Raw genomic sequence first — 288,358 nt, forward strand, 5'->3', positions numbered from 1 at the left:
TGATACAATTTCTCAGTTTTTCATTATTCCTCATGAAAAAATTAGTAATGGATTTCACAGCACAGTGACTTTTTAATGCACAGAAACTTCACATTCTTTTCAGTATGAAATACAAAGTCTGTATGGTTCATTTAAAAAGTGGTAAATTGCAAGAAAACTACCAATGTAGTTGCTTCAATTGGAACAGGAAAAACTTCTTAATTCTGCATCCCTTCAGGACCCAGGGTTTTACCTAGTCTGCACCAAATGTTTTTAAATACATGTTGACACAATTAGAACAATTGAAGCACAGATTTACCCAGAAGGAGAGTACCAAAGAGGCTGAAGGTCCCTGCTAACATTACAAGCTATCATCTCCAGTGCTCCCCACTAAAGAGCTCTGCAGAGCACACAGTTCTCCCTTACAGGCTTATACAGACCAACTATTCATAAGTGGCTGGATCAGGTACCACAATAAAGGTTGTTGTGTGGATTGAAGCTAGGAATGGAACAGCAGAGCTCGTTTACAGGAGAGCTGCTTGTTTAGCAGAAAATCTCATACCACAAGAATAAAAGAAACGAAAAATCATTCAATTTTGCATCAGTATTTCTAATGTATTGAAGTTGCTTCTATTTCCCCACCTACTTAAATCCCCTTCATTTACTGCCAGGTGCACTGGAGATAGTCTTTTGCTTTCGGCCCCTCTGTATTGATCTTTATTTTTATTTAATCCTGTTATTAATATGCAGAGTTGCTACTTCATTTTTAATATGTTTAAAATCCTTCCAAGCTGACCTCTTTTGCCTTTGCATTAGGGTTGCCAAACAAGGATTGTCTGGGGAACTTGAAACACACAATTCTCAGCAAAGAGCCAAAGCAAGGCAGCCTCCTGTCCCTCATGCAGCTCCTGGTACTGTTCTTTCTTCTCAAACATGTGTTACTCTGAAGCAGATTTACAGGTAGAAATAGAAACTGAATTAGATAATAGATGTGTAGTGTTTAACTCCAGGGTTTGTAAATCTCGCTCAGGTGCTAGCTCCTTCCTTTCACAGAGTTCCCTCTCTCTCCTCCTTGAAGACCTCCGTACCACTTGCACATCAAATCAATGTGAAGCCAGTTAGGTATTTAGCAGGAATTCATCAAGGAGAAAAGAGAACACAAATCTTCTGGCTCCATCTCTCTGAGCAAAGGCCCTGAGTTACATGTCATGGTCACAGTCATGTAATGCATCCCCACTGTTTCCTCAGTTCCCCACATGAAGACCAGGACTGAAACCACACCCTGGCTACACAGTAAATTTTCAATGGTTTCATTTGGATAGCCATTCATTTCTATCTCTGATAGTAAGGCCCAAAAGTTTCTATCAGATCAGATTTTCCACCTACAACTCCATTGCACTCTGTGTAACAAATAGTACAATAAGCCTACTGTTACCTGGGATGCAGCACTGAGGAGCCCTGCAAAAGTGACAGTGTAAAACAAGTTTCAGAGGTGTCACTTAAACAGAACGATAACATCCTGCTGGACTTTATTTAATATATTCCGGGTATTAATTAAAGAGTTAATAATCCTGTGGAAGGTAAAAACATATGTATTTCCTGATGTTACTTGAATTAGAATTGTTAAAGACAGTTATCACTAAGGATTTATCTATACTGCTTACATATTTAATTTATAAGATGGAGGGGGAAAAACTAATTTACAAAAAAATCCTGTTCAAAATATAACCTGTATTTCTAGAATATTGTTTCTCATTAAGCATTGAGTATCCATTTCTCCTTGAATTTAATTAAGTATACTTGATTAGAGAGTGAACAGCAGTAATTGACAAGACTCATTAAATTCCCCTTAAAACACACAGCTATGGACTTCAGTGGGAGTTAAATCAAACCCTAAATTAAGAGCCATATTGCTTCAAGATTAAAACAACTTGTTTCAAAGCCTGGGGACAGTTTGTTCAGTTTTATACTGTATTGGTATTCTTCTTTTATTAAGTGCACAAACAGGTGGGATGAGATTCCTCTCACCTAACTTTAGATGCATACAGTTTACAATTTGGAGCTAGTCATGCCAGACTCCCTTTATACTCAATAGAGAGAAACAGCCTCTCTTAAGGCATGATTCATCTGACCTATTTAAATGTCTACTTTGGAATGAGATAAATTGTGTACTATAATCATTTGGTGTTCTTCATTGAAAATAAAAGTAATTAGGCTAATTCATTTAAAGCTGTCTGCAGCACAAGTGTTTATATTTAGGAAAATTATTACTTTCTTTGGTAGATGAAGGTATTTAGACTCATCATTAATGTGTGTAGATGAGGATTAGTTAGGCAGTGGTACTGAAGCACAAGTGTATATTTTACCTGATCTTTCAGATAAAACTTGATTGCTATACAAAGCAAAGGTAAAATATTTTTTACTCAATAATGCTCTTTATTATTCTGATCTGCTGTATTTGTAGCTGACCAACATCAAAAGTAACTGAAATTTAAAAGAGGGATGTGAATGGGCTGCTCCTTCCCCTCCACTGTTAGGAGTATTTATGCAAACACAGGAAGGAAGGTAAAGGAAGGATTTTGCCTAATTCTTGTGATTCTCTTGCAATAAAAGCACTCTTGGAGTTAAGTGCTAAAAATGACACAGAATTATCTGTGATATAATTAAGTTCAATATAATCTGCTGCTTTGCTGGAATGAAAGGCATTTTCATGCCATAATTTATATTAATTTCCCCTGGCATATTCACAGAGGCATTCTGATTTAGCTGTATCATACTTGCTGTACCTTGTTCTCTGAGACAGAGCATGTAAATAAAGCCAGGGTTTTATCTGGGGCATTAATAATTGTACTTGTTTCAGGGTTTAAACAGAGTATGATGTGATTTTAGCTCAAAAATAATTTGACTAAAGATACCATTAAGAGTTTTTCTTATGCAACTTTATTATAGATTTTGAGATTTCTAATTGTGTTTCATTTATTTTAATTGTCTTAATTAAATGAAAATTGAAGTAATGTTTTTGTTAAATTTATTATCTTTCTTCTCCACCCAGCACTGGCAATCATTACATTCTAAGGACACTAATCAGGGTTGCTGCTGGTGACTCTCTTTGATAATCTGATTATTAGTCTCCAGTAAAAGATGACCTGATATATATGATGAAACAAACTTCCTCACGATGGATTACATTTACATCTTGCAGTCAGTGCACAGAAGCATTTTCTGTCTCTGATAATTTTTGCTTTGAGGAGTTAAATGTGACATATGCTATAAACCACTTGCAATCACAGAAGCATAAAGTAATCTACATGGACTCTGGGACCTTGTCAGGTTGAATCCCCTCTCAAAGCAGGGCTAACTCTGATGTTAGATGCTCAGTGCCCTCCCCAGTTTTACACCTCTACATCTTTCCTAGACAACCTGGATCAGCCATGATTCCATCATTGGAAGTATTCAAGGTCAGGCAGGGTGAGGTTTTGAGCAACTTGAGTTAGTGAATAATAATGTCCCTGCCCATGGCTGGGGGAGATGGACCAAATTATCTTTATAAGTCCCTTTCAACCCAAATAAATCCAGGATTTTTTTTTTAATAATGGTGACTTAGAACTTTTTCAGGGAATTTATGTCCGTTATTACTTGTCCTTTTGTGTTGGCCCTCCAAGGAGATTTGTAACCATCCACTAAAAAGCTGCACACAAGTAAATTTTCTTAACCTTTTCTTTGGACTGAACAAACCCATTTACCTCACCTCTACTCAAGTGTCACAGGCTACAGCCCTCTGGTCAGTCTTATGCTCCTCTACTGGACTTGTCCCTGTATGCTAATGTTTCTTGTATTTGGGAGTCCAAAACTGGACACAACACTCCAGACACAGCCTCTTGAGTTGACAAGCAAGTCACTTTCCCTGGCCTGCTGGCTGCACCCTTAATAATGCAGGCCAGCATGCAGTTAGGCTTTGCTGCTTCAAGGGCACATTGCTGGCTCATATTTGGGTTGTTCACCATGACCCCCCAGGTTCTTTCCCAAAAGACTCTGTTCTAGCCTGTCAAATTGTACAGTGGCATTGTGTCTTAGAGCTTTAGATGAGGCTTTACTTGCCTCTTTAAATGGCTTTTTTGTTTGGTTGGTTAGTTTTTTTGATTTCCCTCTTTGAACTTCAAGTTTCTGTCAGATGATTTCTCTACCATGTTGAGATCCCCCTGATGCCCCGCCCTCCAGCATGCCATCTTTTCCCCACCATTTTCCCCACCTGCTAATGAGGATGCATTCCATTTCATCATTCAGGTCATGAGTGAAGAAGTTAAATACCACCAGGGTCACAATCTGATGCAGAAGAATACCATCCCTAACTGGCTACCAGTTAGACTTTCAGCTACTAACCAGAACTCTTTGAGCCTGATGGTCCAGTCATTTGTTTCATCAACCTCATAGACAATCCATCCTGTCCATATCTCTCAAACATGGTTACAAAGATACAACCAAACATGGTCTTGATAGTCTTGTTAACAAAAGTCAAAATAGCCAGTATCAATGGCTTGCCTTTCATCCCCAAAGCAGTTGTCATTGAAGGCAGCCAGGTATCTGTGGTAAAGTCATGCTGGCTGCTCTAAAATTGTATTAGGGTTTTGGGGTTTTTTTGTGAAAAAACAAATATATCACCCTACACAACTAAAGATGGCATGATGCTGTCCTGCTTTAACCCCATCCTGCAAGTTGACTTCCAGAGGCACAGAATCAGAAGAGTAAAAGTGAGAAAACTTGTGGGTTGAGATAAAAGCGGTTTAATGAAACAGAAGAGGAAGTAAACCATAATAGTGTTAATTACCATAATAATAGGAATTAGAATATACAGAACAAATGATACACAATGCAGCTGCTCTCCACTTACCAAGTGATGCCCAGCCATTTCCCAAGAGCAGCCCCTGGCCAGCTTTTGCCCTAATTTATATACAGCATGATGCCATGTGGTACTGAATATCCCTTTAGAGTCTTTAGGGTCAGCTGCCCTGGTTCTGTATCCTCCTAACTTCTTGTGCCTCTCCAGCCTTCTTGCTAGTAGGCCATGAGAAGCTGGAAAGTCCTTTACTTGATAGAAACACTACTTAGAAATCTAAAGACATCGATGTCTTATCATACTAAATCCAAAGCACAACAAGATACCAGTTACTAAGAAGAAAATTATCTATCTATCCCAGCCAAAACAAGGACAGATGCAGCAGTCAGATTTGGGCTAGCTTTTATGTAACAGTACATGCAGAGGTAAGCACAGGGACATTTGAGTATGTCTTCACTGTTACATGAGATTTCACTTGAGTTTGCATGCCTTGCCTATGTTTCTCATGTGCTGGTTCACATAAACCTGAATCTAGCATAAGCATGAAAACTGGCTTGATAAGAAATTAAGGTACAACTAGAGAAACTTTGAGTTTGAATTTAATTCCTGAAAGCAGTTGGGATGCAAAAATGCACAGCTCATTTGAATTGGTCTATTCCCAATCCTATAAAGTTGTCCCATCATACAGAGCAGCCTCGTCTATCCATCTGTATGCCCTCATATCTTGACGCCACTCTGCTTCAACTATGACACCCCTCTTTTAGCTGCTGCTGGTAAACTGCAAAATTTTTAGGACTCTGACAATGAAGAACAGTTTGGTATCAAGAGGGGATCTGTTGGCTCCTAAGGTTACATCTTCTATTAGTAAGTATCCAAAAACTATTTGAGGACTGCCACTCCAACAAAATCTCATGGCTGGTCATGGCATCTCATGGCAGATGGTCATGATCCCATTAGCAGAACAGCAGAAGAGGAATCCTTATGAAGTTTTTTCCTAAGACAAGGAGCCCTCCGCAGCCACATGGAACACATACTCCAGATTACAGCCATGGATCTGAATCCAGAATGATGACCCCTCGTTCTTATACTTGAAGAAGCACCAAAGTTAATTCCTTTCCATCATTTCTATAGAAACATAGAATATACAGAACTCCATATTCTAATTCCCTCATTTATATGGAATATACATGAATTTATAATCAGAATATATATGCAGAAATCTATGTTCATATGGTATAGGAATATGTAATCTATGTTCCATACAGAATTCCATATTCCTATATAAGCTGTAAGAAAACTATGGAATTTTTTCCTTTTCTAATAAATTACAATATTTGGGTTCCTTTTCTGATGTTTTCACAAGTTATGCATATAGACCTTGAATCCAAATCGTAATAGTCAGCTCAGAGTCCACTGTTTACTGGTGAAAGCTGCTTTTATGTGAAGCCAGGATTTTTTTTTCCACGATATTTCCTAGTCATTCTGTCTTACAAAAGCCTCTTGTGGTCCCTCATAGTATGCCTTTGTCCTTACTATCTTGAATGTCTTCATATCACAAACTTTACCACCACGCCAGCAAACTTGCTCACCTCACTGCTCATTTCTTTTCCAGGTCACCTAAGAATGTGCGCAGAGCTTTGGGAAAATCAATGGTTACCAGTGGTTGTGACCAGTTGTTACCACTGACCTTCCACTATTCTTACCCTCTATTTCCCAAGTTGTAACCTGTTATTGACCCATAAAATGACTTTTTATTTAATCTCACAATACTAAGTTTCCTTGGAAGCTGTTGATGATGGTACTATGAAATGTCTTTAAAAGTACAAGCAGAATACATCAACTTGGCTCTGTCCAAATATTTGCTGCCATCCTTCAAGGAGAGCACTGTCAAGTAGGAGTTTTGTTTTTAGTAGTCATACTGAGTCTTCCATAGTGCTTCTTTTATACAGCATTCATTGACCTGCCTTACAGACTCTCTGATGAGCTTCTTGATGTGCTGAAGAAGGGTTTAGCCCTCATTTAGAGATCTTCAGCAAGTTGTTCCTCCCATATTTTTTTCTTTTTTTTTTCCTTTTTTAAAAATGTTATCAGCCAGGATTTATGAATTGTTCTATTTTCCTTATTTGGATATGACTACAGTGTTTTAAAGGTTGCCTTCTTGCTTCTGATGACATCTCTTCCTTATGGTTTAGTCACGCCTGGTTCTTTGTACCTTTACTCAAGCCTGTCTTAATAGGTTGCATGCACTGGCATATGACCTAAATATATTAAATGTAGTAATTCTGCCATGTCCCAGGTATTGGCCTCTGGTGATTATGTTTATGCACATATTAGTTAAGGAGGAAGAGAAGGTTGCCCAATTTCTGCCAAGAGAACAGATGTTATATGCAGTACTAGCCAACGTATGGCCCTGACAGTCAAGACATCAGACCTCTAAAAAAGCAGAAACCCTGCATAATTTCAACAAAACATGTTCACCCTCCCATTCCAACAGTGGTTTTGTACTCCAGAGCTGTAAAGTGGTTTAATACCCCAGAGCCGCAAAGGTAACAATCTGTTTCATATGCCTCTCTGGGCTGCAGCTCCCTGCAGCAACACCCTACAAGCCAAATTTGTCTTTCCCTGTGAGGGATCCTACTCACAATATTCTCTTCTCTCCCATCCAGAGAAAGTGAGTATTAGAAATGAAATTAGTGATTAACTGAATCCTAAAAATAAGGGAGGAAGAAGGACAGTCAGTCCTAAGGAAAGAGCAAAACAAAGGGGTGTCGTGGATTCATTTTCCAAAGCAGCACCAAATACACAGAGGGTAGTGTCATGAATGCCAGGTTCAGACTGCAGAGTCTGACCATTTCAGAGATCTCTCTCATGACCACCTTTCCTTGCTGCTATGCAATGATAATATGCTTTTGGGACATTGCTCTTGCCTTTCTTCTGGTAGGCAAAAAACAGATCATATTTTGATGTCCTTATGTCATTCTAAGGGATCAACAAGTCTATTTCAGCAGAAACAACCCTGCACAGGAAACAAATTGAGGAGTCCATATTGGCAATGTATGGGGCAGGAAGGCCTTGGAGCAAGAGGCAGCAGCAGCAAGAAGTACTTGTAAGGTGAGGAAATGTGCTGTGTGGGCAGAAGAGAGTCTAAAAGTGGGGGAAGGGAGCAGCCCACACTCCAGGGATGGGGAGGGAAAAAGAAGCCCGTGAATGACAGACTCAGCAAGAGGAAGTGCTTGAGGAGATTGTGAAAAGGAGCAGACTGCAGCCACACAGGCTGCAATATGTGACTTGGGAACACAGTGCACCTTGAAGACTGGCTGTCCCTGTGGGAGCAGAGCTGTTGCCCATGGCATTCACAGGGTGGTCAGTGATGGTCTGCACCCCACAGCCTGCTCAGCCTGATCTTGGCTCCCTCCTTGCCTCACAAGAGGCGGTATAGCACACAAACAGCTACAAAAACACAAATAGCATTTGGATGTTGATGTCCAGGCAATCTCCAAAGTTCACCACTTCACAGCTGAAATTCCTAAATGAAAGGCCAAAGCTCTTTTGAAGGGAGAGTTGAGGGCCCAGTGAAAGGTCCTGGAGGACACCCACTGCTCAGTGGAGATGCTGACCTGTGGCAGTGGGAACCATGCAAGCCTCCATGTCCTCTGAAACTCAGATAGATCTCCAGATGTTAACCCACATCAATAAACAATGACTATTAGAATAAATGGAGGTATAAACAACGGGCTTGTTAAACAGAGGAGAGGCACTGCTTTTGTCCTTATGAGTAGTACGATCTGAGTATTTTTCACCTAGCCTAGTGTTAGAAATATTTATTTCAAAAGCAATAAGCAGATCTAGGACATTTTAAATGGAAGATGCTTCATATTTATTCTTTGCCTTGTCACAAAGCCATTCTCACTTAACACAGGGATTTAATTAAACCAGCCTTCACTAATCTGGATGACAATTTAGACAGTAATTAGTGCAACAGGAACAGACAAGACCTTATAGTTCTTTCAAGCCTCAAGGCTGTTACGAGCCTCGAGGCCAATTGCTACAAGATTTAACCAACCCTTCTGCACATTCCTCTCAATTCCCTAGGTACAGACCAACTTGTAGAATCAATCCTTCTGGCTTTCCAGAACCCTACACTTTTAATTCCTCCACTGAGAATAAGTGAAGTTAGCAACACCCATTAGCAGAGCAGTATTTGTGAAATACAATTTTTGAAGAATTTGCCCTATAATTAAAGTATGTGTGTCAGCATCCTCTTTAGTGGCATTGGCAATTAACGTTACTATTGATGTCTCATGTCTGCAGCCTCTCATATGCTATTTTGGCCCTCTGTTTCAGGTTTTTAAACCGGAAAACACTACTTATTCACAAGAAACACTTCTGTATCTCACTGGAACAGCTGTTAACTAAAAAACATGGAAAAAATTTAAAGCATGTATCTTATCTTAGGTTTATCAAGCAGAAATTAAAGCACATAAGGTGCGAGGGACTCCAATGGAATACAGACAGTGTTTTCTTGTCATCATGATCCATATACAGAAAAGACATAAACTGTAAGAGAGTTGGAGTAATGAAAAGACATTTGGAAAAGTGGTTATTTTTCACAAAATAAATTTCTGGTAAAAGACTCCATAGACAGGAGCTGTTTCTAGTCCTGGTCCCAACACACACTTTGCAATGGTTATGTGTCGTACCAAAGATCTGTGTAAAATGAAGGTCTTATTATTATACAAATGGCTATGCCCAAATTTCTAAATATTCTGAATAGAAACCATTAAAATAATTATAATTGTGAAGTCTTGCAGCATCCCTGTAAAGCCAGTGTATGTGTATTAGTGTATGTACTTGTCACTCTTCTAAACAATTCCATTGCTTTGTAAACACACACCAAAAAAAATCTTTCTTATTACTTGAAAGACTATACATTGCTTATACATTAAATGAACATCTTGTCCCTGTTTCCCTCTGCACTAAAAAATGCCAACAAATAATGGGAATTATGTTATTCCCATTATTAATGACGGGAAGAAAAATGTGCCAATTAGTCCAATTTGTAGAAATTAAGGAAAAGAATGACAGAAACTTAGAAATACACGTCCAGTCTTGTCTTACTTGCAGGATAGATACAATTATAGATAGTCACCAAATTTGTGGGGAAATGCCACCCTTTATTTGTAAGAACTGTAATACATAACTTCCTTTGCAAAAATATAAGAAAGTGCACAGCCTTCCTATTTATTCTGTATGTATGTATTTATTTTTCACCATAGAATCACAGAATGGTTTGGTTTAAAGGTCATCTATTCCAATCTCCTGCAATGAGCAGTGACAACTCGTAAATTGCACAAGACGTTAGAAGACCTCAACTCACCAATAAGATGCAATATTTTTTTAGGGCAAGTGTGGGCATTGATGAGCATCATCGCAATGGATGTACAGAAAAAAATGTTACCATGTTCTGCCCCAGCTCTGAATGATGCAGAAGCAGAAGCATGATGCTGATGCAGAAGCACAGTGAGCAACTGCTTCTCACCCTGCAGGTGCCAGTCAGAAAGAGAGAGTGATGTCTAATTCACTGCCTGGGAGAGTCCCCAGGAGAACTCCATACACTCAGCTTCTGCAGGTGAAACAGTCACTCTGTTATGCTCAATGCAACAGAATGAGAAGGACAGGACGTTTGCTCTTAGAGGGAAGTTCCCCTACTGCACAGGGACAGCTGTGGCCCTTGCACCTCTAGAAACAACGTAGAAATGCTTGGACTTTACCCAGAAGTGTCTCCCATACACTATTAAAATTTCACTGTGTTTTCTCTGTTGGAGACACACCCTCTCCACATCATAATTCTTCATAGTTTGCTTTTTTTACATTTTCATCAATTGTCTCACAGTCTTGCTTTTGTTGTTTGGTTACCAGGAATCAGGTAAGTTTCTCTTTGGGTCAGACAAAAGATGCCAGAAGCTCTTTCAAAACAAGGAACCTCCTGCAACCTGTTATTCCCGCTGTGCTCTAAGGCCTTTATTTCCACTCGCACCACTCAACTCCCTAGTGGGGCAACATTCTGCCGCAGCCCCACGTCAGCCTGCTGCAGGGTGGGACAGTGGCTGCGTGCATCACAGCCCAGCTCCTGCTGCACACTGCCCTGCCTTTTTCCACTGACTTGCTTTGCCATAATAAAAATTGTGTTTTCTTTCATAGAATCAGAGAATATTAGGGGTTTGGAAGGGGCCTTAAAGATTGTCTAGTCTCAAATTCCCCCGGCCATGGGCAGGGACACCTCCCACTAGACAAAGTTGCTCAAGGCCTTGTCCCACCTGGCCTTGAACACTGCCAGGACTGGGGCATCCACGACCACTCTGCGCATCCTGTTCCAGTGTCTCACCACTGTCACAGTAAAAAAAATTTATTCCTAATATGTAACCTAAATTTCACTTCTTTCAGTTTGTACCGATTACTCTTTGTCCTACCACTACAGCTCCTAATGAAGAGCCTTCCCTCTCTGGCTTCCCTGTAGGTGCCCTTCATATGTTGAAAAGCTGTTACAAGGTTGGCACAACAAATCTTCTCTTCCAGGCTGAAGAGTCCCAACTTTCTCAGCCTGAAATATTTCACCATAATTTTCCTTCTCCATCTGCAGTTCAGCCCTGAATAAAGCTCTTCTCCGATGGAAAAATTTCAAAGGACATTTTACAAAGTTTTCAACTAATACAGCAAACTAGTCAGATGCATACGTAGGAGGGATGCAGCAATTCATGGTTCTCTCACCAACACAGAGCTGAGTTGCATTAGAGCTGTTAGAACGGAGCCAGGATGAAATTACTTCCGAGATGTGATTATAACTCCCAGATCAAGAACAAGAATAGTTCCCCATTATTTCTTCAGGAAAGCCTTACAGGAGAGTATATAGTAAACACTGTCCCGTTGTTCCCTCGTGGAAAACTTGCCGCTTTGCATCCTCTCCGCAAAACTACGGGCATGTCCTCCTGCAGCAGCGGAACGCGGCGTGCCCCACGGAGGAGCTGCCGGGGGCCGAGCGACGCCCGGGCGGAGCGCCGGGGCCGCACTCGGGTGCCGTGGAGAACCGGGCAGAGACGTGTCGGGGCTTGCCCGGCGGGAACGGTACCGTCAGCGCCATGGGGGAACCGCAGCGGACCCCCGGGCGGGCGTGCGCTCCCTGGGCAGTGCCACAGCGAACACTGCGCCGAGCGCTCAGCGCATCCATCACCCGACTGAACCGGGGGACACGAGCACGGGGCGAGCGGCCACTCCAAGACCAACGCCCACTCCGGTTCCGGCTCCGACTTCGGCCCCGACGGCGGTGCCACCTCCCCGCTCCTCCCTGTCCTGCCCTGCCCTGCCCAGCCCTGCCCCGCCCCGCCGGGCTGCGCTGCGGTCGCTGTAGAGGGAGTTGCCCAGCCCGGGCCAGGGCGGTTCCGCGCGCTCGCCGCGCCGGCTGTCGCCGTTCAGGGACACGCGTGTCCCGCGGTGCCGGCGTGCCGGTCCGCCCGGCGCTCGGCCATGCTGGTGCGGCTGCACGCTGCGCGGGCTCAGCGCTGCCCGCCCGCCTCCGCCCGCCCGCCTGCCGATAAGCCAAGCCATGACCGCAGCGCCCCAGGGGCCAGATCTCAGTTTTCTGAACGAGGAGGAAGCCAGGGCGATTTTCCAGGTCCTGCAGAGGGACGCGGAGCTCCGGCGGGCAGAGAAGGACAGAGTCAGGTACCAGCTTTCAGCCCCGTCCCGCCGGTGCCCATCGCGCCCCTGCGGAGGTAGAGGGCTCGGAACGGGGTTTGCGGAGGGCGCACGGCCCCAGCCCGGCGGTGCGGGGAGACGCTCATGCCGACGGGGAGAGCGGGAAAGGAGGTGGGGAGCGGGAAAGGGGGTGGGGGGGGGTCGCCCTCGGGGAAGGGTCTGCGCCGGCCAAGGCGGCGTGGGGCTGCGGGGCTGCGCAGCAGGGAGAGCTGAGCTCCCCCGCGGTGCTGCCGGGGCAGCGGGGAGCGCCTGTGGCTCCCGCCAGCGCTGGCTGCCGCCGGAGCCGTCCGGCCGGGCACCTGGAGCATCGGGGCGTTTGGGAAATGCGTGTTGTGACAGAGACGGCTCTGAGTCACGGCTGCGGCTCCCCGTGGCACCTCTCCTTCCCCGGGGAGGAGGAGGGGGCCGCTTCTGTGCTTCACCGTGCCGCTGGCATGGGGTGTGGGCTAAACACCGGTACCCGGGAGACCACGGCGACGGGGAAGTTGTGCCGGACCTTGCAGGGAAGCATAGCAACTCTGCGGCTTTTGAGTCGATCCTAGCAGCTTTTGGAAACAAAGCCAGGCGCTCACCTGCCTGAAAGGTAGTTCACGACACTCTTGAAAGTGACTTAACTGAATTCTCTCTGCCTTATCAAGATATAGGACACCTCGACCTTGTTTCTAGCTCGTATTACTCCTTTGTGCAATCATCAAAGCTATTTGTGTTGATAGTGAAAGCAAAGGTCGAGGAATTAATAGAAATTATGCTGGAAAATGAGCCGTTTATTATTAAAGGTTATAATTTCTTCCCGGAGGTATGAATTTTGGCGCATTGTGAAGTGAGAGGCAGTGTCCTCTCAGATTTGCAAGTGGGCACTTTTCACAAGTAATGCTTTCATGTAAGATATGGAGGGAATGTTAATGAGTAACATTTGCGTCAAGTGGATTTTTGTACTGTGTATTTTTGATTTCAGTAAAGTGGATTTTATGATGAGCATGGTTAAATATTATATGTCAACAATGACTTACATCTAAAACTTGTCTTGGTTTCTGTGTCATGTGCACCTGGACTGAGTTAAGTTTGGCAATTTCTTTCTTTCATAATTTGGTATTACTTTTCTTTTTCTGATTAATTTCTGTTCCATCTGTCTTATTACCCTCCCAAAAAGGAAAAATATTTTGCTGGATATAGGGAATTACATAGCTGGAGGGCTGTAAGTTTAAAACTCTAAAGTTTTTGGCACTAAAGTTGAAGCAAATGCATTGAAACTTCCAATGCTGTAGAAAGCCTAGTGAAGCAGTAGCCCGTTTTTGAGCTCGAGGCTTTCACCTACCCCCAACTTTGTATTTTCTCTTTGTCTGTGCACTTAGGACTTTGTCAATAGAAAATGTTATTTATGTGAAAGCTTTCAAAATAAACATGTATAACAGGATGTTTCTGGTGATGCTTTACTGAGATGTATTCTGTTTAAGTCTCAGCTGAAGAGGCATTCACAAGTTGAGCAGGAGGTAGGTGAAGTATTTATGACCAAGGTGCCATACTGAAAATCTAGGTTAAACCCTGGATCTGTCAAAGGTATGTGTCCTTGGGCAAGTTTCCTAATCTCTCCTGGACCTAATAAAAGTACTTTCTTTCTCACTCCACTTGTCTACCTGGTCTTATTTAGACTGTAAGCTCTTCAGGCCAGAAGACTCTCATCAGGAGCAGACAGGTTCCAGTCTGTGTGGTGTTGCCCTGTGCTACTATAATCAAAGTAATAACAGTGATCACCCTGGAGGGCCAGATCTTGCAGTTCCTATATGACCACAGTGGGCTTCAGAGGCTCTAAACAAAATTGCATTTGTTCCCCTTTGTCCCATATGCCTGCCTTCTTGCCATTCTTATTACTATTATTTTGATTTAACTTCATAGACATTTTTTCAGTATAAAAGTTTTTAAAGAATGCCTGAGAACGGTGGCAGCCCACTCCTGGGATATTTTCAAAGTGTGATTTTGAAGCTATTTGATTGATGCTGTCAATCAAACAAGGCATATAGGAGATGCTGTGGAATGCAAGGAACAATTTCATTAAGACTACTCTTCTGCACAAAGTTAGTGAAGTGAGTTGCCCTTCAGACTGCTCTTGGGCATGGTTTTGGAAAGAGCTAGTTGGAGCTGGGCAGGGCCAGGGAGCAAATCAATAACAACCAGTGGTCAGTAACAAATTGGTAACGTGTTTTCAGTGACCATCTGTATTTACAATATAGCATGTTCCTGTATAGACCAATGTAGACTGGACTGACAGAGGGAATGAAGCATTTGCTGGCAGACCAAAGTCAGGTTCCAATGACTGCGCTGATCTTGTCCACACTGTTTGATGTCATAGAAGCAAAGCACATAGCTGTCTGCCAGTCTCTTAAAAGATCAATGAAAAATTGAAATTCATTCCCACTTATAAAGTGGGATCTATAATCATAAAAGCAGGAACAAGCTACATTTGTTATACTGAAAAATGTTAACACCAGTTAATTTTGAAAGATGAAATAAGAAATAAAAGATCAATTCTGACATTCTCTGTGGTTTATTGTGACTTCATCAAATGTATTGAGCTTGCAATTATTTCCTGACAAATACATTTATTTTCTTGTTGCTTACCTGTGCTGGGTAGAACTGGATCTCTCTTCATCCAGTCAGCCCATGCCTTTGTGAAATGAAGTGTATAATGGGGAGATTTTCTGGGGAACGGTTGCTTTATACAGCCTCTGTCATCTCCCTTTCTCTTTGTAGCCTTTGTGTAGAACAGGAATGTGTGAGTTAGGTTGTCAACTGTGCACATTTGTGTAGCTCTCAGCTCTGCTTGGTGCTTCTCCTCCTGTTGCTCCTGATGCCCCAGCACATTCTCTGGGAACCGTTGGCTCTTTCTTGGCTCCCTTGGAAGTCTTCAGACCTCCAAGCATGGCCTGGGACACATCTCAGTATAGCTTTGGCTTTTATACAGAAATGAACTATATGTCCTGTTGGACCTTAGTTTATTCTTGCTATGGGCAAGGAGCAGAGCTCTTGCTGTGTGCCGGCCTGTTGGTTCCCACGACTGTATTTTTTGGCCGGTTCTCTCCTTCCAGTGCCCTCTCGTGGCTCCTCTCAGATGTACCTTTGAGCAGCCACCACAAAACAGCCCTACCTGCCTCCTTCTCCTTGAAACAAGTTCAGAGAAGCAGCAACAGTCGGCTTTGGTATAATTCATATGGTTGCTCACTGCTATATACACCGAAAATATTTCAAAAACTTATTAATCACGTATATAATAATTTAAAAGAAAAAAAAAACTTAGTAGTTTTGAACTTGGGTAACACTTCCCTTCAGATTTCCTTGCTCCTCGAATTCAGTTTTATTCATAATACCAATTCAAAGAAAATTTCATTTATCATGTTAGCGCAGAAGAGAGATGGAATTTAGGGGTTTTATATAAATATACATGCATTATTCCATTATAGTATTTGCAGTATTAAGGCAGAAGTCCAACTCAAGTCATTAAATGCTACTTAATAAGCCTGGTAGTGAAACTGATGATTTTACAGAAGCTTGTGGAAGGAGGTTCCTTGTCACAAATACTTCAGTTACAATTAGATGCCCAGGAGAAGGCAGGGAGGAATACAGCATGTTCACAGTGCAGTATCCTGTTCGGATGGCTCTTCAAAAATTCAGTTTCTGTAAGAGTGCAATGAATACTTGTACAGGTGTTAATATCACAGATCAACTTTCTGTATGTAATGAAATAGGCCTGAAAATCACATATTTGACTAATGGTTTCAAGACTTCAGAGTGCACCCAGCTCATCTTCTTCAGCTTTGTTCTGCAGCTGCTGGGGACAGAAATGAAAAAAAGAACTGACAGCTAATACTTGCACAGAGACTTCCAGGTCCCAAAGGCCAAACAAACCTGAAGGTGCTTCTCTTTTCAGTCCTTTATTGATGAAGCAAACGGGCAGGATGAAGAGAGGCTGACTGCCTTCCATCTCTTCAGGACAGCACTTCAGAGCCTGGCAGGTGGCAGAGGAACTGGTAGTCCCTGCAGGAAGTCTCAGCAGCATTAGGGCATGAAGCTATGGGATACAGAGGTGGAGCCAATGCCTTTTATCTCCAAGGCAGCTCCTCCCTCTGCAGAGTGTAGAGAGGCAGACAGTGCCCAAGCAGGTGTCATTCCAGTCAAGTTTGCATCTCTGATGTCTCATAGTGTCTGAACACTGGGTGTTGAGATGCACCTCCACCCCTGGAACTGCATCAAGGCCCAGAGAAAGCAGCTGAGATGAGAAGAGCCAGGAGACATGGAGCCAGCTACTTAAAAGAGGCAGCAGGTAGGGGGACGTGGCATGGGACCAGGTAGCTGGTACAGTTGCAGGTTGTCCAAAAAGTGAACAGTTGGAAGACAGAGTAGAAGAGTTATGGATAAATAGAAAATGCATGTAAAAGGGCACAAAAATTCTGTATCCTTTAATTTTATTTAGGAGACTTGGCTGTTTTATGTAATGCTCCTATTACAATTGCATGCAATAGTCTTGTGCTGTTTTTGTTCATTAATCCTTGAGAAAAAGGGAAATATTGTTATCTTCACTTACAAATGAGATATTGAAAATAACTGAGAGACTGAGCCACAGAATAGGGAAATTAACCTACCTGCCCTAACAGCAAGTTACTTTCTAGATCGTGTTTTGTGAACTAACTATTATTTAAGGATTTTTTTCCTTTTTTTCAGTAGGAAGAGTGGCAAAAAAATAATTGCCAGCTCTAGAACATATCTGGCACATCAGCCACTGTCTCTGAATAGGAACTGAAAAAAAGAGGAAAGGGAAATGGAGCTTGTGGGAGAGGAGAGCACTCATTCCATTTGGTTTAATTTGTTTTGCTCTTTTCCAGGTTGGTTTATGCTTTTGCGGGGGGGTTTAGTAGATTTATTTTACAGATGACTATGAGAATAGACAGTAGCAAAACAAAGGTTTATTTTAATTTACCCTCAAATTTGAAGATGAAAAGCATATGAAATTAATTGGGAGGTACAGTCAGCACCACTCAGTGCTCCACTCTTGCTGACCCATTAACAACATTTGAGTGTTGTGGGAAAGATGAGTCCCCTCCTTTGACTGTTCTAGACAGTCTCTAAATTAAATAATTTGGGCATAGTTACTTGTTACAGGCACACAGCTGTTCTTACTGCCTCATGCAGATCATTTACTGGGTTCATTTGCTGCAAGTAATTCCTTACTGTATTCTCCTGACTGCCATTTACTCTCACAGGTCTGGCAATAGCAGGGAAATACAATCCTGTGTTGGAAATGTATTTTTTCACCTTCTTCTCTTGGGAAGACATTTGTTGCAGCAGTGCAGACATACTCAGTTTTGTATGTATTTGAGCATATTCGTACTTGGTGCTTCAATTATATTGTCTTGCTTACAGTTTGAGGGGTCTGCCATTGCAGGCTTTATTTTGTCATATTCACAGAGGTAGTCCTCTTTACCTTCTTGGAGACCAAGAATAACTTCTTGGGTGTTAGAGATACAGATTTGAGGCTCAACTCCTCATAATTACAAAGAATTTTTAAAATCAGCTCCAAAGTACACGAGCTGCATGGGTGAGGAGAGCAGACAGGATACCAGGACAGCATTACTTGGGTATATTGTTGTTCCAGTGGAGCTCCCTTCCTGAACAAAGCATTAATAAAGAAATTCTTTCATAAGAGATACTCCACCCAGGAATGTTTCAGGGCGCAAGTGTTCTATTGTGTCTTGATGTGGAGGAGATACTATTATTACTTACCACTGATACTGTGCCACCGGTGTGTTTAGTGGTTTGTAAACACTAATGAAAATAGGCCTTTGAAGCCCTGAAGGGCTAATATGCTAAAGAAGTGCCAGTAGAAGCAAAAATGGCAGGGAAGACCGGGATTTAAAAACCTTTACTTGCTTTGGTAAATAATTGCTATCATAAGAATCCCATTTTGAGACTTCCCTTGTTTGAGTGGGGATACTGTAACCAAATGCAATTGGGAAGTTGCATACCAGATTTTTTCCTCATTGTGTTTTTTAATAGTCCTATCTTGTGGTGGGGTCTAGACTCACAGACTGGGGCTTCACACAGGCTGAGAAGGAGAAGTAGAAATGGCCAGGGGCAAGTAGGCACAGTGTGTGCCATTTTCTCTCTTGGTTTTTACTCTGTCCATCTGGGCTAACTAGATCAAAGTCTGTGATGTAACTCCAGTTTTATACCTACAGAGCAGAGTCTGGACCAGCCTTCCTGCCAGCTCGTTGATCTTGTCCTTTCATAATGAATTAATTTCAGTGTCAATCCTTTCCTCTAAAGATTTGCACTTGGTGTTTGAGGGCATGGGGTTTCCTATGGTGTCTGTGGTGGCAGAAGGAAGAACCTTTTGAAATGTGTAACATTTGGAACAGCCTGTCATCAGGGCACTGAATGTATTTCTGCTTTTTTCAGGTTACTGGGTCCATGGTGGCTCCCCACAGGGCTGGCAGGGCAGGGCCTGGCCACCAGGGCCTGTCCCGAGTGACACAGACGGGCAGCACAGCGATGGCTGTGGTGTCATGGCAGGGCCGGGGCTGGGGCCAGGCTGTGGGGCTGAGGGCTGGGGTCAGGCCTGCTCCCCCACAGCCCGGTGCTCACGGGGCAGGGCCAGAATCATGGGGCAGGGCTGTGGTCAAGCCGAGCAGTTATGCCAGGGTCAGACCTGGTGACAGTGACCAGGGTCAGCCATGGCCCCGTGATGGCCAGGCCGGCCAGGGGTGAGGCACCGGGCTGGAGGCCGAGTTGGCTGTGAGCCTAGGGCTCAGGGCAGAGGCTGTGCACAGAGGGAGCTGGGGATGCAGCTGGGGCTGGAAGTGGAGCACGGCCCAGCAGGACAGCCTGCACTAAAAGGCAGCTCCCGGGAAGGAGGGCTCGGCCCTGCTGAGCCTGTGGCTGCTGTCTGCACAACACCTTTGTCTAAGGACACCCAGCCCTGCTCTGCCCAGGCTGGCCCAGGGCCCAGGCAGCCGAACCCACAGGAGCAGAAAGGACATTCTCAGGGCACTTTCACCTGTGCTCATTCAAGCACAAGCTTTTTGCCTTGTCTTTCAGACTGTTGAGACAAACGTTTGCATTTTCAAGTGACCAAACAGTGTAAAAGTGAAAATCACAAAGATTATTATTGTTATTATGGAGCTCACTTTCTGATATCGCTAGGGCTGCCAAAAGTAAGATGGTGTTGAAACTGATGAGAGTTAAGGAAAGACTTACTGTTAAGTCATAGGCAGACATTTTCCAAGTCCAAGCTTAACGGTAAAAGTAGAATTCATTGAACTTTATCTATATAGATAAATTGACCAGCCTTCAAGAATGAATAGGTCGGACGCAGCAGAGCAAGCAAGCACTAACTATTGAGTAGACAGTCAATATGGGGAGTTATTCTGGAATAGCTAATGCAGAACAGTCCAAGTTTTTAAGGTTTTCCATGGACTTGTGACCTAATTACAGTCTTGTGCACCTTATAGGAAGTCTGCACACTTCCCAGGTTTCACTTTCCAACAGTAATGTCTCTATATTCTCAACATCCTCTCCCTCCTCCACAATTCAAGTGCAAAAGTTAAATTAATAATTGACATTAGCTGGAATTGGAAATTACCATTAAGTGGAAGACAGCTTTCCCTTCTAGGCTAGCAGAGAGTCATTGAGGTTCCTGTATGATGAGAAGAGAATGATTTTCTTATGCTGACAACTTCTACACAGTGTCCCAACACCTTCAAGTCCTTGCATGTATTTCAGAAATAATAAATTGGCTATGCCAGTAATTCAAAAAAGTGTTTTTCAGAAACACTGAATCTGATTCACATTCAGAGTGTCTGGCTATCTCCCCGTGTGTACTGGAACAGCTGTGCTCCGGTGGTGTGCTCAGGTGGTACGTGTCCCATAGGCCTGTCAAAGGCTGCAGCACCTGCTTTCCCTAGTGAAGCCCAAGGAGCTGGAGTTTTGCTGGATTTGGCCCTTTACCTCAAACTCCACATCCATCCAGACATGCCGCACTTGCACCTCCCTCAGACGTGGCTCTTGGCCTGGCTAACAGCTGGGGGCAAAGCTCCTTGGGCTGTGTGTCAGGACTCCAGTTGATGATCCCTGCTTTCTGTCAGATACTGTTTTGAAGGCATTTGAAAATTGTTGTGACTATCCATCTCTTTTTCTTCTCTTAAATTTAGGTTTTGCCAGTGGTTTGTGTATAATGAATTTAATTATCCTTTAAAATCTTTTTTCTCTCTGAATCTAGTTTTCAAATCAAGTGGTGTCTGGCCCACTGGAGTTTTGAATTTTGGGCACAGAGACCCCATTTTCTTTTCTGTTCCAGAAATTTAACACAGGACTATCTAAACTAAGGCCTGACCTCTGTTTGGTCTTTCTTGTACTTGTTTTAAATGGAGAAATTACATATTTTCTTGGAGCTTGCAGTCTGAAAAAATTGACTACTTAAGTATTTAATGCAGGAAATTCATTAAAGCAGGTAGAGAAAAATGGGATTTGTTCTGAGGACATGTGCATCTAAAAGTTCACAGGAAATTTATTCCTAATCCTTCTCTGCAGCTAAATTATTATGTTTACACTGTTAACGATAATAAACTGTATTTAAATGTCTGCATTTTAAACTCTTAACTGAAACTATCTATCTTCTTTTTCTCAGTCTTACCTCAGAAATAAATAAATCCATATACTGGTACCATATTAACTGTGAAGAAGCACATCAAAACCACAATAGCCCAGAGTAAATTATGAAATGTACAGTATGTTTACACTTTATAGCACATAAATTACATGGAATTTACTTTGTTATTGGAATAATCAAGGAACTGTAACACTTATACTGGCCATGTCTTTGGATTCTTAGATCAGCAGGGGTCTGAGTGCAGAAAGCTGCAGTCAGGAAAAGCTGCAGCACTGTGTCTGGGGTGCTCTGCAGTCTCTTTCTTCATTAGAGACTTGTGTGTCCTTAAAGACATATTTATATGTGCATATTTGTGTGTTCTTTAATATATGCAAAATTATACACATGTAAATATTCTATTTTAAAGCATTATTATACTAAAATATTTCCATTTCCATTGGAAGAGTTGTGATAAATGATGAGAGTCTAAGGTACTATGGCAGAGAATCTCTGTGTAAGTATATATTACATACATGTATAAAAGCATTACATTTCCAGATGAAAAACACCCACTGTGTCAACTTTTAAAGCTTTCATTAATTCTTATGACCTATTTCCTTAGTTTAAAGCAATGTAAATGAGGCTTTTGTAGTGTTACAGTAACACATAAACTGTGTGCAGGTACACTGACCTGTCTTACTTCTGTTGTCCAGAACTGTGAACTCTGCTCGATGTGAGACTCTATACAATTATCTGAGATTGCAAAGGTGCATTTTGAGAGCCCTTGGCTTCAGGCTTAGCTCTGTACAAGGAAATATCTAAGTCTTTTTGGAGCCTCTCAGTTTCAGAACTCTGTCCAGACCCATGGGCCATCATACACAAACCTGCTTGTAGAGATGAGGATTTGCTCTTAATTTGAAACCAATTCCCCTCCTACAGAGTTCTCACCTAGCCTGTGTTTTGTCTCTGGTTTTTTGTTTTTTTGGTTTTTTTTTTTCTTATATTGTTTATTAGGAAAGGTTTTTCATAAAGAAAGTCTAACAATAAGATGAGGAATAGTGTCTGCATTTTATGTCTTTATAAGGCAGTTAACTTTACAATACGTGACTGAGCTGTAAATTACTTGCAATAGACGACTGTCTCTTTGCATGCTATCAATATTTATAAAAGTTCATTGTAATCAACTAGCAGCTCTACCCTGGCAGAGTAAATATGTGTCTGTTAATCATTAGCTTCAGATTTATTGAGAGACCTGATCCTCAGCCTTCCTTCATGTGCTACACATGGTATATATCTCACATTTCCATGTAAGATTTCTGGGACAGAAATTCAGGAGCTCACAACTTCTTCCAGTGTTTTTGGACTGAGACTACATCTATGACTGCAAATAAATCAGAGTCTTTATGTGGAGAATTATATCCATTGCCTCTATTAGCATGTATTAATATTAATAGAAATTCCTATTAATGAAGTAATCTCATTAGAGACATTAATTACTACCATTCAGAAGCTATGTGACACACTTTAAAGATGATAAGTGGGTTTTCTTTCTGTTGCATCATGGGTTTGTTTTGTTATTACCATACAATATTGGTAGGTAGCTTGCAATGTCACACTCTTTTTTCTAGACTATCATTTGTAGCCTACAGAGACATGGTGACTAATCGATAAAACATTCACAGAATTGAGCTTTCCCCTGTATTGCATGCATTGTGGAAGGAACTGCAGAGAGTCAGCCGAAGCTGGAGAGTCACCAACAGCTGTGACATTCCTAGTGGTATTCCACCTCATTCCCTCTTAGTGACCAGCTGCCCAAAGGACTAAAAGCTTTCATTTTCTAAGTATGTATACCTGCTAAAAGATCTGTATTTACAGACTTTTCTGTTTGTTCCAGCAGGTCTGAAATTATGTTTTCACTGTAAACCCAGGATAGCTGCTAAAGAAATAGTTTAATGTTAAAAGTCATGTCTTGAGGCATTGTTGCACCTTGAGATGCATGATTAATCACCCTCAGCTCCCATGATCTCAGGTTTCAATGCTCTGTTTTGAAAACTTAACTTTTTGAAGGCAGTCATTGACCTTCTCATTTCAGGGCTTTAACTGAGAGCTTCTGATTCCTGAGCTGCCAGAACAGAGAGTTATGTAGTCAGCATGAGAATTAACCTTTGTTCTTGCCCTTGCAACATTTCCTAGTGTTCCATTTCAAAGGAAAGTGTTTCCATTTCTCTGCTCTTGCTCAGGAAAGCAGTTGCAAGGGGAAAGGAGTGTTGGACTTGATGAAGGAGAACAGCGGCTAGTGTAAGTCAGTATATTAATTTCACATAGTTTAATATGAGAAGCTAATGTTTTGGAGAAAACACAGGTAACTTTTGGTCACTGTGGAGAGGGTGCCGAAGTTAAAGAATTCTAGACACAAAAGTCATTGTGGTTTATAGAGTAGAAGTATTCGATGTCCACTGGGAGTCCAATGTTTCGTGTATGCTCATAGTCTCACTGTTTTTGTGGATTGTGCGTAATGAATGCGCACAGTGCCACTGGATTAGGCTATCTCAAAGCAGGTGATCAGCTTTAATTTAAATGAATAAATTTGTTGAATAGAGATAGTGAAATAATGTCAGATTTTGTGATTTATTCTACTTTTTAATGAAGAAGAGGAGAGGTGGAAGTGGAAGAGTTTTCCCCATAAGCAGACAAGGTAGAACTTCAGTAAGGGCAGAAAAGATGTTCTACCTTTAACCCACATATTCTCTGACTGTATCCCTGACACACATAGCAGGCCTTAATGTATAAATCTGATACCTGTTCTCAAAAAAGTGTTCTAAGGACAAAATTATATTTATGTTTGAAAGTATCTGTTTCTGTAGCCCTACTTGCTGTTTAAAGGATACTTCTGACTGCATATCAAATTCATGTGCAGAAGTGGTATCTTTGTGTTTTAAGTACTTCTGCCTATTAAATGTACAGCCTGGGAAAAACTAGAGAAGATTAATTACTTTTCCACTTTCCTCTGCCTTCTGCCTCTTGGTTTTGCACATTACTGGAATCTAAAATTTAGGGATAATTACGAGCTGGCAATGTCATGTGACCATTAAAGTGGAATTAAAAACATATGCCATATAGTTCAGTGCTGGGCACCCCTGGCCTTCAGGTGAATATTTCTTGGCGCTTCCAGTTGCTCCTTTCCACGCAGGGATGTCACCACTAGGGGACTCTCCCTCCTGCAGCCTGACCTGGTGCCTGTTCAGGAGAGTTGAAGTCCTTCCATTACATTTATTGGTGTTTGGGTCCTGGTCAGTCACAGACACTGAACCCACACACTCTTTATTCTGCATTGTTGTGTCACATGCTCTGTGCCCATGCATATCTTTAGTTCTGTTGGCCACATACTCAGATAAATACATCTGAGGGCAACTTAGTGGGTTAATGGGCATTATAAAATGAATATATAATGACAAAAATGACAGAAGGATTAAAAGAATGAACACTTAGAAAACTATTATTTCAAGGGAAGAGAAAATTAAATTTGAGCAGCAATGACTAGCAGGTTAGATTCAAGCATTATTGATTGGCAACACATTTTGTTCATCAAAATAGAGGAGACCTTGACTTTTCAGAGAATTATTGCAGAAATGCTTAGTTTTATATATATCAAATAAAAAAATAAGTGAATTTTCAGTTAAATCTTTTTACATTGTCTTGTAGTATGTACAACCAAAACATGGGAGTCTTTTTTCCTCTGTTATTGATCTACTTGTGCATAATGTTTTACAAGTAATAATGAGACTAACTTGGTTCATTTTTATTAGCCAAAGAGACAACAGTGAGAAAGAAAAATAAACAAAACATGCTTTAACCTGAGTAAAAGTATACCAGCTACTAAGAATAAAGACTGCCTTAGAAAACAGACCTGTTGTGTGTCTGACGTGCTAGAAAAGAGTGTGTTGACTCATTGTTTTTCTTCCTGGTAGGATTAACCTGCCACAGGAGCTTCTCTGGCACCTTGGAAACCAAAATGTTGTTGTTATTGGTATTATAAGTTTCTAGGAAATGACAGATAATAATTTTTTTCAAATTATTTCACATGTGGTAGCCTTTGCCTTTCTCAGTAATACTTCTTTTCCCTTTTTTTCTAAATAAGATGACAACTTGGAATCATGTCTTTAAACTGTTTTCATAAAATTAAAAGGAACTATAAGTAAGAAAATGTACTTGCATATGCATTTGTCCTAGTTTGGGACAAATTTGGAAGGGAACTTCCAAAGGGATATTCCCTAAAGGGCAAAATTCAGCGTCTCTTCCCCCCATCTGTTTGGGTGATAAAACCTCCTTCGAGAAAAGTCTGTTTATTTAACAAGCAAAATATTCAAAAACATGAGAAAATGAAAAATATTAAACAATGGAACCTCTTGTTGTTCTGAAGAGATGGCAAATTCAGAGAGAGTCCTTTAGTTCAGAGTCCTTTCCGTGGATGTGTCCTCGGCTTTCTCTCAGTCTCTCCGGGGCTCGGGTCAGTGTCCCGGCTGCAGTGCAGCTTGGGGACCCCTGGATGATAGTCCTGGTGTTCCCGGACTGAACAATGGCCGAACCATTCCAAAAAAGCCCTTCTGGCTTCAGCTAACGAGAGGAAAAACCAGCAAAAACAGCAAGGGAAAACTCCCCTTCTGTCTGCAGAGCAGAGAACTCCGAGAGCACTGCTTACCTCTGTGTTTTGAATACAGCCGCGAAAAGAATTCCACCACTTTTCCTTCTTCCCCTCTTTGCTCTCAGATCTAGTTTGAAAGGTTCAGAACGTATTTCTGGGCTAAACAGACAAATGGGGATATAGTCCAGCATCATAGGGTTGCCCCAGGACAGCGTTTTAGAGCTACTTGTGGCTGTGAAAACAGCCAGAGTTTTCTAGAAAAATAACTGGTCATAGAAGTGGTGGAGTTCTACAGTTCACCAGTGGAGCATAATGTATAAAGTGGTAGGAAGGGGGTAAGTTGAAGTAAAAAAATTAGGAAACAACAGGTTCTTCAGGCTTTGATTTTTAATTGATCTCTAGCCATTTCTTCCTGACAAAGAAAGGAATATGAACAGAATTAAAGAGAAAAGCTTGGTTTTGGTTGCTGCAAGTTATCTGCCCTGCTGTATTTTTTTTATTTAATGCTTTCAACACCCTTTTTTTTTTCTGCAATCCTTTCAGTCTTGTATTTTCAGACACTGAGAGCTTTGATCCAATGAGGGAATTTGATCTGTTTATTCTTCACCTGTGCAATTCCTCATTCTTTGTAGTTGCTGCTTATCTGTTCTCTTATGAAGTGTGTAGTAAGAGTTCTTTAGGGTCAAATCCCGCTGTCTTAAATTCAATTGGAATAATAATTTCTGCTTTAGCAAAAATGGGATTGAATCCTCTGTTCTCTGCAAACAAGTGCTGTCCCCGAATGTCCTATTTGGCAACCCAGTTTCTACTACCTTGAACACATGTTCCTCTTTATATTCAGAGTGAAGATGGTAAGGAAAATGCCTTTCCTCTTACAGTAGCAATTAAAGCTCCTTATTATCCTAACAGGAAGTGGCAGGGGAGGCTGCACATCTATGGACAGTATTTATGGTAACCCACATGAAAGTCTAGAGCATACAAACATTTAGGGTAACTTTTCCCTGGAGATGTCTGTAAGAAATACTGGGACATCCTTGTGCCAATAAGGAAGAGATGTTTTTCGAAACAGGGCAAAGAAGTTGCTCCTGAATGATTCATTGGTTTAGACGCTCTGTAGAATAATAGATGGGAAAAGATAATGAGCCTGTGAGGTCATTTAGGGTTGCTGCCTGCACTGGTTTGTGGAGCAGTCTCCTGTAAGTAATCCTGGGAATGGATTTGCCTTCAATCCCATAATAGTTTATACATAACTTTTCCCAGTCACAATAGTGTTGTCTCCTCTCAAAAGGTAGTGGCTCCAAGTGTACAAAATAACTGTAAGCAAATGAGGAGTAAGATGGATGGAGCAGACTGGGAAGCAGGATTAGTGCATTTGGTTTAGAGGGCAATAGGTGTTTTGACACTCCTAAGGTGCAGTGTCTCAACACATAATGTGTTATCCAAGTGACAATAGTGCTGCCTCAGAGGCAGGTTCATTGCAATACTGAGTGCAGATAGCATCTCCTGCTGTAATTGTTTCTTGAGATGGGCTTTCCTTCTGGCTCACAACTGGTGTTCATTAGTATCGTGAGGGGGCAGTAAACTTGACAGAGCAGGTACGTAGGGAAATGATGTGGTTTGGCTGGGAGTCATCGTAAAGGAGAAATACTTAACAGTCGTGCAATAGTGCAACTACGTATCGTGTATCATACTCATTAACTATTATTTTTTATTCAAATAACTACATATATAGGGTTCCATATATGCCTCTCTGTGTGTATAAATATGCACAGTTAAAGGCAGTTTAAAGGATTTATTTAATGAGTTGGGCATGACAGCACAATTCAAAAGCAGCATATACATAGATAACGACTACCTATAATGCCAAGCATGCACCAGTACAGACTTTACAGTGTTTAAGCAGTGAAGTCAATGTTTGTGCACGACTTTAACTCCATTCCTCCGTGCAGGGCGCGTTCGTGCAGTGCCTGGTATGGTCGACGTTGGAGTGATTGTGGGGTTTTTATAGTTCCCTTTGCTCTGGAATGCGTAAATGTGCGGCAAACAGCTGTTTCTCTGTCCGCCCTGTCGCTCCCCGGCCGCGGGCGCTCGGGCGGCTGCGCTGCGCCGGGACGCGCCGGGAGCGGGCGCTGGGCGGTGCTGCCCGCGGCCGCCGCCGGGGGGCGCCAGGGCCCCGCCCGCCGCTGCCCGGGAAGGGCGATCCCAGCGCCGCCTCCCGCGGGAGAAGCGATCCGGCCCGGCGGGATCTAAGAGCCCGCGGGGATGGATCGTAACAGATGCTCTCCGCTCTCGGCACTTCAGCAGAACTGCCCAGGGGTTGTTTCCCGGGCAGTCGCTGTGGCTGCAGCCACTTCCCAAGCAGCTCATGCTCTCCTCTCTGTGCGTTTACTCCTCCCAGTATCTTGGATCCCCTTTGGTAAGGCCGCAGGAGTGAGGTCATGGAGTTGGCTATTGAGAGCACATTGTTCATCCCCTCCTGTTTCACATCAGTGCTAGGCTGCGTTCCAGGCTGCACAATGCATTTACGGTGTTTAGTCACTCCCATGGTGCGGTAATATCTGTGATGAGTAACATTTTTGCCTCTGTAATAAGTTTATTTGGAATGGGTGGTACTCGTGCAGGTGGCTGTGTAATCTTCAAGGGAAGTACTCATTTCCCAAAAATGTCTCCCTCCAGCCTTCCTGTCCATCAGATGCTACCAGATGCATGGTAGGGGCTAGTATGGACAATGCATTCTATAAATTCCAGATCAAAATATATCCATTTTCAGACTAGGTGTTTAATTTTAAGTTTGTCCTGTGAAGTAGTATTGTCTCAGATGAGTTTTTACTTAAATCAATAACTGAAGCAACTTATGTTCTCGGAGAGCATCTGTATTCCTGGACACAGATTTTTACCCCTGATTAAGGAGGCAGATTTACATAAAAGCCTTGCTCAAACATTGGTATTACATCTCCAGGCTGTGCATGACATCTTGTTTTGTTGCCATCAGAATCAGTTGGGGGTGTGGATTTGCTGTATTTGCATCTATACTTTCAACACTAGTGTAATGTAATTTGAAAACAAGTAACTTTGCATGTCCCTTGCACTCCTTGCACTCCCATTCCCACTCCTTTGCAATTGTACTTTGTTCTTTTCTGTCCAGCTAAACAATTCATTCCTATGACCTCTTGGTCTAAAATCTGAACTTGCTACGAAGTATCTTCTTCAGTTGCATCCACATGTGTGTAGCTTGCTCAGGCTGCGACTCAGTGTGGCAGAACATTCATGTTCATTATTAGTTGCCTCCATCCATATTGAACACAAGCAGAATCACTATGCATCAAGGAAAGAGGAAAATGTGGTAAACTTGTTGAACATGTTTCATGAATATCTATTAGCTGAATTCTCAATTTACTGTTCTCCTTTGCATAGAAAATGTGTAGTGGATGCCTCATTGTCAGGGCATCAGTGATCTACCCCTAGAAAATAAAAATAATCTTGTTATTACTTCTATTTAAATGCGTGCATAAATATCTCAAATTTTGCTTTATTTAGAGTGTTATTTATTCTAATTTGATTATTGGATCAACTTAATCTTACTTTCAATTTGTTTTAGGATGTGTATGGATTGCCTTATTCTTGCAAGGAAAAAAGATGCACTTCCTCAAGGAAGAGAATAATGCAAGCATATGAGTCATCCACTCAAACTGGTCCCATAATCTCATTTGTTAAACAGTAGAATGTTGCTGTCACTAAAACTTTTATGTGATTGCTGTGAATGTATAATGTCTCACTGCCTTTGTAAAAGTCATTATATGTAGAGATATACTGTAAATACTTTAATGAAAAACAGGGAGAGTTCCTAATGATGGTCCTGTAATATCTAAAATGGCTTTTTTTTTTCCTTTTTAGCAAACTTCTGAAGAGAAAGAAGTCTGAAAAAGGGCTGCAGGGAGTGACCGGAGAATGGTTTGAAGAAATAAAAAGAAGAAAATTTCAGAATTACATTGATGTCAATAGAATGTTAAAACCACCATTAGAGCATCAGCTAAGGAAGAGCAAAACCACCAGTGAGTTACATTTGTCAATTTCCTCATCTATATAATAGTGGTCACCAAACCAATGTCTTATGGCATGTCAGAGTGTAATAGTTAAGAAGTTTCTGAAATTGCACTGAGGTTCTTCTCATATCATAATTTTACTAAAAATGTGTTTTCAAAATGGGTGTGTTTCTTTGAGCAGGTTCTGTTAAAAGCAGAGCTGGGATTCACAACAGAAAATCCCTGATATTTTCATGCTGTAGTTAGAATCATAGTATGGCCCAGGTTGGAAGGACATCAGAAGATCTTCAGGTCCAGTTTTTGATAGGAAGGGGAACCTGGATGAGATTATTTGACACCACTTGCAGTCACATCTATAAACCTCTAGTGATGGAGACTCTACCATGGCCCTGAGGAGGCTGTAAAAAATGTCTTTATTGATCAAAATGAAATTGCTATAATTATAGTAAATACAGTGGTAGTTTCCCAATCAAAGCAGTGATGTCTGCATTGTACAAAAAGGTTGTGGTTTAACCCCAGCTGGCAGCAAAGCACTACACAGCCACTCACTCACTCCCCCACCATGGGAGGGGGTGAGAACTGGAGGACTAAAAGTGAATTGAGGTAACAACAGTTGATAGATAAAGCAAAAGCGACAAACACAAGCAAAGCAAAGCAAGCAAGGCCTTCATTCACCACTCCCCATGGTCAGGCAGGTGTTCAGCATCTCCAGGGCTCCATCCCATGTAACAATGACTTGAGGAGACAAATGCCATCACTGTGGACGTCCCCCCTGCCATCTTCTTCCCCTAGATTTTATATGCTGAGTATGATGCTGTATGGTATGGGATAGCCATCAGGTATGCTGGCCCCATCTGTGTCCCCTCCTGCCTCCTTGTACATCCCCAATCCACTCGTTGATGGGATAGGCTGAGAAGCAGAAAAGCCTTGGCTCTGTGTAAGCCCTGCTCAGCAGTAAGGAAAACATCCCTGAATTACCAATGACTGTTCTCAGCACAAATCCAGAACATAGCCCCATATTAGCTACTATGGAAATAATTAATTATCACAGCCAAACCCAGCATCTTCTTTACTCCTTATTCCATGCCATTTACATCATGCTCAGGTCCCACACGCTTCATTGTATCCCCATTAACCACTCCACTGCCTTCACCTTGCCTCTGCTCCAGCTTAGACTTACCCATGTACTGCAGTGTCTCAGGGGTATACCTGCTCCAAGTAGAGTCACAGTCTCTCCAGGGATATACTTGCTGCAGCATGGAGTTATCCACAGCCCCAGTCCATCTGAGGTGCACCTTTTCCAGCATGGCCTCTTCCATAGGCCACAATGCCTTCAGAAATGTACCTACTCCAACCTGTGGCTGCAGTCTCTGTGGGGGCGTCATGGGCTTATCCATGGCCACTCACTTTGAGGTTCTCCAGCATGACCACATGCACAGCCACAGATTCTTCGAGGTGTATACCTTCTACAGACTTATTCTTGGTCACAATCCCTTCAGAGGTACACCATAACCATGGCACATAACCATTGCACCAAGGAGCACTAGGCTCTAACTTACAGCCTGGCAAGCAAGCCCCATGGCAAGCACTGGAACCTGTCAATTAATAACTAAACTGCAAGAGCAGTGATAAATTCTGTCTAGCACATTCCACTGAGATCTGTTGTTATCTCAAACACTTCAAGCCTTACAGTGGGTATCCTAAAGAACTCTTGCGGCTTAACCCCAACCATCAACTAAGCATCACCCAGTGGCTCATTCACTTGACCCCCATCAGGATGGGCAAGAGGCTAAAAATGAGAGAACTCATGAGTTGAGATAAAGACAGTTTCATAGATAAAGGATAAACCTTGCACATGAGGAAGCAAATCAAAGAATTAAGTCACCACTTCTTGTGGGCAGGCAGGTGTTCAGCTGTCCCCAGGAAAGCTGGGCTCCAGCATGCACAATGGTTGCTTGGGAACACAAACACTGTCACTCTGAACATCCTCCCTTCCTTCTTTCCCCCCAGCTTTCTACACTGAGCACGGTGCTGTATGGTCTGGAATGTCCCTTGGGTCAGCTGGGGTCAGCTGTCCCAGCTGTGTCCCCTCCCAGCTCCTTGTGCACACTGAGCTACTGCTTGTAGGGTGGGGTGAGAGGCAGGGAAGGCCTTAACTGTGTAAGGGCTGCTCAGCAGTGACTAAAACATCCCTGTGGTACTGACACTGCTTCCAGCACAAATCCAAAACATAGCCCTTGCAAGCAGCTATGGAAAAAAATTAACTAAACCAGCACAAAAGATTTTCGTTTTGCCTAGTTTTCTTGAAAACCTAAAAGCACCTAAATGACATTTGGAATAAGTAGATGAGTTTGGATGAGAAAGGCTTGACTATACTAGTGGAAAACTTTTTCTGGTAACACTGGGCTAAAGGCATGCTAGTGCTTATTTGACACTCACAGGGTGAGTGTCAAAGCCTGAAAAGTTGGCCTGACCAGGAAGCAATTTCTTGAGATCTCATTTCACAGGTTCTGATGCCCGTCCAAAATGAACATGCCCAAGAAACACGGTGTCTCTATAAAAAGCATGGTACTCTGCACTGTCTTTCATCTTCTGTCCAGGTAGTTCTCATGCACGATATATGCTTTTATTCCATTCACACTTCTGCATGTTTTTCATTGAGCTCCTCCTATTTGTGCATCATAGCAACTGAAAGTAGAGTCATGTATTTCGAAAGATAAGTGAAACCTTAAACATTTTCCTCATACTACAGACCTGCATAGAATAGATCTCAGTCTTTCCTGACCTTTTATCCCCAACATCCCCTCTAGTCCTCAGCTACCTACTATTTTTCTCTTTCAGAGATGATCTGATTGACTAAACTCTATGTAATTGTTCTCTGGCATTTAACTTTGAAAACACCTGTTTCTGTTTCAGATCTGAAGAAGGGCTTGTGTGCCTCAGAGGCTTGTCTGATATTTCCAACTGTATAAGCTGGCTAAATAAAAGATCCTACTTCTTCTTGCAGAAGCCTTGCTGTGTCTACATCCCTAGACCATCCTGGCTATGGCAGTGCTATTAGGACTCTTTTGATGTTACCTGCATTGTCAAGTCAATGCCACCAAGAAATAGGCTCTGAAAGGGGTAAAGAATGAAGCATTTTGAATTACACAGAGATTGTCACTGAAGGGAAAGCCATGTATTACACACAAGATTTCAATCACATGACATGAATTATTTACTTCATTTTGGACAATGTCCAAAATGCTGCCCCTTGCTGTTGTTATAAATGACACTTTGCCCTAATTTCTGGGTTTGCTTTCTCCTACAGTCATTGGATAGCCATTTTCAGCCTGTTGTGTTGTTTCAGGCATGTGTTGCTTTAAATGGGAAAAAAAAAAAGTAATGCCTTATTCCTGAGTGGCATCTTGTTTCCTTATATCCTCCAGTTCGCTGTGGTGTGGTGCAGATCCTTCCGTTTCTTTCCCTTTTCTATAAGTAATGCTCATCCTCATCTTCCCACCAAATGCCAGCTGCTTTTACAGGCAGACTGAGTTTATGTTCTATTTGAAGAAAACAGTCGTAACCTTCCCAAAGAAATCATTCATGATATCTTGCATTGAAAATACAGATGTGATATGCAGTTTGTAGCAGAAAAAAAAGGTACTCTAGTGGCCACAGGAATCCCAGTGTAAGGAAATCTATGATACAGAGGACACATTAGTCTTAGTTAGTGTTATGTAGTTACATTACAGTCAGTTAGATCATTGTATGTTCTGGGTTGTCACATTTATATTTCTTACAAATGTAAAAACAAAGTGAGTAGTGATTGTGGGTGCCTCAATTTTCAAATGTTTGATTTGCCTGTATTTTAAAACAGGCATGATTTTCAAGTAATTGAGTTCTGATTACTTTGTGAAAATCAGCCTCATGTAGCTCACATGCATCACCCAAAACAAATAATACATTTTGAAACTTTAGACCTGTTTATCTTTCTCTGTCTTCTAGTTAGTCATTATAAACCAGTATGTCACAAAGTCTGTCCAAAAATGTCAAAACTGGATTTACCTGACATAAAAGGTAAGCAAAAGAAAATTGTTTATGAAGACATAACATTTATGTATATTTTAATACTGTATTTATTAAGAACTCAAAACAAATCTACTTTTATCACATTTTTAGATCATAAAGAAATAAAAATGTCATCCCGCACAAATCCTCAAGCACAAAAGAACACTTCAGCTTCCTTTCTGGGATTCAGATCACCTTTTGCTTGGCTTTCCTCCTTTAGAAGATCAAGGAAAACCCATACTCAGAAGCAACCACGGTGAGCTATAATGAGAACATACATTATTTCCAGCTTTAAAAAAGTATATGAATTGTTCTGTGGTTTAGAACAAAGTTCTAAAGTTTTAGAAAATTTTGTTAAATTATTTTTTCAGTCTCTTGCTTTTTACCTCATTGGGAAGGTTGGGATTTTTATTTGGTACTGTAATGACAGATTTCATATATTGTGTCAGAAGAAAGGGGACTAAGTCACAAGTAGTAGGTAGAGTCTCTTGGCTAAACCTATTTTGCTCAGGTTTTGCGTAAAGACTTAAAGTATATGAAAGACTGTAGACTTTGGTGCAGCTGCATCCTGTTTCATTCCCTCTCAAGAGGACACGGTGTAAGGTGCATGGGGATCAGGTGCCCTATGGCTGTGATACAATAGGAAAGCATAGCTTTCCCAAGTCATGGCAGAGAGTACCAGCCCCAGGCAGCTCTGCTGCATCAGTTCCCACCATTTCTAGCCCAGAGGTAGCTTAGAGGCAGCCCTGCAGCTTTAGCTCCAGCCAGGCAAACCAGGCAGTTCTTGGCCCTTTTGCCTTCTGTGCTTTGTCAGTGCTTTGGGTTCAGTACTTGAGTTTGCTTTGGCTTACTTGGTTTTTGAATCTGAACCAAAGTTGGTCTCATGTACAGCTCTGGAGCTGCTGTTTGAAGAGCATCCTTCTCCTTTGCCATTGCCAGGGTTGAAGCTGCTGTTCAGAGGAAAAGGGTGGGGGAAGCTACAGTCAGGCTGGTTAGGCTGCCTGATCTCTCCTAACTTCTGTCCTGTGTGGCCGTATGTCAGCAACACGTGCATGAAGTCTTACTATTAATGTATGTGTCTTAGGGTAATGCTTGGGACTGGATATCACAGGTAGAGCTGCATTGTGCAGTGCTGTGAAATCCAAGTACAAAGATGCAAGATCTTTGGTACAAAAAGCTGGTTTTTGCTCAGTGCGTCTCAGATTGGTATTCTGGTCTGTGCCTGGGGCTCCCTGCTGGCATGATGTAATAAAACAGCTGTAATAAACAATGACAGGGAATGCAAGCCTCTAAAGAAATTATGATTAGTCTGATACGTAGGTTTTGTAACAGAGCAGCTTGCTATTGTGGAGTGTTTGTATGAAAGCAGGAGATTTAAGGAGAGGTTTAAGTAGAGGCTTTGAGGTTAGCTTTGTGGATTTACACTCGTAAAAATTGTCTTACATAACAACACAACACAGAAAGAGAATATGCAGTGTTAACACTGCTCCATACCTGTCGTCTTCTCCTTCCTCTTTCTTGTGACCTGGTAATGCCCCTTATCCTGGAACACAGAAATGCTGGGCCACAGTCTTCCCCGAAGAATAAAGGGACACTTGTGTAACTGAGAATCAGATTTCAAGGGTGCTTTATCCCGGTGCACAGTGAGGTAGCCAATGCACACATGAAGGTCGAGGCTTTGCTGTAGAATCTAAGCACTGAAATTATTTCTTCACTTAAGAAGGCAAAAAAACCAAACTGTGCCTACTCATTAGATCAGCTTTTCTTGTGTGTGTTTATCTGGCTTTTCCACAGAAAATCTATCGTATCTCAGGCTCAGATGCCTTTGATTTCTGACCGAGCATAACTTGAAAAATAAACAAGTCAATCCTGACGTGTAACTGAGCTGATTGCTACATATTCTAGTCACGCCTCTCTGTTGAAAACTTCCCCCACCCTCTTCTAGGTGTTGCCGTGGCATGTGGTTTGCTTTATGCATAGGCAAAGCACTGAAATAATCTGCCTCTCACCAGGTAGAGTTATTTTGGAGAGCTAGTGAAACACTATAGGACGCAGCATTGTAAATCCTGTAAGTAAGCCTAACTGGCAGAAGATTTTCAATGGCTAAACATTAATGGCTGGTTAGAGGGTCCTTTCAGTTCTGGAGAGGGAGTTTCGGCAGCTGTGGTGGTGTTCTACTGTGAGAATAAACTATGGATGCTGCAGGAAGGAGTGCACTCACATGGACATACAGAAGATGCTAATAAAAGGTTTGTAACTGTAGTCTGAAGGCAGTTTGATCACTTTCGGTTCAAAGGTGTCAGTTCTTGAATTCATTCTTACTCTTTTCTATATGTGTGTGATTCATCCTAGATAAAAATGCTGTTTAATTGTGTTTTCAGCATATGTGAGCTATGCGTTTGGATTTTAGTTGGCTTCTTACTTAGTACTGATAAGAATAGTCTTGAAGAAAATGGATTATACTGACATTGGACAGCTTGGTGGTAGCCTGGGGAAGACAGGTGCCTTGCCTCTGTGGAAATACTAATTCACAGCAGATTTTAATTCATGGATTTTTATTATTGTTACCAATTGTGATAGTCATCTTTTACTTTTAATCTTACATTTGATTGTCATTAAAAAGGTACATATATATGTAAGTGGAAATGTAGAAAATATAATTTCTCATTTTCCATACTGAGAAGTATTTTCCATATGGCAGATATTTCTGAACTTGAACATCAATTTAGCTTCTTTCCTGTTTATGAATAATAGACAAAATTTACAAGTATGTATATATGCATTGTGTGCAAAATAATGTAAACATTGCTCAGTGTTGTTAACCAAAAAAGAAACTGAATTACTGTTTCCTAAAATTAGGCAATATTTCTCTGAAAGTAAGAAAAACCTTAATTTTGAAATGCTGGAAAATTTAAAACAGTTCATAGAAATTAATAAGGCAGTTTGGGAAATTGAGAGATTGGCATAGGGAAAATATTAAAATAACCTCGTCAGTGTAAGTTAGCAGGGAGAAAAGTAAAGCAGGATGCAATGTCCAGTTATTTCTGAGAGAACAGTGACAATAAAGATAGAGATGAATTTAGAATAGTGCCAGAGGTGCAAATGAAAATTTAAATTTTGCCTAGACTATCAAAAGACATTTCTAACTGACATTTCTAACTAACATGTCTACTTCACGTAGGTTCATTGCAAGGAGCAATTAATACAACATCAAGTGGGGAGAGCTTTGTGCTCTTGGGCTTTGCCAAAGAGTGGCTTTGCACAGTAAAGCTGAAGAAGAAAGCTTCTAACAAAGCTTTTGCATTTTTGTTATGCATATAAGTAAAACTAAGGTAACTTGCTAAGCCACAGGATTTTAATGAACTTAATTTGCAGGAAATCATTGTAAAAGCTCTGAAATGTAAGTTTCGTTCTTAATTTGTTTTAGAAGCATTAAAACACAACTTTATTTAAGTTTAAAGGAAAAGCTACATACATTTCTGGGTTCTGGTTCTGTAAACTTCATTCAAAGCGGGAGGTAACCCCCTGATTTAATGGCTGTTTTTATTCAGAGCTACAAGGAAAAATTAGGAATTTCAGATTCAGACTGTCTAGCCAAATCCTAAGCTCGCTGAAGTCAACAGGCTTGTTTGGTTTCAGTTGGACCCCATGTCAGAGAGGAATCCTGGTTTTACAGTTCACAATTACAGAAGCAAAAACAAATTGCACCTTTCAACTGTTCTTCCCTGCCTGCAAGCACATTGCAAACAAATGACAAAGCACTTCAGGAGGAAAGGCTGGGCCACAAAGAACTTGCCAACAAGCCGGTTTATACTTGCTGTTGAAGCACAATAAAGTAGTCTACCTGAGCACAGGGAGGCTTTCAGAGCCTAAGAACAAGGTCATTCAAAAAGACTTTGAGACAAACAGGACTGAGCAGAACCAACTTTCCCTACTTCATTTTCTCCCAAGAATTAACTTCCTGGGAAAAAAAGCAGTTTCTGAGACGAGGAAGAATTGGCAATCAGCACAGGCTGAACAACATTTTCTTCGGGGCTTTTGAAGGGACTGGGTTTGCTTAGTTGTAAAACAAGGATCTGCAGACTTGAATAGACTCAGTGACGTCTAGTCCTGTTCTTGTTTCTTTCATTTATTTTGTATTTGTCTGCAAGTCACCCCATCAGACAGAGTACTTTTTATGTTCGGGGCTTCTCAGCTTGTTCTAACCACTGCATTACTCACGGGCGCTCGAGCCAGTTCTCTGCCAAGCCCTTGCAGCCTTAAGTAGCTTAGGAAAGCAGATGAGCCTTCTACCATGTCTTAAAAATGGGTAAATAAAGGCTATTTTGGGTGAATAGCAGCAAGTTCCAAAGCTCACACCAAAACCAATCTGCTGTCTGTCTCTCCTCCTTTGCAGGGACAGAGCACAGCTCTGCATCTGAGTGGGGTGAAACGGAAGGGAAAAACAATAGAATTGCAGATGCAAACCAGTCAGAACTTAACAAGGATATAACTTAGGCTATGACTAGTACCTACTAAATTATAGTTGTTTGGAAAAAGAACAAATACCATCTTACCATAATGCTGGATTGAAACAATTCTGTTGCAGACACTGAGATGTCAGTAGGTTGGGTTCATTCTTGGCTGTGCAGTTATGAAGTTTGCAAGCTGAGAAGGCCAAACTGAATGGTACATTTTCCAAGCACTTTTTGCAGGATATTGTCAAGGGGGAGGTAAGGATGAATTCTTCATAGAGCAAGTTTTTTTCAGATGCTTCTCAATAGTTGTTAAAATGAGAAGCTGCTGGATATTTCCTACTTGATGAAATTACAGCAAGTTCCTTTTCAAAACCAACATTTAAATCCCTCTGCCTACAGATATGACAGTTCTGCTAGCCCACCCTCAAAAGTGGAAGAAATGGCAACGGTAAGTAGCTTATCAATTTCTTGTCTGCAATGTTTAAATACAGATTTTTCAAAAACTAGTCCTCTTGCTGTAGGCTGTTGCTTTAACATGTTTAAATAGTATTCTTGCAGTTCTTGTTTTAAAAGCTGAGTAAAATGTCTGTGTTGTGAACTTGTTGTATGTAGTAGACTGAGCTTGTCTGTTAAAATCCAAAGCTTTCCTAGCTAGGCCCTACATCTAGCTCTGCCGGATTTCAGTTCTCTCATAATAATTGCATGGATATTTTCCTAGGTCAGGACCTTCACATATCTTGGCAACTGTAACCAACCTGTAAATAGATCAAAACTCAGACTAAATCATAATCTAGTATATTTACCTTGTTTCATTTCATTTGTACAAGGATGAAAAAGAGTAGCTGGCCTGGGCAGGCAGTAATCTAGAACCTCTTGTGCAACATTTCCATGCACATAGTTACCATGTAAATGTAAATTTTGAAGTACGAACTTTTGGTTTTTTATGATGGATGGATGGATGGATGGATGGATGGATGGATGGATGGATGGATGGATGGATGGATGGATGGATGGATGTTCCATTTTATAAGCACAAGCTTATTTTAAGGATAAAACATTTATTTCTGATGTAATTTAAGTGCATGCTGTTGAAATATCAGATTTTCTTCCGAGGATTACATTTTCTATCTTAATTATTTTATTACCCTGTATTTCTAACATGTTTTTCCTCATCTTCAATTGGGTGGCATAACCACAGAGGGGACTAAGAAGGCATACAGTGTATAATCAAAGGCACAGAAGATGTAAACTGGCCACCTCCCTTCTCTCATATTTCAAAAACAAATAGATAATCTATATTAATATATGACTGAGCAAAGATCTTATCAGGGAATCTTGTCTGTTATATAAACGTATTATATAAAGCTATATTATAGCTAGATGAGTAAAATATTATGAATATGGCAAACAAAAAAAGTAGTAGGGTGGTTTTTTTTGAAAAAAGGAGGAAGAGTTTCAGCTAAAATAATTCAGTAGTTAAAACAATTGTCTGCACTTCCACCATCTGAGACTGTGAGCTTAGTGAAATATGGGTGGGATAGAATGTCTCAGTTTAACATGTTATCAAAAAACAGATGGGGACTAGGATGACATTTTCCTCACTTTTATCACTAAGTGCTGTCTTCCTATAAGAAAATGGACTGTAGTGTTAAATTATTAAATCTCTGTTGGGAGGTCAGTGGGTGAATTTTAAAATACACTGCTCAAGGAAGAAGTGTTTGTGGAAAACTAAATTGAGAGATACAATGCAATAAGGATGCATTAGGATAAATTAAGTAAACTATGCCCTTATCCAAAACATGCTACAGGATGAGGACAAGATGAGTAATTCTCCTTATTATATGTGTAGAAGTCTATAAACTACATGCAATTTTACAACCCTCAGTTGTGTATTTTAATAATACATTATTTAATGGACTGACAGAGCTTGCTCACCTCTGGAATTTGTGACACAGGTTGTGATGTGATATATGAAATGTGATTTGAACCCACATGTAGAACTGAAACCAGGTTACTTTACAATTTTTAACAGGCTGAAATGTGTAATTCCCCAATGTCAGCTGAAACAAGTGATCAATCTTTTGATACAAACCAAAATGAAACAGTGGAGAAAAGTACACTGGAATGGAATGAACAGCTAGAGAAGGAGATTTTCAGTGGTAAGTGTGTGTCCTTATTTCGGCATTGTTTGATAGTATTGTTACCAGAAGTTACTGTGGTTTGGGAGAATTTTCTGCAAAAGCACAGCTGTAAAAAAATGGCTCATTTCTAGCAGAGTGGCTACTTTTTGTTGTCTTTGTCTGACAGCAGAATGTCTACTCCAACACTGATTTCAGGAGATGCCAGTGATCAATCACTCTTAGAATGCATTTCATCTAATGCTGATACAGTTCAGAAGAATCCCCTGTAACTGTGCACAGTTCTCTGCTGTTTCTGCTGGGAGCCCACACTGCACCCTTCAGATGCAGACATATGGTTACGTGAGAATTCTATCCGTTTCCTGCATGAATAATTTGGATCATGATTAATTATTTGGCCTGGTTTTATAAACTATAAAGCCGCAAACCACAGAAGCAAGAGGCATTATGGCATTCAGTTAGTTTTCTGGGAGCCTTTTTATACCCCCAGTCAAGAGTTGCAGGCTCTTTTTCAGCTTGGCTCATGTCCTCCCAATGGAAGACACAGAAACAACTCATCTTTTTTCTTGTTCTAAGCTAGGTTTCTCAGGACTCTTCTATTTTGTGTACTGAAGAGAAACTTAGGAAAAATGGAGAATTTTAGTACTTTTGGATCACATTTTATTCCAACTATACATATTTATCAATGCTTTCTTAATGCTTTTGTAATGTTAGCACAGGCTAACACAGTTAGCACAGTGACTGATCACTCAGTCTTATGTATTTAAGTGGATTAGGAAATTCTGTAACAAAACAATCATATCCATTGTATATTATGTGTAGTATTTTGAAAATAGCAGAATACAATTAGCAAAGGCATAATTGCTTTTTACAATAAAAATAGTTTTAATCATTGCTATCAGTCTTCTGACTGACTATCTTGGCTAATTGAGCTACACAGTGCTTAATTCCCCTCATGAGGTTGCCTATATATGTTTATATAAATACATATTTGTTGCTAGATTGAATCATAGCTTCCTAACTATTAATTACCCTTTCTTATCCAGAAAATGCCATTTTCAGTGCTCATACAATTCAGAAGAGAACTTATTTTATGAATGAAATAACCAGTGGACATGCCAGACTGCTGAATATGCTTGTTTGATGGTTTGCAGGATTCTGTTTTCTCATAGTTATGTCATAGCTGTGCTTTGTGAACACACAGAAAGGTCCGTGTTTGCCTAGTGAATTCTTTTCAGGGATTTTTTTGCTTACGGACTATATTTGGAAAGTTTATGCACATACACACACACATACACACACAGTGCATGAGTGAGAACTCAGACTTCAAATTGTTTTGTTCTTCTTTTAAATAGCATGAAGACTAACATTTACATAAAGAGCAGTCATGGAAGAGAGCATTTTTTTTCTTGTAGTCATAATGGGTGACTGCTGAAAAGTCCTATGGAGGAAGAATGTGTGGTTTGGGAAGGGTTTTGAATGCTGAGAAGCTGATTCCTTTTAAAGCCAGTTCTGATTATTAATGTAGTATGTGAAACTTTTTAACATAAGCAGTCAGAAGATTATTAAAGAAAGCAAAACCAAGTATCTTTTTTTTTTCCCCGTGCAGTTCTAAGTGATCTGGATGACCAACTGGCCCAGGAACAAACCCAAGACCCTTTGGACAGGATTGTTTCCACAAGCAGTACATCAAATGTCCAAAGTAGTAGCCCATTCCCTACTTCAAAGAGGCAGACTGTTAGCAGGGGGCAACAGAGGAATGACTGGAGTGACTTGCCTAGCGCATTTTTCCCAGATGGAATGAGAACACTAAGGGCCAAAGATGAACACAAGATTTTCATCAGACCAAGGAAGTTACAGAGTGCATATATAAACTGGCACCAAACAGCTTTTCAAGAGGATTGCAGCTGTGGTGATGCAGTGGAAGGGAATCCCCGTCTGCACCGCAGGAGGCTGTCTGCGGTGTCCTTCGGGCGGTCTTCCGAGGGGAGCTTATATCCCCCTTCCGTAACGCACAACAGTGGATTTAGGCACAAGGCTTGTATGAACAGGGATACAGCTGGCAGAAGTTACTCTGTGTGTTCCCTTCGGAGATGTCCATCATCAGTATCTTCTGATCAGCTCTCAGCATCCAGTTTACAGCATCCATTGGCAAGGGAGAGCAAGAATGGTTTTGTACCAAGGTTTGGTCGACAGAACCCAAAGAGAATTCCTCTGTCTTCCATTGTATGGAACAACACACCAGACTCTTCAGAACAAGCTCCAGAAACAATGTTCAGAACTCAATCACTTATGGAGTTTCATGCTACAGATCATGGTAGATATCCCAGCTCTTTACTAGAAACTAAGAAATACCCAAGTTACCACTCAAAACACCACTACAGAAGATCTATTTCAAGCAGTAATTGCTTTAGCAGAGTTAGTTGCCCTGACAAAGCTACTTCTCCATTGCCCTTTGATAACTGGGAAAATTATCCTATATACAAATCAGAAAATAATCTCTCTCGATCCTACTATAGAGACACCACTTCTCATGGGAAGCTGTATGCAAACCAAAAAAATTCTTATGGAAGAAAAGACAGCTATCCTTCCTGGGCTGATATTCCTCAGTGTTACAGCGATGATGTGTTTATTTCCCCTGATGCCAGCTTTGAAGCTTTTATGGCTAATTTAAATGACCAGCAGTGGGCACATGCAAAGAATGCCAAGTTTGGTTCACAGCGCCTGCAGAATGATTTTCACATGTACTCTCCAGAAAATACAAGTGTCAAAAGGATGACAAGAAGTGCAAACAGAAATTTTTCAGAATTCACTGAGGGCTGTCAGCCTTGGCTAAGTTGTACATCTTCTGTTTCTTCATCTGGTATCAGAACTGATGAGTCAGTCTTTCCCAATTCAAAGAACCAACCAGAACCTACAAGACTGAACAGGAATTCAGTTGTTGTTACCCAAAGGAGTACAAAGGCAGACTTTACACACCTGGAAAAGGCTGAAGGTGTGAAACAGCCAGATGAAGATATGCTGTTACCGTCAGTTCCTCAACAAGCAGATACAAGCTACATCAACGCACGGAGTTTTTCCCCTAACAGCCCAGCTTCTGCCATGTGGCAAAGAGATGTATCTCTCTTTAACACAATGACATCAAAGAGACAAGCCCAAGCCACTGCCAGAGGAGATACTGCAAAAATTTATACATCAAATGGTGAAAAAAGAAATGTAGAAATGAAGGAAAATGATTGCCCACCCAATAGTGCTTTCAGTCAGCCTCCTTGTATTTTGCCAGCTGATGGGAGCAGGAAGGAACCTTTTCTTCCAAATCAGAAAGAATGGGAACCTAATCTGCATTATGCAGCACAAAAAGAGAGCATCAAACAGGATGGATGGAGTGCAGAAGCCCTTAACAAAGCTACTCCAAAGAGACACTCCTCACTACTGAATGTTACTTCTGCTCTATCCACTGAAAAATTAGCAAACTGTCAAGGCATGTTGTCCTGTCCTCCTGAGCTCTCATCTTTCTCACAAAACTCCCCCCAAGCACTTTCTCATAAAGACAATGCTAAATGCTTAGGAACACTTGCTAGCTCTTCGGTAAATAGCACTGTTACTGAATCTCAAGCAGAAGGGGGGAAGACAGCTGAAGTGAGTAGGACAAGTGTTAGCAAAGAGATTTCACAGAAAACACTGCAAAAAGCAAGCACTTTAGTTACTAAGGACTGTAATGGACAATTCACTACTAGTTCTCCACGAAATGGAAATTCTGGAAATACTTATATGTGTGGCTTTGATGGAGAACCCAATACTTCTGAAAATAGTTTAAGTTACTTTTGCCTTGAAAAAGGAACTGAAAAAATGAAGAGTACTTCACCTTGTATTAGAAGAATTCACAAGCAAGACAGCTCACCAAGACATAGCAGTAGCTGTAGCATTACTGGCTCCCCTGGCAGAAACAGCTCCAAATCTTCTGACCCTCTTGTTATTTATTACACTTTGCCTAGAAAATCAGCTAGCATTGCTGGTAGTATTATGTCAGAGACGCCCATCTCTTTACCTAGAGAAAGCAGAGCAACATATGATTGTTTAAGGTCTGAAACTCTGCATAGAGCTGACACCTCTTATTCTAATCAAGGAGATGTGTCTTGTTTAGATCCAAAATGTTCCTTTCTAACATCAGCATCATTAAATGCTGCCACAAGTAACAAAGATTACCACAGTCCTTTAAGCAAAAATAGTAATGATTCAGTAAGTAGCAGTACATCAGTTGATCTGACAGACAGATGTAAATATCTAAGTAGAAGAGAATCCTCTGTGTTTTCAGATTATAAGGAAGGGGGAAATTTTTTGCAGAAATACAAAACCACAAGCACATTTACAGTTTGTGTTGATGAAGATCATGTCAAGTATCATGAACTAGTTTCAATTTATTACACACTACCACGGAGGCATTCAAAAACATTTTGTAGCCTCTTTAGAGGTAATTCAGAGGATGCAGATTTACCTTGTCCCAAAGAAACTGCTCAGTCACCAAGTATACAAAACAAGAAAAATGAAGGTCATGTGAGCTTAGCAAATGGTTTTTTTCCTGCTACTTCAGAAAAAGAGGTGCCTTCATATTCTTCTGACCAAGTATCTTCAGTTCTGGTCACACCTCAGAATTTAAGAACTGCTGTTGATAGTGAAGAAGAGAAATCTCATTTATCCCCTAGCTCTGAGAAACCAGTGAGTGTGGTACCTAACAAGAAAGATAATTCAGCATGTCTTCCATTAGCAGAAAACGTACTTTCTGATGTGGTGGCAAAAGAAATTTCTTTTGGTGGCCCACAATCCACTGCAATAGTGGCTAAGTCAGGTAAGGCCATTTCTGATGCTTCAAGGAGCCAAAAGGCAGAAATACATGTAAAAGAAAAGAAGGAAATTTTACAAAGAGCCACACCACTAATGTCCACTTTATCAACCCCTCCCAAGCCAGCCAGACATTTAGAGAAGCCTTTATATTCTGATTCAACAAATAAAAATATTTTGCAGAAGGGAAGCTCTGAAACTTGCTCTCAGCCCCCAAAAGTGAACAAGAAAAATCTGAACAGTTTATTCATGCGCTCCAAGGGGAAGAGTTCCCTTGGAAGGAGTGGTAACACAGAGCATGCTGATGTGCCACTTACTCCTGTGGAAGGTATGTACAGGGATAGTGCCCAAGTTAAACAGAGAGTAGATGTCCTACACCGAACCACCCCTCTGTGTAATAATAAATTTAGTGGACTGCAATTAAGGGCTGACAGCTCAAGAAAAAAAGAGAATGGTTCAAACTTTTGCAGCAAAGTGCTTCCAGAGTCTCCAAGCAAAGCATCTGAGGTAAGCACAGCTTCCAGTGCTGATCCATTTCTTCAGCTAGACAAAGTGGCTAGCACAGATGAAGTAAAGAATTCAAAAACTAAAAAAGAGCAAAACTCACAGAGTTCTCATATCAGTAAAGTTTACAGTGGTTTTCAGGAATCAGAGAGGCATATTGAGGGCAACCTGAACATAAAAGATAAAGTCCCCAGGGTTACACAAGATCAGAACATAACACAGAGTGCAGAAGAGGAGAACAAGCTTCTCTCTGACTGCACAAGAGACAAAGTCAAAGATATAGAGAAAAGGAAAAACAGACCTTCAATTAAAAATAAATTGGCAGCTGTTTACAAAACAAGTCGTAAATTTTCAAGTAAAAATCTACCCCCCAAACCACACATAAGTAACATTTTTTCACAGAATGATGAAAGTGCTACTTCTTTAGAGGTCAACATGTCCCTTGACTCATTGATTTCAATGGATTCCCACCAGCCATTCCTGGAGTTGGACAATGAAAATTGGAATCACAGTCTGAACTCTGACAAGAATACTCCAAGACCAAGAACAGCTGATAATAAGAAGACTGAAAATCAGAATGATCCTTCTTTGCTTGTTAACAGCAAAAGGAGGCCTTTTACAAGTTCATATACCCAGAAGGAAGCCATCAGTCCTCAAAAAACTGCAGTGAAAGTGGAAAATAGGCCAAGACTCACAACCCTATTTCCAGATAAATCAGTAACCACAAGAAATAAGAATTCCCAAACACTTGATCTCGGGTTAGAAAGCAAAAGCCAGCCCATCGCTCCCAGTGCTACTACCTCATACCCACTGGATGAAGAGAAAGGAAGAGCTAGCTGTCATACCTGTGCTCCTCCCTCACCACTTTTAACTGACAAAAACTCCAACACCTATGTAAATAGCTGCTTGCAGGCAGACACATGTCCAGAGCAAAACCTGACTTCCCAGACAGTGCTTGGTCAGCGACAAAATACCTCTCAGCCCACTGGCTTAGAAAACGCTAACCTCAATAGCTATCAGTTGTGCAAGAGCCGTGCAAAAAGTCAGCGTGAGCGTCACCTCTCCGAGGGCATTTGTTCTCGAGATTGCCTTGAGACCTCTGCCTCAGGAAGCAATATTCTACCCAAAGATGGCATACATGGGAAGAGATTTAAATCTTACTCAGAGCTGTTGTCTTGTGATGAGAATGAAAACTGGGCGTCAGACGATGAGAAATGTTACAGCACCAGAAATTTAATGTACCCGTCTGTGGAATTTGGTATATTTGGCAAAGAGCAACAACTGGCTTTCCTGGAAAACATCAAGAGGTCACTCACAGAAGGGCGATTATGGAGACCATGTCTTCTGAATAACCCTGGTGCTTTCAGAGATACAGAGAGCTCTTCTATAAACAGGGCTGAGCTTCTGAGCTCGAGTTCTGCTGGGAGCAAAATGTCATCAGCTGCCTCGTCCCCCCGAGAGCTGACTGATACCTATGGGGAAGACCCAGCCACTTACTCGGACTCAGACAGTGATACCACCACTGATGATGAATATTACCTAGATGAGATAGATAAAGAATCAGAGCTATGAAGGGACTGTGGTACTAAGAGGGCACAATAGTGTGGTTGTTTCTGGGCTGGCAAAAACATGTCAAATATGCTGGGCCCGTTCTTGTGCTGCTATAAACTGGTACAGCTTCCTTAGTTTCAAGGGAGTTAGTATGGTATATTAGCTGAGCATTTGACTTTTGTATTAAATGTGTGGCTTCACCTTTCCTGTTTCTCTTAGCAGGGAAAAAACAATGTTAAAAAATCCCTTCCCCAAATAATAGAAGGTAAACAGCTGTGGAGCTTTGGGTAGTGTAAGTCCAGGGATGGCTTTCCTCTGAGTCAGCAAGCAGTAGTTAGGTTCCTGCCAGCTACGCAGCGCTGGAATGGATAAATTCTAGTTTGAGCTGCTTTTTCCTACAGAACTTAACAGAAAACCAAGAAGTTACTTTGCTGATAATTTGTTGTTTCTCTGATCTTCCTCATTATCAAGCATGATAATGCTAATCCTTCCCACTGAACAGGATCCTCACAAAATGAAACCTCTTAAATCTTTACAGCGCATTCTGCATGAATGTTCTTTTTCTGCATTCCTGGGAAGCATAGCAACAATGTCCCTGGTGGCATTTGTTCTGCTGTGCTGTTGAGGCAGATTCCACACCAGGACTTTTCAGCATTGCAAGAGCAGTGAGCAATGTGAGTTGCAGAGCTTCTAGTGTAGGAGAAAAAGCTCAACACAGGGCACAGCACTGAGAAACTGACCAAAAGAAAGAAAGCTGAGCATGGAAATCTGCTTTCCAGACATGGAAGATTCATGACCAGCACAGCTTTGGTTACAGTTGACATGACTGGCCAGATTTCTGGTCTTAGAAATAGGTTAACTTGGATTAAAAGACATACACTTTTAACAATTCAAAATACAAAAAGATTTAGCTTGTTGGTTTCCTGTGTTAACCACATAGGCTGAATCTTTAGTTGTCCTAGCAGTGAGAAAATAACCAAAACAGTTTGTAAGGTCCTAGAGTTCTGTAGCTGCTTCTGCTTGGCTGGTCTCAGGATGAGGCATGTGCAGCCACTGGGCTCCTTCAGGGCAGCAGCACCTGGGGCAGCCTGAGAGGGCACTTGGCTGGGGCCCTGCTGCACTGTACAAACTGGTGGCTTTTTACATCCAAAGTAAATAAAACTAGTAAGAAAGGCTCTTTGCCCTTTGTCAAATTACCATCCCCTTTTGGTATTTTTCAACTGTTCCTGCTGTGACCACAGTGCTCTTTATCCTCTTAACTGAATGGGTGTAAACATGTTCCATTAGCTCTTCTTCAGCAACAACAATAATGCAGTATTATTACTCAGTAGCCAAAACTTGTCCCTGGCCATAAAATGTCTAACTAAGCTTTGTTCTCTTTTTATGAAAAATCAGAAGTGGCTCACTGAGCCAGAAAATATATTTTAAAATAATTATACATTTTCTTCTACTTTATTTCTAATTTCATATATGGTCTGAAATGATGGTCCATATTTTTATATGCTTTTTAATCTGATAAAATTTCTCTAGGACATAATTATATTTTTCTAACTTGAAGGACAGTATACTGGTATTTTAAAATAATATATTTTACACAAAACAAGCAATGCTTGTATCACTGACTACTCCACAAGAAACTAAAAGATGAAAATATTACAGTAGGTAAGAGATACCCTTACTTTTTCATACTGTAAGCTTCGTTAAAGAAGTGGGTCTGTAGATCAAATCTGTACTGATATATAAGTATCATTACTTTTTGCTGGGGTAATTTGTCTTTTGTTGTACATAGAAGGACTAACATAAATTGTATATAGACAGAACTGATCTCTACCACATGCCTGTTTCACAAGGATAAAAGAATATGCTGACATAGGCAATGCTGGAAGGAGATGACTACTGTATAATTGCAGTCTTGTAAAAAGTGGTATTCTAAGGAGAAATTATGTTTTTCTGTAAATGTCTCTATCCTCTATGTACAGGATTCTGTAGAGTAAGAAAATAAAACCAGCTGAGTATCTGTATGGAATTTCTGCTGTTGTACATTTTTGCAAAATAAATTAATCCAAAAATTTGAGATTCCAGTCTACATAAGGTAAAGAATGATAAAAGAAATGTGTACAAAGGAAGTAAATGGTCATACAGTTTTTCTTTACTAGATGTGGATGGTTTAGAACATTTTTATTTGTAAATATTTTCTAATTATTCAACAGTAGTTGGATTAAGCACTCACCTTGTAGACATAATTTTTTTTCATTTACTGTGCTGTTTATGACAGCAAATCAGGTGGCTTGATTTAATGTAAGCAAGTAAAAACGGCTTTTGATTGGAAATTAGTTGGGGAAGACTGCAGCCTGTTAAGGATCTGTAAACTAAAATTTACACTGAATAACAGTATTCTAACAGTCAACTGCATGAAAACATAGGGAGAAATACCTTTTGAATAGCAATCAGCTCCATTCAGTTTAGCAGAGCCAAATTTTAACACTTCCACTCTTCCAAGATTTTCTTTGGCAAAAATGTATTCTATAAATATTGATAATTTACAAGATTTTCACATTTAAAACAATTTGTTTGAAATAAATTCTGCATTTACATGAAAAAAAATGTTTTGGTACTGTATTTGTTTTTCACTTGCTGTGAATGCAGTAGACTATTAAAAGAAAATCCAGCATATTAATATGGTTGCCAACATCATCAGGGTGCTGATGGCCAACAAAGCCATGGATTGAGCAGGGCAGGCAGCCTTGGTCCATCTCGCAGCTGTAGCCAGCAGTCACGTCAGCTGCTGGGCTCAGGCAGGAGGTGCTGCCTTCTCTGGTCCTGCCAGCTGACGAGGCTCCAGCACACAAAATAGTTTTCCATCCGTGGTAGAACCTTTACAGTAGATATATTAAACCCTTAGAGAGCCATATGCCTGCAACTTGCCTTGAGGTGCCAATACTCCATGTAGGGGCCAAGGGTGGTGTTTGATGAGTGCTTTTACCAGATGATGAGCTCCACGTGAAGATCCCTTCAGCTGCAATTAGACCCGAGTGAAACCTGGCTGCCACGTGCCGTGTAAATGTGTGAGACTAATCACAGTGTTTCAGCCTTAATTACTACAGCCAGTAACTGTGGTACCTGGGCAGTCCTTCAGCCTGGCTTCAGAAGGAAACACAGTTTATGAACTAAGGTGGTTTTTCTGTCTAGATTTTTGTCCACCCAGTAAGTCATGCATGTACCCAGATGATCTTTGAGCATTCTACCATCTTGATGACATTTGAAAGAAGGGACAGAAATGTCATGGTTTCATCAAAGGATATGTCAGGGTGGGTGTCACCTCAGAAGGTCTACGGTCCAGCCTCCTGCTCACAGCAGATTGGCTTCAAGGTCAGGGCTGGCTTTTTAAGGCTTCATCCATTTGAGGCTTGAAAATCTCTGAAAATGGAGACTGGACAGTCTCTCTGGGCAACCTGTGCCTCAGCTTATAACATGGAGATGTTACAGGGTGACCATCACTTATTTCAACTCATGCTAGTTGTCTTTCATCCTTCTGCCCTGTGCCATATCATGATCTTCCTGGGGGCTCCTCTGAGGTCTACCCCCTCACTGATGGTATCTCTTAACAGGCTTAACAAGTCCAGCTGCCCCAGTTTCTCCTCACAGGGCCGGTGCTCCAGCTCTGCCATCTCAGTGGCTTCGCCTGGATTTGATCCAGTTTATTGATGTCTTGTACTGGGGAGCCCAAGGCTGGATGCAGGATCTAGATGAGGTCTAACAAGTACTGAGTGGAGGTGGATAATGACTCCCCTTGACCTCTGGCTCTGCCCTTGTTCCTTCAGCCCAGGCTGCTGTTGGCCACTGTTACTGCCATTGATGGCCCATGTCCCTCCATGCCCACTAGGATCCCCAGGGCCATTCCCTCAGAGCTGCTCCCAGCAGCTGGTCCCAGCCCATACAAGAACAGGGGGGGCTCCTTCCCAGGGACAGCGGCCCAAGAGCACCATCAGGCCCTGATCCCCCCACCTCCTCAGGGCTCTCCCTGCCCATGGACACCATTTCAGGCGAGCCTGGGGCCATCAGTCCCTGGCCCACTGATGGCATAGGTCATTGGTCTCCATCTCTCCTCTGCCCTCCCTGCTGAGCCTGGCCCTATCTGCAGGCTGACAACCCCAGGACAGGCAGCTATCCCAAAGCGGTGTCTGACCCCAATTCCCCTCACAGGGACTGATCCTGATCTGCAGATTGATATCCCCACCCGACCTCAGCCCTGCCCTGTACCCTGCAACACTACACAAGTTTCCTCTCACCTGTTGGGAGTATCAGACACGGTATGTCAGTGGAGATCTGTGGCTATCTGAAGTGAGGGAATTGAAGAGACTAAAGACAAAAGCAAGGAGGAAACCAGACTTGATAATTCCCCCTTCAAGGAACCTGTTTTTCATGGTCTGTATGCACAGAGACTTGAAGTTCATGTTATTCAAAACCAAGCAGAATTCATTTGTGCGCTCATTGCTTTGCATGTGAAAATCCAGGCTTGCCCAGAAGCTTGACTTAATTCTCCTACAGTCTTGTAAGCCCTCCCATCTACTCATACCTTGAAATACTTCCTAGTAGCAGCAAATGGTAAAAACGATAATCTTAGGAGACAAATCATTGGAGTTTTACCGTCTTTACTTGTAACCCAACATTTTAAATCCATTAAATTACTTTGTTGCCACATTTTCTAGAGGATAATACTGTGATACCTTCCCCCCTCACTGAGCATCACAGCACTGATGAGGGCCACCAGCAGCATTTCACCCACTCAGGAGCACCTGGGCATGGGTGGGTGTCTGAGCCTCCTCTCTGGGACAGGGAACCGTGTGTCAGTGCGTCCTAACAGGGTCCCTGCTCTGTTCTTTGCTTTAAATGCAATTGCTATGGGAAATCCTAAAAACAGTAAGGAATTTCAAATTATGTCAGGGGGCTTTTTTTTCTTTTTACAGCAATCCCTGTACATCAACTGACACAAGACAGTAACAATAAGCTATAAAGACGATTTTTTCCTTTCTAAATTCCAGCCCAGCTGCTCAGCTGCCGGCTGAGTTGTATCCTAAACCACAGGTAACGTGTTCTTTGAGGGGGCGACACAGCCCCCCATCACCTGCTCCTCAGCGCGGCCCGCAAAGCGCCCACAGGCAGGGAAGAAAAACCCCTCGGGAGAGGCAGCCGCAGACCAGCGGCTGCGAGCCCGCTCTCCGCTCTCACAGTGCTGTATTTCCCGCGGCTCCGGGGAAGTGCACGGCTCCAAGCCCGCTCCCCGCCCCCCTCCAGCACTCTCACAGCACTGTATTTCCCGTGGCTCCGAACCCCCTCCTGTGCCCGAGCCCCGCGGGCAGGGCTCGCTCCCGCTGCCGGCGCGGCCCGGCGCACACGGGCAGGGCCGGGCTGGGCTGGGCTGGGCTCTCACCCCGCGACCTCCCTGAGGACGTCGCGGGACAGCCCGGAGGAGAACCAGGAAAGGCGGATTCAGCCGCCCGGGAAAGCCCGGCCCTCTGCTCGCCTCACTCAGGCCCTGCCCGGCCCCGGCGCCGTCGGGCCGCCCCGCGGGGCGGGGAGCGGGCGGGGGCCGCGCAGGGCCCGAGGAGGCCCCGGACCCCTCCGAGCGAGCGCGGTGGGGGCCGCAGGGCGATGGGGGCCGGCGGGGCGATGGGGGCCGGCGGGCTGCTGCCGGTGCTGCTGCTGCTGCTGGGCGCCGCGGGGCCGCTGCTGCGGCCGGCGGAGTCGGCGGAGCCAGCGGACCCCGTCAGCGCCCAGCGGAGCCTGGCGTGGGGCCCCGGGCTGGAAGCGGGGCTCACCGTGCCCGTGCGGTACTTCTACATCCAGGCGGTCAGCGCCGCCGGACGCAACTTCTCCCGCTCCCCGCCAGGTACCGTTCGTGTGCTCCGGGGCGGGCAGGGGCAGGAATGTAGACGCTACCCCGGGTCGCGGTTTCGCCGCAGAACCTGGCTGGAGGTGCCCAGCCCTTCCCCTCTTCCCCTCCTCCTTGCTCCTTCCTTCCTCCCTCCTTTCCCCGTTCCGTGCGGTGGCTGTGCCATCGCTCCTCCCGCGCTGCCCCCCTCACCCGGTCCCGCAGCGCCCGGGACACGCAGGATGGCAAGAGAGGCACATGGTCCGAGCCTCCTTTCTTCTGGTGCTGCCCAGTGCCTCCTCTGCTCTCACCAGTAGTCTGCTCTAAATAGTTTGGAATTTACTGCAAAAAACCGTAAGCTCAGAAAGAACCAGTGTTCCTGGAGCTGGTGGAAGTAAAATCCCAGTGCACTGCTGGGAAGTGGTAATGTAATTACTTTTAATGCTGCACACACACCAGTTGCTTAAAATTTTTGTCTCAGTCAGCAGAGCCCTCTGGGCTCTGTTATCCTACTGCTGTTCCGTTAAGGAGTAATTTTCATTTTTGTTTACTCAGCACAAGCACAAACCATCCCACGACACTTCTCCTGAGGGTGGGAATTGGGCCTGTTCTTGCAGACCAGTGGTATGATGCCAGTCAGCTGTTTGCTGCTGCAAGTTAATTTCACACACTCTATATTAATAGTTTAAATTTGGAATAAAAACTACTTTGGTGTCACAGATTCCATAATGAAGATAACCCTGAGATAGCCCCAGAGGAAGTCCTGTGTTGCTAATTTACATAGGGTGGAAGCTACTTAATTTGCTGTGTATTATTTACTGTTCACAGAGATGGTACGGAGAGGGCAGCTACCAAGTATGCACGACCACTTCATGTCTTGTTAGAAAGCTGCTGCTTGCAGAGTTAAGGAGTAGCCATATATTATACAGGGTATGTCTTCACTCTGACAGGAGCATGGATGCTTCAGATATTTCAGGTCTGGGCTTTCTCCATCTGCTGTTGCAGCTTGGTGCTGGATGTCAGTGCAGGTTTGTAATTGCAGTCCAGAATGTGACTGCACGCTCACTGCCAGTGGGGTGGGGGCTGATGGCAGCTGCACAGGGAGAAGCCTGGGTTCAAGCAACAGGTTGGAAAAGGTGAAAAGGTGTGAAGTTCAGTTGGATTCTCAGTTAGTGTAGGTCCTCCAAGATAAACTGGGAGGACATGGGTGCTGAGAACCTAGTTTTGATCACAGCGTGTTCGTATTTATGTTAATAAATTCAGTGTCCCAGGAAAGTTTCCAAGTCCCAATGCCATCTGGCATGGAGTGATCTCCATTCATCCCGTGACCTTCTGTGCCCTCCAGTCAAAGACAGAGCATGAGTGCTGCCAGCAGGGAAGTGCTGCTGCCTCAGCCTGTGCTAGCTGCTGTCCCATGCCAAGAATTGTTTAGGTGCCAAGGATCCTTAAAAAATTAGTGGTAGAGTTGATCATATTCAGTGCATGAGCACTGCTTAAAGTATTTGTAGAGACCCTGGCTATAAACTTCTGTTCTCTAATGATTTAAAATGTTCAAATCTGTTAAATGTTATTAAGAATTAAATTAACAATATTCATTCAGGCACCACTCTTCAACATAAACTAAAAACATCTCAAAATATACCTGTTGACATAGCAAAAAATTGACATTATTACCCCCATTGCAAAACAGGAATACTGTGATCAGAGCAGCAGAGCTACAGTTAAGGCATCACTTTTGTGAAATGTGTCCAAATCTCTTAAATTGGTTTTTGTGTGCATTAGAATTTTGGTCAAGTGGATCAGGACTTACTGGAATTCATTATAAAACTTGTATAGCATAACAATTAGATTTTAAATCCAGAATTGTTTTCTGAGTATCTAGTCTGTTCACCAGAATTTATATGCACCCTTGCTCATTACCCTGAAATTTCAACTCAGAGGCTGTAACTGTTTGACCTGCCTTTGTAGGAGGATGTCAAATGATGTAGAATTCATTCTTTCCCTAGAAAAAATTATTTCAATGATTAAGAAAATCCCTGCTGAAAATACAGAACTTTCTTTTAGTGTAAACTGCATAGATTTTTTTCCTTTGGCTACTTGGATAAGCCTTATCCTGCTTTTCTCTTGGGTTTTATCCTAGGTTTAACAATTGCCAGCCATGTCTTTAATATACTACTGACCTTGTCAAAATCATCTGTTAACTGTTGTTCAGATGATCTTTGATCATCTTTTCAGATTATCTGTTGTTCAGATGATACTGTGCTAATAAATATTTTTCAAGGCCTCCCAGGTGTTCTTGCAGGTTTCACCAAATGCTTTCAAAGAGCAGAGCATGCTTCTTCCAGCTCTTGTTCCAGTGCTGCCAAACAGAGTTGTACATTTCAGTTCACTCACCTTCATGTCTGGGCATTTGGGTCTTTGATCCCTGGGCTTTTGTGATGGTCACACACAAGGCCTGTATTTGTTTGTTACTGGATATATGCTCTTGCATCCAGCTCTCTGAAAGTATTGGCTAATAATTTGTGTGTCCCTTTAGTGAGTCTGTAGATTTTGTAATTTCCATCTGTGAAAGTAACCAGCAACAATTCCAGTAAAACAGTTGAATCAAAAAAATCTTCAGATCTTTTAATTTCTCTTCAGCACACATGTCAGAAATAGGGTGACTAGGATTTTTTTGTTCTTCTCTAGCAATTTTGCTAAATTCAGTATCTTGTTACTTTTTCTCTCTTTCCCTGCATTTCATCACTTGTTCCTCCATGCGTGGCGTACCTCTTTTGCAAGCTGCACAGAAGAAAAAAAATGCATAAAGCAGGTGTCATTATCTGGATTACTTAAAGTATCCTATTTTGACTGTGTCTATATTTTAGTGTCTCTTTAGTGCTGGGAAATTATTTTGTACTTAAAATGCTCTCCCAGACATGTTTTCAGGGTAACAGAGAAGTAGTAGCACTGCTGATTCATCAAGAACACATTTTTCTTTTGTAATTCCTTTGGGTTGAGAGCAACCAGAAAACAGGAGTGAAAGTACCATGGTAACTTCATCCAAATAAAAAATAAAAATCAGCAAAAAGTTGTCATGATTAAGTATACCGTGGAGGCTTTGGCCCCATTACACAATCAGTGTTGTAAATTACAAAGAAGTCTGTTTCCTCCAATGAATTATTTGTACTTACGTGAGACATTCAGTCTCGTTTTTCTTCCCCTTCACTTTCAGTGGAGTTAGCTTTTTCCCTGAGAGCTTTGTTATCAGTCACTTCCCTTATCAAATGATGACTATGTCTAAGTGCCACCAACTAAACCTAACATATCCTTTGGGCAGATCAAGGGCTCCTCATGTCTAGAGCAGGACATACATAACCAGCAGGGGAAAAGACCCACTGAGTTACTTCCTGTAGGTCAGGACGAGGATATAAAATCCAGTAATATTTGACTTCTGATTTCACAATATTCACTCATTTTTATGACAGCTGAAAACGTAATTATCTTCAGTGGGAAATCACTATACCCAGTAAAAATGCTGTTTAATAAAATGGGTACAATGAGACAAAGATGTGATACCAATAGGAAACAGTTTTCTATGTGAACTTCATTACATACTCTGGATTTGAATGTTTCTTCATACAAATAATACTAGGTGATAGTCATAGAGAGAGGGTACTTGGTTGAAGTCAGCTACTTTGAAGCAAGTTTGTGACTTGCAGTGACCTTTAGAGGCAGAGATGTTCATTCCTTCGGGAGAGTCATTTAATCTGAATATTCTTGCACAGTATTTGGCTTGAATCCAATTTCAAGACCCTGTGATCTAAGGAAGACATGATTAATCATTAAAAGACTGGTACTTACCACATCAGTGTATTTATCTGTGGATGCAAAATATCTTTGACATCTCAACCATTTAGTGCTGTGGGGGCATATTCAGATTTTAGTAACATCTTGATTTTATCTGGATTTTTTCAGTTTCATTTATTTCTGTATATTACTTGGTGGTAGCATTCATTGTATTTGTTTAATTCACAGTGCTTAGACTGTCATACTTCATGAATAATTTATCCCCCTCCGTTTTTTTTATTAATAAAGTTGGCAATGACCACTTGTGATAGAACTAAAGACTATAACAGATGTATGTTTATGCATACTTATATTGTCCATAAATTATTCCATATCTTAGTGCATTAATGATGAAATGCTGGTGATCTTTAAGCACAGGTCAGACAGATGTCCAGGGAACATCTCTACTGTCTTTCTCTTATTGCTGCTTTTCAGCAGCTGGGACTTTAAATGTGCAAGACAGTCAGCAGCAGCCCAAAGCTGAACAATTTGTATGTGACTCCTGCATGCTGCAAGTGCCTTTCCACAAGCTGGCAAGTATTCTTTTCTCCTGTTACTTTAACTTTGTTTCCTGTCTTTCTTACTCTAGAGGAAATTGTTGTTCCTCAGAGCACTAACTTGAAAACTTAGAATAAAACCTAATCTTAGCTTCAAAATACTGTTAGCCTTTGCTTCTGTCTTATAATCAAATATTTAACTTTCTATCTACATCTGCAGGTTTTCCATTTAGAAGTATGCAATGACTAAGAATATTTGATAAGATGATATTTCATCACTGGAAACTAGTTTTACCAACTTGGTATAATTGAAAAATTGTAGTGAAAAATAAATTCCGTGATCTTAATTCAGTGGAGTTTGCTCCTTACCTTTATTTACTAGATGTAATTCTAATAGCTTAAAGTGATTTTGTCTGGTTTTATTTTCCTCTTGCCAGGAAGAACACAGTTTAAAGTGGTAATTAAAGCACTTTCTCCAGAAGAAATCACCAGAATTTACACGCCTCGGCCTTTGGATAGAAATGATGGTACATTCCTTATGCGGTATCGGATGTATGGAAGTGTCACAAAAGGCTTAAAAATTGAGATTCTTTATGGTGATCAGCATGTGGCTCAATCACCTTATATTTTGAAAGGTAAGGGTATTTTTTGTTATAATGTAATGTGTCAAAGTTCTGAATTAGGGTATATTTCAAACTGCAATACGTGGGCTGTGGTAGCTGTGGACAGCTCAAACAGTTCTGAATCCCCCGTGTGCTTGGCAGGTTCACAGAAATGGACCTTCATTTAGCAAAATAATTTCACCCTGATAACGCAAAGTCTTGAAAAGAGAAGAATGTTGCTGCTTTTTCAGTTACACTGCAAAATTCCAAAAACTATAGGAATGATGATTTCCTAGGAAAACTGTAGAAAGCATGGTATAAAAATGCCAAGCCACTGTAATGTATAAATTATGTGTGCTGTAGAATCACGAATACAGACTCTGGGTGCTTTGTTTTCCACAGAACCAGTTTATCATGAATACTGTGACTGTCCTGTAGAAGACCCTGAGGTCTGGCAGGACATGATGTCCTGTCCATCCCAAGAGCCTCAGATTACAAAAGACTTCATTTCATTTCCCACCATTGACCTGCAGCGAATGCTTAAGGAAATCCCAGCAAAGTTCAGCCAAACAGGAGGTGCTATTGTCCATTACACTATCCTGGATAACCACATCTACCGGCGCTCGCTAGGGAAGTACACAGACTTCAAGATGTTCTCCGATGAAATGTTCCTGTCACTGGCCAGGAAGGTATTGCTTTGGATCATGTCAGAGGGATCATGTCAGACTATTAAGGCAATATCACAGAACTACAGAGAGTGGTTGGGGTGGGAAGGGGCCTCTGGAGAACATCTAGTCCCACTCTCCTGCTGAAGCAGGTTCACCCAGAACTGGTTGCACAGGATCATCTCCAGGGTGGGTTTTGAATCTCCATGGCCTATCTGTTTCATGGCCCCATCATCCTCACAGAAAGGAAGTTTTCCTTCATATTCAGATGGCACTTCCTGTGTTTAAGTATATGCTTGTCTCCCCTTGTCCTGTTGCTGAGCACCATTGGAAAGAGTCTGGCCCCATCCTCTTGACAGCTGCCCTTAAGACATTTGTGAGCATTGACAAGATCCCATCTCAGTCATCTCTTGTCCAGGCTAAGCACATTTAAATATGGCAGTACTGCAATTGTTGTTGTATCTTCACACATATAATTCCTGAAGTGAGATTTGACATTCCATCAAGACAACTCTGGGTGTTAGGAGTAATGTGTGGGGGCTGCTATTGGCAGTAATGAAAATGCTTGGAAAGCTTCAAGGGCTAAGGCCCAGCTGGGAGCTGTTTCCTGGCCTCTGGGTGTTCCTTTCAAACTTTTTTGCAGGGAAAAACTTGGAATTCATGCACTAAGCACAGCTAAATCTATGAACTATCCAGTAGGTGCACCAAGTGCGTGACATGAGAGAACTGAGGCATGGATGTAAGACTGACAGACAGCTTCTCTGTGTTATTATCCTTTCTTGGGTACACATCTAGGTTCGTCTTCCTGATGTGGAGTTTTATCTCAATGTTGGAGACTGGCCAGTTGAGCGCAGGAAGGTTAATGATACACCTGGGCCTGTCCCTGTCATCTCCTGGTGTGGCTCTGTGGATTCCAGAGATATCATCCTGCCAACGTATGATGTAACCCACTCGACTCTGGAAACCCTGCGTGGAGTCACCAATGATCTCCTTTCCATTCAAGGAAATACAGGTGAGTTAGAGACTGGGGGTTTAAAAGGAGTTTGTGATTTCCGTCAAAGAAGCAATTGCATTCAAATGTGTTGAAGTCTTCAGTTAAAAGTGCCCTGGGACATCTCTGAATACAAGCAGCTTAGTCTTTACAGATTGCAAACACTTCTCAACACTGCCACTAAGCAGGTGTATCATTTAGAACCAAAATTTAAGAAGTCCAGTTTGCAATAAACGTGAATTTGACATTAAAGGTATCCAGAAGATGCCTACTGTGACCTGGCAAAGGAAAACTAAATGTATTTAAAAGGTCTTTCTCCTCAGTAAAAGGCTCAAATATGTTTCTTCTAATCAAATAGTAACCCTTTTCCTGACTGTGTTGTGGCCCAATGTTCTGTTTACAAAAACTTAATTTGAATCCTGAAAGAAATAAGCTGATACGATGCTGCAGCCTCTTTCAAATTAGAAAACGTTGTCTATATGAAGAAATATCACTGAGTGAGATCTCTTGAATTGCTTTTCTGGCTTTGAAGGAGGAGTCAGCTTCAGTGACAAGTGTCTTCCTCCCCCTCAGGGAATTAAAGAATTCTTAGGGATCAAACAAATGGCGTAAGCAATACCTAAGGAGTAAAACTGGAGTAGAAAGTTACTTCTTTTTAATTAGTTCTCAGTTCCTCTTTTCTTTATTAGTTTTTAAATTAAATATTTCAACTAAATGATCAGTTAGAGGCATTGTGTGCTTACTGATTTAGTACAGCTGCTTTTCCAAATAGGAGACAGTAAGAGACTACTCCATTTAGTAGGTCCTTTAAGGGAATTTTCAGCTGAAAGGTGAGGAAGGGCATAGTTAATGCAGTAAGCAGAGATTAAGTGTTTCAGAGTCTTGCTAAGTGTTTAGAAGACACAACATAGCCATTTATTTTCTTTTTTAAGGCATCATTAAGTGGTTCTTCAAGGACCTCCTAAATTGCTGGGTAACAGAGGTGGATTTTGCTAAAGAAATTAGGTTTTTGTGGCAGGCTTTATGGATAGAGAATTGCTTTAATTATTAGCATTTTCCTTATGTATTTTATTATAATCCCTTAGGTAGCTTTCAAGATAGTTGAAGTTATTGAAATACAAAATTGTTGAGTGGAAAAGCAATTCTCTGATTTTCCTTGTATGAGTTTCTCATCCCAAAATTCAAACCAGAATTGGGATTTTAACCCTGTGATTAATAAGTGGTTGTGGGGAACCATGCCTATCCTACCATGTCTCCAAGAGTAATACCAAGTTCAAACCAAGTTCCTTATTTGCCTTGAACAGATCCTGAACATTTAACTGCTGTTTGCTTTTGCCTAATCACTCACTGCTCATAGGCCCCTTCTGGGAAAACAAAACTGAGAGGGCTTTATTCAGAGGTCGAGACAGCCGAGAAGAACGTCTCCATCTTGTCAAATTATCCAAGGAAAATCCAGAACTACTAGATGCTGGAATAACTGGATATTTCTTCTTCAGAGAAAAAGAAAAAGAGCTGGGGAAGGCTCAGCTGATGGGCTTCTTTGACTTCTTTAAGGTAGTAATAAAATTATAGTTTCAGATTAATTTTGAAATTAATTATTTCAAATAATTAATTTCAGCTGAAAAGACAAAGCCTTCTTTTGTTAATTTTTTTCAGTAAACAAACCAGTTATGCTGCTATAGGAGCACAGGTCCATGCAGAGTAGATAAACCACCTGTAATCAATGTCCTAGTGTGACACACTTGTAATGAAAGCCAAGAAAGACCTTTAGAGAGACATCTTGGTTTATTTTTATGTTTTAACAGACCGAGAAATTGGATTTCTCACCATCAGGGTTTCTTTGATTTGGGGTAAATATGAAAACGATGGACACAACTTACAGCTGTTTCAAGTACACTATGGATGTCTGAAAGAGTCTTTATAGTAACAAATTAGAAAAAGAGATGAGTGTTTTTGTTGTACTTTAACATACAAATTCTACTGCAAGAGAGATATAAAAAATAAAGGGGACAGAATCCTATATAAAGCCATTAAAATATATAGCAATTGAAATTCTGTTCTGAAGTTCAGTATTTCAGAAATGCTGTAACAGCCAAGAACATCTTCCAAGGCATTACATTCATGGTTCTTTCTAGTATTATGTTTCAGCTTATTTTATATAATAATATGTTTCAGGTTATTCTATATAATAATATTAAGTCAGAATAAATTTACTCTGTTTGAATTGAAGTATAGATTAGTTTTATTTCCTTCCCTGCTGTAGCCCTTGCTCTATCCCAGGACATTTCAATAGGATACCCATCAGGCTGCTCATGTGACACAAAGGTTCTTGACTGTCAACCTCGTGTTGAAAACAAATTGTTTTCCATTATATTATCCAGAAGACCATGAAACTACACATGCTTAACACTGAAACGAGTTTGAAGATGAAAATGAATAAACATGATTACTTCTTGCCTGTTAAAGTAATAATTTAGGCAGTCATTGTTCCCATTCTGATACAAACATTTCACATTTTTTCCTCTCTCTTCATGTTGTAGTACAAATACCAAGTGAATGTAGATGGCACCGTAGCAGCTTACAGGTTTCCATACCTCTTGCTGGGTGACAGCCTGGTATTGAAGCAAGATTCCCAGTACTATGAACACTTTTATATTGGATTAAAACCTTGGAAACATTATGTTCCAGTTAAGAGAAACTTAGAGGACTTGCTAGAGAAAATAAAATGGGCTAAGGTAAGTTCCGTTATTGATTCAAGTTCAAAGTGATGAACAAATTTATCTTAATAGTCTCTTCTTTTCTATTTACACATATATCTATTGAGATCCTGGAATAAAGGAAGTACATTTTGTTGTTAGTATAAAATGGGAAGGCCTTATTTGAAATAACCATCTCTATTTAGAGCAGTACTTCAGTGTTCATTTTAAGTATGGGCAGAAGAGTTCATGAGTCAGAGCCTTAGCATACTGATTAAGGTAATTGTGAAAGAAACAACCAGATTCCTAGATACTACTTAATTAATGCTATAGCTTTTTTAGGCCCTGACTAGAGCAGAAGTTACTGCATGTTCTGTTTGAATGTACAAAAAATTGCTGCTCTCTGTAACATGCTCAGAGTGCGAGGCTGGGATCCTGTAAGCAAACAGATACAATTCTGTGATAGAAAACACCATTTGTGCTTTAAGTCAAAGTGCTGTTAAGGTTAAAAAAACACAGGAAGAGTTTATTTTCTGAGTGTACTGCAATTCTACCTAAGGAATCAGAGGAGAGTACTAAAAGCTTTGCAACATAGACCTAAAAAGCTTGAGAATAGGTACATGAATTCATGCACTTATTTTTAAAAAGAAGACATTGTATTCCATTGCATTGGAGAGGACAAGACGTGGTTTTGTCCTCTGTAAAACTAAGTAGGTCTGGGAGATATCAGAACTGATTTTGAAGAGGCTTGAGACTTGGACAAAATGGTAGAGCAGTAATCAATTGAGTTTTCAAAATTGTACAGTTAGTCATGAAAGTTGTTATTGATAGCCCTAAGGTAGCAGTAGTGACAATAAAAGCAATCCAGTATTTTTAAACAAATCTGCAATTTTAATAATGCCTTTGCAATCTACCAGTAATTGTAGTTAATTTTGCAGATTTTAATAGCCCATTTAATAAAACTTCTAATGCTTGTCAGGCTTCGAGTTGCTCTGTTATTCATTTGTTTTATCTGAATTTTCAAGGAAAATGATGAGGAAGCAAGAAAAATTGCTAAACAAGGACAACTAATGGCAAGAGAATTACTTCAGCCTCACAGGTTTTACTGCTACTATTATAAAGTGCTCCAGGTGAGTACAATAGATCACTTTATTACTGTCCCCCCAGCTGCTACTGATGCTACAAACTTCATATTCAGTCCTTACTTAAATCAATAGCAGACATTTTATTCATAGGAGATCAGTGTGAAGAACTTTGCTAAACCCTGCTTTTTAATTAAAGAAGCTACCTGGCATAATGGTTATTTTACAGAATCAGGAAATTTTTTTTGCCCCCTTCCCCAATCAGCCCTGTTATCATTGTCACTTGGTATTTGGTTTCCAGTAGATCTCCATAGGAGATAATCTGTATATCCAGTTTTCTTTTTCCCCTCATGCTTCTCACACTTACATCATGAGCTACTCTACTACAAAACAATGAATATTTGGAAAGGAAGTTCCAGAAGTGTGACTAGTAGAGTGTAGGGGATGAAGCAGGCCCAGTAGTCATTTCTTCCTTAGAAAATGCAAATCTCTAGTGAACAAAGCTTCTCCTCTCTGAAAGTATCTTTTGCCTGGACTGCTGTGCAGTTAGATGTCAGCTTCACCAGCCACAGGTTAACACAAAGGATGGAACTGTTCAGTGTACAAAAATGACATTTTTATGCTTTATCTGCATAAAGTGGTTAGGCACAGATGATGAAAATATTCAAGTTACCATAATAATAGGCAGAAACATGACAGGAGGTTTTCAGAGGCAATGTAGCCCATTAGTAGGTGTGTTACAAAGACACCTTGTGCAGAGGCTGTGAACAATGGAATAAGGAGCCTGGATAAAGGTAGGCTTCTAGTGGAAGGGAGGAGGAGAATTCTACTTCATGAATTATATGTTGGTGCTTATAGTATTCTTAAATGTTGTTTACATATTTCAGAAATATGCCGAACGCCAAGCCAGCAAACCTGAAATACGGGATGGAATGGAACTTGTACCTCAGCCTGATGACAGGGACTCAGTGTGCACTTGCCATAGGAAAAAGCCTTTAAGGGAAGATCTGTAACTGTACTGGATGGAGAAAATTACCCACTTAAAATGCAGGAATAGAAATTAAGCGGTGAAATCTAAGACTCTTATGCAGTAGCCGGCATTGCTAGTTATGTATTCTTCTTGTATTTTCATACCATTTTTCCTGCTCATTCTGATCTACAATGTTGGTTCTCACAGTTTTGGCTCCGTGACCACCACCAGACAGACAGTGAGCCTGCAGTGGGGAGTGTCTGGGGGATTTGTTTAATGTACTGCATCATCAGGAAGCAGAGCACAGAGCTGCTGCAGATGGGACCTATTTACCGAAGTTTTGTGAGGAACTAGTCACTGCAAAAGATCTTGCCATGAGTCAGTGCAAGTTATTCTAAAGGAGCATTTATGATACATTGAAACAGTGTTATGATTTCTTCAAAAAGTTTACCTCAGTATTAGATTGTTTCTTGTATGCAAAACAATTTTCGAACTAGACAAAGAAAATGAATATTTGAGATTTACAGATATCAGATCTGGTCATGCTTTCAGATTATTTTGTGGTTTATGACAGGTAAGAGACAACATGATATAACACTCATCAATTTTAGAGGAAAATGGAGAGCAGGGGGAGAGATTAGAAAAATATGTTTATAAGCATCATGGCTGTGAATCACCAGAGTTAAATATTGCTTTAAAACAGACTCTCTAGCTGTCACAGTGCCTTAGGTGCCAAGTCACCACTCTGAAAACATGTTCCCTTCCTGTGACTGTCTGTAAATGTGGTCACAGTTCTACAAAAGGACTTGGGAATTTCGTGCCATGGGAAACACTGATATCTTCAGTTCAGCAATACCATCCACAGTATTCTGGACTACATGAAATCTGAAATTTGTTTTAGATTTAGCAGAGTTTTAGACCAGCTCGGTTTAATTCTCTTGTAACAGTCTAGGGTTAGAGTCCATGTAAAGCAATTGGGAAGCTGGTTGTCCTCCTTGGTTTAATTCAAGGCCATTTTTTCCAGAGGGTGCCTTAGCTCCAGACTGGGCAAGAGGTTTTCAGGTCTTCTGCCGAAGTTCATGCGCAGCCATGAAGCTAGCAATGCAAAATTCACAAGGGCAGAAGGATCTGTCGTACCTTTGTGATAAAGTCTGCCTTTGGATGAGGGAGAAGAGGAATCCTAGTCCTGGATGCAACTCCAAATACCTCTGTTGATTTTTGTCCAAGTTTGTCTACTTCAAAATGCATAAATAGTCCTGGAAGGAGACACCAATACCAAGACCAGTGCCCACAAGCACCCATTTCTGTGTTTCCATCTTGGCTAATGCAGCCTGCCTGAGCAGCTCCTGACTCACTACAGTCAAATAAAAGCTTCCATGGATACTGAATTCTCCCTACACTAAAAAGAATGGAGATGTCTTCAAGACAGTAGACTTGTCTGATTTATTTGGTGCACTACACATCATGCAGACTTCATTCTTGGTTCTACACTGCAAATTGCATAAAATTTCTGCATTAGAACAGGAAGAAATGCAGTATGCTAAATATGGAAAGAACTTTGTCTTTCTAAAGAGATCAGTGCAACTGTCCATCAGTCATTTATTACGTTATGCCAGTTAAGAAAAAAACCTGTATCATGTTGCTCTACCCATTATCCTCTTTGTTCTGGTTCTAACACTCATATTTATAGTGGTTATGTTTTTATTTGGCATGAAAACCAGTCCTAGAACTTCAGGCTATAAATATCTGTTCAACTCATCTGACATAAAATTTTCTACATCGAAGCTCAGGAACAGGGTTCCATTGCTGAAGCTGACACTCAGGACTGAGTATGTGCTCTCTTTTTGTTCCATGTGTACAGTCATTTTTACTGTATTACGTGATCTTATTTTGGGAAATTTGCCATTATGCCATGTGCTTTTTATATTCACCAGTGTTTATGGAGGTGGTACGCTGAGCAAAGTTAAGTAAGAATAAGAGATGGTTAAACAACAAAGTGTTCCACATATTTCAAATCAAGAGTCCAAAAGTGATTCATTTGTAATTTTTAAAATGGGAGAGAATAGTGGAAGTCATGACACATACTTCATGGTTCTTTGGAAATACCTATGCAGGAAAACTTGCCTGGCATGAAACAGAAGTCTTTCAAACTAAAAGAAGAATCAGATAAAATTTTAATTATTAATATAAATAAATGTGAATATTTTATCCCTCCTTTCTTCCCTCATAGAAAGGGAAAGAAACTGTTCTTAATTCTTCTCTGCCAAAAATGTCCTTTTGTAACAAGTGTTTTTGTAACAAGTGTCACTTCAAAAGCAAAGACTAGTTTGTCAACAGAGTGCCTTACAGATGCTTTTATGGCTCACAGGCAAGAAATATCCTGAAAAATATGACTGTACTAATCTTCTTGCTGTAATTAAAAAATAGAGAGAGATGGTGGAACTTCTGCTACAAGTCCATAGTAATTTGAGAGACTCTGATTCAGTTTATAGCTATAGCTCTTCCAAAGGTAAAAGAAGGTAAGGCAAAGTCTCTCTTCTTTCCATTGGTGCTACTATATGCAATTTAAATTGTAATGAAGAACAATCGTAACAAGTGCCCCACCAGGCCAGAAAAGATGTCAGATCTATGTGACTTTGCTGAGAGGATGATACCCATCAGCCTGATGTGTTACAGGAAATGCTAAATATTGAGTGAAGCCTGGTTTTGCATGTAAAGTGTAATACATACATTAAATAGAAATTTTAAGTTGCATACATAGACTGGACTTTGTATTATTCTGTGGTAGTTATTGAACAGTGACTGTTCAAAGGTGTAGAAATCTCTTGTTGGTGTTAATTTTGAAAAACTGCTACCATACCACAGTACTAAATTTTGCTATAGTAATTTCAGTTTTTAAATAGAGAGTAAAACCTGTCCTGTTTTTGTCAGGGATTTACCAGTGATGACAGAGGCAGGTTTGTTTGTTTGAAATAGTATATAGTATATAATAATATATAGTCCCTGGGCCAATGTTTTCAAAAATAGGAATCTGCAGAGAAGGGGTTTGACTTGCAGAAATGTTGGGAAGGCAGAGTCCTTACCTAAGATTCTTTATTTTCAGATTTCTTCAACCTTAACAGTGGACCTTCATATAATGAACACTGCTTTTATGTTGTATGTATGTCCTAATATATTTAGGCACCCACATTTGGAAATACCCAACCTCAATTTTGTCTTGAAATGAGAACTAGTAAATCGTGATCTGTTGAACATAAAGGAGATATAGTTTCATATATACTTTAGACTGTATTTTTTTATATTTACCTCAAGATCAATGTGCTGGTTTCGTGACAGAATTGTGCCAGGCCCGCCTTGTAGATCCATAATTTAAAAACCCTATAATCAAAGCTTGTCTGATGGAATGTTAGATTCAAGCATCCATGCTGGGAAGCATACACCCAACATTTACTACATTACAAAGTAAATTATTTAGTTAGGGAGGAGAGCTGACAGGGAAAACATACATCACCTGTTGGAGCACATCTGAGAAGCTTGCAAAGAAACTATAATAAGGAAAAGAAGCATTATATAAACCTATGATATTATCAGCTCCTTTAGCACTGTAGTTTTGCAAAATTTTTTTCTGTAAGGGAGGTGATGAAGTGCAAGATTTTATATTAATATTGTTTAAGTTCACAGGATTTAACGGTGAGAATCTTCTTGTCTGTGAGAAGTTTTATAGGATTTTAATGAGCTATATGAGTACTAATGCTTGAGTTTTGAGTACAATGCTTCTGTTTGAGTTGTTAATAGGAAAATCTATACTGCAGACAGTTATGGCACTAATTTTGGGTTTTGCTGTGAGAATAAGGGGAGAAGAATGATTTGCATGTTTGTTTGAAGTAGTTTGAAAGATCTGTAGCACATCCCTTAAGTGAGTCCCATCATGTGAGCAATGATAAGCAGGAGATCAACTAGCAGGAGTGTGGCCAGCAGGTCAAGGCAGGTGTGCTTGGCAGTTGTGAGGCTGCAGCTGGAGTCCTGTATTCAGTTTTGGACTCCCCTGTACAAGAAATACATTGACACCCAGCATGGACCACCAGGGTGGTAAAGGCAATGGGACACATGGGGTGTGAGGACAAGCTGAGTGAGCAGGGTTAGGTCAGCCTTAGAGAGAGAAGACTTCTCAGAGGGACACAGCAGAAATCCTAACAACAGACACTAGCTGCATCATGGGAAACTCCAGTTAGATAAGGGAAAAAGAATCCTAAACTGCTATCCCCGAGGAGATGAAGCTTGTTCTGTGTGACCTCCAGATGTTCATTATTCTATGAACTGCTTTTCAGTCACACAACAAGCATTTATCTAGTCACACAGCAGGAGGATGAACCCAGCTCTTGAGTGTCTTCAAGTGCTGACACTTTTGACACTATTGGTGGTTACGTCTCCCTTGCTAATACTGACAAAGTTTTGCACATATTTTTGTGTTGGCTTGTAAGGCTAGAAAGTTATATATTAATATTAATTGTACTTTTATAATATTAATATGTATAATATTATAATTTACCTTACTAATATACATTATCACAATATATCCTAGTCATGCAGTACACAGAAGATTTGGCAGAAGTGAGATACATTGATTTGGCATTGCAGGCCTGGACTGAAAGTGCAAGACCTGCTCTTTCAAGAAGCTGCATATATACTTTACAGGTATGAGACAATTGTAAAATATTGTGAATACAGTTATGAACCATCAAAGTAATTGTTTTTAAACAGACAATGAGAATATTAATGTATTTAATAAGTTATACATATGTTTAAATGTCAGCATAATCCATAGGTCACTGGCGAATGAGCATGACATATTCCCCTCTCAACTCCCAACACTAAAATCAGTCAGGATCCATCTGTACCACAGGTTTGCAATATAGAGTGGAGAGACTCAAGTCAGCTCAGCAGAATGCCAGAAGGGCCTACCCATACAGGACAGGTGAGACATGATAACCTGCCTGCTGAAAACCCACAAAGTACATTATCCTGGATGGAACCTGTCTGAAAGATCAATTCAAGATGCACTTGTCAGACTCAACTTCCCCTGTAGCTTATGTGACTCAAAGAGGTCCTTTACCATTAGCAGATGATTTTGCCTATCTTTGGATCAACAGTAGCCACACTTTCAGCTGTTCTTTGTCTCCCAAAATGCCCAGACAAACTGTTTCATCACTCCAGCTGCAGAAATCTGCCATCTCATGGCTGATACCCACAATAAACTAAAATGATTGCTACCACATTAATATCCTGCAGGTCCAACACCTGATTTCATCTTGCATGTTGCTCTCAGCAAATTTTTCACTGTTGCAATAGAAAGGTATTTGAGTATCTTACTAATTTTTACATGGAAATCTTCTCTCACACTGAAAATAGGTTAAAATAAAAACTGGGTTTTCTTCCAAATGATGATTTTTTTTTACTCAGGACCATCAGCTTTTACCTCGGGAAGAAGGTAGTTTTGTCAGCACAATTCATTTCATTTGATGAATGAAAAAAAGAAACATTATTATCCCAAACCAAACAAAAACCACTCTGCAGGTAAAAGTTGTTACTCTTTTTTAAAAAGATGCCTATTACAGATACATTGATATGTTCTTTGTAGTGAAGGCAAAGCACTTTATAAGTAAAATTAATTTGAAGAAATATTTCAGGAACAAACTATTCTATGTTACTGTACACTGATAGTGATGTCCAAGATTAGATAATTCAAAACAGTGAAAATTAGAGCCTGGATTATATAAGATTTTATTTGCTAAAACACAAGAAACAGAAGAATCAAGAAGACGAGATACGTCTGACATAAGCACTCAAGCAAAATCCTTTAGTGAAGAGATTCAGCTCGCTCTGCCAAATGTCCTGAAGTTTATTTAGGCTTTTTGGCAAGGTGGGTTATTTAGAAAATGTCAGGAATGTGTGTTACTGATAGAAGCTGCATCTCTGCCAATAAATTCTGCTTTCTTCTGCCTTAGGAACAAAGGAACTTTAAATGTGGACTAACTCTCACTGACAAACTCCAGCATGCCTTTTCACACTACAACCGTTTCATATTATTTAGACCTTGGTATTTCCTCTATTCCCTGAAGGATTTATTTGTGTCTGTAAGGTAACTAACAGTCAGACTGATCCAGAACTTCCTGTAACTGAACCTGAAATGTAGGTGTGAATTTTAAATACCTGATTGGTACTAAATTAACTTTTGACTCTTTAAAAACACCAAGCATTTAAAGATCACTTAGATTATGACTGTCTGATAGAGATCATTTAGATTATGACTTTCTAACAGTTGTAAATATTTGGCAATATTTAAATAAAGGTAGTACATTGATAAGATGCAGAATCATTTTCAGTATTTCTTGTGAAGTAGTTTCCAAATTCTGATTTACCTGTGGGATGGCAAATTTCCCTGGGATAAAATGTTGTCTCAAGTCAAAATATTCCCAAAAATACAGAAAAACTGTGACTTTTTACTGAACATTAATAATACTATTTGTATAGTGAATTGTTCACTGGAACCATTAATAGCTATTGCTTTACTCTTTTGCAAGGTATATGCATTATATATATATGAAATATTTCTCTCATTGCAGTTCCATTCCAGTCACAGAAACACACACTATCAATCGATTTTTTAATTTCAAAATGGAGAGAGACATGGGAAAATTGTCTTTTCCCTGTAAAACTTGAACCGATCAACTCAGAATAGGCAGCGTGTTCACTTAAGATGCCAACTTGAATGAGGTCTCCTCTAGGTCTCCTCTACCATCATATGCCTATCCTATGAATCTAATGAAATAAACTCTTCAGGAAGTCCTTCATGAGCACACAGCTCTGAGTACCATCCAAAAACTCAAGCCTTTACTTGAATCTGGTGATGACTGGACTACCCTCATATGCAGTAGATGTTTTCTCCATTGCAGTCCCAAGTCAGTATTACCCCAAAGCCAAACAATTCTTCTGCTCAGAAGTCACCACTTTCAACCTTCTCAGGCAGCTGTGGTCCACTGTCATATGTGTTTGCTATATTTAATATCAAGTTACACCCTGCCTTGATGACACGCAATAATGTGTAATTGTTGTCAAACTGGATCTGTTAAGTAGGTTACTGGGTGCAGTTGTCACCAGTTCCTTGATGGATTATCTTGTTAAGGAGGCCATTAAAAAAATCACTTTTGATGGGGAATACAAATTATGTTCCCATAGAAACACCAGACTCTGGTCCCAGTAGAATAAACAGCATTGGGTTTTTGCTGAGTGCATTTGGATTTGTAACAATAGATAAGGTCTTAAAGGTTACCTGAACCAATGGAAAAATTAAGGGAAAAGCACCTACTGTTCGTAGACAAGTGAAAAATTAACTTGCTTATCTTTAGGGTTAAGACACAGGACATCTAAATCCAGCTAAGCAGATTCCTATTTCTAAGAACTTGATAGCTTAACAATTTGTCCCCTCAATCAATTCCCTTGAACCACTCCATCATTTGTCAAGAGTAGCTAAAACCCTAAAGCAAATAAGAAATTAGATGCGTAACTGGCAAAGCTATGGAGATGAAATTTAGTTCCTTGTCAGTTAGATTTATTTCTCATGGTTGCACCATCAAGTAAAATTTTAACAACCTCTGCCCAGATACGAAGAGCCCCATGAATGTGGATGATGAACTGTCATTTTCAGGGCAATGGAGGCCACATCAACACCCACTGAACTCAAATTGGCCCTTGAAAATTGCATCCTATCAGATTGTAGTCTCCTACTTATTTCTGAGAACTAAATGGTCTGTTCCTGAAAAATTCTTAATTCTATAGAAAAAGAGAAAATATGTTATGATACTGGTCACTTAAGTAACCCAATTTAATAAGAAAAAAATCAGACATTTCCTGGGGCTTCTCCATTCAAATGGTCTGGCTCTTACTGCAAAACAGTGTTAATTAACCATATTATTAATTTTGGACTTCTTGAAGTGGATCACTATACTACATTATCCCAAGTTAATAAATGGTTAAAATTTTCCATACTCACCAATTGCATGGGAAATAAGCATTTTCTGATTAAATAAATATATTCTGATAGTGCTCAAAGGCTTAAAAGAGGTTGCCTGAAAAGAAGACAAAACAAAACCAAACTAAGACTCCCTTTCACACAAAATATTGTATATTGAGTTGAATCTAAACCTATAAAATTTCTCCTCTTCCCCTTCTTGAAAAAAATCATTGATTCATGAAGGATCAGTAGTTCACTAATTGCTGAGACAGATTTTCCTTTGGGAAAGAAAGCAAGCAAAGCAAAGCAATCATGAGTTACAAAAGTAGTGTTTCACTTCCCAGGAGCACTTGCTCCCGTCATGAAGCCAGCAGCTATTCCCTTGGCTGATATCTCAAGGTCTGAGAGCCGTGACAGCTTTCCTGGCACTTACCCAGGATCAAGCATTCACTCACAGCAGGGAAATCAGCCCTTGTATTTTCAGTTAAACCAATGCTTATTACAGGGTCCTCTGGTTTTCCATGGAACAATGCCATATATTTATAGTTACAGCTGCCTTATTTGTGTAATAATGCACCTACATTTGTATTTTCCCTATATTGTCAGACTAATATTTGTCTGGATTTAGCTTTGCATTTTAATTTAATGTTAAATTACATGTAATTGCTTTCTGTAATAAATTTTAATTTGGAGTACTGATGGGGATGAGGGCCTCTGGCAAGAGCTGTGTCTTGCAACTGGCCTGAGTAGTTTCAAAAGCTATCTTGTGAGCGTAGTTTGGCCTGCTTTCAAACAGACTTTCTATTACTTTCACAGCTTTTTGATCACTGTTTCAAAGTCTTTGTCTTTGAAAAGAAGTTGCAATATCATCAGCAAATCTAGGGTGTGTTTTCTCCTGTGCTTTATGTCTTCTTCTTCAATCAAGGATTTTGAAACTCTTTGTTATATAAAAGGCAACAGGTTTTATGGAACAGTATCTCCTGGCTTAATCAGTACAGGCATTCTCCTCTTTTATTTACCTGGTTTTATCCATCTAGCTGATCTAACAGCACTACCCATATATGTTTTTTTATTTTAAACTAAAAAACTTTAGGGTTTGGTTTGTTCCAGGTTTTTTTGCCTGTGACAAATTAAACAATACAGGATAATATGCTACATGATAAGAAGGATTAATAAATTAAAATGAAATAAAGTTTCTTCTTTCTCTGATACATTTAAAATTTCCCGTTACCTGGGGCTGGATCAGCAGTGTGAATATGATAGTTATCTCTCAGGTCTTCACATTACTGACAAAGGAAGTCAAAGTAGTACACATGCTGCTACCATATCTAACTGGTCACAGGCTATCCAGAAATCAATGTATTTATTTTCTTATCTGGTAATCTCTGATTTAAGAAATAGAGATTCTGCTTACTTACCAAACTGATGGACATTACACAAAAATACAAATGGATATATACATCCATTTTAAAATGATCTATTGGGAGATTCAATTGCATGTCTACAGCTGTCATTGAACGCTGGGACAGAATTTACTTTGTTGGCAGTACGTATTGTTTTCTTCTGTTATTAAGTAATTGGATATTCTGACAGGGAAGATACTCACCAATGCTCTCCTTCCTGAATGTTCTTGATGCAACTTTAATTTAAACTCTAGAACTATTCAGTAAGAGAAGTATCTACTAGTAAGAGAACTACTAGTAAGAGAAGTATCATACTAAACAAACGTTAAATTTTTGAAAAAATGACCAAGAGTCACTCCCTGGCAGCCACCAGACACCCTGGGCCTGGAGCAGACAGGGCTTGCTGTGGGAGTGCCAGCTCCTTGTGAGTCACCCCCTCCTCCTGGCTTGATCCTCAAAGCAAAAGATGGATTTCTCTGCTCATTCCCAGCTGGTGGGAAGCACATTTGTCAAGCCATGACACGAGTTTCAGCTTGTGTTGCAGCTTACACCTGAGTGTCAGGCTGAGGGGAAAACAAGCACTGTTTGGTGAAAGGAAAGATACATGGACCCAGAAATCTAAAATGGGGATAGTTTCATTGCTCAGGGTTGGCTTTCTGTGATCTCCTGGAAAGCTGCCAGTTGGAAGGGACCCACGAGGATCATGGAGTCCAGCTCCTGTCCAGCTCCTGGCCCTGCACAGGACACCCCACGAGTCACACCATGTGCCTGAGAACCCCAAATCGTGTTTATCCCAACTTCAAGGATGATCACAGAGCTGTTACAAACTTTCATTGGTGTCCTGTTCACCTCTCATCTCCTTTCTGCTCTCTTATGGTACCCAAGCCTGTTTTCTGGACCAGCTCTTGTGAAAGACCATTCACAAACCTGCTCCTGCCTGCTTTGCCTTTCATTATTCCTGCTTTGCCTTTTGTTATTCCTGCTTTGTCTTTTGTTATTTCTGCTTTTTTCCTTCTGTGCATGTCTTTTGTTTTTAATGCAGTCATGTACTTACAGAGTGACTCTTTATACATACTTGCTTGTCCATCAGATGACTCTAATTCATCAATTATACATATATCCTCTCTTATTACTTAAAAAGGAGGAGGAAAAGAATTCGTCAAGGGTCACAAGTAGTTACTTATAGCTAGAGAAGAATTAGCTTAGAAAATGATGTGGATATGATGAGCTAATTTTATTAAAACAGAAAGTTGTGTAGGACTAAAACATTATTTTTCAGAGTACCTCTGTAAATTCTAAGCTGGAGAAAAAGAGCTGAGTTTCACCCAGTGGTTATTTTCAGGAAAAATAAATTCAGGGATCTAGATGCTCTATTTCAACCTGCTTTCTATGTAGTGAATGTGGGACTGTACTTTATACTGATACATACTTCTCTGTAAGAGATTTTTCACTATTAGCTTATTCTAAGGTAAAAAGAAACTATTTCTTCTAAAAATGTGTTCAGTTTCTCTTACATTAATATGATGTATTAGACCATTTCAAGTTCTAAAATTATCTAAGGTTGGAATAGGAAAATCTGTTCACAGCTTTTTCCACAACAGTAAGTTAGAAAGACCTTTTTTCTGTATTTTTCCACTTCTCTGCAGGGTGCTCATATATTCCTTTACAGCAAAGAACCTGCAGGTATTAGAGGAACAGATCTTCCTCTTCTGGTGAGGAGCATTTGCCCTCAGGAGATGAGGGCTGTACAAGTTAGGGAGTGCAATGCAAAGTAAGATGCATTCTACTAGTGAGTGGCCTGTTGGGTTCCACTACTGGCTGTCCCACTGCTTTATAGTTGTGGCATAGGGTTGTAAAATCAGGCTCATTACAGTAATTGAAACCAGACAGTTATTTTTGATTGCCCCCAGTCTTTTCTGGGTCCCACAGTTATGGATGCACTGTGAGGTTGAAAACTGAAACTGTGATCCAAGGGAAAACAAAGCTGAACATCAAAGTAAAGACAAAACTAAAGGGAAGGAAGAACAGAAGAAACTAAGCACACAGAAGGCAGCTGTCTTTTAGAGTTAATTATGACGGGCTGGAATTCATCTCTTACAAGCCACTTGAAAGCTGCTTGATAATTATGAAAATATTTATAGGCCAAGTTGACTTCCTTTGCTTATTCTTGGGAGACTGAAGATGCTGTATTCTTTAGGCAGCTTTGTCTGCCTGCTAGAAACCTCACTATGCTTTGCAAGTTTTCTAGTTTCTCTACTAAAGGGACTAAACCTGATCAAGAGCCTGTTTCTGCAAGTACTGCCAAGTAATTGAAGCAGAATATCCACAGTAAAATCCTTTCTGACCTAATTTCTCTGTAGGATGCAAGCATTACAGATCATTATCTTTCCTTGCAGACAGAGTTGCTAGGTGTTGCATCAGACACTGTCATCAAAATCAGGCTAGGTACTGAGGTACTGGGAGCATCACTTTACCATATGGGGAATTCTCTGTGGTATTCATTCTCGATGCACAAAATTGCCACTGCATGAAAGCATTAAGAACATTTGCATTCACTAAATGTGTTCAGCAAAGCAACTCAAAGTGGATAAAACTAGATTCCCAAATCCTCAATCTCTGCAGTGCTAACCACTCTCAAGTCAATGTTATTGACTTAGAGATTTGTGGGGGTTCTGCTTTTACTAAACCACAGCTTTTTTTTTTTCCCCCCTTCCCCCCAGGTCAAGCTTAGTTTCTCTGTTGATTTCAGCCACACCTGATTCTTATGGCAGGCTCTCGATGTCCAGATTTATTCCACCTGTCTTTGGTCCCTTGGCAGAGATACATCAGGAAGAGTTGTTCAAGGTTCTTCTGCAGTCGGCAGGAAGAAACTGAGATCTCCGCAGGGCAATTAATATCTTGGCTCTTGTAAAATTGCTCTGGGGAAGAACCCTTCCAGCTCTGGCAGCCACAGAGGGAGCCTGTGGAGTGTAGGCTTCTGACTTGGGTGCTACAGGGAGACTTGAAAAATGGTATGAGGTGCTTAAATGTTCTTTTACTTGAAATATCTTACTACATGGGTCTGCTTTGATTTAGGCATGAAATGCTTTTCTCTTGATTTTGATGTTTAAATGACATGAAAAATCATTGTCCTATGTAAATATCTAATGCTTTTGGGCTATTTACCTAAGTATTATGGCTGCCTCCCCTGAAATTGCTGGAAGGAAGCTATTTTATTGTCCAGATGTCTGCCATTTTTTACCAAATTTCTGCTTTTCTTCTATAGTGATTTGATTTCTGTCTCAAACCTCTTCTTCCTTATTTAACTTTGGGTTATGCACCCAATGGCATTAGATACCTCAATTCAGTTATACACAAGGAAAATGAAGAATTAGGTACATCTATATTTTGAATTACTCTAATGATTTAACTGGTTTTATTGAGTTTTATTGTTGGCATAGGGCTTTGTTAAGCAAGATTGTAACACCAATGCATGTGCACTTAATTATTTTAGGATTAAGTTTATTTTGGTTCTGACTGTACTTTTTGGAGAGAAACAATTCATCAATGGCTGCAAATTCAGTCCTTTGCAGAACTTTCTTTCTATTTAACACTTCCAATATTAGGAAATAATGTGTTCTTGTAAAAAACCCCAAAAAACTGACAAAGGCCATACATCAATACATGGGAGTGGTATCATGAATCTTTAATACAAACCAGCTGTTTTTTTTGAATCTGCGAGTATAAATCATAAAAAAAATGAGCAACTCTACAAGGAAGTGGTTTCTAAGTTGATGAGAATGCATTTTCAGTAAATTCTAGTTACCTCATAGAGAGACTTGGAAGACCAATATCAAAATAATGAGTTATTCATAAACTGGATATGTTAAATGCATTGCGACAGCCAGCAATAAAAGTAAATTACTTATTTTTATATAGACAACATGTTGTAACAACCTCCTCCTCCAGTTAAGAAATCCATTAAACTCCTTGGTGTGTAGTCGATTGGATCACTCCTGTACTGAGATACTCATAGTTCTAATAAACAGTAATTGGAAAATGCAACAGAAATATAAAAATATTTTTATATCATCATTTTTAATACAATCATATTAGTTTCTTAAAATGGTTTTGTAGACATGCAAATTCTTAAAGCATTATTTAACTTTAAAAGCTTCAAGCATGCCTAAAATTAAGAGATGAGTAGTTCTTTCATAGCAACAAGGTATAAAAAGACCCCTCAGCTACAACTGTAATGCAGATGCTTTAATGAAAACAGAAAACAATGAATGAAGCAGGGGAGGGACAGCCTGAGAGCCACATTCAGTAAGGGCTTTGGAAATTTAAAAAAAAAAATTGTACTTTATAACCATTAGAACAAAGACTCAGAAAATAGTGTAGGAGTGAGAAGGAAAGTGGTTGAGAAGAACAGGGAGCCCACAAGCTGACTGACATGTTTTACATAAAGTAAAGCTGGTAATTTGGAGCTGAATGATGACAGGACACTATTGCTTGAAGTAATTGTTGCATATCCTGAGGAGGAGCAGAGGCTCAAAGGTTTGTGTTCATCTTTCTGTACATAATGTCTGCCTTAACACAATCTCTCATGTATTGTCAGTGCTTTACAAGACCTTGTGTGTAAATCACCGAATTAAGGGGAACAGTGAAGAGATAATTATAATGACATGTGTGTCACATGGAGGTTTGCACCCACAGTGCTTTTCACAGACCTAAATAAATTGATTTCAAACTGGTTTTAATTACACTGGTAGGACAGCTGTGTGCTGATAGGGCACCAGTTTCTGTGTTTTGACATAGCCAAGGGGCTCTTAGTGTGTTTGATCTACTTATGCATTATGCAATGCATAGGTGTGTTAACATAATAAACTGATTAAGGTTGTGAGGCAAGTCTAAAAACCAAAACAAAATCATATAAAGACCCAAATTCTCCTTTCCTTTACACTGAGATGATTAAAATTGTTTGAGGTGATTTAGGACTCGCTGTTGTCTAGAAAAAAATCTGCAAACAAACTTTTTTTGTGAGGAATAATTTTTCACTTTAAACTATGGAACAATATGAAGTGGAAAATATTAAGTATAAAAAAAAAAGACTCAAACCCCAGAGCATTGATTATCAGATATGTCTCATAATTACAGAAACTACTTTGTTAGATGAGCCACCTTAAGGAAATTGAATTTGCTTATATCTCCATTTCTGCAGCACAAATACAACTGTCTCTAGCTTGGATTTTATTTGGTTGTTTTAAAGTTTTAAGTTAGTGTTATAAGGATTTGTAGCAGGTATATGTATAGTGTCATTTTAAAGATGTAAATTATATATTTACTTTTGTTTCCACTCTTGTTTAGACTTCCAGTTTATTAAGTCACAATATGATCCGTATTCACACCATAACTTCTGTGGAACAGAGGCTTTTACTCCCTTTCAAGAAGGAGAAGCAGATTTCATATCAGGACCAGATGTAACCCCAGTAAGTTCACTTTTTCTCTGAGAAAGACCTTTATTCAATGGATACAAAGACTAAGTGGTCATTTTTCTAGTATTTGTTTATATCTTCTCTACTCCATTGTGATGTGGAGTTGTAATTTCAGCAGAAAAACTGACTAAACAAGCACTGCCTGACTGAAAAAGCAAATGTCAGTTCGTCAGCTGCTTTTATAGTGGACTCTGCTGTTTATAAATGTCAATGTCCTGCTCAAAATGAATTTACAATAATTTAATTTTTCAGAATACATTACTTCAGAGCACAGCACAAGGCTTCTGCACAGTAGATTGCTGAATTAATGCTCAAACTTTATACTAAAAGCTGAAATAGTTGTTACAAACGAATCCTTTATTTTTAGCTCTTATTATCAGGATTTTTTAATCTTTAACCTGTTTCAGTAACATTTACTTAAATACATTTAGCCTGTAAAGTAATCCCTTCTGAACTGTGATTGTTCTCTCTCAGTCCCAGGCTGTTTGCTTTACTTCTGGCAGTTCACAACATACAAGTTCCTCAGGACAGGATGTTGTGAGGGGATGTCACAGTCAGTATTGCTTTTAGGGAAGATGAAGCCAAACCACAGGGCTTGTCTGCAGCATCAGCCCTAAGCCCTAAAGAACCATGGAATTCACCTGGGATTTTGCTTAACTGAAGTCTTTGCCTTTATTGCTAAATTACAAAGGGGTGAGGGAGCCCGAGGGCCATGGGTCAAGCAAGCTGGACCCCCAATGCCCCACGCTGCTCAGCCATCACCCACTTTATGGGCTCAGCTTCAGGCAGCACCACTTGGCTTTTTCTCAGCTTTGGTTTGTCAGAGAGCTCGTTTCAGAAACGGTGCAAAAGGGACAGTGGATAGCACTGCCCGGGGTTTGGCTCAACAGTGTTTACATCCACTGGGCTGTGGGTGCAGGGAGTCTGGTAGGAAAAGGAAATGCAAACCAATGTGAAGACAGAGATACTAAGCAAGGTTGGTTAGACATTGCTTCCTTTTTTATGTCTGATTAGAGTAACTGACTTTTAGTTTTTGAGTAAGGCGATGTTGCTTTCCAATTAAAGGCTTACATAACGTGTGAGCTATTTCAGGCATCTTGGCAAACTTTGTGGAATGAAAATCTTAACCAAGGAGCACTGGTCTAGTCCTGACGTGCCAGCTGCCTGAACACAGGTCAGGGCACTCCAAGAGTCTCTCCTCCATAAAAACATTTGTTTTGGGAGCTGCCCATGAGAGGCACTCATTTAGGCAAAGCATCTTGATTATTGATAAGTGACATCCAGAACTTCCATGGCATGTTTAAGGGCTTGGAAGCAGGGCTGGAGACTTGAAGAAAAAATGTAACCCTCTGTCTAACAATGACTGGTTGTGTTGATAAAATGTATGAAGTTAAATTAGGTTAAAAGCACAGTGGCTTGGGAAGGTATGCTGAAGAATATGCACACCACAAGCTTCAGCTATTGTACAACTATGTAATTTCAGGTTTTCCTTTGGCTTGATGGGCCCAAGTCCAACAGTAGTGTCCAGGCAAAGGTGAGCTCAGGGTACAATGACTGGAAGGTGGTTGGACATTCCAGGTGAGTCATGAGCAGTACAAATGCCTTACTAGTTGTTTATTTTATATAGTCTGAACTCTGTATGGACCACTTTTTGGATAGAGTTTCCAAAGCCACTGTTTTCTCTGCAGTGCCTTGAGAAACACCTACAGCTAAACATTTGGTCTTCTAGAAATCAGAATCTATCTCCATGGGAAATATCAAGGACTCCCTACCACAGACAGAGGTAGTATGGGGAACATGTATGTGGAGGTAAAAGCTGGGTTTGTATGGAAGAGTTAACAACTGATGAGAATCTAAAAGATCTGTATCTAGATGGAAAAAAAAATCACAGAAAAGCAAGTTCTGCTCTCCCTTTACTGAGGATATAATGTACAAAAATACTACCACGATTAATATGAGACAGTAAGAATTTTTGGGTGCAAACAGATATGGAATACAGTAACATTGTAGATCCAGCCCAGGACAGTCTCTGGTGAACAAAAATACTTTAAGGACTTTTTGTTTAGTCATTTCCTACCTGCCATTGCTTGACAGGACGTTTCTCCCTTTCCTAAGTGTCCTTTAAGTTTCACATAAAGAGCATGGGCTCTGTCAGTTACTTTAATTTTCAGAGAACAAACAGATCATTGGACAGTATTTCCTCCCCACAAAAAAAGCCAGGATGCACTTTTGGTTACAAGGATCAACAGAAATTTATGTCAGCTGCATGAAAACACACTACGGAAGACTCATTTTGCCATACAGACAATATCTTTATAGCATAAAAGTTGTGGGAATGCTGTACAAATAAAAACTCATTAAATGCTGATTGGAACAGAAGTTCTTAATTTATACTGCTGTAAAAACAATATTGGGTGAAATGTAAACTAAGATAATGTCAGGGTATACCAACCTTTATTCCTATTTTGAAATATAAAGATGGTTTGGGATGATTGATTAACTATGCAAGTTAGATCATTATTTGAATGGATTCTCTGATTATCCATATTCACTGACTACCTGATTTTTTTACTTTTAAGAAGGAGCAATGTCTTCTGTAAAACCACATGCAGTCAGAATGAGATTTTTGTGCTCAGAATACAACTTCAGTGTTTCTGAGAGATGTTTACTGCAGATACAGTGACTGGTTTTTTTTACAGGCATTTCCAATACGCTTAGTTTCAATGTATGGTCAATGTGTCTTGTCAAGGAAGGCAGAGCAACAAAAGCTAAATATTTTTTATTGTTTTATACTATTAGAGTAATATAAAGTACCAGCATAATTTAATTTACAACAGGAAAAAAAAAAGCAGCATATTTTATTTGACCTAAAGTTGTCATTTATATACACAAGTGTCCATTTAACTAAGCTTAAAAAACCCCAACCCCAAAACCCCTGGATTCATTACACATGAGGTTCTCTGGTTTTCTTTTCTTTCACTGTGAAATGAAAGTATAACACCCTTTTGGACATGTAGTTTAGGTGGTTACGTCATGAACCCTGGTTTTTGGATCATCCATTCTACACAGTCATGTTACCACTGCCAGATATAGGAGTCCTGCATTTTAGCAGATACACAGCAGTGATGAATCCTGTGTTTTAAGAACACAACACATCCAGTCTGCCCAAGCAAAGTCCTTGTGGGTCACAAGGAACATCAAAGCAGTGCTTGGTGGTTTACACTGTAGGATGAACCTAAGCAGAATAAAAAATGTTTCTCAGTAACAGGTTATTGAAAAAAACCCCAAACCATCCACCAAATGCTAATATGGATAAGGCATCATGGTTGCTCTTGATATAAATTTTGTGAGATACCAGTTTGAAATGTTAGAATGCTTGGTGCAAAAAAATTAAGTTTCTTCTAAAAGCGTGCTGGATCCTTCCAAGTCACACCCAGGGTTTCCATCCGGGAAAGAGACGGCTCAGATTTTTAGGGTCCATGGCCTGTTGGATGAGGAGGTTCACCTGCCCTCCCACACTGAGCACTGTTCCCTCCTCAACACCTTTCAGCTTCTCCTGAAGTCTCATCAGAACACGCTCAGCCACCTTGTTAAAACTCTGGTCATCACTGCTGGCAGAATAAAAAAAGAAAAAGAGGTGCTCTAGGTATGGATCCTGAACAACATGAACAACATCCAGTGAGAAAACCATAAAGCAAGGCAACAGTGCAGCAAGAGGAGGGTAAGAAAAATCTTGCACCTGGCTTTTCTTTTAGGTTCTTGTGGATCAGTACCAAGTGTAGAGCTCATGTCAGACTCATCCTCTGGCCTCTGCTGCAAATACAAAGCTTTCAAAGGGTTCATGGTCCAGTCGAAAAGAGGATCGTAGAGCAGCACCTACAGAGTAAATAAACCTCTTTTTAATTTCAACTGTTAATTACAGCTAGTTCAGTACCCTAGCACTGTTGGAAATGCTCACACTAACCACAATATTAGGAGGGTAAGTGTTTTGGTTTGGTTTTATTTTTTTTAATCAATAGAATTGGCCTAAATTGGTTAGTAAATTACCCAACAAAACTGCTTCTGAACACTTGCAGGTATTTGTGTGGTTCCTACTTCACAAAGTTTTGCTATCAGTCCCACCTCAGCAGTGAATTTTTTAATACACTGCTAGGCACTAAACAGAATTATTACCTTTTAATGCACAGTATAACCTCCTTTCAAAAATCAGTTTCATTCTCTTCTTTGTGACTTATGCAAAGAGGATTTAACTGAATCAGTATTACTCCTGCTGGGAATGTTGCACTATGGCTAGAAGCATGTAGATGTTCAAGAGGGAGAACTGCCTGAAGGAAACAGTTTCCATAGAAAAGGCAAACTGGCTACAACTTTATCAAAGATTACATGAATTAACAAATCTGACAAACACCACTACGTTCTAATTCAGTACAAAACACCCTAAATACTTGGTGCAGTGTACTTGGTGCAGTGATGCATACAAAGACAAGAAACTGAAGCCATTCTGGCAGGTTACTATCCAAAGGCATGAAAAAATGCTTACCTCTACAATAGTCAACAAAGCTTCTTGAGAATTTCTCATAACAGCCATTGTTTTCTCACAGCATCTAGAAAATATTTTACAGAATTTTAGGTTATTTTGGTAAAATAAAATGGTATTTTTGTGATTTAAATAATGTATATTTGTGCTCTACTTAAAGTGTAATTTTTAACATAGGAGTAACCTCTCTGATATTTCACCTGGGGGAAAAAAAAGAGAAATTCAGACATGTAAAACCAAGAGAAGACTGTGTAGTTCACTGATTATTATTTCTCTGTGGAAAGGGATGACCTGTTTCACTGTCTGAAATATTTTGATATGCAGGATTAACCACTGAGTTAACACTGCCTATTAGGGTGTGCCACGATGGCAGCATTGCTTGGCTGGATGAAAACATGTGCTGGAGTGCTCTGGAATTGGAGAATCTTGGTAGGGCTGTTTTCCATGAATGAGCAGATCCAGTAGCCAGACTGTAAGTAAGTTCTGAAATCTTCCAAATGAATTTAGGTACAGAAGTGGTTACCTGCGTTCACTTTCAAGCAAACTAAGCTCCTGGAAGGAATGCCAAACTATCCTATGGGAAAGGTACTCCCATGAAACAGGGATTGGGATCTGTCTACATCAGGATGAGCACACACACCAAAGTTAACTGAACACATTCAGAGCCAAGGGCCTGTTTACCACTGCCACCTGACCTGTTAAGTACAAATCAGGGTGGCTGAGGCAGAAACAGCATCTGCATCAGTCCCTTTGATATTCTTATTTACTTCAGCTGGAGCCCAACAAGTCAGGTTTTTCTGTATCATGGTTTCAGACTTAACACCAAACTGTGAGTTTGACAGCATCGTTTTTAGACTAGAACTGGCAGTGACTGCTCCTTCATGGGACAAAGGTGTACTAGGAACTACTTATTGACCTTAATTGCTGCCTTAGAAAGACAACACCTACACTGTGTGCTTTTTTAAAGACATGAAATTTGGGGATTGCAAGCATTACTTCACAAACATCATCCAAGTCTGGAATGAGAAATGTCCTGCTATTTAGGAATCCCTTGGGTCATTCACAGAAGATAGGATGGAGGTTGACTGAAACGTGTTTGGGATTCTTCTGTTTTGCAGTCCAGATCTATTATGGGATTTAAATTTTGCACTTACAAAGTAATATAAAATATATGATCCAAAAGGGAAAAAATACTCCAAATTACATACATAAAACTAAACAGAAATTAGAGTCAAAACAAATTGGTTCAAAGACATTTCACAGCTCTAATTATATAGTATAGCTCTGAAAGAAATGCACAGTTCTAAAGGAAAAAAAAATCATTCTGAATCAACACTTAGCTGTGGAGCCTTTGGAAACACTGAGCCCCCCCTAACTTCCACAAGAGGGTGACATTAACCCATTGGCAAGTGAACAGTACGAAACACTGAGCAACAAAAATGAGCTTGCAGCTGGTTATATAAATACAAGCATAGGAGTTAAAGGTCAGTATTTAGGTTTGGGTGTTACCAGCAGAAATCTGAGTCCCCTCTCAAGCATCAGAACTATTTAACATGTGACAATGACAAAGCTGGAAGTACTCTGCTGCCTCCTCATCCCTGTGCAGTTCAGGAGCACTCACCTCCTGAAGACCCCTTCCACGCCAGTGATGCCCATTCCATCCACAATGTCCCTGGTTAACCTAAATGGAACAGTCTCTGGTGTGGGAAGGATTTTGCCTTGCTCAAAAGCAACCCCTAAATGAAAGGAAAATAAAAGTGGTTTTTTTAAAAAACTTTTTTTTTAAAAAAAGTTAAGTAAAGAAAAAGGTTCTCCTGATGTCCTACTTACCAAGATCTATATGCACCAGTTCTGCTGTTTGTTCATCTATCAAGATATTCTGAACATGTCTGTCTCCAAGTCCAAGAATGTAGCCAACTGAAACAAAAATGTAAGTGCTGAAACTATGTCAAAAAAACCACAGAAAGCTTAAGAAAGATTACTGTGAGACTATTTCTTCTCCCACATATAGTGTTGACTAGAGAGAGAGCAAATACCGTTCCACAAATCCAAAAAGAAAATGGTGACCGAATGAAATTGCAAAAAGTTTATTCTCATACAGATGTGCTTTGTTTTATCTGCTCCACAGATTTCTTCCCCATTTCTACTTGTAGATCAAAGATCATCAAATAATATTGCATCTTTTAAAAATTAAAAGCCAAGTGCATAATAAAATCAGGTTTTTTGTTATTACTAACATTAGCAACCCCCCCAACAAAACAACTGTTGTCTAAGTCAGTTTTAAAAATCTCCAGTGATCCAAATTGTAAGATCTTTCATGTAAGCCTATTTCAGTGCTTTACTGTCCTTAAATGTAGAAAAACTCCAAACTACATTTCCCTTATTGCAATTTACACCTTTTACTGTTTTTATTAGCTGATGGATGTGGACAGCAGTAGTATTTCCTACAAAAATCTTTCATCTGAATTGTACTAAACTGCAGATTTACTTATTTTTTTTTCAGTAAAAAGGGCATGCACAAACATGTTACTGTCTAAAATGGGATCTACTGTAATGTCTAAAATCTACTAACAAAAGTCTTCCAGAGACTCAGTACAGAACTGAGTCATCCAGAAAAAAATCCACAGTACTTACATTTAAGTACTTCTTTTTCTTTATTATGACAGGGAAAACAAAGGCTTAATAACCAAGCTTAAATAACCATTTCAGCCATGGATAATAATGCCAGTACAAAGACAGCAAAAGAATGAGCTTTCCAATTCAGCTAAAGCATCAGAGGCTACATGCGAAATGAATACATTTTAAACCCAAACAACAAAAATAAAGTCAGGTTAAAAACCCAAACTACCAGAATCTAAGAAAACAAACCACTATATAAACAAAGAAATGCAGAATTTCATTATTCCTTCTGCAGCAAAAACGGGGGTGTGGAGGAACAAATCAGAAATCTTAATTACAAAATAATGCTGATGTTCTTGCTGGCCTTTTTTGCCCCCTACTATGCATTTTTTGACATGTGACAAAAGCAGGACAGCCACTATGTATGAAATGGTAGAAACTCTTAGGTTGTGTAACCTAAAAAGCCACTGTAATTAATCCAATACCTATAGAAGATGTAGCCACACTGCGAGTGTATGCCAATCGCTTTTCAAACCACACAGCTGGGTCCAGGAATTTCTCCATGCAGAAATACCGGAACACTGGTTGAAAATTCTCACAGACTTCCATGAAGATTCTGTATTTCTCTTCTGAATGTTTCTTCTGGGCATCCTTTAAACACATAAGAAACGTTTTACCCATGACCAACTGCTTCAGAAGGAAATGAAATCTTTCTTCCTTTCCCCTCACCTCCCTTCCATCAAATGCTTTTATCACTTCTTTCTCTTTCTGAGCTAAGAATTATTGTCCTTTTTCGGCAGCAATTATTAATGACCCTAACTACTTGTCTTACTAAACAATTCTATTTTTATACACAACTCGGAGGCTAAAAAACATGGGAAAAACCACTCCTATTTCCTTGATGCAGCAGATGCATGTATTTTATAGGCATGTGCAGGTAAATGGATCTTGTTGGGAGACCCTTTCTTTGCACTCTTCTGGCACCTCTGCTTATCTGATGGCCTCATGTCACTGTGAGAAAGTCATTCTCACGCATTCCCATGCAAATGCTCCACCAAGCATAAAAATACACTTTTATCCTGTTACTACTACAGCAATTTGAAAGGAAATAGATTCTTGCACAATCATGGGTATATAAAGTAACAGGTATACTTGACTGCAATTTTGTAAACTTACGGTGAGGAAACTTACCATAAACTTATGATCATAATTTTTAAATCATAAACTTATGATCTGTGGAACTGAACTGAAAGTTTGAATGTCTATCCATTCCATGCCACTGGTCATAGTCATTATTAGATGTACCAAAGGTATAGTACATAGTTCTCTGTAAATTCCACCCCCTCCCCCCCCAGTAAATATTATGAGTCAGCTTTTGTTTTGTTTTGTTTTTTTAAGTTTTTTGGACTCACCAGAATTATTTTATGACATTGATAACTGGAGTAATCCTTTGGCCTGTATCTCTTGTGAGCTCCTTCTTCAGCATTCACAAGGAACTCTCCAATGGGAGTTGTTCCTGAGCACCACTCCAGAACTCCACTTCTCTGGGAAAGGGGAACCACCTGGAAAAGCAAAACCACAGAGGGGAGATTATACATGGGGGAAGGCTAAACACACTCAACTATGAACACACACTCTGCAGAGCACGGGTGCACATTTCTGTTTGTTTAAAAAGACAAAGAAGGCCAAACCATGCAGCTGACACCTCAGTATATCTTCTAAATACACACATATACATATATAAAAATCCACACAAATGTTTTCACCTACTAATTGCAATTTTTTCCTAGCCCAGTGAACCCTCCACTAGACATGTAATGATTACCTACTGCCTGTTTCCTTCAATTTTCTTTTCTTGTGAAAGTCTCTATATGTCACAATTCTATTCTCACCCATTCTATTTTTCCCTGCTGTCACTCATTTTTACACACATAGAAACCTGAGTCCTACTTGAAAATTTTTCAAAAAAAGTGACTTTAACTCCACCTGAGAATTCTTAAAACCACACTAGCAAGACAGACAAGCACCTTTAGAGATGCACATTTCTCATTTGTCAAAGAGAAGAGCTTATATTTTGAGAGTACTTATTTAGAGGTCACCTTCACAGCTATTATTATAATGCCAAGTACATAAAAGGAGGAAGCAAAAGTTCCTGTTTAAATACACTTTCTTCATTCACAATAAGAATTTATTGCAATTCTTACTCCCAATTCCAATTCCTATTCCCAGTTCTGATTCCAATTAAGATTTGGAATTATATTCCCAATTCCAAAAAAATACAGTTCAAATTCTGCATGAAAGACCCTAGATGGGACTTCTGAATTTATTTGTAAGGAATGTTGCAAGACTAGAATTAATTATTAATTAAGGAATATAACAAGGCAAATAAATGAGAATTCATAAACAAACTTGTATGTTCAAGTTTAATGACTAGCAATTTACAGTTTAATGACAGTGTATTACCTAATTTCTTTTCAATTAAAAGTTCATATAAAGAAATCTTTGAAGAGTATTTAAATATATATTAGGCATCAATAAATTTATTTTAATGATTTGAAAAAAATTAAATTGTAATAAATATATTATTTATTCCATACCTGAAGGCACAGTGACTATTTTAATAGCCCATAAATAAAAATCCTTTTATATTGCATTTGGGTTAAAAAGAAGAGAAGAGGCAAATATGCTTTATTTCTCTGCTGCCACAGAGAAAATTTAGTGTTCGGGGTTACCTTGTATCTTCGGATATTTAATTTCCTCTTTCTTGTTTCAGTGTTTTGCTGGAGCAATGTATTGCACATCTGGAAAACTTGCTGCATGACAGCATCTTGTCTCAGGTCATCACGCCCCTTCAGCATCAACAGAAAAAGCAGTTGAAAAACACTTCTCAGCATCAATTTCTTGCTCAGCAAGTAAAAAAATTATTTTAAAAATTGCACAAAACACAAGTTACTTTTCCACAACAGTCACTTGCAATTAAATGTAATTAACAGTTGCTTTTTTGGTCTGTATTTGGTTTTCTGTTAGTGCTCAGCTGCTTAAACAGAACAATCATTAACTTAAATCATCACCCTTTTTTTTTGGGACAGATGTTATTTGATTCAGGTTTCTATCAACCTAAATGTCTCATGGTTCTCTTTTTAAAAACAGGTATTTGATTCACCATTATTTAGCAAGCCAGCACACAGGTGAAGCAGCATCAGTTGGCACTGCAGTTTTGATTGCTGGATGCAGATCTAGTGATTCTCTTTTAAAGCTTTCAAAACTAACCCATACTTAGCAGCAAAACAGAATTCTCCCAGCAACTGCCCAATGTTTGTGTTCAAAGAGAGAATGAAATTAGCTGAGTCTAAGAAGAAATAAAGTTTTTTAGAGATCTTTACTTCTATGTGCATGCTTTTGACTGTCTCTGAATTGCAAATACATTTTTATATGTGGAAGACGAAAGGAGGTATTTAACACAGTATGTTGATGGTTCTTATTTACAGAACACTTCAGGTCACCAGCTGAGACATGACCAGGCAAGTCTGGTAGTTGTCAGGTAAGCTACTAGATATTAATTACATGCACTGCTGAAAAAATAATTACAAACATATTTAATATAATTACTTATTATTTATATTATATTACTTATTAATACTTCACAATTTCGTTTATTAAAGCATTCCTCAACTAAGGAAACTGACAGTGAAGTGTGAGAAGTCTGCTCATGGTACAGAAACGATACATGAGAAAACTGACAGAAGAACTTAAAAAAAAAACTTCCAGCATGCTGAGTCTCTGAGATATCATTACATCTGACAGAACCCACCTTAACCAGCTGTCTCCTTTCTTTACCATCTGATCCTACACAATCTATTATTTTAGGCAGATTTATGCCTCCTGCTAAACGAAATTCTCGCTTGAATGAACTTATTGTCACCAAATTTTCATATTGTCCTGTGGGATCCACCTGAAATTAAAAATACATTAAAATGAATGTAAATATTACCTCCATTTCACTCAGACAAAGCAGTAATAAGTTCTTTGCAAACCTCATTAGCAGACTATATGCTAAATATTAGTATGAGCACTCCATCACCTACAAAGATAATACCACAAAGGCTATGAAAATATGCTGAGCAAAGGATTTTTTTTTTTATTCCTCCTTGTTCACCTCATTGGCAGAGGGGACGTGGTACTGCAGACTTCCACTAAACAAGCTGTGACACAATGTCCCAGCTAGCACTGTCCCAAGAAACTGCTCACATATAGCTGGGGAGCATTAGCCTTAGACTAATCTAAGGACCAAATCTACAATCCCAAACCTGCTGCAGGGTACAGGATCTATACCTCAGCCACCCCCTGTATCCTCATGCTCCAGAGGAATACTGCCCCAGGAGGCTACAGCACAGAGCTGCAGCCATTTCAGTCAGTCTGTACTGGAGGTGAAGAAAGGCAAAGAAAAGAATGATCCAGTTGTACAAAGGAGCAACACCTGGGGCCAACTGGAGCCCTACAAACAGATGATATTTAACCTGGGTGGCAACTTCTGGTTTCTGAAGTCAAATACCTTAAAACAGTCCCTTGACTTATTCAGCTTTAGAGACATAGCCCAAGGGATTTCAACACAAGGAATTCTGACCTTGCAACATTTAAACTTATATGCTGGTCAAAAAAGCAACTCTACACTCCTGAAACTGCAGTTTCCCAGCTGGAGTGTGTGGTATCAAATGGGGAGTGCCTGTGCACCCATCCAGCCAATGGGAATGGATCATTGCCCATTACTGAATGGTGAAAGCACAGGAACAGCAGAAAAGGCACGCTATTAATTCTCACACCTTCTGTGACATTCAGTTGCCTCCCTGAAACTCTGAGCTAGCAGCTACAGCACAGGAGATTCCCACTCCCAAATCCCCTGGCTGAGTTAGGGAGCTCACTATGATATCCCTTTTAATAATGAGAGACTACTCAGAGGTAACAGTGGCAAACTCTCTTTGTACAATAAACCACTATCCAGCACACATAGTGCCTGGGATCATGGTCTTCTAAGGAAACCATCTCAGCCTGCACCTCCCACCTGACAAGGAAGTATCCCCATAGGTGGACCTGTAAAGACCATGGGAATTGGATGAAGAGATGACTGCCATTACAAAAGCCTGAAGATGGTTCTATGATGATGGGATTATAGTGTATATTTTTCCAACTTCAGTCACCTTAATTTCCATGGTGGGAACAGCAACATCCTCCAAGTTCTTCAGTTTAATGATTGGCTGGTCAGCTGGAATACTTATTCCTTCTGTAATTAAGAGGCATTATTATTTTTAAATTCAGAGCTATGAAATACACCTGAACTGACAAAACCCAGCTTATATTGCTTTTAGGACCCAAAACTTCACTGCATACTTTTACTCATGAAGATGACCATAGGACAACTAGTGATTTTTGGAGTGTCATACTAAGGGTCTGAGCCCTACAGTGCAAGTAATTACTATGACTTTTAATCCAGACTATATTCTATATCTATCAAAAATAGGACACAATGCTATTTCCTCTTTTAACTAAATATCAGCATTTAGAAATACACTTTTTAATCTGGGAAAATAAAACCTATCTTCATTATTAAAACAAAACCCAGTTTTCCTAAGACTTACTTCTTTCAGATTTCCACTGAGTACAATCTAAATTTGCTAATGTGATGTAAGCATCACAAAGTGCTTCCATGTCTCTAACCATAGGAGCTCTTCTTTTCCTTACAATATTCATTATTGTCCTGGCAGCTTCCATTCTGTCCTAAAAAAATCCAAGGAAAACAAACATCAGATCTTGTCCACTGTATTTTTTAATATTAAAGATGCATCATAACACGCACTCAATTAAGTACAATTGAGATATGTCCTATGAAAACAGAGCAAACTGCAGCAATGGACAGACCTTTGTGAGATCACCTGAAATAATTTTAAGAAAAAATTCTGTGCTGTCTGATCTGAGACAATGAGTAATGTAAAATATTATTGGCAACGGAGAGGGAGCAAACCTGTCCAGGCAAAGCACAAAAGACATGCAAAAGTTCTTCAGAAAAAAGGACAGACATGTTTTTAGATGTTCTTCCACCATCTGTCTGCTTCTGTTATTTCCTCCCAGCTGAAGAAAAAAATCTTGTATGCAAAAGACAGAAAACTGTCCATGCATTCCTTCTGTGTCTGGCTCTGAGAGACTTACTTAAGCATAATTCCAATCCTAAGGGGAGGAATCACAAAAGAACTACAGATGTGAGAGAAAGAAGCCACATAAAAGTGTGGTGAAAAAATGTATCAGTGTGGGGGGTAGGAGGACAATGACAACCAACCATGTCTGGCCTACAGTGATGGGGGAAAGAAGGGGCAACACTTTAGATGTGGGATGATTCCAAAGACGGGTTAAACAAAAATTAAGCAAAACCAACATTATCATGAAACCACAGTTCAGTAGTACCTATCAGCATGGCTTTTAACATATCAAGGACCAAAAGATATAGTGCACAAGGCAAACTGCTTAGATGGAACATGTTACCACTCAAAGCAGAAAAAAATATCCAATTCAGTATGTACTTTCAACAATAAAGCCACTCAAGTCTTTTTTGCATCTATAATGCCTTTTACAGAATGACACATCAGGGACTTTTATCACAAGAGTCTGCAATAATCAGGGCTATTTGTGGCACAAAATGTTAACTGTATTTTGCTCAACCTGTAATGATTACTTTCAATAATACTTACCTATGTATGCACAAAAGGGGTTTTTTAATTATTAAAAGTACTGTTTCCCTCCTACTGCTTCTTAACAAAAGTCTGCTAATGAGCTCTATACTAAAACACCCCTCTACATGTTTTGGGTTTTTTCATTTTTTAACAAAATTAAATGATTGAATGTGATTAATAGAATAGAAGTTTTTGTAGTCACCACATCAAGCTGGGAGATCTCTTTTGGTGCATTTTTAATTAACTTGTTTCTTCTTATTGCATCTGGTTTCGTGAGGAGTTCATCTTTGTTAGCATTAGCCAAAGCTAATATTATAAACAAAGTATGATGTGGATGATCCAGTGAAATTCGAGACAATAGCTGCCAACAAAAGAAAAAGATCCCATTATTGAAAACAGTACAGAAGAGAAAAAAAACAATACTTAATTAACATTATTATTTCTTTTGAACTTCTAAGGTTCCTAAGATGAAATAAAAGGCAATACTTTTCCACAACTGAAAAAACATTAAAAGTACATTTCTATAACTGCATAAAACTACTCTTATATTACAAGAAAATCAATAAAGTTGATTTTTTAAGTTAAGAAATTAAAGAAGTCCCCAATCCTCTTCCCCCAACATATTGATTTGGCATCACTCATTTTTAATACACCCTTATCACCCATGTAACTCGTCTGGCTGTAACTGCTCAGAGGAAGGTGGATATTGTTTAGAAGTAGGCACTACCAAGCCAGTCAAGGTATCTTTAGATAAGAAAAGCAAAAATTACATTATTCAGAACTTCATGAAATCCTAGACCACCCATCATCTTAGTTCCCATTCGAGCAGCCAGCTGGTACATCAGAGGCAAGAACTTGTATGAAGGGATCTTCTGTGCATTTTGCTGCAGGAGAGAAAACTCAGTTAGAGAGCTGTACTAAACTAAACTAGCTGTACTAAAAAAATTGCAACAACAACAACAACAACAACAACAATAATAATAATAATAATAATTTAAAATTAAGAATTATCATGGCCTATCTGATCAAGCAGCAATTCAGTGAGTATCATATCATCTTGGCCCATGCCTCCTAAATGTTGCAAGTCCTTCATAGGAGTACTATTTCCATCTACCTTTCATGGCTTTTCACCTGAAAGTATATATAATATAAACAAGAATAATGTACCTATGGACGTTGAAGATGGGTAGATTCCAAGGTATGTGAAGAACAAGGGGACCACAGTAAACGATCATGAGATATGCTTAATCATACAGACGTGTCAAATTAAAATGCTAATTAAAGTTAAATTAAATGCATTGAGAATTACAGGCCTCACTGGTGAATAACTAATTGATAAGCAATGACAACTGAAAAAAGAAAGTTTTTAGGAAATGTTAAGGAGCTACATAATTCATCTTCTAGAAATACAAGAGAAGAAGAAGATGGATATTTATTTGCCAAAGCATTAGGAAAAAAAATGGAGCACACATATACCTTCATCATTTCATTGACTCTGTCAACTCCAGAATTTTCAAGCCAGAGGGAACAGAGTCGGAATATCCACATATCATGTTCTTCTCCACTTAGTAAACAGCTGATGTAGTTCTCCACTGCTTTACACAAGAAGCGTTTACGGTCCTCGGTCAGGGCTTGTATTGCCCCTTCATCCAGCTCAAGTTCTCGCTGAACCTTCACTGTGTATCTACATGAACAGATGTCATGTTTAAACAACAAATTATTTCTTAATCAACTTACAGCAAGGCATTCCCTATGTCTCTCACTTATTAATTTAACATTTTTAAAGTTGATTTGTATGTACAAGCACAGTAAAATAAACAACTAAGAAACTGTATTGTGGGAGCTACTCCCTTGCTGTATGTGCACACAGACCCACTGCTGTAAGTAAACTTCCTGTCTTCTGTCTTCTTGATTTAATCTCAATATTGGTATAAATGTGAATATCCAGTACAGATCATTTGTGTAATGACTTCAGTTTCCAGCAGCTGAAGTTCATCCTTTTCTGCTCACTTGCAGTTGCTCTTACTAAATCTTTAAGAATTCTGTATTAAATTTAATTCTACTCTCTCACTCAATGTGAAAGAGAGAAAAATGCCGAATGTCAAATAAACTGAACAGATCCAGGAAATACACATGAATTCCAGGCCATGATCAGCCACACTGTGTCCCTGGCTTAGTTTTGGCCCACACTATCCAGCACACACCTGGACCATGTCCAGGCACAGTTCAGAAACCATTCACAACAAGCACTGTGGATCTGGCCACGGCTTCGTGGAGAAGGGAAAGTGCAGCTGTAGGGATGTGACCCACGCTGCAGCTGGTGCCCAGAGAGTTGAGCTGGAGCCTGTGACAGCTCCAGAGTATCCAGTCTCCATTTAATGCTCACCTGTTGGTCTGAACCCTACGCTCCCTGATGAGACCAACCTCCTCCTTGGCCTTCTTCAGCAAGGCCTGCTTATTTTCAAACTCTGAGGATTTCATGTAATTCTCAATTCGCTGGTACTGATTATCAGAGAAACGAGCCAAGGAGAGGAAAGCCTTCATCTTTCCTTTCTTCAGCTCATCACTGCTGTCTCCACTGTGGCTTGCTGCAATTTCCACAGCCTAAAGGAGAAGTTACCATAAAGGTAAGATCAATAATCAGATAAACAGTGCTGCATAAAACTTGATGAAACTCTGTTCTCACTGAAAAACAGAATGGTTGAGGCTGGAAGGGACTTCTGGAGCTCATCTTGTTCAACTTCCTCCCTGCTCAGGCAGGGTCATCTGCTTGAATAGATTATTTAATACTGCCTGTGATGGAATAAATATGCATACAAAATGAATCTAACAGGCTGAATACTTTTCTCCTAAGTGAATTTAATCTTTGAGAAATGTTTCAGTGCAAACAGTCAAAAAAAATTATCCTGTATGAAGCAGCTTTAATAGCCATACAGGAATTTTCCATGCTTTTATCTTTTACAGTAACAAGGCATGAAGTTTTAAAACAGTCTTATAGCCTTGTATCACAAGCTGGTGAGAAAAAAAATGGAAGACAGTCCAGAAGTGGAAAAGTAAAGGAAATTATATAAGAAAGTAATGGATTCAAATCATCAGAGTGAAGAAAGCATATAGATAGCAACAGAGAAAGGCAGCTATGTTGAGTTTCACAAATTAGCGTGAAATAAAGAAATGCGGAGTGGCCAAATATTAATACAAACATTCCTATTACTGGCTAAAAGTTCAAAACAAAAAAACTACAGCGGTTTGAAACACTAGACCAAGACTTTGCAGCATCTCAGGGGTGACCTTATCACTGTCTACAACTGCTTGAAAGGAGGGTGTAGCCAGGTGGGAGGTCAGGCTCTTCTCCCAGGTAACAAGTGATAGGACAAGAGGACACAACCTTAACCTTAAGTTGCACCAGGGGAGGCTCAGGTTGGATATTAGGAAGAATTTCTTCACAGGAAGGGTGATCAGACACTGGAGTGGGCTGCTCAGGAGGTGTTGGAGTCACCATCCCTGGAGGAGCTTAAGGAAAGAGTGGATGCGGCACTCAGTGCCATGGTCTGGTTGACATGGGGATGTTGGGTCACAGGTTGGACTCCATCATCTCAGAGGTGTTTTCCAACCTGATTGATTGTGTGGTTCTCTGAAATACAATGGCTTTTAAAATGGCTTTCTTTTTAGAATGGTTGTACTAAAAAGAATGGCTGTACTAAAAAGCTGGTGAGTGAATAATTGTCCTGAGAAGGAAGAGGCAGGGATAGGGAACAGGAAAGGGAAACTAGACAAGTAGTTGTAATCACTGCACTTCTAAGCCAATAAAAGACATTTCACTGTGATTTCTACAAAACCATATTCTGAACATTTAACAAGATTACAGTGTTACACAACACAATGTGAAACCATAATATTTATATAAGAAACCATCTTTTCAATACAGAAAAATAAAGACTGCACTGAAAAATCTACTTGACATTTTAACACTGTATTTTAACACAGCATTATCTCACAGATTGTACATTTCAAATACTGGATGCACCTTTTCTAAGTATTTCTGCATGATGACTGTAGGGTTTTCCAAGCATGTTTCTGCTAACCAGGTTCCACAGAGCCTCAGGCACTCTGTATACATCAATTTCAGGTGAGGATCATTCTTGACCTTTGAAAAAGCAAGTTTTGGGAAAAAAAAATTAAAGAGAGGTAGGCATCAAACAAAAACATCTTTTACATATGAGGTAGGAAATTTCTAAAGCCTTTAAACCCTGAATAGAATTCAATCACTGAGGCCTACTACACATAATGCATTTACAGAGTCATTTTCCATCCACATCTACAGTAGTCAATAACCTTAAATCACATTCACATTCTATGTAAGGCAAAAGGAGAGTGCACATTTTAAAATACCTGACTGTTTGAACAATCAAAAGCAGAATAAACCAATGAAAAAATGTAATAAGAAATTAAAAAATATTTTATAAGTATTCCCATTTAGTCTGAAGTACCATAAACAACTCCATAGGTAACAGCCAGGAACCAAAAGAATCATGTGTGATCATCAAATTCTACATGGAAACTTGATTAAAGTGTTATGGGAAGATGATGGAGCACGTTTCCAAAGGACTTTCCTCCAGAATGGATGTTCAGCTTTAACTCTAGAGTAGGGTAAGTTTGCAAAATACTTCTAATATAAAGAACCATGTGGCCAAGATGGCAACACTGACTGTGAAATACATATGTGAACATCACAGGCTGTCAAAACAAAATTCTCCTTACATGGACAGGGTAAACATAAGGAAGGACAAAATCTTTGGAGGGCCTCATCACCTCATCAACTGATTCATGGAGAGATTACAAAAATCAAAAGAGCAGCAACTCTTGATTTTGCCCTAGTATGTATAGAGAACTTGGCCCAAAATAATCCAGCTTTTCTGAAGTGTGATATTCCTTAAGAACATACACAGATTCAAAGCAAATGGCTTTGAAATTCTCAAATAATGCCATCACAGATAAATGTAAAGGTATGGACAAAGAGGCATTTTTACCACAGAGGTACATAAAATTAAGTTTATCAAGTATTTGTAGACCATATTTTAACAAACATCATCCTGGGGGATCTGTAAAGGCTGGATTGATGGGCCAAGGCCAACTGTATGAGGTTCAAGGTAAGTGCCAGGTGACAACACCCCAGGCAGTGGCTGGGAAGCTGCTTGGCAGAACAGGACCTGGGGGTGCTGGTTGACAGCAGCTGAACATGATGCAGAGTGTGCCCAGGTGGCCCAGAAGGCCGATGGCATCCTGGCCTGGATCAGCCAGGCTGTGGCCAGCAGGAGCAGGGCAGTGACCGTCCCCCTGTACCCAGCACTGCTGAGGCCACAGCTCCAATCCTGTGCTCAGTTCTGGGCCCCTCAGTGCAGAGAGACATTGAGGGGCTGGAGCGTGTCCAGAGAAGGGCAACGGAGCTGGGGAAGGGTCTGGAGCACAAGTGCTGTGAGGAGCAGCTGAGGGAGCTGGGAGTGTTCAGCCTGGAGAAAAGGAGGCTCAGGGGGAGCCTTACTGCTCTCTGCAACTGCCTGACAGGAGGGTGCAGCCACGTGGGGGCTGGTCTGTTCTCTCAGGCTACAAGCAGTAGGACAAGAGGAAATGGCCTCAAATTGCATCCTGGGAGGTTCAGATTGGATATTAATCACTAAAAGGATTGTCAAACATTGGAACAGGCTGCCCAAGGCAGTGGTGGAGTCACCATCCCTGTTTAAAAGGGATTTGAAAGACATGTACATGTGGTGCTTAGGGACATGGTTTAGTGTTGGACCATGAATAATGAATTCTTACATTTGCCAATCTTACAGACTCTCTTTGAAAACCCCTAACAAGATTTGCTAACACAGTTTTTATTGCTTTCAGATATTTTGAGAGTACAACCCAGAATTAGTATTCAAGATTGCAGAATCTTTTTAATTTTAATTAAAACTTTAATTTTAATTAATTTTAAATTTTCTTCTATGGGAAAACTTCTGAGAGTGAAATTAGGCTCTTAAATAATTTAATTCCTGTAAGTTCAGACGTTATGTAACACATACCTGAAACCAATCTGCATCTAATTTTTTTATCATTGTTTTAAGTATATTCAGTGCAAGACTCTCTTCCTTTTTAGCCCAGAAAACCTGAGCTTCTTCAAGTTGCCATTCAGAAACTCCATTTCCATTTGGATTGTGTTGTTTGATTTGAAACATAGCTCTTTCCGGAAGCTGAAATTGGAAAAATAATAATGAACAATTCTTTAAGTAAAATATCGGTATCTCACAGCAAGTTTTGTTTTTAGACTCTCTCCCCATTTTCTCTATTTGTGCAGCATAGTCTGCCCATCCAAACAAAAAATTTATTTGCAGCAAAGATGCGAAATTATTTCTCTATAAACTTGCAAAAAATCCTGATTTGCAACAAAAACAGACTGGAATCAAACCTCACAAACTCTAAAATAAAGTATCTACGTTTAACATTTTAAATTGGAGGTAGAGAAATTCTATAATCAGTACCTACTGAATTAATGGATTTATAGCTTAGCAATTATTATTACATTATTACATGCATTACATACATTATTATAGACCACAGAAAAATAATTATAAAAATGGCACCACAATATACTAATTCTTTAGCATGCCTACATTTTCACACATATCACTGGTAAAGTACCATCCTCACTACTTAGTATGACTATGACAGCACAAGGAGCAAACTACGCTTCTAACAAACTTGAGGCTTTTACAGAATACTCACTGCCACAGCGCTGGTGGCTGGGCAGGCATGAGACAAAGATATCTGAAATCATTCTCCCCAACAGCTTCAGAGGCACTGAGTAAAGAGTTTTATGAATAGCGATGTGTGAAATAGCGAATAGTGAATCAAAGTTTAATATAGTTTTGCATATGTGAAGTGTTAAACACCTTTCCAGGTTCTGTATTTAGCTGGAACTATTTTCTGTAGAGGTCCTTGGAGGATATTGTTGCTCTGTAAATTCTCATGAGTTACTCATCCAGATGCACCACCTAGAACAAGCCAAGGCTGTCTCTGGGCCTTAAATGCATCAGCAACTGGAAAAACCACTGACAGTGCAAATCCCATAAAGTCATTCACAGAAAGAGATTTGCCACAGTGCAATGGTGCTTTGAGAGTATCAAGCTTTGAAGACAACATTAAATACAGAGATGCAATGAAGTTATCTCTGCAGCTTTACTCTGGAACACTACAACATATGATGCAAGTGAAAGTTGGATATGTAAAACTGCACCAAAATGAGAAAGAGAGCTAGAAGAGCATTCTTCACTAAAAATGTTATTTCTGTATTATCTACCTCATTCAGTGGCTTATACTTATGAACAAAATTAAAAAAAAATGCTGATAAATACAATTTATTAATAAATTCCACATAATTTAAGTCTCAGACTGATTTATTGAATAAACTTAGAATACAGTTAATCATTAGTGCTGTTAAAAATTAAGTTCTTTTACAAACTAAAAAAACCCTAAACATCTGTTTCTGGTCTTTCCTGAAATTTGTTACCTGAGTATTTTTAGCAGTTCTTGCCAATCTAGAGAGCGCCACCAGATGTTTGGTCAGGAGGTCTTTAATACATTCTCTCTTGGTGTTTTCACTCTCCTTTTCAAGCAAGATTTCCAAAATTACAGTGCGTAGAGCCATGACAGGTTCCTGGAAATGGAAGTCACTGTCTTTGAGAAGCTGGGACTGTCTTTGCCATTTCAAATAAATGTCATTCAGTTGCTGAGTAGTAACAGATCTGCAATTGTTCCCAAAAGAAAAAAGACTTGTTACTAATTTTCAGTAAATATCAGTGAAATGAAAGATGAGTAAAAAGTAAACTGCTGAGAAAGCTCAAAACCTACACTTCAAGAAATAGTGACAAAACCCTATAATGGTTACCATATGCAGACTAAACTGGAAGCCTTCCAGTTTTAACAAACATGAAGTACAACACTCAGGTGAACTACTCCTCTGTAAATATTCTTGATCAAGCATCAAAATCTTGTGTTAAAGGTCCATCAGCAAAAGGAATCACACTCAAACACAGAGCTGCTGAAAAGACTGTAGGGTGACTTTTTGCTACCAAACTGATAGAACTATAGTAGAGAAAATTCTATGTTAATAGCACTACAGAGATAAATTCTTTTCCGTGATTAAAAAGTAATCTTAAGAATTTGGGAAGAATACTGATGGTAACAGAGGTTCATGAAGAAAATAATTCAAACTGAAACAGCTTTGAGTAAAGCTATGGATGTCATTAGGGAAATGGAAAAGATTTTTAGAAAAGAAACTAAAAGAGGAGGACTCAGTTACTTAAGTAAACCAGAAGCTAGGAGATACGACTGCTACCTTGGAGTATGAGGGAACTCAATGTAAAGGAAAGAAAACAGTTATTTAAAACACTATATTGGCATGATATGAAATAACTCAAACTAGACTGCAAATTAAGCCAGTCTGGAAATAAAGAGAATCTAAAATTGTCCTCATGTAGTGAAGGTAAAATCCTTGTCATTTTCAATATGAAGTTTAAGATGCTGATGAATAAAATCTATTGAGGTAATTTTAAGTTTTGTGCTATGCTTGATTACTAAAAATCCTGCAAGCTGAGGAAATGTTATGAAACAATCTTAAGAAATCACCTGGAGAACAGCAGACCTGCATTTTCCAACTCTCCAATTAGCTGTAGTCTGCAAAGGGTTGGATATAATGAATAAACAGACTCAAGACTGCCTCTGCACAGCTCTTCTACTTCATTCACTCTGTGGATATAACAGAAAAATAGTAGATTGTTTTATTTAATATTAGCAAGTAATTCCAAATATCCATAATATAGTTTCCATACAGTGAAGATAATTTAAACAGCAAAACTCTTCAGTCTAGAGTTACTTTGTACTACCATTCAAATTAAAAAAAATAAGTTTGTCAATAAATGAAAACCCAGTAAGGACACAGAAACTCCAAAATCAATGTGATAGCTCAGATAAAGAAGAGTACTTGGCACTGGAGTCCACTTAGGAGGTCCACAAAGTAAGGGGTGTGTAGAGGAAATGTATCTTCAATTAGCACACAAATTACAGATGCAGATGACAAACTGAGGTTAAAGAACTTTGAGCTGCAGTCTGGAAGCAGTTTTTATTCTATGCATGAGTCTTTATTTGAGCCCATAAAACCCCTTGATAGTCTTTCATACATAACCTGTGACTACAAACACACACATTGCCTTCACCTCTTTCTCCCTCCCATATTACAGTATTTGCACACAATTTGTTACCTGGCATCTTTAAGACAGTCATGGAAAGCAGAGAATTCCTTATCTCGTAAAGACTGAAGAGCATCATACAATGATTCATGGTACCCTGGACTTCTTGCTTCATCTCTAACAAATAAAACAAAAGTTAACACAGAATAAAATGAAAACCTATTTCTCTATGAAGAAGTCATTTTTGTCTTTGTGACAAATATTTTTAGTTATACAGTAGCCATGAATTAATACTGGTGTTTGCTTATTCAGGACTTTATAACCTCTCATGGCTTACTGTGTAAGATTTCCTGTTTTCTTATAAATGAGATACTAAAAGCTCTCTCTATCCCTCTCTTGTACTTAAGATACAAGTACTATATGAATCAAAAATGGTATATTTCAGTTTGACATTATGAACAATCAAAAAGAAGAATCACCTGTGTACAGTTTCCCAGGAAAACAAAAAGGGATGTGCATTGATACAAGACAAGTCTAAGTGAAAAACACTGCTTTTCAGTTCAATGATTAAGATGAATTAGGTGACCTGCTTTTCAGAAACTATGTTCTGATCTTGTCTTTTTTTGCTTGGATCTGACCATATTGTCTTTTGCTTAAAGAACTAGCAAAAAGATAAGGTGGTTTACTTGACAGAAGAGATGTGGCTCCACTGCATGTTCCTCCATGCTGCCTGGTACCGAATTTCCTGCAGTTCTGCACACCACTCAGTGTTTTCATGTTCCAGACCTTTTAAGTACATGGAAAGAGTGTGGGAAAGCCCAAAATTCTGCAAAGCCTGGAATTAAGAAAATTACTCAAAATTTATTTTCCTCCTTTATTAAACTGAACAGGTATTTTTTAAGGGCTTTGTTTCGCTTTTGGAAACAAAGAACCCCTTGCAGGAAAGACAGGACCATGACTACTTCTAAACTCTACACGTAAAATGAAAACTTTTTAATAAGACTACCAATCACACTATTGATATCTGCAACTCCAGGAAAATGGTTTTATTACTACTGTGGCTGGCATTTTTCGGAATAATTTTTCACACTGTGCTTCAAATTAACTATCAGCACACATTTCCCCATGCTCTCATTCCTGGGTGGTAAGTCAAAACGCATTTTACTTCTTAATGAACTGTTTCTCCTGATGAGGATGTAAAAGATTTCCTATAACGCCTATCTGTTTGAAGGCAATAATGTCTCTATAATTGTGACCAATTAACCAAATTACATGTCAAGCCACTATGAAGGACAACTGTAATGGAATTGTAACAGTGATACTAAATAATTTGCGGTTATTAAGAAATTAGAAGTACCATAGGAAAATTAAATGAGGGGAAACACACATACATCTATGCTAAATTTTTATAGAACTGGTATAAACATTTTTAGGCTAAAAAGGCAAAGCATATTAAAGATTCAAAATAACATCAATTCTTTTTATCTACTGTATCAGAAAAATCACATAGTGATTCCTAGTGGAGTAGTTTAAGAATGAGATAGCAAAAATAAACAACTACATTACTTTCTACATCCTGTCATTTTAGGAGCTGGCCTAAATCTAGAATAGTATTGAATATACTTATTTTTAAATATTTCACAAAATTCATTACCCATGATGGGGATTATGGGTGAGTGACAAGAGGACTAAGAACCTTAATATTTTCAGAACAAATATTGAGTTGTCTTATATCCACAGTTTGGATGCCTATGACAATGGGCTAGACTTAATGAACAAAAAGATCACTTTCAGTCCTAAAAAACAAATTTGGACTCACTACAAATGACTCAATATGATGAATATCACTTCTTAAACTCATTTCCTCTTACAGAATAATATTACCTCTATTATTCCTGCCTGACGAGTAGATGGAGAGAGGCTTGTCTCAAGGTCATATGTTACAAGGGCTTTCTCCCATACTGCTTCATGCTCATATGTTCTTATCCTGTTGTAAGTGAAAAAGAAGTTTTCAATTTAAGTTCCTTACTAGTAAATGAAAGCAATGCCTTTAAAGAACATAAGAACATGAATAAATTATACCGTGCCAATGGCTGCAACATTCTTCCTCCACCACAGCCATAAAGACTGTCAGGTTCTCCAATGCTTCTGTAGATGTCCATGAGAAGGTCCTAGAACATGCACCACAAAATAAAGAACTATTTTTTCAGAACCAGCTTGAGTTAGTTTTACATAAATCATATAAATTTATAAATGTTTTACAGGTAACATCATTGCTTAATTTTCCTTTATGTAGTATCCGAGCCTATCATGGCAGGGAAAAAAAAGTTACGCAGTCTAGCCAAATTCTTCAGGCCTACTTTCAATGCTAATTTATTTTTCAAAGACCTAGAGCTGGGTCTGAGGAAGGCTAGTTGAAAAGCAAAAGGCAATAGTAGTAAATGACATCAGATACACCAACTAAGCAATGCATCTTGAAAGTTATACAAGCACAGTCCTGGATTAATGACCTATGGAAAGAAGTAACTTAGATGAGGCTACTGGATCAGATTTGATATATCAAATAATACTACTTTGTTTTTGATAATTACAACTTCTACATCACTTGCTGATTTTTAGTAAATATATATCTGTGACAAAACAAAAATCTTTGAAATCTGAAAAATCTTTGGCTGGCTACCACCCTGAAGTCAGTTCTTTTAGAAACAAAGCCTGTTTTGCTGTGATTTCAGACTTGCCAGTTAGTGTTTCAGGTGACCAAATACTCAATTTAATTTGTCTGAGTTCACTTTGAATCAAAGTATGAGGAGAACTTTAAAACACATTTTTTGAATTCTACTGGATCTACCCTCAGCTCAGATGAAACCTACTGTTAATCATACTTATACGAGAGGGTTTGCATTCAGATTAGGAAGCACACACAAGTACCTGCAAACTTAGGCCAGTTTCTTCTTTACTTTTTTCACTCAAGGTAGTAATAGGTGTTCTTTGACTTTCCTCTTCAAATGTCAAACTCTTAGCTGCTTTAAAAGAAGATCTAAAAGAAATGTTTCAATATGAAATTTCATATATTGAACTAAAGAAATTTCATATATTGAACTGAAGAAATTCGGAGACAAGACTCAAGAAATAAGGGGCACAAACAATAAATGCAAGACTATGATATCCCCAGGTTATTCAGTATGGCTCTCCATCAGAATGAGGAAGTGATCAGTTGAGCTGGGAATATCAACATCAAAGGATTTTAACACCAAGGTGGTTTTTTTTGGAGAGCCCCCCTACACACACGTTGTAATTTCTAATCTTTTATTAAATCAAATTGCTTTTGTGAATGCCTGAAATGTTCTTTCCTCTGTGAAAGAAAAGCAATTAATTAATATATGTGCATATGACCAAACTTTTGTTATATTTCCACTACCTGACAGTGGTTTGTCACAAAACCTAAACTAGTTCCATACTTTGATCTTGCTAGACCAGAAAACAAAGATAATTGTCTGTTATGGAAGAAAAGCTCCTACAAGGATCATTTAGCTCTATCCACAGAATCCCAGTTATCATTCTGGGGTTTTCTTTCTCCTCTTGATTAATTTTTGGCTGTAATTTCACCAAAAGCACTAGGAAAAGTTTCTGATTACAAATCAACATGACACTCTTCTGAGGCTTGGATCACATTCAAGGACTGGAAATATTTTCCATGTCCATATACACATCTATGGAACATTTCTAAAGCTACCCTGACTTTTCATAAAACTAAAACCAAAACACTGCTGGGACACACAAAACACGATTCATTTTACCGGAAATGTCAGGAAACAGCACTCTTCCTCCTACCTTTTTTGCTGTTTGTCCCTATTTATCTTGTCTGCGTAGATTTCTGCATAGAGCAAGGCTGTGAAGTGAGCAGCACAAGACTGTGCTGCTATAGCAACCTCCAGATAATTCAGATCTAGCCAGAAGCTGTCGTCAAAAACTGTACCTGAAACAGATCTGATTAAATAAAGACTTTAATACTGCTGTAACAGACCTTTTATCTAGCATTAAACAAAATTAATCCAGTATCAACTATAAAGCTTTCTGAAGGCTAGCTTTATCTTAGCCCCTAGAAAATCCATACCACAAGAAATGTATCAGGCACAAGGGTTTTAGAAAACTCCTTCAGCATAGTTAGAACCCTTTAAGGCTTGCCATATCACTTCTGTAACAAATGCAAGGCCACTACTATATCTTTTTTTTTAAGCAACATGTTCTTTTTCTTTAATCTAGAGCACCAACAGATCTTTGAACAGTCACAATTAAATTAGGGCAATGTTTTGAAAAGCTTGGATTCACCTCTTTTGTCTTCTCAAGTAATCAACAACAGCAAGCATGGCCCGTCGAGATACTTTATCCAAACTTCTAGAATTATGGGTTTCTTGATCTGGTATGTATATTTCAAAGGAAAGAATACAATGAACTTTTGTCATATCACATCCATTTACAAAATAAAAAGTAACTAATTTTCAGTCAAGAAAATAACTAAAAACTTCCTTGAATTGCATTTCCAAAATTAAATTAACAGTTTGTCACAAAATGTATTTCTTCTCCTTAAGTGATGTTAGTGAGATTATAGTAATTTGTACCACAATTTGATGAAATTATCTTTGTATTATTAGTTTATGGATTCTATTTCTTCTTACAGAATTAAGAGATGAACTAACATCACTGCAAAAAGCACTGTAACAGACTTCTGACATTAGGCTTCCACCATGTAAGTTGTTCCAAAGTCAGAGAAATACTTCTTATTAAATTACTCTATTGCAGATTTTAGAGTGTGTATGACTACACAGAACCCCATACTTTCCACATACAGGCACATACTTTCAAACAATCTATGTTTCCATGTGTTGCTTCTGAATTAAAAAAAAACCAAACAAACAGATGGCTACAGGTTGTGTTCTGGTGATTGGATTAATAATTTCTTCATTCCTCTGGTCATTTCTGAATTACCAATTACAAGAAGCAAGAAATAGGGAGCACACAAGCAAAGGTTTGATTACAGTAAGGTGCAGAAGTAGCAATTTCCTCTAAAGAAAGCAAAAGCCACATTAAAAAAGTATCTGGGCATTTTTTGCGTTCCAACAAATGGAAATTAGTGTGTTCAGAAGCATTTGACTCCCCCATGTCTAACTGCTTGTTTTATCCCATTTGGATCCTGATGGATTGGAATTAAATTTATCCAGATTTTCTAGGAAGAGTTTTCTCCTTGTTTTCACAGGATGACAGATTCTCCTTGAGGATGACTAAAATTTTTCTTTCGAATACTGATGTTCTATCACTCCAATTTTGGAATTAATATATCTTTGCTCTGTTGGTTACTGCACCTCCAGTTCATTTGTAAACAATCTGTCATACAATGAGCTGTGTGCTACTTCATGGTTTTGGGGGATTTTTTTGTTACCAGGACAGTTTTTCACCCGGAGAACTCCATTTAGAGCTTCTGTATGTCTTTCTTTCTTTCTTTTTTTTTTTCATGTATTGCCTCAGTAAGATTCCTAGAATAGAATTCTTTTTAGGAAGAATTTCTTCACAGAAGGGGTGATTAGCCATTGGAATGACTTCCCAGGGGAGTTGTGGAGTTACTGTCCCTGGTGGTGTTTAAGGAAAGACTGGATGTGGCACTCAGTGCAATATGTAGTTGATGTGACAGTGTTCAGCCATAGATTAGACTCAGTGATCTCAGAGGTCTTTTCCAAACTAAGTGATTCTGGTTCCATGAATCACAGTGTTTGAAGGGGCCTCCATCATTTGCTTACTGGTATTGTTGAACTAATTGCAAGTTTCTAGAACTTGGAAAAATCCCTTCATATTTTTCTTGGAACATTTTGGGTCACCCTGTACATCTAAGCATAAATTTGTGAGTTGTAGAAAGAGCTTGCTACCTGAATTAAAAAATGTGAAAGAATACTGTTCCAGAATTTCAATCCAGGCTAATGAGCATCCAAGAAAATATTTTAAAATACACCTAGCATCATTAGGGTTATTTATACTACTCTTACTAAAAACTGCAATACTAAGGGTTCCCCTTCCTCTCTGGCAACCTGAAGCTTGCATGACTTGCCTGTAAAGAGACTGCAAGACGTTGTACAGACTCTTTTTTTCAATGATGTGTCACTGAACAAGGGAGTTAGAAGATATAGCACAGTAACTACTGCACAAAAAAACCCCAGACCAAACCAAAAAACAAACCTACCCTAACCTGAAGTTACTGTATTTATTTCAGCTCCTGAAAAAAAGTGCATGTACCATTCCCAGTGTCTAACAACAAAGATCTTCCTTTTACACAGATTTCTGCTAAATTCAACCACAATCTAATTGGAAAGGACATAAACAGCTTGTTTAAATGGTGCTTTTCTTTAAAATTAACTTACTGCCCTTCTCATACTCTGGTGCAGTTCTTTTGGTTACAACTTCCTTTTATTTTGCTGGAATGGAACAGGTCTTCTGAATGTATAAGAAGACCATTAAAAATATTAGGCAATACTTAAAGCAAGGGTTAATCTTCTCCAAGGGGAAAATTCAGGTGAAAACTGCTTTTTATTGCTCTTGTTTGAGTAATAGAGGAATTTACCTGCCCATCAGTCATTTTAAAAGACAGCCCATGACTCAGTCTTGCTGCACTTAACATTGGATAACATCTAAATTCAGCAAGCACTAAACATTATCCAGTTATGAATAAGAAAAGAAGTTAGACAGAAGACACTTCTTGGGTGCTGCCAGTGAACAGCTTCAAAATTATTGGCATCTCCATCAAAAAAGATCAGTTGGGCAGAAGCTTCTAAATTCTGCCTGCCTACAAGGGCACATCATACATTTGATATCAGAAGATAGTTTTTTTCACAACTAGAATTCCTCTTTTAGCTGAAACAAAACTATTATGGCATTACCTGAATCAGAATTTGGAGTACATCTAGTAGATGAGGCAAATTTGCAACAGGCTGTAAAAAACTTCTGGATATGAAGTGACAAAAGATTTCTCCAAGATTCTTCTGAGTCATGAAGAAGGATATCATGAATCAGGTATGGAAGCAAAGTCTGACACAAGTCTGTTTTCACCTAGAAAATAATAATGCACAGCACCTGCTAAGAAAGAAATGCTTTTTGGTTGTCTTTCTCAGGTTACAACCAAACTCACAACTGCCCAAACAAACATGTAATGCTTGAGAAAGAACACACAAACCACTCAACAGGGCTATGCTGGCATTCACTTAAAAGCAGCCGTACAAAGTTCACCTATGTTTGCAATTACCTTTCAAATCCTGTATTTTGAGAGTACATTTTATGAGTACCTGCAATATATGATCACAAAGGCCCTGAATTATTTAATAGCAGAAATTACTACCTGCTATCAAGATGTGTAATCATATTTCTTGTGCATCACAGCACACATAATGTGCAAAGGTATGATTTAGCTCACCTCACACAGTGGCTTCATCAACTGGAGAACTTCATTTTTCACACCTCCACTGTCCAGTATTGAACTAGTTAGGTGCTTGATCCAGGTCTCATGACTTTCTCCCAGAGGAATCCACAGGTTTGTGTCATCCAATCTTTCTAAAGGAGCCTCTGTATCATTAGCAGATACGACAAGAAACTACAAGAAAAATATGCACATTGCAAATATTAAAAAATTCTAAGGCATTTTAAAAAGCCATATGGCAATGAACACATTCAAACATATCAACTATTACTGGTCCTTCAGTTGATTAACAATATCAATTTTGCTCATGCAAATGTAAAGTTTTCCAAGGAAATCTGAAAGTATTAAAAATAAAATTTTACTGGTGACATCAACAAGGTCACATTAGGCATCACATTTAATTTACAAATAAAAAGACTGAAAATTATGAAATGTCTGATTTCTGCACTTTTAATTATGCACTTTTTCTGACTTATTTTCCACCATTTTTTGCATCAAATAACATTGGAATCCTGAGAAAGTATCATATTATCCATTAGGCAATGGATAATGTAATACTTTACGTATTGTCTGTCTAAAAAAAAATTGGATGTCTAAATGAAAGCACACAGCTTTCTAATGTCAAAACAGCAATTTCCTACGTGAAGGTAAAACAGAAAGAAGAAACAGACATGTAAAAGAATCAGATTTGCAATTATATCAATGTCAAATCTGGCATTTATCAAAGCCTACCTCAAACATCTTTTCAAATTCACTTTTTAAAAAAGATAGATATTTCTTTTTACTCTACTCCACATGCCATGCATATGAGGTGTATCAGAAGTACCTTTTTCCTGGATGTTCTGAAAGGCTGTAGATAGATTAACATGGGATCAGCTTTACTTTTATAAACTTCCCAAAATTCATTGCCAGACTTGGTGGCTAATATGTTCTTCAAACAGGAAACAGCAGCAGCTCTAACATCAATACTGAAAAAAGAACATACACAACATTGTTATCATTAATTTCATTCAGGTATTTGATTTTCAAAATCACCTTTGTAAGTACACAAGATAAATAATCCCACCATCTATGGTGCCATTGCATATTTTTTTACAGAACAAAGCCTGAGTATTTACTCCACAGCACTGCTATCCTCTACAGCACAGAGGAGACTCTCTGGCTTGCATCCTACTACAGAATTTCCACGAAACATCTAAGATTGACTGGGTAAATAGTCTGAGCCTTGAAGAAGCACATGGCTGGTATTAAGAACACTTTCAGAGAGTTACTCTGAGGTGATCTGAACAATGTGCAACTTAATGGCTCCTATTTTGCTTTTGAGTTAACTAAATAAAGTATACTCACCAATTATCTGTTAAAGCAGTGTTTATTTGAATTAACATTATGAAGACACACTGAAGTTTTCTATCTTCAAGTAAATCCGCTGCTCTAGAATCCAGTGCATTTTCAGCCCGCTGAAGAGCAGTGGTGGAGAAATCCATGGGACCTATTTCTCCCAAGCAACTTCCAACAGCCTCTGCAAATACATGTCATTTTATAGTCTTTCTGTAGTCTTATGCATACTAAAACAAGGTCTACCCTACTTTTAGAACTGAGACTGTTATGGGGTAATAAGCAGCAAACATTTATAAATAATCACTTAAAGGGCTTTATGATTAAAATGACATATGAACAAATTTTGCAGCTTAAGACTCATAAATATTACAGTTATGCTTTTTAACTCAATTTTAGGAGTGCCTATGGCTCTGGATTTTCCAGCTTGTATCAGATATGTCTTTTATGTTGGCTTTTGCCAGAAACTGGCAAATGGAAAAGGTCAGAATTACTAATTTTCAATCCCTAAAGGGTATGGTAAATACAAACAGAAGCCTGTGTGAGCCCAAACAGTACACTGCAAACCCAGTAAGAATTAATCTGTATTTTACATAAAAATGTATATCAATGTGCTCCTCATTTGCTTTCCAGACAAAGTATTTTATCAAAACACACAACAACTGAAAAAAAAAAACCCCAAAACCAAAAAAGTGACCTTGAAAATAATTTTCTACAAGGGATTTTAAATGTTCATTAGAAAAAAACCAAAATCTATTTCCCTGCTCTTTCGTTCATACTCTGCAGGTGTGTTGAAGTGGAAAGCACAGTGGGAGGTAACACTGAGAACAACCACAGTTTCAGTCTGGTGTTTGCAATGACAGCCATAATTTACTTGTGGGTCTAATTAACTTACCCAGCACTGCTTTTTCTCCTGTATGGTTAACTGCCATCTTGGACAGCTGCAGTAAGCTCACCACCAGTTTCACTATTACAGAATCTTCTGGCTTTTCTATCATTCAGAAAGAAAAATAGATGCCAAGCATGTCAGTATAATTGTAATGTGAAGTTATTAGAAGAAAACATTGCTTCAGTGTCTTTTACCTACAAATGTCAATACGCATTACTAGTGCTGAAGCAAGATGGTATTAAACAGTACATCAACTAAATTATTGATTTTTCTTACTCATCATGGCCTGGAAAAATGTCTGTGTATGTGAATAAGCCAAAGAATCCCCAAACTAGAATGCACCTATGCTATTATTTTCAGTGTTTTGATGCAAAAATGATAATTAAATATATGAAATAGTAGCTTAAGTTGGTGTAAGAATGCTATTTGAAATAGTGAAGGTATACTAGGTGGCTCCACTGATGGCCCTTAAGTTAATGTCATCATTCTGTTCTAAATCTGAACCCAAGGAATACCTCAAAATTAGGCTTCCTGTCAAGAATTTTTAAGAATTTTATTAGCTTTTAGTTGACTAACTCTGCCAAATTATAAACTCTCAAGATGTGAATTGCCTTACATATTTGCTCCCTGTCAGATGTCTTTTTAAAAAATAAACATTCCAAACAAAATGGTATAGGAAAACATATGATGATTTGTCAGTGTAAGGAAGAAAAAATTCCCAAGAAAGCAGTACTTTTAAAAAAAGCACTGATTGGAGTACAAACCTGGAATCAGACCTTATGCTTACTTGACATCTTTAGAAAAATGAATACATAGAATAATAGACTTGTAAGCGCTTAACAGAATTTTATTATAAGGCAAAAGCCCCATTAAGCTTGCCAGCCCATGTCCAGCAAAGCAAGAGAAAATACTTCTCAGGGTTTGCCTGAGCATATCTTCACACCTAATAATCTCTATAAAATACGTCCAACTCTTTTTAAGGTCAGTTATGTTGTTAATTTTCATAGTAAGGAGTTGTAAGTCACATGGTGAATCCATTTTGAAGAAATTACATGGTTTCTCTTGTATAACTGCTCCCACACTATTTAATCTGTTCTGGTACTGTGATAAAAGTGTTAAACACTCCCTACTATGATTCACCATTGCATTCATCAGCTCATACAGCTCTATCTATTCCTACTCAATCTCTTCTTCAATCTCACAAGGTTCTCTTCTGATGGAAGTTGTTCCACACAAACTTGTTGCCCTTTCACTAACTCTGTTCAAAGAGAGTTATTTGTAAAATTGTAAATGATATACAGGATGTGAGGGCCAAAATGCACTTGCACCATGGCCTTACAACATAACAATTCTTATCCAAATTTTACTTTGTACTTGTTTACAATTAATCACATCATCTCTTTTTATCTTCCTGTCATGCACACAAGCTGATGAAGACTTGATGTAGAGGAGAAAAGTGAAATGATCTGGCACAATTATCTGAAAACCAAACTAGGAAGGAACTGCGTCTGGACTGAGGGCTGAAACACAATCTTGCCACGTGTCCGAATTCAACTAAACTAAATCCAACTATTTGTTCTGAGAATTTTACTTTCTAACATGCCTTTAACAAATTGAAGCTTTTTTTCATTTAAAAGAGTAGGGAGATTCATATACAAGAAAAAGCATGAAGTGACCACAAATCAATGTACTTCCACATTATCCTGGTCACTCACAATCATACATGACCCATGCCAAATGCCTGAAGGGTATTTTATCCTCTCTGCTATGTAACATCTCATCTAATTAATTTATATTTCACTTTGCTAAAGATATTTTTGATGTTGCATGAAACGTAAATGTCAATCGACTCTGTGTGTCAAATTATAATATGATTACATTGGCAATTATACAAAAAAAATCCATGTCAAATTAGAATAGGGTACATCACTAAACACCTAAAACCAGGTAGAAAAGAAATAAAACACATAATCAGACATCAGTACCCTGGAAAATTTTCAGGAGATCCTTCATCTGATCTTTATACTGTTCCAACTTTTTGCGTAAATCATACAGTCCCTCAAGCCGTGTCAAGGGCAGCGAATCACAAACTCCAACTGAGAGAAAGTGATTAATTTCCTGCAAAACACAGCATTAAGCACATATAGCATACAAGTAAAGGCTTCAGGCAAAGAAGTGGCTCTAAGCAAGTTCACAATATGGATGCAAAGTAAAAATGGAGACCTACAAGTATCTCCGTGGCTGAAACCAGCAATAAAAGAATCCACATGTCTCATTTAAACTTAAATTATAGTTAGAAAATTATTCTTCTGTGGAAAGCTTGCATTAAAAAAAACACTATGTGAGATATATTTTAAAATGTAATTACCTCCAAAAGAGAATATGGTCCTTTACTGTACTTTATTTTCTGTTGAGTTGCTCGCAAATCTTTAAAAGCAGGGTATTCAGGAAAAGGATCTAAGCACTTGATTGCTTGGTACAGACTTTCATTATCCTTATTATCTATCACCAGGTACTTCAACAAGCCTAGGACCTGAACATAAAAAGTAAATGAAAACCAAAAAAGACAGAGGAATATTTTTGAGCCATATTTCTTATTCAGGCTATAAATTTTGTATTTCTCTAAGTTTCATTACACTAGTAAAATAATTTATTTACACTGTTAAAAATTGTAAGATGATTAGAGGTTTGGGGAAATCACAGATACATTCTAAAATGGTGGAACATTTTTGCTCTTCCTCCTTCCAAACAGAAATCAAAGCTTTTACTATCCCAGCCTGCAGTTTGCTCTGTCTTTTGACGAAGCTGATTTCAAATGCTGGCCAATATAATCTCTATGATATTCACAATGATTTAACAACAAACTGCACCCAAGCATTTCTGGAGTTATTAGCACTTTCCTGTTCTCACTAAAGTGCTGGTAATTTGGAATTTAGACAAACACCTATATATCATACCTTACTACCCAAATCACTGAACTCTGGCAGAATTTCTATAACAATCTATCTACAACTTGAATAAATGCCAACGGGGTACCATACTTTCTTTGGAAAAACATTGCATTTATGCTTTACTTAAAAATCTGCGCAACTGGATATTCAATCCAAGCACCTTCGAGGAGTTTTAAATCTAAATGATGGGGGTTTTATTTGAAAACTTCTATTTACCTGAAAATTATCAACTAGCTTCCATTCAATGCTAGAAGAAAAAATAAAAAAGAAGGAACTGAAAAATGATCATAAGAGGGTATGCATCCCTGCAGGAGTAGGATATGAGAAGGTTTCACCTTTGACATCAGTTCCAACTCAGAGAAATTTCTGTCCTCCCCACTTTGTTCCTGCCCAGGGATACCCTGACACGTGGCCTTTGCAGATGTGCATGTGCAGCTGTTTACACAGACATATTGTAAATCTGATCACAATCAGGAAGCTGTGAAACAAGACTGACAGGTTATTTTCAGCTGGGTTGGCACAGCCCTCCAGCTGAACTGGAAGCTCAAGGAGGAGGACGGCATAGGGCTACAGTGCAACCATGCAGATGCCTTATGGTACAGTGCAATCAGATTAAGCCAGAAGGCAACATGAGAACTGAAGTGCAACAGGCACATTCTTCTGACCTACAGCTACTAACTGTAAATCTCTGAATCCTCTTATATTTTCACCCCCAGCAGAATGCACATAAAAAGCAACACTAGAGGGGAAACAATGCTTGTCACACAACAGAAACTGCTTTGTTTCCCTTTTAAGGCCTATGTGCTACATTTTTAAAAAATGATCATTTATTAAATAAATAGCTGAACTACTGAAATCTGTTCTCTGCACACATTTCCTTTTTGTCCTTTAGACACCTTGTACCAAAGGTCTTCATCATATTTCCCACTAAATCATATACAGAGTTTTTTAAGGAGTTGCTTAGCTGCTTGATGTGCTATTTGGCAAAACAGAAGCACCAAAAGTGAAATTGCATTTAAAAAAACTAAAGGCATAGTATTACATCCAAAATAATAGTTTTTATATAAATATCCAAAGCATAGGAAAAAGGAATTAAAGGTGAACACAAGTACAGATAGAGCCTTAAGAACAGTGAACATGAACTGGAAAAATTAACAGGTAAGGCATAAGCAGCATCACAAAACTACCTGTTCCTGAATCTGAGGCTGGTCCATGGCAAGAGGTGTCAGGGTTCCCACAATAACGTGAAGGTGGGTCTCCAGAGCATCGCTGCAGCATGTAACTGCTGTGTGGCAAACATGATACAGCAGGTCACAGCACAGCGAGAAGCTGCGCATGGAAATGTCTCTGATTACGATGGGTCTGTCACAGGAAACAAAGTGGAATTAAAGAAATACAAATTGACACTGTCTTGAGTATCAACATTTCATGCACCTTGGAATAATAAGGGAAAACGAGAATAAAGTCAGGATGAATTTATTCTAAACTCTAAAATTTATCAACTCAATGATTCAGCTCTAAAGACTTAGCTCAGGAGACACAGAAAAACACAGTGAATCTGACTGATCACTTCAGAAAATGGGATAAAGTCTTGTTAAAAGACAAATACCATAAAGAAAAAAATCCCTAAAAGGGTTTTAGATTATTACTTGTCAGGACAATCTTGACAGAAGCAGAAAAAAATGGAAAACATGCTCTCTGAATCCTCCTCTAAAATGACTATTAGTTAAAAAAAAATAGGTTATAAGGGACACCTGGAGATTATGTAGTGCAGCTTCCTCCCTTAAGCAGTGTCACTTCAAATTCAGATCAGGTTCTCAGGGTTTTATTGAACTGAATTCTGAGGTCCCTCTGCAAGTGTTGCTCTCTGAGAGTGTTGCTCTCCAGTGCATCAGCAGCCCCTGCCCCAGCTGAGTGTTCAACATAAGAATAGTAATGCCATAATAAAGGCATTTACTATAAAATCCACACATCTCTTCAACATCTCAGGGTATGAAATGCTTCAAACCAGCCAAGGAATCAATTTATACATAAACTCAGAGACATGTAGGTTAATAACTATCTGGGAAACCCCAAGCTGAAGCTCAAGTAAGAAAGTATCTATAATCTTCTTATGCAAAAGATAAGAATCCCACTTAAATTTTAACCTGATGAAGGACCAGTTTTCTCAGTCTGAGGGCAAGCTAAGATAACGTGTACAATTCTCACTTTGCTATAGCTACTTAGCGGTGAGAATGTAAATGTCAACATTCTTATTAACTCAATAAGCACATTTTATTTGACATGTGCTTACTTTGCACTTAACTCCACATTTTAAATTTTTCTCTCATCCTAAACATTCCGTCATCAAAATCTCCTAACACTGCTTATTTTTACAATATGATAGCCTATTACAGATACAAAACACCTGCAATATAGCAAACATCTAAATGTAAGGCTAGCACAAAACATTCCCTATTTTATTAAGAGTTCTACGCTTAAATTCTGAAATTATAAAAGAATAGCAACTTTATTTTTAATTTCAGCAATTTAAAATTAATTTTAGAGATTAATTAACATCTGCTAGCAATATCAGAATGTAAGGTTACAGGAGCAAGGGAGCACAGACAGGAAGAACTAGAGATAATTACTTTGTTTACCTGCTGTTGATGTGGTGAATCAGGGTGTAAATTACATCTCGGAGGACAAAAGCCCAGGCTCCTCCTAAACTGTCTTTGATCTCTTTGAGTAACAGACCAACAAACAGGTGATAAATTATAAGAACTCTGTGTTTCTTATACATGTTTTTTGTTTCTGATGCATGCTTACAAAGAGCTAGAAGGATTTTCTGGAATGAATCCTAAAAATGAATAAAATATGAGTACAAAAAATTATTCATAATGTCAATACAGATATCAAGAAAAAACTTTAAAAACTTAAAATCTAACATGGGCAAAACAGCTTCATTATTTTTATTGCTTTAAACAAACAAAAGACCTAGAGAGAAACCAACTCCCCAAAAAGAACTATAAGCCATATACCTCTTCATTTTCCTCTGTTTATTCCCCCTACATGAGATATGCTATGCCCATTTTTCAGAAAGCCAAACAGTGATGGCAATGTCTATCAACAAAGAAACACCAATTAAAAACCATGAAAACATCAGGTAAGAATTCAACCTGTAGTTTTTCAAACATAATGTTCATGTGTGCAAGATGCACTATTTCACAGAACACAGCACTTCAGGCTGCAACTGTTAAAACTGTAAACTTACAGAACACTAGGCAGGTAGTGTAACATTTTAAAAAACTTAATCCACTGGCTGGCAGTATTAACTTTTACACTCAAAAGATTTAGATAAAACATGGTTTAGAAAATTTTTTTCCTATTTTTAGATTATTTACAGGTAGGCAAAGGAAGTTGTTGACAATATATGCAATTAAACAGCATAACTTTAAACAGATTCATTTCTAAGGAACAAACTTAGAAGACAGTAAAATATTTATGATTTATTGCAAGGCTGTATAATTTCCTATGTCTTCATATTTTGCTTTAACAAATGAAAATCAAGCGTCAAAAAATATCCCTAGGTGTAAAATTTTCACACAGTAAAAGTAAGTAAATTTTATATTTTAATTATAGGCTGTATTTAGTTAAAATTGACCAAGTATAATTATTTTAGAACATTCCTCAAACACGTGACAAATTTGCCATGTTTTAAACTGTGTCTGGTACACAGAGATTTTAAAATAAAAACCTTTAAAATAATCTACTCTATATGGATTATATAATGCATATAATTACATCATTTACACAGTTATATAAGACATATTAAATACATAATATAATAATTAATGAAGTAATATAATTATATAATGCCCATAACTCTGTCCCTGAATTTAGGACATTTTCCACTTCAAAAGACAAACAAATTAATAGAAAAGGGTCTAAGGTTGTTTTTTTTCTTCACATAGAAATGATGAAAATGCCTAATTTAACTAAAAGATACTCATAATAGAAATTTTGCATTCTACAGAAAATAAATTAATCATTTTCTTACATCATACATCATCATACTTACAGGGCTTTTAGAAAGAACTGCTATAATACTTTTTAATTTGCTTTTATGACAGTTGCTAATGTAGTCCAAGGTTGCCTTAATCACGTAAGATGGAAAATGAGGAGGATTAGGAGCAGGATCCAGTTCTCTAAATGAATAAAAAAAGAGATTTATGTTTTTCTTCTCAAAAGTCAAACCACTTGCATTTAATACAGTAAGTTTTGATGAACAAACACATTAATTCCTAGAAAATACCTGCTTTCAGTAAAAAGCATCAAAAGCATCCAGAAAAGTGACATGCATCTTATTTTGTATCTGTTTCTTGCTCCTCTATGGTAGCTTTCAAAACTGTACTTTCTAAACATTCTTTTACTTTTTTTTTTGAGAGATCACATTGTTAAAACCCCACACATTTGTATTATCTAAGGTACTTAGCACAAAAATCTAATTACATTTCATGGGTAAATCTTCTGCATTTTTTTAATTGTGGGAACAATTTGGTTGAGGAAAAACAGGGTAGTGAAATTTTCTGGGACCTCAAAAAGAAAAGAAATGCATCATGGTAGTAAAAAAGGCACATAAACTAAATTTCATCACTCTTATTCTTACCATTTCCTTCTTAGAAAGAAGAGCTTTGTTTACAAGCAGACACCACAGTTTGTTAATAACCTCACTGCAAAAAAACTGAAGAGTTTTTCAATTCTCAGCCATTTAACTTTTGGCAGATTTTACAAGAAATGCTTTGGACTCTTTCAACTAACTATTTTTACAATAAAGGTATCTTCTTCAAGAACTTTACAAATTGCAATGTTTTTCCAAAGAGTTTGTATCTGAACACAGAAATCTGGAAAATTATTATGCAAATATGGAAATTTTAGGACAAAAACAAAGACTGAAAAGGTAATAAACATGAAGATATTTCTGGCACTAGGCTATTTCTATTAATTAGGAATTTGTTTATTTGGCATTGCTTAACCAATCCCCTTACCAAAGACAGGAGCTGCCACTGCCAGAACCACTAAGAAACAGATCACTTTCCCTCTCCGTGACTTCAAGTTATTAAAAACCATTAAATAAATCACTTTAATTTATAGACTAGAATCTGACCAGTTTTACAGAGGGCAGTCCATCTAGGTTTGAACTTAGGTGAATTGGCAGTGCCACAACAGTCCAGCTCAACACCACACAACAGCATTCCCTGGCCCACTGTTCATTCCTTCCATTGGCTGCAGTATTACGGTATAGCCATGATATTTTCTGAAAAAACCCTTTGCCAGGATTTTTCTCCTGAGAAGCTGAGAGGCCTCAGAGGAAAAGAAAAACAATAATTATCTGCTGGCGTGGAATGCAACTTTGATCAGTCCATGTTGGTTGTTTCTAATTAATGGCCAATCACAGTCAGCTGGCTCGGACTGTCTGAGAGTCACGAGCTTTTGCTGTCATTCCATTCCTTTCCTTGCTAGCCTTCTGATGAAATCCTTTCTTCTATTCTTTTGGTATAGTTTTAGTATATCATTATCTTTTAATATAATATATATAATAAAATAATAAATCAGCCTTCTGAAACATGGAGTCAAGATTCTCATCTCTTCCCTCATCCTGGGACCCCTGTGAACACCACCACAACTGGTGACCTCAAGTGAAGAAAAACTCCACATTACCGAGCTTCTCCTCCTGACCTTGGGGAGTAACTACCTGAGGAGGTATGACTATGATAAATCACTACTACTAACATAAACCCTCTTAGCTTCAGGGTTATCTCTTATGCCTAAAGGGCACATTTTAATGCACAATGTTACACAAACACACTCAGCATTTAGAAAATCTGCAAGTACATACCTTATGTATTTACTTAGATGAGATCCTTCTTCAACTGTGGTACCAGCTGGTTCATGTAAAGTAATCAACAGTTCAACCACAATCTCTGGCAAGTTACTATGAGATAAATTGTCCATTTGCTACAAGAAGAAAAATAGCATTTTAATTAGAAAAATGTATTTCAAAATTATTTCTTTGGCTTCTGAGAAAGGCTACTTGTCTAGATTCTCTACTTGTTCCATCATCCATGACATATAATTCATTCATAAATTAAGCTTGGTTAAGCTTTGTGGCAGTGATAGGTAGAACAATCTACTTTCCTACAGTATATAGAAAAAAAAGTTTCACTTTACTACTAGCTCTGAACATAGAGTCTGCCTCTGGAGAAGATGACCCATCATAAAGCATTAACAAAATATTTTAAGAGGAAAATGTGACAGATATATGACAGAGAAACTCAGGGCTGCACAATGAGTGGAAAAAAAAATATTGCATTATGAAAAAAATTATGCTTCAGTCAACTTTCTGCCTTAAAGTTTCTATTGAACAGCTCCTTGAAATCCTTGGGATAAAAATTCATCTAGTTTGTATTTAATAAAATATTACTTTTGCACCTATAAATTTGAACTATATACATAATATATACATTTTTCTTTCTGCTCTGTTAAACACCATAAAACTCAACTTACACATTTTAAATGGATACCTGTTTTCCTAAGCAGTTTTCATCCTTAAGCATGTCATAGACTTTAGAAGCCATTTCTCTTTGCTCTGCTACTTCACTCTTTTCATGGCCTTGATAGGCAAAGTATGGGAGGATATTGACAAGCAACTTTGGAAAGCAGTCTGCCAGAACTTGTCTCCAGTCCTTCTCAATCTTGTTGGCAAGTGATTTCACATCTTCAAACTGACTTCTAATCACCAGGTGTGGAACCAAAACTTTGTAACAAGACCTACATGTAGTAAATTCACATTTACATTTACATCACAAATTCCATTTTAAATAAGGACATTTCTAAAATGTCCTTATTTAAAAACACTTTTTAAAATAACCTTGAGCATCACATAGTAAATACCATTCCTCTACTGTACAACTAAACTTCCAATCATTGTTTAGCTACTGCTACACACACAAAAAAATAAGAAAATCTTACCTGCATAAATATAATACATGTAATGCTTGGAATACATTTAGAAAGTTCTCAATACATCACCTTACAACAAAATCCTGATGCATTGCTACATTTAGCAACTTGAGACCCTGTATCATAATTGTACATAAAATGTAAATAATACTTTCATCATATAGCAAACTCACCTGTAGAACTCCTCAAGGCTAGTATAGTTCAGAAGAACATAAGGAAAAGCAGACAGGCTATATCCAGTATCATTTATTTTCAGCCACTCCATCACCAAATAGTCTAAATGCGATGTCATGAAGTCTTCTATACTTTTATAGCCAAAAATGTCAGACACTTTTTTCAAAACCTGAAATGCATGAATAAATAATGCAAAAATAGCATAGAGAGTAGATGGTATTATGGCAAACTGACAATATTACACCTCCATGTGTACCCTCCAACCTTTTAATGAGTATTTGTGTAACTCAGCCCCTCTTTAGCATAAGCCATTTTATTATTTGTATTGCCATATCTCAGGAGAGTGCAATCCAGGAACTACAACTAACCCGTATAAGTAAATAAAGACTGGCCAGTACCCATTTTGCAGGGTACAGACTGTATGCAAAACCAGGAAGCAGTGAATAGAAAGAAAGGATAAAAGGAACATGTGCACTTAAAAAATTTCTGGCATGAAAGGCTGAAGTATGAACAGCAATCATTTCAGCACACCCTTGTGAACTTCAAAATAGAATTCCACAGGACATATACCATCCTCCAATACACTGCATTTATTTTACATATTTTCCACATAAGAAAACTTGCTTCCTCTGGGTAGAATGATTTTTTAAATGAGATCTGCAATACTCAATGTGTAAAAGTCTATTTGTATTTCAGATCTGTGCCTTGAACATACAAGATTTACCATTACAAATTGCCTTTCATGATTTCATTACTTCTATGTAAGTCATTAAATATAAAGACAAATGAATTCAATTATGTAAGTACCACATTATACCTTTACAATATTTAACAAATTTCAATACTGAGCAAAACATCTTGTAGTCTTCCAATCTTAACCTAACCTTAATTTATAACCTAAATATCAAATGAAATATCAGACTTGCCTTTTTCACAAGGTGAGGCTCTAATCCATTCTCTTTCACAGACTGGCAAATAGCAAACAGAGCTTGCTTTTCACAGACTGGGCTGCAGCACAGAACCATGGTTATAAGCATCAGCAGAACTGCTTTTCCATTACTCTGTTTGTCCAAAAGACCTTCAGGACTTGCATCACCCCTGACCTACAACAGGAAATTATGAAGACCTTGAGCAAAAATTCTGTTAAAGCAATTTCCTAGTTCATAAATCAGCAGAAATAATTTAAAATTAAGGGCACTGACATTAACACTACTGAACAAGTCAAGTCTCCTTTTTTAACTCCTTGAGACATATAGGGAAGAACTGCCTTGCTATTTAAATGCAGTTCTCCCCCTACTAAGGCATTGTGACAAGTGATGAGTTTAAATAAAAGTTACAAGAAACTGTAGTGAAAGGGGAAAAGCTAACAGACACCACCAAGCTGAGGGGACAGAACAAGAACCCAAAGCAACATAGAAATCAGATGATGACAAAGAGCCGGACGTGACAGTACAGAGGGATGAAAAAGATGACAGAGAGAGGAGGCCTCAGCAGCAAGGCCACAGCAAAGGGAAGAGAGATGACATGCAGGAAGGTAACAGCATGACAGAAAAAAAGGGAAAATTATGAAGTAGATAACTTAACATGGTAGCAAGGAAGAAAGAAAAGGGAAAGACACTAAAAGAATAATTAAGAAATTCCACAGTATTATATCACACCATTGGGTTTCCAGTCACTGCACTGAAGTGTAACTTTTCCTTCACTTCAAGCTTCTTCTGAATAGCTCAAATTTCGAAGCAAATCTCAGTTTTGAAAACCACTGCTCTTAATACCACTGGAAACATGATGTTTCTGAAATTTACAAATCTAGTTTAATACTGTGTAAAGACATTATTTAATTTACACTGCTCCTTATTCATTATTTATATGTTTTCTAGATCATTGAGGCTACATTTTTCTGCAATTCCTAAGCGTTACAGCACTGAACCTGCCAATGACAAATAGTGTGATAAAGAAGAGCAGTCTGAAACATACAGTTTACAAATTTACAAACTTCTAATTGGGCAAAACTGCGAGTGACTGGATATGAAAGGAATTCCCTGACTATCACTTTGTTTCATGAGCTCAGATTACCAGAAGTCCAGAAGAACTAATATTTTCAGAAAACTAAATATGATCATGTTAAAGGTAATCTTATTCAAAACATCGAAACTAGGCAAAAACTAATGACGAGATGTTGGTACCAGATTGCTCATTCCTTCCTGAACTCTGAGGTATGCATTCTCAAAAGCCTTTTGCTGAAGCTTCAGGGGAAGAGGTCTTGACATTCCAGAAGAATCTCTCTGTTTCACATCTTGAAACAAGCTTAAAAAAAAAGAACAATAATTATAAGCATAACACCACAGAATTACTGTATGTTGTGCATACCAATAAGATTCTGATTTTCTGAATATAATTATTTTTATCTTAATTGCCTTATATAGATTTTTCTTTATTTTCTTATAGAGCAGTTTCTCTCTATATATTGATCTCTCACATCACAGAATAATTGAAATGCAAAGTTGGAACACTTCAACAAAATTTGGCTTTTATATTCTGACAAGATTGTAGTTCCAGAAGTATCGAAAAGAGCAGCTATGCAGTAGCAGAAGTGACATCCACCTAAATGAAATTAAGCATTATTCCTACAGACAGAAACAATATCTACATTATCACCTGGAAATTGACTTTGCAGCAAGAATGCGAACTTGATGGTGACTGTCTGCAAGGAAATGTGGGAAAGCATCACTCACAGGGAGATCTTCATTTTTCACATTAAGGACTGCCCACTTGCAATGAGGATCAACCTGAATAAAATGAATATTGTGATTCAAAATGTACAGAAGATACTTTGCAATATGCAAAAGATATTTACACACTGTTTTTGCGTACATCTTAAATAAATATTTAGTATGCTAATGAATGTCAGAAAATCTGGGATTACCTCAAGCAGAGTCTTTATGCAATTTAAAAGGGCCACTCTTACTGATGCTGTGCACTTCCCTCCTTGAGATAAATGCCTAAAACAAGGAATACTCAATTAACGGAAGAAGTTGTCCACAATTTTGAGAAACAGTCTAGCAAGTTACTTTCTGCTGCTCACAGTCGACTCTTTTGTGCTCCATGGGCATGTCTGGGAGGATTTGACATTTTTATTGGTAATTGCAGACAATATTCTTTTTGGGTTGCTGAAATTCAGCCCTTGTCATAATTACTGATGCAATTCAGCATAGAATCAGTCCTTGTTTACACACAGCGGTGTAGTGTTTATTATTCTGGTACTACCTTAAGGATTAATTTTCTGCTACAAATATAGAATGACACACAAAATCTGAGAAGTTAAATGCTGCATAAAGATTCTACAGTACACAAAAACAAAACAAAAAAAAACCCCAAGCAAGACACAGAAGAGCACTACAGTCTTCTTACTGATAGCCAAGATAAAAACTAAAAATCAAACATTTTAAGACTTCTGCATTAAGTAACATACCAGAAGGCTCCAACAACTGTCAAAAACTGTCCTTTGGCATTCCGTGCCTCTTCAACAGGTTCTTTGAACTGGGCCAACCCTGCTGCTATAGGGAGCAAATTATTTAGGATTACTTTACAAACTTCTTGATCTCGACGATACAAAGAACACACAGTACTGGAAAGAAAGAAAGAAAAAATATGTTGAAAAAGCCACCAAATCCCCTGAAACAGATGTAAAAAATGCCGAATAGTTTCCTTCTTACGAAAGAGGCTTAAGAAGCATCTCAACATCAACTGCAGGCAAGAGGTGCTCTTCAGTAGGGAGCTCCTTCAACAGGATCAAGTACTGTGGAATAAAAAACCCAAATGGAATAAAAAGCCCAAACAAAACCAAAATGATAAACAGTACATAAAAGAATAAGTAGTCAAAAAGAAAAATTAGGAACTTTTTTGTTAAGTTTTACACAAAACCATGCAGGAAGACAACTGATCAGCAATTGCATGTTAGACTGGTCATCTTTTTATGCAAACACCATCCCACAGTAATACAGATCATCAAACTTTTAGTTTGGCAGTAAAAAAAAAGTGGCTTTGTAAACTAAGCCAGAGATATAATTCTACTGGAGAGACTATTTCTAGTTCTTTAACAAATAACTAATTATAAAGGCAAGATATATCTTTTTCTCAACTCTTCATTTTCTGGCTTACAAATTCAAACAGCTGTTTTCCTGACTACAACACACTTCAAAACCACCATTTTAAGTCTTCCCAGGGGACTGATGACAGGAGAAAGACAATGTGCAATCGAGAAGACTATGCAAATTTAGTAACAGTACCATTAGAGAAGTGAGTCTGCTGTAAAAACCCGACACTCACCATGTGCAGATGCAGTGGCTTAGTGCTATCAAAGACACTGCTTTCAGTCAGCATTAACAGCTTCCTCCGAATATCGCAGGCTCGGAAGCTCAGTGTCTGAACTCGGACTGTGGTTACACAAATACATAAGAACCTCACAATTTCAAGGAGAAGTAAATCCTGTTTTGTCAACTGCTCTTCAGCTAATGGGCTCAAAGCACCTGAAAGTAAGATTTTCATGTAAGAAATGCTTCTCCAAAGCAATAGAAGAGGTGGTAACATTTTAAGTCTTTGCAAAACTAATATAAGTTCTCAAAAAAGACAGAGTACAAGCAATCTTTGTGTTCATTTGTTATTGAGCAGCTAGGGCATTTTAAGTAAGAATTTAAAACAAAAGGTAACAGAAGTACTTGTAGCCCTTAACAGGAATAAACAGACAGATTTATGCTCCTGTCCCTCTGAAGGTCCAGATATAGTGTCAAGAACTACTGATCAGGAGAAGGAGAAAAGTTAAATAGGACTATTTTTAAGATAATGAAGCACAATCTAATGAGAGACAAGTATTCTATAGACACATTTTCTAGCCTTTTCTTCGACAAAACTTCTGTCTGACCCTCGGAAAGTTAGTGTCTCCTCTTGCCTTATTTGATTTATAAAATTAAAAATAAATTACTTCTTTCTAAATGAGCTCAAACACTTCATTAACATCTTTAAAACACTGATGAAAATTATTACTGCTTAGAAAGTACCTAGTTCAACCACTAGCTGCTTCAACTACTAATAATGCAGCACAATTTTGTACCTTAGTAACTTTCAAGAAAAGAGATATTTGCAAAAACAAGCTTTTGGAAGTAGTTTGGAGGTAGAAAAGACCTACCTGTTACAGTTTGCATGTCACCAGATTCATTTGTATCACTGACGTCAGTCACTGAATGATGATCACACAAGCCATCAGATCCCTGGTTATCTGCTTCCATTATACTCTCCTCAGGATCATTCCTGAGATCCACTTCTCCCAGTACACTTGGCTTTCCAGTAACTGTCATCTGACAAAAACACCACAGCCTTTAAAGTTGTTTTTTAGGGACAGAAGAAACACCACAGACATAGCACAAGGAGAGACACTGCAGTTTTCCAGTGGACTAGAACAGGTGAAGACAGTAAGGGTGACACAGAATTGATGAATTTCATCCTTTGTCATAAACCTGTTTTCTGTACACTGTCTGAACTATTCTCTTTAGCATAGAAGCTTCCTCAGACAGATACTGATCTCTGCATTCTAGATTCTGCCAAAGACAGCGTCAGTTTTTAAAAAACAGTTCTCTCTGTAAGACTCACCAACTTTTCACCATACTTCATCATTAGAAAGAAATGAAAAGGAGGCATGTGACTTTCTGAGGGCAAACTAATTACTACTTTCCCTACCAAATGACAAATTAACACATAGTAAAACCCCCAACTCTTCCTTATCTGAAAAGCAGGAATTTGCCTACCTAGACCTGACTACAGCCCCATGTGCCAAAGAGAAATTTTAAGAATTGTGCAGTGATGTGCCACACTTCCACTTTTCCTAGTGGAAAAGGAGTAATTTACAGTAAGATTTAATACCCACATGATAAACACAAAAACCCCCGCTCCTTTACAAGTGCATTAACATAACCTGTCTAGTGGTATAGAATTCTTTTGTATATACCTCTACTGCAAGAAAGTATTAAAAACATGAAAAACAGCATAAATTTGTTTTTTAGTGTGAGCTGGAATGCTCACCTTGATCAACTGTTATCCATCTGCTCTTCTTTCTACCCTAAGCCTGTGCTCAAATGCTAAACAGTAGGTAGAAATGTTCTCGTTTAGGAATTCTCTATAAAACTCAATGTATTTCAATTTTTTTTTTTTCAGTAATATGTATCTTGTTTGATTTGCCTCCAGATTACTGTGCTGTAAAAACAATCCCCTCACAGAACAGCATTGCATTCAGAAACAGACAGAATGTACTTACCAGATTATTGCAAATATCTATCAGATCGTTCATAAATTTTGATGTTAACAAACGCAGGAATATATTAGACAGCATCTTATTAGCACTGTTCTGTAAGGAAGCAAGAGGTACAGATAGGTTAACTGATTTTTTTCAGGAATTAAAGGTATGATATACTCAATTTCCTGATCTCATTAATGAAGAAAGAAATTTAAAGTCCTTTATAAACTTTACCTTGGTACAATTGCACAAACATTTTGTACACTGCATTATCAAGGTCCTCAGTGTGTTGATCTGGGTATCTTCATTTAGTTTGTTTTTAGACTGGGAAATGCTTTCTCCAGCATAATGAATGAGAGACTAGCAAAAATACAACATGATTAGAAAACCCCAGTGAAATGCCCTTATACACTAGCACCTACACAGTACACATATTTTCACAAAAGGAAAGGGCTCTCATTCATACCTTCTCATTCATACAGCTTTGATATTCATAGTGTGCATCAATGAACACCCTTTTTTTTCTGTGATTTTTGTTGTACTCATTTTGCTCAAGTAGCAACAAAACCATGGCTTAGGCATGCTTGAAACACTAATATTTTCATCACAAAAGAAAAATACAGCACATCTCCATAAAGTGTAAGTTTTGCATTTCTGTATTTAAGCCAGGAACCACCTCAGATAGTACTAATAATAAAGATAACAGCAATAGCAGTCTTCATACTGGTTTGAACCATCAAATTATCTTAAATTTCTGAATAAAAGACCCACAAAAAAGGACTTGTTTTCCTCTAATTAGTCCTTTGTCTACATGTCCATGACTTCCATTTTTTGAAAGGTGTGACTCAGAAATGTATCAATATTTAAAATGATCTCCACTGCAAAACTCATGCACTGTTGTACTGACAGAATTTCAGTGACTCCTCTCTTTCAGCAGCAGAATCATATTTAAACCTCTCTAAGCTGCCTTCTTCTGAGGAGATACCTGTGCTCTGACAATGTGTCAATACAAACAGAATTTTATGAATTAATTTATATTCAATGCTTTATTTAATTTTTAATAGGTCCCAAATTCATTACTGCTTACCTTAGCATTCTGGAACAATGCTGACTTACAGGCATCCTCCTCTTTAAAAATACCAGTGTAGCAATAGCAGCCCAGAACACCAGCCAAGAGACTGACACATCGGACAAGGTGCTCAGCAGCAACAACCTTAGACTAAATCAAATACACAGTATTAATACCAGTAGTTCATCACGACAAAATACAGACTCCATACACTTTGCCTTGGAAACAGATTGGTTGGGAGCACAAATGTAAGGATGTAACAACAATTTCTAGCTTACCTTAGGACCGCAAGTGCTTAAAAGCTTTTCTGACATTGCTAAAAGGCAGTTCTCCAGTGTTTCCCTAAGATTTTGGTTGATGGCAAGTCTTGAACCAGTCACATTTTTATCTTCAACATTTACTCCAAAGTTAGTGAAAATATCCATTTCATCAAATGTAGTCTGCAGGTACAGCTCTTCAACATCAGAAAAATTATTTTCTTCTTTCCCTTGCACATGTTGCTCACTTAAAGAAGAGACACAGTTTTTACTTTAGCAGCCAGTATATAACTTACAAGTCTGAAATACTATTATGTAAATATACAGGAAAGATACAAAAGCAAAATAAAATATTTTATCTTTTTGTGCTTCCAAACCCTGGCTGACCTTTATTTTCTGACATGGCTTTCACTGTGGAATGGACAATACCATTCCAGCTCTAATTGAACTGTAAGGAAACATGAAGCCTGCACACAGATCATACCTTCTCCTGCAGTTATGGAGCAGCATCTGCTTTGTGTCAGGGTTCCTGACCTCAGCCTACTTGACACAGCTGAAGCGGAAATCCACAAAGCCCCTGAAACTCGTATATTTAACTTCTAGTAGGTAAATCTCATCTTGCATCAGAACAAGTTACACACATTTTAGTCTTATTAAGAGGAAACTGCATATAGTCCAAAGCATTGATGAAAGATGCAGCAGCATTCCTAGCTTAGGTAGCTATAATGATTAATTTAAAAACATACCATTTAGCATCATTTTGGAAAAAGATCATGGAGGCTCTGCAGTTCTTCATTGTAAGGCTCACAAGAATTTTTTGCAAGACGAGATGAGGAAAATCACTGTAAGAAAGAAAATGTTTTCATATTTTCTTGCAATCAGACAAGCTCTTGGGATTCCTGAAGCACGCACAAACATTGACCAGATTAACAAGGTATCTTCAATGAAATTTAAGTTTCCACTGAAGATTTCTAATGCATAGGTCACATATCTGCCATGATATGGACAGATAACCAAATTATATCCCCAGAATGACATTCTATAGGAAGCTGAAAAACCTTACAGACTGCTTAATCTTTAATATAACAGAATTCTGCATTAATATAATACATTTTTCCCTGCAGAATTTTTTGTGTTACAGGGTGAGCTTACATGTAAAATTATACCACAAAAACTTTACCTGAGGAGCACAGGAGGCAACTCTGTACATTCTTCTATTTCCTCCTCCAAGTAGCTGGACAGGAGCCATTTCATTATTGCCTCCCTTAACACAGAACCCAGATTTCTTTCAGAACTACTCCGTTCCATTCCTATGTCCAAATTTTCTGGCACTGAATAGGCAGACATCACTAATGATAAACAACATACAGCAGAACTGCAACAAAAATGGAACACGGGATCTGTGAGAAACCATGTGGTATTTGTTGATTAGCACTCTAAAGCAAAGTGAGTATTTCTGCATGCACAGGAAGCATCAAGTACATAAGCAAGTTAAAAAGCATGCACACTGGTCAACTTCTTCATTAAAATCTTTGCATTTTCATTTCTCTTGGCTATTACACACACTTCCTACCTATCCTAAAGACTAAGTCAGAGTACTTATTTCAGAATAAAAATTCAGAAGAAAACATGCTTAATTTCAAAAAATCAACATTTGTCTGTCAGATCTTTAAATTTTTCATCCATTTTAAATTTTAGTATATTCTAAGTGTGAAGACGACTGCCTCTTCTGCCTCTGCTTTCAGTCTTTTTACATATTTATGGTAATTTCAAATGCTTAGAACACAAATGTGTGCAGTTCTTAAACAGAAATACAGCCAGAACAACTAATATTGAGTAACACAGTAAAGAGAATTGTGAATCAGACACAAGACACTATCCTTGATTCCATTTTACCTTGAGGGTTTGCATGCAGGTCCTGAAAATATCTTCCAGAGCTCTTTATCTGCTACAACAAGGTTCCCTTGGATCATAGCTCCAAGCAGCCCAAAGCTCTCCACTTCAATTTGCTGAAGGCTAACACTGCGAATGGTAAGAGTCCAGATCTTTGCCCAGGTTCTCTGGAGCTCCAACTTGTGGGTGCTTTTCAAATCAGTTTTCTGGTTTTGACACAAAGCCACCTCTGTGAGACACTTCAGCACGTAGGGGGTCCTTTCTCCTCGGCGCTGCTGAGGCAGTAACTGGTGAAGGACATTGAGTAAGGCAGGCAGCTCACCATTAGGAATACTCATGGGATACTTGGATATTAGCTGACTTGTAATCTGTAACCTTGAAAACACAAAGTGAAGCAATTAATACCAAATATACAGAAATTTGCACTTTCAGAAATAAATTAACAAACAAACAAAGCCTTCAATTGCCATTTCTCATTTATATTTTACAGTATTAAGGTGATTTGTTTTCTATCAAAAGTTAAAGATCCAGTATTTCTACCATTTTCACTTGTAAAGACTCATCTAGCCTCACTACCACTAACAGTTCCTTACAGTTCAGAGGTTCCTCATGGCAAACAAAATATCACTCAATCAAGGTCCAAGGTAAGAAGCCAGGCCTTGGAACAGTTTTCAGAACAGGTATTACAGAAAACTGTGTGGACTAGACCAAAATGGCCAAACTCTTAATGGTTACTGTACCATGACACAGCCAGCTTAGAGCAACTTTCCAAATGCTCTGACATTCTAAGTTCACTGCTCAGATATATAATCACAGCATGTCCAGACACCCAACTTAAATGCACAACATATTCAGCAGAACATTAAATGCAAAAAGATGTCTGGAGTGATACTTTTTCCATGTGAAGATATTATTACCAAGGTATGACATCAAAATCCTTCTGGGATCTCTGCATGTTGTCTCGAATGACCCCCCAGCCAAGCTCAATCCTCCTGCGCTTGTTTGGCACCGTGTCCTCACTGGGCTCTCTTTGTGAAACAGCATATGACTGGGTAATTTCAAGGACTTTGGTATCCTCTGTAAAGACCTTTCATAAAGAAAAATTAAAAAGTATGTAAATTAAGAAAAAAAAAGCAGCAGTATTTACAAGAAAACTGGAATACTTACAGGCTAAAAAGAAACACAAGTACAGTATAATACATTTCTAAACTGTACAGAATTAACAAAACACAACAGGTCACAGACAAAAGGTATGAATACTTCAGCAAAACATACAGCTCAGTATAGTCAATCATGTATTCAAATAAAAATGTTACCTGATGACAAATATCAGCCATTAACTCAATTAAATTTTCCTTTACAGCAATATTACGTGAGCCTGAAGAATACTTCCCTCTGCTACTGATGAGATTTATTTCATGCACCAGCAGATCATACAGGTTATGTAAGATGCTTTGCCACTTTGTTAAGTCATATGCACCTGTACATGCAAAAACAATTAAAAGACAGCATGTATCACCCACTTGATACAATACATAAACCTACCTAGACAATGCAAAATACAGACAAAATTTGAGTAAGACAAAGTTCAGCAAGTGCAGGCCTGAAAAGCAGATTCTATACTTTAGAACGAATAAAGGAAAAAAGAGGAAAAGTTAAGAGAGAACTTAATCAGCATATAGAAGTAATTAGGGTGGGAATTAAGTTTCTAATAAATGATTCCTGATCTAACTGGTAAGATTACAGTTAAAGGTAATGGACAGATTTGTATAAAGTATTTAAAAAAAACTATGCTAGAACTAAAATAGACCACGACAAACATAATTACTGAGTTATATTCTCTGACCAGTTTTATAGTGTAAGTCAGACTCAACTAACAGTAGTAATTTCTGTGTTTAAATAGATCTGGTAAGACACTAATACATGTGGCAATCTAAACAAAATCTAAATCATTATTTCCTTTCCCCAAAGACTTTGTATTTTCATTTAGCAATTAAAACTGCCCTTTGATTAAAAGATGCCCCAACCTTTGAAGGACTTAACACAATTAATATGGTGTTAGTTGATACAACTTGAAAACTCCTTTTCACTTTCACTCAGTATTAACCCATAGCATAAAACTACTGACAAATAATCATCACTACCATTAATGTTTCCAAGACTCAGTATCAAAATTCAGAGTTGGCACAATAATAAACAACCACATGCAGCAATAAAAAAAAATTAGGCTTTTCATTGTACCTCTTCCCTGAGTTTTTGCACCCTTTGGATGATGAATATGAACTTGGAGACGAAATAACTCAATTATTGATTCTTTCAGGGAATCCTTTGGTCTATACTGAGTCCATATGTAAAGCACCGTAGGCAAAATTTCTTCCCCTACTTTGCAAATCTGTATGCGACAGTTGTCAGCAAACTTGTTGCAGAAGATATTCATTGCTCCAACAATATGATCCAGGCCTGCAGTATTCTTCTCCTGCCTGTAACACAAACCTAACACTCAAACTTCCAAGAGAAATAATCTTATTTATTTTCATAAATATTGTTTAAATGCAAATACTAGCAAGTAACAACACTCAGAATAGTATTTGCTTAATAAATGCAGAAGTCATTAGTATTTCAGAGAAGTTCCTTAATTGACATTCAAAGGCAGAAGAAAATATATCTGAAGAAGTATTACCTGTTATTACTGAAGTCTAATCCCAAGTACTTAATATAAGTTATTTTCTAGCATACAAAAGGAGCACTTGAAACATACCTTGCAGACTGCACTGCTTTTGAAAAGAAGACAAGCATGTCAGAACACAACCCATCAGTTTGGAAGCAGTACCCTCTTGTAAGTGTGTGAATTATCCTAGCCACTAAGACTCTATTAATGCTCCCAGAAGGTTTGAGGTATAAATGGCCATACCGGGTCAGCAACTCTGCAAATGTATAAAAAAAGCAGCAGGTAAATATAAACATATATATTACAGAGGATTTCATTATAAAATTTTGACACAAAATATTGCACTAAAGATACAGAGACCACCACTCTGTGGTCAACAGCTGGAATCCATGTTCTACTTTCAACAGCAACAGATCCTTGATTTTAGAAATAAAAAAGCTGACTTCTCTGATGTACCCCAACAGTTATAAGCAAGTTATATTAAGGTGGAATCACTAGAAAAGATTATAGCAACCTTTACAAAGATTATATAGCCCTCCTTTAATAAAAGCAACTTGTTCCACTTACTGGATTAAAGTCTGACTTCCCCTAGATTTATGGCCTTCAGCCCTGCCTCGCCTCAGTAACTAAATTCCACTGCGCTTCTTACAATCTAATGCCAGCATTTCTTCTGCCACACTTCCTGGTTTTGCCCATCCACAGACTCAACTAACTTCCACGTTCCTAAAGAAACCACCACACAGGAACCCACTGGCTCTCCACGCCTGTGTTCTCTTCCAGTGGCCTGTGCAGAGCATGCATACATGACCTGACTCTACAGAAGTGCTTATGTTTCAGCAAGAATAGACAAACAGTACACAGAAAGAAAAAAAAACATCAATTCCTAATCTTTGCTGTTTTGTTTACTTCAAGTGTAAGCCCTCAGAGGCTGACACTGCTTTACTCCATATTTTGCGCACTACCTCACACAACAGGATGTCAAACAAATGAAAACACATCTAAAACATGCTTCTACAAAAGGAAAACACATTTCTAAGTAGGCTCAAAAATGTTACCTGACCATTGCTGCTGGGATATCTCACACCAGTATTTCCTTACTGACAGGATATCCTTCAGGAGTATACTACTACAGTCAGAGCCATAAGCAGCACAACTTATTGGATCTCTTATAATTTCCACGACATAAATCAGAAGTTCCTGACATTTCAGTCTGGGTCCTCCTATATGAAGAAATAACATGAGATTATTTAATTAACTCAAATTCTACCAAATAAATCTGTAACTAATTGTTTGTAAATGTTACCTAATTAAAAAAACAAAACAACAAAACCCCCAAACTTCCAGTTCTGAAACAGTTCTATGAGGAAATATTTTCTTAAGCTGTTTCTAAAATATAAATTACCAGTGGGAGGATATATCAGTTATAGACACATTGAGTAATTAGAAAAAGGCACTGTGAACACCAAAAAGAACAGATAAGGAGCACAAGTGATGGATTCACATTAAGATATTTAATAGCAAACATCTGATAACTTCAAAGTTAAAATTCAAAGTTGAAAGCAAAGTACCAAAGCAAACCAGTATCTCTATATGATAATGCGTATTACTGACGTTTATTAGCACATCTGATGAAGTATTTGACCAAGCTTCCAACTTCTTGTATTTTTTTCTGTCTTGTAGTTTGGGTTGAAGCTGATGCATTTGGTTTTGTCAGCTGCAGGTTTTTAAGTTCTTTCTGGAAATATTTCTGCAAGACACTTCAAAAATAAAAGAGAGATTAACCAAGGATCTGCTCATTTATGACAGAAGTAAAATAGGAAAATGTTGGTTTAGGCTAAAATGCCAGTTCCTGTTCTTCTCACAATTCTAATTATCAAAGACTAAACCCAACTGAAATACACTACAGTCCAAGCATGACTGGAAAACAGTCTATAAAAGGAGATGCAAGTTTTAAAGCTAACCCAAAAGCAACTTGGAGTAGTAACCAAACTTTCCTTTAAACTTTGCACAGTGCTAAACATACAATTAGGAAAAAAAAGCATTGCTAAGTATTTTTATTTATCCTGCAACATTATAAAACAAAATAATAAGAAGTCCCTATCATTGCTTTTATTGGGAAAGCCTTCAAGTCCTATTTCCTTGTAATTCAAAGTTAATATATGGATTATATTTTAGATTTATGAATAAGTTACTTTTCACTGTATTTGCCACTGTAATTGCTATAGATTTTCTGGCCTTCTAGTTGAATTCAGTTTAGAGGCTCTATTTTTGTATTCCTCCTGTGTATTCCTAATATATTACTGTCTCTAAAGCAACATATAAAATTTATCAAGTACGTTTTACGAAAGTTTTGGTATACTTTATATAAATAAAAAGTTTTGGTTTTGTGAAACAAAAACTATTCCAATGCTGTCAAATTAAAAAAAAACATAATGGAAAGCAGGAACCCATTCAATGAAAAGCAATAATTCACATGAACTTCTACCATGAAATTTAACACTGGCTGAAGCTGCTGTAAGATCTGATCACACTCATGCTTAGTCCAATCTTAAAGTACACCTTAAGCCGATTGTACCAAAGATCAGCCTCTACAAACATGCCACAGTCCTACTGTATCTTGAGGAATTCAGCAACACAAGAAACTTTAACAAAGCTACCTGTAATCCACCTAAGAGTATAGACTGAAAATCAGAAGAGAAGAATAATTTTCCATAGAAGAAAGTAACTATTATTTCTGCAAGTAAAAGAATCTACCCAATTAATGAGTTTCCTTGCAGTTTTCTGTAAGGGATAAGTGTGGCACTTTTGGCCACTTTAAACTTACTTCCTTTGGAGACTAAGGTAAGCAATTACTTGTTTATAATCTGACAAGAAGTCTAAATCAATATACAAAAAGATAAGCACTAAAATAGGCCTAACAAACAAAAGAATGATGTCCCATTCCAGAAAATTTTGTGACCATTCTCAAACAAAGCCAAGGAATTACCTAAATACAGCACCCCAGTTGAGTTGCTTTCCTTGTTTAGAATCAGAATTCTGGTCCAGCTGGAGAACTGTTTCAGGATCACGGAGAAGTCGCTTGAAATTTTCAATTTCCTTCTGAAAATGTATTACAAGAAGAATAATCATTTAAGATTCCCTTCATTGCTATTTGAAGTACACTGCCAAAAAGAAAGCTTGTTACCCTTCGCTCCACAGCTTTCTCATTTTCAAGGCGACGACAACAAACCAGCAGATCATGTAATGCAAAACTCATGGTTCAGCTTGAAGAAGAGTCATTTATATCTGCACACAGAAGAAATGGGTAAAACAGTAATTATTGACCACAAAGCCAAGTAAAATAGTATACCGAAAGCCCAGTATCAAACAGAACCATGATGTTCAATGTTTCATGGAAGAGCTCATTTGTGGCTGGGTCAGTCTTACTGGTTGCAAAACTCAATCAGTTTCATGTCAAGAATGCAATCTGTTCCCACAGACAACAGTCACAGAATAAATGCAGAACCCCTTCACATAACTCTGACTTCTGCCCTTTTTATGTGTGCTGAGTAGAGCTGGGCAGACAATTGGGAGGACAATTATAGTAAGAATGGCAGAGCTAAATACATTCTGGCAAGTGGCACTAACTTTCAGTAGCTCTCTTAACCAGATATTGCCAGGAGAAAGCACTTGGAAAATGCTCTTTCACATTGTACATTTTCATAGGTATGCACTATCTATTGACAAATTCCCAGGGACTCAACATGTCAAAGGATTATTAAGTATATCTCAGACAAAACCCCAATTTTTTTCTTCTGTAAGCACTTAAAATTACACCACTTCTTCTTTGTCAGAGGCTGGAATTAGCTAGACCTTGCAGTACATAAAATTATGATGCTGCAGATCACAACCATGACATTCCATTTAACTGCTATGCTTCTACTTTTACAGTAGAAGCAGACCCAAGAGAAACCCTGTTTGGAAAAGACAGATCACACAAGCTGGAAGTAACTCCAAACACACGCTGCTGCTGTAATAAGCAAGGGAGAACAGGCATTTGTGATGCACAGCACTGCATCTCGAGTGCTTACATGAGAATATAGCCATTTAATTAAGTAAAACTTTAAATATCTACTGTCTTAGACTGCATTTATTTCCTTTGGCTTCCATCAAGATCAGGCTGGGGCTAAGTACAATCAGAGATTCAGTGACTGATAGATGCGTATGAAAAATAACACATTTTAAGTGTGAAGGCTGCCTGTACTGTACAACTACACTTATTTAAATTAAGTGCTCCTTTACTAACTTCAAGAACCATGGAATATCCTGAGTTGGAAGGGACACACAAGGACCCCCGAAGTCCAATTCCTGGCCCTGCGCAGGACACAAGAATCACACCATATGCCTGAAAGTGTTCCCAAACAGCTCTAGCATTCTGGAAAGTTGGCGCTGCGAGCATTGGCCTGCGCCAATGCTCAACCACTCTCTGTCCCTCTAGTGGTTGGGCACTGGAACAAAAAATAACACAACCCAGCAGACTTGATGCTTTTGCTGGAAACGAAACAGAAAGAAACCTTTTGAATACCAGTGGCTTGTAATGCACTTGGTCGAAAACTGTGGCAACAGGAGTAGGGCCTGGGCATTCAAGAAGGCAGCCCTCTCGACCGATTGGTATTTCAATAGCCATAACAGAAGCAGTGAAAAATTCCCAAGAATGAATCCACTACTTCTCTTCCTGGCTACAGTTTTCCAACTACCACATGACGGCCACCTTCACGCGTTGCATGACTGACCCATGGGAATGCAGGCGCACCGAATACCGTGAAAGGCGGAGAGAGGAGCTGGCTGAGGCGCTGCGAGGCGCCCCGGCACACGCAGACCCGCAGTGCCGAGCAGCAGCTCTGGTCCCCGGCAACCCCGGGCCGCCGCTCCCCGCGCCGGCGCCCGCGAGCCGCCCCTCAGCACCCGCAGCCGGGGCCGCGGCCGCCCCGCCCGGGCCCGGCCCCTCACCTCGGCCGGGGCGCACGCAGCCCCGCTCCCGGCGGCGCGGCGCGGAGCGGCGCGGCGCGGAGCGGAGCTCACGTGTGGAAGCAGCGGCCGCGGGCGGACCTGGAAGCGGATGAGCGGCCGCGGCAGGTTCCGGCGGAAGGGGCCGGGCGCGGCGCTGGCTGGCGGAGTTTCCGCGCCTTCGCCTGGGTGGCGGGGCGGCCGGCTGCGCTCGGGGAGCTGCGCCCGCCCGTGCCCCGCTCCGCCTCGGGCCATGCTGCTGCCGTCCGACGTGGCCCGGCTGGTGCTGGGTGAGTGAGCCGGGAGGGACGGAGGGATGCACGGGTGAGGCGCGGACCACCGGCCGCGCCGGGAGGGCTCTGCCGGGCATTGTCAGCCGGCCGAGGCGCGGCGGGACGCAGCCGGCTTCACCCTTGGTCCTCGGCAGCGCCTCTTGGTCCCCCCAGGCTGGGATTGTCGCTGCCGGGGTTCATACCGGGCGGTCCCTGGGCTAGCCCAGCCGCTCTCCGGCCCGGCCTCTGCCGCGGAGCGAACGCAGCTGGCTCCTGAGGGATTCGGGTGCTGAGGGACCAGGCCGCTCCCCGGCCGTGCCTTGGGATCGGCTTCTTCACGGCTCCAAGGAAACGTGGTGGTCTCCGGTGCCCACCTGCGGACTGGGAGCTGCTGTGCGGGGCTTAAACAGTTCCTGATTACAGGGAGTCCAAGGGTGACCTGAAATCCCAGGGGAGGCTGCGTTAAGGGTCAGATGGTTTTTCTTTCCGGCTGTGTTTTGGTCACCTTTGAGGGTGCACTAAAAGTTCAGGCATGATCAGAGTCTATGGAAAGCACAGCATAAGTGTGTTCAGGACACTGGCAGCAGACAGTGATTTTTTAAAATTACTTAATGCTTTGGATTATTTAGATCCTGCCAAAGGTGAGAGCAAATCGATGGTAAGCAAAAATGTGACCCACATATTTCAGTCCCACACGTAGTAAGTACCTATTGGCACAGGTTGCCAAGATTTCCTGGCAGCTTGCCCTGTGAGATTCAATTTTCAGTTGTTCACAGTTTTTTAAAATCCAAAGCCATTAATCTCTTCTTCAGTGTTCCCCCAGCACGATTTATTTTTAAATACTACCTGAAATACTACTTGCTATTGTCTTGAGAAAAAAGGCTAGTAAGAGATGCAGTTTTTTTATTACTGTGAAGTAACAGGTTTTTTAGAATCTCTATGGCCTGTAAAAGAACATTTGAATTCATACAAGTGAGATCTCTCATTGCAGTCTTCCAAACAAGATTGGTGCAATTACAAGTTTCCGGGTAGAATGTTTTTCTTATGTGCTTATCAGGGACTTGAAGATGTAGTGCACAATCTTGGCATCATGTACGCTGAGAGTGATCCATCCTATCTTGTGTCTGTTGTGGCATGGAGCATGCATCATGTCTGGTCAACCTCTGAGCAACAAGAAGGTTGTATGACAGGATATTCCTTGTAACCATTTCTCTAATAGGGATTCCTCTTCTGTGAGGCATCTCTGAGTTTCAGTTGGTAAACAGACTTCCCAGTGCAGCTCTTCCATCTTTCTCTCCCAAGCTCCCCCCAAAATGTTTCTGGTGCTGTGAAGGTTGATGAATATTTGTTAAAGAAACAAAACTAAAATGATACGTTGAGCTCACACAGAGGAAAATGCATAAGAACTTTTATCTTTTCCTGTTTGATAGAGTGAATGTGTACTATGGATTAGACATTTCTTAAGGTAGAACAAAATATTGAATAATTTCCATATGTTCAAAACATACATCACCTTTTATGCCTTTGATTTGATTTTGGCAACCTTAGGGACCACATACTCCTATGTCATTGTGCAGTGTGTGCACAAGCACTTTGGGCCAGCTGCACAGGCATTTTCAGCCTTTGGAATGCTTTATTACCAGGAAATTGGTGTCTGTAGAACGTGCCCATACTCAAGCATTCAGTCATCCCTTGTGATACTGTAGTAGCAGGTTCAAGAAAGGAAAATTGCAACTTTTTGTGTTGATGTTCAGGTAAGTTTGATTGTAAGAGCAGTCATACCGGCACACATCAGAGCTCCACTGAGCCTCATACCCCATCTTCCAGCCTGGACAACAGTGAGGTATCATCGTGTTTACCAGAAATACACATTCAGCCACTTGTGGCTCGAGATTTTTCTAGAAAAATGTAATTGAAAAATTAAATAAGATATTCCTTATCCATTCCACTTATGTTTTCTGTCAGATAGGCCTGCTCATACATTGTGATTAAATTCACAGTGGTTATTCCCAGGCTGTGTTTAACTTTCAAGTTTGCCTGCTTGTTGAAGACTTGAACAAGGCTTGCATGTTGGAAATATGATTTGTTTTCTTCAGCTGTACTCAGATCTGCTGAAGGATACTTGTTTTCTTTTAAACTTAAAGGGCACATTTTTCTTCATGAACTGAAGTAGACCATTTTGGGAGTCCATTGAAATAGATAATGTATATATCCTGCATTGTTTAACTAGGCACATGTTTTATCTTACCCTTAAAACATTCCATGCTAAGCTCTGCTAAGAGCAAGAAAGAAGAAGCCTTTTCTTTGTGGTTTTTTGTTCTAAAATCTTTCATTAGCATTGGTCCATTTCTATCTTTTAGTGTTTAAAGTGTTTGAAGATTAAAGCAGTGTAAAAAGTTTGATTAAAGCAGAATGTATTTGATGAGGAATGGAATTTTGGAAAAGAAAACTTTGTCAGTACATTTTCTGTGACGGTAATTACTGAGTCTTAGGGTGTAGAGGGCACAATATGCATCTAGTGTATCCATACTAAATGAAAATTACTGTAAGTGAGGAGGGAAAAAACCTTTTTCTGTTATTAATTTTTTATTACTTTTTGTACAATGCCGATATTTTTAATGAATCTTATCCACTGTTGCAGCAGCTTTACAGGTTTTACCTGTTTTGAAGCAGTACAATGTGTAGAGAATTACTCTTGCATAACAATGCATTTTATTAACAAAATATTCTGGATTTCCATTAAACTATCAAATAGAGTGATTCAGCCCATATGAGGGTTTGTTTGTCAGCCTTCTGAGCCAAGAACTTTTTATTTTCTTGTGTGTACTAGAGATAAACCGAAATTTGTTCGTATTGCCTCACTTTCAGTCTTGAATACTTTGTAAATACAGTGTAATTCCAATCTATATTTTTTGCTCTTCTGGGTTTTTACTGTTAAATATCTGGTAGGAACTTATGTTTTTTCAAAATAATGTAACTTTTCTTACATAGAAATTTTTATCTGATTATTCCAACACTGTATACAGCTTTGGTACCTATTGAGCAGAAGTAATGAATGAAATAGCAAAACTTTTCATCTGATTTGTTGCAGGCTATTTGCAACAGGAAAATCTTCAAGCTACCTGCCATCAATTTATTCTGGAAAGCTCAGATTTGAAAGAATATGCAGAGCACTGTACAGAAGATGGTTTTATTCCAGCCTGCTTGCTGGTGAGTTTGTATTTGCAAAGCAGAAAGTTACATTGTCTTGCATCCATGGAAAACAATATTGGGGATTTCTCTATGTAACAATTAATTCTCAAATGTTGCTTAAACTGTTTGATATTTGATTTGTTTAGTGTTTTTCATCCTGTGATATTAGCAGTTATTTGGTTTCTAGTATTTAAGCTTACTAAGAAACATCTAAGTGTGAAATATGCAAATTGAATTTGCAAATTGGTTTCAGCATATTATGCTTAGTCTGCATTACAGCTTTGAGGTTGATTTATGGAAGGGTGTTGTCACAAGGGTTTTATTGATTTTAGGGCTGCTTTTGTAATTTACTGAAGGTCACTTTCCTATTCTAGACATGGCAGCCAGTAGTGTTCCATTTCAGGTACATTGTAAATATTTAGGTAAGGCACCTCAGATTTGTCTGAGTCTGCCAAATTTTATTGACAAAAACTGTGTTCAGAATCCTCTCTGTTCAGTATCATATCCATTGTTCTGAGTGAAAGGCAGAATTTTGGGTGTGCATAAATAGTGTGCAGACATATCTGTAGATACATGTGTAGAGCATAATTAGATAGTTTGCGTTTTAAACAAATATACAAAATAGAATTTTTACTATCCTGTACAAATTACAGGGTTTAGGTATTGCTGTGTATCAAACTTTTAGTGTTTATGTGTGTCCTCTTCATATTTTCCGTTTCATTCTTCTAGTATATTAGTTAATTTCATGGTCTGGGACTTTGTCCACAGTATTCAAAATTCACAGAAGTCTTTTCTGAAATCCAAGGTGCACTTTCTTGATGCACCTATTCAAAACAAACTATTGAATTTATTTTATTTACAAGTGTTTAGTCATCTGTACTTTGTTGGTAGAGAGTTGAGAACCAAGCTATGGCCAGCAAAAATTAGAAAACATAAATGTAAATAGATTATTCAGATTAATAAAGCTTTTTTATAATTATCCTTTTCTCAGTAGAAACATTTTTTCTATTATTCACATAAAAGTTATATCATAGTATCTAAGACAAAATTCTTGCTGCAGCTCAAATACTTGCAATAAAGGGCTGTATTTGTCATGTCTTGTAGAGTTCCCACTAGTAAACAAGAGAGCAAGGTACAGGATACTGGTAACTTTAACATTTTAATTATCTTTGTGTCACCTACAATTACAAGTAAACATGATAAGAAGGTTAATTCTGTGTGACTGTTAAAAATTTTACTTCAGACAGAGATTCCTTCACGTTTACATCTTAGTGCATGTTCTTTTCCAGCATGATACATACTCTTTGGTCTATTACTGCTCATCAGTAACAGACTAATGAGCATCATGCTGTTCATCATCTAATTTTCATGGTTTTATTCCATAATGAAAAGGGTGAGTGAAGGTCAGACAGTTCTATCTACCAGTGTTATGCCTTGAGATAGAGCACTTCACATTTTGGATACATAAGAGGATTTTACTCCATTGATTGCTCTCTACCAAGTACAGTCCCTGGTACTGAGGGTCAGCATGGTGTAGAGTGCTGAAGAGCTCCTTAACTGTGATGTGCTACAGCAGATGAAGCAGAAGTTTTTACTGAAGATTCTAAGATCAGTTGGTTTGTTTTCCAGTCGCTGTGTGGAAAAAACTTGACAACTATTCTTAATGAATACGTAGCCATGAAAACAAAAGGTAAGCCTTCAGAATGAGGTGTTATTTTATTTTTATTTATCTCTTGTGAGCTCCTTGAGGAGGAGGTGTATGGTCTTAGGCTCCATTTAGGCTACAATTTGAGTTACCAAATTACAAGTTATCAAATTACATAGCCAACTGCCATGATATCCAGTGAGCAAAAGTAATTGATTCTGTTAGTTTGCATATGCCAGCATATATTTTCACTTCAAATGTGAGCATTTTTATATCTTAAAAGCATAGAGATATAATAACATGTCCAAAATGTATGAGTTTATGCTTGTGAAATTATACTGTTTATTGTTTATACTATCAATAGCAGGGGGAGGTGCTTATCTCTCTGATGACCAGCAACAGAATGTGAGAAAAATGAAATGCGGTGTCAGGGGAAGTTCAAATTGGATCTTAGGAAAGGGTTCTTCACTGAGAGGGTGGTCATGGCACTGAACCCTGTCAGAGTTCAAGGAGAATCTGGACAATGATTTTAGTCACATGGTTTAGAGTTAGGTAGCCCAGTGAGGAGCAGGGAGTTGGGCTCAATGATCCTTATGGAACCCTTCCAACCTAAGATATTCTATGATTCCATGAAATAATCAGGAGGAGTCCTATGGTATAAAATATTTCTTATCTTGTTTTTAAGACTAACTAAAATAGTTTCAGAACTACTTTGTATTTTGTATGAATACTGTAGGCAGAGCTAAAGCATTTGCTGGTTTTGAAGTTAATTATCAAGCTTCTGAATGTTCCCAAATCTTACAGGTTTTTGATATCTGTTATATTATCATATTTTAATGGTGCTTAGTATTAAAAATCATGCATGGAACATTTCTGAACATTTTTTTCCTTTCACACTAGGATTGACAGAAATGCTAACTTAAGACAGATGTACTTCCTTCAAAATGCTTTGTACTTGGCATCTTGAAAAACTTAGTAAATTGAACTGTTTACTTATCTTTTCCATCACACTTCTAATGTTCTGTGCTTCAGAAAGACCAAATGTTTTTACCTGTTTGGGTAATATCATAAAATAAACTAATACTTTTAAAGGCCTGTCTGCCAGGTTATGATTTTCAAAGGCACAAAAGTGACTTGGGAATATGAATGCCATTTCCAGAAGTGAGTTGGGGGGATTAATATGGATTAGGTTAGCCTGTGTTTGCTGAGGAGTCAACACCATGTGCAAATTCCACCAAGAATTATAGTCATTAATTCAGTTTCATCAAGGCTTCTAAACCAGAACTGTATCCATATCAGTCAAAATTCTTTAGATTAGGAGTTAGGGCTCTCTAACTAATAGAATATTAAGAAGGCAGCTAGACATCTAAAGTTAGATGATGTCTGAAACACTCCATAATAATTATTTTGTTTGTGATTTTACTTTTCTCTCAGCTTATATCAGTTTTGGGCATCAATTTGTTTTTATGGTTCATTTCAGAAACAGCAAATGAAGTTCCAGCAATGATGTCATCTCTGTGGAAAAAATTAGACTATACACTTTCTCAGATCAGGTAATGTAGTTTTGAAATCAAGAAAATAATATTTCATTCTGAGAGTGAGTCCCTATGTTGACCAGCTCCTCTTATCATTGTATGAGGATAGTTTAGCTCTCTGTTTCCTTTGAGAGACAGTGAAAAAGATGGGTATGTTAGAGTTGATAGTTGAGCATTTAAAGATTTTAAGGAGGGGCTAGCAAATAAGGAGGGCATTGTGTGAGCATGTGGTCTTCCTGTAATAAAACAATACACTATGACTCATTTAAAGTCTGATACCTTTGTGGTTACTTGATCAAAAATGAAACAGTAAGCTTCACTTGAAGGATCTTTGACGATTGTTGGAAAGAATAAAAAGAGCAATCAATAGATTTTTCTGAAGGAATGTGTGGTTAGGATCAGAGTGACATTACACATGTGATAGGTAGTGTCACACTATGTAGCTGAGTGCTTCCATTATGCTCCATTCATTTCTGTCACTTGCTTTATTTTTTAGGAGCATGCAGAATTCAGATTTCAGATTTTCTTCTAACCAGAGGAGTAAGTAACTGAGTCAATTCCATGGGATCAGTAGGTTTTATGTAAAAATTACCTGTTTTGGCAAAAAATAGGGGCCTTCTGCAGCTATCAGTAATGCATATCTGTTGTCTTCATTGGGGTCTGTGAAACACTGTAGTGATCAGGAAAGGAAAATAAGAAAAGCTGAGCTTTTTGCAAGGGGCATAAATTCTCTATTATAGCATTTTCTCTGCTGAAAAAAAAAAAACTTTTTTTGGAAGTTTACATGGTTAAAAGGTTTAAAAACTGCTGTTTCACTCCTGAAACTGCTGACAGGTGTTTCTTTCTTTACAAAAGCTGAAAATGTGCTGTCAACAAATTGGTTTACTTAAAAATAAGTTTTTCTCTGTAGCATTTTTACTGTATAAGAAAAGAGAGTGTGAGATATACATAGTGATTGTTCCCAGATTTGAGATTCGCTGGATTGGGTGGTGTTCCATTGTTTAGATTTTTTTAAACAGATTTTGTGTGAATATCAGCAATTTTTAAAAATCCCTTTATCTTATGTTTTCATCTTGTCTTTATTTCCAGTACGTACAAGAAGTGGAATTGTAGAAATGAAAAGGCAGAGAATGCTTCAGCAGTCAGCTCCTGCAAACTCAGGACTGTTGTCAGTAGCCCATCAGTCAGGGCAGCAGAATTCCTCTTCTTCTGTTGTACCTCCTCAAGTAATTCACAGGCCAACAATAAATCAAAGCATGCCACAAACAAGACTGAGTACACTGTTTGTGAACCAGTCACAAGCTCAAGAAAACAAGATCAACAGTAAGTGCAAAAATTTTTAGAACCTTGTTTTTCTGTGAAAAATCTATGGCTGTTGATGGAAGTTTTCTAAAATCAGGGCTAATCATCTTCCACCAAAAAGTTCCAGAAATTTCATGCTTTGTTCCCCAGCTGTCCAGACTGGTTCAGGTGATTAAAAGAAAATAAGTGCCCAAAAGAGAGATGGCTCTTGCATACTTGCTTGCCAATGTGAGTTTAGAAATCAGAAGTGCATTAATTTGTGGTTATTCTGTTCTGTGCTCTCATCCTCACCCAAATAACTTATTTCATCAGATAGGGATGATCCACATTAAGTTGATGTCTATTTCAGGATATGTTTAAAAGGATTGGTCCTCATTTCCATGATAATACCAAATTCTTTTGTATGACTTTCCAGGAATTGATTAGAACATAGTAAGCATGTAGATCTTGTAGTGCTTTAACAGTGTCACTGGAAAAGGTGTTGGCATAATGACTTCTATTTTTGTTTGTTTTTTCCCTCTATAAAGCAGGAGGTCTCATACACATTCAGGTTCCAACATCACAAGAACGAAAGCTTCATTCAAACTTGCTTTCTCCAGGAAGGCGAAAAAGGTAAACAGGGATGTCTGTCTGGTTTTGGGTGGTTTTTTTTGTTTAATTGTTTAGAAATTAGACAGTGTTCTAACCTTTAGTGTAAGTTTTCTTCAGTGATGGAGTGTTTCAAATGTAAGATCTGCTGAGGGGGGCCAGTGTTTGTTGTTTCACAGAGGAAAGGGAAGTCAAAGAGCTTAACAGTAGGCTGATAGGAGGCTTCTTTGTGTACACTCTGTCTTCACTACTAGACATAGGCAAATAATCTTGGACCTGAGATTTGGTGTTCCTTCCAAAATGTCCTTTTCAATTATGAAAATTCTTAATACTGATAAAAATGTGCATTTAACTTCATAAAACTATTGAGTTGAGTAAATTTTGTCAGAAAATTATTAATATTTGCACTAGAAGTTTTGTGAAAAATTTCTTTTATACTAGTTTTGCATTTTTTATTCTCTGATTCAGATGTCCATTTTCCCCCAAGTCTTTCCTAATCTGTCTTGATTTTTTTAAATGTAATTTTAGTGCCCCGCCAATAGATGTTTTCAGAAGAGCCTACATTGTCTCCTATAAAAACATTACTTTTCGCATTTATCAGCTAAATTCTTACAGGACTTAAGATTTGTTTTCTTCTTTGAAAATAAGTGCTCCTTGAGAAGTCTTTGTTTTCAGTGGTAATGCCCAGATCTGATTGTGAGTTGCACTTAATTAGGATCCATTAACTGGTACCACCAGTTAGAGTAACATGTAGTGGAGGGGCAGTAAATGCTGAATAGTGGGCATGGAATTCAGTTTGCCATTGAGTTCTTTACCTACAATCTCTAAATTTATAACTTACGTAAAGGCAGACACAATAGATGCATAAGAGATATTAAAACAGGTACCAGCTTTTACTGTATTTTCAATATGTAGTTAATTTTCTGGTGATTAAGATCTTGTGTTTGCTAAAAAGAAAGAGAAGCACTTGATTTACTCACCATTAGGTCTGCTGTTCACAATTTTTTCATAAACTGTGTCATAAATTTCCTGGAATGTTTCAGTGAATCCCAGAAGAGGAAAAATATTGCAACATCTGGACCTCTTTCAGCAGCTAGAAGTTCTCAAGACTCTGAAGAAGCAGTAGTAGAAAAAGAAAGTGAGCCCCTAGAAGAATTAATTGATGGTAACTTCCCAGTGAGTATATGCCTACAGAAGGTATTTACACTTAAGAAACAAAGTCAGACTCAAGAGATCTAATCTTTAACATGTTGTTCTTCCTGGTTTTTACAGAAATTACCTTTAAAAGATAAATGTATTGGTTTGTATTTGAACTAGCTCTTGTGTGTACTAAATTCATAAAGTTGGCATGGCTATGTAGAGTTTGGTTTTTCTTGGTTTATTTGCTTTGCTAAGATACCTGTAGGCTGTCAGAATACAGCAATTCTTCAGAGAATGGAAACCAGAAGGCACATTAAGCCTTGCTGTCCTTCAGGAGAGCAGAAGCACAGGAATATTTTGGGTTGATTTTTGTAGCAATGGAATGCAGTCACAGATGACTCTCTGTTATAAAAGTCTTCTCTCCTTGAATTGATTTTTAAATTATTTTTTACTGTTAGTCAGAAATTCATGCTCCTTTTCTAGTGATGTTAAAAATAGAAACCTGACCACTTCAAAACTGTTTTCCAGCAACTGGTTATTGAAAATGCCAGAGAAAAAATCCTGAGCAACAAATCTCTTCAGGAGAAGCTCGCTGAAAACATTAACAAAATCCTGGGGAGGTAATAAAAGGAACGTCTAAACTTAATATGTATTCTTATTTAAATTATTTTTGACTTTTGAACTAATGATGTACGTGTTGCAGTGATGGCAGTGTTGCTCAGGCCCCTAAACAGCCAGACAGTGGTCCCACAGAACAGGAGACTTCAATTGATGAAATCCTTGGACTTCAGGTAGGTGTAGATTGCCCTGATCGCATTGTTTTTAGGACCAGGCATGTGAGAATGATGGACCTATGCTGAACCTCTGACATCTGAGGATACTCTCTCCTCTTCCTATCCTTTTTTGTTTCTGTTTGCCAGCACAGCTGAGCCTCCCTGATGTTCCCCTCTGAGCAGAGGCAGCTCTGCAGCTCCTCTTGCAGAGGCGTGAACTCTGACCTTGTGTGGTGCAGGGCAGGTTCAGGGAGCTGAGCTGGCAGGACACTGCTGTTCTACAGGAGCTTGTTTTGTGCCAGTTTAGCATTCTGAATTCATTCCCAGTGCCTGTCCAAGGCAGCATAAACATGCAGCAGGGTCGAAGCCAAGGGAGTGGGATTGCTTCTGGCAGTAATTAGCTGGTAACCCTACTCAGACTGGATATAAGAACTGCCTGCCTCTCACTCAATCTTTCATATCAGTAATTGGCTACCAGCTTCTGACTGGGGATCTAATTAATAGCCTTAGAGAAGAAAAAAGAATTTAAAATACCTTGCTATCTCCAAATACATTTAATCTGATCTGATTTTGTGATTTGCTCCTAGATAAGCATGGATCATTTAGTATAGCAAGAGAAATTGTTTTTGAGCGTAAATAATGATGCTTTTTCTTCAAATTTTGTATTTTCTTGCTTTTGGAGGAAATGTGTGTTCTGCTTCTACAAACTAAACATAATTATAGTGTTCTCCCTTCATTTTTCTATAAGTCTCAAGCTAGCAATCATAGAATTAAAAAGGACTTTTAATGAGGGAAATTTCACAGCCTTCATGAGAAAGACTGGAGAGTAGAGGCAGTTCCTTGTTTGTGAAGTAGAGGTGTCTGGTTTATAAATGCTATTCTTCTGTTGGTTGGTGATTTTAGGTCAGTTGTCAAAATACAGAGCTACAAAGCCGTACTCCATTCTTCTGAGCAGAAATAAAGCAGCTTCTTGGTTGGAGTTGCTGAGACAAAATCAAGGATATAACGTGGAATATCCACCCTTAAAGGTGGAGATATATATCAAAAAAGGTGGAGATATATATCAAAGGTTGGAGAGTGCTTAGAGGGTCTCCAGAAAGGCAGGAGAAACTTTGTATTTAATTGCTTGAGTATGTACCAGATACTTATTTTATTCCTGGGCTGCCACGGAACAAGAATCAGGAACCTTAGAGCACTGTCCCATGTAGCTGTGGTTTCCAAAATGCCTTCCACAAAGAAGTAGTTGCAGGCTGTAATATAGAACATGTAATTTCCATATGAAATAAAACTTCCATTTACTTAGTGTTGGCGTCTAGATATATAATATATTCAAACCTAAGAAATTAGGATTAATTTGGGGATTTTTTTTTAACAGTGGTTTGCTTGTACAGGCTCACAGTATCCATACCACATGCATAAGCTTCCAGTGTAGCCTGAGATTTAGTCCTTCTTTTTGGTTAGTGGTGGCCATGAAGAATACTCCAGTACACACATGGTGAGGGTGATGTCTGACAGACACATTCAGGTTTTGGAGAACCTTATTTCTTCAACTTCAATCACTAAGATTTTTTAAATCTGTGGCAGAAACGTTCCCAGCATTATTATTTTTGTTTCTGTGCTGAGCAGAAGTAATAGAACTAAAACCTGAAAAGAAAACGCTTCTTGTCTATTTTTCTTTTTAAGTTGTGGAAGTAACTAATAGTTCTGTATCTCGTGTCTTTTCTCAGGGTGAAATTCATATGTCAGAAGAGGCTATCCAGGACATTCTGGAGCAGACAGAATCAGATCCAGCTTTCCAGGATCTGTTTGACTGCTTTGATTATGGTAGGCTATGTTGTACTCAGTTGTACTGTTACTGTAAAGCATCCTGAATGATGAGCTTTCCCAAGCATTGCTTGGCAAAGCAAGGGAATTCAGCAGGCCTCTTGCAAGAGAAATGACATTGGTATGCCTTAATACAGAATTAGATTCTTAGATACATTTATACACAGCTATAAAGTTGTGTGTAAGTACAGCATTTTTCTGTGGCTGATATTCTGGGTTTGTGCTGGCTCAGTGATTGTTTTATTGCTGTTACTTTAGACACTCCAGCTCTGAAGGATGATAGTTTATACTTGCTTGCTGTTGTAAAATTTTCAGGGGACTCCTCACATGAACCTAAGGAGATCTTTACACTGTGGTTCATTTTAAAGGTAGTGATGCCATGTATGTGGAAAATTACATATATAACCAATCTTCATGCTTTATTTTGAAAATAGGAAAGAGCAAGGTAAACAAGAACTTACCTGCTGGTATTTCTGGTCAGAATGGAGTAGAAAATGAAATCCTGGTGGCTGAGGATAGCCTGGAAACATTTGGAAGTTCTTTAGGAACAGAAGAAACTAACAGATGTATGTGTTGGTTTTTTTTCTTCTAAGATTTCTCTGTTAACTTTTCATTATGAAAATATTTTCAGACAATCTGTACATTTCAGAATTTTATTTTTTCACTGGTAATATCCATGTGGACATTTACATTGCATGAACATACAGATACACCTGGCCTGTTACAAAGTTTCAATCTATTAAATTTAGCAGTAGTCCCATGTGTACTTATCAGTAATGTACAAACTGATTTTCCAGATTATCTAGTGTATGTATGCTTTTTATATATATTCCACTCAACTTGACTGTAAGGATGAGTAACATTATTCCAACTTAGTTTTATGGGAAATAGCTTTCCATTGAACTGATAGTTATTTCTAAAACACTCTAAAAGGATCATCTCTTCTAATAATTATGGAACTGGTTTATTCTGTCTTTTACAGGTGATAATTCTAGAGAACCACTATCCTGTAGAGGCTTTCAGTTAGGAGAAGCATCATGTGCCTTGAAGACCAGCATTAATGATGATGATATGGTTAAGAAAAATCCAGCCAGTGAACAGCTGCATGGAAACTGTAGACCAAGGAAGCACACTGAAGAACTTACAGCCATTACCTCTGAACATATTAGAGAGCTTGAAATTGCTTTTGACTCAGTGTCTGATTTGACTGAACCTAACAAGAGACCAAGTTCTGATAGCAAACAGTGTGCAGACACTTACATTACAAAAGAGTCATCTGCATTAGTATCTGAAAGTGAGAGTGCTATGGAAATTGAAAAAGGCCCACCAAGTGATAGTTCTCAAAGTAGTCCTAATTTAGAATATGTTCATTCTGGTACTCCACAGATTCCTTTGATTTCAGTGGCAGAGGATACTATAGCTGGTGAAAACAAAACTGATTCAGGAAGTAAATGTCCTTTATCACCAGATACATCACTGTCTGAAAAAAGACTTCCTGGAAGCCCTTCTGATGGGAGCCCTGGCCACAGTACACTGCTGAGAAAAAACAACTCCTCCATTTCTAGCCCACTGGCAGATGTAGGAAAAGAACAGACTGTAACCAGTGATCTAGCTGCCTTGCCTGGTGTTTCAGAGGAGAACTCCAGCCACCCCTCTAACCATCAGGACCAGAGCACACAGGCAGACTGTGCTACGGGATCTGTGGTGGACATCATGGATCTTGACAAAACAGAGTTGCAGCTTGAAGTTGTTGATACATCTAACAAAACTTACTCAAATGATCAGCATACACTTGATAAGCCTTGTAAGAAAGATTTTAACCTCCCTTCAGAACTGCCAAACACAGAGGGTACACAAGGGGAGATGCAAGAACCTTCATCTTCTACAAAAGTAGACTCTGATAATTTATATTTCTCATCTGGTAATAATGCATGTACAGACATTTCTGTAGTATCCACTGAAAACAATCTTACTACCTCTGAAATATGCCACTCTCCTCTCCCTGAAACTGCATCCTCCGCAGAGGAGTCAGGTACTGAGGCCAAAAGTATAAGCAGTGTGTCTTCTAGTAGTCAACCTATGGATGTTGATCCTTCTAATATAATGTCCCTCAAGATCATCATCAGTGATGATCCATTTATTGCATCAGACACGGAGTTAAATAATGCTGTTTCCAGCATCACAGGAGAAAATTTGCCTACTATAATATTGTCATCTCCCGCCAAATCCCCAGCCAAAACCGCAGGCCTGCCCAAATGTCTGACTTCAGAAGACACAGAAAAAAATGTGGATTCAGCTCTGGCAGAGCAGAATCTTCTTGTGCTTAGACCTAAGGATCCTGTGGTCAGCTCGGTTAACACTCAGAGTGAAGACTGCACTGGTTTTTCAGTTGCAAGTTCAACTCATCTTTCCAGCGAAGGGGGATTTATACAGTTGATGCCAGCCACGAGCACAGCTTTTGGGAATTCAAGCAACCTTTACATAGCCACGTGTATGACTGATCCAGCAACCTTGGGTGCAGCTGTAACACCATCAAATGTAGTTGTATTGCCTGGCAGTTCTATGCCACTGGCCTCCCAAGCTCCAGCTGTACAGCAGTTGCGGACTCCTCCCAGATCCAGCAATACATTTCCAGCAAACCAGACTGTCTCCCCAAACTTCCCACAGGGTAATCTCATTATTAGAAAAGTACTGAAAATGTGGTGTTTGTTATTTTTGTTTTTCTACTAAGTAAACATTAAAAGTAAAACAATTTTTAAACTGTTCTGTCTGCCACTTGAAACTATCCAGGAGTTTTTTTTTTTTTATTAGTAGTAATGAAATAAAACTACGAGAAGTCATTGATCAGGCTGCTTTGAATAAAAAAAAACCCTCATATTTCAAACGCTTAACTAATATAATTTTAGCAGCATTAGATGTAGGAATGATATTTTGGTTTGCATTGGAAAGGATTCCATTACTTTGGCTAAATAAAACAGGTTTTTATTTTAATAAGATTCCTGTTATAAATGGAGTGCTCTATGTTATATGTATTCATATTTTGTGTAGATAACTGGGTATATGTATCTAGTCCTTCCCAAATCACTTCCTTGGTTTTGTTTCATATTTCAAAACCTAGTCTGCATTAGAAGTAAATATGAAAGTGTAACATTAAGTGAAACATTTAAGTAAATATGAAAATGTAACATTATTTCTTTCCATGATTTAAAATTTATACAAGCATTTTTATTACTACAGCAATAAAAATCTTGAGTGCTTTTTGAAATGAAAAAAACAGCTATAAACCAGCTGTAATCACCACATTTAGATTTCTTTCAAAAACTATGAACTTTTTTGCAGTTACCTTTGAATTTCTGTGTGTAGTCATTTAATTGAGGACAGAGACCAGTATATGCAAGATCCTGGGGTGACAGCCTTTTCTGCCATTCAATTTCTTTATGCAACTTTTACCTTCCATGCTTTTGTCATAGAGAGAGGAAGAGGAACAGTTTCCTTTCACTTTTGAAAATACTCTTCCACTTTTCAGTTAATGTGCTAGCATAGCTTCCATATTTTATAATTCCCATATATCTGGCAGCTAAATATGATATTTAATGTTACTTTTACTTGTTTTTATAAATCACTTTAATTAAAATTTAAATGTTAAGATAGGTTTATCATACTTTTTTTTGAGCTACCTCTTACAAAGGAAAACAGACTTTAACTGAAGAATTCTTATAAACTAAAAATAAAACTGGTGCTTACCCTGTTTTCTAGTAGTGAACTATAGCAAAGGACAGTGAAGTTTTTCTAAAAATCCAGAGCTTTTCTTGCCACAGGTTTTGACCACACATAATTTTAAGAAGCTTTTCTTTTCACTGAAGTATTTTTAGTTTCTGTACAATCTTAACACTTTGGTATTTTTTAGGTTCTGCCATTATAATTGCATCTCCAGTGCAGCCAGTTTTGCAAGGAATGGTGGGAATGATACCTCTCTCCGTAGTAGGACAGAATGGAAATACGTTCTCAGCACCTGCCTGCCAGGTAGCACATCACAAATAAAGATTTTCAGGATTAAAGCTGCAGTGATAAGAAGTGCTTTGGTAAATTGTAATAGAATATTTTGATTCCTTCAAGGTTCTTCACATGCCTGTGGCTAATCCAGTGTGCAACGGAAGTGTCCCAAAGCTTCCCATCCCTCCCAAATCACAGAAGATTCCTGGAGCAAGAAACAGGAATACTACAGGTGCCTGCCTTGCGTTCTTGAGAGGGGCAGAAGAAAAGCAGAGGGTTCTAAGGACAAGTCAGTTCTAAGTAAAAAAAGTTATTTATAAATATCTCTGCTTCTGTTCCTGGCAACTGCTGGGCTGTCTTGAGAGAGGTCTGTACCTGCAGTTAGTGACTCTTGTTCGGTCAGTTTACAAAGAACTTCCAGCATATAACATAATTCCAGTTTTTGTATCATGCTTATTTCCAAAATGTAATGTTTCAAGGCTCTCAGGCAGTTTTAAAAGTTTACTTTTCTTTATCTTTCTGGTTATTTTTCATCTTGTTGGTTTTAAGTAGTTCACTGCTGCCATTGGAACCGAGCCACATAATAATGAAGATGTGAGAAGAGTCAGCAGTTATAAAAACTTATTAAGGAAAAACATTTATTAGAAGTGTTGGATGTTTATATAAAAAATGCACTCTACTACCTGTTTTCCTTTTGCCCTTTCAGGCATACGCATCTATATGTTCTTTTCATTGAGACCTTGCTTCTTTAAATTGTTGATTGTAATAAGACAAGAGTTACGTTCCTATCTCTGTGTTGGAAAAGGGTATAGAAAAATAATTGAAAATAGAAACATTGAATTATAAGGACAGCTTTTGCTTTAGCCTGCCTGCCTTTTTAAAAAAGAGTAGGCTTGGACATAAAAATAAAAACAGAATGAAATTTTAAATTAAGATAAAATCTAGGATTGTATAGTTGCTTGCCTTCTGGTTTGTTGATGGATAGCTGAGAGTTCCCTGAGTTAATTTCTTTCTATCTGGAAGTCCCCACTGTGCATTTTAAAATTCAGGATAGTTTGTTTTGTCTTGCCAGGGCTGTGCATTATCTAAGTGTAGGCAGCAAGCTTCTTCTTTGTTCTTAGTTGGGGACCTTTGCTAGTCTACTAATTAATAAAGTTTAAAGTTACAAAATACTGCGAAGCTTGTTGATGAGATTTTTTTAATTGGTTCTCTGTCAGGTGAAATGTCACTGTACTAAAACTGTGAAATTATTTACCTGTCATTCATTAATACTTCATCTGTTGTTCCAGGAAAACTGTTACCAAATGTAGCTGAGCCTTTGAACCATGCAAATCCTCGAACACAGAGGTCAGTAGTGCTAAGTATTGAAACTCCCTTGCTTTTTCCTGTTGTGAATTTTTTCATCCAGTATCGGTGAAGAGAGGAGCTTTTTCTAGTAGTGGCATAAGCAGTACCCCCTTTCCTGCTGCCTGTCTGCTAGGGGTATTGATACAGATGTGTGCTGGGACTGGTGCAGCCTGTGCTAGCGTTGTCTTGTTACTGTTCCTGTGTTTTGTACAGCTTTGTCTCCTGTCTCAATTGTCAAATAAAAATTGTTTGAGCAGAGTCTAAGCTAGGAGAATTGCCTGTTACATTTACTGGCAGATTTAAATGACTAAAACCTTTGTTTTTTCTTTTCACATGAGTGGTACCCATGGTTTTGCAGTGTAGTCCCATTCTCTTTAACCTCCAGTAGAGTTTATAAGATTGGGTTCTGCATCTGTATTTCAGCTGTGTAGATTAGAACTCTGCTTGATCATTTAAAAATGAGAACTGAATGCAAAGATGGTGAGGACAACAGCATGCTAACTTTATGTTGATGAGCATAACTTAATTTCTTGGGGTAGGCACTAGTTTTCTGTTGGGCAAATGAGAGAAGGAAGCAAGGCTGCAGTAGTAACTCTCCTCACCATTAATGGACTTCTGAAAGAAAAGGATGTTGAAATGAGTAAAAGAGTGTCGGAGCAGATCAGAAGTTCAATTTAAATATAAGAGGTGAAATGATCTTTTATTGGAAAACTAGCGCATACTTTTAAAAAAACTACCTATTTAGAGCTCACTTAAAATGTTGGAAAAGTGGAGATAAAACAGGACCATTAAAGTCAATTTATTAAAAAATCCCAACCATACATCTAATTAGACCATATACATGCATGCAAAAACTACTGATTTTTTAAAAACCACAGAATCAAGATCTTGGATAATACCACTTCAATAATTCAGCTTTCTTTTACCTTTAATTGATCTCTAGATGTATGTTTTGCATAGCAAAGAGAACAAAACCTTCCCTGCAAAGAAGTGTAATTACTTATTTCCACTTTCTACCCTCTGTCTCATCTCAAATTTCATGGAAATAAAACAAGCTGCTACCACTCAGACCTTTTCTACCATTTCAAAGGTACAAAGTTAGCATCCCAAAAACTCGACTTTTCCTCTTAGAAATCATAGAGGTTTATGTGCAGGGAGAGAGCCTTTCAGGCATAGATGAGTGATGCTGAAGCTTCTCTTGGAAATGCAGCATAAGCCAGGCAGAGGGCACAGACAGAACAGTGCCATGACCTGACAGAGCAGAAGTATTTTTCTTTCCACAGGCTTTTTCACATGATGGAGCTGGTTGTCAGGTGGAGACTACACCCCAGGCAGTCTGGATGTTGTTGTCCAGATGCCCACCAGAAGCTTTTTGTCCTGCTCAGTGCTGTCCTCCTCTTCCCCCTGCACAGCAAGTGCATAGGGAAGAGTACAAGGCACCCATGTGATTACATTGTCCAATATATTCTGGCAGCCTCTTAGGAATTTCAGCTCCAAGGATCCCAGAGCCATAAGTAGTATTCTGGGAGGGACTGTCTTGTCATGAATGCACTCAGTTTCTTTTTGTAGTCAAGTAAGCTACCAGCATCCACAAATATCCCAAGGTAAAAAAGTTCCCAGGTTTAGTTACATGCAGTGTTCAGACCTCCTTGTTGTGTTTTGAGCCTAATACCAGTGTTATTTCATCCCCTTAGTTTTTCTACTGAAAGGTGCAGGAGATAGTGTCCTTTTTGTGAGCTTTCTTCAGAGCTCTGTTGCATTTCCCCTCGGTTATCTCTCTTCCCAGGCTGAAGAGCCCCAGTCTATCTAATTGTTCAGTGTGCAGACTCTGTTTCTTACCTTTTTGCCAAGAAAGCATTCTCTGAGCTTTCTGCAGTTGTCATTCCTTACTCTTGGTCTTTATGTGTTGATAAAATACTTGTATTTAGGCTGGAGAGAGCTTTTTAGAGGGATGGGTGGGGAGTTCAGCCAGCTGAAGTTAACTTGTCTAGTAAGAATAAACACATCAGTGAAATACTTTCATCTCGTTTTCAGGGCTGGAAATTATGACAAGCTTACAAGTGCAGAGCCAGGAAGGAAAGTGGAAGAGAACTTACCTGTTGCACCAGCAGAGAGCACAAGCTCAAATTCAAGACAGAGTGAGAGTCACAGGAGAGTCCTTTGCTTTGATAACGTCCTACCCACTCCAGGAGGAAGCACCCAAATTCAGCCTCCTAAGAGTTCATCCCAGAAAGAAAGAAACGAAAGCCCTTTATTTCCTGTTGACTCTGCATCCTCCTCTGCTAAGGCACAGGTACCAAAGAGAGACAAAGACAAAACATTGCCCAGAATTCTGTGTAGGCCAGAAGTTGGTAGCAACAGAGGCGCATCTGCCAAGGAGCCACAGCCCGAGCGGAAGGTGGCAGCTGTAGGGCTTTCATTAGATCCCTTCCACAAGACGACAGCAAACAAAGAAAATGAGCTACAACAGGACACTGATGAAAAGCAGAAGAACCAGGACACTGCCAAACTCTCAAATGGCCAACAGAGCGTTGCCTTATGGAACGAGAAGACAGTTGCTTCGGTACAAGAGCTGAACAAAAAGCAGGGGTCGCTGTCAAATGGGGCTGGCAGCGGCAAATCATCGGTGTCTGTTTCTTTGTCCTCAAAGGAGCCCAAGCGAGAAGCTGTGAAAGCTTCCAGCCAAGGCCTGGGCCTGTCCAGCCCGTTCGGCAAGCAGTGTGTGGAGATGCTGCAGGACATCCAGTGGCAGAGCCCCGCTGCAAAGACCGCTGAGAACGGAGAGCTGCCGGTGCCCCGCACGCCGTCCGGAGTTGGAGACAGGCACACGGAGGACACCACGGACAGCGTCCGCACGCCCACCTGCCGGCGCTTCCCGGAGGAGAGCGGCACGCCCCGCATCATGGTGCCCCCCGCCACGCCCGACCTGCCCGCCTGCAGCCCCGCCAGCGAGACGGGCAGCGAGAACAGCGTCAGCATGGCCGCACACACCCTCATGATCCTGTCGCGAGCCGCCATCGCCAGGACTAGCACTGCCACCCCCCTCAAGGACAACACCCAGCAGTTCAGGGCTCTGAGGAGCACTGTCAAGAAAAGGAAACCTGAGGACTTAAATGAGGGGGAGAGAAATTCCCGTTCTGCCAATAGAAAAGAGCTTCAGAGCTCTCCAACACCATGCAAAAAAAAGAAAATCAAGGCAAGTACAAACATCTACTTTTTCTAATTAAAATTCTAAATATATATAAGGTATCTTCGTGTGTACTATTTGTAATGGAACAGTTCAGAGATGCTAGTGCAAATCCCTGGCATCCTATTTAGATTAGCCAGTTTTTCCAACTTTGCCTCTTGAGCGTACTCTGAACTAAGCTTTCTTAAGATTGGTTTGGTCTTCAGATACACACAAGTAACTCCTACTGACTCTCAAAACAGGCACCAATGACAACTACATAATTTCTCCTAAAACCCGAATGAGTTCCTAAATTCCAGGTTTTTAGGTGGAATGTAGGAATTAAGCCAAACTCAAAGTAGGCCTTACTGGAATTCAGGCTGCTCTTGCATCCTTGTTTAGGACCATTGGATTTGAGGATTTAAAGGCAAATAGCCAAGGTGTGAGACACAAAAAGGTGTCTTTGCATGTAAATAACCAAAAAGGAGTATAACTTTATAATTCCCATACTTTTAGCATGCTCCTGAAACACTGAGACTGGAAAATGCTCCTTTCCACAGAAGGGAGCACACGTGAAGGGCATATGGCAGTGTCTGAGTTCTGGGGCAGATTTGTGCAGGAATGGATGGGATGGATGGAATGGATGGATGGATGGAATGGATGGAATGGATGGATGGATGGAATGGATGGATGGATGGAATGGATGAATGGATGGAATGGATGGATGGATGGAATGGATGGATGGAAGAACGCTTGCAGACTCTTCAGTTCCCCCAGGTTCTTTGTATTTAACACAGTTGTTGCTTTCCTCTCCTACAGAAAAAGAAGCTCCCAAATTCTTTTCCAGCAGGAATGGATGTGGACAAGTTCTTGTTGTCTTTGCATTATGATGAATGAATAAAAAGAAGTTGAAGTGAGGCCATCTGAAGCTCAGTGGAGCAGTGCTGAGGTTTTGCATGGGAAGAGAAGTTAACTCTAAAGGGCAAGTTGCACTTTCAGTGCACTGAAGTTTCACTTTATAGCAAAGTCATGCTGATTCTGAAGCAGGTTGCAAAGTGTAAATATCTTTGAGTTGGTATATGTTTATTTTTGAAAAAGCACTTGCATAATTATAGAGCCATTTAAATTGCAAAACTGTAAATTTGTGTAAATGAAATGTAAGAAAGATTGTACATTTCCTGTTAGACCACGTTGTCTGTGTTCTGCTGCTTTCTCTACTTACCCCTCTGAAGCACTCAGCCAGTCTGTGAAAAGGTGGTGTTTGTCACTCACCACTCTAAGATGGGGCAGCTACCTTGGCCAACTTCTCATTGTTTTGTTGAATCTGAAAGGGACTTAAATATGCAGCTCTCACTGGCTTGTGCTCACACTCTCGTTTCATAATTGTCAAGCCCATGTTGTAAGGCTTTGAACGAAATAATAAAAATACCAATAGCTAAACATAAGGCCAGTAAAGCCTCAAAAAGCATTTCTCATCTGGTGGAGCTTTTCCCAGCCAGTCATTCAGAAAAGAACTTTAATTTGGACAGGCCTTCTGTGTTTACAGTATTTGCTGCTGAATGTCGTTCAAATGCAAAAGCTGTTTTTAAGCAACATATTTTTTGTGTGGGGTCATGCCTCAGTATGAATACTTCAACTGAAGCAACAGCTAAACAAGAATTACAGTGTGTTCTAATGCAAAAGTCAATTCCCTCACCTTTCATTTGTACTGCTGAGAAATTATACTATCTAACTCTTAAATTTTTAGCCAGACATGGAAGAATTTGCATCTGATTTTTCTGTTTAACATAGAGGTTGTCATAGCTATTATACGAACTCTCTCCAAAAGGGTTGCAGGAGGAGCTCAGCCTACATTTTGCTGAATGAGCACACCTTGCTCCAAAACTACAGAATTTTCTTTACTGGTATTTCTTCTTGTTCTCAAATTGTTGACATCTTAAAAAAAAAAAAAATTGCAAGTTTTCTTGTAAGAGATCTGTACAGCAACAGGGCAATGTTTCAGATACAATACAAGGATTCCTAAGGAACCAAGATTATGCAGTAGATGTTTATATTAAACCCATCCAGTAACTAAATACTGCATAGCATTTACAGCTTGAATAAATATTTTTGTTTTAATAAAAAGTTGTGTGTCTTGCTTAATGTTTTTCAGTCCACTAAGCAGCTTTGCAGATACTGAATAGAAAAGTCCTGGTGGTCAGTTGTTTTTGAAGATGAAGAGTCCAATATTAAATACGAAGTTCTAATTGCAATTGTCAGAGGGACTAGGGCAGGCAAGCACCAAAATTGTCTTAAGCATAAAATGCTTAATAGTCATGGTGACATTTAAAATTAATTTGCTATTTGAGACCAAAGGTAACTCTTGCCTGGGCCATCCACTACCCACCCTAATGTTTCAGCTCAGGCACTCTGGTTCTAATGAAGATGTGAATTATCCATTCACTTTCATAAGAAAAAAGTATCTTCAGTACCAAGCTGCTGTCATGCTGCAAATAAGTTTTAGTAGTAGCACTCTGTGGGTTACCAAGAGAATTCCTTTTCAAGAGCCTTTAAGAAATGATAAGTCAGTGACAGAGGGAGCCATAGTTAACATTCTTTATTGTCAGATATCAAGCCAAAATTAAAATTTGACATTGCTTACTTGTACTGTATAAAAAGTTGAACTAATAAAGCAATAAAGGGCCAGTTGTATGGATCAGTAATCATTGATGCTTTAGGAAATTTTAGAATAGCAGTTACAGAATTCGTCCACTGATTGATAAATAAGATGTAACAGCTACCACTCAGTTTTGATCAGAGAGCTTTTAAGGCTGTGTTTCTGATGCTGCTTGGGCTACAGCTTCTGTATCAGTATTGCAGAAGCACCTCCTCCTCCATTGCAGATTCCTGCAAGACCATATTGTCCTGGTTTCAAAGCATGCGCCATGTGAACGACAATTCTTGCCCCAGACATTCTAGATATCAGAAAAATAAAATAACATAGCTTAGTTTAAAGGAAATTCTTAATTTGACCTACACAAGGACATTGGCAGAACATAGTACCAACAAAAAAACTGAAACAATCCTTTTGTCTGCAGTTCTGTGCAGTACAGGTTAAGTACTGGAGCTAGAGAGGAATAAACACAAAGGTTCTTCAACATGGCATTTTTGTTTGTGTATGTATAGCTAAAGTTTCTTTGGGAAAAAGAAATCACCTCTATGTCAGCGTGTATATTACAGAGTACCTCTACGTGCAGCAAAGCTCTTTCAAAGAAGGGAACAGATCTCCCACAACCAAATCAGTAATAAGGATTAAATTCAAACATACTCTCATTTGCTTAAAACTTGTTTACCTAGAAGACAATGCCTCTGTGCAGAGAAAACCCAGAGCTTATTTTGCTTACCCTATTGGATGTCCAAGAGAGACAGCTCCTCCATTAATATTTACTTTTTGTGGGTCAATGTCCAGCATTTTAATATTGGCCAGCACCACAACACTGAATGCTTCGTTAATTTCCCACATTGCAATGTCTTCTTTTTTCAGGCCTGTCTCACTTAGAATCTAGAAATAGTGCAAAATAATTACTATAATGAAAAAATTAGGAAACTAATTAAAGAAATAATAGCTCTATTTTGAAGTCAGTGACTTGGGCTCCCCATACTCTGATTCACAAATTCACATTTAGGAACCTCTTTGTCAGATCGGAAAAAGCAAAACTGAGGGACTGAACCACAAACTTGAGTTTTCACCAAAGAAGGCATGGAGAGCAGCCCATCCAAGGATGCATTTCCATCACACAACACTAAGACTGCTGCTACAGTAAGTCCATTTAAAATGACACAGTACTGCCTCACACCACACACTTCCCTTCAGTTCCTTTTAGAACAAGTCTACCCAGGTATAATCATACTTATTTTGCCTTTTGGCCATACAAGCTGCAAAACTTCAAAGGTGTAAACATGTCAAAAGTTGCTGAAAGCAATCTAGAACAATACTCTCTTCAAAATAGGTGTGAGAAATTTGTTAACTCTGAAGATCTGCAGTCTAGCCTTGGTCCTCTGTAAAACATCTTTGTATTTATGACATCATTAAAATTTCAATCCTAATTCAAGAAGACCCACTGAGAGGGGATGAACCAACAGCAGAATGCCAGGGAAGCTTGTTTTTTTTCTAAAACCCACTCAGTTTTATTCTTACCTTAGGAACAGCATATGCAGGTGCAATTGGAAAGTCAATAGGATCAACAGCAGCATCTGCAAAAGCTGAAAAAAGAAAAAAATCAGAAAAGGTGTTTGAAGACCTTGTGTTTTTACCATACATTATTTTCTTTCTTTGCAAGCAGCAAACACTGCCAAGATAGAGAAATTCTGAATACCGCGGTCTATGAAATAGCTGCATCTAAAATGTAGTGCCCTAAGTAAGCCACATAATAATATTTTCAGATTTTTATTATTACATATAGAATATTCTGTTTGGTATGGTCAAAAGTCTGCTGGTGTAACACTTGAAGTTTCAAGGACTGTACTGGGAAGATGCAGCCATAACAGGACTCCCAGTAACCAGCCAAACAGGACTCCCAGTCTGAGAGCACACTATGGGAGTATTTTCCAGGACTTTCCTAGGTAAGGAAGATCATACCTACTATCCGTGCCAAAGGTTTGACTTTCAGTCTCTTGGCTGCCTCTGTAGTCATCAACACCAAAGCAGCTGCTCCATCATTCAGAGTACTGGCATTAGCAGCTGTAACTGTTCCTAGAAAAGGAAAAACATTCCTTAGGCAGAGGTGAAAGTGTTATGCTAAACAGCTCACATATATCCTGTTAAGGATTGTTTCTCCCCGAGTTCCTTGAACATGAAGTCTCAATCATTTGCTGAAACTTGTTGCATTGAACTAACTAAAAATGAGTTGGTTTTTCATATCTGTTTGATGAAACAAATGCAGCCACAGGTACTTGTATCCTTATCCTGGTGCCAGTTTAGATCATGCCTTCCATGGTAGCTGCACTGCTGGCATTGTCACAGAATTCCAGCTCAGGAGGGGTTGTGAAGGAGGGGCAGTTTTGACTTAGCCAGGAAGGTTTATCAATTACAGATTTGGGAAGCAATGGCAACTCTGTAAAGCCACTCCAGCTGCACAGCAACAGGAGTTTATACCCAGCCGAGACCAAAGCCAACAGTGAAACTGAAACCCACCTGTCACTCTTTTTAAGGTGAATGTCCCAAACAGAGGTGTTCACTGGTTTAAGGTTCTTGGACCATCTTTTAATCCAAGCCAGTTCATGCTGTTGTGCAGCATGTTTCTTTATCTCAGCAGACATTTAAAAATAAAAGGGCTGTTGAGCATTCATGCTCTTGTGAACTAGTACTCTCCACCCTAACAAAGCATCCCTACACTTGGCAGAAAATTAAGCAGTTCTGTTAACAATATTTACCATTTTCTTTTTGGAAAACAGCTTTCAGCTTTGGAACTTTACTGAAATCAACACGTTTGTATTCTTCATCTTCTTTCACTTCTGTATCTGGCTTCCCTGAAATTCAGATTTGGTTTATTTTGTAGAACAGTTGACTAAATACTGCCTTATATAAATAACTTTTTTCAGTAAAAAAGTGCAAATGTATGTAAAATGCACATCAAGAAATGTGCTTACATAAACTGGAAAAGAAAAGTTATTCCTTTATCAAATTTATTTACAGCAAATCCATTTATACTTCCCAATGACAGAACAAAAAGGACAAAGACCTTATCTTTAATGTAAATTAAAACAAATAGATACAAATAGATGTCCTTAAGCCATAACTAAATTCAATAGCTAACTTTCACTTAGACCAAAAAAAAAAAAAAAGATATGGTGTGCAACATTAAAGAAAAACTGAAAAACAAAAACCAGATGACAGGTCACTGACTGCTGTTGACCAGAAAGTCTGCCTAACAGAAAATTCTTGGGTGATCAAAATGAGTGTTCCTGAGATTTACATGTTTAAACAATCTAATTTGCACTGAACACAGACAACATTACAGCTTTCTATAAGAAACAAAATTCATCTCATCACACCTTCCCACAATACCTTTTTTTGAAATAGTGACAGGAACTATTTCATTTTTCAGTACTCCTGAGTCCCAGGCTGTTTTGCTCTTGGTGTAAGAGCCTATGGCATAAGTGTCTTGCTCCTCTCTGGAAATAGTGAACTTCTTGGCAGTGTTCTCAGCACAGTTGCCCTTGGAGGAAAACAGGCCTGTTAGGTTTGGTGTTTCTGAAGATGCAAAGCTCAACTACAACTGAAAAAACCCCAACCAGCAGATTTCCAGAACTGAATGTGACTAATATTTGGTGTCCACTTCTGATTTACACAGTCACGAACAAACAGCAACTTGTGGTTTTGAAATATAATTGTCAGATTTAGCAAATGTTTTCTGGATCCAGATTAACAAAGCCATAAACACACTTTCCTTATAAAGCTTTTTTTTTCAGTTCAACTGCATGCAAAAGTAAGTTTAAAGCGCTTAGGGCTGACATCTTCAGAGACTGAAGATTATTGTTCAGCCACAGAACCACATGTTCACATCATTTTCCTATATTTTCACTCCATTGTTATTACCCTGCCTATTCCAAAGATTACAAAAACAGGACAACACACAGGGCCTTCAGACTCTCTACAAACTGCAGAAAAAAAATGTGTATCCCTTTTTTCTAATAACTGGAATGAAATAAATAGAATGAAACAACCAAATAATTTTTTATATAGGCAAATCATGATTGTAATTATATACTCACAATTCATTACCATCACTGTCTAAATACCCAGTGACAAAATTTTTTAAAAAATCATTTAGTCAACTGGAAGGATTTGCCCTTGAAAGGTTTTGTTCCACCTCTCATTTCATTGGAAAACTCAATGAATCAACACAAAACCCTTTAGTATTGTGTCCCTCCAGTTATTCAAATAAGCAAGTTCACTTCTATGTAATGAATGAAATTCAAGTCTTCAAACCTCAAAGCTCCAGCAACTTAGGCTATTGCCAAAACACAGACAAGAGTAATTCCCAAAGCCATCCTATGGACTTTCTTGTATGTTCTCACACAGACTGTCAAGGCTTTCTAAACAACCTACATCTGCTATAAGACAGACAAAAGGTTCCAACATATTATCCTAATCTATTAAATCTTGGTGTATTATAACCAACTGCTAGAATTTTTCCTCACATGAGGGAACTATTAAAGCCACCCTTTAGATTCCTATAAAATCCTCACATTCAAAATCCATTTTAGCTGAAATGTGGGAATGAGTTTCAACATTCCCACACAGCCTAAGCACTAGAGTACAAAAAGAATAAATCATACACAAGTGAGGTCTGTACCAAATCTATGGATCAAAGTAAATATTCTTCATGACATTTTCCTGTACCAGCAAGAACACCAACTGATCAATCAATAATGCCCTACACCTGTAAATTACCACTGAGTAAAGGTCAGAAATATTCATAAGCTGAAAGCAGCCATTGTCTTTTCAAACTTTTCTTCCCTGGTGATTGTTCTTGACTGTCTTTGCGTCACCTGTTTTCCAAACCCACCCTAAGTTTGCCCTTGTTTGTCCAATTTAAGTTACCCTGCTGATGAGTAAGCACACCAGCTGACTCAAACCTTCCCACAAGAGATATGAGATATGTACTCTGGGGAAGGGAAAAACATGAGCCTGCTGAATCCTTCAGAGCAGATATCCTCACAGACACTAAGCAACTTGATTGCTCCCTCCCTCAGATGGAGCAACAGCAACCTGTCAGCAGCAGAATTAATTTTTCTCTTAATCCTTGCTTTAGGCTATTCAGACTGCAGAGACAGGTAATTATAAACTACTCTGCTATTCTGGTCAATCATCCAGTCCCTCCATTACAGTTACTGCAGGAAACCTGGAAATGGAAGACTTTCCTCCTCATATCCAGGCTTGCTAGAGGAAGCAGTTTCATAACAACTATAAGCAAGCTTTTCAGATCTGCATCAGGTCTATCTATGGTTGATACATGAGCACTCTGCAGGAATATTTACCATATGGATATGGTTGTAAGCATCTGTCAGCCCATCTTTTACTATCAGGTCTTCCAGCTTTACTCCTCCATAAGGTGTTGCCCCTCTGCTCATCGTGTAGGGAACATTGGACATGCTCTCCATTCCACCAGCAACCATGACATCCTGCCCAAAGGAAACAAGATAATAATAATGCAGTGTGTTCTCCATGACTTCTTGTAGGAACAGTATTAGGAAAAGCTTAAGCATGGGCACTTCATATTTCTGAGAAGTCTTAGAGAAGGAGATAAAAAGAACACCCTTTAAGCATTTAAAAAGCAGACAAGAGGAACAACTGGAGATAGGTAGTCCATCCTGGCAGAAACATGACATGAAGTAATAAAGGTAAAATAAGAAGGCTGGAGACAAAGCTATTGAAAAGACAGATAGATTGGAAATATGGAAGCAGCAGCAGACTAAAGGAACAAGAATCCCTGGCATTTAAATTCCATTAAGTGAAACACCTGGAGAGAGAGCCAATACAATTGTTTATATAATGGTGTACACTGACTCAAGCCACTGGGAACCATCACCGTCATACCACAGATAGCTCACAGCCCACAGCCAGGAAAAACAAAGCAATACCAACCCCCCCATAATTAATAGCTCTAAGAGACTAATAACTGGCTGAGTCTCTGATTTTGCTGAGACTGGCAGCACAGCTTGTATGATTAATTCAGCTGAAAATTCCACTTCTATTCAGAGCTCATGGCCTACATCTGTCAAACCAACCAAAGGCACAACCACTCTCATGAAGTCATTGGATATAAATTACTAAATCCACATGTAGCTGTTTACAAAGACGTGCTGGGCCTGGTTCAAAGTCTGGTGACAAGATTTCCATCAACTTCAGCAGGCCCCAGACAAAGTGCTATTTTCTGCAGGGCAAGGCCAAAGCAATAAAACAGTTGCTTAACTTCAGTTACGCTGTAATTTCCACAGAAGGGACATCAAAATTTAAACACTTTTGTTTTAAACACACACAGAAAAGTATTCTTCACTTATGAGCCACTTGCTTTTAAAGCCAAAAATATATATAATTGTACTGATTATATTTTCACTTCAGAGAACCAAAGATGCTGCCAAAATGCTTTGGGTGTGGAATTAAAAACAAAACTGAAATGTCTTTCTTCACATTCACACTTCTCCCACATTCTTTGCTGCACAGCATTTAATGGCTTACTGAAAATGATGTATTCTCCTATCCTCCCATCAAGTGACAGAACTTTTTTCCCCATTGTACAGAAAATCTTGTAAGAAAGTTGACAGAGATGAGCAATTCTCCTTCATCAAGCTCTGTAATGAAAAAGCTTATTCACCAACAATAAATTCTGCTTCTTCTAAATCAGTAAATAAGCCTGAAAGATCTTTAGCGTACTTGGAAAAAACATTGCTTGAACATGTGTATTGAATTCATTTAAATGTTAACACTGTCTGAAAGTCAACTCACCAAAAACTAAGTACATAAAAATTTCTTCACCTTTTCAAAACTGAAAGCTTGAAAATTCCCTTAATTATATTTTGGGGCTAGACTGGTAGGTGGGGTGGGGGTAGAGCAGTAGACAGATGAGATAAATACCCCCCAAACAATCCACCTTGTTTCTTCAGCTCTAAAAACACATCTGAATTTTCCAACTATAGTATTTACTTTCTTTTCTGTTTTGAACTTAAACATACTTAAACAACTATAAAATTAGGGTTGCATAAACAAAACAAAACAAGCCCCTGCTAATTAGCTTTATTATCCCAAGCCAAAACACAATCCCAAATTAAAGGGCACAGCTATTGGTAGGACAGGATCTACAACATTAACTATGTGGTTTTTTCCATAGAACAGAACAAAATCCACATACCTGACTCCCACACATCAGGCTTTGTGCTGCCATCATGATTGATTTCATTCCTGAAGCGCAGACTTTATTGACAGTTGTGGTAGGAGTGGCGATTGGCAGACCTGAGTCAGAGAAGTTTATACAGCTGTTATTTGGAGGGTAGACTTCAGTATTTTATTGGTGTTTCAGCAATATTTAATATGGCACCAATTTTTATCTAAGCCCAGGATGTCCAGCTTGCACTGTTTAGCCTGCCAAGGCAATTTATCTACACTTATTTGTAGTTCTTGGAAACCCCTGTTGTCTCTCCCCTTCCAACAACAGACTTGTGATAAGGGGAAAGGCAAGGAAATGGAAGATCAAGGAAGGGACTCCAGAACTGGTTCTGCTCCCTGCCCTCTAAGCAGCATCCAAGGCTGAAAAAGCATAAATAAACTGCAGAATTTAGCAACTGGCAACAAGACAAACCCCAGGCCAAGCTGAGCAGGGCTCTGAGCACCCTGGTCTAATGGAAGGTGTCCTTGCCCACAGCAGGGGGGGTGGAATAAGATCTTTAAGGTCCCTTCCAACTCAAGACACGATATATTTCTGTTAATGAAAAAAGCCATATTTATCACTTTGCCTAACATGGAAGTAGTTCCTTCTCCTTCAAAAATGTACAACAGATCCAAGAAAGTGCATAGTTCCTCCTTGACCTACGGGCTTGCCTAGAAACAAGCTAAAGTATGGATTCCCACTCCCACAGAAGAAGGGAGAAGAAAATAATTTCTGCACCCAATAACTTTCATGTTACAGCTAACATACAGTGAATCTTTCCAGTGTCAGCTCCAGACTCCACAGGAAGATGAGTTGTACATACTCATGAGCTGAAAGAAACTCACTGACTCTTCATCCAGTAAGATTTAAGAATAATGATACACTGAAGAGAAAAAACTCTGTTTTGTGAAAGATTCAGAGCATCCATCAATAATGCAAAGTACTGTGGAATTACCAGCCTGGTCTCCAGTACTGCAAACACTGCAGGCAATAATATCCCACTTACATGAGTGCAATGTGAACCCCTCACCCATCACAGGGCAAGAAGCATCCATGGACTGTCCTGACAAAGGGCTCCACCACTTTGCTTTAACTCATAGCCCAGTAGATCCCAGCTACATAGAGACAGAAAACCTCCAACCCCAGTGTCAAGAGAAGGAATACCTGCACCCAAAACCGCTTGTCTGGCTGGAGCTTGTCCTTGTCCAGCCTGCAGGACGTTGCCCATATAGGCCTCTTTCACTTCTTCTGCAGGGATTCCTACAAAACAAAATTGGTTTGATTCAGGATCCTTTTGACAAAGGTTCCCATTGAAGTTTTCTATCAGAGACTAATGAAACTTGCCACATGTGCTAACAGAACCCAGGCCTCAGTGGGTGCATTCCAGATCTCTACCCTCATATTCATGGAGTGTGGTGAACTGGTGATCCCCCCAGAAGATAATTCCTCTGTCACCCTGCAGGACAAGCTGCAGTTATTTCATTGAAGTCAACATTTCCAAGTCTTACTAATCACCTGAGAAGCTCAATTTTCATGGATAATTAAATGCCCAAAACTTTTTTCGCACTAGAATTATGTCTAAAGACAATTTTGTTTGTTTAGCAACAGCAAGCCAATGCCACAGCAAGCTGTGACCAGAGAGAAGAGGTCTGCTCTCCTGCTGCATTGCTTGTAACAGCCCTGGTGTCCAGGTTCTTGTAGTATTAACCCCCCTCTTCCTTAAAAAACTTTTTTGCTAGATTGAATCCATCAAAAGGCTGACAAGGTTGTCCTTCAGGTACATGCACCCACATAAAAACCAGGCAGGGAAAGGAAAGGCCACTGGTCTCAGCAGCAAGCAGCCTTTGCATCAGCTTACACGTCATAAAAACCCATCCCAACAAACCAAATACCACGTTCAATCACATTTGGACTAGCACAGATAGCCCTAGGCTACATTCTGTTCCTTAAGCAGCACTTAATTCAGATTGAACCAAAGCCTGACAGTCAACTTTACTTAAATGTCTTTTGTGGATAGACTTAAAAATGCCACAGGAGCAAAAAATCCAGGACATTGCACGTTTTATTCATTATCAAGCCATTGAAAAGACACTGAGCCTCTTAAGGTTTTCTTTGTCACAGGAAAAAAAAAAAGTGTACACATACCTGCTCTAGCAATTGCTCCCTTAATTGCAATGGAACCAAGTTTAGTGGCTGGCAGTGAGGAAAGAGACCCTTGGAAAGATCCAATAGGTGTCCTTACAGCACTTGCTATCACCACCTCCTAAGTGCAGAAGGACAGAGTAAAAGTCACAATCTCTCTCACAATTGCACACATATAGCAGTATTTTTTAAATACATCTACTTTTTATTATTTCACTGATGTCACAGCTTCTCTTTCACCCTGCAAGTGTTTCAGAGCACTAAAATCTGTATTAATGCATGCAGCATGGAGAGTAAACATAAGGAGACTGGTGTGCAGCTGCAGCACTACACCCTTGGGATCATGGAGCTGTGGTGAGACGGCTCACATGGCTGGAGTGCTGCCATGCAGGGAAAAGGGCTCTCCAGGAAGGACAGGTCAAAAAGACAAGGCAAGGGGGCAGAGGAGAGGCCTTGTGCTTTATGGGACAGAACAGGTGGAGTGCATTGAGCTCAGCCTTGGCATTGATGATGTCTGCAAGAATCCTGAACATCCTACAGCAAAGGGGGAACAAAGAAAGCTGGCTGATGTTCAGAGATGACCCCTCCAAGCTCCAGAACAATCCATTCCAAGGAGCAGTAAGTTAGGTGAAAATACCAGGATGGATACCAAAACTCACACACAAAAATGAACCATACAAGAGATGGAAACAGGGACTGAGAATCTGGCACACAGTCTGAGCATGCAGGGACGAGGTCATGAAAGCCAAGAATTGAATCTGGCAAGGAATGTCAAAAGCAACAGGAAGGGCTCCTATGAGCACCTAAGAAGCAAGGAAAATATGGGCCTCCTTGATGACAAAGGACAAGGCTGAAGTAGTGAATGCCTTCTTTGCCTCGGTCTTCAGTGCTAAGAGCAGCCTTCAGGAATCCCAAGCTCCAGAGACTGGGGGAAGGGTGGAACAATGAAGACCCTTGGTGGAAGAAGAACAAGTCAGGGCAAACTGAATATACCTAAATCCATGGGTCCTGACTAGAAGGCCCCATGAGTTCTGTGGGAGCAGGCAGGTGACTTTTTAAGGTCACTTTTAATAATGTTGGAATGGTCACAGCAATTATGTGTGGTGCCCAAGGACTGGAGGAAAGCCAAGCATTACTCCAATCATCAAGAGGGGTAAGAAAGAGAACCCAGGGAACTACAGGTCGGTGAGACCCATCTTAACCCCTGGAAAGGTGATGAAACAACTAATCCTAAAAAAAACTAACAAGAAAATCATCAGGAGTCATCAGCAGGGATTCGCCAAGGGGAAGCCATGCTCAGACAAACAGCCAGCCCTCTACAGCAAAGTGACTGGTCTGGTAGAGGAGGGGAGAGCAGACATGGTCTACCTGGACTACAGTGAGGCTTTCACCTCTGTCTCCCATAAAACCCTCATACAGAAGCTAATGAACTATGGGCTAGACAAGAAGACAGGGAGGGGGACAGAAAAGGGTTGAATGGCCAGGCTGGAGTGGTGACAGAGGTAAAAAGCCTGGTTGGAGGCCAGTTACCAGTGATCAGTACTGGTCCAGTCCTGTGTCACATCTTCACTAATGAACTGGATGATGGTGCAGTGCACCCTTAGCAGGTTTGCTGGTGACACCAAACTGGGAGGAGGGGCTGCTACACCAGAGGGCTGTAGTACCACAGAGAACTTCAACAGCAGCACCTCACCATGGAGGTGAGTATACTAATACTGCAAGGAAGGGTGCAAAGAAGGCAGAGCCAAACTCTTTTCAGTGGTGCACAGTGGGCACCAATTGACACAAAGGAGTTCCCACTGAACATCAGGAAACATTTCTCCACTGGGAGTGGGGCTGAACTCTGGCACAGGTTACCCAGAGGGGTTGTGAGGTCTCCACCCCTGGATATATTCAAAAGCCTAAGTGCCAGCAGAACGTGCAAGCAGCATTTATGACATCCAGCCCTATGCTAGTAGTAAAGACAATTTACTCTTATTTTGCCTCTTAGCTTCAGTGTTACATCCACGTGTGCACTCAATAACCCTGTGAGAGCAGCATGAGAATCTGGCACCAAAAAGATGCACATGCTAGACCTCTGGCTGCCCCTGACAGCTGACAAGAAGCAACAATGATTGCTTCCAGCTGTATTGGTTTCAGTGAAAGTTAACCACAAAGCTTTACAGGGCCTGGTCATGAGGGTGTTTCTATTTAGACAGGCAAAGAAAGAAAACACTAGAAAAAAAAATAAATACAAATGATACTTGTTTAAAACTATAAAGGGCTGTCTATTACTGTAACCCCTTCATCATGATGGACTTCATGAGAGTCAGTAACAACTTATCCTCATCCTTCACATTGTAACAGCAAGTTGCAGGATAACACTAATAATTTCAAAGGGATCAGTTGATATCAGCTGTATTTTCCCATTCTGGGTTGACAGTTACATGAAGCTTATATCAGCTGACACACTTCTAATTTTGTCCCACACTTAGCCAACCAAAATAAACTGCAATCTGACTTATTTTAGATTTTGCAGTAAAATGTGGCTTGGGCACAAGTGACACTGTCTTTAAGCCAGCTTTTTTGTGATGATTTTCTTAAAAATGTCAGTGATTAACAAACAAATCAAACCCAGCAGTTTATTAGTCAGAGAGTGCTTTATACTTACATTTAAAGTACGTTGTGATGCATAGCCACGGCCTGTATACTTCAGAGCCTGAAAACAAGAAAGTCCTCAGAATCTCACATCAAGAAAGCCAATGCCATGATGTTTCATTCTGTAATGTACCCATTTTCATAGAAGCCATTATTTCAAAAATTAATATCTAAGAAACACTGGAAAAATATGAAAAAATCATAACATGCCTTTGAAAAGAAGTGCAGTCTAGTACAGTCTCACCATAACATCTGTGATAAAATGTTTTCTGAAAAATAAACAAATACTCCTTCAAAAACAATGCCAAATTCATGTTGTCCAAGTCTATTATGTACACCTATAGCATACATTTAAGACAAGGGTGAGTGCTGTTATCTTGAAAAAGTTTACTAGTCCCTTGGTCTGCTTCCCTGGACTTTGTTCATTCATTCCTACCATCAACTCCACTGCTTCTAAACAGGGACAGTTTGCATCTACAACTTCCATTCCCTTGGTGTTTCATGAACAAAAATGAAGATAACATATTCAGAACTTCACACCAAGATAGGATAATAAAACAAAACCAAGAAAAAGGGATTATCTGAGCAGTCTAATTCACCAGCCAGTAGCTTCATCTAATTAAGCAGTGCAAAGATACAAAATTATATCTGTAGGCATTTTTTCATATTAACAGAGTGATCTTTCCATTAGTGGCTTAAACCACTTTCTTTAGGCACTTCCTGAGACAACATTTCAGCATACTGGAAACTTCTGGCCTTCTATCTGTAATTACTGAATTACAGCTAAATAAATACTAATTAAAAAACAACTGCTTAAGGACACCACAAGAACACCACCATTTTTATAATCTAGACAAAGCTTTCTGGTTGTGTCTCAACATGAAAATTTAGCTTGTTTCTCCTTTTTATTTGCTAACCTTCAACTAACAAAAGGATGATTTTTTTTTTACTGTTCTGAATTAGTTGTTTGATTCTTGTTTTGTTTGGGGATTTTTGTCTGGTTTTCTCCCCAGCTCAAGTTATGATAGCCAGCTGGAAGTTTAATTTAAAACTTCTCCCTGAAAAAGAATTATGTCTCTTACAGGGCTTTAACAGCAGTGCTTCCAAGGGTTAGTGCCAAAAAAACAAAGCCTAACCAAGCCTAGCAAAATAAATACCTATACTACCATAAACACTCTTACTGCACAGGGCCTGAAATTTAAACTGAATTAACGAGACAATTGTTTACCAAGTGCAGCTGGCATCTGCTAGGAGTATTCATGCTCTGTCGTGAAGGAAGGAAGGGAGGAAGGGAGGAAGGAAGGACCCACTCCCACAGCTGGTAAAATGCCATCTCCAGCTTAGCATATGGCAATTCGGATGCGATCCACTCGTCCTCCTTTCTCCCCAGCACAGCTCCCACCGCCCTGCGCGGCGCCAGCACCTGCCCCCAACAGTGCCAGCAGCGCTGCCAGCCACAGAGGCTTTGGGGGCAGCAGCATCCCACTGCCCAGCTGAGAAACAACACCTGCAGGTGTAAATTTGTATCTTTACACTGCTTAATTAGAGGAATTCAACCCGAGTGCAGGCCCGGCCCGGCCGGGACAGCGCTATGGCTGCAGCGGTACCGGGCAGGGCTCGGCACCCGCGGCGCTGACAGCGGAAAAAGCCGCGCTCAGGATCGCGGATAAAGGTCCCGCCGGGTTTAGTGCGGGCCCCGGGGCTGTGGGGGCGGGAGAGGCCGCCCTTCACCCCCTCCCGGCCCGGGGCCCGCTCCCTCCGCTCGGCCGCCTCCCGGCCCGCGGGTTCCCGCACGGGTGAGGGGAGGGGGCGCAGCCGCCCCGCCGCAGGGCAGTGTGACCTTGGCCGAGCCTTTCCGGGCCCGGCGGCGGGGCCGGGGCTGCGTAGGGAAGGAGAAGGTAAAGCCGGGCCCGGGGTCGCCTCACCCGCAGCAGCCCCGCTGCCGGCCGCCGCCCGCACAGCATCGCCCCCGTTGCCGCCGCCATCTTCCCGCCGGCGCCCCCGTCACCTTCACCGCCGCCGCCGCCCCCACCTATAGCCGGCGGCGCCCCGCCCCCTGCCCGCTGCCATTGGCCCCGCGGCGCGTGGCCGTGCCACACCCGCACCTGCCATTGGCTGGCGCGGAAGGCGGGCGGCGGCGTCGGAGGGGCCGGCGCGTGCGGTGCCCGAGGGCCGCTGCTGCCGCGTGCGCGGGACCGCCCCAGCCGGGAGCCCCGTTGGGCTGGAGATAGGCGGAATTCCTCCCGGGAAAGGGTGATCGGACATCGCCACGGGCTGCCCAGGGAGGCGGCCCAGTCACCGTCCCTGGAAGTGCTTAAGGAAAGCGTGGGCGGGGCACTCAGTGCCACGGTCTGGTTGACACGGTGGGGCTGGGCCACGGGTTGGACTCGGTGATCCCGGAGGTCTTTTCCGACCGAGCGGGTTCTGCGGTTCCGCAGCGCCAGGCGCGTTCCTCTTGCCCGGGGGCCAGGCGTGGGGTGGACAGCCTGCGATGCCGCGCCGAGAAGGAAAATCACTGGTAGCGAACCGCATGGAGACAGCTGGAAGACCCCTGCGGGAAAAGAACCAGCCGCCGGGGGTGTGACCTCTCCGCCCCCGAGGCTGCGCTCCGCCCCTCCTCGGCCCTGCCCTCCCCTGCCCCACGCTGCAGGTTAAGCTGACCTGGGCCGCGGACATCTATCTAATCCCGTATCGGAAACATCCTGCGCACTACAAGGCCGTGGGGATGAAAGCGCCAAGTATGGCTGAGCCCGGCACGCTTTGTGCCTGGCGTGCCCTTGTGCCGCAGCTGAGTGCTGCTTTCAGAAGAGTCAGCAACTTAACTCCCCCTAGACCCCTTCCTGCCTGGCCATGGCATAAACCCCTGACACTGTTAGCTCAGAATTCATCCCTGGCCGAGAACGGTCCCGGCAGCTGCCTGCACGGAGCGACTGCTGCCGGCTCAAGCCCAGCTGACCTCAGGCTGCCCATCCCGGTCCCACGGTCTTTGCTGCACTGTGCCTTCTCCCATCACACTCTCTTGTCTCTGAACCTGGATTTGTAGATGAAAGCCAGCACAAAATCTCTACACCTGTTTGCCAGCCTGACAGTGCCCCTCTCCACCCTGTCTCTCCAACACGCACAGAGCTAGGCCAGGAAAAGCCTGGATCTTTCCCGGTCTCCGGCTTTGTATCTCAAAGGAACAAGTTCAAAACACAAAGTGACTTTCTCTGAATTGTGCTGCAGCACAGAGTCTAGGACAAGCAATTCTGTATTTGTTTCTGATTAGTTTCTTCTCCTCAACCACTTTTTTAGTGCCTGAAGGAGTTAGTATATTGTTACAGTAACACACAACTGAATGAAGCATTCCCCAGAGCTGAGGTCTGCCAGTCACGTCAATGAGCATTTACTTGCACCTTTCCTTCCACTTGTACGCCAAACTAGAAAAAATGCTAAGAACCAAGCTTTGGATATAGTGCCTAGAAAGCAAGAGTATTTTAACAACCTGTCAACATCAATTTGCTACCTTAACTTTTTTTTTTATATTTGATCTTCACATTGTAGGACTAACATTTGTCAAAACTACTTCAATTGATTTTTTGTTCTACGTCTCATTCATTTCTCTGTGAGAGAGGATTTCACTTTGTCTTTGCTCTCAAAAGTAAAATACTTCTTGCTTTCCATATATATCCAAAGATTCTCCAGACATGCAGCAAGAGGCTGATTGGGACAGGCACTGGTGAGGGAAGCATTTGTACTCCTTTGCTTCCTCGACTCTCAGTAGCTGATGTTCTAAGGTGGTCAAGTCTAGACCTTTGATTTAGAGACAGTTTTCGAGTTCAAACCATACATAACATAGGAACTGATAAATATTGTCTCAGGAAAAACTGAAGGTTTTGCTCTGAAAATACGTATGTACCATATAGCAAAAACATCCAGGTTGGATGAAGATATTTTTCAGAAATAAGTAATGCTGAAAACAGGTAGAACAAAACCCAGAAAATTCTCATTTAACTTGCCTTACTCCTGCGGTATAAAGCTCTTTTTCAGGGATATAACCTGCTGACATTCTTTAATTTTTTCATCATCTCTTCTCACCATGACTATGATGTACTAATTTCAAGGTCACTTTTGATGTCCAATCACAGACTATTGAAAAGTCACACTGTGCTGCTCTTGCTTAGCTCAGCAGCTGGTATTTGCTTTGGCCATGCCCTGGATCTACAGAGGGAAGCAGCAGCTGCCATTCGTGACTCCAGCTGTTCTTTCTAACAGGTGTTTAAGGTTGCATGCAGGGGCTGAAGCACAGTATCCAAATGAATTTCCGTAGTGGACCTCCATCACTAAAATAAATGAGGATCAAACGCCAGGCACCATGTCTACCTAGAGATGTTGAGATATCCAGGGAGCGGATCAAGAGCACAAGTGCTGTGAGGAGCAGCTGAGGGAGCTGAGGTTGTTTATCTTGGAGAAAAGGAGGTTCAGGGCGACCTCATCACTCTCTGCAACTGCCTGAAAGGAGGGTGTAGCCAAGGGTGGTGGGGTTGGTCTCTTCTAACAAGTAACAAAAAAGTGGCCTCAAGTTGTGCCAGGGAAGGTTTAGATTGGATATTAAGATAACTTTTTTTCATGGAAAGGGCTGTCAAGCAGTAAAACAGGGAAGTGAGTCACCATCCCTGGACTTAGTGGATGTGGTACTCAGGGACATATGGTTTAGTGGTGCCCTTGGCAATGCTGGGTTAACAGTTGGACTCAAGGGTCTTTTCCAGCTTAAACAATTCTCTGTTTGTACGTTGACAGGTAAAGCAAAGAAGAAAGGAAAACTACATTCTCACTTTATTAGAAGAATGAACCAGGTTAAGCCTTTTGTATTTACGGCAATGATTCTACCTAAACAGTGATCAATTTACAGGGGTAGGAGTTGATTCAGCCAAGGAACTCCTGCAATAACTGGCTTCTAGAGAACAACTTCTCCTGAAAAATCATTGGGAAAGACTATATATTGCCCTAATAGAGGGAAAAAAGTTTGGAAATAATAGCAACCTGCCATCAAAACTCTTCCCACATGAACTGCCAGTTGGCCAACTGCCATGCACAGTACTGAGCACTCACTCAAAAACAGCTGTTTATTCCATTCAAATAGTTCTAAACTCTGCATGTGCCAGAAAGCACATAACACCAATGGTTAGCTGGTGCACTTAAAGAAAGGAGCTGAAATGTAAAAAGAGATTCACATTAAAAGGCAAGAACAATCATAGAAGAAAAGCCATTACATTAAAAGCATTCCTTCAGGCAAGCGACTGTTCCCACATCATGGTTTACTGCAGGATCAGCTCCCTGAAGGTCCTGGTGGCAACACCAGTAACTTTCAGTGACGCACCTTGTAAATAACTTCAGAGACAAATCAACCAAAATATTCAGCAATCCAAGTTCATCCCTGTGAGTTGCAGAGACATAACCTTTTTAAAAATGCCATAAACTAAGTTAGGCAATTCCCAGCCACTTTTGGCATGGTAGGCTTTGATACACAGACTGAAAGACTACAGCTAATCTTTAAATAGAATTTGGAAGACTAAATAGCTCTACGTATAATCTTACATTCGTAAAAATTTTTACCAAGAGAAGAACTGGAAGTCTCCACTTTTGTTTTTTAATTACTCTGATCATAACATCTGTTGGGACTTGAAGTCAGGCAAATTTCTTACAGTGGCAATTTTAGGAGCAGCACCTGAATTCAACTTAAAAATTTTGTAGGGTGAGACACCAAAATACCTTGCTAAATGAGTAGTCTTTTAAATTACATTTTTATTTTGCAAGAAAATAAATTATACAACTTAAAAAATAAAATTCAAAAATTAAGCAGTACATCAAAATAGTTCAGCTGGACTGCCATACAGAAACTACCACCATTCAAAATTGTACAGCATTATTATCTTGGTAGTGGCACACATTCAAAATTGTAAATACCATACGGAGATAGTTATTACAACTCAGGAACCCGAGTTTGCTCAACACTCCAGACTACATATAGTGTATATGACAGGAAAGCTTTCATGTATTGTTTATTTCACAAATATGACCTTAAAGAATTACAAAGATAGCATCCCAGTCATTTAGATGAAAATAGAAAACAGTTTGAGATAGCAAATCTTTCTGTAAAACTATCAAATCTTTTTGCCAATTGTATTTTTAAAATTTGCACTTTACAGGACAATGGCATCCCAATGCAGATAAATGCAAGATGTGAACATTCAGAACATTTATATTAATTTTAAAAAGATGAAAATGAGAAAGTCACATTGTCATTTGGAAATGTAACTGCATTACAGTCATAACGAAAAATAAATGAGTAAAAGTAGAAGCTAGGAACACCAACTGTGGAAAGAGGAAAATGGAAGACTTCAGAATTGAAACTGAGAAATTGAGATTATCATCAAGTTGTTGGGACAGAGAAAGATTTAACAGTATTTCTTAATTAAACCCATTAAGAGTGACTTCCCCCCTGCCCTTTCTACACCAGATTTCACTCCTTAGCTATTCACCGTGGCAGTGTGTGTGGCAACGTGTTTTTCAGATGCAGCACCTCCTTAAGCTAGGTCTTTGGACATATATATTCATAGCTAAAAATTGCAGCCTTAAAAGTGCGTTGTTGCCATATTGCAAGTGAAGAATAGTTTTCATTTAGATCTGAACTCTACCCTCCCCAAAAGAACAGCTTACCCCAGGTATCTCCCTGTGCCCCAGGTGATACTAGTTTTAAGTGCATATTGGTGAAGTGACCTGATGAAGGATGCTAAACGTGATTCTGCATCTTTAACAAATCTGCTGGTGACTGTCTTAGATTTCATAAAAAACCCGACATCCATTTCTGGTATATATTTAAAGAAAAAATGACCATGTCATAGGCACATTACCAATTGTATTTCCATCCCAGGTTTTGAGAAATGTATAGGTAACAATCAGGTTGTATTGTACCTATTAGTTGAGGGAATGTGTAGCTCCTTAGCTTTTAGCAAGCTTTTCCTTTCTGCATACATTCCAGCTTCCTAAAGAGTTGTATCTGAGATGCAGTCCCTTAAACTTCTCTCTCAAATCTAAACCAATGGCTTAAAAATTAGCATTATCCCCTTGGCAGCTCTTTCCATGTGACCATTTCACACCTTTCTTCTCTGGTTAAGGGTTGGAATTTTTCATGTTGAGGAGTGTGCTCAGACTGTCACGTTCTCCCCAGTTATCCCAAGTAAATATTTATTATTTTAAAGTTACAAAGACTGAAAGTCTTGCAGCACAAAGTGTTTTATTAGAATTTTGTTTTCTAATGTTCAAATAGTTTCATTGGTTAACTACACAGAGCACCACTTCCTTTTGATTCTGAATTGCAACACCACAAGGCCAACATAAAAGATGCAATATTTTTAAACAGCATCTACTTTTGAGTATCAATAAAAGCATGGAACACAAGCTGTAGGATTTCCATCAATTGTAATTGGCCAGGCCTTGATTTCTCCATCTCTTGGTCATGAAACCCTCGCTACCAAAAACTTCTTACTCAAATAGATGTCGAAATATATACTGTTCTCAGGCAGTCACACTGGCATTTTACATTAGTAACAGAGCACACAGCCTGCTTAAGGGTGCAAACAGCCATTCTTGGAGAGTTTGCTTTTAAACCACTCCTCCAGCATACTTTACCGTAACCATGTGAAAGTAAAACTCCTCCTCTTACTTACTGGAAGGCTTTCTTTTTTGACTAAAGTTAATTTTATCCTCTTCCCCATTTCATCATCAAAGATGAGGCCTTTAGATGTCATAGTTCAACTGGTTAATTAAAAAATAACTTCACACACTTGTAATTTATAGAAGAAATATTCATACAGAACTGAATAAAGCGCAACTTACCTTTGTCCTAAGACAGGCACTCTGCTCCTATGACTCATGGTATCAACTCCAGTACGTGCTGGGACATTTCTGAACAGCAGAGAGTAGGGCAGTGCCAAATGACTACTTCAGATGATTGAGAATGGAAGAGGTAACATTAAGAAGTTGAGATTCCTGATGTGTGTTTGGCACTCTCTCTACATACACTGAACAAGGTATTTTTCCTTAGCATTTTATCATTTTCATTAGAAGAGTACTCCTACCCTACCAGTTACCAAATGGAAAGCAGAGGGTTTGGTTTTCATATAAAGATGTTGACTAGTCCAATTGAATTAACCTTGCATGTATACAAAAGTTACCACTGAGGAAATAGTACAGGGATCTTCAAGTGTTATTCTCTTTCTGCGGGAGTTGTGCATAAATTACTCTTTAATGCATCCTGATATATGTAGTCATACTGAAATATTTGGAATATAAATATTAAATGTACAAGGAAATACACTTAATATTTCTGTTCCTATAGCAGACCCACCCATGAAAACTGCTTTTAGAGTGAAGTATCATTCAAGAAACTTTTACCTTGTCAAAAAGGATTGTAGCAAATCACCCATCCAAATTAAGGTAATAACATATCCACTTGTTTGCAGGAAACAATTTAAAAACAATGATCTCTTGCTTAGGGAAAAATATCACCGATGACTTGGAATTACTTTTATGTCACTTAATGTGTTAATTATTAAAATCCAGTTACTAGATTGAAGCACTGCTCTAGCAAACAGGTTTTAACTGTAACAAATATGTATCAGTTGTGACGAATGTGTTTGTGTGTCTCAAATGTTATTACATGAAAAGGATCAGAGATGGACAGTACATTACTCGGTTGATCCAAAACACAAAAGTGAAAGTGCTACTTCTAGTCCTAATTGCATTTAAAAAAAAACCAACAACCCAAAAACCAAAACCAAACAAAACAAAAAACAAACCCAAAACAAAACTAATAGCAGTTCCTCAGTGCATGAATATTTGAATATTTTTTCCTTGTGCAAGTACTGGTCATCTAAAAACCCAAACCTGTATTCTTCCTGGTGGGTGTAAATCAAATCTACTTTAAAAAGTTCACAATGGGCTCTTCATGAATGCAAGTTTCCCACAAAACAGCATGCTGTTAAAAGTGTGCAACATGAAGGGAATGCCATCATGCTAGCTGAATGAGATTGGCAAAATATAGTCCTCTGTAAGGTAAGGCAGGGATTTTAATATGTAACGAAAGTCAAAACAAGTCCTTCTGCAGCACAAACTGTTGCAGCTGTCTGTCCAAGCACCCTTCCATTTATGCTCTCAGCATCCCGCAGAGTCCTCCAATTATGCCATGTATATAAAGGTGTTGATATCCGACTCATCTCTTCTGATATATTTGTGCTCTATAAGCCACTCGATTTGCTCTTTTATCATTTTCTTTTGTGGCAAGAACATGTTTTTCAATATTTCTACCAGTTCAGTCTGAAGCTGGGCATTAGTAATTTTCTTCCGCATCTTCATTATTTGGATGATAGCCTCCTAGTGGGGGACAAGAAGGAAAAAAAATTATTTCTAAATGTCTGGGTGAAGCAACAAAATGAACACAGCATTAATAGGAGGCTCCTGGTAAGGCAAGACAGCAAGGAAATCTGTATTTTTCCTTAGAAATCAGAAATATGCTGCATTTTTTTAGCCTATATAGAACTGCTTTTACAAAGAAGCTGATAAAGGAAAAGAATGAAGCACTGGCAAGATGCAACAGATATAAGACAATTCCAGTCAAAGGAGCAGTTTAATCCTATATCTAGAGTGTGAATTGCTCACTAAAACCAAATGTTCACTCACTCCCTGAGCAGAAGTTGCAGTTTCCTAGGTGACTCGTGATATACCTTGTTAACATTTCACTCATTTCCTAAGTACAACCAGGCATTAACCCTGCTGCTGCCAGAATGGTTACATCATGTTACATCAGGTGGTACAACTCACAATGTGCATGGCCTGCAATCCAACCTGACTGATAGAACAGACCTGAAACTTGAAGGCAAAATGAGACTCCATTGTATGTAATGATCCCCGATGCCTGAAAAAATTCAGGCTTTTTTAAAACTGTCAGCTCAAAAGATTTAGCATGAGCAGCTTACTATCAACCACAGAGCAAGAAGATGCAGTTTGTACAGCTAAGATGCACTTTTCAACTTCTCCTCTAAAGAGAAGTCATAGTACTGTTATTACAGCATGACTCCACCTCCAAGATTATTCTCTTCATACAGACCAAAGAGATCTCAAGATCAACAATGCTGTTTATTCATTGTGGCGGCCAGGGTCAGTCAACTTTACCAATCTGCTGCTATCACCCACCCACACCACCATATGCCTTCACCACTTGCGTAATATCTGCTTTGTCCTCTTTGAAGATGATGACCTGGTACTTCAGAGCAGGAGGCTGATAGCTACAAGTGCATGAACACACATGCAGAATCAGGTATTCACAAGGATCTAGAGTCATACAGCAGAAGTGACTTCCAATGGGATTCAAAGGCACCCATTTCATACATCAACATCCAATGGTGGGCAGCATGTAATGACAATACAACAAATTACAGTAATGATAACGCAACAAAAGAAATAGGTGAATTTTGTAGTCTTCCAGCAGGTTACTTGCCTGGGTTCGCAATATTCTTAGCTGGACTATTCCTTCATTCTCCTCTTCCCGCATCCTCTCTGTAGTAAGTTGCAATCGACCAATCAAATTTATCTTACCCCTTTTCTGAACTTTAGCGTTTTTTCTGAAAAAAGTTGTATTGCACGAAAGTGAGCAAAAAAAAAAAATACAAACCCCAAAACTTTCAATTAATTAACAGAATTCCTGTTAAACTTGAACTACAGCAGCAACAAGTACTATGGCACATCAGGTACCTATAGGTTATTAGCTTAAGGCAGTGTGAGAACTGCCTGACAGATCAAAACTCAATGCCAATGTCTCCGCACAATGAAACCTAAATAATGCCAGAAGCATTACAAGTAAATCCAGCAGCTGAAACAACAGAATTTCAGAAAAATATATTTCAATTTAATTATATAAATGTAGGGTTCTCTGGAGGAAACTTTTACAACAAAGTTCAGGAAATATGAATAGTTAATATTCCATCAAAGAACCATCTGGGACAAAACCCAGCTATTCCAACAAAGAAAGCTGATGGCATTCCTCAGTGGTCACCCACAAACTTTCTCTACAGCCTGTGTCTTCTGTCATGTCCTATCATCATTTCCCAAAGTTCAGAATCCTGATGACAGGAATAAGCATTATGGCCCTGGGCATGAAACTAAGCCCCAGGAAAGCAGATTCATCACTTATCTCTTTCTCCACAGATCCAGATGTCCAGCTTCTGCTGAGAATGAGGCACAGAATCTGAGGTTCCTAGCAAGGAGCCAGTTCTCATCATATACATTGAGAGTAGAGGCAAGCAGAAGCAAGTAAACCACGCTGAATGTAGTATGTATCACTTAGACATTCTCTCTTAGTATTGTCTTGTGCTCGAAGGATTTCAAAGCATCAATAAAAGAGCACTGCAATTCTCACAGAAATAAAGACACTCCTCTCTGGGGAGAGCCACACCAAAAATCCTGGCTCTTGACAGCACACCACATCATTAAGCAGCTTCACTTCCTTTTTGTTAACTTATCAGTGTTTCTGAACTTCTATGTGTGTATAATAATCAATACAGCACTACTGCTCTGATTACAGGCTGTCTTCCATGAAATTTTATGGACCTACTGCTAACTGGAACATAGCAAAGCCTCCAATTTTGCACTTTGTCCCTAAGTGTGTAAGAAATTTAATTTCACAAAAATTAGAATTATAAAAACATTTGTTTGAAGGGGTTGCTGGAGGTCATCTAGTCCAATCACCTACTTGAAGCATGACTATTGCCAAAATAAGGGAGTGCAGGGCAGCAAAGCATGTGTCTAGGTTCAAGAACAAAGGTTAAGTTAAAGTGAATTCCTTTAGTTATAAAACAGTACATTGTTATTTTACTTTTCAAACATCATCTTACATTAAACTGAACTCCTGGTTCACCGAGAAGAGGGTTCCTTCTGTAAAGTCTTTGGGTGAATTGACTTGAGGTTCATATAATAAAACCTGACGTTTCAGCTTTGGAAATGCTACAAGAGACTACAGAGAAAAGGGAAGGGGGAGAAAGAATGAAAATAAAACACCAGACTTTCTAAATGGAAACAACTACTTTCTACAACCATAATTCACTGCAGTACTGACTGTAGTGAGGGAACCACATAGCCTTGTTTGGAACTAGTAAAATCAGAGAGGGGACAGAGTTTACCAAATCTCCTTCTGAAATGGGTTAGTGTAAGCAAAATCATACAAAGCAGTAAAACACACAAACTCATGGCTACAGAAGTGGTGTTAAGTCTGACTTACATGATTTCTCTCTTTATTCATGAGCTAAATAATTAGTACTCTGCTAAAGCAAACATTGAAGTTATTTTTAAGGAACATTTACCACGTGTCACTAATTTCCTAGAGTTAGACCAGACCCAATTGACAATACACAATTGTAACTCTCTGCTTTAGACAGCATATGGTCAAAAAGTTCTTGCAGTTTCCAAAAGTGAAAGTAACTTGTGAAGCAACATTGGGTAGAAAGAACATGTCAATGTAAATGGCTGTGTGTGCTCAGCAGCAGTGCAAGGAGCCAGCACTACAACTGATTAATTATCAAGAAAGGCGTTCACATTTCAGTTTCAAAGTGTTATCAGACTGTGCTTTAAAAGTACTAGTCCAGTATTTCAGAGTACAAAAATCAAGAAGCAATCTGTTTCAAGAGAAAGGGATATACCCATAAAGTCCTCCTAAGTTCTGCATCAGGGAGCTCAGTTGCCAGTTTAAGATTTTCAAAGCTGATCTTTTCTCTGGGTCTTTGGTTCCACGCAAACAGCACAGCCAGCTGAAATGTTGTAACCTCCAAGTCATACTGGCCAACCTCATTCTTAAATGTTATCTGTGAAGAGGACGAAAATTTTACTGATAAGCCTGTATGAATCACAAGCTTTCTTACTGTTATAAATACACAGAGAGTGCAGTTGTTAAGACTGATATAATGAAAACTACACACTTACAATTCCATTGGACATGAGGTGGTGCCAGTGGAGTTTTCTACCACTGTGATTCTTTTTATAAAATTCTTCGACCTCTGGGATGAGATCTTCTAATTCCGTGGGGAGTGAGACAAACACTTTTTCAGAACTTCGGGACCAGGCACCAGCATTTAAAATTTTAATATTCACAGAGTCAGCTGTAAGATGATATTGGATGATTATAATCTCCAGGTATAACAGATAGCTAAACCAAAATGTTTTGGGTTTTTTTCCTACTCTAAACACAGCTATGAAGGATTGAATTTTCAGAAAGTTGCTGAGTGTCTACCTACTTAAACATTAAGGCACTCTATGCATCAATGGCTTTCTGCCAGCAGCACTGATCAAAACCTGTTTTTTCTCTTGCTGCTGCAGAGCTCCTTAAACACTGGTGCAGCTTTACAGCTGATGCTTATAAGCACTGCTCAAGAGTTTTCAGCATGGCAGGTCCAATGCTTGATGTTCCTCAGCCTCTCTCATCAGTGAAACAATCTCAGAATATGATTTATGGCCTCCATAGTATGCATCCAGCTCTCCTGCTGGCAGATGAAGGAGGAGCACAGCATGGAGCACTAGAAGAATGATGAGGGCATAAAAGGAGGTAGTTCAGCCATTCACCTGGCTGATGCCAGTTCAAGCCCCTGCTTGCAATTTGTCTACAAGAGAAGGGAATCTTTATCTACGAGACTGCTGACAAGAAAAACCCAAAACAACTCACAGAGTGATACAGCTCTAGTATCAACTGCAGGAGAAAGCAGAGTCTACAGACAATCGAGGGGCAACAGGGCCGTGTTCAACCTGCAGTTGATGTAATTTTTAACCTAAGATTTAACAGAGCTATTTTTCACTAAGAGAAATAAAAAGTAGCAAACCTGGTAAAGCAAGTTTATTATTTTTGTGCATTTCTTTGAAAGCCTGGTTCAAGTCTTCAGAGACTTTGATATCCTGGAACATTCTAGCCAGCTTGTTTACATAATCTGCTGGCATTCCCACTTCCTACATAAACAAACATAACAGTAAATATGACATAGAAACCTATGAACAAAAAGTTTTATTTTTAAAATAATAAGCTCAAATAAATAAAGAGCATAAAGAAGTACACTGGTATCACCACTTTACAGTAATAGTGAATCCGCAATGCAATATAAAGGGGTTTTTGCATAGATAAGTTATGCCTTTAGTTATGCCTTAAAGGCATATGGTGATTATTTTAAAGAAATTCAAGTGCTGAAGAACATATGCATGCATTAAAGAATCCATGAGTTCTGAAATTTGAAGGAATGTTTCAGGCATGCAAATAATATTCTAATCTACATAAAAATTCAAAATTAGAATGCATCTCAAATTATTTACATAATTAAATAAGTAATTCTGCATTTTGCTTATATGGAATATATGAAACCTTTAGATAATTGCACGTGAAATATTTTAAAATCTGTCACTGGCACTACTAGAGAAGAGCCAAAGAGTTTTACTTTCACTAATTACTGTGATAGAAGGGAAGTATTAAGATGCCCTGAGTGGCCTGCTATCAAACATAAAACTCACCTAAGTAAGAAAGATATTTAAGTTTAAGAATGGAATATTAATTAATCACAAGCATGAGGCACAATCAAAGAAAGATGTGATACTACTTACTCTGAGCCATTCCACCATATTCTCCTCAATTTCACTATCAGCTGATATATCTAATATCAGACGTCTCGTTAAGTGAGCTTTGTGATATCTCATGAAAACATCTTTATTCTGTACATATTTAAGTACCAAAAGCTGTCAAAAACAGAGTTAAATATATTTATTTGCATTGTCAGCCAGACAAGTCTGAATGCTGATCTAAAGGCACTGCAGACTATGACGAGAGAAAGGCTACTTGACATTGCCTTAAGAGCAACTGAGTTAATACTGTCATAGGCAGCAGCAATGAATGTTTCATAATATCACACCTTCAATTTCTTAGTTTTTCAAACATCAAGAAATTATCTTAAATCAAAGAAGACATTGACACTGTGAAAATCCCCTGTATTATTTTCTAGACAAATATTAGTTACAGTAATATGTTACAGTCTCATATAGGCGTTAATTTAATATACCAATTTTGTGAACCAACACAGGAGACATGAAACACTGAATGATTTACAATATTTAAACACACACACACACTTCATAACATAATAAACTCTTTTCTTTACTATCACACCCCACATAACTGCTTTTGAAGATCAAGGCCTCAATCCACATAAGGAAATAAATTAAACCAAATAAATTCCTTCTTCAGAATAATTGTGAAATAAAAAGCAAAAACATACCACTTCTTTAAGCTTTGCTTCAATTTCTTCAGAGGTTAGTTTTTTGCTTAGTGGTGTTTTTCTTAGCAACATGTCACAGTAATTAGCAAGAAGCTCAGGGCATTTGGATTCAGGCTGTGTTTTCAATCCAACACTAGATAAAAGAAGAACAGTATTTCTTCCAACCATACAGCATCCTGCTATTCTGGAGTAGTCACACTGTTAACAAGACAGACTGCTCTCTCCTGATCCTCTTGGCAAGGATCCTGGTGGTGAATTTATATGTCGTTAAACTAATGAAAAATTAGGGATAACACCCTTTCTTCTTGAAAGAATAAATACTGCCAAGCACTTTCAGAAAGCTTCTACAGCTTATTTTAACTAATTAAAATTTTAGAACTGTAACAATGAAGTATACAGGTGAAACTAGAGTGTGAAACAACAAAATATTGTATGGAAAGAAATATTCCAGTAAAGAATTAACAAATGCTACAGTGAAATGTTTCACTTATCTCCTCAGTATGCTGTAATGAGTTCTCAAGAACAACCTCCTGCACCACACTTCACAGACTGCAAAACTCAACCCATCTAACACCTAGTAACAGGATAAAATTATTTCATCACAGCTATAAAGGATGGACTAACAGCTAGGAGATTAAATGCATACTAAAGTTGAACAAGATGCTACAGTAGACAGATTGGGGTTCTTCAGAATTCATCAATCTCAGGTCATGCTTTGAACCTCTGTCTAGACTGGTGAATAAAAACAAATGGCAAAGACCAATCCCTATTCCTAGAGTCAGATAGCACCAACCTGACTGCTACCCAAGGGCCCACAGCAAGCTCAGGAATCCATTTTTCTTGCTCATTATTTCAGCCTCTCATCAATTAGTATAGACAGGGCTAACACTCTTCAGACAACTTGTCCTTTTTTTGTTTTAATTCATGAAGCAGCTTGCAGGCTAATGTCTTCTGCCCTCCTAAAGACCATTTGAAGTACAAACAGATCACAAGTCTTTTGGCTATTACCGAAGACTAAGCAAGATGAAGTTTCATTCTGCTCAAACCAGGCTGCATATCTAGACAACTTCAAAGTGCTTGGGAAGAAGAATGCTGAACAGAAGACCACCACAATTACAGTGGTTTCTAAGAAACCACTAGGCTGGGTTCACTTTAGGAGTGAAACAGTTTTGAATGAGGTATAAATTGGGATGGTCTCAGAGGAAAGGAAACTATTAGAAGATACCTGAGAAACTCCTCTACCTTACCGACACCTATGCAAAGTATACAAAGCAGGGATCCAGTCTTTTGTGACAGCATTTCTCCAATAAATACAAGGAGAAAGAGTAAGCCCTATTCTGGCTTGCCATTATCCGAAACCAAACCCAGAATATGAACCAAGATGCTGGACAGATATTTATAACCATCCACCCCTAACTAGAATCAATTGGAAAGGGAAGCTGGCAGCCCAGCTACTAAAGCTTTGTTTCCATAGTAAAGCAGACGACAAACTATATATAAGCCATCCCAAGCACCTAAATAAACACAAGTTCCTACTCAAGTGGCACATCACATGGTAAATGTTAACAATCAATTAACTGACTGCTACCTTCTCTTGGCTGAGTTAGCAGAGCAGGCTCTGTAAGCATGGTCCTTCTTCTTGAGTCACGCAGGTCTGCCTAATCTACTGGAAGTTGTTTAAACTAACCTGGTTAATCCTGCACTGAAACAAAAATGCAACAGCTGGACAGGTCACACTCACAACTGGCACAAGAGGAGGTGGAAAACAGCTTGTGGATGGTTACACCTTAATCAGCCACAGTTATTCCCATGAAGATTACTGCCTCATTTTTCCCCAGGACCTTTGCTGAAGTTGTGGCAGAGTTATACAGCTGAGGTTTTTGAAATTAATAATCCAGGAAATCATTATAAACTTCAGCTAACAAACTGACTCATGGTTTAAAAGAACAGATCCCCAAATACTACAAATAAATTTAAGTTGAACCAGGCTGCTATTCACTGATCTGCTTCCACACAAAGAGAGTCTTACCAGAGGTCAATAAGCAATCTGAAATTCCATAATGCAAATAGCACAAAACCCTTTTAAACACAGCATTACTTTTTGAAGAGACATTTTAAAAACCTTGATTCACATAAAGTTTACATGGCTTACCCCTTCTGCTTCAATGGCAATTCAAGTTTAAATATTGTAGCATCATTCACAACTGCTTTGTATGCCTGAAAAAGAATTAGATTATTGGTGCTTCACTCCATTTCTCATATGAATTGCAAAGGTTGTCTCTCTTTTTACACTACTGTAACATGGAATCAATTCAAATTTTTTATTAGCCCCAAGCTTGCAGATTCTATTTTCAGTTTGAGAGTTCAAATTCTATGACTCAATTTCCCAATAAACTGATGTTTTCCTCTCTTCCACTAACATACTAGTTTCCTTCAAATAACAACTTAGCAAGGGATTCCATGGAGCAGGTTGCACATCTGAAGTCATGACACAAATACAAAGTAAATTCCAAACACAAATTATTCCTGAATCAGACATTACGGTTCTCAATACAAAGGTCATCTTCTGATGTGCTCTACACCATTACAAAGCTGAATATATGCAACTTTATGCAGCACTGTAACAGAAATTGAAAGCTCCTAAGTTGGTAGTAAGTTTCATCAATATTTTAGTCTGCATATTTAATAGAGTAATAGCAGCTTCTAAATTTAACAGTGAATGCACACAAGGGTTTTGGAGACATCATAACACAAATTGCAACAGATCTTACAGTGAACAAAAGACCAGCAGAAATACATACCTTATCTCTGGCAGTAAGAAATCTTGGATCATCTTGAAAAGCTTCTTTAACCAACTTGCTAAACCGATTAAATAGCGTGAGCAATTGCTCTACATACTTCTCAGAATCCTAAAGAGGCAAAAATCAAATAAAAACCCAAGGTTCCACAGAATTCAGTGTGAACATATATGTAATTCCCTAATTTGTAAAAATGCTGTGCCCTAAAAAACCTGCATACTGTGAATTTACATTTTATCTTTAGTCTCTGGATCGAAGAGCTCTACAGCATGTAGGCTTAAACACAGACTTTCAGGATAGTATTTCCAATATAGAAAAAAAAATTTAAAACCCTGTAACTTTCTAATACTATACAGTAACATTTTATTTTAAAGGATGCTTTCAAGGATCAATAAAAGACAAACGCCACATTCTAACTGCTGCAGACACTTAGGCCTCCCAGTCCCAGAAGAAAAAAGATGATAAAAAGCTGAAAAAGTACAGTGGGGAAAAACCCCTTATCATATCCACACTAAACAACCACTCTTAGACTGAAAGCAAATTTCAAATTTCATCAAGAAGTTATAACTCTGGGAAAATTGATTAGGCTTTTTAAATTAAGATTCCAGCATAATTGTATTGTATAAAGAACCCATGCATTTAATTTATAACTTTACTGCAAATTAGATTCACTTTTTAAAGCCACAACTGAAAACAAAGAATAAAAAGCTATCCTAAAGACATTTAAAACTTTCAGTAGACCAAAATTTGATCTCTAAACATAAAATCTTAAAAATTATTTCCATTCATGCATTTGTCCCAAAAAGAGTGACTATTTAACTTCTGGCAAGCTGTTTTCCTGTTGTTATTTTACTAAAACCCAATACACTTACAGTAGTAATAGTTTCAGCAGCTGCTACCATGTCTGCAAGTCCAGCACTAACAATATGTTCTTCCAAATCCTTTAGCATAGGCTCTATGCCATTTGGAACTTTATCCATCAGTGAAAACATTAAATGCAACTCTGAAAGATACAAGTACTGATGAAGGCACCAGTCAAAGACATCTACAAAACCCAAATATACTGCATTTCTCCTAGGCATGTCTCAAGCGGAACATGAAATATGTGAAGAATGGATAATTAGCTCATATCTTAAAAAGAAAGATGTCTTGAGTACTGTTCTAATTCTGGTCCCACAAGAAGATTCTTTTGAAGGCAAAACCGGTATATTTATTGCAATGTAATACTTGCTTATGCATATAGTATCTTATATAGTATGCTAACGCATATAGTATCACAAGCTTGAATAAGACCCCCCTAAAACCAATGCCAATTTGGATTAAGTCCAGGTTCTAACAAATTGCCTTCGAATCCCTGGCAAGAATGTCTCTCAGTTGGAAGCCTACAGGAGTTTATGCAGGGAACTGTATGGATTCAAGACATTTTTATATTTTAAACTAAAGCCAAACACACCTATCCTTGTGTATGTTTCAACACCACTTACAATGCTTTGTTTTATAAAAGCTTGCAAAGTTCTGAAGTAACCAAAACTGACTAATGCAAACACTGAACTCTTCTTCCCAAAGAGTTTATTTAGTTTTTCAGAAAGTTACCAGCACAAAAACTTCAAAATGTGATGCTTTATTTGTCTACTCTTTTGTGAAGATATTTCAGTACTGTCCACAAAGAACACTGGGATTAAGGTCACCAGATTGTTATAAAGAGACCACAGAGATTTGAACTCAGCTTGGCAAAGGACTTTGCTTCATGAAGTAGAACAAATGGACACTTTTTTTTTGTCAGAAAACAAAATTTATAGATTCACTTAGTTCTTCAACGTTATGTCTACTGTGAAAGTGGAAAAGTCAGAGGCCCTGCCTTTTCTTTCTCCTCTGCATTACTTTTGTCAGCAACAAACATCAAGATCCCATCACCACTGAGGATGAAATATGCTACCACATCTGTACCGCAACAGCTGCTGCAGAAGCAAATAGAAAAGCACAGAGAAGAAAAGAAATCCTTTTAGAACATAACACAGCAAATTAGAGAATGTAAGCTACAAACAACATCGAATAAGAACTTGCAATGGTACTACAGACAACTCATAATGGGCTGAATTCCAGGAACCAGAAAAAAAAATGTAGTTGGAGGCATTCTCAGTGCAATTAAATCTGCTATAACAAATGGCAGCACTGTTTTACATACAAAAAGTCCAAAAAGCTCGACTTTTACTGGATCTTTTAATCTAGGCTTTTAAAAAGAGCAAGAGAGAGGAAAAGAGGGCAGAAAAAGAGAAACAAAAATATATGTTAAAGGGCTCTACATCTGCTTCTGTACAGTAGTGATGCCATAAATATTAAAAAAAAAATCAGTGGTTTCTCTTAAGAATCAGTAGCAAAGGAAGACTCCAGGTGCATCCCTAAGACTGCAGAATCCAAAAACCCATCATTCTTCAAAGACAGATTTCAAAGTAACAAAACCAAAAGGAGTATTTTACTGGAACTTCTCTCAGAATATATTATGACACTGAAGAGTAAAGAAATCAATGCTGTAGTTGTTGGGGCACTTAAAGTCTGCTTTCATTCTGTATTCATGAAAGCCAAGCATACTTTTTATTTCTGTTGTACTTCAGGAATAAAATTTAGGCCTCCCTTCCCCAATACTACAAGCAAACAAAAACACAGAAAGTCAGTTCTAAAGTGTTTGCAAGTTATGACATTTTGATAGATTTTAGTTGAAAAATATTATTCCTTCCTGTCTTTGCACAGCATGTAAATATTACTTAACACAGTAAGAGTATGTGCCCAGCTCATAACCAAAAATCTCCATCAAAACAGCCCTTTTTTGTCAGTGCTGTTTAATAAAGAAAACATCACTGAATTCTTTGGGGCAGATAATATCAGCAAGTCAGATGAGTAAGCAAAGCAGAGCAGAGGACACTATCAGATGTATACATTCCTATGCATAGCTCCAGTCTTTAATTACGTTTCAGCCATCTGCACCTGCACCCTTCATTGAAACATTTGAAGCAGTTCTTACAGACTGAGTGGAAGTGCCCTGCAACCACAGGCAGACACAGCCACAAGAGAGGGCTCTGTGCATAGCTCAACAGGTTTCTAAAGAAAGGTCCTTGGGCAGATGAACCCTTCTGAAGCTCTGTATTTACATCAGCCTCCTGCATTCTCCCAAAGGCTGTAACATATACTCATAAGAAGTTTCACTGCTTTCTACATTTAGCTCTGGGCTATTGCCAGAAATCATGCTGCTAGATGAACAGATCAGTATGACATAGTTTTGAGGTCAAATATTTTCTTAAATGCTGGCTTTAGAAGTGAGTATTTTCTATAATATTCTAAGTCATAAAACAGTTTCCTCATTTCAATAGAAATGAAAACCTCTGAAGACATTAGTAAATATTCCCTGGCCGCAGGATATCAAGACCTCAAAGAAAAATTAACCTGTGATTTCAGTTTGGTTTCTTTTTTTCATTTTTTCCTATCTGAATTACAACATTTTAATGACATATTTAGTTTGTTTTATCATACTAACTTCTCAAATTCTGGCAGCAGAATTAAAAAAAATCTTTTGAAAACTTTCAAAAGGCATGCAGAGCTAACTTTCAATACTCACACTGATATACTGGCTATAAAACCCCATGAAGAGCTTGCAAAGATTTGTTCATTTGACCTACAGGTCCTGCATCAATAATCAGAATAAGAAAATTTTCTCCCTGCCTTTCAGAAAAAAAATCTTTATAAAAAGGGATGTTTCACTTTTTTCCCAGGTGTAAAGAGGTAGTGGGGTGAAACAAAGAGGAAATGTTTGTATGTGGAGTACTCAAAGACAAAGTAAAGACATATGGAGCATTTACCAGAGTTGGTCAATATAATGCAAGTAAGTGTAGGAAAAAATAAAGAAAAAAGACCACAAAATATTTTCTTTCAAACAAGACTAGAGCTATCCACTCATTCAAGTTAAAGTATTGTGTACATCAATTTCAAAAGTGATAGGGAAAAATATGAATCAATGATGGTAATTTTTTGTGGGATTGTTCATGTGCAATAATATTTTTATATGAAAAACTACCACCCTCTATTAAAAACAGTAATTTGATATATCTACACACAAATCTATTTTTATGCAGTTCATGCAGGGTTCACCCTGCACTGCTCTTGAAGCTCCACTTACTTTCTGTTTCATTTCGTTTGATCATGCCTTGGCATTCAGCTAAAATAGTCTCTTTAAAAGATGTCACCAGGGCATTGACGCAGCACTCCATGAGCTGAAACACATTAAACACAGGATTAGCTCAAGCAGCCACCTGAACTGTCTGATGTGTCTCAAGTTTGCCATGACACAAAATCTAACCTGTTCTCAACAATTAGCTCTAAAAAATAATTAACTCATTCACTGATTCATAAAACTATGTGCAGTTTGAGTAGAATCTACACAGGAACCATATTTCTTCAAAATGTTTAGGTTAGTAAATGTGGCAAAGTCTCCTCCAAACCATCAAGGAGCTTAGTATTTCTGTCGACTCTTTTCTCTCAAGGGAGCCACCACTTTTGGAACAGTAACTACCCTACTTCATTTCCAAGTATACATCCAAGAGCTAAGAATAGTTCTCATTCCAGCATACCCTATTTGGACCAGGCTGGATGGCTTGAACAAGGCATTAGATCTAGAACAGAAACTGCCTGTACATGTCAGGACCATCTCTCCTTTGTCAGCCTGTTTATATGGGCTACAATTTATACCTGTGCAAAATGAATGACTCACAGCTTAAAAAAAGGTGTAAAGCACATTTTCATCAACTTCAAAAAATGATCAGATTTAAAAGGTATTTATTTAAAATAACCTGTTTCCTGAACTAATTTCAACACAGACAATTATGACATATTCATTGCATTCTTCCTCTAGAATCTGAACTGTGTAAAAAATTGCTGAAGAGGGAAGAAGGGGAAGGAAAAAAAGAAAACCCATCTTTTATATTAAATGGTCATATTTCAGCCTAAGAGGAAATATACTACAGCTTTAATAAAATTTCTATTGCTCCTTTTGATTGCAATGAACAATAACTCTTTCAGGTGTTCTAAATGAGCACTGAGAAGTCGTTTGCCAAATAGATTTGATAGTTCATTTTCAAACACGATTCTCATCCACTGTTAACCATAGGGAAAAATCCACCATACCTAACTGAAAAGGAAAGAACAAAAGCCAATCTGAATAAAAACCTGCCTTTCAGTTTTAACTTTTGATCTACATGTGCTATTTAAACATTTGCAGAAATTGTAGATTACCAGATTGGAAAGTAATACATGTTTTTGCAACAAATAATTTATGGTTTGCGAACACAAAATAAACAGTTCCAATTTAGTGCTATCAAATGATACTGTAACACAAAACTAAAAACTACAACACTATATAACTAGGAAATACACAATTTTTCTACACATTATACTCACTGCTTCTACAGAGTTACATTCACGTCTTGTTTCTAAATATCGTAGTGCTCTTTTCTCTTCTTCTTTTAGTTTAGCATCTGCCTGTGCAAAAGTAGAACAGCAATCATTTAAAGTACTAACATGTTCAGTACAAAGTTACAACAGAATTTTTACTTACATATTTCATATAATTCTGTACACCGTTTTGTTGTAAATAAGAAGGAGCCTGTGTTCTATAAAATCTCTCCGTTGAATCCAAATATGCCTTTTCAAAGTTATCCCGATATATCTGAAGTTTATCTTCAGGATTAGAACAGAGGTTAACTGCAAAGAGAAAGTCCAAACTTACTCTCAAGTCTTGGAAATCTATGTGGCTAATAATAAGCAAATTTCAATGAGAGAGTGAGACTTGTATTAAAAGGTTGCATTGAACAATTTAAAAGATCTGATAAATGGCCTCTGATCACAAAGTTAACCAAATTTGGCCAATCTTTGCTCCCAGAAACATTCAGATCAACTATGGCAAACTGGAAAAAAGTTTCATACTTAGCTCCAGCACTTCAGACATTCAAACTTGGTAACCATAAATACACATACAACTGCAAAATTGTAAGGAAGGAATAAAAAAGCTCAGAATAGTGCCTAATAAAGTGAAAAGTTCTTCACCCGACTGAGCAAAAAGCTTCTCTTAGACACTGTTCCTGAAATCACAATGTCTCCATTTCAGACTTTTTTCCCTGTTTTACAAGAATGGAGACAGTAAGCTTATTGCAGTGCTTTGCACTATTTGAAGGAGAGTTTCTACTTTCCTCTCAACTGTTACAGAGAAATGAATAGTCATTAAATGGAATATGCTTTAAAAAAAGTTAGAATTTGACTTATATAAAAAGCTGTCTTAAAGAGTATTAGCCACAAGTTTAATTCAACAGGCTGGAAAGCCTGCAAAAGTAGCAGGCAATGGTGAAATATCACAGAAGTTTCAGATACACAGATCTGTTCTGCAATGAAGAGAGACTCAAACTCTTAAATGTAGTCTATTTAGCATTTCTTCAAACTGTCTAAAGAATCAGAAACAGTATACAAAGGAGTACAGATATACTGCTGTTGTACAGCTGTACAGTTATATGCGCAACCTCAAAAAGTCAGAAAGTACTCTTCTCTTTGAAAACATTGATTTTGCAGTAACTGATACACAGGTAAATCACTTAGAAGCTAAAGATTATAAACAAAACTTAACCGGTATCATGTATCAACAAGAACAACAAAAAAAAAATCAATACAAAATGCAGAGATAATTCCAACCCTACCACCACAACTGCCAACTTTGTATGAAGAAAATTCATTTAATAAAGTGAGGAGGAAACAGATCAGTGTGTGCAAGACGTACCATATGATTCTCGAACTCCAATAACGAGCTGGGAGTCAAAAGCTTCTCCTAGTCTTTCAGCATGAACTAGCTTCATTGCACTGTCCTGAAGTCTGTTTTTTATATTTGAAAATATGGATTCATTCCATGTATCTAACATGAGCTGCATATCAGGGAAAAAAAAAACTCTCAGAAAGGTACATGCAGACCTAAGTTTATGCAAAAAAGTACAAGACCTCAGAAACAGAAATTGCGCAATTTATAATGTAATTTTCAGGTCCTACACAGCAGTTCAGCTATGTCAGAGCTTGATCTTGCTCTGAACTTGTTATAAAAGTCATATTCAGCTCACATTTTAAAATTACTTTATGTAACTGGACTGCTAAGGGAGTCAGTCTTGAATTCGTATATTCATTCCATAATCCCCCATTACTTCTACAGTTCTTCATAATCAGTTAAGTAACCTTCCAGAAATACAATGTGTCAGGAGTTGCTATATCGGGGTACTTTTGAGGTAAACACCCAAATATAATTCACCATTTGGCAGGCATGGTCTTAGACAAAACTAAAAACTCAACTAACACCAAAGTTACATGAAGAGAAAGACTGATGGATTTAAATTGCATTTATCCAACAAGAAAGTTCCGTATTCAAGTAATGTATCTATAGTTTATAAAAAACTCCACATCTCATCTAAGCACTGCCAAGTTTTAAGATTAGTAATGGATGCTCTTATCAAAATCCTCATCACTCAATGTGCCCCCTTATACTCCATTGTGTAATTTGTTAATTCTGGTGATTGCTACTAATGCTGCTGCATCACAGCAGTTAGGCAATTAGGATTGGTGCAACAAAGCTCTCTGGCAGTACAGCTCGCTCACCTTTCGAACAATGCTGTCTTCCACGTTGGACTTCTTGTTGCTGCCCTGCTTGCCCATCAGAGTGATCTCTAACTGACAGAAGGGCTTGGGCAAAATGTCGCACTGGGTGAAGAACTTGCGCCACTCCACAATGTAGGCTTTGAGTAGAGCTGTATCATCCTGGTGACTCAGCACTCTCTGCAGGTGGGGCGAGCAGAGGAGGGAATTTATTAATCAATTTATGCACAAAATATAGGCTCTGTTTATGCTGAAAATAACTCCCCATATAAAACTCAAATATACACATATATCAGACTAGGGATGTCTACATATTGAAGTGCCATTTGGTTTCTTGAATCAGTTATTAACCCATGTCACACAAGTCATTTCTGAAGGGCAAAAAAAGACAGCAGTAAAAAAGTACACAGTAAGTTCAAATTTTCTAAATTAACCTCTTTTTCTCTTTTTAAGTCACGTGCAAGTAAAAAATTAAAATCTTTGGTCTAAAGGCTTGCGCTGGTACAACCATATTAAAAAAAATTAAATCAACATAAACCTGTAAGGCCTGTGTTATATTCTGTACACTGACACATTTTGATTCAATGGCATCTACTAACCTTTCATTAGACCCAGACAGACAGTTAACATCTATATTTTATTAAATCCTGCAAACTTAGCTACATTGTACACTGGCTATCATAATGCCAAAAATAAAACCTGTCTATCAAATAACAGCCAACACAAACCACATCAAAAGGCCTCAGCTCAGCATGGCATTTATGCATGTAAGCAGGTAAGCTATGGAACTTAAAAAACAACATTTATATGCCTGGTTTTAAAAAGGCCTCTATAAAAAACTATTTTCCTTGAAGGAAAGCCTTAGTGGTGTAAATCACTTCACTAAAAGGATAAAATAAAAGTGTACAGAATCTTTCTAAACCATCTAAACCATTGTCACAGGATGCTTTAGAATTTTTTTTTTATTTCACAACTCCCTCTTTCAAATCCCTCATAGCAAAAGATGTTTTCTGTAAGTATGTGTTACAAACACAAGAACTTCCTTTGAGTCTATTGACAGTGCCACTCATTTGGAGGGAAGCCCATAAAACTGGACAGCTGAGCTTGCTGAGTCGATAGCACAGATATTTGTAGTACACTGTACATATAGCGTCTTTTAAAACCATCCATGAACATGTCAAAATAGCACTGAAGCTATATAGACTTTTTTTTTCAGACAGTAACTTCTTATGAAAAATTCTGCCTTTAGAAGTTTTCAAGCAGAAGAAAATTCCATAAGTACTGTTGGATAAACAAAAATAATGCTGTGTTTTATTTTTTTTAAATATACCATAAAAATCACTGCCCATCCCAGCTTTAAGCACTGTGAGAAAACAATGAGCCAGGCTCAGGGCTCAAGGCTCTTCTTTTTGTCAATAGAAATTTGCAGGGTAATTACGATCTCCAGAACATCACAAAATTTCAAACAAAAAAGCAATGCATTTAGATCCAACAAAAGTCAGAATTATTTGGCTATTTTTCTAACAATGTGAATAAAAGTTATGAAACATTAATAACTTACTGCTTGTGCCTGTTTAATAAAATCAAGGATGTCTTCCTTCAGAGCTTGATGGATTTTTGCTGGACCTTTATCATCCCACAAGCACACTGCATGTACATCTCTAGAAAACAATTTATCCACCTTTTAGTAACAGCTACTCAAAATTTAATGCCGTAATGTATGAGGCTTTAACAGTTATAATTTCAGCATGTCTAAGAAATTTATATGTGTTATCGAACAACACACAGCTAGATCCCAGTGACGCATGGGAGAAAGCATGTTTGGGGAAGAGACTGAAGCTTTAAGAAAAGTCCTGGAAGCAAGTAACTGCAACCTATCTAGCAGAAGGCTATGGTCAAGAAGATGTGTAAGGCAATTCTGTTTTCAGTACCTATTCAATAATCCTTATTGAATTAAGGGCAATTTTTAAAGCTTTTTTTTGACATCACTTGCCAATAACAGCATTACTACTCAGCCCATGCTATCCTAAAATGCTATCATTAACATGCAGCCTTCCCTGACAGTTTCACAATCCAAGCACTACAACATTCTAGAAAGGCAACAGACCGTCCTCAGGAGAAATTTGAACCCTGAGGGATCAGGTGATTTAAAAAATGTTTCAATTCATTTAATAAGATCACTCAAAACATTTCATGGAAGTGGTAGCATTTTCAAGTGAAACACTACTGGAGAAAAGTTACTAAACAGCACTGCAAAGCAAAATTCTGAGTTTTAATTGTCATTCAAATGAAACTTTTCCTACCTTACAGCTCAGTAAGTGTATCTTAACTCCTACTCTTTCCATACTGAAGACTAAATAAAGCAAGCTACAGTCCTAACCATATATCATCTATAACATGGCTTAGCAAGCTTTTTTTGACTCATTACCATCCTCTGGCTCTTCTTCCACCTTTCAGTAACAAGGCCACATCTCTGCAGAAAAGCACCCCTATAATCTGAAGCTATCACTTTGTTCCTATTAAATCAATACACTTATTTCAATACAAAAGCAGCTTTTTCAGTTTAATCGAAAAGACAAAACTCACAAGTTGCTTTGACACAGATTAAAGGTGCTGGGCCAAGGTTTACAGAGGTCTAACCCAACTGGTGAGACTTACACAACATTCACAGGCAGAAAAGGTGTTACTGCATTTAGAATGTCATTGTTTCCTGACAGCAGTGAAAAAAAGCAGTACCAGATAATTATACTCACAGGGCATGTAGAAGACACCTACAGATTTTGCATTTTTATTAAGAAGCTTAACAAAGAACACTGTCCAAAAATATAAATCTAGGGAAGTGGGATCCTTTCTCTCAATAACTTTAATTTAGCCATGAAGTTACTTAAGTTCTATTCAATAACTCAGCTACAAGAAAAAACTAATAAATATTAAGTTTTCATTCCAATGCAGAATTATTGAACTAGTTATTAAAAATTAAAGCAATTACTCAGAACTGAATTTTTACCTTAACTATACCAGCAGAGACATTGTAAGATACTAAAACCAGCCACATGTTAGATTACCTTTCCTCTTGGCTGGCAGAAAAATGTGACAGGTACATTAAACTCAGTGTAAAAAGTCACTACATTGTCCCCATCAAAAAGAGCAATAAAGACAGAGTACCACAAGACTGCATTTGAAAAAAAACTTGCTATTTTGACAGATTTTAAAAAGCAAAAGAATAGTTTGCAGATTTGAATTATGACTACATTAGAGGGCAAATAACTCCATTGAGACAAAGATTATTTTAGATATACTTCTGATGTTTCTTTTGTAACTCACTTCCATATCATGTTTTCAAAAATCACACAAAAAAATTATCACCTAAGCTTCTGGAAAAGCAGCTTCTTGCTTTTTGGAAGGAAGAAAATGGCAGGGTTTCTAGAAAGCACATTAATACCAACATTGTCTGAAAACTCTTATATTTCATTCTTAGGGTAAAAAAGTATTCAAATTAATCTGTTAATTCAAGTTAAACTGCAACACCCTGTTACTTCAGTTATTTTAGAAGAAAGCCATTCAAATCAGAATAATGTAACATTCAGCAAACTGCCTTTATATTAATTTACTGACACAGCAGTAAACATTTTCTCTCCAATTCTAACAAGAAGTTTGTGGGCAGGTACAAAACTTGTTTACTGAAGTCAAAAGCTCTGCTTTTCTTTCTCCACCCTATTTGCAAAGACCTGAATCCCAGCAAAGCTCAACTTTTGCACATTTAGAGTGAAGCTGGCACACTTAATAAAACTTAAAATAGTATTTTTGTTCTGTGTTTCCAAACAATCTGTGTCACATAATTCTGTCTGTATCAGGAGTAGTTCAGTAACTGTACTCCTATCATGCAGAAGGATGCAAGATACAAAACAATGACTTACGAAAACAGATCGAACCATTGCTGTTTCGTGACAGACTCCTGACGAAGAAGTTTCAGAACGATCGGGCGCATGAAATCCCATTTGTCTTCAAACTGAAGTGAACCTTTATTCTAAAAGAAACAACAAAAAAGTAATGTTAATAAACCAGTATCTTACTTTGTCTTTAAGGATTGCAGTTTATACAGTTAACATAAAAATATTTTCTCAGGTGTTCCTCATAAGCCAGCATTTAAGCTACACGACCACAGCTGAACAACACTTTTCAGTATTATTTTAAGAAGAGACAGAGCTATTATTTGGTTCAAAGAAACTGCCAATTTCTTTATTTAATCACTGCATTAGCTACAAGCAAAGTTCTAGCAAGCATTCTTCAGCTGTTAGTGGAGTTATGCACAGACAACAGGGATGGTATTTGGAGCAGCTTCACTGTTACGACCAAGATACCTGCGATGGAAGTCGGGCAGCAGTTGCAAACCTGTCTTCAATAAATTACCCTCATCAGAATGGCAGCCAGGAGTCAGGAATGGTATTGTGGATGCTACCACGTACCTTTTTTCTCTCACTGCGCAATTGGCATCAGCAGCAAAGAGGGAGGAAGGAAGCAGAGTAACGCAGGAGCTGCTGTATCGCAGACTCCCTTCCTCTGGGTTAACTGGCCACAAGACCAAGACTACCGCTGGTGTAGATAAAAATTATTTACTCCACGATGAAAAATCTAATCCCAGGTGGACTTTCCAAACTTATGATACAAATTAAGAGGAAAGGTAAAGAAATGAAGTGCTCCCATATAATTCTGATTATTCTGAAAAATCTCACCACAGTATCCAGGCTAACTTCCATTATTTAAAAAAGCCAAAAAACACAACAACTTTGAGAGAAAAACAGCAGTTCTACCACATATGTTGTGACTCTCTTTGCTTAAAGTTCCACATTCTAAAAAGAGAAACCTGCAATTAAAAGAATACACCGACTGAGAGTTCTGTGGCAGAAAGACTACTGCTTCAGTTATCTGCAGACTACGTTCTAGTGCACTGTTTACTTCTGAACAGATCATTGTCTTGGCTAGAAATACTACATTTGACACGATTCACTTCAAATAGAGCAACTAATACAGTCTAACTGCTTTAAATTCTGGTAAGTGCACTGTTCTGCAACAAACATCTCTTCAGATAAACAAGTACAAACAGCACACTATGTTCCCTCAATCACCTCCTTTTGATTAATTTCTACATGGAAATTTACAATTAAATCTGTTATTTAGTATTCAGAATAAGCACAGTTCGGCGACCATATCCACTGGTGTCCTCAAGTTTGCAAGGATACCTCATCTTCAAGCTATAAAGATGCAACAGGCACCACAATAACTATTTTTACAGCCACAGCATCTGAAGGCCTCAGTATTGTGGTAGGTACTGAACACAGCTTTCATGGAATCAGCCCCTGTTGATAAAGTCTATAAATCTTTCAACATAAAAAATAAAATAAAAAATTGTTTGCCTATTCAGAGACAGTTTTACCTATTCTTTCCCAGTGCAAAAAAAGAAAATTTGAATGCAAAAAAAAAGAAAATTTGAAAATCAACCACTAAATGCTTCCCCCTACATAGAACCAGTTTTACTATTATTTCCTAATGTTTGATGCATTGCTCTAATCTTTGCTAGTCCTCTGAAATTTGTTAGCTTCTACTTGCAGATACTTCTGTTCCAAGTCCCTCTTGGAACGATAATGAACATAAAATATCAGCTACTGAACAGTTAGAAGTTCCAGAAAAGGCAATATAAAAAAAGTAAAAGCAACTTCCTTAAAAGTTTTCCTTCTGAATGAAACATCAGAGAAGACCCTTTAAGTTTTTTGGAACAGATAAAAAAGTCTGTTCTGCAATTATTGAGAAGTGCAATTCTGCCCTTCACCAAAACCAGCTGAAGATAAAACCTGAATGCTCTATCTTTGTGAATAAGATTAGTTTCGCTGTAAAACATGGGGAGGAAGAGGACTGCAAACACAACTGTTTATATGATTTAGATTGCGATTACCTACTTAATCCTAAGAAGCACAAATAAAATTTGACTTCAGTTGTAAAAAAAACCAAGTGTCCACTTGTAACCAACGTCTGCCTACTTAAAAAGAATTCCTCAAATAAAGCTTATCCTGAAATCCTATTAGAGAAGTGTAGAACTTCATTTCCTATACACAGGAGTAGATTTTTTTTCCACATTACCTTCTTTATTCTTTAATTAAGCAGAAGATGAAATAAAATTAACGGATGAAAAATCCTACTCAACTAGTCTTTAAGTTCAATAAACAATTCACAGAAATACAAGATAAGCTGAGCTGGAAAGGACCCACAAGGATCATCAAGCCCAACTCCTGTTCGTGTATAGGTCAATACTCAAGAATCACACCATGTGCCAGAGAACATAGTCCTAGTGCTTCTTGAATTCTGTCAGGCTGGTGCTGTGACCACTTCCCTGAGGAGCCTGTTCCAGTGCCCAACCACCCTCTGGGTGAAGAATCTTTTCCTGACATCCAGCCTAAACCTCCCCTAACACAGCTTCAGGCCATTCCCTCAGGTCCTGTCACTGGTCACCACAGAGAAGAGATCAGTGCCTGCCCCTCCTCTTCCCCTCACAAGGAAGCTGCAGACTGAAATGACATCTCCTCTCAGTCTCCTCCAAGCTGAACACATCCAGTGACCTCAGCCACTCCTCATATGGTTACCCCTAAAAGCCTTTCCCATCTTTGTTGCCCTCCTTTGGACCCTCTCCCATAGTTTAATGTCGTTTTTATATGGTGCCACCTAGAACTGCCCCCAGCACTGGAGGTGAGGCTGTCCCAGAGCAGAGCAGAACAGGACAATCCTCTCCCTTGCCCAGCTGGCCATGCTGCGCCTGATGCCCCCAGGACAGGGTTGGCCCTCCTGGCTGCCAGGGCACTGCTGGTTCACGTTCAACTTGCCACAGACCAGGACCCCCAGGTCCCTTTCTGTGGCAATGTGCTCCAGCATCTCATTCCCCAGTCTGCCCGTACACCCAGGGTTGCCCCATCCCAGGTGCAGAATCCAAAACTTTCCCTTCATGAACTTCATCTGGTTGGTGATTGCCCAGCCCTCTCATTTGTCCAGGTCACTCTGCACAGCCTCCCTGCCTTCAAAGGAGTCAGCAACTCTTCCTGGTTTTGCATCATCTGGGAACTTCCCTAGTGTCCCTTCCAGTCCTGTATCCATCATTTATGAAGATGTTGAAGAGCACAGAGCCTAAGACGGAGCCCCATGGAACCCTACTTATGACAGGTCTCCAGTCTGATGTCACCCAACTCCCTACAATGAACCAGTTGCTCAGCCATCACGTGATGTGTTTATCTAGCTGTGGGCTGGACATTTTTTCGAGAAGGATGCTTTGAGAGACAGTACGGAAAGCTTTACTGAAATCAAAAAAGATTACAGAAACATCATTTAGGCAGATTTAGGCTTCCATGACATTACGGTTTTATACAGTAATTACAGGAAGAAAGGGTGCCTTAAGTACCACCTACTGTGTATTATTCCCATTCATTAATTCCATCTCTGTTAGTGCACGACAGAAAACAGATTTTATAGTAGAAGAGGAGGTCCAACAGCGGCAATTCTTAGTTGTTACCAAAGTCACACATGCAATTTCTGAGCAGTATTTCCTGAGCAATTTTTCTTTCCTACTTTGCTTCCAACCACAGTTTCAAAGGAAAGGTAAACAGAACAGTAAGACATACCTTTGATGAAGTAAAATTACTCCACTTATCAAATCTTCTCTGAAAACACAGACTACAATTGATCGCCACACCCTGGCCAAGTAGCCATTCTAGTGTTTAAATTTCAATGCTTCGGACAACAACTCCACTTATGAAATATTTTGTTTTAAAATTCACTTCGTTAAATTTGTTCATAAAGATGTAAAGCTCCATTTTAACACTAAACTTTACTTGAAATAAATACTTCTTTACACATTATACTTTTCCCTGTTCTTCAATTCTAGGCATAAGTACTCAAACATTACAGATATAACAAGGCAAGGCAATACACCAAGACCTTCATGCTACTCTCCCTCTGAACCTCAAAATGTCTCTGTGGAACTCTCTATGCTGTGTAGTCTCTTTACTTCAGGCCACACAGAAATTCAGCCCTGGTCTCTGCCAGATGCTCTATAGCACTGTAGAAAAGAAGTGTTCTCTAGGTCTTACTGTACATCTGATCTACATCTGAGTAACATCTTCACCTTTATAACTTCATTGCTTTTAAGACAGTATTTATACTAAAGCCAGCTCACAGAGGGATGAAGTAGGAAATATGATGTCCTAGACGGAAACAAGCACTGTCTGATTAATCTCCGCTACAAGTAGCTCTAAAAATCAGTGTAATGCTTGTAGCAAGTTTCTGCTCAAAGCAGAAAAGTAGCCACAGGAAAAGCTTTTGTATGTAACTAACTAGCATGCAACACTCCCTAGCTTCTTAAGGATATCCTAAATGGAAACAGCCAGGAAGAAACAGACAAAATACAGACTGGAAACATGTACTTCAAGTCAAAAAATTTAAAAACTTCAAATGTGTTTCTAGTTGTCAGTGACAAACAGTTGAAACTGATGCAAAGATAAACAGTGATCCTCATTTCATTTAAGACCAGGGAAAAACTGTTGCTTCCTTTGCTGCTTCTTTCCTAATATCAGGCTCATGCTGGAGTTCATCTTGCAAGGATAGACTCCTGCATTTGCTGGCAGCTCCAGTAAGGTCCTACAGTAGTGTCAAGATCTGCCAGCATGGATACAGCTACAGGTTTTCTTTATGCTACAATAAGCTGACGTGCTTTCTGCTCCACAAACTGCAGAAAAACTCAAGCGTCTTCATGTCACATGGGTGAATTGGTTTAGACTGTATCATCACTGCAAAAAGAACAAGTTACAAATCCTACAGGGCCCCTGAAATGAAGTACCCCTCTTTAGAAAGTGTCACATATGCACTGAGACAAAAAACTCTAGGGGACTCTACTGAAAGTGGCTTGGTCACCTACCAGAAAGCCACTGCCTCAACGAGGGTGAGCAGCTCTGCTACAGGTAGGGCAGGCACCAGCTGAGCCTGTAATGGCTCTTACTAAGTACTGCAGCATTTCCATCACATTACAGGTTGTTCTGTCTCACCAGGATTCAACATGACTGGTCATTCTAATTTTGCATTTAAAGAAGGCTCTCCAAGAATATGCTTCTCACAAAAAAAAAAGAATTTACAATTAGGAAAATTAAGCACTAGTGGAGTTTAAATTATGCCCTCTAAAATTATGACAGCCAGTCAGATTTGGATTCAGCTAGATCTGTTAATAGAATCAGAAAGGAATATTTCACTTCACTGTCTCAACTATGCGGAAAGGTGGATGAGGATGGGGGAAAACAAAATAAAATACTCAGGTCCTGCTCATGCTGGCAAAACTAAGGCCTGTCTATACCCAACATAGATTTGATTATGCAGGCTTATTTGGAAAACATATGGAAAAAACTTACAGATGTTAACACCCCTCCTTTCTTATCCTGGGACTTATACTGTGCCCAGACATTGCTTTCTTTTCCCCCTTAAAGATGAAAGCAGAAGTTGGACTCAGATGGCACAAGGCACTGCCAGGCAACACTGACCTGGAATCAACAGTTTGCTCCTTGGAGAGCACTCTGATGAGTGGAACTGGGGAACAAAGGACCTTACCTAGTTCTAGTTCTCACACTGGTTTATCTTGCCATTATAAACAAAGTCAAATCACTGCATAATTTTTCCTTCTGTAATGTGGGAATCATACTTTGTTATACTCACTAATTAGTAAGCTATATGCTTAATAACACTTTGAGTGACCAGAAATACCTATTTTAGAAGATATATCTCTGCAGCATTTTTCCTAAAACATACTGTGCATATACATCATATTGTCAATATAAAATACTGACGACTCAAAGGCCATTGGCAAAAACATGACTAGTTAACACAAAGACTTCAGTTTGGCAAGAGCCATCTCACCAAGTCAAGGCCTCTGTTTTTACTACTTATTCCTCTTTCAAAATAGCTGAAGCAGAATGCTGACAAATTTTACAGGCCTATGTTTCTCTTATCTGCTGTGGGCTATCCCACCACGTGTATCATCAGAGCACGTACTGGACTTCCAAGAAATCCTCAAAGGTACAGAAAAGAGACGGTCTAAAACATAAACATTAAACTGTCTGAGCCCTGCTCTGAACACATGCATTTCCACAAAAAGGACATTTCTTCTTATGAGATATTATTTTTTTTGCCTGTGTTCTTGGGATCCTCAATTTTAGATTTTTAAGTATTTTAAAATATTATCTGCTTAAATATCTAAGAACCACTTACAGGCATAAAAATATACTGGGATTAATTAAAATTCATTTCAACTTCAAGGGAGATTTTTTAAACATATCTTTTTACTATAGAGATTTTTCTGAATATGAGGAAGAAACAAGGGGATAAATTACTTCTCATTTCTTCACACTGAATGTCAGAGTAATAAATAAAACCAGCAGATTCAGGCTAGATCTATACATCCAAATTAGGTCACGTTAATAAAATGCAAGCAACACTTCTTCAGGACCACACTGAACTATAATACGTAGCGCTGAACACAAGTTTATGCCTATACTTATATATATCTTCAATTGTCAATTCCTCAAGTTAAGCAGACAGCCTGCCCCAGGCCTATATGAGCACTGTAGTTAACTGGTGTTTTAAAAGCACTTACTGGAGGCATTTGTAACAGTGGTTTCTAGTAGGCCCATCTTCCCTGTGCTAGCATGGCCTCAAAGGCCACACAGAGTCTTCTCCTCATACGTACCACAAAGATCAGGACAGGCAGTCCTGAGCTCAAACACTGGACTGTCCCACTGAAATCTTCCGCTCCAACCTGCGGCAGCCTGTGGTGACTGACATCTGCCATCAAACGCCGGGAAAGTGCTTGAAAACATATGACTACAAAAGCAAAGCTGCTTAACGTAAGCGAAAGGCCTCCGGGAGTTTTCCTTTGCAGGAAAACTGCAGTTAACAAAAAAACTGGAACACGGCAGCCACCCCAATAACGGCACCTGCCCTCAGCGAAGACATTTTCCAACTCTTTGTTTAACTTAAAACTCATTTTCCATACACACGGATTTTCTTAAATAAACAAAGAGAAGACACCGAGCCCTGTCTATCGGCACGACGCAACGCTGTTTCCCAACGGGGCGTGTTTGGGAAGGGAGAGCCGGGGGCAGGGAGCGCGGTGCTGGCAGCAGGCAGCAGCAGCAGCCGGCGGGGCCGGGCCGGGCCGGGCCGGGCCGAGCGGAGGCCGGCAGCCCAAGGCCGCTCACCTGCGGGGGGGCCCCGGGAGCGGCAACTTCGGCTAGGGGCACCCGCGGCCCGACCCTGGCCCTGCCGCCGTCCCCGCCGCCCTGCCCGGTCCGGCCACTCGCAGGGCCGCCCGGCCCGCCGCCTCCCCCTCCTCCCGCAGGACCCGGTCGGGCTCCGCTCTCACCTTTAAGAGATTAGACGTCGCCATGATCCCCACTGCGGGGCCTCCCCGCCGGCAGCGGCGGCTCCTCTGCTCGAGCTCGGTTCGGCTCCCACCGGCCGCTGCCGCTTTACATGGCCCCGGGCCGCTCGCCCGCCCGGCCGGACCCGCGGCGGCGGCGGCGGCAGCAGCAGCAGCGGCGGCGGCGGCCTCAGCGTTAGGCTTCCCTGCCCCGCGGCGAGGCTCAGGGAGCTCGGCAGCGCTGGGACCGGCCGGGTGCTCCGCACGCAGCCGCCCCTCAGAGCCTCATGGCGGCGTCCACCCGGGCGGCGCTCGACGGCCGCGGCTCCATGGAAGGGGCCGGGCCCACATGATGCGGCGCCGGGAGCGGCCCCGCCGCCCAGCGCGGCTGCCGGCCCCGCCTGCAGCGCCCCCTGCCGGCCCGCCGCCCGCGCCGCCCGGCCCCGGCGCCGCTGCCCTCACGGCCCCGCGGGAAGGAGCTCGGCACGGAGTACGGGGCGCTGTGGTTTGCAAGCGCAGAAATAACTTGACTTCCAACTAACTAACTAGCTAACTAACTAACTAGGTATCTAACTAACTAACTAGCTAACCCCGGCCCGCGCCCCCGTGCTGTCCCCGCGGGCGCTGCAGCACCGCCCCCCGCACGCCCGGCCGGAGGGAGCGGAGGGCGCGGCGGGCACAGCCCCGCGCGGCCACCCGCGCTCAGGCGTGTGCTGCGAGCCAAACCGCTGCCCTACACCCAATCTCCGGCTAAGCCATCACGCTTCGTGCCAGGTGTCACAAGAGTTCTATTTACATAATCTGTAAGTGTGTAAGCGTGTGAAGGAAGGGTGTCAGGAGGATGGACCAGGCTCTTCTCAGTGGTGCCCAGCAATCGGGACACGAGGCAATGGGCACAGAAGTTCCCTGAAAAAAAGGACGAACTTCCCTGCTGTGAGGGTGATCTAGCACTGGACCAGATTGCCCAGAGGACTTGTGGAGTCTCCCTCACTGGAGAATTCAAGGGCTCTCTGGACACAATCCTCTGCCCTAGGATGGCCCTGCTTGAGCAGGGAGGTTGGACCAGATGACCTCCTGTGGTCCTTTCCAATCTGACCCATTCTGTGATTCTGTGATCACAGCATCTTCAGTGTTGGAAGGGACATACAAGGTTCATCCAAGTCCAACACAAAGGAATATTCAGTAGGAAAAGTTTGCGTTTAGGCACCTTTTGAGAAGGATTTGGAAAATTTCAGGGTTTCTTTATATATTTATATAAAACAGAATCTCACTTTTCTCTTAAAACATTTAGCCTTTGCCTAAAAATTTACCTTGAAGAAAATTTCAGCAAGCTTTTCACACAGGCTTAGAGCCCTGAGAGCTGATGCTTCCTGTTCAACCTGGCCTGCCCTGAGTCATTAGCATGGACAGCCACACCACTGGCCACCGGGGATGGCAGCCCTCCCTTTACCTTTCCTGGGGCACTGGGTTTGAACATAAATTCATACTGCAGAGGATAGGGACCCTGAAGTGTAAGAAAAGCTGTAAAAAATATTTAAGAAATATGTATACTGTTGTGAAAGTTTTGATAATTCTGACCAAATGTGGCCTGAAGCCTTATTCAATTAATAAATTGTAATTATCATATTAAGGCCTTCTTTTTATTGAGAAGCAGAAAGGAGGTGTTGAATATTTTGTCATCCTATTTTGACAAGGTTTCCAGCTTCCAAATGCTCCAATAAGTTTATGATTTTTTTCTTCGCTGTTGTTATATGTTCTGTACTATCAATGTTTAAGTATATGGTATTTATTGTACATATAATGGACTCAGTTATACAGTTTTGCATATAATATATAATTATGCAATGTAGATCTCATTGTATTATGCACTTTCTATTGCACGTATATTCTACAAGAGTGCTGAAGTTAGGAGGCCTCCAGCAGGGGCCATAAAATGTGTGCCTTGTGCATTTGTGCTTTAGTCCAGTCTGTGTATCACATTACAGGTGTGTAAGTACCAGAGAAGCTGAGATATAGTAAATATTCTACAGAATGCGACATACAGACAGCCATTTCTATGAACCACTACTCTGTGAACTGATTCATTCCCTTTTGCCGAAACCCTTAAAAAATGTGAGCATTTCTGATTATTTTAAATTTTTATTTTCATTTTTATCTGTTTCTTTTTTAATATATGTTTGCTATTAATGCCATAATTCAGTGATGTTTATAAACTGCTTTTGATACATAGAGCCAGAAGATGAACTGCTGTAGAGAACTTCATCTCAGGTCTCTTTGATGCAAAGCTTAGACAACAACAACACAAATCATTAGAATGCTGTAACTGCAAATTTTGCTTAACCAACACTGAAGCTAAATGAAGTTGGTCAGTGTGTTAAAATGCTACGTTTGAAAATTATGGATTTGCACTTTTCATCCAATCTTACCAAATGTTGCCACAAAAATGTGGGAGTACACTGGATGCAGGAGCACCAGTGTAGTTTTCATGGTCTGGTCTTTTCTAAGTCCCCTGGGGCATCTGGTAGACGTTATGTAACACGCTGCTGGCCTGGATGGGTCGGCAATGACTGTGCTGACTATGAGAGTTCCTGCATCCTGCCCCAGTATGCTCTTGTGCAACAGTTATGAATAGGCTAGCCAAGGAATAAAGAGAACTTGAGCATCTGAGAAGCAGAGAGACAAGGAAATGCTGGTACTTTTTACTGATATTAAAAATAGTGTGCATCTCATTTTGCATGGTTTACACAATGACTGTAATTGTTGAGGTTTTTTTCCCTGAAGATCTGTGCATGAATTTTCTGGGAAGTAGGCATCTGTGAGTCTTAAGGTTTTGTAGTATTTTAGTACCACTTCAGGGTGTTCCTATAGTGCTACAGAGTTACACAATATTGTTTTATTTACTTTAATTCTGTTACAAATGGATTATTAAATTCTGCTGGTAATGAAGATATTAATTATTGATTGGTACTACATTGGCCTACAGTTTTAATCCTTTGCATGGATTGTAAAAGGCAGAGGGAATGGCAATCCCAGACATGTGCACTACTTCAAAGTGATTTGCAAGAAACAGCTCATGAAGATTTGGATGATCAGTGAAATTAAGAGCATCATAATATTCTAGATATCTTGGAGTAAACTGATTCCAAGCTTTGAATGAGTTGCATCAGAAAGAAATATGTTTTTAATGACCTGAAACCAATAAGATGAACCAATAAAATGAACGTGGTTCTAATCTTAGTCCATGAAGGGAAAAAACATGTGATGCTTGATTAGTCCATTTTAAACTCTTCTCCCATCAAACTAGGTATATTCAGTAGGGATACTAAAACTTACAGATTTATTTCAGTTGGAAATTCTTGTTTATCACTGCTGTGGACTGTCACAATGACCTCATGCACAAAATGTGCTGTGAGTCACCAAAGACAATCCTTTTAAAAGGCCAAGAACACTCAGACATCTACCTGTAGCTGAAAAAAGAAGCACTGTCAGTGACCAAACTTCTATGTTTGTTTCCATTTCAACAAGTAAGCGAACACTTCTAGTGTTTACTATCTGGGCTTCACATCACCTTTTCTGTTAATAACAAGGGCATTTTGCAGAAATTGCCTGCATGTGGCAGTAAAGATTACTGCTGCTTTCACTTAAAGCGGCCCAAGGCTTTGCTATCTTAGCGTCACCAGAACCACCTATCCTGTGCATCTCAGTATGACCCCTTTGTTCGCATGCCAACATTGTCCTTTAGCTTAAATAACCTCTCTCCCTGATGTTTGTTTTTCTCTGATGTGTTTTTAGACCACAGTGCTATTCCCTCATAGTTTCCTTGCTGGAAAACCTTACACTTTTTATCCTGAGTGTCGCCGAGGATGGTGTGGGGTGGTGCAGAGTGACTGTTTGCAGGCAGAACATTCAGGAGGGATTTTATTGCGGCCAAATTCCTCCTGGGGCACAGAGAAACACATGGCATGTGTTAGGCAGAATGTGGCCATTGTTCCTTACACAAGCACAGAGCTGCAGAGAACTGCTGTGGGGAATTACATTTGATCTCCCAGTGGTTTTTGGACAGCTAGAAATTTACTGTTCCATTCACTATGTACTGGGGGAGCTAGAGTCGGGCTGTGAAGCATGGTAGTGTGAAAGAGGATACCACAAGAAAAAACATGTTCTACTTTTCTGACACTTGTTCACATATGAATCTCCTTTTCAGCGCTCAGTAAGCTTTGCCTCTCTTTTGTTTTAAAAGCTTTTCTGAGAATCAGACTCTTTTCCACAGAGAATTGGGCAGAGAAGAATCCAAATAAAATTATCTGTTTTGATGGGATTTGACTGATTGATGGGATTTGAGACTTATGTATTTTAAAGTTACATCCTGGCATAGCTTGTTCTTTTAAAATATACAACACAAGTTGTATGTCAGCAAAATTACTAAAATGATTTGTACATAGAAGATTTTTCTCCCTGAATAATATGCAATAATTATTTTTAAATTATGAACTAATATAAATTATTACTAAATGGCTGAACTATTTCCTTGGCATTGAAAACTTAACCAAAATGGACAATTCTCGAAAGTGCTGCAGAGCAGTGCCAGCCCTGGAAGGTTTTTATTACTAAGATTATGACTGGAATATTTTCCACAATTCCTCCCCTCAGTTTTAGTACCTTAATACTTAGCAACAACCACTAAAATTTCCACCTATTGCCCTGCTCACTGTCAGACCTTGGTGCCAGATATGCCTTCTGTCAGTCCCTTCCTGTAAAGAAACCACGTGGGGGAGAAGGTGAAAGGGGGAAAAGCCTGCAATGTAGACATTTGCCTTTATTCAATGTAGACACTATGCAATGTAGACATGGTGCCAGCACAGAGTTATACCCAATCATTCTGCAGCTGTGCAGGTAACCTATCCTTAGGGGGTGCTGGGGTTAGGGACTCAGTAGCCTTCATTTCAGTGCAGACTCCAGGTCCTTGGTGCTTTCTTTCATCCCTCAAGTCTCACAGAATCACAGAATCACAGAATTTCTAGGTTGGAAGAGACCTTTAAGATCATCGAGTCCAACCCATCTTCTAACACCTCAACTAGATCATGGCACCAAGTGCCAGATCCAGTCTTTTTTTAAACACATTGAGGGATGGTGACTCAACCACCTCCCTGGGTAGATGATTCCAGTATTTGATCACTCTTTCTGTGAAAAATTCCTCCTTAATTCTAGTCTGTATCTCCCTTGGCACAGTTTGAGACTGTGTCCTCTTGTTCTGTCTGTTGTTGCCCGGAGAAATAGACCGACGCCCAGCTCAGCACAGCCACCCTTCAGGAGGTTGAAGAGAGTGATAAGGTCACCTCTGAGTCTCCTTTTCTCCAGGCTGAACAGCCCCAGCTCCCTCAGTCGTTCTTCATACGGCTTGTGTTCCAAGCCCCTCACCAGCCTCGTTGCTCTTCTTTGGACACGCTCAAGCATCTCAACATCCTTCCTAAACTGAGGGGCCCAGAATTGGACGCAATACTCAAGGTGTGGCCTCACCAGTGCCGAGTACAGGGGAAGAATGATCTCCCTGCTCCTGCTGGTCACACCATTCCTGATACTGGCCAGGATGCCGTTGGCCTTCTTGGCCACCTGGGCACACTGCTGGCTCATGTTCAGCCGAGTGTCAACCAGCACCCCCAGGTCCCTTTCCACCTGAGCACTGTCCAGCCACACCGTCCCCAGCCTATAACGTTGCAGGGGGTTATTGTGGCCAAAGTGCAGGACTCGGCACTTGGACTTATTGAACTTCATCCCATTAGATTCTGCCCATCCATCCAACCGTTCCAAGTCCCTCTGCAAAGCCTTCTGTCCCCCTAATAGATCGACACATGCTCCCAGCTTAGTGTCATCTGCAAATTTGCTAATGAAAGACTCTAAACCCTCATCCATGTAATTGATAAAAATATTAAACAGAACTGGCCCCAGCACAGAACCCTGAGGGACACTGGTGACTGGCCCCAGCTGGATGCAGCACCATTCACCACCACTCTCTGGGCCCGGCCATGCAGCCAGTTCCTAATCCAGCAAAGAGTGCTCCTGTCCAAGCCACGGGCGGCCAGCTGGTCTAGGAGTATGCTGTGGGAGACAGTGTCAAAGGCCTTGCTGAAATCCAAATAAACAACATCTACAGCCTTTCCTGCATCCACTAGGCGGGTTACCTGGTCATAAAAGGTGACCAGGTTGGTTAAACATGACCTACCCCTCCTAAATCCATGCTGACTGGGTCTGATACCCTGGCCATCCTGTAAATTCTTTGTGATGGCACTTAATATAAACTGTTCCATTATTTTGCCAGGTACTGAGGTCAGGCTGACTGGTCTATAATTACCAGGATCTTCCTTTGCACCCTTTTGGTGAATGGGTATCACATTGGCCAGTTTCTCGCTACAGTGATGGATATTTCTGCAGGGTCTTAAGGGCTCTGGCAGTGGATAGTCTCACTTCTCCCTCCTGTGTGCAGGAATGGAAGAAATTACCTATGTCCTCTTTCCACCCTTATCTTGTGCAGCCCTCTCCCTGGTGACTGACTTTATTGCTACAGGAGGTTCAGTTTGTCGTTCCACAATTTTCATGGAGCAGGAAAGCTCAGTTTACATAGATTGCACAGATTTGAAGCCACAGCAATGAGGAATGGCAATAATTGAACTATGGCTGAAATGCCAGCTTCTTTACCTAGACATTGCTTTTATTTACAGCTTTTGCTTTAATGCACAGCTTTTGGGTTTGCTACTTCTACTGTTAGCTTTCTGTAGAAACTCTTCAGCTGCAAGGTGAGCCTTTGGCAGTGTGTGATCAGTTAATCTCAGTTAGAGCTGCCCTTGTAGCCTGTGAGGCTGCTGGGGGCTGCTGTCAGCTGGCTCCCAGGGAGCAGTCATCTCTCTGGTTACACACTGAGCATCCATCCCTGCATAACTCAGGCCTAGCCTAAAACATTACTTTCTCTGAGAAGTAAATGAATTAAATACTTGCAAAGACAGTGATCCACTCTAGCAGCTCGGGAATGGGATTTTCAATTCCTCAGTTTGAGTTTAAATGAAGATTTACCTACCCTTCATAAAGAGCCCTCTACTCCCAATAGCCTCTGTGGGTGATGGGCGATTCCTCTTTTAGAATTTAATTTCATTCACTTACTTGAAAGATAGTCTCTAGACTCTGAGAAATGAGCAATGCAATTTTTTGCAATTGACAATTGGTTTTTGATATTTAATGATTTCTTAAACAGTCCACCATGTTTGTGGTAAGGTTGCATGCCCATGCAGAGGATAAACCATAGGCCTTCCTTCTTTTTCTTCAGGACTGAATAAAGGCTGCTGAAATTGCTGTGCCAGCTCTGTGTAAAAGCAAAGGTGGAGACTTGGAGCAGCTCCCATTGTGCTGGCATCTTCAGTGAGGGAAAAAGCACTCTTCCTGGATGTTAATTATGTAAAAAGAGGGCAATGAAGCATGTGCTCCCTCAGGGAGCTGAAATGCTGAGACTGAAATATCTGTGATCATGGTGCATCCCCCCCCTCGCTTTCAGACAGGCGTCATGGGTACCAGCAGCCGTTCGTGTGGGGCAGAAGGGATCTCAGCCCAGGGCAGCACAGAGTGCCTGGGGGCTCAGTCAGGCGTGCATCATTTTCTCTGAGCACAGGACAGTTGCCAGTTTGAAGGTAGATCGTTGAGTCTATTCCATACTGAAGGCATAAATGAACAAAATTAAATCTAAGTCTTTTCCTTGGTTGATTCCTAAGGTATGAGGCTTGTTTCTGCTTCTTACATGGGACAGATACAATTATGAGCAAGCCAAAATATCTTAAGAATTCATGTGTAAAATATTTTAATGAGTAGAGGAAGATATTTACTCTTCTTTATCAAACTTAAAATAAAAGCAATGGATGTTTAAACATTTTAGGAGTCCAAAACAATACTTTTTATCTGTTCATTTGCCAGGCCTATGAATCCAAATAAAACCTTTGTCAAGGTTTTTCAACATTTTTCATTTCCTAACTGGGATTGACCAAATCTTAATTCGCAAAGTTTGTGTTTTCTTATTAAATATTTTCTGTTTTTTAAATCTGGCTATCATGTAAGATTTATCTAATTTCTGTAATTTCTGGGAATTTAATTCTGTTGTCAATATTCATGCTTCCTTGGGGGGAAAAAGAATATACATGCACTGAACTATCACCCATTCTACAGCTTATTCAAGCTGTGACTTACACATCATCTTGCAAAGCATGTGAAAAGAAAATAACGCATTTTGACAAATTATCTGTTTATCAGACATTTCTATCAACTGCAAGTGTGTAGTGAGAAGATACAGCAGCAGTTTAATATATCATAAAGACAGACAGTGTTTGAAAGTACATGTTAATCTACATTTTTAGGAATTACAAATAAGACAACTATGTGTACAGTACTTTAAAATGTAGTGAACGTCTCTTCTAGTTGCATGGCCAATACCAAATTCCTTACACAGCTGAATCTGGTTAAAAGCTCTATTCCCAGTGTAATAAACATGACACCACAGGTACAACATTGACAACAGAGATTAAGGCTCTGTTCTGATGATTGTTTCTTGTGCATACCTCCCCTCCACTCCCCTCTTCTCCCAGTCCTTTTACCCCCAGTACAACCCATTTTTTTCATACAGAATGAAAAGCTCATTGGCTCCAGAGTATTCAGGAAGAAAAATTAAAGATACAAGACTTTAATCTAAAAATAGTGAAATATACAATGACATGTAGATTCACAGCAATACCTGGCACTTATAAGGCTGTTTTAATTTAATTTTTTTGTTATTATTATTTGGGTATGTCAGAAGAAACCAGTATCCACATCCCGTGATGTTAAACACTCAAAACCAGGTAGCACACAGAGGATAGAGTCCAGGACTGAAGATCATATAGACTGATTTGGTCTCAGCAGTTTTTGTGAATTTAAGGAAGAACAATGATCGCTATATTTGAGATACAGAAGGTGAGGCACAAAAACCACAAATGCCTTGCTCAGAGAAACACAGTGAACCAGTGAGGGACTTTGGATCTGTTGACTCCCTAGTCACTGATTTATTTAATTAAATAAATAAATAAGCAAAGATCTCTTCTGAGATGCACAACATAAGCCTCATATCATAAAGAAATCAGTATCAAATGCTCGCAGCCTAACTCTGCACTACTTTTGGCATCTGTAGCCATGTTTACTTTGTAAAGAGGGCTTAAAATACCCTACAAAGTTGATTTGGTGTCAATACATGTAGTTTAACAGAGAATCAGGTTCACAGCAATTACTCTCTGGCATGCTGAGATTAGAATTATCTGTCCTATTTGTTAATGAATTAAGGCTGATTCCTGTTTATATTAAGGCCTCTGTATCCTTCCATGATAGTGTAACTGTGCCTCAGTGCAAGTAAGACTCAGGCTTTAGAAAAACTTAAACTTCTAGTTGCCTTTGAAGTCAATGATTTTAGTTGCCCTAAATGTATAAAGTAACTGGAACCAAACAACCTGTCTCCATACTACAAAATAATTGAAAAAGGATTGTAAAAGAATGTAAAAGTAACCTGAGAGAAAACCAATCATATGCTTGTTGAAGAAGAAAATTAGATTAGATAGACTTGCGGCCTGATCTTGAAAAAGGAGAATTGTACATGATAACACACTTTTATATGAAGATAACTGGCTTGATGTTTGGTGGCTATGATTATGCCAAATAAATTGTAGATCCTTATTAACTCTGGAGATCAAGTCATCTTTCATACTACTACAATACAATAGAAATAGATTTATTTGGTATTTACGTGCTAGACTTAGTTTGCATAAAGCTAGTATGTGTTATATTCAGAGGAGTAGAAAGATGACTCCAAGCTCAGTAAAATGCTACATGATCACAGATTTCTCCTACTGTTGTTATTAAAAGCTATTATGTGTTTCTTTCTTAGAAGCTCTCTTACTTTGCTCTCTGTAGACGAGCATTATTTTAGAAATTCTTTCCTCTCCAAATGCTCTGTTTGTAACAGTTTTAGTTTAAAACCTTCCATTTTTAAACAACAGTTTAACATTTGCTGGCTAAGAATAAAACTGTCCTTGCTCCATTCAAATTTAAGGCCTGGGTTCCCATGGGTTGCAGCACTTTTTAATTTTTTTTACTTCTAGTTAGAAGTGGGTTTATTTTTTAAAGCTAATATGGAATTTGTTTGTGTAAATTAACATGATTCTGTAGGCATCAATGTGACGATGATAATTACCCAGCTGAGGATCTGGCCACTGAAATGTAACTCCAGTGGTTGGGAAAGCTGTTTTGTACACAACTCAAATAACAGCTGGATCATATGTCATGTTATGTTTAGTTTCATTGGCAATTCAGAAAATATTTAATAATAAATTCCATTGTTTCTATTCCCCATTTTCGTATACAAATAAATCATCTGTTCTAAAACATTCTTTTTCTTTAGTAAGGCTTGTACTCATTGTCATATCAAAAGTGTTTGCTATTTGAGCAATCTTTCAGTCTGCTTTCCTTAGAGTTATCTTTACTATCAAATTCTACAGCATTCTAACATTAATGGTCATTAGCAACCCTGCCCTTGAGTAAAGAATCACATTAAAAAGTATAAGGTATAACATTTTCTTGTCCAAAGCTAAGGCAGGATGAACAAAAGTAATGAACTCATCTGATCCTCATCTAACAAGACTTGATTTTAAACAGTATTCAGAAAACAAAGCCAAAGTGAAGATGTTGTCATGATGGTTACTGCACTTTCTCAGTGTCTTGCTATAGAATTAGGTTTCCCTTTAGCAATATATAATTTATTTTCCTGAAGACCACACAAAATTATTGTACGCTGTAAAGAAAAAAAGCACTTAAAGTGTTATGGATTATAACCCTGACAGAAGGATACAAAACCAAATTACCATCCTATGATTCAGCTATGCCATGATCTAATATTGTTTCAAAATTATTTTTCTGTCATTTAGATTGGCATCATCTTCTAAACACCCCATGGGCTCTTTGGCATGCTACAAATTCAGCAGATGCACTGTCTCCTGGGCTTTACAGCTTCTTCTGATGAATGTACAACATTTGGAACAAAGCCGCTCTTGACACCTTCCCATCCATCTTGTATTGAGATTTCTCCATTTTTTACAAGTTCATAGATATCTCGTGTAAGAATTGTAAAGGACTCTTCAACGTTTGTGGCATCTTTTGCTGAAGTTTCTATATATTTCATACCACAGTCAGATGACAGTTTTTCAGCTTCTTCTCTCGTAACCTCGCGCTGTGACACTAAGTCACATTTGTGTCCTACTAACAGGAACACAATCTGAAAGGGCTGCACGTGCATTTTTGCTTCTTCCAGCCAGTCCTTCACATGCTCAAAAGATCGTCGATTTGTGATGTCAAATACTAGTAGGCCACCCACAGAATTGCGATAATAAGAGCGTGTTATTGATCTGTGAAGGGGAAAAAAAAGAAAAAGGAAAATTAAAATGCATTTTCATTTTATTCATAAAGCAATTTGTTTTCCATATGGCAGTGTGTTTTTATCTTTTATAAGTTTTATTAAATAACTTTCCTTTTTTAAAGCTGATTGAAATTTATTAATTTAATTTACTAGACTACTATTTTATTTCCTACATTCAAAATTCACTTTCTAAACATTCCAGAACCCAACATCCCTAGGGCAAATATTGAATGCTTAATTATTCTGTAAAGTGGTCTTTATTAGGAAACTGTGGGACACATTCACAGAAGCAAAGATATACACTTTTGGTGTAAAGTCTGAGTCCTTCAGCTTCATATAAACATGCACTTCACTTTGTTCTAAACAATTATTTCAGACTGAAATATGCACACATATGTCAAGAAACCTGGAGACCAAACTTGCCAATATTCAAGCATATCCTTTTGCATTCCCTGCAGAAACATTCTTTAAAAGAATGTTTATATAGCTAATCATAGCTCTGTGCGTGCAGAAGTCAACAGATAGCAGGCAGAGAAAGGAAACTCCCTGAACAAAACTGTCCAAAAGTTTTGAGTGAGCTGGGCAAACACAAACTAATTACAGGCAAGGGACACATCTACCTCCAGCATCTCTCTCACAGAGAGGTTCAAAAGCTCTTTATATTTTATAAATTTGCAATTTTTTGGCATGAGCGTTGGCAAGAGTTATTTTTACTTTTGGGCCCTCTAAGCTCCAGAACATTCACTGGAAGGAATTTTGGAAATAGGAAACTCTTCTTCTGGTTGAAAAAAAATTTAATGTGCTCTAGAATAAGGAAAAAAGTTAGAACGTAGAGAGAGTAAAAGACACAAGAATGAAACAATTATTTTCGGTCTCTAATCATGAGCAAGTAGGAGAGAATGGAGAAGGTGAGAAGAGACATTTTAAAGGAAGTGACAGCCTACCAAGGAATGTACACAAGCACTTGTTGCTGGCATAAATACATATCTAGTGTATACTTAAGTATTCTCCAAATGAAATACGAAGCACAATCTCTAAACAGTCATTTGAAATTATAACCTAAGCTAAGAATTAATTCCATTTTATCTCATGATTATGAAGAGGATGCTGACGCCAAAAACTCAAAACTTTAGGAAGAAGGATGAACTGTACACAATAGCACAACTTTTCATAACAGTAGCTCCCTCCAATTCTCTGTTCATCACATTTCATAGAGTCTTTGATGACAATTTGAACACAGAGGCATGATTAGCAGCAATAGTCCTATTACAGATAGGTAAGTGCATAGATAAAAAGACTTAGATTTCTTGGCATATCCAAATTAATTTAGCCACAGCAAACAGCATATGAAATGGTTTTATTTAGATAAGAAGGAGGGGCTGTTTCTCCTAATGCTTAGAAAGATCTTTTCTACATTCCCAGCAATAGAGTCTATGCAGTATCTCTCTGAATGTGACGACAACAGGATCTTAACCTCAGATTAATTCACAAGGCCTGGATATAAAAAATGCACACTGTTTCACAAAATTGTTTAAGAACATAAGTGAGGGCTGTCACATTTTGTGAAGTATTAAATAGAGGTACCATAAAGATCTGTTTCTGGTTTTCCTAACCATTTTTTTTTCCTTTAGAGTGTCTGCAAACACAAATGAAGGCAGAAAAATAATTCAAGTAGTTCTAGTAAGAGCAAATGTGGATGACAAAAATGGGATTTGATATGGAGAGGTAAAAGCTAATACAACATACTTTCATTAAAAAAAAAAAAAATAAAAAACCCAAACAACCCTGCCCCCACCCCAAACCTTGAAAACAAAGAAATGCATTAGCCAGGAAAGAAAGTAGGTTAGTATTGAAAATGCAATGCATCACTTGCCAAGTATTTCTATATAAAAAGTTGTTGTATCATTTATCTATAAACTGGAGTACTGAAACACAGCCCTCTGTGTGTTTTTGGATGCTTATACACAGCAGTCATTGCCCTCATCTCTTGCAAGCCCCTTCTGCAGAGATGTGCTAATTTACAGTAGCTGATGATCTAAGCCATTAGATTGAATTATGTGTATGTATTGCTTTTAATGGAGATGACTAAAAAGTATCCTGTAACTTTGTGCTGTACATCACAAAAGGTGGTTGAATATATTGGAGAGATAGCAGTCATTTTTTCTGTACTTCTGGTATGTATAATTTGAAACTACTTTTCTCATTACCAAAAAAAAGATTAATATAACTGAGAAGCTTTAGAAAACAGCAACTCAAGAAAAAAAGCAATACTAAGTTTTTAAAGAAACATCGATACACACAATGTCATGTTATGTTCTTTTCTAAAATCTGAGAAACGGATCATAGAACCACAGAATCTTTTAGGCTGGGAAAAATCTTTAAGATCATTGACTCTGATTGTTAATTCAGCACTGCACAGTCCAGCACTCTGCCACTTCCTTGAGCTGACACACCTATACATATTTAAATAATTCCAGGGACAGTGATGCCACCAGTTCCCCACACAACCTGTCCCAGTGCTTTTACACTTCATGAGCCAGCAGTGCCCTGGCAGCCAGGAGAGCCAACCCTGTCCTGGGGGCATCAGGCACAGCATGGCCAGCTGGGCAAGGGAGGGGATTGTCCTGCTCTGCTCTGCTCTGGGGTGGCCTCACCTCCAGTGCTGGGGGCAGTTCTGGGTGCCACCACATAAAAAAGACATTAAACTATGGGAGAGGGTCCAAAGGAGGGCAACAAAGATGGAGAAAGGCTTTTAGGGGTAACCATATGAGGAGTGGCTGAGGTCACTGGATGTGTTCAGCTTGGAGGAGACTGAGAGGAGATGTCATTTCAGTCTGCAGCTTCCTTGTGAGGGGAAGAGGAGGGGCAGGCACTGATCTCTTCTCTGTGGTGACCAGTGACAGACCGAGGGAATGGCCTGAAGCTGTGTTAGGGGAGGTTTAGGTTGGATGTCAGGAAAAGGTTCTTCACTCAGAGGGTGTTTGGGCACTGGAACAGGCTCCCCAGGGCGTGGTCCAGCACCAGCCTGGCAGAGTTCAAGAAGCACTAGGACTATGTTCTCTGGCACATGGTGTGATTCTTGGGGTCATCCTGTGCAGGGTCAGGAGTTGGACTTTGATGGTCCTTTTGGGTCTCTTCCAACTCAGGGTATTCCATGGTTCTATGATTCTTTGTATAATCACATCAGACTATGGCTTTAGGGAGGCTTTAAGTCAGTGTTTCTTTTTCATTATGATCTTACTGATCTTTACCAGATGAACCAAACTTTCACTAAAAGCTTTATCTAATTTTGAAGAGTTATTTTTATACTATGACTAAAGACTACATTGTAATGTAATAATTTTGAAAATATATATTGCTTACTGAAAAAGAATAGGATAGTGTTTTATTTTCAAGATGTACTAGAAACAGAATGTGTCTAATAGCCCGGTCTACTAAAAAGTGGGTTAATGGAAGCATCCCCACAATATTTTGCCCCTACTGAAATGAACTCTCAGTCTTAGCACCACGAGCATTTTATGGCATTGGAGGTTTCATGATTTAAATATATTATTTGATTTAAATATGGGAAAATTATACAAACAAACAAAAACCATGGCAAAGTAGATGATGTAAAACACAAACAAAATAGCAGATTGCTCTAAATTACTGATCTGAAGATAGGAAGAAACTGAGGATGTGCCCTTCATTTACGTTAATCCGCATTACAGAACTGAGTCTATACTAAGCAAGTCTGTAGGTTCTTTTTCTAGTAAGATGTTAAAAGTGTTACTGACTGTGTTTTTATTGTCCATGTGGCACCTCAGACAATGGGAGATTATGCTTAATGATGCCTGATTGATGTCAAAATAAATATATTCAACAGCTGCTATTTCAGGGCATGTTAAAGATGATTTCTAAGTCAATGTATGAAATACAGTTCAAATAAGGAATCATCAGTGAGCTAGAGACATGTAAGAATTTTTCCCAAATAACTCCTCCAAGGAAGTACATGACATCTTTCAAGAGAATGTGACGGCAGGTGAGTCACATCTTCCTTTTCCCCTGGGAGTGTCCCTAATGCCTGGGACCAAAAGAAGGGGGTTATTATACAGCCAGTAGTTTTCCCTGCATGGAGAGAACTCCCCAAGGAGCTTTAAAGACAGGTTTTACCTCCTCTAAAATCCCAATGCAACTGAGCCAGAGCAGAACTGGAAATCAGAACTGCAAACTGCTTGGTGTTCCCCAGTATAACTTCTTGGAGTAATTAGCTCCTCCCTAAGATCGTCTTCGCTTGTGATCTGTAATGTTCTCCATTAGCAGAACAGAATGCAACATTGTAACCTGTGGTGTAAGGTAGTCAAATATTTACAATTTATTTGACTAAATGTAAAACAGACTGTACAATAAACACTATTACATTTAGTACACCAACTGACAAGAAACTGTCAGTTTCTTAGCAGAAAAACAAATGCAAATATTTAAAACTACTTTCTTCGGGTTGTATCTTCTGAGTATTAGAAAAAACACAAGAGGTAAATTAGCAGAAAAACAAATGCAAATATTTAAAATTACTTTCTTCAGGTTGTATCTTCTGAGTATTAGAAAAAACACAGAGGTAAATTTAGGAGCAGCTGACTGCATGACTCATCAGTGTATATTCCCTGAGCATTCCAGGGTTAAAGGATTGCCATCATTTGATTTTAAATGTATGCAAGATTCTGTGTATTTGCATTTCTTTAAGTCGAATGTCTTGTCATTGGCCATCCTGGTTATTTGTCAGCAAATTCAATTATTTACAAGTATTCTACATTCTGTCTGGAATGCACAGAGGGTGAAAAATGCCAAGAGCTTTCCATTAACACTGTTCATTTCTTTGCTAACCCTTCAGAAGCCTACCTGCAAAAATACATCTGAAGTTGTGACTCATGCAAGCCCAGGAAAGTTGTTTGTTATTTCACTCTAATGGTTATTAAAAAGAAAAAAAAGTTGTTGTCCCCCAGTAAAACAGGGCAATCCCACCTCTTCAGCTGGGTGTGGGCATCAGCACAACTGTTGCAAGAGAAGACAGGGAGTTCAGAGGAATTGATTCTGGCCAGTGAAGGGGCCCAGTTTAATCCTCCTGCTAATGTTCCAGTAAAAACAGGTGTGTGGTCAGGTACATGGAGATGGGCTACACATTTGCCCATGCCATGAATTCATATCTATTGAACTCCAAGTCCAAACCAAAATCCGTGCACAACTTGCCTGAAGCGGCAAGCACTACAGATACAACAGAGACACAAGAGTGAGTGACAGTATCAACTTGCAAACTGGGAAACGACTGAGACTTTTCTGGGGGAGGAAAAGAGGGTAGTTTTGCTACTGTTTGTAACAGAGGGGAGACAGTATTTAATACTCTGTGCAGCATTTGAGCTAGTTTAACTACATTATAAATAGTAGCAGTATTAGTGAAGACTTCTAGCAACAATCAGTGCACAGCAGGTGCACAAGGCAGACAAAACACTGAAACAAGGGACTGTAGCTGGCTGCCCAGTGGCTTCCACACTGCACTGGTGCAGACAGTGTTGCTGTGCTGGAAGGCAGAAGAGCTGGGAGGTGGCCTGGTCTCCAGATTGCATGGGAGAGTTAATGGCAGAGCAAAATACTGCAGGAGAGGATGAGTTCAGAGGTGATGACAAAGTAAGAAATGCAGAGTTAGGCAGAGGCCTCTTGCAGGAACAAAAGAAAAAAATGTGGAGGAAGGATTGCTATGTTAGGTCCAGGACTTCAGGGGAAAGATGAGGAAGGAAAGAAAAAACAGGACAAGGCCACTTGTTACCCTACAGTGACAGCTGGAAGGAGAAGGGTTCCCAGCTGTTCCTAGTGTGTCTGAAGGGAAAGGGTGGGGAAGGAAACTCCTGGGAAGGAACTTGAGGACACTGGGGCAAGAAGGACGGTGGGCCACAGGGCTAGGACCACTGGCAGGCAATGAGGTGGAGGACTGTTTGGGGCACAACAACTAAATGGGCGCAGGGAAATTTTGCTAAGGGGCAAGGCAAAGTCCTTAGGGCCGACGATGCGTCGGATGAGGAGGGTACAGCGCCAGGAGGGCAGCAGGGTGTGCCCGGAGGCCGGCAGATTTGGGGAAAGGGCAGGAGGGGGTGGGTAAGATCCCGGTCCTGTACCTGAACCGCTCCTGCCCCGCCGTGTCCCAGAGCTGTAGCTTGATCCTCTTGCCGGGCTCGATCTCTACCAGCCGGGAGAAGAAGTCCACCCCCACGGTGGGGTCGGAGTGCAGCGGCCCCGGGAAGCGGCCCTCGGTGAAGCGGTGCAAGAGGCAGGACTTGCCCACGGTGGAGTCGCCCAGCACGATCAGCCGGAACTGGTAGATCCAGATCGCCGCGTCCATGGCGGCCCCGGCCTGGCCCGGCTCTGCCTTGGGGCTTTTCCTGGGGCTCCTGCGCGGCCGGTGCCTGCACCGCGCCCCGATCGCCCCCACGCCCGGCATCGGCGCGGCGGGCGGGCGGCGGCGGGCGCTGCGTGGAGCCCGGGGCGCCGCTCCCGCGGGAGCAGGACGGAGATCCCGCGCTCGCCGCTCCGGGCGGGGCCGGGAGCCGGGTACCCCCGCCCCGCTCCCCGGGGCTCCGCGCCGTGGTCCCCGCCGGCTGCCCGGGCGGGGCGGGGCGGGGCGGGCGCTGTCCCTTCAGCACCGCGTTGCCCCGCTCCGGCCGCGGCTCCGCGCCCCCGCTGCCCCGGCTGCTCCCGCCGCCCCCCGCTGCCCGGGCCCTGCTGCCGCGGCCGGTGCGCGCTGGGGCCGCCTCTGCCGCCCGCTGGGCGGTGGCGCGGCCGAGCCGCCCGCCGGGGCCGCCCTCCCACCGCGCCGTCATGTGCGCGGCCAGACGGGCCCTCCTCCGCCGCACCGAGCGCCGAGGGCTTGGGGCTACAGCCCGTGCCCAGCGTCCAGCTCCCCCTGCGGGCAACAAGTGCAGGCTTAGGCCGGGAGAAGGGGGATGCTGGGGCTGGGCGCCAGGCCGGCATGGAATATCGTGGGAGAGAGACTGTTAAAGCATGACTTTTGCAAAGAAATTGGGAGCAGAAAGGAGATAGTGGGCGAGATGTGGAGGAACGAGATCGGCAGGTGAAAAAGGCGCACGGACCTGGAAAAGAAGGTGTCTGATGGGGTGGGAGCTGGGCAGGCCAATAGATAGAGAGGAACAAGTGCCAGATTGTAATGATATGCTGGGAAAGTGGCAGAAGGGAAAAGAAGAGTTAGCAATCTAGTTATCCCCAGAGAGAATCACACAAACTGCCTAGAGAAAGGACATAATACTGGAAATGACAGGAACATACACTCTTCATTTCCCAGTGGAACAAACTGTATTTGGCCTTGGTGAAAGTGCCTTTACCCAAAGTAATAAAAGAGTTGTGTCAGAAGAGATTCCTGTGTCAGAGAAATCTCTTTGCCCTCCTGGGATCTTCAGCTGACTATCATGTTATGATAATTCTGCTGAGCAATAGATTCTTCAGATTTCTTTTAAGTCTCAGAACCACATGGGATAACAAACACTAACAGTCCTCAGATGGCTGGTAAAGGCATTAGAGCCAAATAAAATGAAATCGTTGGACTTCTGGTAAACACAATTGCATCAGCTTCTTCTGTAGTTTGGGCTTGGGTGAGGGAGCCACGGGCAGTGAGCCTGAAAACTCAGCTGAGTAGGCTGGGACAGCTGGGAAGTAGGTTGATGTAGGCAGAAGGTCAGCAGCAAGTGGATACTGATATGAAAAGGCACTTTGATAGTGAAAAGGACAGGGAGGGGAGATGGGTGACATTATTTTTCACACAGCTTGTTTTCCTCTGTCCATGTGGGGCACAAATGCAGCTAAACCGCTAAGTACCTGTGGTTGGTTAGGGGCATATCTGAAACCACATTTCTTTTGTAAGTCTTCAGGGCAATTTGCTGTGACAAGTATTCTCATTGCCTGAGTCTGGTATTGTTACTGTGATGTGTTACTTGGTTACCACTGTGAGACAGGTAAATTTCCCTCGGAGGTTTGGGTAGATCTTGCAGGTCCGCAGAGTGGATGAATGAGACTAAGGATAGGGTGAAGTCGAAAGAGGGGCTGCATGCACTGCTCAGGAGATGATGTCTCCCAGCCCCAAAATGAGTTTGTCTCGGAACAGATCCAGATGACCCCAGAACCTTCCAGCAAAGATGTGGCCTGGCAGTCTAGAAGCTGTAAAAGGCAAAGCCAGGAGCTGCCCAAGGAATTTATCTTGCTATGCATGCTGAGCTGAAGCTGCAAGATGCCACCTGGTCCAAGAATCTCTTCTCTCCAGGGACCTTTCAGGCTGTGCAGTCAGTCCCTGAGACATAGTGATTCTGTGTTTGCATGTATGTCTGAGTGTGTTCCCTTTGACTCTTGTACATTTCTCCCATGGACTTTCACCAGCTCTTCTTAAAACAAACTAAACATAGCTTGTACTTGACTAGTTGCTCCTTTAAGTAGCAATTAAAATAAAACTGTGTTAATAATGATAATGATAAATGAACTCTCGTAAGGCTGAAATCAGTGAGTTTCTTGCAGTTCTTCATGGGCATGATTACAGGTGATTCCTGAGAATCTTTCCTAAGTGTTCTGAAAAAAGTGGCACTTACATACAGGAAGTATTCACATGTGAAACAGAGGTTCAAGGTACATGATATCAGTAGTTCTGATACTTCCCAAATGTAATACTGAAAAATTTCAAGTGGACTTTGTTCACTATATAATACCTGGATCAGATGCACAGTAGATTGCTGTCCTTTGTACATCTGGGCTGGAAGAACCCCACACTAATCAGTTACACAGCTCATTTCATTCCTAACAGGTGAACAAAGCCAATTTGCCTAGGGCATTTACAGTTGAGCTAAATATGTCTCCAAATATTATCAGGCTTCCAGAGTCTGGTCTGTCTAGCTAAGCTTGTCATTGTAGAAAAGCTGTGGCATATATACATCGAAACCAAAAACTTTTATCTTCATTTGTGATCTTTTGAGTGTTATATGATCAATGCTACCTAAAGAACCTGCATTTATATTGTCTGTTTTGAAGTGAACACAGTGGGTGAATTTTATGTCCAAGTCATTCAGTTTTGGTTCATTTACTGGTGAGTACAGAGGCCCTGACAGCGTACAGTTCTCACAAAGATCTCACACCAGCAGTCAGAAGAAGCAATCAGGAATTGCTGCTTTGAGGAGCTGGGATGGTTAGATCAGAGTGGTTAAAGCAGCAGCATGAACCTGACTTCCCTTCAGACAATTCCTATCACTTGAGCATTGGCAGCTTCAATCTGTACTTCCCAGAGAGGGTGAATCAAACCTAGATTCTGGGGGAAAGAGCCAAACAACCCCAAACTTCCAGATCTTTTCCATTATCACCACTATGACTGCACTAAGCTGCAAATCCAAGATGCTTCAATCTAATAATTTCTTGTTACATTTTTGACCCAGCATGGATTTTTCTCCAACACTGGTGACTGGTAGGTCACAGCCTGTGACTGAGAAACTATGCCTTCTGCTGCCACCCATTGATCTAGGAGAACTGAGGGACCAGTCTTGGAGCAAGATGCCATCCATGCCTGTTTTAATTGCCTAGGCTATTAATCTGGAGGCTGATACAGGTGTTCATTTTTTTTTCACAGAGCAAGTTTCAATAGATGCAAACTATTGATTTTTTTGCTGCAAGCTCTTTTCTTTTGTTAGAGCAGTACTGGAGGTGGGATACTCCCTACTAATTAGCAGAGACTTTCCTTCCTGTAAGATGTCATCAACCAGCTAGGTTTCACATGATGGTGGGAAGGCCATTTCTTAAATAACAACCTTTTAGAAGATGTCCTTGTTTGATGAGGGTGTTCCCTATGTTGTTGAGATAAATATGTAAATAAATAAACATAGAAAATAAATAAATAAACATAGAAAATCATCGTACAAACCTCAGGAAAAAAAACCAAAACATCTGCCCAACTGAGTGATCAGAATCCATGAGAAGACTTACAGAAAAATAAATAAATATCTAAATAAATGAATATCTACATAAAGGTCTGCTGGAGTTGCCGTTAGAGATTCCGGCTAGAATCGCAGCAGTCCTCAGGGGCAGTGGTCTGTGGCAAAGAGCAGCGGCTCTGGTATAGAGACTGGCTCAGCGAGATCGCCGCCTAGGGCTGTGACTTCCCACGGCTGAGGTGGGAAGCTTCACACCCTGACCCTCGGGCAGAGGGAAATCGAGGCCGACCAGCGATGCCGATGGATGGAAAAGAAAGGCGAGCAGACACTCTCTGTAGCAGAAGCCAGAAATCTAATCCAACAGAGCAAAAATGGCAACGGAGACATCAGAAAGCATCTGCCAAACAAAGCTGGGGGCAGCCAGCTTAAATAGGGAAGGGGAGGGGACATGGATACAGTTGCTATCGGAGGAACGGGATGAGGGGCAGAGCACAGGACAAATAACAAAGCATGGGAGGAGGGAAGAAGGCGGGGATGTGGCCTTGGTACCAATCACCGCCCAGCCAGGGAAGAACCCTCTGGAACATGGGCAGGACTGGGGGGGTGACGGGCAGGCCACAAGGGGAGGAGAACCATGTAACTGGCAATGCAACACGAACTGGGATTGGTGGAACTTGGGAGAGAGAGGGAAACTGACAGCGGCAACCGGGGAAGGGACAACTTGGGGCAGAACCATTTGAAAATTAAAAATAGGGGGTGGAACATACCAAACCAACATACAACCCGTACAATGGAAAAATATATAAAAACGCAGCGCACCGCAACAAAGGTCCACTTTGAGAGGCATTAAAATGGCTCTGTGGAGATGATGCAAGTGAAACTACTTGACAGCTGAATGAACTCATAGAGGCAGTTTCAGTGAAGAAGAGAAACACCCATCTGGGGCAAGAAAAACTTCTCCTAACTGTTCAGACCCGATCTTCCAGAAGTAACTACAACATGATTTCAAAGACAAGCCTGGGGAAAAAAAAAATTCCTAACTTAACAGAGTACTAAAAATCAAGGACTGGGCATTTACTCAACAAATGCTTTATAACCATTAGATATTTTGATATTTTTCCTCACATCTCATCAACACTTAAGCCCTCTGTGTTTCACACTGGTTAACAGTGTGTACCTGAACTACAGGGCCATCATTGTCTCACCCTCTTGGCCAACTATCTCCTCCCTCAAAATATTAGGAATATTATGTTATACTCAGAGCAATGACTCACACCTTGATATTTGCTGTGCCTATATAAGATGCACTACAAGAAGTGTATTTCCCTCCCAAGCACCTGTGTATTCCAGGAGCAATAGAAGGTATCTAGCTCTGAAAATCTTGCCGTTTTAGACACCTAAGGTGACATCTTAGACAGCCACAGTAACAGAAGCACATCTAACGCAATGAAGTGTCAGGAAAATACAGGAACACGTAACCTGCTCCACTAAAATACTAAAGTGAATTAATGCACGTTGACATGTCAGAGATAATGCCTAAACTGGCTGAGAACCTGTCTTTAGGCAGGATTAGATTGCCTTTAGGTGAGATAAAGAACCAAACTCCAAATGGAAATTTATTATGTGACACTAATGAAGTGAATTATTTGTTCTCCCACCTCACTCTTCCATTTGTCACTTGGAATGGATCCTTCAAGGATTCTATGCATCTTTTGCTCTGATAAAGTCTGTCTCTTACATTTCCTTTCTCTTTAGGAATGCTGGTGTGTGAAAAAATCCAGATTTCCACTAACAAAGAATGCTCTTTGTCTGAGGTTTGTGCCATGGACCCCTTGGACACATTGATCAAAGAGGTACTTTCTTCTGTTAGCACTGCATTTCTAAAGGAATCCTACAAGTCATGGCCCACTATCATGGTCATCTGTTTTTGACAGAGTCCCACTTTTGGTCAGATGCAATCTCTGATAATTTCTTAAGAGGTGTATTATTTTAAATTGCCTTCATAAATGTAATTGCTGAGATAATTCAGGATGGACAAACAAGTCTCCCTGCACTGCTGGCAAATATTAAACAAAGGACTTCCCTGTATGGTAAGTTCTGTTGAGTTTAGCCTATCTGGAAGAATTGCCCAAACAAATAAGTTGTGATAACATCTGCCAAGTTTGAACTGATAAATCCAGTATGAGCTGGTAGCACAGGTAATGTGTCTTCTCTTGGACATTACTCAGATGGAGGGCTGGAGGGTTATAGAAACTCTGGTGGGAATGTATAATTTGCCTCTGGGATGGAGGAAATCAAAGATGCTTGGCCTTAGGCCGTGTGATTAGGAGAGCCATTGCCACCTTATATCAATGATTTAATATGAAAGGTATTAAATTGTTAAAGTGATAGCCCTTTGGGAGCAACATGACACATAGTCATCTGATACCATGCAGGAGCTGAAGCACAAGAACTGCAATGCAGGGAACTACACTGTCATCCACAGACCCAGCACATCAACCAGTCAGAATGAGAAACCTGTTCCTCTGGGATTACCAGTATAGGACTGGTGGGGCTGAAGCTCTGATCTGTGTGGGATGTGTTTGCAGATCAGGAATTATCATTATCCACTTACCCATCCGCTCAGGCAAACTGTGTATCACACCTCATCTCCTCGTGACCATGGGATGTATGGTGTAGATCAGAGACAGCTTTTATTCAAAAGGCAGTGACAGCTGCCCTGCAGTCCTGCTTCTGGTGTAAAGGCTTGTCTTAGGTTTTGCAACTGGAAGTAGGCCTCATGGTCTTTCTCCCAAAACACCATCCCCTATGCTTCCAGTTGAAGCCTCACCTTGTTTACTCTGGAGGTAGACTGAGTGACTTTAAGACAGGAAGCCTTCCCTCTGTCCATGGGAATTTAAAGCCTTTTAAAAGTGAATAAAATTTCTTACAAATTTAAGAGATTGTGTCTCTGCTCAAAAAGCACACATCACATGAGGATATTTAGAACAAAGAAGAAGTTCGTAGAAGGGAATCAGCAGAAATGAATGGACAAAATTTTTACAGTTAGGGCAATCATCAGAAGGGGTTAGACTTAAAGGACTGCAGTCACAGAGCTATTCAGGGACTTTTTACCCCATAGAACTTCAAGAAGTGAAAATAAATGAGTACAGCCTCTATGGATTAGGTAAAGATTAAATTATGTGACTGAAGGCTCATTCCCATGAACACAAAGGAGCAGAGACACAAAATGACAGGCAGGGGAAATCCAGTAACCATGCCAGAGCTGAACGAGCTCCTGGCAGGATTGTTCCAAGGGCTGGAACAGGGAGCCATCAGCCCTATGGGTTGGGGGTGGCACCCCCAGCTGAATCAACTGAAAACACTCCCCATCAATGCCTTTACAGACTCAGAGAGAATTACTGCCTACAGGACCTTAGGACCCACCATGGGAAGTCGGAAAGAACAGTTTGGGGTTGTACAAGACTTACTATGGGATGTTTAGGGGAAGGATCAAGGACAGGGGAGGGAAAGATCAAACTGGACCTGGGAGGAATGAGTATGAAAAAATAGAGAAGAAAGAAGACAAAAGGAGCTGGACCTATATAAGTAGGTTAGTGGTCAGTACGCTTGTGCTGAAGGACAGCACTGGCTGGGGCCTTTGCCTGGGCTCCATTCCTGGTGAGGGATGGCTTTGGTGCGCTCAAGGACATAGACAGCCAATCTATGCCAATGATCATCAGGAAATGGAAAAGCATCCAGAAGTAACTGACGCAAGAACTGGAAAACAACAACAAATCAGAAAATAAGTGGTGTTGTCATCAGTGAGATACTGCGTAACCAATCCTACAAGTAAGGACATGGAAGGGTACTGGGGTAACTGGAGGGGACTGAAAAATGACCCTGGGGAGGGAAGGCCTACGACTCTGCTATAAGGTGCAGGACTGTAGCTGTAGCTTCTGAGTTCAGAGAGCTGAAAAGAGTGTGGGAAACCCAAGACTCACCCATGTTCCTGTGCTGGGATGCCAGAGCATGGCAGGAACAACCACACTGACCCACCCATGCTTCCTTCAGTATTGCACCATGTTTCCTGCAGAACAAGGATCTTGTGAATGAAACCACAATGCCAGCCTGCCCAACTGCTCCACTTCATTGCACCATCTCTCCCATAGCGCAGGGAAGTCATATAATTTGCAAAATGTCATATATCTGTGTACTAAACATAACCAGCATGCTGGGGAAGGGGCTATAGGGATGAGCTTCTGTGGGAAGGTCACAGCCACACTGGACACAGTCTGGTGTGTCTCCTCTTGGCACACTGCAGACCACAGCTGAGCACATCAGCCAAGCTAATTGGTGGCTCTGAGCCACCAGATGGGTTTGTAGCATCTCTGAAACATCTGTTTTAGAAAGGGCAGAAAGCACCAGCAGGGAAAGAAAAAAGGACCAGGAGTATTGCAAAAACCATGCCTGAGCAGGGCCCACCTGGCATGACCCTGAAGGGACTGCTGCTGATGGAGGAGCCACTACACACTGATCCCAGTGTCTGCACTGGCCATTGCCTCACTGAAGGGACTGAGTGCAGTGCATGGTGTGAGGGAACAGGACAACAGGAGAGGGGACAGCTGTGCAGGGGGAAGAAGGGTGTTTTTCATGAGGGTTTGTTTTCAGTCCAGTTAAGAACTAGCTCCTGACCATCCTCCCAAGAGGGTTTCACTTCTGCTATGCCTTCTGAATCACTTAGTGTCAGGAATATGCCAGCACCCCAGACTAGACAGTTCTCTAGAAAAAAATATAGACAAGCCTTCCATGAGTGAAGTCCTGTTCCTCATCTCAGGTAAAATACACTACGAATTGAAACAGAACTCAGCAGGTCTTCTGACACCAGGAATGAAAAGAAAAACTATTATCAACATTATCCTCACCCTAACACCTCTCTGGGATCTCTCAAATATAATTCAAGCATCTTTGCTCTCACTCCTTTAATTCTTATGCACTAGAACGTGTCTGGGTTCAAAAGAAAAGCTCTCTGATTTTGCAGGAATCAATCAAAGACATTTAGGGATTATCAATGTTCAAACTTGGAACACGGCCACTCACATGCATGTTGTTCTTCTTTTATTTGCTAAAAGATCTGGTGCGGAAGGAAAGGAAACACCTTAAAGCTGCCGTGTATGCCACGGCTGACAAAGCTGATAAGCAGCACTATCCACTGGAGGGCAGTGAAAGGCTGGGGAAACCTGAGGGGAGGCTGAGAATGCTGCTGCCTAAACACAGCTCCTAACTCCAAAGATCGTGAGTTGCCTCAAACGGGAAGGAAATGCTACACTGTGCATAGCTGGCAGAGTTTTGGTAGCAGTGGGGCTACAGGGGTGAGCTGTGTAGGAGAAGTTCTGTCCTTCAGTCACAGCTGGTTCTAGCTGGCTTGGCAACAGATACCACCAACCCACCACATGCCAAAACCGTAACCAATTACAGAAGCACGCAGCATCTCTGTGAAACACATTTAATAAAGCAGCTGCTGGGAGACTTGTGAGGGTACAAGTGATGACACACAAGAAGACATAGGTGCAGGAACATCCTGAGATGACTGCAGTCCATGAAGGCACCCCTGCAGGAGCAGGTACTACACTGGAGGGGACTACAGTCTGGGGAGGAATCCAAACTGCAGCAATTTAAAAGCATAAGAAATATGAAGTGACAAGGAAAGAAACCACTACTAGATGCTGTAAGCAAAAGGCAACTCCTGTTCTAGTGATCTTTGTAAAGCAAAGTGATTTCAGCAAGCGTAGATGCAATAAATTTGTACCAAGAGAGGATGCTGCTTTTTTGGTGACTATTGTGTGCTGTGAAGAGATGTATATCAGTGTGTGCACACCTGCAAATATCAAGTTGGATTAGTTGGTGAGAAGGACAAGAGGCTTGGAAGCTGTAAAATGGAGACGTTGTAGGTCTAGGCTGGATACCAGGGAGACCAGAGTGGTCTGACAGTTGGCTCCTGGAAGGACCAACAGGTCCAACCCAACCACTGGAGAGGCTATGAGGTCAATGGTCAGCCTGAGACCCATCTGCAGGTTTAAGTCCCTGAGTGTGAGTCAGGGGGAGACAGGAGGAGCCAGGGACAGTTACTGGGAAAATCCATAGTGCACACATGTAGGCTGTTGGTTGTGTGGGGTCATGCAAAGTAAAGTGGACAGCCGAGAGTCCAGGGTCAGTTACTGGACAGAGTGCCTGAATTATACTCATTCCATGGCCATAATAAAAAAAATTATTTCACAATAAAAAAACCCTTTGGCTGCCAAAGAGGAGGCAGGATTAGGATGTTTGTGCCCCTGGTGGAGTGATCACCTGTGTATATTTATATACATGCATACACACTCTGTGTGTGTTCACTATTGTGAACACAGGCAATAGCCCACCCCATTACTTACTGCCTCTGGCAACAGGGAGCTCAGAAGCCTCTCCTCTGTTGGACTTCCAGCTGCAGCAATCCTCAGGCCAAAAGGTTTCTCTCACAACACAAAGAAAGCTCCAGCACTTGCAGATAAGTGGTTCTGCACAAAGTACACCACACTAATGCTAGAAGTGGATGCACTGAGCCTCTATTCAGAAGAGTACTTGTCTGTATTGCACGGGCAACAGCCATTTAATCCACGAACAAAAGGTCACTGTGAACGACTTGCATCAGAAAAGTGCTGAAGCTTCAGTTCACAAATTTTATTTACAGTGTGCAAGTGCAGAGACAGGATTTGGAAATTTTGCTAACCAGAGAAATTAAACAAAAATCTCTGGAGTATGTACAACAACCTCACAGCTCCTAAAATATACCTATGCCATAAAACAATGGCATAACATCTGTGTATCTGTAATGTTTCCATGTGTGCCCTCTGAGTCTATTATTGATTTGGCAGAACTCACACCTTAACGTTTAGAGTATGACAATGAATGTTAAAGATTTTCCTGGATAAGCAATCAATGAAACCACTTTTTCTTCCTCAAATTATATGCTGTGGTCTGGCATGATGAATAAGTGTGATATATATAGAGAGGAAACTGCTCTTTACTCTTTAAAAATCAAACATTGCCAAAGAAATAGTTAATAATTATCCAGAATGGCAGAGAGAGCTTTTTAATAGAAGAGCACTTGCCTTTCCCCATCCTCCCAGTAATTGTTATAGGAGCTTTAGAGTAGAATAAAATAGACTAGGACTATTTTTGTTGGAAGGAGCCTACAATGTTCACCCAGTCCAACTGCCTGACCAAAAGGGCTGAGCAAAGGTTAAAGCATGCTATTAAGGCCATTATCTAAATGCCTCCTAAACACTGACAGGTTTGGAGCATTCACACCTCTCCAGGAAGCCTGCTCCAGTATGTGACCACCCTTTTGGTGAAGAAATTGTTCCTAATGTCCAGTCTCAACCCCTTGTGACACAGCTTTGAACCATTCCCACACACCCTGCTACTGGATACCAGGGAGAAGAGCTCAGCATCCCCCTCTCTACTTTCCCTCCTCAGGAAGCTGTGGAGAGAGATGAGGTTGCCAGTGAGCCTCCTTTTCTCCACAACAGACAAGCTCATTCAAGGACCTTCACATCCTTCTTAAATTGTGGGGCCTACAACTGCACATGGCACTCAAGATAAGGCTACACCAATCTGGAATACAGTGTAATAATCACCGTTAAGCCCAACACTCCAATCTATCTAGATCCTTCTGCAGCGCCTCCTGTCCCCCGAGAGAGCCAGCAGCACCTTCCAGTTTGGTATTATCAGCAAACTTGCTAATGTTGCATTCACCTCCTGCATCCAGACCATTAACACATATATTGAACAGAGCTCGCTCCAGAACTGAGTCCTGAAGGAGCAATGCTGCTGACCACTGGCCAGCCAGATGCAGCCCCATTCACTGGAACACTTGGAGCTCTGCCCTTCAGCCAGTTCTTCACCCAGCACACCATGAACCCACTCATCCCACAGCTGGACAGCTTGTCCAGAAGGGCGCTGTACTAAAATCCAGGAAAACTACATCCACTTCTTCCCTTCATCCACTAGGGAGGTGACCCTATCACAGAAGGATACCAAATTACTTAAACAAGAATTTCCTTTTGTGAACCCATGTTGACTACAAATTCTCCTTTAAATGGCTTTTAATAGTACCCAGTATAATCTTTTCCATATTTTTTCCAGAAACTGAGGTTAGACTAACAGGTCTATAGTTCTCTGAGTCTTCCCTCACATACCTTTTTGTAGGTGGGACTAACATCTCGTCAGTAGGTGTTGGAACCCAGGACATCTCTCTGGTTGTCCTGGATGGCTCGAGCCCCTGTCAGGGGCCTCAGAGACCTTGGCACAGTGCCCAAGACACCTGTGACTTTGATTTTGACCCATAGAGTAAATTACCACCTTTATATGAAGAATTACAAATCAAGAGAGTTTAAGAAGAATAATAGTTAGTTTGTCACGGGGTGAAAAGTAAATTTTTGGAGTTTTAGAATGGGAGCTCAGAGTCCCAAGATGGAGGAATTTGGGCATGCCCTGTCCTTCTTTCTTCTTCCTAACCTCCATGTTCTGGGTGATGTTAGCACTTTTAGATTTGTTTAAGGTAGAAACTCACTGTCTAAGATAGGTGATAGGTATTGGGAAGTTATTGTAAATAATGTACACATAGTTTTTAGTATAAAAAGATAACACCGCCTCTGAGGGCGGTCAGTGTGCCTCTGTCTGACCTGCTGAACAGACCTTGGCAGGCCAGAGAAAGAATGTTATAGATAAAAAATAATAAACAACCTTAAAAACTACAGCCGAGGAATCCTGACTCCTTCTTCGACTGCCAAGCTGAGAAAAGAGACTTGTACCTATCTCTGAGTCACTCTAACCAGCAAAGATCCCGCCAGTAGGGAGCTCCCCAGACTCCCAAGACCTTTAGTAGATGATCAAGAGGGGTCCTGCCTCAGCTAATATTATCTGCAGGCTCCTTCAGACCTCTGGTGTGAATCTCATCAGGCCCCACGGACTTGTGAGCATTCACCCGGCAGAGCTGCTCCTTTGCAATTTCAGTGTCCGCAAACGGAAGGTCACTGCTCCCACACTCATGGTCCTCAAATTCAGGGGACACGGCAGCCCAAGGTCTATCATTATTAAGGGCTGAGGACGAAAAAAGCTTTGAATGCCTTAATTACCGCTGAAGTTGCCATGCATGTTGCCTTTCTTGCTTGGAAGGAGCGGGGACTCCTTCCCGGTTGTGAGGGACCTTTGCGGCGGGCGGCACTGCGGCCTGTGAGGCGCCGCCTGACCGCCAGGGGGCGCCCTCCGCCCGCGGCAGCGATCGGGCTCTGCCGGGGCCGCGGCCTGGAAATCTGGGATCAGCTCGTGGAGCTGAGCGCGGCTGGGGAGAGCGAGCGCCTCCTGGGACACTGGCGGCCGATGGCATCCTGGCCTGGATCAGCCAGGCTGTGGCCAGCAGGAGCAGGGCAGTGACCGTCCCCCTGTACCCAGCACTGCTGAGGCCACAGCTCCAATCCTGTGCTCAGTTCTGGGCCCCTCAGTGCAAGAGAGACATTGAGGGGCTGGAGCGTGTCCAGAGAAGGGCAACGGAGCTGGGGAAGGGTCTGGAGCACAAGTGCTGTGAGGAGCAGCTGAGGGAGCTGGGGGTGTTCAGCCTGGAGAAAAGGAGGCTCAGGGGGACCTCGTCACTCTCTGCAGCTGCCTGACAGGAGGGTGCAGCCAGGTGGGGGTCGGCCTCTCTTCTCAGGTAATAAATGGCAGAACAAGAAGAAATGGTCTCAAGTTGCACCAAGAGAAGCTTATACTAGATATTATGAAGAATTTCTTCCTTGAAACGGTGGTCAGGCATTGAACAGGGTGCCCAGGGATGTGGTACAATTGCCATTTCTGGAAGTGTTCAAAAAGCGTGTGGCTGTAGCACCTAGGGATGTGGTTTAGTGGTGAACACAGTGGTGTCATGTTAACAGTTGTCCTCTATGACCTTACAGGCCTTTTCCAACCTCTACCATCCTACAATTCTATTATTTTAACACAAAATTACAGAAAAACTCTACATTTTATCTTCCAAATCTACACCTTGGCTTAAAACACATTGTCTTTAGCCCACTGTGTTCTATGGAACACACTAGGTTTATGTGGCTGCATTAGTAGTAAAGTAATTAAACATCGTAAGAAGTTGTAATGGCGTGTTGTGCCCTTTATGTGCTATGCCAGAGATGTGTCTGCATGCACCAAGGGCATTTTAAGATGGGAAAAAACCCAAATAATTTGAGAAAGTTTTTTTTTTGCTGAAGATAAAGGAAAAAAACCCTTGGTGCTGAGGAGATTCTCACTGATTTTCAGGATCATACCCACAGACAGGTTTATAGATGGATCATTTTAATAAAAAATTTTTTTTCTGGGAATAAATTTCAAGTGCTGGGATTAGGATGCGTTTCCTACTCTCTCCTCTGTGAAGTCTTTGGAGGTGACAGTATCATGTTCACTGCCCCAACAGAAACACTGTCATGAATGTAGTTCAGTACAAACAGTTGTCCATACAAGATTATCAAATAGTTGAGAAGATAATAACCCAGCTGCTTTTAAGAGGGAACACAGGATAAAAATGTTCAGCCTGTCGCTGTTTTTCTGGGAGGTGCCAAACATGCACAGGTCTCTTGGCATTACCAATCAATTACCAGCTCTCTTCAAGCCAGACCTGAAGATAAAATCTATTTTGATTGGTTGCTTGGCCAACATTTATTGAGCCTCATTAGTCTTTTTAAACATTCAGGGTTTTGTATTTCATTCAAATAGATGCATTTATGCTGCACAGTTGAAAAGACTTTTTTTTTTTTTTGCCTTCATCTAGTAGTTACGGCTAGCCAAAGCCAGCTGGCAGGCTCAGTTACCTGATCCTTTGATTTGTGTTATTTTTCTATGCAAGGAAAATAGAATGTGACTAGATCAAAGCTGGAGTTCAGATATATATGTACAGCCTTGGCAGCCACCCTGAATTTATTCCACTCTAACTCAAATAAAAATCTGGCTTGCGATTTCCAAATAGCAGAATGCCTTGTTCTTTCTTTTGGTTAAGTTCTGACTGACTTGTAAGGAAACGGGAAAAGGTGTGACTGTTCCAGATAGGTCCAAACACAAGAAAGTGCATATTTGACTACAAATTTAGGAAGTTCTTTTTCTTAAGTGTGCATTGTCTAACATATTGTACTATTTACAGCTCCAGAAAACACAATGGCCTTTTCATAATGCAAAAATAATCAGAGCTATTTGAAAAAGTATTTAGCTCACTGTTAATGCAATGGAGATAACAGGATTTCCCTCCTTAGCATGCTGAGAGAATTGAACAACCATTGGTTTGTACGTACTGGCTATAGAATCAGAAGGTGGAATCAGGTCTTGGAAGTGGTCACTGTAACCTGAGATATTTGAGGTGACTGCTGAAGTTGTGGCTGATATCACTGGTTTGGAGAGATGGGCAATGCTGACAAGGGGTTTTGTGGTATAAGTGGGCTGGGTGGTAATGGTGGACTGAGAGATAGTGATGGATCAAGGGTTGCTGGGGAGGGGGGGACATGAAAATGTGTGTGCCAAACAGAGATCCCACACAAAAGGAATGTAAACAAAAGAGGGCGCATGACAAAAATGACAGTTTGCATCAAATAGTGACTTAGTAATAACGTCGTGCACGTGATTTCTGTAAATCAGTCTAGCCATCTTCTTCTTCTTTCACAGATGTAATGCCTGTTTTTTGGCATGGGATGTTTCATTTATCATACCCAAACAGCATGAAAAAGCAACAATCATAACACCCTGCTACACCATGGTTGTTCAGTCTTGGACACACTCTCTACCTGTGTATTTCCTGTGTAAAGACTTAACTTTTAGCTTCCAGGACTGAAGACCAGATAAGAAGAAGTTCTAAGAAAAAGATCAAATAAAATTCTGTTGAATGCTATGGTTTGCAAACTTATTACTACCTTACATTGTTATAAAGGATATAAAAATCTGAAATACAGAGCACACTTTATCATAAAACAGCTAAGCTTTCAGATAAGTGCATGTATTTTTAAACCTTCCCCCCAAAAAAGAATAATTTTCCTCTCATTAACTTACATTTCAATATAACACTCAATTTACTAAGGTTGTTCATATAGTAAGACTATCAGATAAAGAGAATTCTGTGATCATTCTTAGTCCTAAAATATCTAAGTCCTATGATGGAATCATAATAGGAATAGGAATGAGTAAAATGATCTGGTTACACTCCTTGGTGAAAAATGTTTAGGAAAGCACTTCAACATATGAAGCTAAGTGGGTACTTAATATTTTCCTAACCTGGCAACTAAGCTCTGCAAGTGTCTCAAAGACCATTATTTTCTGATAGTCATATTGAAAACAAACAAGCAAACAAACCTTATTAGTATTGCTTATTTTGTGTCAATTTTTGAGAAGAACTAAAAAAATTCCCTTGGAATGTACATTAAACCGTAGTTCAAAATGTCTTACAACATCTTCCCACAAGGTGAAAGTTCAACTGAAGTAATGCTACAATCAAGGTGCAGCTTGCATCATTTACTCATTAGTGGAATGCCTTGCCAAGATTAAAACAGAGAGTGGAATGCAGCTCCACAGGTCTTGTTGAAGCCTAACCTCTTTGCCTGTTATTCTGCTTTTGCAAAACCTTCACCTCTCTCTCCTTGTTTAAAAAAAGTGTTTAGGAATGGTTCAGAATAAAAATACCAACTCCTAAACTCCAACATGAGTAAAAGAATAGAGATATTTACTCCCCACCCCCCGCTTTATATACTTAATACTGAAAAAATATTCTTGAAAAAAAGGTAATTATTTTTCTGAGAAGGAATAATTTATTATTTATTATTGAACTAAAATTTCTTCAAGCTAGACATTTCAATGGAATGGCTTTTGGATGTGCAAGAATTAAAAAAAAAAGAAGAAGTAAAGCTGTTTACCTCTGCATTAATTATATAATATCTCTTCTCTACAGTATCTTTTTATATGTAGAATAGTTCTATTTTACACCATTCAAATGGCTGGTTTTACTTGTGCTTTGTTGAATTGCCAAAAACTAAAAGGAAGAAAAAAAATTTGTTCTTAGTTTCACACTGAAGTTGATACTCAGTTTTTGCTTTTCCTTGTGTAACACCTAATATGCTTCTACAGAATGCTTTTCCTCCAAGTATGATTTAAAAGGTCAGAATGCATGTTTTTATTTCAAGAACAAAGTCTATCCTAAGAATAAGTAACATTTCTTTCAATGTACACAAAAATAATGAAGAATCAATTGATCAGTAAGAGCATGTAAGTCTTCAGAAGGGACCTCGCAGAATCCATGTTTCTGAGACAATAAGTATTAAAACTGCTGAAATCACTCTGCCTGATCACCTTCATTGCTATGTTCAGGTTTGGTCTCTCCAGTACAAGAATGACAATGGCATTTAGGAGAGTGTCCAGCAATGGAGATGGTCAGGAGTCTGCAGCATATGACAGCCAAGGTGGAGCTGAGGGAAGCTGGAGATGAAGAGGGAGATCTTCTTTCAGTCTTCACCTTCCTGATGGCACACAGCATAAGGAGAAAGGCTGACAATCATGATTGGGAATTTCTGAGTATGGAAAAGGATTTATTTATTTATTTATTTATTTTGTGTTGTGTATGCTTATGTCTAAGTATGCTCTCGTATTGTGAGCATACTTAGACACTGGAAAAAGAACACAAAGAATTGTGAAATCATCAGCCTTGGTGATATTCAAGTTTAACAGGCCAGAATCATGAACAACCTGCTCAAGATGACCCTGCTTTAAGCAAGGGTTTGGGCTACATAGCCTCCAGGGATCCCTTGCGGTTTTGGGCTGCATAGCCTCCAGGGTCCCTTTCAACTCGAGCTACTCTGCAATTCTGTGAATATCTTTTGATATATCCTAGGGTCCCTGTCTTCATAATATTGCATCGGTGCAGCCCAAATCTGCAACAGTGCAATTCCAGTTGGATGAACTGCTGTGTGTCTGGCTAAACTCTTTTCAAATTACACTAGTTGATTTAATGAAACGATTTCTTCTGCCTGGAATCCATGTTTTATTTGTGGTGAATCATCACAATGCTGCCTTAGATGATGTGACCATCATTTTTCACTGAGGTGTGAAGGAAAAGTACCAGTGCCAGTAAGGTGTAAAAACAATCATGGAAAGATTGTCCCAGTTCTTCTGTTACGTTGGGAGTGGAAACAGGGGTCTCACCTGCCTGTAAAATACTATCCTACCCTTATACCTGTTTTGGTTGGGGCCTGGCTCTTCTCAGCCCTAGTCTGTATGTGAGTGGTATGATTTAAAGATGCAGCACTCAATGCAAAGTCTGGCATTCACATTCGTGCAGGGAATTGTGGATTCTGGCCTTCACTACTCTAAGTTTAGTCTCAATAACTCTAACAGCATCCCATCACAGACAAGCAAGTAAGCTGAAATGAATACTACACAGTCTTAATCAAGAAAGATCTCAGACTGGCAAGCTTTGCAATTCAATTTACACAGATTTTATTTTTTATGTAATAGCAAGGCTGAATGCAGTGTCATAGGGTATTCTGATTAAAAAAATGGGGTCAAAGTAGTAAAACGACTATTTTCTTTGTGATTTTCTTTTTAAGACTAAAATTCCAAGCTATTCTGTATAGTCCAAAGAGCAGAAGATGCCTGTTATAGAGGATCTACTGGATCCTGCAGATGCAGAGTCAGAAGTATTAGATGCTATTCCATGAAACCACTGTGAGAACACAATTCTTTTAAGAGAAAGAAATCTGTCAGAGAGTTGAAGAATATTTTCTGTCATTTCAGGGACAGAAAGTTTTGATTAAAAAAAAGCCTTCAACATGTGCTAAATAGGCTTAAATTTTGATGGTCCTTGGGCTTTATTATGTCTACCTTTCTGAGACTAAGCTCATGGTTTGAAGCTGTAATCTCCAGTTGTCCCACTAGCTCTTTCAATGTAATATATGTTGTGTCAGTGCTGGAAGGTTGAAGATTTGAGGTAGTTCTGTTTGGACTGGGTACAAAACCAGAGTCCTTTGAGATTTTGCTAGTTATTAGTGAAAGTAACACCCATGTTGGTTTGTTTAGGCCTTGGAAACACTAAATTTGCAACAAAACAGCACTTTATTTTTTTGTCTGGGTACAGTTGCAAGCAGAGGGTCACATTTCAGATGAGTGAGAAGTGAGGAAGGTGTGTGAGATCAGAATTACAGATGCATAGATGCATTACATTACAGATGCATTACATTGTGTGACCTCGTACTGATTGCCCCCAAAATGCATCTGTTTTACCACTTCTGTTGACTCTGCTGATTTTCAATGCCAATCAAGTACTTAAACTCCATTCTTGATATTTTGTCATCAGTAAATCTCACCACATATTGACATTCTCACCCCTCCTCATTCAGCTGCTTTTGCTTAGTAGATACCTTCTTTGACATTACAATGTGAAAACACGTTTCTTCACATTTCCTTCTTGGTAGAGACAGCAGAAAAACCTCTGCACCCAGGATATGGCAGTGCAGACATAAGGTGGTTTTTTCCACTAAATATCTTACTGTGACGTTTCTCAGATTAAATTTTTTAGAGAATTTTAGAATATTTTAATTTTAAAATAGTGATTTCCTTTATCTGCAGATTTTTTTTTTTAAATACAAGATAGTAAGGAATCTTTTGGCTATTAGGGACTTTGCAAAGAATCCATGTGTCTCACAGATCTTTTTGCATCTTTCTGCATATATTTGTCTTGAATATGAGTAACCAGCACAAACCCTACGTTTCATTAAAAGTTCCCCCAGGACTTTGTACAGTGTAACACATCTCTGTGTTGATTCCAGCTGATGCATTCTGTGATTCCATTTGACCTTTGTGCAGCTATCAGGCCTTTCCAGCTCATGACCATCCCAGGAACAGCAAGTATTTCTTTGCCTTAGTTCCTAAACATTTCCAATTAATGAGGTAATTTTTTTTTTGTTACTAGTTTCCCAAAAAATAACATTGTATTCTGTAGTGATAAATTTAATGTCAGTCCCAAGGCTGCACAGTTCTTCCAAACAATGTTCAGACATTTTAAACCAACTTCTAACTAGGAGAAGTAAGAAAATAATGACACAGCAAGAAAAAATACCTTACGTCTTGTTTTATTGTTCCAGTTGTTTATCCTAATTTCACTCATTAGTTTGACATTTGTTTCCTTCCTTTATTTTTCGAAAAGTGATTATGTTGAAGATGTGGTAAAAGACAATGAAAAATTGGAAATTTAAAAATGTGCAGTTATTGAAGTAAAAATAAATAACATTTATTATTTCATAATAAAACAAGAGCTTTTACTGAATAAATGCTATCTGAAAAATCGTATTGGTATCTTCCCAGAAAAGGCTTCATCACGATAAAATCACTCCATTATTCTAAGAATTTAATACATTAAATAAATAAATATCTTTAGAAATTATAATTCTCATATATATCATGGATAAAAGAAAAAACCCTCCCAAAATGAGGTGGAGGAAAATATAATCTGACCATGAAGGACCTCTAGTGGCACATATACTTCCAATCAAAAAAACCCTGACATTATGCTTGCTCAGCACTTTAGAAAGAATCACTTCTGCAGTTTCAGATTTTGACTTCTATTCATGTAATATTTTTTGTCTTTCCTTCAGTTGACATAGATGCAAAAATATAATTTTGTTACAGTAATGTACACAAAGTGTCTCGCTGAACAATGGCTTTGCCCTTTACTTGTTATCATTGTTATCTACTTTTATCACCTATTCAAACTTAAGATTTTCTCAGCAGGAGGGACAGCCTGATAAAACACACTGAAATGAAATTGTTTAGCAAAAAGGAGTTGAAAGCAGATGAGGATACCAGAGCTATGTCTATCTTGTATTTGTTATGGCTTTTCTAATTCTTTTATTTGTCCTCAGCTCAAAAGTTTGGGTTTTTTGTTTTGTTTTGTTTGTTTTTTAAAAAAGCAGTAAAAAAGCTATGCTGGTACTTTTGAGTTATCCTTCACCCATTCTAGAAGATCTACAACTGTAATAAATATTTGGATTCTTAGTTCCTTTCAGTCCCACTTCAAAATAGTTTGATACTTTAGACACAACTTTTGAATAGGAATAATGAATTTTTAAATAATTCAGTAAATTTATTGCTAAAAATTTAGTCAAAAAGGAGAAATATATCTACTTGTTAGTCTAGGGGCCGCAAGCTCATTTGCAATGAACTTAGTCCCCAAAGTCTAACAGACAGCACTTTAACAGTTGTTGCTGGATTTTTTTTTGTTATTATTGTTAAAATTTAAATTAAAAAGAGATCAAACTTTATTTTGTTTCATATTTTTAGAATTCATAGATACCCCTCAGACACTGCAATCTTTTTGCAGCTGAGCAGCTCTGGGGTAAAGCTCTGGCCTGGTAGTGTCTTTTTGGTGTGAGGCTGCTGCAGCCTACCTGTAGCGAGGAATTCCAAGAGCTGAGCTTAAATGGAGACAAAGAGCACCAAAGACATGATTCCCCATCTCTGGAAAACTGACAGCAGATTGCAGACATAGGATGAATTAAATGTGAAGATAAGAGAACCACAGCTGTGGAACTCAGATATGACTAAATACACAGGGTCCGATAAGTCCTTTTAAACTTCTTGTTAGTTTAGGTCGTGAAGAATCAGGACCAGCATGACCTGATTCATAACTATCATAACACTGAGACTAATCTTGGCAGACTGATTTCTTGCAGGAGTCAAAGCAGGACTTTTATTGGATTAGGAATTCAAAATTTAAATACCAGTAAACTATTCTGTTATACAAGTAAAGGAAAAATACATAAAAACTCAGTTTAATAAACAAATAGGTATGTATGTTATAAATATAGAAGTATATTTATTAATGCTTTTAAATCATGTAATTATACAGCTTTTATTTCATAATGACCTTTAACATTATACCATCACAGAGTCAAAGAGGATATTTGGGGTCCTCTCCCATATAGCCAGTACCTTAGTGGTTATTTGAGCCTGGGCCCTTGGGGAAAGGGGAGATTAAAATTCACCTTAATTAATGACAGGTACATGGAAATGTAAAGATAACCTGAAAATGGTGCAGTAATGGCTCCTTGACTCCTAAATCTAATCCTGTGAGGATGAATTTCAGGAATAGCAGAGGGAAATAAACGCAATTTGAATGAGAGAACTATGACAGAGAAAAACATCTGAAAAAAAATGTTGTGGTGTTGAGGGGAGAAAGATTAGATTATGGTGCTCTGCGGGGAAAAGCTGAAGGTAGAGACCAACAGTGTCTTGTGGCAGAAAATCCCTTCTGCCGGCTCAGCGAGGACAGTGATAAATATTTGCCCCAATGAGGACAGAACGTTGCTCTTCCTGGAGAACCTTCAGGGTTTAATGCCATCGCATACAGAGCATCATTAGAAGTACTATTTAAAAACTCACCAAAGTATGCAAAATGTCACCAGGTTCTCCAGGTGAGTTGCCCTGAGATGTAGCTGAATACAAACAGGATGTGAAAAATCCAGAGGCATGCGAAAGAAGCAGCCAAGAAGTGGGAGTTGAAGCGTTAGGAGACCCGAGGCTGCGCAGAAAGCTGCGAGAAGTTGAACTCGAAGCGTACAGAGTAACTGTTACTCCTGTAACCGGCGGATGCGCCTAAAGTGCCCGCGCAGCGCCCTGCTGCTGCTGCTGCTGCTGCTGCTGCTGCTGCTGCTGCCAGGCTCCCGCGTGCCCTGGGGCTCGCTGCCTGCGCAGGGGCTGGGGGCAGAGTAGGGACCCGCACCGGGGCACCGGGCTGGGCTGCTGCCGGGGCCCCGCGGGACAGCGGGAACACCAGCGTGGCGTTGGCGCTACTAAAGCTCCCCACCTACAGCCAGCGGTTGAAGGAAACTGCCGGGCCGGAGCGCGCACAGGAGAAGCAACATCAGGAGAGCTCCGACCCCCCGTGACCCTCCCGGGGGCGGCCCCTCGGCGGGCACAAAGCCGAGCTCGGCCGCTCTCCGGGGAGCAGAGTGCCGCTGTCCCGGTGCTGCTGCTCATCCCTTCCTTCCGCCGGGTGCCGCCTTCGCAGCGCCCGCCCTCCATCGCTCCCTGCCCGCTGCCGGCGGGCGCGGGCCCGGGGCAGCCGCGCCATGGAGGAGGTGGCCGCTGCTGCCGGGGCACCGCAGCCCGCGGCTGCCGCAGCTGCTGCAGATGCTGCCGATGCTGCCGAGCCATCGCCCGGGGCCGCCGCCTCCTCTCCGCGCCGGCTGCTGGCGCTGCTCGGGGCCAGGCTCTGCACCTGGTGAGTCCCCGGCCTCCACGTGGAACCGCGCGGCGCCGGCCTCCCCGCCCGCCGGTTTCCGGGCCGCCCGCCGGAGCGGGGGAAGGACGGGAGGAGAGGGGAGGCGTCCGTGCCGCTCTCGGCGCTTCGGCGGCAGCGCGGTCGGGATGCGGAGGCCGCTCTGCGCCGCCGGCAGCAGCCGCGGGGAGCCTGGGCCGGAGCGGCCGCCGCGGTGCGGGCCCGCAGTTACGGCCGGGGCTGCGCGGGGCTGAGCAGAGCCCGGAGCCTTCGGCCGGCCCGGCACAGGGGAGTCCGGGGGAGCTGTGGCCGCTGCCCCGGGAGCGGGCGCTCCGATGCCGGGGCTGCTCCGGGAGCGCCGCCGAGCTGCAGCCTGCGGATGCTGCTGGGCGAGAGCGCTCGGGGTCACCTCGGCTGAGCGCGGAATTAGCCAGTCATGTCTTGACTCTGTTGAAGTAGGACTGTGCTCTCACACATAAACACATGCGTTTGTATTTTTTATTCTTCTCTTTTCCGTTTTTTTCCCCTGCGCTTTATGTGTTTTGTTGTTCTCGATCATTATGAAGGACAGGCCATGGGGGATAGCAAAGGTAATAGAACAAAATAACTGAGATGAAATGTGGAGTCCAGAAAGACCAATATCCCCACTTCCTCCTTCCGTGAATCAGCTTAGGATAGAGACTCGTTCAGGTATATCTCTTGAAATATGCGCACTAGTTAAGCAGGGAAAACTTGCGGGAAAATATCTGCCAAGCTGTGCAGACAAGCTGATACTAAAGAAGCACTAGCTTCCATGAGAGCAGGACTGCATCCTCAGACTTCTAGACCATTCATTTACAGCTTCACTTTCCCTCTTCGGGGGGGGACAGTCCCTGTTTAAAAGACTTTTTTTGAGCTATAACTTTGGTCACTAATAGTTATTGCATAGGATTTGTCAGCCAAGGATGGGCTGGCTTTCCTGCCAGCCTCGTGCTCATAAACTGTAGTCTGGCTGCTGGACTATGTGATGGTGTGTGCTGGCCAAGAACAGCCTTATTCCAGTGGACAAAGTCTCATCTTCTCTGTTGGTTATAAGTTTCTCTCTTTTCACTCCTCATGCCTGTGAGGAGAGACCCAAAAGGCAAGACAGAAACTTGTTGAGTTGTTCAGTAACCTCACCTATGCCATTAGTTTTGCCAAAGGCTACACTAAGTGAGTCTATGGAAGGTATTTGAAAGAAAATCAATAGCTTTCACTGAATTTTAAGAAGTGGTGTCTGAGATACTGAATTGATATATTTTCTTATTTTTTTTTCCTCCAGGTGACAGCAGGCTCAGCCACAGTTTTGTTTGAGGCCTTTCTGAGTCGTAGGAAGGTTTAATAGTTGTATGTAATAACTAGGCTGGGTCTGGGTTTTGTTGTGGGGTTTTTTTCTGCTTTTTTTTGGTTTTTGAGTAGAGCCATTCGAAAATACATTTCTGGTGCTTTGCTATTTTTTACCTTTTGCAAATTAAATTGCAAACGTCAGTTTCAAAGCAGAACATGGAAAAACTAACTTCTGATGATGTTAGTTCTTAGAAATATATTCTGTACTTCTTACTAATTATGTTGCAGTATGGTTTGGTCTGAACCTGCATTTTCCCTTAACCACTAGCATGAAAAAGTAAGATCATTGGAATTAAAAGGTCACTTCCTCCCCTATTTAGGAAGGGTTCAGTAGTTAAAGCTAAGTGCAAGTACACTCTGTACGTGAACAGTATTGCCAGGCTTTGCCACGTCAGTATTAGATTGGTGGCAGAATTAAAATGAATATTTGATTAGCTGTATTTTTTATAAGTTAAAAATTTACATTAAAATTACAGGATTTAGTAAACTAATAGCCAGTAAAATTGTTAACTGTGGTTTTACTAAATTTCCTTTAACTTCCTCCTATATAGATTGTATTTTAGTATCTTGGTGTATTTTTTATTCTGCATTTCACATGGAGCCAAGGAAAGCCAGCCTGAGTTTCTTGTGATGTTGAGAGCTGCACGTTGTTCAATGTGCACTTTCGACCAATTTGTGGAAAACTTTCATGCTCTAAAAAGTCCCAAAATGACTTCAGTTTTGCTCAAAGCCATAGATACAGCCAGCTAAGAGGGTGGCTGAAGGGAGGGGAGGACTAATCTTAGTAGCTTGCTAGCAAGCATTAAAAGCCAACAATAACCCACCCCACCCAACTATGAAATGAAAGGCCTTTTCAGAACACTTACCTTGCATCATTTGAGACTCCAGAGTGAATTAGTCTTTTCCAATGCATTAAAAAAAAAAAGCTGAGAGGATTAAGTTCTGGCATGGAAAAGTTAATAATTAATATGTTTCAAAATCTGATCAATTATTAATAAGAAAGTCACTGTCATCTGTACACATCAATAACAAATGGAATGGAAACTTGTGTCTTTAAATCATTTTTCTCAGAAGAAATTGTCATGCAAAATGCAAACAGTAGGATTTAAAGTTTGCTCTCAAGTTTAGAGAGGATCAAACATATTTTTTAAGATAGGCTATGAGCCCAGTGCATCATGCCAGGAGCATGGTGATGTCATCTCTATTTGAAGAAATTATTTTTCATGCTTTGGCAAATGGTATGAGGGGAAACCATTTCAGCTTCGTGCTGAGGCTTCCACCTGGCACTGGGGAGCAGTCAGGGCAAGAGGCTGTTACCTTACACACAGCTGAGAAAGCTGCCAGGTACAGAGCATTTTGGGATTTACAGAAGACTTTTTTTGAAGGTAGTTTTCCACTAAAGACTAAGTCTTTCTGTGTGTTTTTTGATGTTAACATTTTGAATCTGTTCAGGCAAAAAAAAAATTCCTTGAATTAAAATAGACAAAAATAGAGAAGGGCATGAGGTGTGATGAAGCCTGCTTGCTTTGTCAGACACCTTTGTTATGGTAGAAGTAAATGCCGTAGTACTGCCAAGACATATATTAACTAAATAGCAGTGATTGCTAGGGCAGTAACCACAAAGCAAACAGTTCTGGAGGTTCTGGACCTGCCTCTGTTCCCAAATGCAGAAATGCAAGGAGATAATTCCTTAGGTACTTTGAACTGGGGAAATTTGATCATTAGAAAAGCTGAGGATCAGTTTAGTGGAGTTACTCCACTGCAAGAGGGCAGGTGCGTCTGTCTTGTTTTCAGTAACTGATGGTTGGAGCAGCTCAATTGTTAGCAAATTTGAGTGGCAGCAGGTTTCCCCCATTTTATCCTCTCACTGGAACATGGTTGCTATCCAGTTTGCCAGAACACTGCAAGTAGAGTGCAGGCCTTTGCTGTAGAGAAGGTTCTGTAGCTCAGGGGGAGCAAAGTTGCCCCTTGCAACATCATATCCCAGACAAAAATGTTTAAAGCCCTACCACACAGAAGTCCATGTTAAATGAGCCTCCTTAAACGAGCTTGTGGGGTGGTATTGCCTGTGCTTCTGCCCTTCTCTGTGGCAACACCCAGCAGGTGGATGGAGGGGAGTTTGTGTTCAGATCAGGGCTTCTGCCAGCCAGGGCAGCTTTGACCTCTCCTGGTAGTATATTGATGAGTGCAGTTCATTTTGTGCAGCACACAGGCTTTGCTCCAGTGAAACTGCAGCAGTTTTGCCCAGTCATGTCTCTATTCATGTCTGATCCCGACCTCCACACTCTCCTCCCAGATAGTCCAAGTGCAAGCGTGAGTTTAGTCCAATAATCTGCTACAGGCTTACTGTGTTACTTGAGTGCTGATGGTGAAGAAGAAACATTTTTCTGCTAGTTTGGGGCAAGAGGCTTTATTTGAATAATAAAAAGTATATGTGTATTTTTTGAAATGCCTGAAAACATGTTTTTGTATGCTGTTCACCACAGTGTATCTTCCTTTGAATTTCAGTGGGTCTTCTGTCACTTTACGTGCTGCAAAGGAGCCAGAGTTTGCAGGGCTGGCAAAGGGCAAGCTGGAATCCTCATCCATGCCTGCTTGAAATTTTAGCTAACTTACATCACATTTGTTCTAATGGCAACTGATTAAATTCTTTACATGACCATAAAAAGATATTTCTGTATCAGCCAGAATAATTAGCCAGAGTGTGTCTGAGGTGTTCATTAAATAGCATAGACCATTGACCAGAATATGAAGAAATGAAAAAGAAATCAGTTAAATATAACAGAAGTGATATTTAATCACTTCAATTTTACATCCTGTTGTTTGTAATGAAAACCACCCACCACCCCCCACCGTATGTATTTTAGAAATCTGTTTAGAAACGAGAATGTTTTTCTTTCACATACCAGTAAGAGTTACTCAGATGAGTCTGGACAGTACCTTACAAGATTGTCACATGGTATATAATACTTAGAGTGTGAATGTGCACCATTCCTGGGATTGGCAAGGCAAACTGTAGCAAAGCATAGGATTCAAATCTCTTGGAAGTACAGTGTGGCTGGACTTTGTAGAGATTTGCTGTCTCATCAGAATGGACTTGGAGAGAAAAATGTGCCCAGCAGCATTTTCAAAGTCAGAAGAGCTTGGTGTCAGGCTGAATTGAAAACAGGATTCATGCAGGTGCACTGGAGTCTGTGCAAGGAAGATGCCTCCCTTCCAAAAGGAGGGATTGATTGCATGATTGTGGTCAGGTTTAGCACTGTCAAACACACCCTTCTAATTATCTGGCAGCTGGATTGCACAGCACAGCACAGCAGGGTGAGCTGGTACTTACTGTGTTGGGGTCACCCACCTTGGGAATACAGGCAGTGATACTCTCAGGTGGTGTGCCTGACACGTGGGTGTCCTGCCAGAAGTCAGCGTGGGGAGATGTGGGTGCAGGGTAGGTGCAGAATCCTAATGAGGTCCTTTCTTCCCTTACTTGATTAATTTGAGTGGAAACAAATTTATCGATTGTGCAGACAGTTAAATTGTCATCAGTAGTCTTTAGAGTAAACAGATTAAATGTGAACGTAGCAGACCTGTACAGACAGCAAAGGGCTGAGCTCCTGTCACTGTGTATTGTGCATGTGCAGAGACTTGGGGTGGTACAAATTAGCGTAACACCACTGGCAGGAGAAAGAGCAAGCCAAAAAAACCCCATAGAGTTACATGCCCCTGTTTGTCTTGGAGCATCTGGAATAGTTCATCTTATATTAAGTGAAGAATTGCTACTAAAAGAGCATGAGCTTTTTTTTTCCCCTTTTTTGTCCCTGCTGGCTGTGGGTAGGACTTAAGAAGAGCTGTCGATGCAAACATCATCTTACCCAAAATGCATTCTTAACTCCATCCTCAGTTGCAGCAGAACATGATGTAATAGAACTGAAAAAATCTACAATAAGTATTGATTATAATAATTAATGTTTTAAGAAAGATTTATTTTATGGTGAGAGCAAGCCATCTCTGGAATGACCTCTGCAGGGATGTTGTGGAGTCCCCATCACTGGAGGTTTGCAAGATGCAGCTGGACAGGGTGCTAAATAGTCTCCTTGAGGCTCCTTTTCCCAGGAAGGGTTGGACCAGATGATCTTTCAAGAGCCTTCCAAACTGAACTGTTATTTGGTTTTATCATTACTTTTATGTTCCACTGTTCATCTTAAGGTCTCAGCTCAGTAAAACTCAGGTCTCAAACGAGCCTGAAAGTAGTTGTGCTTTATCTCCTTGTTGTACATCTTTGTTGATCAGTCAGGATGGAATTCAGTGGAGACAAAGGATTTAACTCAAAACTTGCTTAATAAGAATGGGACCTGCTATTGGGTAGAGCCTGCCCAGGTGACCTGTTTGAAGATCTTTGCGAGTAACTGCAGTCTCCATGGCTGGTGGTTTGAGCTGGCCTCACTTCTCACGTGGCTCTCCTGAGGTCAGACTAGACCTTCTGTGTACACAAAACCCTGCTTACCTGTGGGTAACAGGACAACATTGGTAGGGAGTAGGAAAAAAGAAAAAAAAAAGTGTCAGTCTAAAAAAAAGTCATTTTCCCTGTAAAACTAGAAAATATTTTTTTAGAAACGTGAATGTTTAATTCTAAGCTTACTGTTTTGTCTTTTATGTTCACAGGCATATTTGGAAAACTGTAATTCTGGGCCAGATGCTCTCCTTGTTTATCTGTGGGACTGCTGTTACAAGCCAGTACCTGGCAGACAGATTCCATGTGAATACTCCAATGCTGCAAAGTTTCATCAACTACTGTTTGCTGCTTCTGGTTTATACAACAATGCTGGTATTTAAGACTGGTATGTGAAATACGGGATGGGAGATTCTCGTTCATATTTTTTTTTTCTTTCTACATTTTCCTTTCAGAATTTGAAAATTAAGACCTCAATACTCCTACTAGTTTTTGAAGTTCCTGCTTTATAGCAACACATGGAAGTTAATTTCACAGGTTAAATGTGCATTTGATTTGATGTAATGTCATATCTGTTTAGAGTTTTGTGCTCTGTGATTTGAAATCATATGTTATATTAGGAAAAATAAGTTTTGTTTTAACACGCTTTGTTACCAGAGGCTATTTAGTATTCCTCCTATTCTTATTAATTTACTCTTTAGACAACTATAGTCTTGCTGTGTTTTGCTTCATGTGGAAGAATTTCTGTGCTTTTCAGCATTTGCATTGTCTCCTCCCAGGCTGTGTTTCCTGTTATTTTATCTTAAGCAGGGGCAGGCAAAGTCAATCTTGGTATTATTTATGCTTCTAAAAAGCAAAATTCCCATGCAATGTTTGGTTGGAAAGAAACACATATTGATTGCTGCTTTCTTCTAAACAGGCAGTGACAGTCTCTGTCAGATTTTGAAACAGAGGTGGTGGAAGTATATTATTGTGGGACTGGCTGATGTTGAAGCCAATTACACGATTGTAAAAGCCTACCAATATACAAACCTCACAAGTGTGCAGGTAAGGACCAATCTCTCTTTTTGAGCTGTTGCTTTTATTACAGTTTTGGACTGGTTTCTAAAATGAGATTTATAGGACAGTCATGGAAGCTATTTAAGCCTGAAAAGAACTTTCCAGCATCTATTTTCTCTCTGCAGTACAGAGAAGAGCATCCTGTATCATGAATAACCTTTCCAGGAAGCAGAGAAGATTGGCTGGTAGAGCTGTGCCAGCTCTTGAGTTGAACCCTAATTATTTTGATAAAAGCACTTCTAAGAGTTTGCTGACAGCCACTGAGTTTTTTCTTCTTACACAAAATAAAGACCAGATACAGTCACTCAGTGCAGGTTCTTGCTGATGACAGTGAGGTGGATCTTTTGCTTACTCCTAGAAGCTGTGAGAGGTGTTGTGAGATGCAACCCCACCTGTGAGGACTCACTGAATGTCAGCTGGTGTTGCTGCCCATGCAGGGGGGTACCAGCCTTGTGGCTTTTGTATGTGGCAGTTCAGGGCCCTCTCTGAAAGAGGTGGAAGGAAGTTCAGCATAAATAAAGAAATAGTAGACATCCTCTCCAACACCAGTGCTTGATTCTGCATTGCTGCATTAGGATAAATCTTTTGTTCTGAAAAAGCTCTGTAAACAGAAGGCCTAAAGCTGGGATTTCTTTGTCACATTGCACAGACAAAAGCTGCTGGAAGAGTCAGTGCTTTCCTCCTTCAGTCTCCTGAGCTTGCAGGGGCAGTTTCCTTGAACAGACTAACTCAGAACACTGAGCAAAGTGGGAGTAAACCCTGCCTTTGGCTGTACTGTTAGTGAGCTGTCAGGCCCAAGTTAACTCACTGTGTGAGTGTGGAGTAGGGAGTGTGTCCATGTTGTGCCAGTTCATGCCTGCTGTTACCAGTGGTGGGGATCTGTGGCTGGGCTCATGGCCCCACTTACCTGAATAAAAAAAAAATAATAACGTGAAGACTTGGTTGTTAGCTGGAAAGGAGTCAGTGTTTTACAGAGTCAAAGTAATAGGGGTTAATGTTTAAGAGAATTACTTGTAAAGCAATAAACTCCTGCAATCTGGGCGCCCTTTAGAGAACTGCAGTAAATTTTCATTGCACTACTGAAGATCGATTGTGTCTCTTGGGTTGTTTTGTCACATTTCCACTTCATACTTATGTGTTATGACTCATTAGGTCTTTAATCTCCTTACAAATAATGCCTAAGGAATCAAAGTTTTAAGTGACTTGTTTCAGTCTCAAGATCAAGTTAAGCTGGTAAGTTAGACACTGTTTGACCTTATAGTTTACAGCTGAAGAAGCCAGGACTTTGATCCAAGTTCTCAGAAATAGTAAAGCTATTCCCATGATTTCTTTCATAGAAATTAAGGAAGAATATATATATATATATGTAATAGATTGTCCTGTCCAAAAAACTCAAGCATTTTCTGAGCCTATTTCCATTTTGGTAACCTTGCGACTGAACAGTTCAGTAATTGCTATTTTTTGCAGTTGCCTGTTGCCCTGAGGTTTCTTGCACATTCTCTGAAGTCACCGGTTTCTCTCCATTGTCAGAAATGAGATACAGTGAAAAAACCCCACAGCAGAAGCCTGTGATTTGCTCTAGTGCAAGGCATTTTCTTTTTGTTTTTGGCAAGCGATTTTGCAGCTACATCAGTACCTGTGGTTCAGAGCACCCAGCCTGATGGCCTGTCTGCAGTACTGGCTGTGAGTGGATTCCCAGGGACCATAAAAACAACAGGGCTTTATGGCACCTTCCCAAAAGCAGTGTAATCATTGTTAAAATGCTGTCTGGCTGGAGCTTCTGCTCACTCCCATGAAACGGAGCTTCAAAGATAAGTTTTTTTCAGCTCAGCAAGGAACTTCCATGTATTTTCTCACACATGCACACACAAGCAGAACTGGTTTCCCTTTAGTTATCAAATACCAGCATTTTACAGGAGGGGTTTGAAGATTTTTAGGGTGATAACAGTGGGATGACAGCTCTCATTTCTCAGTAAATACAGACAAAGACTTCCGTCCACAACCGAACTGTTTGGCTGTGGCTGAGGCAGTGCCAGGATACTCCTTGCTGCCAGCGTCCTTTTTTCCCTGTGGCGGGACTTGACTGTGCTGCAGTTTGACCACCTATTGTGGCATGGAGCTGAGTTGGGAGAGGTTCAGGTTGGATATCAGGAGAAGGTTCTTTACCCAGAGGGTGGTTGGGCACTGGAACAGGCTCCTCAGGGAAGTGGTCACAGCACCAAGCCTGACAGAGTTCAAGAAGCATTTGGACAACAGGCACATGGTGGGACTCTTGTGTTGTCCTGTGCATGGCCGGGAGTTGGACTTAAAGATTCTGATAGATCCTTTCCAACTCAGGATATTCTGTGATAACAATTATGTGATTTATATCAAAAAACAAGCAGTATGGCTGTGGTTTGATGTTTTTAACATGTTACTAGGCACATTTACCATTTGCTCTGTAGATCATTCAGATAGAAATGTTTTTCAGGCAGCTATTGACAGATTGTCAGTTGATGGAAGAGTGCCAGCCTCAATAAGAGAAAATATAGGATAAGCCCCTGGGGCTCAGCTGGAGGCTGCCCTTAGGGAGCCTTGTGGGGAATGAGCAGGATGTGCAATTGAGCATTCTTGCTTACAAAGCTGTCTGAAGCTGGCAATTATAAGCAAACCAATGACCTCCAACTGTCTGTGATAATTTATTAACCATTATATTAAAACATCTTTTAATAATTTACCCTACTTTTAAAACCTCCTATAAACATTGTGGCCAAAGCATGGCTTGAGTCAAAACACTTGTGAATCAAATCACCAGGTTATCTGGTTTTCCCGCCCCTTGTTAAAAATACAGGCTAGAATTGAATAAGATGAGAGTTTGAAGAGGCTCTACTGGAAATAGTAGTCAGTACCACAGTACTGCTGTAAATGTTGTAAAACCTCAATAAATAAACTTTATTTTTTAATTGGTTCCATTGACACAATTCATCCTGATATTACATCTGCTTTGCACTTCTTTGATCTTGATCCTGTACAGAAGAGCTCTATAATATACTAGATGAATGGAAGGTAAGATCCAGTAGATGGAAATCTGATTTCATCTGTCTGTAATTGAGGGTAATTGCCTCCTGGAACAGATTACCAGAGTGTGTTCTTCGTAATTTGGTGCCTCTGTGCCCTGGCTGCAAGTCCTCTAACCATGGTGCTGTGGTTCTCCAGTGTGTTCTTGGTATGGATGCAGCAATTCCCCATCTTGCATTACTGAAAAAGCTTCTGGCTCATTATGTACTACTCTCTTATATCCTAATTAAGACTTTTTTAAAGGGTTTCTACTCTTTCTGTTTAGGTTGAAAAATTGTTTGGAGGTTGGAAGGCTACATACTAACATCTCAGTTAAGGGGAGTGAAAGTTTACTTATTAGTAGAAGAGTTATGTCTATTTTTACCCCTCTGGTAGATATACCACCAGAGGGGTAAAAATTTTGCTTTCTAATGCTTGTAGTATTTCTTGTTCTTTGATACTAGTCAAAACAGTCAAATCTGAAGGAAATGTTAGAGGTTTTCTCAAGTCTAGACTAAAGGTGAGATAGAGAACAAGACCTGTGACAAGATAGAAGGTCACAGTGTGATATTTTCCATGGTGTAAAGTTGTATTGAAATACTTGGTATCACATACTGAGACTCAGGTAGTTGTAATGTCTCATAATATGGCCTGAAGAAGTACTTTTACACTTCATAGACTTTACAAACTGGACAAGCTGGAGGCAATCCAAGGAGCAAAGACAAATAGATGGAAGGATTAGAGGCACTGTTAGGATTTAATCTTGAATAGCTGCTCTTAGCACTATGCTTCTAAGAATTTAGTTATGAGCAAGTAGAACCAAACTTCAAAACGTTAACAAGTTTGCTTGAAGCCCTTGGGGAAATGGCACAGCACAGAAGTTGACTGCAGTGGTGCACTGAGGCAGGCAAAGTCTGAAAATAAATTAAGAACTAAGGGCTCTTGTCATGATTGCAGGGATTATACCCCAGTCCTACTGATCTGGACATATTTTGTTGGAGCTTCAAGAGGCCAGGTTTTAAGGAGTGATATTTGAGAGTAATTTCTCAGGAATCTTTGGGAAGTTGACTGTATGTTCTGCTGTATGCTGTTCCCTTATGTAGTTCTGTGGCACTCTACTGAGATAGGTCAGAAAATACACCTTTTCTTTCCTTTCACAAACTCAGAAACAAAATCTATTTTGTTGGATTAAATCTTAAACCAGTTAGGATTAGCACAGTGGTCTTGATGGTATTTGGTTATTTTAGAACAATATGCCCATTTTATGCTACAGTGTATGTTCTTCTGTATTAAGTACACAGATAACTCTTGCTGCTTCCTGTCCTAAAGGGGAATAGGTAGAAGATCCTTGGAAGTGTCCCAGGCCAGGTTGGAGTGGTTGAGTGGAAGGTGTCCCTACCCATGGCAGGAGGGTTGGAACCAGATGAACTTTAAGATCTTTTCCAATCCAAGCAGTTCTGTGATTCTATGCGTGGGTCTAACAGTGAAGCAAAGATATATAGAAACTTTTGCAGAAAAAATAAAGAAAGGAAAGATAAGTCAGAGCATCAAACCCAAAGCTGCAGGGTCAGGTCCTTGTCACAGTCACGTCAATGTAAAATTAGATTACTTGTACCCATCAATAGTTCCATATTTTTGCTTTGTGTATGTGGAGCCCCGGGGAGCAATGCTGTTTCAGAGCAGCATCCTAGCATTCATTTGTGAAGCTGCAAAGATTGGTTAGATCCATTATTAGAAGAGTTTCTAAATAAGTGCTTTGCTACCAAGAGAAAGTGGATCCCTGTTCCAGCTCCTCCTTCACTTGCAAAATGCTTTTAATGCTGAAATATGGGTCTCATCCCTCTCTTTTACTGGGGCTACTTTGCAGGTTTCCTTAACATCTGATGATTGGAGTAAGATCCTCTGCATTTGCTTTCAGGATGTTGCAGTCCAGATTTGGGGTGGGTTTCTAACTCAAACAATTTTTCTGTACACACAGCTCCTGGACTGCTTTGGGATTCCCGTGCTGATGACTTTGTCCTGGTTCCTTCTCCGAGCAAGATACAAGCTGATACATTTTGTTGCTGTTGCCATCTGTTTGCTGGGTGTGGGAACAATGGTGGGTGCAGACATTTTGGCAGGGAGGGAGGAAGGTGAAGGTAAGGAGTCCTTTATTGTCGGGGGGAAGAGCAAAGAGATGGTTCCTGCTGTGGACAGGAACTTGTAAAGCCGAAATAATAGCAGATACAGTTCTGTTTTAAAAGAGAACATGTTGCTATTTTTAGAGGAGATGTTGATTTTATGGGGAGCTGTGGAATTTCTTTGCTTGTATGTTTGGAAATTTTTACCACCTTAAAAAGCCCACTTGTGTTAAGTTTAAATTTTGCTGCTGTTCATTAGACAATGTGATGAAAAGTCTCATTCCTGAAAGCTTGTTCACTTTGACTGTCATGTGAGATGATTTAATAGAAGAAGTGGCCTCTGCCTGCAAACCTTGTCTTGTTTATACAGTATCAGCCTGCTGGCAGCCAGTTTTCTGAGTTGCAGTTTTCTCTGTGTACAAGTAACACCTAAAAAGTTGCTCACAGCAGCTGACTTCTCAGAGTTCTGTTCGGCAGACCCCAGAGAAATGGCCCATGTGTCCCCAAGGTCACAGTCTAGAAAGCAGGGGCTTACTCCAGGAGTGCAAGAGGAGGTGGGGTAAGACGCCAGGATTCCTGGGACCTCTGTGAGGGAGCTGGGCTCTGGGGCCAGGAGCCAGCAGGGTGCAGATAAGGGCAGGCTTTGTCTTCTCTATGACAGATGCCTAAATCAACCTGTATCATAGTGATCTTATTTTGAATAAGAATTTTGAATTTTCAGAGCCACAGGCTATGAGAGAAGGTAAATTTCAGGGCATTGCCTTCATCAGGCAGCATAGAGATAAGAATGTGTGCTGTTATTTTGGGGTCTTGCTGTAGATAAGACAGGACAAACTGAAGTTCAGCTTTACTGCTGTGTGGTACAAATATCTTGGAGGGAGAAGAATCTTCCCCTGAGACATTAGAAAGTTGTGCTTTATTTGCTGACTTGGGGATCCTTACTGCTGCTTACTCTCATATTTTAGACATATTTTCTTAGTGATTGCTTAGAGAAGGAAATTTTAAACCAATCGAAAGATTTGAACAGCAGCGATCCTCTTGCTATTTAGCTGATGCACAGAGACATTTAATGGTGAGTGATGCTAGCACAGGGAGTCCCATTTGCAGTATAAATACATTGCAGCAGGACACATGGTACCACCCCTCTGCAGTGCCCACTTAGCATGGCATGTCATAAACCTGAAGCTGAGTCCAGGTCACTCCAAAATCAGTAGGCTGATTTTAGCAAGCCTTGAATCAGGCCTTACTGCAAAAGTGGGGACAATATTCCCGAAATGCAGAGAGCATCTCTAACTGGGATTGCTCTATTCCCTGCAGGGCCTGAGGTCAGCAGAAATAGGATTGGACCAGATGATACAGCAGGGTCTTGGCTGGGATGAGATGTGAATGCTGGGTTTAGCTCACTCCACACTGTGCAGGGTGAGGTGAGCAGGCAGCAGACTGTGCTCAGACGCTCCTCTGCACACACAGGAAGGGTTTCCTTCCCCCTTCCCCCTTCCCCTGGAATGAGCTAGGAAGATAGAGATGTTCAAGATAAATTTACTTGCTTTTTTAAGGAAAGTTAAAAAGTATTTGTGGCATTACCCTTATTGTGGATTAATATTTCTGTACAGGTAGTGACGTGGTGATTGGAGATGTCTTAGTGCTTCTTGCTGCTTCTTTGTATGCCATTTCTAATGTGGGTGAGGAATACATTGTGAAAAATCTGAGCAGAGTGGAGTTTCTAGGAATGGTGGGCTTGTTTGGGACTATTATCAGCGGTCTACAGCTGTAAGGATCTAATATTTATTTTAAAACTAATTAAGAATATACTACAGATGATTGCTTGTATACCCTGAAATGATGTTATTAAATTCTTTGTTGCATCTGTATGTGGCCTATATGGGAGTCCTTCCACTTGAATTGATTTTTGTTGCTGATCAGCATCTGTTTTATATCCTTTTTATTTGCACTACTCCTATTGCAGCAGTTCTAAAGCTAAACTCCTGAAGTTGAACACATAGGATACTTGGCTGTATTTTTTATTTTGTTGATGTTTGTGAGGACACTCAGTATGCTGAGGACTGTTCATAGGACTGTATTTCTTAAAGAATTTTCTCTGTGGAAAAGATTAGGAGATAATTGTTAGCAAGAGATCTTCCATAATAAACTCAAGTTTAAAATGAAGCCGTGTATACTCTTACAATTAACCACATTTGAGTAACAGCCCAAATGCACTTAAGTCTATCTAATGAATTATATAGTCCTCATTTCTCATCATTATAGTTAATAATTTCCTCAAATGGTATATCAAATAAAACTGAATTGCTGAAGGATTAAAACGCCTGTGAAGAAGGCATAAAAATTAAATAACAGTGCTCTTGACTTTCAGGCACTTTAATTTTTATGTCTTTTTTCATGCTTGTTAGATGTTTGAGCTAGTGTCATTCAGTAAAATTTGAAACAAAAAAATGAATGGCTTATAGATGAAAAGTTTCTTATATATTTGGTAATTAAATACTCTATTTTAGTATGATTTTTTTTTCCTTTTTTACTATATTGTATCTTTTCTCTTACTCTAGAGCCATTGTGGAACATAAGGAGGTAATGAAAATTCAGTGGAACTGGAAAATTGGTATGTGTATGACAAAATAATGTGCATGTTACAGAACACTGGAAAATTATAATAATTTAGACTTTGAATGGTTGGGGCTTCTCTTTCTCTGAATAACAAGCGGCATTAATACTGTATTTCACAAGTTTATTTTCTTCAAACTTTGCAGCTCAGCAAAGAGAGAGGGTCTGCAGGACTGAACATTAAAACGGGTTTTGCATTTTACATATAACCTGAAATAATGTTTCAAAATAAATTGAAATAAGTAAAAAATGAAACCTGTTACATTACTGACATGTTTGTTGTTGAAACATCACAAGAACACTCTTCTGTTGTCCTTCCTAAATGAAGTGCAGGAAAAATGGACACATTTTGACCTGAACAGAAGTAAACGTTATCAAGAAGTGTGGCTCTAAATTTCTTCAGTCAGCTCTTATGTTATGTAGGAATGAACAAGAACTTTCGTGTATATATACATCTACATCTATATGTACATATATATATATATATATATATATATATACACATTTTGTATATGTACTTATATATATATATATATATATATATATCTTATATACTTTCTTGTATAGGTACAGTAATTCTTGCAATACAAGGTAGTCTTTCATGCTTCTCTTGCTTGCACATTCCCATATCTTGTAGGAGATAGAAATGCATAGCTTTAAGGCACCTGAAGGATATTAGAGCTCTATAAAATAGTTCTGTGCCTGAGGAGTAAGGTGTCACCTTGTGTTGCAGCACTACTGTTCACAGCCTTTGCCCTGTGCATGTTTGGGCTGTACAGCTTCATGCCAGTTGTGATTAAAATTACCAGTGCAACCTCTGTCAACCTGGCGATTCTGACTTCAGATCTCTACAGTCTCTTCCTTGGACTTTACCTGTTTTTTTACAAGGTGAGTACATTCATTCCTCCACTTTCACATTCTTTCAGTTACATATCTACTCCAAAATGATGAATGAAGTGTAATGTTGTTAAAAGCCCCAGAACAGTTGTTTGCACCTGCACATTTCTGCAGCTTCTGTCATTCATGGTTGGCAGGCGTCAGTCAGGAGGAGTCATGTCAGTTAATGGCAGAGCATTGCACCATTAGCCAGAGAGCCACTTTCAAACCATTTCACACTTGAAGGGATAAGTTAAGAGATAGTAAATAATTTCCTGAGGTGTTACAATAATAGAGTTCCCACTGAAAGCCCTTTGTGGAATTGTTTAGATCTGGTTCATTACTCCAAAGTGTCGAAGGAGAGGGTTTGAATTTCCCAGTCTTGAAAGGCATTTGGTGTCTGAAAGAGGACTGGTTTGATTTTCAGAAAATAATACTTTCTTTCAGAAGTTTAATTTGTTCATTACCAACATTTTGGGATGAGAATCAAGCTCTCTCAGGGCTGCTGTTAAGGAGAGACTAAAGGATCTGAAAAAATACAGATAAATGTATTATTCTGTGCACTCTCCAAAAAGCAGTTAACTTCTATTGTGCTCTAAAATATTTTTGGCAGTGTGCGCTCAAGCTAAATGACAGTGCTGAAAGGATTTCATTCCACCCTCCACTTTCCATCCAGAATCACTTGTGAGAACTTAGTTCATTAAAGTAATTGGAGTAATTGAGTCAGCCGCTCGGTGACTGGAAGGGCTTGTGCTTGTGAGAGTGAGAAGCTTGTGAACTTTGCTTAGGAGATTAATTTGTATTATTCCATGTGGTTGCTTTCTCTTCAGCCAGAAGCTTTTAGGTCAAATTTGTTTTCTGAAAATGAAGGCAGTGCAGAGTCTGGTATTGGTAGGGTCTGAGAGCAGCTAGATTTTCCTTTTCAAGGGTCTCTTAGCTCAGTTTTCCTCCCTGTTTTGGGTTCCAGACTTTGCTCCTAACTACAAAGCATCCATTAAAAATGAATGCAGGAAGCAAACCATACCTACGGTCTAACAATTAAATCCTTTCTGAGTCACTTCCAGATGTGGATTTTGGTGCCCAGATAGCTTAACTCAAGAAGTGATTATAAATTTATATTCATTATAGTGAAGAGGAAGAAGAGCTTTGGAGGGGATAGATTAAATTTTTATTTTTCACACTTTTAGCTTATTTTGGGAAGAGGTATTTCTGGGAGCAGGCTATCTCATAATTTTTAACAGTGAGGTAATCTGGTACCAAAAGGAAAAATGAACAGATGAAGACTTTGGGATTATGTTGAGAGAACTTCAGATATTTATTGAAACAGGAACTTGCATCTGGGATTAGAAACAATGAAGTAACAAAAAGGGGAGCAGTAATAATGCCGCATCTTTAGTGATCAGAGGATCTGAGATAAGTTATTATCTTGTCTATTATCTGAGATAACCATGAACTGAGGGAGCCTAATTTTGACATGGCTCTTAGCAGTAGAAAATCTTATTGCCAAGTTAACCATATAGTTTCTTTACCTATGGGGCAAAGGAACCAAGTAGGATGTTTGCTGAATTAAAAAGCACTCTGGATACAGGAATCTACAAACAAAAAATACAGGGTGTTATTATTCCCTATAATTAGTATTATTCCCTATTAATTAGTTATTCCCTATAATTAATTATTAATTATCATCCCATTATCAGATGATACTCACAACAAGCAGCTGGAGGCTTGGCTGGGCTGTAGAGTGGAGAGAGCCATGGAGAGCTCTGAATTGCCATGGTCTGAGCCTGCTCTGAAACAAACAAACAGAAGAACCACAATCAGTGGCTGCAGCAGAGACCAGGCCCAGGAATTGATAAAGTTTTGATTTGTGCACAGTGTTTTGCTAATGCACTTAACTTTTTGGCCCCAGTCATGTCTGTTTCAAGTGAAATGTGAATTTTTCATGCGGCTTTGAACTCTTTTTTATTTTTTCCTTTTACTCCATAATGAATCCTTGCTGTGCTTCCTAATGAACTCATTATATAGATACCTGTAATCCCTCAAGAGATATTGAGAAAGATCTCATGCATTAGTTGTATAAGCCACTGTAGAAGGAGTATACATCACAGACACTAGGTGGAGATACAGTCCTCCAGTAACATTTAAAGTACTCTCTAGGCTCAGCAGGGGGAATGAGGATATCAGCTGCACAAAGTATGACTGAAATCAGTGTCTGAAGCAATAAAGTTGTTGCAATATTTGAAATTAGAAAAAAGAAGAAAGAAAAAACCCAGGGAAAAAACGCTTACGTTCTCCTTGAAAGGAAAAAAAAGTGTATGTCTGATAGAGCAGCATGGGTAATGTTCACCTGTGTCAATAAAAGCAAAAATACAGGCCGGCCTTGAGTCACAGCTACACTGCAGCAGCTTTGGCACCCTGCCTTGGTGACTGTATCCACTCCTGGAGGAACTGACTCATCAGGATCAGAGACACTTCCAGCCTTGTGGGCGCTGTGCTGTGAGGGATCTGCAGTTTCTGCAGTTCCAGTTCCTGCAGTTCCTGTGACTGCCCAGCCACAGGTCCTTGCACTCATGGCGCATGCTCACTCAGGGTGTGAGGCTGGAGAATTTGTGCAGGTGGTTGGATACAGCCCCAGGCTCTGCCCATTTGCTGGGAACAGGTCAGTGGGAGGTGTGACCACGGGTGATCCTGATGCCTCTGTTGGGATAGCTCAGAGCTTGATGCTTCCTCCTATGTGGGGCGAGCACTTGAGTCCAAGCTCCTCCAGGCAAACAGCCAACAAGGTGAGGAGAGAGGGCACTTAACACAAGGCCACTGTATTTCAGTCTGCTTTTCCTTTTGTGTGCTGCCGTCCAAGAGTTTCCAAGCCATGTGACTGCCAGCCAGGAATTGCAGTGTCTAAATTCTAGATGCCTTAGTCTTTTTTGGAGAAGCATTCACTGTCTAGGTCTTACCATTCATTTCATCCTGATAAACTAGAACATATTTTTCAAGCATGTCTAAGGAAGCTAAGGAAGTTAGAGGATATTGACAGAGGTGTGTAGGATATGCTGGTCCTTCCTCCTAGTATTTAATCAGTGTGGTTTGACAAAAGGAATATGGAGGATTTTAATAAAGCTGCTGAAAATTGTTCCTTTCTGTGGATAACTTCAACACTTGGTATTATTGAATCTGGTGTTATAAAGTAAGTATTTGTCTTTCTGTCAGGGTGGATGAATCTTGGCAATTACTGGAATTTTAACAGGCAAGTGAACAACAGAGTGCCTGATGTACCTCTGCAATTTGTACTCTTTGGCTCTCACCACTCTTCACAGCTTGCAAATGCTGATCTTGTAAAAGGAGCCCCAGCCCCTGTCCCTCAAGGACTTGTTGGATGTAGAGAGCAAACTGGTTTGATCCAGCAATAACACTCATCTAGCCCTGCAGATGGCTAGAGATCTGTGCAGAGAACTAACCTGATGGCTTGCAATAGCGCAGAGATTCATCTCTTGCCAGAACCTGAAATACTTGCATGTGCTGGATCAAAATTCTCTTAGGGATAGAGTGTTCCAGTACTCATGTGTGTAAACAGCTTTCATTCAGTATGACTTTGTTTACACCCATTTGTTCTCCCTGTTAAGATTCCTGCATGTAGACCCAAGGAAACTCCCTGTCCAACAGTCCTGGGAATGAGGTGCAGAGAAAATTCGCCAGTGGCCCAAGTCTTTAAGCAAATAGAGCTGTTGAATTTTGGTTTTCAGACCTGAATCCAGCTCACGGTGATAATCCTCATTGAAATAATTTTTACAAGAAAGGGTAGCTTTCACATTATTGAAACAAGGCAGCGTTGTGTTCTTACATGCGGCATGTTCTTACGTCAGGTGAGACTTAATGCATCTCTTTTTCTCCTCTGCCAGTTTTCAGGTCTTTACATCGTGTCCTTTGTTATCATCATGGTGGGCTTCACGTTGTACTGCGCCGCTCCCGCTCCCACGGCAGAGCCCACGGCCGTGCTGCAGCCCGGCCGCGCCGGCCTGGACAATGCGGGTCTGAAGCTGGAGGAGAATGACGGCGAAAGCCCAGCCGTGGCTGTGCAGTTCCCCAGAGAAGAAACTGTGGTGTTCAGCACCAATTAAAGGAATGGCAGCACTTCAAAACAGAGATTTTTTTTTAATTGCCAAATTTCCCTCAAATATTAATCCGGAGAACTGTCCTACTGCCAAGGCACATGTCATACTGTGCTGGGTTTAATGCACTTGATAGACTTTTAAGGCCAGATCCTCAATCAGTGAAACTGTATTGATTTGCCCTTGCAGAAAATCTGGCCTTTAGATGAAGACAGATTAGTATTTATGTGGAGTCTCTGGAAAGTGAGAGACTGTTATTTTTAAATGCTTAATTAACTTAACAACAAATGCTTGGGGAAAAAAACTAAGCCAAAGCAAGCTCCCAGGTCACTTAATGGGGAGCAAATATGTTTTATATTGCATTAGGGACCTAAATCTGCATGATGCTGTCTGACGGCTTCATGATTTCCACCCCTTGGTGCAGGGTGCCCTCAGACAGCATCTTGCAAAAGCTGCTCAGCTTCTCCCAGGACCTGGTTCAGCAAGCCACAGTACATTTACACACCTTCTACATGCCAGTGGACTTCATTCCTCTGTGGAAGGATTTGCTGCCTACATTCCACCCAAATGTTCGTCTCTTCATATTGCTGCAGTCCCTATCGCCGCTGGGGCTGCAATGTGTATTTTATTTTGAATTTTGCTAGTATGGGAAGTTTGAATATGTGTTTTTATAATTCTTCCTGTTTCTCTCTGTGGCCTTTTGTTTGGTGCATTCCTGTTAGCTGTGGGGGAGGCAAAGGCAGGCTCTTCCTCTCTTCAGTGGAACTGGAAGTGGATTTTTTCTGGACGAGGTTTTAACGGAAGTTCACTTCTCAGTGAATTTCTCCCTGAAACGGGACACACTTCTGCTGAAAGAGCTGTAATAAAATGGGCATTTCTTCAAAAAATGGAATCAACTAAACCAACTCTCATGGCATCAATAATGACATAATATCCAAAAGGTTAGGTGCTTCCAGTAGATACACTAGCAATTGTCATACCCTTCTTTATATTTACAATAAATGATGAAAAAATACAAGGCTGCAGTTTTAAGATTGGTAAAACCATACTGGGGTTTTATTTTATTTTATATTTTGTACAAGCCTTAAGAGCTCAGGTGTATGAAGTAGAAAAAGAATAAAGTATTCAGCAGCTGGACACTTGGTCTTGGTTTGCTTATTTTTTGAGCTAGGATTTCTTACTGCTCAAAATTGTTTTCATTAATTTTGCCAACTAAATAAACCTTTTACTGGCTAAACTTTGCTCTAGAAGGAAATACAACATTTTCTGAAGATACTGGTGATCAAATGACACAGACTGGATTTGTGCTTCTGGTGTAGTTTATTCAAGCAATATTTTCCTGGGAAAATCTTACCTGGTTGTTATTTACAAAAGGAAAACAAAGGTTCGACAGATACTACAGCAACAGTTGTTGCTTTTTCACTGTGTAGTTCATGCACAGAAGTGTGAACAGGTGCTGTTTTATGGAAAGCATTTGGGTCCTCTCCCATGTAGAATGCTCTTTTTGAGGGGGGACGGTATTTATTTTATTTTATAAAATGATGTGGTAGTAACATCAGAACATAGAGCAGTGTAATATGTAGATTTTACCTGAAAGTGCATGGGAGTGTGTATTGGCTCAGGCTTTGGCTGGTCTTCAAAACACACGACCATCTTGTAGTGTGGTGAGAGTGGTCAGGCAGCAGCTCATCTCAGCATATAGACCACTGAAACCAAAATTATGTAAAACATGGCTTCGATGTTTTAAAACCACGGGCTGGATTTCTTCTTCCAAGGCTTTTAAAATCTGACTGTAATAAGAGGTTGGAATCGGATTCAAGCAAATTGGGCCAGAGAGGACTTCTGCAAGGAGAGGGGAGCAGTGTGGGGCAGCTTAGGTTCCCCAGCATGGACATTGGGACACCTTAGTGATTTGACACTTACATTCTGAGTTGAAAACTTTAAAACTCTGTTTCACAGATACAGACTGTGATTTAATTTCTTATGCTGTGATTTTACGCCATGCAAAAGATTTCCTGGAATATTGTGGGGTAGCTGAGATTCACATGTGCTAATGCTACCAAGATGGTCTTTCAAGCTCTCAATGAGGACAAGATTGATATTTCTTGTCAATCCTTTGAATGACTCTGTGCTCTTACCATCCTATGATGGCTCCCATTTATCTCCTTGTGATCCTGCTGGATGCAGGCACCTCCTCCACCTGGGACGGTGGCCAGCCACATACTGGTGGTCATGCACACACCTAGTGTCCTGCCTTTCATCACCTTAAATTACTACTGCATCCCCGTGGAATGGCTGTCTGGGTGGAGAGGGGAGGAGAGGAAGCAGAGTTGACTTGCAGAGGAGTTCTGCATCACAAACCAGCACCATGGTGTGGTCCAAGCTCTGGGCACATGAGGTACTTGAAGCCCAACCTTGCAGAGTCCTCAGCATGAGGTGCTGGCCCCTTGAACCTGCTTTGTGTGGGAGGGGGCCAAATATATCAGTCATCCTTGCTGTCTGTTCCATGAATCAGAAGGAAGTGGGTGCAGGCTGTTGAAGAAAGACGCATTGCTTCAGAGCACAAGTGACACATGTATTGCTTGTGGGGAAACAAATGTTCGGTTAAGGAACCACATATGCCAGATCCTCTGGTACCTCTGAGACAAGGTGAGTCTTTAACATAAATCTTTCTGGAATATTGGAATAAGCTGGAGAAAAAAAAATAAATCCATCTGTCACTTGCATTAAACACAAGAATCCAAATAAAAATGTGTGACATCCAGCCTTCCTCCAAGGTTTGGTTACAAAACAGCAAAAGTTATCTGGCATCAAAATGTCACGGTGTGTTGGGAAGTAAGAAATTAGTGTGGCACTAATTGAGTCCTAACATCTCTAGAGCTTGAGGGAGAGGATGGGCTTGTGGACATCAGCTATTTTAAGGTTTTTGACCTTTTCTAGGTCGCACATACTCAGTTCTGTACGATGTGATGTCTGGAACAAGCACATCAGTTCTTGTCAGCACCATTCATTCACACTATTTATTGTGGGATATTTCATTGTGTTATATATATGCTTGTCTTGGAACAATCTATTTCAATCAATTTAGGAGGTTTGACAGAGAGAAACTGCACATGCTCTGTGATAAATCACGAACAATTTTTGAGTGAAGGATCCTCTGACTGGTTTGGTCTTTCACCAAAATATAGCCTTCTGGTATATACAGCTCATCTGGTAAAATACCTGATGAGAATCCAATGAGCTGTGATGTTGGAGATTCAATGTTTAACTTGAGGCTACACCTAAAAATACATTCATCAGATAAACAGCATCCAAGGTATTGGAACCTCACCCTCTCGAGCTCTCTCTTTGCAGTGCTTGGAAGGAGAAATTCAGTTCTCCCTTGGAGATGCCAATATTTATTTATTGAGTTTGCTTGTTTTGAGCGGAGTTAAGCCAAACCTAGAGATCCCAGCCAAGTGCAATGTCCCATTCTTATGGACATTGGTATCTGTAGTAAGTGGCTATACAAACTGAACCTTTTACAATTTATGTGAGAGATAAAAGAGGCACAGAGATATTTTCTTAGCAGCTATGGGAAGCCCGTGGCTGGTTCAACAAAGTTTTGTATTTAGTGGTATCTGAAATGTGCACCCTTCACTCCTCTCCTGATACAATTTAATTTTTCTCTTGTATAAGAGCATTCAAGACTGAAAGTTATAGATTTTACAGAAAAGAGCCAGAAGGAAAAACCTGATTTCTTGTATAACACGGGTCACCATATTGCTTCTGATTGCTCACAAGTAAAAAACACAGCGCTGTACCAGCTACTAGGAAGAAAATTCACTCTATCCCAGCCTAAATCAGAAAAAGGTATAGCTTTTAGTAATGTTGCAGCATTTCTTTAAAATCTTGATTAAATTCTCAAAGCAATATTGAATTTATCCTTTCTGGAAGTAGGAGGATTGATTTTATTTTCATGGACTGGCTCTTGGATATATAAAGTGTGAAGAAAGTTATGGTTCTCAGAGCTCTCTGAGAGTAAACAGCCTCTAAAAGAAGGTTTCCCTGCCCTTCAAGACTGATGTATTGTTAAGGTGCCAGCTCGGAGCAGTTGTGATATTTTCATCTTGAATGTGTGGCCTGGGGTCAGTATCACTGAACTGAGGCCCATGACATCACCCTATTCAAAACAGAGTTTGTTTCACCAGCTCATCTCCAGCCTGTCTCCCTGTGCCAGTACCAGGAGCAGAGCTTGTGCAGCAAGGCAGAAAGATCACTGGCACTACAGGTGAAATGTGTGTTTTATCCCCATAAATCATAGTAGCACACTCTTCAGAGTACTCCGAAGGAGCAGACAACATGAATTGAGACTGCATTACAGACAATTTCCAAAGAAGGCATTCAAGAAGATGGCTTAAAAAATTAGAGAGACACATTATTACTGTACAAAATGAAATGCTGATGTTTATTTGAGATGTTACAATGTTTTCAAAGAAATACCAAAGTTTATTATGTACTGATGCCCGGAAACAGTGCATTATCTCCAGAAGTACCCATCACTGGAAGTTTATGTAATCAGCAGCTAGTGACAGTGGTTGAAGTTCTCTGGAATATTTTTGATCTTACAGCAGTCCAGGGTGATGCTGCTGCTCTTCAGCACCATCTGTTGACACTGTTTCTAATTATTTTAATTAGGAATAGCAATCATACAGGCAAAAGTGCAGCTTCCCCAGCACAACCATGTAATTCAGTAAATGCATGACCAAAGGGGTGATTTGAAATGGGATAAATGTAGCAGAAAAAGGCTGCACAAGAGTATGGCTGCTTGCCTGTAGTCCAGAAAAAAATTGGTTTTGCTTTAATCCATTATTATTATTTAATAAACCAGATAACTCATCCATACACAGATCATTGTAACAAAATAGTGAATTAAATTTTAGCCTCAAACTATTGGGTCACCGTTCTTTGTCAAAACCATGGCAAAATTCTAACTGACTGAGAAATCTTGCTCAGAATAAAAAAGATGCCACCAATCTCAAACAAGCTAACTCTTCATGGACTGATAATAATATATGTATATTCATAATATCTGTACCCTTGAAAAATCAATGAGCTTTTAAAAACCTGCACAGGTACAGGAAACAACGTGTGTTCTTGCTTTGCTGTATTGTTTGTGGCAGAATTCCTTCAAGTCAGTCGCAAGGAGGCTGTGATGCTCCCTGAAGCTCAAAAACCTTTGCAATTTGTCTCCCTCTGCCATCAGTGTAAGTGCCTGTTGGACTTCCCTGGAGAAATTGCTTTCATTTAATAAAGTTTATATGTTGCATGTGTTTAAAAAAGAAAATCTACTGGGTAATCCTATCTCTTGCAACATCTGTAAATTGATTTGCTTCTTGAGAGCAAGAATGATTTGTAACTCACAACAAAGCTAAAGTAGCATGACTAAATTAAGAGGAGCATTCAGGCAGCTGGAACACAATTACAGCACCAATGCATTTGCTGTGTTAATGTGATATTAAGGTTATGAATGTAGTGAAACTGGAACCAAAGATGGGCTTCCTTCCTTCCTGTGGTGTTTGTCTGCTCGAGCTGCCATGGAAATGTCCGTGCTAGCTGAACAGGACCTGAGGACAACCTGCGGGTGTTGTGCGCGCAGACGGGAGATGCCAGCTCAGCTCATGGGCAGCGACACACACTGTGCTCTGTCAGAGAGATTTTGCTCTTATCCTGCTTGTTTTCCTCAGTCTGGGGGAGGCAGGAAGGGAGTTGCTGTTGAGAGCTGTTGCTCTCTTTGCACAGGAGCACCAGGAGACAGGACAGGGTGCTAGGCACCTCTCACCTTCGCCTGACTCTTGCAGGAGCTGCTGTGCGGCTTCCCCTGGGGCAGCAGGAAGGACCTGCAGGAGTGCAGCTCTTGGCTGGGATGCACTGAAGCTGTAGTGGCTTTCCCAGGGTCTTGGTTTCTAGTGGAGCATCATTTGCCAAAGGTGAGTGTCCCCTGGTAAATAATAAAGCTGCCATGGGCCCTCTGCAGCATCAGTCTGTGCTCACAAGGACAGAGTGAAGTTGTAGGTCCCAAATCATCTTAACTGCAGTGGAACCTGGCTCCAGCCTCACTACTGGAGCTCACTTTGGGATAAACAGGTGATGACTTCCTGGAAGGGATTTGCAGCAGGATGTGAGGAACATCTGGTGAGGATCCTAACCAGACACCAAGTGCAGGGCTGCCACGTAAATCTGGGAAGCTTCAACTCTGGATGCAAAACACTGTATGAGACATGTTCTGCAGAGCCAGGTCACTGGCATATGGAGGTGTTTGCACCAGTAAATAGAAGAGGCTGTTTTCTGGCCCCTAAGCCAAAACTGCAGGTTCAGCCATAGCTGAGGTCTTGCTTCTGCAAAGAGGAAAGTATCCCCATCTTCATGGCAGCTGATATGAAAAAGGTCCCGAGAAACACCATGAAAACACCACATTTAACTTAGTCTTTGCATTTTCCCCCCCCTTCCTGTTTTGCTTTATATTAATATATGTCTTAGCATTTCTTGTCATGAAAACATTTCTCAGCAGAAAGGAGAAAACAATGGGAACAAAAGAAATCCTCTGTCAGGCTGGCTGCCTCACAAACAGACTTGCAGTAACAGCAGGCTTTGCTGAGAGACTGTAGATCATCATGGACCTTGCCTGGTGCTCACACTCTGGTCTCCTGGAGAGGTGTGGAGCTGTCAGCTGTGCTTACAGCTGCCTCCCCTGCCATGGTACTCAGCCCTCATCCTCCCTGGGCTCTGAGATGCTGGTTATCATTTTGGGCGTTCCTTAGTTGCAGAGTCTGAGAAAGCAGGAAGGGTAAGTCATAGTCAACCAGCAGAATGATCTCACCTCATGGAACTGAAGATGTTCACAGGCCCTGGCAGGCCTGTAGGAAGTTCTGAGTCCCCCAGGAGAGTGCTGGGGGCTGCAGAGGGCTGTGGGAGCCCAGACCACTGCAGCCTTATCCATGTTCACCTGGAGCAGCCCTTGGCTGCATTTGGTCCCAGAGGATGCTGGCTTGGGTGATCAGAGCAGCAAGATCCAGGAGTCAGCAAGGAAACTGAGATGTTTGATTGGCTCTGCATGCAGGTGGTGTGACACAGCTTGTGTCCCTGCACCTACACTTCCCTCCTTAAAGGCTGGAGCTTCATGGATCTGCCTTCCAGGATGAGCTGCTGCTCTGCACTGCTCTGTGTCTTCCCTGAGTTTGCCTGGGGAAGTTCAGCCAACACAGGCCACAGTTTGCCAGCCCTTACTTTATTTTCCATATTTCACCCAGTGAAGACTCTGGCAGAAGTTAGCTGCACCTTTGGTTATCACAAGCAAGGTCAGTAGGGAAGGATCCAGTAATTCCCCCACTTCCTCATATGTGCCATGATCCTGTTGTGAGACCTTTTCAGGAGACTGAGCAAGGTTAAATGTGAGAGGCCCACCTCACCCATGCTCCAGATTTGTTTTGTAACGTCCTTTGCTACCCTCTGCTGTGTGATTTCTGCAACAAATCACTTGGATGTCAGGAATTTGCACATATTTCACCCAGGAACAAGCAGTGATGAGCATTAGTGCAGATTCATTAGTGCTGCGTGATGACAACCTCTCAAATGTCAAGTCTGTGCACACTCCTGGGCCCTGTTTCTTTCAGTAAGGTCTATTTTTGTTAAAGGACAGCATGGGAATTTTCAGAGTGCCTGCTTTTCATCCCTTAATGCTGCTCTGCAAAGTCAGTATTTTCCACTGTGATGGGCTGCAGTATTTGGGATGAGGGAGAAATGAGTCACCCAGAGGAGTGAGTGAGATGCTTCAGAGGCTCCAGTGAGCTGCTATGACTGTGCTAATAAAACTTGTGATGTTGTATCACACACCCATCTGGGTTTTTGGTAGGTCTTTTCAAAACTCCTTGGAAGTTTGAGGTGTCTGCTCTTTTTTGTCTACAATTCCTTCACAGATTTTTCATTCATTTTTGAATGGCTGCTGGGAAAAAAGGTACTGCATTGAGGGAAAGGAGTGATTTATCAAAGCATGAAAGACATTTCTAAAGATGAATGCCCCAACCCAGGCTGTTAACCTTAAGACTCCAACATGAGGATTATGGTCTACTGAGAGCTAGCAACTTTTTTTGTAAAGAAAAGGACCTTTCACCTCAGTATTGAATGAGGAGAACTGAAGAATTGCTCCCCTTTCTTTCTGCAGTAGAGTACAACTGTCTTTTAGCAGCATTGTCAGGCTGCTGGCAGAACTTGGAGTCAGGTTTATAACAAACTGAATTAAGACTGTTTTAAAGAAGACGTGCATTTTTCTTTTTAATTTTCTTCTAGTGCTAAGGAGTTTTCCACAGGGACTGCCTCAATTTGCCCCAGGTCATTTAACCACAACTCAGTTAACAGAAGTGATGGATTAATTTAATTTAAATGATACAATATTCAATTTTGATTATAATTTGGAGAAGCTGCATGTTGAGTTACTCATTACTGGATTGACCTTTAGCCTCACAGAAGAACTGAGGATTGTGCCTCACGTCCTCTAGACAACACTGACAGATTTGTGTCCAGGAGGTACTGGCTGTGTATTGAAAACCTGACAGGCCTTAAAGTCAGTGCAGGACAGATGCTGACCTGTTACCAAATCCTTCACACTCTTCCCTTAAAGCAGGGAAGAGAGAGCAGATGACAGCTGCCAATTTAACTTCTCACAGTAAGGAATTGCCATATGGATGCTTCTGTTGGATGACTTTTGGTCACATTCCTGGTTTAACTTATCAAAGCTGGCTAAAAAGAACCTGAATGCACTGGTCTTCCCTTTCTGCCATCAGCCACAGCAGGGTCAGTTTTGCCCCACAAGGGACATGTCCCCAGCAGTGGCTGCTGGCAGCATGGCCTGGCAGGGTGTGAGGTCCTGGATGGCCCTGCTGCCAGCAAAGTCTGGCAATTGCATTTGCAGCCACCTTTACGGGGTTCCAGTTCTGCCCAGCCCCTGGCAGCCTTTGATCCAGCATAGCATCAAGATGCAGTGGAGTTGTGTCCTTCTGGGACCACTTCCCATCCAATTAAGCTTCTGTGTGCTGTGATCTCTCTCTCAGTAGTAGGCTGATCCTCTGGCAGGGTGTTCGATCGGAAATTAATTAGAGGGAGCAAAATGTTGTGAATATATACGCTGTTAAGTTTTTATTCTAATAACATAGTTAATCATATTGCTTCCTCAAGAAAAGAAAAATAGTGTGAATTCCAGTACTTTGATCAGTGACATTTTGCTGCTAAATTGCCAAGATAAGAATCCTGACCAATAGTGTTATACAAAAGCAATTTGAAAGCCCTTTGGTAGTTTTTTAAATGCCCTTTCTGGAAGATGGACCAGACACTCAGAGAAATGTCTGTGCCCCAATATGATACCAAAAAACATTGGTGCTATATGAGGAGGGGCAAAAGTTGTGCATTACCCATGGTAACTGGATTGAATTGCAAAGTACTCAAGAGTTTAATTATTTTCCTTAGGCTCTGTTTGTGAGTGGAGGCTTTTGGGAATCTCAGTGATGCAGCTCAGGTTGCAGGAGACCACCGCCTCTGATGCCACTGCTCCTTGCTCTGCTATTTCTGTCCAGCCAAAGCAGAACATGATTTTTCTCCCAAGCTGAGCAACATTTCATGTTTTTCTTCTTATTCTTTTTATTCATATTCCTCAAAAATATGCAGGGACTTTATCTGCTTGGTACAGATCTTCACCATCTGCTGGTGACACTCAATATTCTCATTTTGTTTTGAAGTGGCCTAATTAATTGGAGATCATGTTGCAATGACAGGTCTGCAGGCAGGCTGCAGGAGTCTACAGAGGCAGCCCCTCCTAACTGGAACAGACAGAGCACCTTCCTCCAAATAATGAGTTTGACCATTTACACTGGTATTTACATGAACAACCCATTTAACATAAACCTCAGAGCAGACGGGCTCTAGCATTGCAATGCCCTGCAGCCGTGAGCAACATGGGAATCCCAGCTCAGCAGATAGCAGCACTAACAGGAGCTCCCTGTGTTCTGTAGGACAGGTCAGCAGTGCACCTCTGCAGGTTTACTGCACCAACAGGAGATGATTTAATGCTGGCATTTTGAAATTGGTTGTTTTACTGTGGTAGCACAAAGGCAAGGACATGGGGTTACGGTGAAGTGGGATGCTTTTCCACATCTGGGACTCTACTTACAAGCTAGCAAAATATTTTCTTGATTCTGATCTTAGTTTTCCCTCTTTCCTTTCATGTAAACCTTTTTATTTTGACATGAAATCACTAATGCAATCCACTGGGACACTTACTGTGGGCTGTCATCATCACCAGAGTGCACAGAGATATTAGCTGTGGATCAGCCTGGAGTTGTTTGGGGCAGAGGGCATGTGGCTCAACAAAAATTGCTTGTGGGATCATTCTTAGCAGAGTGAGCTTAGACAGGGATTTTTTTATAAATCTGGCATGAGAACTGTGACATTTGTGCCCTCTGCTTGGTGGAGGCTGAGCCTGGAATACTCCAGGATTCTCTGTGCAACCCTTCATAAGCTGATTTAAAAATTCAAATCTTTCTGAGCAGAAAAATAATTGGAAAACCTCTGTCAAACTTCTCCAAGTTCAAAAATACAGTTCTGATAATTTGCAACATCATGGTAGCCTCCAGAAACCGGGATAGTACTCGTCTGTTAGATACCATCTGCCTTGATACCCTTAAGCTCTTGAGAGGAACTGCAAGGAAAAGTGAGGTACTGCAGTCTCATACCTGATTTCTCAGCACTGGAATGCCTTGAATAACCATTTTTTGATGTTAGTTAGTTTGGAAATAATGCCAATTATTGCTTCAGACAATTTCTGTCTAGCTCAGCATATTTTGATGGTGGCCTTATGCAGTGAAACTTCTGTGTTTTGTAAGTGGCTGGCATTAGCTGGTCAAACACCAAATAGATTTGTTTGCAGTGACTTTACTGAGCTCTGTTTTGATCTTTAGATCCTTCTTAGGAGTGCTGTCTTGCAGACAGCACACTTCAGTTTTCTGTCCCTGTCTGGAGAAAGACTTTCAACTGCACAGGTGTTTTAATATTTTCAAAGCTATTTTTCATCCCAGATAAAGATCTATACTTGCCTACAGTCAACACCTTTGAAACACCATAAGCAAAACAGAAGCCATCAACAAGCTGCATTAATAGTTTAGAAAGGTATTTAATTATTTATGACGAAGCTTGAGCATATTCTTCATATAAAACTTCAGTGCAAAGTAGTTGTCTTCAGATGCAGTTCTCTCTGCTCACTACTGGGAACAGTTTATAGGGCTTTTATTTATCAGAGAACATGAGGAACATTTAGTTAACTTGGAAGAAGTGTATTTAAGGCATTTTGCATGCAGGGGTGTTGGTTACTGTTTGGGTAGGCAGGAGTCAGCACAGGCTTCTTTGGTTTCTGCCTGCAATACTGGCACAGAGGGGGTGCATGGAGTACAGGTTACTTGGAGAGCATGGAAATAAGGTATTTTATTACAGACTCTCAAATAACACAATGAAACTGCCACTGTCTGAGCAACTGTACTGATAGCTGAGACCCCAGGAGATGAGCCAGGAGACTCAGTCGGACACAGCTCTGGTAATTTGCTATGAAAGGTCATTTGATCTTCCAAACTCAAGTTTTCCAGGTATTACAGCAACCCCCTTTGTAAATGTTTCTGGAGTTAGAAACAGCTTATAAGGGGTTTGTTCCTCAACAATCCTAAAGGGCTGGGAGTTAAAAATGGATTAGGAATACTAATATCGAAATATTATTATCTAAAAGTTAATTCATCTAGCCAGACAAGAATGTAATTTCCTCCCTGATGTCCATTAAAGGACCCTTTAATGTGCAACATTTTAATTTGCTCTGCCAGAACAGGTGTCTGTCATTCTCCTCTGCATATTTGGCTTTCTTGGGGAAGCTGGAGATAGCATGAGAGAGTAAGGGATACAGAGTTTGTGTTTCTGTCCTTGGCTTGTCTCAGGTTTAAATCAAACATGTGTGGCATGAGGTGAGGGCAAATGAGGAATATGGGCTGAAATGGTAAAATAGATTTGCAGGAGATAAAAGCAATTTTCTCATAAGCACTTCTCTCACCACCAGCATCTCTTCTCCTGTTATGTTTGGATGCTCTTACCCTGCCTTCCCAGGTAAATTTTTCCCCTTTGCAAAAGGACCTTAACATTTCCTGCATTCATAGCATTGCATCTAAATGTATAATTCCAGAGACTATCAATGAACTCTCACAAACCCTCAGATTTAACAAGGTAGAAGATCTTAAATGCTCACTGATTTATCAAAAGATCATTGCTAAACATGGAAATCGAATATTGGCTTCCTGAGGTCCAAGTTGGTGCCTGCTCCCACAGCCCTGGGGTGTGCTCCATCTTCTGCAGAGGTGTCCAGATGTGTTACCCCTTGCTGGAGCTTGGGTCACGGCATGAAGTGGCTGGTAGTCTGACTCCTGTCCTCCGGGAAAACATCATAAACAGCTGGATAATTAGCTAAGAATGCAGATTCATAGGCAGGCTTTTTGCACATTTATTGGTACAGCAAGTGGATAGAAAAATAAAAGGTTAGAAATAAGGAATGATGTAGTCTTATACAGTAGCAGAACTAGAGGGAGTAAACTTCATAGCTTCTGCTGGGAGTTCATATTTTCTTTGACTACTGCTAGCCTATACCTGCTGGGCACCACTTTTATCTCTGACTCAAAGGACACTTCTGAAGAAATTTCCTTCCCTGGCAGTTTTTAAACTTGAAAATATCTCATAATCTAAAGCATTTCAAAGAGGAAAGAGAGACTCTGGACCCACTTGCAAGAAAGTTATCATGCTACCCTCTAAAACACTGTTTTCCCCTCTGTATGTGAAACAAAAAGGCACCGAAGAAAAGAGAAGACAAGAAGTCCAGTTACCAAGTGAATGAGCTTGGAAAACGAAGTAGCATTTGGACACAGGTTTATTTCGCCCTATGCCTGTGATGTTTTTAGCCACCTTGGTGGCTAAACCCACTTTTAGACCTGTGGGTTCTGAAGATCTGAGATTAGGGTCTTGTTTTTTACAAAACGTAAAATTTCTTGCCCTTGTGCTTACAGAGGAAATATGATCAAAGGAATAATAACAGCCTAAGTCAAGAGAATGTCTTTGTTATTGAAAGAAAATTTTGTTTGGGCTTAGGGGAATGTGGCTCATGATACTTAAATCTTTGAACCTGGCAGTAGCAACCAACTCTCTGTTTCTCCATTTAAAACTTCCACACTATCTTCACAAAGTAATCATGGTGGTCACAACACTCAGGGACCTGAGTCTCCCCTATTTGAGCAAGAATTCACAGTAATGACACACCTTTGAGCTTTGGTGTCCTGAAACAAGAGGAAAAAGGAAGTCAAGCTCCACATCCAACTGTACATTGATTTAATTGGCTTGGATCCCTTCTCCAAGAGAGTAGAGACCTGGACTTGATGGTCTGAAAGTTATATTCATGTTTCAAATCAAGATCCAGCTCTTCTAGCAACATGATTATTGTGTATTCAGGAAATGGAAAGTTCCTCACATTTTTTCAGCTCAAAAAAGTAGATAGATGGAAGCACAATCATTCGCCATTTTGTAGGTATCTTATTTTTGTTCTACAAGAAATGTGTGCCATAGAAATTACTACTGCATAAGAGGTTACTAAAGTACCATATTGAGGCATGGTGAGATGCAAGCTTCTTGAGCAGGCTTTTGTTTCGCATATGAAAATCCCATATGGAGAATAGGGATGTTATGGAAGCCTTTCCTTAGGTAGAGGATGAGACCTCTTGGACACTTTTGTCTCACATGGCAGATTGCCTATCACTGTCCTAGGCAAATAAGCTGCTCCAGAGCAGCACTCTCTGTCTTCAATGTATTCCCAAATAAAAAATCATCTTTCCCATGTGGCTGAGGGAAAAATCACCTTTCCCAAGTATGAGGAAAGTCAACTGCCTTTCTGTTCACTGTGCACCTTGTGCACACATATGGCAATCCTTTGGCATGTGGAAATTTGCTCTAGAGGCCCTTATCACCTAAGAGACAAGTTTTTAGACCAGCACCACTACTATGAACTCACTAGATGTCCACGCACATCCCCTTGGTTCCTGGGGCTCTTATTTTTCATTTTGTTGTGAGAGAGAGCCTGGTTAAATGAAAACCAGGGAAGAGCATTAGCACAAGTTCAGCACTCCTGCAAGGAGCTGTTACCACTCTCAATATCATCAAACTCTGCCAGAGGAGGGGCTGTGGGTCTGTGGCTCAGCTGAGCAGCTGCACAACTTGGTGCAGATTTTGAGGCTGTAAATGAGTTTTAATCAACACTGACAATTGCGTGCATCCATGTCTTTCCTGCAGAAAGTGTGCAGGAAGTCATGCAGAAACGAGCAATTAGTCTCGTTAAAAACATAGCTATAGAGCAGGCAAAATGGGGTCCAAGAAAGTTAGCATGCTTTTCTATTGAAACAATTGGCATACTGTAGTTCTATGAAGCATTTTCTTCATTTCCAATGCTATTTTCATTCCCTGAGCTCTCTGCAACTTGCTAATTAAAAAAAAAAAAGAAGAAACAGAGCAAGGGTTATAATTTTAAAGGCTTCATCTGCCTTTTTGAAGTAAGAAGCACAAAGCAAAGCACAAGTTGGTAGCTTAGATTCAGATCTCAGTGCAGATCTCCTTCCTATCAAAGATGTTTGCTAGCTCAGGGGTCACTGTCACTGCAGAGGGGCACATGGGGTATGCAGCCTGTGAGATAATTTTCTGGTTACCATGCTGTGCAGTGCCTATCAAAATCTTAATGTCCACATTATCCATACCCTCACCCTGACCTGGATCTGTTTCATTCTAGAGCCAAAGTGGCTTCCAGCCAGGTCAAGATGGATGTGGCAGAAGTAGTAAAGTTACTGCTTAAATTATTTTGGTCCCACACACATTCTGCTCTGAGAGGCTGATGCCTTACTCAAGGATTGGATGTTTGCCATTCTGTGTGTTTGCCTCTGTTGTTCTGTGTGTTTTGACTTCATTCATCCAAAACACCATCAAACAGAAGTAGAATTAACAAATACCGAGGGGATTTGCTCAGGGTTGAGTGGTCATGTCAGCATGCAGAAGCTTCTGGCCATGGCAGCTGCCTTTATTTTGGGGAGCAAGGGAAGACTGAGTGCCCCCTTGGTTAGACACAGAGGAAAACGATTGCATGTGGGCAAAGTGATGAGGATGGTGAGACACTGGAACTGGTTCCTGAGAGAAGTTATGGATGGCCCACATTGGAAGAGTTTGAAGTCATGTTGGACTAGGCTTTGAGCAACCTGATCTAGTGAAAGATGTCCCCATGGTCAGGGGCTGGACTAGATCTTTAAAGGTCCCATCCAACCCAAACTATTCTATGATTCTATGATGAAATGATGAGTTTGGACCCTGCTCTGATTGAAAAACCTCAGTAAGAAGGAAAGGTGTGGTAGCTGCTGCATATTTGTGAGAGAAAGAGGGAAACCATCAAGGTTCAGCTTTTAGGCAACCAGAGAAGTGCTTTCTGTGAAACTGCGAGAAAAAAATAAACAAAGCATGAAACTTTGGGTGGAACGAGTCAAGACCAGAGACAATGTATGTTCCTGGTGGTCTCTTACTGCATACTCACAGGAAAAAAATGCTTTGCATGCTTGGAAAATAACATACCTCTTAGCCTTTCTTCCTAGTAGAAACACACTGCA

The 288,358-nt window shown here is 39.9% G+C and overlaps 8 protein-coding genes across 12 annotated transcripts; 4 read left to right on the forward strand and 4 right to left on the reverse strand.

Moving 5' to 3' along the window:
* The first annotated feature begins 12,413 nt into the window (after positions 1-12,413).
* On the forward strand, positions 12,414-47,445 carry EXPH5 (exophilin 5). Its single transcript, XM_030954579.1, has 7 exons — positions 12,414-12,532; positions 29,737-29,894; positions 33,873-33,944; positions 34,047-34,191; positions 38,792-38,840; positions 40,425-40,551; positions 42,140-47,445. Exons 1-7 carry the CDS (start codon positions 12,414-12,416, stop codon positions 47,443-47,445), a joined length of 5,976 nt encoding a protein of 1,991 aa, XP_030810439.1.
* A 5,265-nt stretch (positions 47,446-52,710) lies between these two features.
* POGLUT3 (protein O-glucosyltransferase 3) lies at positions 52,711-67,380 on the forward strand. The gene is made up of 8 exons (XM_030955182.1): positions 52,711-53,314; positions 58,059-58,256; positions 58,626-58,912; positions 59,684-59,900; positions 61,237-61,433; positions 62,420-62,614; positions 63,601-63,705; positions 64,545-67,380. Exons 1-8 carry the CDS (start codon positions 53,077-53,079, stop codon positions 64,668-64,670), a joined length of 1,563 nt encoding a protein of 520 aa, XP_030811042.1. The 5' UTR covers positions 52,711-53,076; the 3' UTR covers positions 64,671-67,380.
* Positions 67,381-81,621: 14,241 nt separating this feature from the next.
* On the reverse strand, positions 81,622-139,675 carry ATM (ATM serine/threonine kinase). 4 transcript variants are annotated; one of them, XM_030949527.1, is made up of 63 exons: positions 139,581-139,675; positions 137,776-137,876; positions 137,578-137,690; positions 136,203-136,348; positions 135,647-135,811; positions 134,682-134,847; positions 134,165-134,403; positions 133,240-133,403; positions 132,841-133,010; positions 131,927-132,298; positions 131,211-131,405; positions 130,777-130,872; positions 130,052-130,277; positions 129,792-129,923; positions 128,939-129,064; positions 128,726-128,815; positions 127,604-127,772; positions 126,748-126,947; positions 126,135-126,217; positions 125,891-126,046; positions 125,345-125,420; positions 125,077-125,207; positions 124,605-124,725; positions 123,348-123,524; positions 122,421-122,590; positions 121,809-122,055; positions 121,124-121,242; positions 119,306-119,432; positions 117,885-118,084; positions 116,433-116,607; positions 114,663-114,827; positions 114,280-114,412; positions 112,301-112,396; positions 111,418-111,589; positions 110,897-111,038; positions 110,068-110,244; positions 109,538-109,706; positions 106,944-107,031; positions 106,446-106,601; positions 105,543-105,651; positions 104,697-104,785; positions 104,499-104,601; positions 103,301-103,449; positions 102,687-102,791; positions 102,055-102,174; positions 100,937-101,171; positions 99,453-99,620; positions 97,415-97,534; positions 95,777-95,994; positions 94,867-95,074; positions 94,161-94,274; positions 93,593-93,751; positions 92,305-92,443; positions 91,867-91,949; positions 90,483-90,623; positions 89,404-89,520; positions 88,084-88,233; positions 87,157-87,322; positions 85,883-85,969; positions 85,674-85,788; positions 84,056-84,119; positions 83,255-83,391; positions 81,622-83,126 (listed from the first exon to the last, which is right to left on the reverse strand). In XM_030949527.1, the coding sequence occupies exons 2-63, from the start codon at positions 137,845-137,847 to the stop codon at positions 82,943-82,945; spliced, it is 9,201 nt and encodes a 3,066-aa protein (XP_030805387.1). In that variant the 5' UTR covers positions 137,848-137,876; positions 139,581-139,675; the 3' UTR covers positions 81,622-82,942. The 4 variants fall into 4 exon arrangements, with proteins under 4 accessions (XP_030805387.1, XP_030805414.1, XP_030805395.1 ...); XM_030949554.1 differs by having other exon boundaries at positions 82,943-83,123; XM_030949535.1 differs by lacking the exon at positions 139,581-139,675 and adding an exon at positions 139,384-139,478 and having other exon boundaries at positions 82,943-83,126.
* Positions 139,676-139,736: 61 nt separating this feature from the next.
* LOC115907163 (protein NPAT) lies at positions 139,737-162,730 on the forward strand. 2 transcript variants are annotated; one of them, XM_030954874.1, is made up of 18 exons: positions 139,737-139,867; positions 142,941-143,059; positions 144,671-144,731; positions 146,167-146,239; positions 146,718-146,761; positions 147,311-147,544; positions 148,051-148,135; positions 149,155-149,287; positions 149,780-149,871; positions 149,955-150,042; positions 151,752-151,848; positions 152,283-152,414; positions 152,831-154,516; positions 155,756-155,871; positions 155,965-156,073; positions 157,131-157,188; positions 159,223-160,384; positions 161,174-162,730. In XM_030954874.1, the coding sequence occupies exons 1-18, from the start codon at positions 139,831-139,833 to the stop codon at positions 161,249-161,251; spliced, it is 4,404 nt and encodes a 1,467-aa protein (XP_030810734.1). In that variant the 5' UTR covers positions 139,737-139,830; the 3' UTR covers positions 161,252-162,730. The 2 variants fall into 2 exon arrangements, with proteins under 2 accessions (XP_030810734.1, XP_030810735.1); XM_030954875.1 differs by having other exon boundaries at positions 148,054-148,135.
* Positions 162,731-162,936: 206 nt separating this feature from the next.
* Positions 162,937-177,050, reverse strand: ACAT1 (acetyl-CoA acetyltransferase 1). Its single transcript, XM_030956866.1, has 12 exons — positions 176,967-177,050; positions 175,055-175,102; positions 172,408-172,525; positions 171,427-171,522; positions 170,248-170,348; positions 168,377-168,520; positions 166,401-166,551; positions 165,767-165,862; positions 164,973-165,086; positions 164,532-164,596; positions 163,738-163,895; positions 162,937-163,308 (listed from the first exon to the last, which is right to left on the reverse strand). Exons 1-12 carry the CDS (start codon positions 177,024-177,026, stop codon positions 163,188-163,190), a joined length of 1,272 nt encoding a protein of 423 aa, XP_030812726.1. The 5' UTR covers positions 177,027-177,050; the 3' UTR covers positions 162,937-163,187.
* Positions 177,051-180,813: 3,763 nt separating this feature from the next.
* CUL5 (cullin 5) lies at positions 180,814-212,627 on the reverse strand. Its single transcript, XM_030945690.1, has 19 exons — positions 212,286-212,627; positions 204,760-204,869; positions 202,404-202,503; positions 200,846-201,022; positions 199,986-200,127; positions 198,777-198,922; positions 198,620-198,700; positions 197,343-197,436; positions 194,047-194,177; positions 193,178-193,285; positions 192,529-192,593; positions 190,377-190,509; positions 189,709-189,840; positions 188,943-189,066; positions 188,053-188,228; positions 187,773-187,934; positions 186,972-187,090; positions 185,579-185,702; positions 180,814-184,455 (listed from the first exon to the last, which is right to left on the reverse strand). The coding sequence occupies exons 1-19, from the start codon at positions 212,307-212,309 to the stop codon at positions 184,261-184,263; spliced, it is 2,343 nt and encodes a 780-aa protein (XP_030801550.1). The 5' UTR covers positions 212,310-212,627; the 3' UTR covers positions 180,814-184,260.
* Positions 212,628-223,285: 10,658 nt separating this feature from the next.
* On the reverse strand, positions 223,286-230,218 carry RAB39A (RAB39A, member RAS oncogene family). Its single transcript, XM_030950668.1, has 2 exons — positions 229,896-230,218; positions 223,286-223,738 (listed from the first exon to the last, which is right to left on the reverse strand). The coding sequence occupies exons 1-2, from the start codon at positions 230,216-230,218 to the stop codon at positions 223,312-223,314; spliced, it is 750 nt and encodes a 249-aa protein (XP_030806528.1). The 3' UTR covers positions 223,286-223,311.
* A 22,276-nt stretch (positions 230,219-252,494) lies between these two features.
* SLC35F2 (solute carrier family 35 member F2) lies at positions 252,495-273,749 on the forward strand. The gene is made up of 8 exons (XM_030950987.1): positions 252,495-252,999; positions 259,018-259,193; positions 259,725-259,852; positions 264,879-265,038; positions 266,634-266,790; positions 267,582-267,634; positions 268,370-268,524; positions 272,409-273,749. The coding sequence occupies exons 1-8, from the start codon at positions 252,848-252,850 to the stop codon at positions 272,625-272,627; spliced, it is 1,200 nt and encodes a 399-aa protein (XP_030806847.1). The 5' UTR covers positions 252,495-252,847; the 3' UTR covers positions 272,628-273,749.
* Positions 273,750-288,358: the final 14,609 nt, after the last annotated feature.

This window comes from Camarhynchus parvulus, chromosome 1 (assembly GCF_901933205.1).
Source record: "Camarhynchus parvulus chromosome 1, STF_HiC, whole genome shotgun sequence".
NCBI classification, from domain to species: domain Eukaryota; kingdom Metazoa; phylum Chordata; class Aves; order Passeriformes; family Thraupidae; genus Camarhynchus; species Camarhynchus parvulus.

Bases quoted from the DNA above. Each gene is read 5' to 3' on its own strand.
- EXPH5 (XM_030954579.1), top strand. From the start codon at position 12,414: ATGACCGCAGCGCCCCAGGGGCCAGATCTCAGTTTTCTGAACGAGGAG. The intron at 34,192-38,791 runs GTGAGCTATAAT...CTCTGCCTACAG, and splicing joins CATACTCAGAAGCAACCACG to ATATGACAGTTCTGCTAGCC. The intron at 38,841-40,424 runs GTAAGTAGCTTA...AATTTTTAACAG, and splicing joins AAGTGGAAGAAATGGCAACG to GCTGAAATGTGTAATTCCCC.
- POGLUT3 (XM_030955182.1), top strand. From the start codon at position 53,077: ATGGGGGCCGGCGGGGCGATGGGGGCCGGCGGGCTGCTGCCGGTGCTG. The intron at 53,315-58,058 runs GTACCGTTCGTG...TCCTCTTGCCAG, and splicing joins CTTCTCCCGCTCCCCGCCAG to GAAGAACACAGTTTAAAGTG. The intron at 63,706-64,544 runs GTGAGTACAATA...TACATATTTCAG, and splicing joins ACTATTATAAAGTGCTCCAG to AAATATGCCGAACGCCAAGC.
- ATM (XM_030949527.1), bottom strand. From the start codon at position 137,847: ATGAGTTTTGCATTACATGATCTGCTGGTTTGTTGTCGTCGCCTTGAA. The intron at 122,591-123,347 runs GCAAGTCTGATA...CATGCATTTCAG, and splicing joins AGCCTCACCTTGTGAAAAAG to GTTTTGAAAAAAGTGTCTGA. The intron at 114,828-116,432 runs GTAGTTTTGTGA...TTTTATGTTCAG, and splicing joins AGCCTCAGATTCAGGAACAG to GTCCTAGGCTTGTTGAAGTA.
- LOC115907163 (XM_030954874.1), top strand. From the start codon at position 139,831: ATGCTGCTGCCGTCCGACGTGGCCCGGCTGGTGCTGG. The intron at 146,240-146,717 runs GTAATGTAGTTT...TTTATTTTTTAG, and splicing joins TATACACTTTCTCAGATCAG to GAGCATGCAGAATTCAGATT. The intron at 155,872-155,964 runs GTAGCACATCAC...GATTCCTTCAAG, and splicing joins TCTCAGCACCTGCCTGCCAG to GTTCTTCACATGCCTGTGGC.
- ACAT1 (XM_030956866.1), bottom strand. From the start codon at position 177,026: ATGGCGGCGGCAACGGGGGCGATGCTGTGCGGGCGGCGGCCGGCAGCG. The intron at 170,349-171,426 runs GTATTCCTTCTC...TCTCTGACTCAG, and splicing joins ACAAGCGGTTTTGGGTGCAG to GTCTGCCAATCGCCACTCCT. The intron at 165,863-166,400 runs GTATTGTGGGAA...TCTGAATTTCAG, and splicing joins TGTCACTATTTCAAAAAAAG to GGAAGCCAGATACAGAAGTG.
- CUL5 (XM_030945690.1), bottom strand. From the start codon at position 212,309: ATGGCGACGTCTAATCTCTTAAAG. The intron at 200,128-200,845 runs GTGAGCGAGCTG...CCTGATATGCAG, and splicing joins AAGACAGCATTGTTCGAAAG to CTCATGTTAGATACATGGAA. The intron at 188,229-188,942 runs GTTTGCTACTTT...ATCATCTTACAG, and splicing joins TAATAAACTTGCTTTACCAG to CTGACTCTGTGAATATTAAA.
- RAB39A (XM_030950668.1), bottom strand. From the start codon at position 230,218: ATGCCGGGCGTGGGGGCGATCGGGGCGCGGTGCAGGCACCGGCCGCGC. The intron at 223,739-229,895 runs GTACAGGACCGG...TCCCCTTCACAG, and splicing joins GCGGGGCAGGAGCGGTTCAG to ATCAATAACACGCTCTTATT.
- SLC35F2 (XM_030950987.1), top strand. From the start codon at position 252,848: ATGGAGGAGGTGGCCGCTGCTGCCGGGGCACCGCAGCCCGCGGCTGCC. The intron at 253,000-259,017 runs GTGAGTCCCCGG...TTATGTTCACAG, and splicing joins GGGGCCAGGCTCTGCACCTG to GCATATTTGGAAAACTGTAA. The intron at 268,525-272,408 runs GTGAGTACATTC...CTCCTCTGCCAG, and splicing joins TTTACCTGTTTTTTTACAAG to TTTTCAGGTCTTTACATCGT.